Raw genomic sequence first — 281,283 nt, forward strand, 5'->3', positions numbered from 1 at the left:
AAAAAAGAGCATAGACGGCCAACATTAAAGATCTGTTAGAGAGAAAAGCATGAAAGTGAAGTGAGATTAGGCCTGCACAATATACCGCAAATTTATCGTTATCACAATATCCAGCTCTCTAATAGGCATATCGCAAAAGACTGCGAATATCGCAATAAATCGTAAACCCAAAATGTGTTAAAACAATCTTATGGCAGCTTGACGCATTTAACAAATCAAATAAATCCCTTTATGCTTTGACCAATCAGATGGACGCCTTCCCATTTTTGACCAATCAGATGGAGGCCTATTATGTTAGATGTTTGTCACCTATGTCAATGAGGGTCATTTGGAGTGTAATTTTAAACTGTTGCAATGAAATGGGAATGATGTTTTTGGCATTTTTCTATTTTTTTATATATCGCAAATTATATCGTTATCACAATATTAATCTCTAATATCGCATATCGCAAGTTTTCCTCATATCGTGCAGCCCTAAGTGAGATTGTACCATTAAGACACCAACAGAAGTGAAAAACTTTGGTCTGCAAGCTTGACGAACTCCTTCATCTTTGTCAAAAAGTTTTGTTGTATTTACAGAGCTGAGTTTACCCAAATAATAATCCTGAAATAAATAGTCATCCCTCTAACAAGAAAACGGGAGGAAACACTTAATAACAAGAAATGTCTGTGGTGACAATACAAGTACAACTGTTGCTCTTTTTTTATTTTAATCCATGTGATTTAAACTGTTTTGGTGTGTAGAATTAGCCTTTAAATTCCCTGATTTTCCTAACAACCATATTCCAAAGTCCTCACACCCCACAGTCGTCAGTTCTGTCTTGAAGTTTGCGCGTCAGAGTGAGGAGAGTGGAGAAGGAAGCCACGGAAACGTGGAAGATGAGCTGCCACATGTTCCTCATGCCCAGCAGGTACAAGTTGCATAGGATGATCACACTCAGCAGAGCAAAGGACTTCAACTTCTTCAGAGGTGAGTGAAAAAGGTAGATGTGGCACTGCGGGGGCGATCAAAAGAGGGGAGAGAGGTGTCAGACAGAGATCTACGCAAGTCCTGCTCACACCCAGCACCAACTTCTTACCTGCAAAGCACAGCAGAGAAATGCCAGCAAAAATGCCACGACATTCCAAATGCCTTCATTGTCATCCTGCCAAAAGTGAAATAAATACATAGACTTTAAATTGCTGTGTGTTATTAGGGGAAATCTGATTGCTATTTTATTGGAATCCTAAAAATCGTTATAAAAAAAAAAAATCATCATTATCATTCTATCATTTCTATGAAGTGCAAATCACTCAATGCAAAACATTTTTAAAAAAATCAAATCAAAATTACAAAAACCAAAACATAACTTTAAAAGAATAAAATACAATTCCAACAAAATTGAAACAAAAGAAAAAGTTTCAAAAAGCAATAGTAACTTCCAGAAATCAAAATGAAATGTTAAAAAATAAAACAAAATAAAAGAACTGGAAAATGTAGGTACTATGGGACATCAATGATTGGATGATGACGTTTGTTTACTCTTTCAGCCAGAAAATATTTTGGATGGATACATCTTCAGAAAGAGAACATTTCTTTAAGCTTCTGGCCACAGTCACTGCAAAATTTCGATGATTGCTCAATCAACTCTTTACCACAGTTTCCCTCTTCTTCAAAACTCTAACGTGACCATCCAATCAGAGATGTTCTACAATACCTACCTTTTCAGTTTTATAATTTCATTTTGTTTTTTAACATTTCATTTTGATTTCTGGAAAGTACTTTTATTTTTTGGCTTTGGGAATTTTGTTTTAATTCCTAAAATGCAATGCTATTGTTTTTAAATGTGTTTTTCTTTTTAAATAGTCGATGTGATCTTTAATACATTTTTGTGTTTATCGATGCGTTGCTGTGATTTCACTTCAGTGCCATGGTAAATTAGAAAGTAATACTTTTATCCTTTGTGTAATAACTCCCCAAACCCCTTGATTAATAAACTATTAGGAGAAGTTTTATTTGGACTGACACTACCTGGAACGTGTTCTCTATGAGGTGCGCTCCGCGGATCACATTCAAAGACGCACATAAGATGTTAAGAACGAGTGAGAGGATGCCTGGAGCCGACACCGGTTTGAGCCTCTGATTATGTCCTGATAAACCAAGAAAAAGAAGATGAAAATAAAGTTAAAAAAAAGATAAAATCTCTTTCTGGACTGTTTGAGTCAGAAATAATCTACATTTTTTGTTTCTAAACAACCTTACCTGATGCAGTGCTGTGCTCTGTGTGTCCATTGGCTAACCCGTTATTAAACTCCACGTCATCCAAGCTAATTTCTTTTGGAGGATGGATTCTTAGATTCTCCTCAACTTCTGCAAAAGTCACCTCCAGAGCTGGACCCCCACTGCGGTTGTACTGCTGCTTCAGTTTTTGAATAGTGCTGTCTGTTCAGCAGAAGCAAGATTTAGCCCCCCCCCAAAAAAAAATTAAAAAATCAGTAGGTTTTTCTTGTAAAAACAAAACCATCTAACTCCAAAGTACATCTCCTCACCAAATTCCAAAAATGGATATGGCCTGGCAGCCAAGGCGACGTCACTGCTACTGATGCACGCTGTGAACTCCCAGCGCAAATCTTCCAAGAAGCAGAAGGCTTTAACAACAGGCAGGCTGCAGTGGCACACACTCATGTACGATACATCCTCTGAAGAGACGAAACTGAGCAGGTGAGAGGAGAAAGAGGGTTTCATAAACAAACAGCCTGACACAGTGGGACAATGAAACCTTGGCACTCATATTACCATCTCTGCCTTCTGCATTAGAAAGGTATACACAAACTTTATAATGAAATGACAGAAAACCAATTTAATATTTTCTTCTTTCTTTCTTAGTCCTTACTATATGTTGAGCTGGTGGCCCTTAATAATGCCACAGTCAGGGAAGTGCACCAAAGACTTGCTGATTGTCCTGAGCTGCTGCTTTCTCTCCTGAAGCTCTCGATTGTGTTCAAAGTCAGTGGAGGCTGACAGGGGAAGTCCATCCCTGACCCGCACCAAAAAGGCAAACAGAATCAGAGACATGATCTTCTGGCTCCATTGAGAACAAACCGCCTGCAAAGAGAAGAAAAAATGGGGAATCACGAATAAACCCACCCTAATACAATCACAGTCAATTCAGGCTATTAGTACTCGGAGATTACAGTTGTTCCTGGTGAAGCGACATAGAGTTAGAAAACTAAAAAAAAAAAAAAAACATAAAACATTCAAGAAGTGTAAAAAAGAATTGCTTAAGACGAATTTCAATTACATTACATCTGGCTCAGTATAAGTTAACTAAAGGATATTTCTTTATCTTTACTTGCTTATTAGGAAATAATAATTACTTAAAAAAAGACGATTTGAGTGAATTCTTTGTTTTTTGTTGTGGTTTCTTACAACACAAATCACATATTGAACTGAAACAAATCATGACCCAAAAACTGAGGTGTGAATTTAAAAGATACTATATTCTAACTTGTGCCCCTTTGTTTTGTTGAAGATATGATTGTAAATTTAAACATAATACAGTAATACCCAAAAGTACACATTTACATAATGTGTAGCACATTTAAATAAAAATATATGCTACCCAAGTAGTGCTCATATTGTTTTTTTTTTTCAAACATATACTTAGTATTGGAAAAAAAAAAGTCTATAAATGAAATCCATTGACAATGACAACCATATGCAGAAGGCAAAATATGTAGAAATAATTTTAAATGGGAAACTAGATCACACATCACTATTGGGTGGGTATCGTATAAGCCAGCTCTAAAGCTTTAAATATTATCTGCTCTCATTGTCCTTATTTTTTTACGTTATTTAGGTTACACGTTAAAGCACCTTACCTCATTGTTTGGGGGATCATCATGCTGCTGCACCTTCAAAGCTACTTTAGTTAGCTGATCACCGCGTCATACTAAAGCACTGCATTAGCGACAGGAAGAAGCACACTGATATTAGCGAGTTATTAACCCAATTGTTGTTTAATATGGTGAGACTACATCGATTAAAATAAAACGCAGAAAAAACGCCAGTTCAAATGTGTCTGGCGAGCTAATTTGAATTTTGCTACCAGACACAGCCTTCAACAACAACAAATCTCTTGTACGGTAACACAGAAAGGACAAAAAGGATCAAGGTCTCTCGCTCTCTCCTAACAAGAAGGAAGTTAGCACAAGCTAGTCGTCGAAAATCTGTGAGTAATTTCGCACCTGTCTATTTATTAAACGCATTTTTTATTACAATATCTATTGTTTGATAGTATTTGATACACATTTCTTTTTTTTTTAGCTCAATTCGTTCCTTTAATTTTGTGGAAAGAATTGTCTATTACGGTACGCTAGCTCCTAGTCCTAGCTGAAAAAAGCCCAACCATTTTGTAAGTATACACAACATTATGTCCGTTGTTGTGAAGTGAACAGTTTACAAAAAGCCGATAATTTTTTGTAACTTGTCTGAATGTAATACTACTAAATAAAAATAAAAAGGTGCGTTGTTCTGAAAGTTTATATATTGCTTTCATATGATTACGTCCACACACGTCATGACAATTCCTCGTGTGAAAATTTGGTGAATGTTTTAAGTTTTGGTTTCACGGAACCATTTTCAACCCAAAATTTCATTCAAATTACACGTTTGTTTAATGCATGCTCATTCATAGCCCAAGGTACCGCAAAACCCCATTTATTTTGATTTATGCAACACTCATTACATCACTATGTGTCACTCAAAAACATTGTGAACAGTTGTTGTGTTTTCAAAGGTTGTCCTTTAAAATAGTCATGTTTAAAGTGTTCTCTTGTTTGAAAAGTTAATGAAAAATAAGTTATGTCGCATATTTATATACGTATTACACTGCGTGGATTCTTTATTTTTCCAGTAACACATTACAGCCCTGACATTTATGTGTCTGTCAGTTGTTGCCTTGGAACATTGGCATTAAAGATATGGAGTTATAAATATAGTGAGTTGTTTGCATCATCCATACATTTCTTTCTCTTTTCCATGTTGGTCTTTTTGTTGTTGTTTTTTGCACTAACTTCACAATTCAAGCTTCCATATCTTGTGACAAATGAAGTTGTAAACTCCTACAGAAGACATGCATTACTTCTTCTTGCCTGATGTTGCACTTTCTTTGTTTTTCTTACGCCTCAGGGTCTTTTGAAGTTTATAAAAATGAGGGTGAAAGATCGTCCTCAGTGTTACTTTGATGTGGAGCTCAACCGGGACCCAGGTAATCAAATTCTTTATAGTTTTCAGAGTAGGAGGCTTCCACAGAGTATTTTCCGTAGTGTACTAAATGAAACTTTGGTTTGTCATCAAAAAGTAGCCAGCGACTACCTCACTTAGGCGGCGAATTTTGCACCAGGTGCTGGCTACGTTTGAGTCCCCTGGTTTTTAAGACATTTAGACCTTTAGACTAGTTATCCCAGTTTCAATGATGTGTTCAAATGTGATAGGAAATGTCAGTTGTCCATTAAAAAAAAAAAAAAAAAAAATTGGGGTGCTTTTCTTATATGTAAAATGAATTTTCTGTACGATTACAATGATTTGCAATATTTAAAAAAAAAGTCACTACAAGGCAAAATTGAATATAAAATTTAAATCTCAGTCATAAATTTATCCTGTTTTGTCGTTCAGGAATTTTTCTGATATTTGCTTTCCTTTTGAAATTGTGGTGTATATTTTGTGTATTTTTCTTTCGACATTAATTTAGTAATAACAATTTTTTTTGTTATTGTTTATTAACCTTTTTTCGTTCTCTGCAGTGGGGCGTATAGTATTTCAACTTTATTCTGACATTTGTCCCAAGACGAGTAAAAACTTTCTCTGTCTGTGCACTGGTGAGTTGAGTATTATGACCCATTCAATGCATTTCCATGACTTGTTCATGCCTGAAGAAACTTGTTTTTTGGATATTTGTGAAGTATAATTAAACAGTAATCTTATAGTTTGTTGATGAAGAAAAAAAACAATTTTATTTAACATGGATCAGTTATGACGGTCCTTTAGTTCTTCTTACACTAATGACATTGAGGGGATAAATCAGAAAGTGAAATGCAAAGGAAGTGTTTTTTTAAGGTGGTCCAAGTGGTTTCGTTTATTTACTAGCTGTGATAATCTGCTTACTTACAGATAACTGTATATATACAAGAAGATATTAAGTCTATCTGCCTGTTTTTCTTTTGCCACATTGCTGCTTGATTTAATGAATGAAATGAAATTATCTGCAGTATTTTCCCTGCGATGAATGTTAATTTTGATGAGAGTCTCCTTAATTTTATTTTAATTTCAGGAGAGAGGGGAAGTGGGAAAGTCACAGGGAAAAAGCTTTGCTACAAAGGATCCACGTTTCACAGAGTTGTGAAAAACTTTATGATTCAGGGAGGCGACTTCACAGAAGGTAACAGCATATAAGTTTGCTTTGACTGCATATATACATATATAAAATCTGAGTTTTTGGTGTCAGAATTAAATGAAAAAAGGAAAAGTGGATTTGCATTTAGTGGGATAAAAAGTATTTCAGTCACACATTCTGCAAATTATTATTATTTGTTTAGAAAGGGTCTGTAATGTTCACCAAATAAATAAAATTACATTGTATGATGCACATATAAAAAACAGGGATCTTGGTGTGGATTCATAACCTTTTCTTCTAAAAAAGAATGCAAAAAGCTTTTTTTCCTTTGTTTTTTAGCAAAAAGATTGTGGTTAAAGAAATAGAAACATTTAATAAATACCTCAAGGAATAATTATAACTGTTTATAGACATTGCTGCTGTCTTTCAGGGAAAATTATGTTTATTTATAATCAATCTGTGCAGGAACGGGGAGAGGAGGGGAGTCCATATATGGTGGCTACTTTAAAGGTATTAGACATTTCCATTTACAAATAAGCAGTCATCACTTTCTAAATTCATTTTTCAAACTAAATATAGTTTTGCATGAGATTGTTGTAATATTTATTGATCACCAGTGAAATCTTCCTATATAATTCAGTTGACCTTCCCTTTTTTACTGTATAGAGCTGTTAGTAGTGAACTTTATCAAAGCAGCATGGCAAGTAGCCATTCTCTTTACTGAAAACTACAATCTTCCTGCCTAAAACTTTCAACATATTCTCTTATTTATAGAGTGGTCTTTTGCAAAATGAAAAGGTAAGAGATGTACACAGTCCAGTAACACCATGACAACATAGTCCCACTGCCTTCCTCAGTCAGTAAACAGTGCAAACGCTTCCAAAAGTCCACAAATGTCTCAGATGCTTTCCCGTACAATCGGCCTCTGTGTTAGCAGAGCGCTTGGCAGCTGAAATGACTCGCTCTGGAAAATGTTATTTATAGCTGGAGCCTTAAAAAGATCACCTCCATTACAGGTTTTCAGAGACACTGTATGTTTACTAGGCTTAAAAGAAAAATTGGGCTTTTCTAATGGCTTTTTCTATTTTTGCACAATGTCTGGCCTCCTGATCTGTAAACAAGTTCCACTTGTCATCTAAACCGAACTTGAATTTTGAGTTTTGAGTTTTTTTATGAGATAAACACTGCAGTTTGTCTCTTTTTGTGCAATAAAACTAACAAAACAGCCATGTTTTTCTGTGACCTTTTGAGTTCAGTGTCTGCCAATTTTGGAGAGAAAAAACTTTATTGGCTAAAGGTTCGTCATTTGTGAATGAAAACGTTTGATTTTGTTTGGAATTTAGTGAAATGGTTTCAGCACAAGAATCTATTCTGGGTTTTCCTGCAATATTTGACACAGAATTGAACAAAAATCAGATGTAATATGGTCTCTTCCAATCTAAAAGTGAGAAAATTCAGTCCTTGGAATATGTTTAAAATGATCTTAACTAGTTTCCATTTCAACACAGCTGGTTAAGTGCCTTAAAAACATGAGTTTAGTCATAATTGGCTCAATCAAAGCTGCTGACTTAATGGAAGGACAGGTTGGTGAACACTAAAAAAGGCTGATGCACTGATGTGACATATTTTCCCTTAAATGTTTGTTTATTAACGCTTAGATTCCTTGTTTTCTGTTCCTGACAGATGAAAATTTCATTCTTAAACATGACAGAGCATTCCTGCTATCAATGGCCAATCGGGGGAAAGACACTAACGGCTCACAGTTTTTTATGTGAGTATCTTTATAATCGGCTCATTTCTAACTTTTGCTCTTGTATTTTTTTGCTTTTATTCCTTCCTGTTGTGAACATGCTTTTTTTTCATTAAGTGACTATCAAAAGTTCCTCAGAGAAACATTGGATTCATTCTTTTTTACCTAAAGATGTGTTACTTCTTTCTCTTGCCGTTTCTGTGTAAAATTTTCAGAAACTCTAACATCCTGCTCTACCAAGGTAATGTGTCTCAAAGGCTGTGTTTCTCTCCCAACTGTACTTTTTATGAACTAGATATTTTTTTTAAAAAAGTCCTTTTTTTGTATCTAATCTTCTCATTAAGGGTTGACTTGTGTTCTTTTTGTGGTGTGACCATGAGTGTCAGAAAAGGTGCCTTAAATTAAATGTATTATGCTATTTGGCTGCGTAGACCCTTTTTTAAAAGTTTTAATATAAAAAAAACACTGGTTATGGGCAAAATGGAAGCATTAAAATCATCATGGTATTTCCTAATTTAATCGTAAAACTTTTGTGATCTGTTATTTTATATTTATAATTAAAAAAATGATTTAAAGTTAAATATGTAAAATCATAGGATGGACATAGACATCTCCTGTGCCTTTTTGAGTTTTTCCCACATGTCAGGAATGTTTTTTTTTTCTTTCTTCATTTTCCTAATGTCTTTCCTCTTACATGACCCCCTCCCCTGCCACTCGCTGACCGCCCACCCTCATATTGCTGGATTTTACACCAACAGCACAACTAAGACTGCGCCTCATCTTGATGGGTACGTTTGGTTGAATAAAACCATCACAACGGTCTTACAGAAGTAAAATAAAAGGAGTTTTGAGGAAGTAAATTCCCAAAGTACTGAAGGACTAGTTTAAATTTGGCATTTTAAGTTTCAGCAAAGCCATTTAGTTTCTAAGTCTTTGTTTTTGTGCAGAGTCCACGTTGTCTTTGGTCTCGTCATCTCTGGCTTTGAAATCATAAAGAAGATTGAAGGACTGAAGACTGATTCAGCTAGCAGACCGTACGCAGATGTGAGAGTGGTGGACTGTGGACAGCTGATAACTAAATCTGCAAATGATGGTTCGTTTGATGACATTTCTTGTTCTGCTCATGCTGCAGGATGATGCTTTTATTTTGAAAGTTTGCTTAAACCTCCTGCAGAACACACTTATATGGTGGACGGTATAATTACCGTGTCCACTTCATGCCACATTCAGTGAATAATTTCCTTTTGATTTAAAATTTCACACCTTTGTGAAATCTGCACAGGAGCTGTAGTTTTGCTCATAGATCCTTTTGATGACAGACCCGTCACTCCTACACAATTTCTGCATCTGAGCCCCAGGACCTCTAACCTGCTTTTTTCCTTTACTGGTGTCTATTAAGTCCTTTTTTTTCTGTACTTACTTAGAGATTTATAAAATGAGATTTAAAAGAAACCAAACTGTGTTATAATGATGTAAAATCTTTAAATTTAATTATTTAACGCCATTCTTGTTTTTTTAGAAATTCAACACAAGACTTGCAGAATATTTATTTAAATATGTATTTCTGTCCTTCTCTATGGGAATTGATCATAGGAAATCTTACAGACAGAAATTTGAGTTTTTTATATATTATTCAATTTGATCTAAATTTGTCGTGTTTGAGCTTTTCTTTTATTTGAAAAATCCAACCTTTGAGCTGCCCCGTCTGTCTTGATGTTTTCTAAAAATATTAAAGTAAAATTATAGAAAATTAAGTCATTTTAAACGTAAACTACGTGATCTGCTGTCATTTTTAACAGTACTTGAAGACATGAGGACCAGAGGATCCACATCTCCTCATTCCTCACTCAACTCAGACAACGGCTCCTCTAACTTCTCGTCAGAGGAGTCTGAAAGTCCAACAGAACAGAAGCGCAAACGGCAAAAGCTCAGGAGGCCTGGAAAAAGTAAACCACCTAAAAAGAAAAAAAGAGAGGCAAAAAAGGCAAAAAGCTTGAATAAGGACATTTTAAAGAAAAGGTCTGTTTATCTTGTGGATAATCATTTTTTTTGTTGCTTTTGTAAAAACACTCACATTTTTTACGTGGTTTCCCATTTCACAGGCCTGTGGAGCAGGAGACCGTCCCGGGAGAACCTGAAGAAGAGAAGGAGTCTGGTGGAAAGAGGGAGAAACCTGTAGTTCGGCCGGAAGAGATCCCACCTGTGCCAGAGAACCGCTTCCTGTTACGACGGGACATGCCATCCCAACAAGTCAAAACCGAAATGTTAGTTTTGTAGGGATCCTAACCCGTAAATGAAGAATTGACACTAAAAGGACTTAACATTTTAAAAAGAGATTTATTTTCTAATTGCATTGCTTTATTTTCAGTGTTGAGAAAAAGGAAACGACAGTTTCAGCTGAGCAGAAACCAGCCGTGTCAAAGTCTGGCAGGACGATCAGAGGCAGAGGAACTATTGTATGTACTCAGCTTAAAGAACTCTGACATTTATTATAGGAAGAACGGGTTTTTCTTTACAATGTGGACACAGAAATCATGTTGCAACGTCAGATGTAAAGATTATTGCTTTTCTTCATTATTGCCTAGTTGTTTGAAAGTAATTATAATTTTGTCTTTTTTTTTTATTGTTTTTTTTTTCAGAGGTATCACACTCCTACAAGGTCCAAATCCCGCTCTGCATCCGTGGAGGAGCATGGAAGTAGTGAAACGCCGCCACACTGGAAAGAAGAGATGAAAAGAACCAAATGTTATCAACGACCAAGCGTAGAAAGATGGAACAAAGGAGACAAGTATGACTCATTTACTTCTAACCTCGACTTATATGTCTGTTTTTGCTTTGCTTCATTAGTCTCTTGAATTAACAGATTGAATGACCATTCCTCGAGCAGATGGGATGACAGAAGTGACTCGGCATGGTCCCACTCAGCGGAACACTCTACAGACCACAGCTCCGAGAGGTCCAGCCCGCATCAGCATCTGAAAAGAGAAAAGAAGGCGGCCAAACATAAGAAAAAAGCCAAGAAACGCAAGCATGCCAAGAAGAAAAGCTTCAAGAGCAAACCCCCTAAAACCTACGTGTCAGACAATGATAAGGCAGTGTCTTCAGAGAGAAGCTCCAGAAGGTCACATTCATTATCACGCTCTCTGTCAAGCCAGCATCATTTGCCAAAGAGAAGACGGCGGTCCACACGGTCCTTTTCTCAGTCCTACTCTAGATCTTACACACGAAGTCGATCCACATCTCGAGGAAGGTCCAGATCTCATTCCCGGTCCAGGAGCATCTCTAGGTCAAGAAGTAGATGTTTGTCTAGATCCAGATCCAGGTCAATTTCTCAATCCAGGTCAGATTCCAGGTCCAGGCACAGATCCAGGACGCTGTCTAAAAAGAGGAGTTCATCCAAAAAAAGGAAAACGAGGGCTCCCAATTCCGATGGTAAAAGCCGTGAGACAGAAAAGATCCCAGAAGTCAAAGTCACTGCTGGGAACAGACTGCCAACAGTTCCAACACCTGAAAGTGTGCCAGTGATGCCACTGAGCGACAGCCCTCCTCCCTCACGCTGGAAACCAGGTCAAAAACCCTGGAAGCCGTCGTACATCCACATCCAAGAAATTAAAGCCAAAGTAGCCTCTAACATGACTTCATCCGGCAGACAAGCCATGGACAGGCTTACAGAAAAAGCTCAGAGTTCAGGAACTCCTAAATCTATAGCAAACGACGGTCACGGCGCACACAAAGCTACACGCAGGTTGTCCAGGAGCCGGTCTCTCAACCGATCTCGCAGCAGAAGTTCCAGTCGTTACAGAAGCAGGTCGTCCTCCTTCAACGGATCCGAGTTGGAAAACTCTCCAAGAACGAGCAGCAGAAAGGCAAATTCATTAGACAAGGAATGGGAAAAGTACTGCAGCTCCGTAAACAGGATAAAAAACGTGGTTTCCCTCAGTGGGGGTAGAGGTGGTCTCTCTGGGTCTGACAAAGGAACAGGCAGTGAGCACAGTCGTGACAATGTGGACTTTATGGAAAAAATAAAGGAGACAGAAAATGCCCAGCATTTTGAGACAAATCACTCACTGCCAGCTGGTAGGTCTGAATGGGATAGTGATGGGGATAAAGTCAGCCAGAGTGAGTCTTTTGGTAGAACAAAACTGCAAAAAGAAGATGACCTGCTTCCCCGTGGGAAGTCTGCTCTCGCGGGATGGAATTCAGACAGCGATTCGGAGAATGTAGCAGGAAGAAAATCAGCCGTGTCGGAAAAAGAGGAAGGGGAGGCGAGTTCAGAGTCTGACTGCGACGCTTCAAAAAAGACTTTTACCCACAAGGTTGCAGCTCCTTCTTCTGGTCGGTCAGAGGAAAGTTGTGGAAACTGTGCAGCTCCAGAGAAGCACAAAAGTAAAAAGAAAGCCAAACGGAAGCACAAACACAAGAGGAGAGGCGACGGCAAGACCTCCCATCACAGCAAGGACAAAGGGAAGAATTCAAAGAGGAAAAAACTGAAGCTTAAAGAGAGTTTTCACTGGCAGCCACCTCTGGAGTTTGGAGAAGAGGACGAAGAGGATGAATCCAAAAGGGAGAAAAGCAGTCCTCCAAACGTTTCCCTGGAAGATTCTAGTGAACCCATGAATGTAAATGACCAACATTTAACCAGTCTGAAAATAAATCCCAACAACGAAGTTGAAAAGGGTCAACCGAGATCAAAAGAAACTACTAGAAACAGCAAAAATCCGGAACCTCATCATCAACCGTCTGACAAAAACAGCACAAGTTCTCATTGTTCTGGCACCAAAGAGCCACAGACTCTAGACGATATGGACATCTGTACTCCAGAGCACAACATCGACATATTGGAACCTCTGCCTTCAAATGATTCCGCTATCTCTGAACCGAATCCGAGAGCCACCTCAAAGTCCTCTAACGTGACGAGCAACGAGGGTTCTTCAGTGCAGAGCAACCAACAGCCGACTGCTTCTTCCACGGCAACAGATGAAAGCCCTCCGGGTGGAGCTACTGCAGCCAAACCTTCAATCAATTTTAAATGGAGGCCAATAAAAGTCTCGACGGCTCTACAGGACGTGAGCGCAACGCCGGTCACCGTGAAACACAATCAAGAAAGCCAGAACCGTAACGTACAAGGAGTGAAGATGGAGATTAAGAGCAAAAGTCGGGTTCGACCGGGCTCTTTGTTTGACGAGGTACGGAAGACGGCACGGCTCAACCAGCGACCCAGGAACCAGGAGAGCTCGAGCGAGGAAAGTTCACCAGTTGTGGGAAAGACGAGGGAGACGGCACGCTCACTGCAGAAGGCAAGGTCCCAATCTAGAAATTCTCGCTCGGCTTCCAGTCAGCGCTCCGGCTCCAGAGGCTGGTCGCGCTCGTACAGCAGGTCCAGGAGTCGATCCCGCAGCTCAAGCTACTCCTCTAGGTGAGATGAACACGCATTCTTCAAATAAAAATGCTCGTAAAGCTTTAAAGTCCCACTCCAGTCATCTTTTGAGCTATTTGAAAGTGTTCCCAATGGCCTTAATTATGATTATGCCGTTTTTAGCCAAACTAAAAAAACCTGTCGTTTTCTAGAATGTAGTCTCTGCAGAGCAACAGGATTTAATTAGAAATTCACAGCTGAGTTGGTGTGGAGCAACTCTGCCTCCCTTTCTCATCACCTTTAACTGAGAGCTCCCTGTTTCCATGCTAGCTTACAGCCCCTCATACCCCAACCTGACATCACCGGTGCAATAAAATTGGCGAGCAATATTGGAGTTATCCAGCCGTACAGTTTTGAAGCAGATGTCAGCTCAGACGAGGAAAACAAAGCGCACGTGGATCTATTTGTCCACAAGTGGACGCATCATAATAGAGCAGAGCAGAGAGCTCTCGGCTTGCCGTAGTAACTTGTACGTCACACTTATAAGTTTTTTCCAACTGCACAGTCTTCCATTGTGAGGAAATGTCACAAGAACATGTTAAAAACACAGAAAACACCATTTTCATCTGAATGGGTCGTTAATGAACGCTCGGGGAAAAATTAGACCCTTAAAGCTTTTCTTGTTACGCAGAATTTGTTTTGGTGCACGAGTCAGATACTGAGATTTAGCTCCTAAATTATTGTTGAAGGAGCCGGAGCAGGAGCAGAAGGAGACATCGAAGAGGACGATCTCGTTCCCGCAGCAGCACTTACCGGAGTTACAGGAGTCACCGGGGTCACAGGTACAGAGGCACTGATCCAAAAAGTGAAACCGTAACTGGAAACACTTTACTTTAATGACATAAATGAAATCCTAGTAACTGTAAGAATGAAAACATGCTTAAGCAACAAACTATTTTATAACCATGCAATGCACCACCTATTCTAAGATTTAAAGAAATAATTTTATCCATCTTTCTTCTCCTCTGATCTTTGACCTTTTTCCATCCTCTGTCAGCCGGAGTTACAGCAGAAGTCTTTCCAGGAGTCGCTCTTATCATCGTCACAGGAGTCCCAGGTTTGTCAAGCTCTGGTTTTTGAAAAACATTGTCTAAAGAAAAAAAAATCACATTTTGTATCAGAGTATTTAGGAATAAACCAAACACGAGTCAAATTAAGTCAAATGTTTTATTATTGTAATTACTATGAGTGCACACCTGTCAGGTAAGCTTTTTATCATAAATCCCATCCCTGTATTGGGATAATAAGCTCACTTTGTTTATTTTAGATATGTTATCGTACTATTTTCATATATAAAATTATTGTTGAATTGATTTTCAGCTCTCTTTACTCCAATATTCTTTCTGTTACACTGATTGTATAAAAATCCCAGTTTTCTGTATATTTCTAAAGAATAATGCCTCCACTGTCGTGCCACCTCAAATGAATTCAGGTCAGATTCCTATGACAGCTACACCAGTCGCAGTCGGAGTGGGAGCAGGCGACGTAGAAGAAGTGACAGCTACCGGAGCTCTGGGCGCCGATCCCGGTAAAACTCTGCTCTGTAGTGAAACTGGACTGGCCTGGGTCTGTAACTCGCCTCCTGCTGGCATTTCACTGGATGTTCAACATTGAAGTTTCAGAAAAAAACTGCGCTGAGGCTTTGAATATTTGAATATTCAGACCTACCAGATCATGTCTTGGACATAATCCTCTTTGTGAATTAGGCATCAAATATTTACAATCATCTTGTTCTCTTGCAGATCTTATCACTCATCCAGTCGCAGCTCTTCCAGGCGCAGGAGTCACAGTCGGTACAGCTGAGCTGCCCTCAGCCATCTGCTCAGAGGGAGCAAAACCACAAAGTCTGCATATTGGGCCCACACAACAGCTGAAACTCAAAGATCAGCAACTAAAACTCCAAGACAAAAAGTTCTGTCCCACCCTCCTGTTTTAATACTGACCACTGGTACATAAAATGAGGGGAACATAATAAGGAATGTGTTGTATTGTTTTTCTTTATAAGCTAACTTTACAATGATGGGCTTTCTTTCTCTGTAAGCTTTGATGTGTCTTGAAGAGTGTTGTGTTATGTATGAATTTTTAAGTAGAAGTTATTCGTTTTTGAGAGAAAGCATAACTGAATGAAAATAAACCGTTACGTAACAGTTTCTCCTTTACGTTTACGATGAGCCATGAATGTTTAAAACTGTACAAAGTTTCGTCTCTCTGGTTTTATACCATATTATTATGAATGTTTACCTTTAATAAAAACCATGAAATGTTATGCTGCTGTTCTAGTTTTTGAATTCGGTTAGGTTAATGGTTTGTTTGACAAAGTATCTGAGATTTTAATCATTTAAAATTTTTGACTTTCCCATAATGTAGTTCAAATAATAGAAAATAGTTGCAAGTCTTTCTTAGCCATTTTTCATTCAACTGACCTGCATGTCACAAGCATTCATGCAGATCATGTCTTACTTTTTTTTATCTGTAGGTGGCGTCTTAACCAGACAGGTGGAAAAATACCTTTTATTTTTTCAACAGAATTTATAAAAATTCCACGATAAAAGCACATTTGTTATAAACTGCATTTATGAGTTTGTTAATATTTAGTAAGAAAAAAGAAAATACCTTATGAGAAATAATGTATATATAAAATACAAAGCCTACTTTTCTTTATTTTTATGCAAAACAGGTTTAACAAAATTTTTAACAAGTAAAATAAATCTGGGAAATGTAAAGTTGGGAAAACATACATCTTTTTTTATTTCCCAAGTATTTTCAAAGACCATTTTATTTAAGATCACAGGTTTTGGGACTTTTGTAATTACTGAGCCAAAAATCAATGAATCTTCATAATATTTTTATTTATTTATATGTTCTTATATCTAAGTTTGTTAAGGTTCAGGTGGGCTATAGGAAGTTCACAGAAGTTATTTTTTCATGGATAACAAGCTTTTTTAATAGTATAAAATGTATTTTATATTAAGTCATACAAAAACGTATTTTAAATTTGTGCATTCTACATGTTAAAAATATGATTTCATTTCACACATCTTGATTAAATTATAAATTAAAACTATAGTGATTTAAACGTAACAAAATAAATTAACTAAATAAAAAATACCATTAAAAATTAAAAGACAATGTGATTTATAAAAATCATTTATGTGATTAATCAATAGTGTTTTTCTGCGTGAAACTTATGAAGTTGTAGGGAATGAACTCTGTGACCCCGCATCTGTCTGCCCGCCGCCTGACGTCACTGTGTTGCCGGAGGAGCGCACCGCGCGCTCAAGCGCACGCGGCGTTCGTTTGCGCCTTTTTTCGTTCCTGTCGCCGACACGTGAAAGCAAAATCTAATTGAAAAAAAAAAAAGCCTCCACCAAAGAGGGCGAAGACATGCTGTTGTCCTTACAACTCCACCTTCCAAACAGAACCGTGTCCCTTTAAAAACGTCTGACAAAAAAAGCCCATATGATCCCCGAGCTCCAATCACCAATTCCTTCTGCAAAAGCTGCTCCTGCATTTTTGTCTGTCTGATCGCCACAGCAGCACGGGGGGAAAAAGGTCTGAGGAGGAGGCAACCACTGGAGAAATGTGACAATCCCACGAGCATTTTCATGGCGAGGGAGAAACGGGATCGAAAGGAGTTATTCTTGGACTCCTTCGAGCATCGAGACGCTGGATCAAAATGGTAGGCTGCAGGGCAGCGCTGCATTTTTTCTTTATTCTTCTTGATCTCCTGCAAATTGGAGCTACTTAGCAGGCCGATCAAACTTCTGCCTCCTGCCGATCCGGCAGCGCTTTGCTCTCGCGTGTGCATCGTCTCGGTTTTTTTTGTCGGTCGCTGTGAAGTTTGGAACTTGCCGACGCGGCGCAAGTTTAGTGGTTGAAGCCCCCAGAAGGGGACGCGGGGGCCACAGCAGCTGTGGATGCAGAGAAGGAGTTAAATTCCTTGATATCGGGGCGCTGGGGCTTCAGGAGCGGGTCGTGACCGCTGCAGATGTGGACAGGAAGAGTCACAGTGAACCTTTTATCTGCCAGCAGGTGCAGGTCAAGTGTGTCAGGAGCAGACATCCATCAGAGACTCAGGTTGGGGGGGGGGGGGGGGTCAAGTGGTCCATCTCAGGTTCCAAAATGAAAAAAAAAAAAGTTCCACTCTTTATTGGATAGGAGCAAAGTAGTGCTCAATCTCTGGGGTCATTTTGGGATACCTCATTAGGAAAGCATGTGGAGCTGGATGCAGTGGTGGCGTAATCCCAGCATGCACTCACATCTGGAGGCTTGGGTTAAAATGTGGGTCAGGTCAGCAGGGTTGGCCATGGTGGTGTTCAATGGGTGGAAGGAGAGGTTTGGTTGGTGCTTTTCCTCCTTGTGGTTGTTTTTTATTGGAGATCCATGAGTGTTAACTTGCAAAGTTTGCAGAGTGAGTTTATATTTGTGTAAGGTTTTGGTTCATCTTTGTTTTTTATACTGAAATGTAAAGAAACCTTTCCGTAGCTTTTCCTGGAAATACCTGAGACATGGAAGCAGAGCATCCGTTGATTTCAGGTGAGCGGAAAACATGCTCAATGAGAATATTAATTAAAAAATTAGGGACACAGAAGAGTCAGAAATTACCTTTCAGAAAAAAAAATGTAAATAATAATAATTTCAGTTCTAAGGAATTGATAGCTAAAACATCTGGCATCAAAAAACATGTTTGCAGAACTATTAAAGTCCCACTCCAACCATCTTCTAAAGCGTAGTTTGTCTATTAATTATGATGCCGTTTTTAGGTAAAATTAAAAAACCTGCGTCGTTTTCTAGGGCATAGTGTCTGCCGCCTGTTGCCACAGAGTAAGCCCGCCCCCATTTCCCATCATCGATCTTTTTACATGCACTCCTGCTATAGCTTACAGCCCCTCATGCCCCCAACTTTACATTTCCAGTGAAACAAAAATGGAGAGCCATATCGAAGCCATCCAGCCGTACAGTTTTGAGCCAGATGGATCTATTTATCTGCAAGTGGATGCATCAGAATGGAGCGGAGAAGGGAGCTTGTGGCCCGCTGACTGTAGCAGCTACGTTACTGCTGCAGGCTTTTTCCAACAGCACTTTTTCATCTGCTCCTAATTTACGATTTGAATAACGAAATACTCAGAAATGCAACTATAAACTTAATTTTCCTTTTATATGTCCTCCATCGTGAGGAAAATGCTTCAAGAAAATGTTAAAATGTAATTTTATTGGAGTGGGTCTTTAAAGTAAAGGGACATGATGCATAAAAACAAAATCTAGAAATTTAAATTAAAGAGAAAATTCCTAATAATTAAATAAAAGCCAAAAATAAGGACATTGGTGCCCAACAACAAGAGATACTTAAACTAAGGGGAAGTTTTGAAAAAACTAAATTATAAAACAAACCTAAAAAGAATTTAAAATTAAGGTAGAGAAGGCTACTGAGGAAAACAAAATCACCCAAAAGTTACCATAATCATATTAGCATAATAATGATGGGCTATCTATACAATGGAATTATGTTGTATCTAACCTGTTTTTTATTTTATTTTTTAAATGAAAATGGAAAGATCTCCACCTCAAGCTGTAAGTCACACACATGCTTAAAATGTTGGTCAGCGCGGTCCGGTTCCAGCAGCTCTGTTCTTCCTCTCAGGGTGCTGGGAGTTTTTACGTAACTGCTCATTCAGGGCAGCACTAACCACCCTTGACTTTGAGGCTCCAGAGTTTCTGGGTTGTTTGGTTGGTGGCGGGGATCCGTCCTCATCCTGGTTGACAAGTGCAGCCATTCTTTAGACCCGGCAACCAAACGCCTGCACGCATCTCAGGCGTCTGCTAGTGTGTGGGGGGCTGCTTTCCTCTGAAGCTCAGGGGGGGCACTGGAGGTGCTGCTAATTTATGGCCCTGAGATTAAGAGCGGTGGACAAGTCCCTGCAGACAGCAAGGTCAAACTGTCTGGGCTTATGTAAGGTTTCTTTTCTTCTGGTTGCTTCAAACAGCTGAGCTCGTTTGAAGCAAAGTCAGATTGTTTGTCCTCTGCTGTTACATGAGAAGAACTTTCTCTCCAACCCTGCTATACTCCTTTTTTAGTTTTTTTTTTTTTTTTTTACAGCTTTAAAGGGATTTTGTAGCTTTTCATGGTCAGACATTTAGAAATCAGGACTGCTTACATGTTTTTGTGAATAAATTCTGCCACAACCCTAGACTCAGATCCCTCAAGATAATGAATGTTTCTCCTAAAGCACAAACAGTTCTTCAATTTCTGTTAACAAGCATAAGAATATCTCTAGTATCAAGTTATGACATCATCAGGATTAATTGTTGTCCATAGATGACATTATAGGTTTTAAAATGCTAATTTTGCCATAGATTTTTCTTTTAACCCACTCTGATGAAAATTCTGTTTTTAGCATGTTCCTGCAGCATTTTGTGGACAATGGAGGACATAGATGAAGAAATTAAGGATTAAAACTGCATTTCTGAATATTTCTTTATTCAGATTGTTGTGAATCAGAAGCAGACGAAAAAATGCCATTGGAAAAAAATCTTTTTGGGATGTAGAAAATATGATGGGCGGGCCGCAATCTCCCTTCTCCACTCTATTCTGATGCATCCTTTTGCAGACAAGTAGATCCGTGTACCTCTTCGTTTTCCTCGTCTGACTCAAAACTGCACAGCTGTAGTTCCGATATTGCTCTCCATTTTTGTTGCACCAGTAAGGTTGGGGGTTTGAAGGGCTTTGAGCTAGTGGGAGACTGTGTAAAAACAGGTGGGTGACGGGAAGGGGGGCAGAGGTGCCAACAGTCCTGCCCACAACTCAGAGTCAAATTTCTAATGAACTCTGCAGAGACTATGTCCTAGAAAATAACACAGAAGTGGGGATTTTTTCTAAAAAAAAATGGCATAATCATTTGAAAATACATCAAACGATGATTGGAGGGGGATTTTAAAAGAAGACATTGTAATTTGTCCATAAAAAATGTGCAATATATAATTTTTAATGCACAGCCAATGCAGTCTTGTTAAGGTTTGTCTGGGATTATTTCTTGCAGCTTGATATATAAGTAATTAATTTTCTGATCTGTATTTATTCTAAAGAAACCCTTTCCATGCAAATGAACACAATAAAAGATAAAGCATTAGGGGAAATGCAGAGTTTGTTTTTAGATTAAAACACATGTCCTCTATTTATAAACTTAATTTATTTACCCCATGACTCTTAAAGTGGAACAATGCATCCTAAATTATTTACTGTGTTTTTTTGCATAGCCTCCAAACTACAGGCATTCACAAATTCTCTTGTTGCTGTTTTGATTTACAACTATTATACATGAAAATCATTTGGTCTCACATTAAAAGTCTTTCTATTTACAAACCACAGCCAAGAATAAAGAAACTGATAGTGACCCCCCCCCCCCCCCCCCTCCTCCTGTGAAGCAGCCCTGTGCACTGAGGCTGTGAGGAGACAAAAATGGCTTTCTGTTCATGAATCCATCAGCTTCATGGCTGAACGGGCACTATGGGACATTTCTGTGAAGATCTTGGTAGCAGTTTTTTTTTTTTTTCGTTGATGGGACCCAGCTGAAAGGAAAAAGTGTGATTTTCAGCAAATATTTGATGCAAAATGTTAATAATTGAAGATGAAAGTTGAACAAAAATAAAGGAAAATCACAAAGTGGAGTTTCTTGATGGTCATCTTTACAGCAGACATAAATGGATCGTCACGTCAGGTGGAGAGATGGCGAGGATTAAAGAGTGAAAGCCAGGAAGATGGTTCACATTGAATGATGTCATGGTTACAGCCTCCCTCTTCTGTACACCATAATCTGACTTGCATACAGTTATGTGAACAGATTAACGCACAATATTTGATATGATCTGCTTTTCAGATTAATCCAACAAAGGGAGCTGCACTCCTTCTTGATTTCCCCTGCTGTTTGTTGAAATACCAACTGTGGGGTCAGTAAATTAAGTTGGAGCAAAAAATATACCAATGTTTACGTTTGATTTTTTTGTAAATAAAATTGATTGTAGAAATAAACATAAAAAGATTATATTTGGACTGATTTGTTTCAATGTATCCAGAAAAAAGCCAGATTCGACTTTTTGCTTTCCAATCCTGGTACTCTGGCCTGGGATTTCAATCCAGAGCGACATCAGCTCTGGGTGGAGTTTGGCGGCTCTTACCAGAGGGATGCTGAGGACTCTTTGGAGAACAGAAGTGCATGAACAAATGTCAAAATTAACGATCTCCTCGCCCTTTCCTGACAAGAGATCTGAACTGGAAGAAACCTGTCGTTGGAAATCAGGGATGTTTTTATCCTGATGGGCACGAGCACATTCAAGACACTTTTAATCTTAAATCTTCAACCTTTTAGCATGAATTCTGACTTTAAGCTTTCAGTAATCTGTCCTTCCCTCGGAAAGCCGATGCCTCCCTTCTCCAGCAGTGTTTCCTCTCTGTCCTCTATGACCTTCTCATCGCTCATATCAACACCCTCCACACAAACACGGCGCTGCCACAGCAGAAAGATCCCGCTGATAAGGAGCTCCTCGCTTTAACGTTGGTCTCTGGGCTCTTTGTGTCACGCACTAATAGGGGCGGGGGAGATATCCCCATTTCACCCTTTCTCTGACTGCTGCTGCATTTACTTTTGTGCTGTCTGTCGATAAAAGTGTGTCTTTGTGGAATTCTTTGTGCCACAGGTATTTGGCATTGTGTCTGGTGCTTACTGATGAATGCATACTCATCATCCGTCTGCTGTATGGTACACATGGTGCCAGCTAGGGAACAGAGTGTGATGACTCCAGCAGAGCGGTGTTGTGTGCAGCATTGTGTGTGTTTGAGGAGGAGATGCCAGCGCCGCGGGGCCCTCTCTTGGCCTGCCTTCCTGACTCAGCACTTCCTCTCCCAGCTCATTGGCCCAGTCGCAACCTTCCTGGCGGACGCTCTAACCTCAGCCCCACCTCTCCCTACCTCCAGGCGGCTCGTTTGATTATCCAACTGCTTGTCATCCCGGCTCCAGACGACTGCCGGCCTTCTTCCAGCAATGCCTCTGACCAACATGCACTGTTCTCCTCAGCTTGGGATGACACACACAGCCCCGCTGAAAAGGCTCTTCAGCGGATTCAGTCCAACACATGCTGTCAAATTCTAATGCACTCCATGTGACCGAGATGTTCCTCACGCTGAGTTCTTATCCCTATTTTTGTTTGTGCTTCCCAATTTCATGCTCGGGTAGAGGCATATCAGTTGTAGATTGGCTCGTCACCTGTGGTTGCATTAACATATAGATGAAAATGTATTTAAATCCAATAGTGGGAGCTTTTAGAGCTCCACCACGTACGGGCCAAATCCCAACTGCTAGATTAGGACGGGGAAAAGCCCACAGCGGAGAAGGGAGATGGGATGTCTGGGATTAGCCCTTGGGCTGATAATATTGTCTTTAGAAATTGCAGCCAGCGGTGAATGATGTGGTTTAATAAGTCAAACATTTAATTGGCTGAAGGAAATGATTAGCTAAATTGGTGGAACAACCACTGTTAAAGACAATTTAGGATTTCATTATGACTATGCTAAAGTCTTTCTGGTTCATATTTTACCTCATGTCTCTTTTTGAAACAACACAAGTAGAGCTGGATTTTTTTGGCTCTCTGATTGTGTTATGGAATTTTGTTCTAAAAACCATTTTTTTCAGAACATATTTGTTCATAAATCTTGAGAGGGAAATCCAATTTAGCCATGGCATTTTCAGTATTTTCCTTTTTTTGAAAAAATTCTTGCGTGATTTATTTTCATGCATTATATAGATAAAGTGGTCCTTTGCATTAATATCATAAGCTATGAATGTATGGCGTTTTAATACCATACAAATCTGACAAACACAGCTGATCAGATGTGCATTAAACTCCTCTGTGGGTTTTTGTATTTCTGCTATAAAATGTTCATTCCAGTCGATCTGACCCCATTGACCCCATTTGTGTTGTTTTTCTGCCCTTTTTTTTGATGATTCTGTTGTTCTCTCTAATACCTTTATTTCTCTGATTTTTCATTGTTTTAAAAGAGTTGGATTCTGATGCCATTCTATATTCTTTACATCCCTATTCTTTTGTTTTTGTTGTCTCTTTTGTTTTTTATTGATCTTTGCTTCTAAACGTCTTTCCATTTTTGTCCTCGTTGTGATAATGTTGTAGTTTGTATATGTTTGATGTACTTTTGGCTTGTTTGACCCTTTTTTCCATTTCATTGTCATTTTATTTTATAAATGGATGTTATTGAAGCACTTTTTGCAGCAGAAGGAGGCTGGGCTTCTGCCTGCTTTTCCACAGTCAGAAAACAAAAGCAAAACTCCTGCAGGATGCAGAGAAATAGTTTGTCAGATTAGCCTTCATCCATTTTGAATTAGATCTACATCCCTGACTCTCCTGGACCCCACCTGTTTATCAGCTAGGGCAGGAGGGGACAAAATGCAGAGGACACAATGTTTTTACCGCAATGCTTTTTAATAGCTGCCTTTCAGGAATTCCATCCCCTTCCCATTTGCTTTGGGTGTGTCTGCACATGAGTGAATACGTTTGACAGAGACTTCTTGATTGTGAGACCAAACTTGCAGCTTTAACTGTTTGATCAGGCCCACCACGCTCCACTCTTTGATGATGACTCAGGGAAATGGATGAGCATGTAGGGTTCGGTGCGGTTCTGCCAGTGAGTGAGATGAGGCCTGACACGCTGCCCACTCTTCTCCCTCTGGGTGTCAGTCATGTGGAGCTCGGTGTCGGCGCCTCAGCGGGCCGCATCCCTGTGAGGAGGCCTGCTGAGTCTGCTCTTTACTGTTGGTTGAAGTGCTCCGTGGTTGGACGCGGCTTTCCACTCCCGGTGACATGCAAACGAGTCCGGTGGCTGAAGAAGGGGGCGGTGCCACAAGCTCCTCGCTGTCATAACCTCTGGGATCTGCTGTTGTTCCATGTGGGAGATGTGGGCAGTTTGACATTTGGCTGGGAGTGAGTTGCTTGTTGTTTGTAATTATTTTAATGAGTCTTTAGTGAGATTTTAAAAGTTAGACTGTAGTTGTTTTGGGTGGTGGGTAAAATATCAGGTTTTTCATTATCAGGACAGTTTGTGTCAATTAAAATACAAATTTACTTCTGTAAATAACACATTTTTAATCAAAACCATCTGGATGAAATATTTTGTACACATTTTAAAGATAATTATTAAAATTTTCATGATTCTTATTTTGTTTCTTCTAGAAGCATTTTAAGTAAAATATGTTTTCTTAATCAAAAGGTTTACATAAAGCTTAGTTGGCAAAAAAAAAAATGTTGTATAAGTATGTATATATTCAGACGTTTCTTTTATAAAGTTTTGTTTACACAAAGGGAGTGATTTAGACAGGCCCAAAAGCTCACAGACGCTGTTTATATTCACACCACATTTTGAATAAACACCAAATTGTGGATTATGTAATATTGTAATAGAATGACACATTTACACAGTTTGTGCCGCAGCAAGAGGGAAGATATTCAGAGTAATCCCTCGACAGCGCCAGATGATGCTGTAATGCTGTGCATCATTTGTGGCCATAATTTTTTTTCATAATTCACCAAAAAGTGAATTTATTATGTTTGATGGTCTGACATTTATTTAAAAAATCTCCAGGAGAGTTTGGATAAAAAATAATGTCTGCACTGTGATCTGGAAACATCTGATTGAGTAGTTCATTAGCACTTCTCTTGTACCGACATGCTAAAATGATCTGAACAAAAGTATAATATCCCAGCAGGGGGAGGTACAGATCTCACCAATTTGCACAGGTGTTCCTCAGGGTTCTGGTCTTGGCCCTCTTCTGTTCTCTATCTACACCAAGTCTCTGTGCAGCATGATTTGCTCACATGGGTTCTCTTACCACTTCTATGCTGATGACAGTCAGCTCTTCCTTTCTTTTCCTCAGGTTGACATCATTGTGTCAGCTGGTGTCTCTCCCTCACAAGTCCAGGCCTCAAGGGCCAGTGTGTGCAGGTTTTCCGGATATCCTTATATGGTTTATTAAAGCCTTGGTGCACTCATGGCATATACATGGATCAGGTGTAAGAAGGCTATGCTGGAAAACCAGCAGGATTGCCCTTAGTGCCCACCCCTGTCTAAGACCTCCACTTGGATGGAAGAAAAACATCTTCAGCTGAACCTCTCCTTGTAGTCTTTCCTGACACTCCCTCCATTAAGCACAACTTGAGCTCAATAATCGTCCCTACAAAATTAAATTTAGGACCATCTGAGCTTTAAAGAAAACATTTCTGCCATTTTCATTGTCAGCAGTTTTTCTGTGCAACATTCAGAAGATCAGACCTAATTTTAGGGTTAATGCCACTCAACTTAATGTGGAAACACTTGTTTTTCTCGCAGATTGTTTATTGTAATCCATGTGTAATAAGGGCTCCCAGGCTGCACACACAAGTTTCTGCTGACGATCCAAAATGCCTCGTTTTAACCAACCAATAGGAACTTGTCACTCCTCTCTTTAATTCTTTCCACTGGCTTCCATTAGCTGTCAGATTGAAAGCTCTGTCTTCCACCTACAGAGTAACAAACTCCAGAGCTCCTCTGTACGTTAACACTCAGGTCCCTGTCTAAACCCCTTCATTCACACTACACTCGGCAAATGAGCAACATCTGCTGGTTTCTGCAAACTACAAGAAAAAGACAAAAATTGAATTATTTTACAACTTTCTGGGCCCATTACACATAAAAGAGCTCTTTCTGTCTTGTTTGACTGCACTGTGTGACCCTGACCTGTTTTTTTTTTGCCTGTTTTGTTCCTCAATTGTTAGTCATTTTGGATAAAAGTGACTGCTAAATAACTATATATAGATGTAAAAAAATGATTTTTTTAGAGGTGTCCTGTCAGCCATGATTTACTCATGTGATCTAATTTTTCTTGTTTTCAATCCAACACTGTACTGTTATCTGCATCAGCCTTTTATGTTCTGCAAGAAAGTGAGATGGTTTTTTTTTTTATTGCCCTAAAATGTTCCAACCCTGAATGCTGTACTGTGAAAACACCCATCAAGACCTCCACAACAGAACCGTCCCGTTTCATTGCTGTCCTTGGCCGATGATGGATGATCTGTTTTCTAAGGATGAGCAAAGCTTTGATTGATGTCAGTTTAAATGATGCCCCCGGTTGGGTGCATCAGTAATCCTCCCCGTGGTGCGTTTGTCGCAGGTCAGGCCAACATATGAATAATGTATATGAAGACATCCAAATGAGAAGCTGGGCAGAGGCACTGCTCCTCTAATGACAGCAAACAAGCTCTCTGCCTGGCATTTACAGAGTCATGGAGGGAGGTGGGGAGATGAAGCAGAGATCAGGGAGGTAGTGACACATCTGAGGAGTCAAGTTCATCTGTCAGCACAAAGTATTCTCCCTGTTTGTCCGGTTAAAATATGACGGCATGGAAAGCTTGTGGTCTTTGTTGCAAATTCTGACATCTATGATTATTTACTATATAGTTATTGTTCTTTATAGCAAACCTTTGTAGCTGTAAAATGATGTCCACATTTGAATTTTGCATCTATTCTCATGTCATCAAGGGTCCGTCAAGCCAGGCGCCCTTCATAACCTTTTGGCAAAGGGTCATTCGGTGGGTTCTGAAGATATAAAGATAGATGAGCAAATATGGATAAATTAACATTCAAATTCAGCTGGTTTGCTTTGCTTAAGCTTTTGTTTTTTTTTTTTTCACAAATAACTTGATTTAGTTTTACGTTATATACTAACTTACAACCGCCTCATTTATGGAGTCCTATACTGTTCATAATTAAATAAATAAATATTTAATTAAATAAATAAATATGACCTCATGCAAATACACAATAAACCAATAAATCTCTCATAAATATATAAAAAGATCATGAAATTGTGAAAAACCTGCACACAGATTTTAAATTAGCCATTATATTATTCAATATATTTAATTTTGCTTTAAAAACCTGTTCATTATTTTAAAACAGCATTTTAAAATATTCATTTTAATCTTGTTGAATATTATTATAATTCTGTCTTTTTCAGAAGCTCGTATTTCAGAATCAATATTTTCCAAAGTAGCTTTGTTTTTATTTCATGTTGCTGTTTTTCACAATGGCTGGTATTAATTTATTTCAAACCTGTATCACCGGATTGTTAAATGAGATAATAATTCACATTTAAATATATAGTAATGATTTCCAACCCATTCTCAGAGGTAGATGCCTCCTATTTGCTGTCTTTCATTGTTGACTTGAGCTTTTTTTTGTTCCTTGTGAATCCCAGAAGAAAAAGCGGATCATCCCTGATGTGTGAGCAGAACTTCCAGCTCACATCTTACACTCGATCTGATTAGAATTGCCGTGTTTTGCCCTTGGGCAGTGTCTGTAGCCTCACATAGGGAGAGATTACCTGATCTCTGTTCCTCTCGCACAGAGTCCAATTTAGCTCTATAGAACTATGAATAAATCTGACACGTAATTGAATTCTTCAAACAGCAGATTCTCAAGGTTAGCCCCAAATGCAAATACAGCTGGAACAGCGACAGTGTGCTGGTATTTTTCTTCAGAGGCAAAATGGAAAAATCCTAAATATGTGGATATTTTAACTCTAAGAATAACCAGTAGTTAAACTCTAAAGATCCATTCCTCCTAAAAGTAAAATGTGTTTTATCTCTAAAATGCCAAAACACAAATCTGCATAATCTTTCATTTGTTTCTTTGTAGGTCCACCCACTTGTTATGATGAAAATATGCAAACAAAAGGAAAAATTGGAGGTTAAAGCTTTACAGCTCCAAAATGTACCAAACAAATATTCAAAGATTTTAGAACCTATAAATAAATGGGAAACTTTTTAATATTGATATAAGTATTAATATAGATATTTTCTTTCATTTGTGTAATTTGTGTTTTGTGATGTGCATCCTCTGCTGTCCCTCGGGGAGGGTGAAGTGAGTGGGTGTGCTGCGAGAGCCAGCTAATAGGAGGGAAAATGCACTGAATACCAATGCACAGGCCACTCAGACCTTGCAGAGACCAAACACCGTTGTGAGTTGTGCATGAGTTTGTGTCATATGTGTGTGTTGTTGGTGGTTCTGTACGTGTGCCTTGTTTGCTGCTCTCTCCTGCCTCACATCCCGTCTGGATCGAAACCCTGCCCTTCCTGTGCTAAAATAAACCCACCTTGGGAAGTTGAGGACCTTGCACAGAGCGCTGATTGTTGCACCTTTTGTTTTTTACCCTGGCTTGCATCACATACTGCATCATCCACAGACTTTAGTGTTCTGCTTAATTTCAAAAACAATGTGTAAGAGTTTAGTTCAACATTAATATGTAACATTGACATATCAAAAGTCTAAAAGCAAAAGTTAAACACCTTAGGTCTGATTTTCTGCAGCATCTGCATCCTTGAAAGTCTTATTTTTTCACATTTGTACCCAAAATACCTAAATAAAATAAATAATAGGACAAAGTTTCCTCCTTTATCTTCCTTTAAAACACTTTTTTGGTCATTTACAATCCATTTATTGATTGATTGTTAATTCTGACCTGCACATAGGGATTCACTAAACATTAAAATATTTGTTCAAAGTGTCTTTTTGTGTGTTTATGCTGGAATTACAATCCCAAATGGGACATTCAGAGTTATAAGAATCCCACAATGTTTCTTGAGAACTGCAACAGCCTCATTTATTTCAGTCAGAGTTTAATTAGAGAAAAGCTGCGTTCTTTAGAAATGTTGGGTTTACATTTTGCAGGGAATTAGTAGGAAAAGACCATTTAATAAAGCTTATTGTTGTGACAGAAAAACCCCTTTTATGTTAGCTGAAGAATGTTGGTGGTAGGTTTGTTTTCTTAACACAACAGTAATTATTGAATTTAACCCTTGTGCTATCCTAGGCACTTTAACGTTGGGAGTTGGGTCATCTAGACCCACTAGACAGTGGTCTGAACCTTTTTTCTTCAATGATTTGTGATCTTCACTGGTGTCCATGGATTACATGAAATCTTTCCACCTTTATCCACCTTTGTCATGGTAGGGAGAACACGTCAGTGCAAGGGTGGGGTCATCTGAGATAGCACAAGGGTTAGAGTGGAAAAAAACAAGAAAATAAACTGCAATAAGGCTCTCATAGCTAAAGTTGTTGAAACTAATAACCATGTTTGGGGCCAAGTTATGGACAATTTTCTATTTGATGGGTTATTCCACATTAAAAAGTATATTTAGGTAAGAAATAGAAATGTATGAGAGCAGACCGTTCTTGTTATTTTATCACATGTGCCTCCATGTTTCTTCTTTAACTGAAAAAACACAAATCAGTGGTATCTGAACACGATAAAGAAGTCACGCAAGTATAGACAGTCAGTGTTTGATTTGTTCAAGGGTTAACCCTTGTGCTATCTTAGATGACCCCACCCTTGCATTGACGTGTTCTCCCTACCATGACAAAGGTGGATAAAGGTGGAAAGATTTCATGTAATCCATGGACACCAGTGAAGATCACAAATCATTGAAGAAAAAAGGTTCAGCTCACTAGTGGGTCTAGATGACCCAATTCCAAATGTTAAAGTGCCTAAGATAGCACAAGGGTTACTTGAATCACCGAATCATTAAAATCAATTGTTTAAACCAATTGATAGATATTTTTTAATCATATTACAAACTTGAGCTTTTTAAACTGGTGTTTGCAGATGACACTGGTCTAGTGAGAGCAGAGAGAGCAGGTGGAGGTTTGCTTTTGAAAGGAGAAGAATGAAGGTCAGCAGCAGCAAGACAAAATATCTGTGTGGAACACTGACGTTATATAGAGTAGAGGTAAAGAAGGTGGAGGACTTTAACCCTTGTGCTATCTTAGATGACTCCACCATTGTAGAGGTAATGAAGGTGGAGGACTTTAGCCCTTGTGCTATCTTAGATGACCCCACCCTTGCATTGACGTGTTCTCCCTACCATGACAAAGGTGGATAAAGGTGGAAAGATTTCATGTAATCCATGGACACCAGTGAAGATCACAAATCATTGAAGAAAAAAGGTTCAGCGCACTGTCTAGTGGGTCTAGATGACCCAACTCCCAACGTTAAAGTGCCTAGGATGGCACAAGGGTTACAGACTTGGGGCTAAAACATGGGTTTGTAACCTTCAATGCTAAAAAAGCAATTTCTTACCTCCCACTTCATCATTTAGAATATTAACTCTATTTATGTTTTTGTGGTCATCAAGCAATTCATCTAGCTTTTAAATATTTACATTGATTGAATTATAAAAGTGTTAAATTTTTCCATAAATAATGACTTTTATACGGTACTTTTACTTTTGACAGCAGCACATACAAGTTCCTTTCAAAATAAAGTGCTAATGAGATCCTCTGGCTGCAGCAGATGGATGAAAAATGCAAGACAATCAAACTGAATTTTTTTATCAATAGGACTTTGCAGCGGTTTCATTCTTTTTCTTGTTTTGCTATCGAACATAAACATGACAACATTGATGTACAATCCAGATTTTTCTTGTTTATCTGCACATGTAAATGCAAATATATACTCAAAGAATTTTGCCCCTGAGCAACAACAAAACACTGTTGTGCAGCATAGATTAGAATATTCCCTTAACTGACTTTATATTTATTCAAATTGTTTGTATTTTCGATTTTTAAGGAAAGAGCCACAAGGTAGGGATAAAAGATATTTGTGGCTCAGGTTGCAGGCCTATGGTCTAGAACAACACAGAGTGTGAGAAAGAGGTGAAGAGGCGTTTACAAGCAGGTTGGAACGGGTGGAGGAAGATTTCTGGTGTGATGTGTGACTAAAGGGTGTCAACAAGAATAAAAGGAACGTTGTAGAAAACTGTGGTGAAAGTAACCATGTTGACTATGAGAAAGGAGGCAGAGCTGGAGGAAGATGCTGAGGTTCTTTTTGGGAGTGATGAAGATGGAGAGGATCGGGAATTAATCTATGAAAGGAAAAGCTCATGTTAGATGTCTTGGAGATGAATGCTAGGTAGCAGATTGAGATGACTAGGATACTTTGAGAGGAAGATAGGATTGTGTCCCCTAAAGGGAACAGCCGAAAACAAGAAAAGGTCATTTTAAATTGACTGTAGAGTATTTTTAAAATATTTTTTGTTTACCGTCTTGTTCACCGTTTCTTTGTAAGATTCCTTTTTTTTTTACCAAACAAAATAACTTAAAATGTTAGTTCTAACAATGTTGTTGCTTGTAACTTTTATTTCCATGAGAAATTTCATGCTCCAACCTACTCTTGTGTGTTTTTTTCTTGCAGCTCATAGTGGAGAAGACCACAGATTTCCCCTCTGCTGAGTTCTCTCTGGTGGAGGATGTAGCTCTGCACTTTACCTGTTTGATGGACAGGCTGAATGAGCAGCGCCTCTTCCAACCTGACCTGTGTGATGTCGACATTGTTCTGGTGCGCCAGCACAGCACCTTTCCGGCTCACAAGGGCGTTCTGGCAGCCTACAGCCCTTTCTTCCACTCTCTTTTTGCCCAAAGCAAACAGCTGCAGCGCGTGGACCTGTCTCTGGACGCCCTGACATCCCAGGGCCTGCAGCAGATCCTCAACTTCATTTACACCTCCAAGCTTCTGGTCAGCAGCTGCACCGTCCGCGATGTGCTCAATGCCGCCACCCTGCTCCAGATGACTGACATTGCAGCCTCCTGCCGGGACCTCATCAGCAGCCACTCGCTTAGAACCCCTTGCACAGATATGGTCAGTCAGGAAGAGGTTGGCAGCAGTGACCCTACTGCTCTGATGATGCCCCCCAGCCAGCTGTACAGGGAGATCAAACAAGAATCAGAGGTTGGTAGAGTGTACAAAAGAGAAGGCAGCACGCCGTTGACAGTCAGAGTGGAGGATGCAGCCAAGACAACTCCTCAGATAAAGCAATACTACCAGGAAGAGGAGTGTGCAGGAGGCGGAGCCAGCTCGGGCGTGGTCACTTTGTGTAAAGTGGAGGGCAACGGGGACGATTCAAAGACAGCTGATGGCCACACATCCTTCAACAGAGACCAGATCATCGTGGAAGTCAACCTCAACAACCAAACGCTTAATGTGTCAAAGGGGTCAGAGGGCAAATCGAACCCAGCTGCAGAGGGGATGTTCCGCCATCGACGTGCCAGCAAGCCTGACTCAGAGGCTGATGAGGAGAATGAAGGAGGGAGTGAAGTTGGTGAAGAAGACGAGGAGGATCTAAAGAAGGGTGACATAGCAAGGCAAAGCTGTGAGGAGGAAGACGAGGAGGAGGAGGAGGATGAAGAAGAGGAGGAGAACACTTTGAACATTCCAGGTTTGGAGCATCCAGCCATGCTTGATCGGCCTCGCCGAGGCAGCAGAGCAGTAGGTATGGCGGGCTCCACTGCGGCTATGCGGCAGACGCTCGCAGAGGCCTCGATGGCCAACCAGCGGCATGGCGGGAGGAGGATGCTGGAGGCAGAGGGCCCTGGCCAGAAGGTGAGGCTGGAGGAGAAGCAGCACTTCCCATGTAAGAAATGCCCTCGCATCTTCAATAATCGCTGGTACCTGGAAAAACACATGAACGTCACCCACAACCGCATGCAGATCTGCAACAACTGCGGGAAGCGCTTTCTTTTAGAGAGTGAGCTGCTGCTGCACCAACAGACCGACTGCGAGAAGAGCATCCAGGTATCATTCCGCCAATAAATTTCAGAATATAACCCCAATCTCCAACAACTGTTTAAATCAGTTAACTGGCGGTCAATAGTAATTAATTAGCAATTAATTCCGATCTGTCTCACTATGTTCTCTTATACCCCCCTCTACTGAGCTGCAAGCCCCCTGCTGTGTGTTTGAAGATCATTTGCTGCTTTAATCTACTGAATCTAATTGCCTTTTTTCTTGCCACACTCAGAAAACTGCATGAACACATGAAGTGTGTGAAAGTGAAGAGTTCAATTCTGAACAACTGCGATGACCCGTCTTTCTTCTGCGAATGTTTTTCTTTCTAGTGTGTCACGTGTGGAAAGGCATTCAAGAAGCTGTGGTCGTTGCACGAGCACAACAAGATCGTCCACGGATATGCAGAAAAGAAGTTCTCATGCGAGATCTGTGAGAAGAAATTTTACACTATGGCTCATGTCAGGAAGCACATGGTTGGTGAGTGACGGGAAAACTCACTTGCCCTGTAACAATCCCGTTACCCAGTGCATTTTTAAACAGTGTTTTCTTTTTTTTACTGGTTTTGTTTTTAGAAAAAATCTGTAGTTTTACAAATTAAAAGCTCAATTATATAGCTTTAATATTTGTATTGTCATGTTGTTATTATAAATGAACTAGTTGTATTTGCTATGTATACATTTTCCATTTGCAGTAAAAAAAAAAGATTCTTTTTGTTTCTAAAATGTATCACGCTTTAAAAGCTAAGCAATATTACACAACATTTTAATTTAACCCCTTTATGTGTGAAGTCTATGAAAAAAACATTGAATTTTGGTGAAGCTATATTAGGTGGAGTCCTGGATTTCATTTAAATTCAATGGCTAAATTTTAAAAACACGATCCTGTTTCTATATCTCATCAGGTCTACTCAAGACTAACATTTTATGCACATTTTAGTGCTTATTTTGTAACCTTTCATTACTTTAAACAAAGTAAATGATAAGCAAAAAGTACAGTTTTGATATTTTAATTCAACAGCACAGTTCTGCTTTTAATTTGAAAATTTAACAGTGTGATCATATCTGTATCCATGGAAGCTAAAGTCCTCCCGCTGTGGTATTCATAAGTTGACATTCTCTCCTTTGTGTGAGTGTGGGTGTGAGTCCCGCTATATAGAGGGCATGCAGGCCTCCATAGTCTTTACCACACCTCCCACAAACTGTGGGGTAAGATTAGAGGCTCATGGGGAAAAAAGAAAATCTCACAATCTCCACAGATATATCTTTTACATATAAATGACCATTCTGTTCCTCACTCTGCGCGCTGTCAAATATATTTTCTGCATGGAGTTAACTTGAAAATATTTAAATACACTTTTGATTTTTTTTTTTTTTTTATTGTTTCAGAGGGTAAATATAGTTCTTACTAGCATATCCTCTCTGCAGATCATGCATTTTAATTTCAAAGAACTCCCTTTGGAAGAATAACCACCGCAGCAAGAAGTAGATTAAAGCAGCACAGTGTGAAGATCTGCATTTTCATATGATTGTTTGAACATTTATAAAAGTAAAAGCACATCTTCATGATTTACACTTAGGTTTAAGACAATAAAAAATCGAATATAAACTTTATAAAAACTTGATTAAAAAACGTAAATGTCAGGAAATAGTGGTTGTAGAATGCATGCAGTAGATGAGGGCCATGATATAGGAGGTACCTCTTACATTTAAATAAAATAGACAAAAAACAGAAAACAACAGCAATTAGGTGTCTAATTAGACACTAAAAACGTAAAAAAAACAGAAAATATGACAACACTTTAACAATAAATGTGTCTAAATACCACAAAGTAAGAAATCTGATGAGAATTGATCAACAATCTTTTCAGCAGCATATAAAAAGCATTCAGGGGTGTTTAAGAGGATTCATGGAGGAAAAATTCTACAAACCAACATGCATGCTAATATTATTCGTACTAATAATAATAACCACTGATGCACACCCAATTGATAATTTGATTTCATAACAGCTGTTTTATTGAACTGATCACATCACATGCAATTTTGTTGGTTTGCTAAGTAAACTTTAGTTAAATTTGCTCACAGAGATTAAGCTGTATTTGTATTTATAAAAGCATTTGCACTGCTTTAAAATGAGGTTCTAAATTGTTGACGAAACATAGATTATAATGCAATATCCTGTTTGTCTTTGCTATGAAAACTTTTTATGTTCTTTATTTGTAGACAGAAACTCTGCATTTTTCTTTCTGCAATAGACAAAATTTGTTTGTTGCCTGTTCTGTTGGGCTTTTTGAACAACTTAGCAGGAATTACTTTTGACAAATTAGACAAACAATGTAAACAAAAACACTTTTGGAATACTAGATTATTTATAACACATTTAGTGTGAATATTGTGCTCTTTGCAGCCAAATCTTTTTAGTTTTGACCGATTTCCTGATTCCAATAATCAGTATAAAAAAATAGTTGAATCACGCTTAGGACATATAGAACTTGCTTGTTTTTTCTCTAAAAAATATGCAGTCCAGACCAAAAGTTTGGACACACCTTCTCATTCAAATGAATGGGAAGGTCCAAACTGTACTGTATGTCAGACCAAAAAATTAAATGCAACATCTGCTTCATATTTTAGTTGAGATGGAATGACATGACTTCATTCAAATCAGTGTAATCAGTGTAAATATTTTTAACCCAGGCAGCCGTTAAAAAGAACCTGCAGTTGTTTACAGCCACATCACTACACCGCACTAATATGTATATGTCTGTGTGTCTGTTTGTGTGTGCATGTGTGTATAGCACATACGAAGGACATGCCATTCACCTGTGAGACGTGTGGGAAGTCGTTCAAGCGAAGCATGTCCCTGAAGGTTCACTCACTGCAGCACTCTGGAGAGAAACCCTTCAAGTGTGAGGTTTGGGCTCCTTCCACACGCTGCTGCTGCTCCTCTGCATGTCACTCGCATGAACAGTTTCAGAAACGTTCGCGTCAAGGTCAAGACATCCGGATCAAATGCCAATTTAAACAGACTCAGAACAGCGTTTTTTGAATTAGCCATTTTTATGTAGCTTATATGTGAAAAATGAGGAATTCTTGGTTCCTGTTTTATCTTCAGTACACGTTACTTTCCTTCACAAGTCATGGACCTTTAAACGAGAGCAAATAAAAGGGTTTAAAACCTGTTTGGCTGTATCTCTGCAAATAGATTTATAAAGATTCACAATGTATCCTTTAAAGACCCACTCCAATAAAGAATGTGTTTTGTAGCATAGTAGTAGGTTCAAAGGTTGTCATCTGGACTTAGTTTTTAAAGTTGAAGACATTTCACTTCTTATCCAAAAGGCTTTGTCAATTCTGACACTGTTTTTGTAGCATTTTTCTCATGACGAAGAACTTGTATAAAGAACATTAAAAATGCCTTTTGAAAAGGCTTGTGTTAATCATCAGGCCACAAGCTCTCTGCTCTGCTCTATTCTGATGAAGCCCCTTGTAGACAAAAAAAATCCATTAACTACTTCTTCAATTTCCTCATCTGAGCTGACAACTGGCTTAAAACTGTCTGGCTGGATAGCTTCGATATTGCTCACCTTTTTTTGTTGCACTGCTAATGTTAGGTTGGAGTTGTAAGGGGCTGTAAGCTAGTGGGAGAGGGTTGAAACAAAGGGTTGATGGGGAAAGGAGCGGAGGCTCATGTTTAGTTTGAGTGCTTTTATTTTTTCATGACTTTAGGCACTTTTTATGAGTCCGTGTTTGTGCTGTAGAAAGAAACCTGCTTTGCCTTCTCAGAACTGCAGCGAGCGTTTCCAGTACAAATACCAGCTGCGCTCCCACATGAGCATCCACATCGGACACAAGCAGTTCATGTGCCAGTGGTGTGGAAAGGATTTCAACATGAAGCAGTACTTCGATGAACACATGAAGACACACACTGGTGAGTCACTTTCTGGCGATTTCCATGCTCTCCCTCCTGTTATGTACATCTCTAAAGAAAGGCACTGATGTTTGTTTCTAACTGAATTACAAATAAAGGAACTGATCCATTTTTGTTTTATACTTTGATCACACTAAATAAACCAAGTAGGAAAAGTTTCAAAAAAAAAAAAAAAAACTTAAAATGGGTCAATTTGACCCAAAACATAACAGGAGAGCTAATCTGCTGCTATAAGTAAGCAGTGGTCAATAAAATTAACCATTCCAATTTTTGTTTTTTTTCTTTTAAAATTCTGACTTTAACCTTATATAAGAAAAATATATATATTTAAAAAAAGATTTACTCTTGAAATTTTGGTTAGAATTTTGTGGATTAGAATTTAATATTCCTCTAGTTATAATTTTTTAATTAAAATTTTAGATTAAATCCAAATGTTTCTTGAGATTTCCACTTTTTGGGGACTCTGCATGATTCTTTAAAGACCCACTCTAGAGAAAATTATGTTCTTGGTATTTTTTAACATGTTTTTGTTGCATTTTTTGATAATTAAGGACATATATAAAGAAAATAAAGCTTAAAATTTCTCAGAAAACGACAAATTTCGGTTCAAAATGACATAATTATAATGAAAAGACCACTGGGAATGCTTATACAATAGATCAAAGTATGATTTATTAAATATTCAGAATTTTGCCTTTAATTTATAGTAATACATTTTATTTTAGGATTTAGATTTTTTGTACAGACATTAAACTTTAATCTTTGTGTTGTTCTGCAAAAAGTCAGCCTAAATTTAAGAATAGTAAAATCATCACAATTCTACTATTTTTGAATTTTTATTTCTTCTTCTCGTAGAAATTCAACTCGTTTTCAGATAAGAAATACTTGTTTAATTACTAGACAATTCAAAACTATTGTAGAAGTTTCTTAATTGCATAAAGACTTGAGTTTTTAAGCGAGCATCCTTTTTCAGGAGAGAAGCCGTACATCTGTGAGATCTGTGGGAAGAGCTTCACGAGCCGGCCCAACATGAAGCGTCACCGGCGCACCCACACTGGAGAGAAGCCGTATCCCTGTGAGGTGTGCGGCCAGCGCTTCCGCTTCTCAAACATGCTGAAGGCCCACAGGGAGAAATGCTTCCATGTCAGCAGCCCCATGGTCACCGACTGCAACGACCCTCTTGGGCTGGACCGGACTCTGGCCTCCCCTGCCGTGGACAATTCCTGTCATTTGGGGACAGCAACAACCCCAACCACTGCCGGCCAAAGCCCACAACCCCTCCACAGCACCCAGATGTCTTTCCCCCTGCTGCACTCCATCAGAGGCTTACCGCCAACCTCACACTTACCCCCGCCACCTCCATTGTTCTCATCAGGTAGGATAAACTCCAGCAACTAACATAAGTCTGTAGCGTTGAAAGCACTTTTGTCTCCTTGTTCTTCTGTGAGCTTTTAGGGGGACTCACAGCGGGAAAGAGATTTGCACAGATGGAGAACTCAGAACTGCTGCTCTGAAGGCCTCAAAGCAAACAAACACTTTCACTCTATAGGGAAATTCTTATTATTATTCACATTAGATACTGTAACCTCAGAGTCCAGCAGTTTGTCATCATCCTGTTTTCATTTGAGATTTTCCAACACAATTCGCATCGTTTTGGCGGCTGACTCTGAATTGCTTCCCTACCCCCGTCGGCTTCTCCCTGCCCCTACATTTATCCCTCCAAGCGGAAAGTTATGGAAAAAATAGTGTCTTTAAATTCACTCTTTTATACCGCTTGATGATGTCACCAATAGTCACTAATGAGCTACGTTAGCACGGAGCTGCCAGCGCTTGGAAAATATACAACATTGGTTTTATAACTTTAAAAAGTCACAAGTTACATGTAAATGTACACCTCTGTGCTTCAGAGCACACCCACGTGAAGACATGCGTTTATCTTTGGCGCCACAAGCGCCCTACTGGGGGAGGGATAGCCAGCCCTAAGTTGGTGTCAGACACCACTACAGCTTTAAATGCCCCTACAATTAGAGCAATAGGCCAATAGGGAGGAGCCGTATGGGTAGGGAAGCAGCTCTGATTCAGCCATAGCTTCCTTGTTTATCAATCATGATCGGATCAGGAGTGTCTCTGACGCTGCAATAACCAAACGCCGATCTGTCTTTGAACATAATCCTGTATGGCATCACCAATAACCAAACCCTTTTAGCTTACCTGCTATATTTAGATATCCTAATACAAGTGTTTAGAATTGAACCCGCACCCTACATTTAACTCCGGTTCTGTTTCAGATGTACTCCTAACTGTCTTCATTTTTCTGGTCGTGATCGTCTGTAATTTGTGACCCTTTATGTTTATATCCGAGTACTTCAGAGAGTTTGGGAGACCTGAGGTGTTTGTTGGGAAACTCCCTGCGTCCAAAAAGGAACTTTTCATGACACAGGAGATGAATGACTTTGTTGCATCTCATCTTTTGCTATTTTAGCCAATAAATAAATCCTATCAAATGAATATATAAAGCTAATCTGGCCCATGTTTCTGTCTTTAAAGCAAGATTTGAAATCAAAATCTGTGTCTTCAACTAATGAGTAAAAACTAATGGATTGAGAACATTTGTAAAAAAAAATTGGTCATATTTTTTTAATGGAAGTTGATTTTTTAAAGCTTTTTTTAAATGAAAACTGTGATCTTCAGTGACTTAAACCTTATAACAGACTCTTCAGAAGATATTTCAAAAAGGAGAATTTGACATTTAGAGGAGAAGTCAAAGTCCCTGAAAGATGATTAAACGAGAGGCTCGACTGGAAACAGCTGGACTGGTATCAACCAAAGTCACCTTCACTCATGAGCATTTCCTGAATTAACACAGGTGGATTTACCTGTAATCACAGGGGACATTCGGATTCACCTCTACTCCCCTCTTAAAGTCTCTGTAACCCTTTAAAAAAGGAACTCTGCTCCATTTTTATTTGGTTTTTAATCAAAAGTCCAAAATAAAATCCTATAATTAGGGTGCTCACCCTAAAATTATAGCTAAAAGCAAACCTGTAGTTCAGTCATTTGCCTTTCATCTCTTTATTTTTGCTAGTTTTGCGATTATTTTGATTTTACAAATGTGTTTTTATTGCTGAAAGAAACTTCTAAATGGTACATTTTTTTGTGGAAACACAGAAAAGATTAATATTCAGTGAGCAAAAAAACTATTACAAAAAGCAATGTTGATTAGGTCCACAGCAATCTTTGTTAAAAATGTTCAAATATTTAACAGTTATACCAGGCAGTCAACTTAATTCAGTCACGTTTCAGGGCTTTTGCATCTGAAGTAGCTTCCATTTTTTAGTTCACTGATTACGTCCGGTGTTTAACATAACAGGACAAGCAGGAAAAATAGCACAAACACTTTTTTTTAATGCAATTAAGTTTCCAAAGTTATTATTTTTAACATTTTTGGGGAAAATCTTTACATGAAAATGTTAACGGGCAGAGTTTACATTTAGTTTACACCAATTAGAGTTTTATATGCACCATATAGAATTCAATAAAAATACAACTTTATCGATCCCACAAGATCTATAGTGGCCTTTATGTTTCAGCTCTTCAAAATTATTAAATTACGGTTCAATAAGAGAGCCTCAACATTTTATTAAAAGCATTCCTGGTTAGGATGCTGCAATACTTTCTTTACATTTAAAGTCAGTAACGTAACTCCGGAAATTTCCAAGTTGCTCCATATTCTGCTGCAGATACCAGTAAAATCACAAACTCTACACAATAGTCTGTTTTTGGTGAACGTTAAACAAATCAATGGTGGCTCTGGTTGGAGTTTGGGGAGCTATGTCCTCCATTTTCCATTCCCTCAGCAAACTTAGGTAAAGCTAATAGCATCCTTCTAAAACTTTACAGTGAGACTAAATAGAAAGCAGCATAAAAGTTCACTTTTCCCAGACATTTGAATCAGTTTGATGTGTAATAACAGTCTCAGAGCACTATTAACGCACTCCTGCTCACTTTATTTCTATAGTCTAGCATTATCCTGTGTGTAATCCTCCAATGTGTTCATTCCTTATGGGTTTCTTTTTGTTTTACATATTTACACAAATGCAGTTGAATTTCCCACTTTTTTTTTTTTGTTGGTACTTTTGGAAAGTTTGTTTTTGCTTTAGGAAATGTAAAAAAATATTGTTTTGTTTTAAAGACTTACTGTGACTCCTGATGCTGAATGCTTTTCCTAAAAAGCTAAACTGTAAAGAGTCACAAAAGATAATGTTTAACGGTACTGTGGTACTCTATTTTTTATTTGCTGCTTCAGGGCCCAGTGTGAGGCTGCCTTTTAAATTTAAGTTTGGTGCAGATAGATTTAAAATAATTAGTAAGTTATTATAATATAATCCAGAATTATTTTCAGATGCCAGTACACTAAAGAATTAGAAAACCGACTAAAATGTAAACATTTAAACTCACCAGAAAAGGTGAAAACCTTTATTCAGAAAATCAAACAAAGCATTGTGCTCAGATAATAGACTAACTCTTTCAATTTCAAAATTAAAGTTTTTTAAGAGATAATATATATCTCCTCATAAACTCACAAATTCAGCTTTTAATGTTCAGTGTTGTTACTTTCATATCACTGTATGTTTATGCATAATTGTTTGCATTAACATGTAATTTTGCAGTAAAGGAGTGATTTGGAAAGTTAAGGGGGAAATTGACCGTTTTAATGTTTTATTTCTCTGTTGTTTTTTTAAAAGCAATATCCCAAAAACTAAACTGATATAGATCTACTGTGGTTTTATTTTATGTATTGGCCTTATAAAGGGAGGAATCCAAATGTGTTTGTTATGTTTGTGATGAATTGTGACAGTAGCTGAAAGCTACAGAGGAGAGGTGGAAGGTAATTTTGCAAAATTGTATGTACTTTGAATGTGTCTGTCACAGGTAATGCGACCATAAGGTTTAAATAAGGTGGAAAAACTGAAGGTAGTAGAGTGACGGGAGCATTTCCTTCACAATTTATGGGAAAATTTGTCATCAATTTTGTTTTTAAATGCACTTTAAATATATAGACACAGGAATTATATTTAAAAAAAGATTAATGCGGAAAATGTTGTATTGGTTATTTGTTCAAATCTGCTCTGAACAAGGAGAATTAGTTCAATGTTTTTAAAGATTCTTAAAGTTAAAGAAATCAAATGAGCCAGAAGAAACTAAAATGAGTTACTGTGGGTTGAAAAATTAATAAATTACCAATTACAACTAATACAAGAGGAGTTTTTTGAAAGGCTGAGGTAATGATTATTTTCAGTAAACCTGTTAGTATTACATTTTAAAATGAGATTTATGGAAGATTATACAGATTTAGGGAAGAAATTCATCAGAAAATCACCAAACTGTAGTTTTTATGTCTTTTTAACCCTTGTGCTTTCCTATGGGGTCAAGATGACCATTGACTTGGTATTCCTACCATGACAAAGGTGGATAAAGATGGAGAGGATTTCATGTAATCCATGGACACCTGTGAAGATCAAAAACCATTGAAGAAAAAAGGTTCAGTGCACTGTCTAGTGGGGTCTATATGACCCCACTCCCAATGTTAAAGTGCCTAGGATAGCACAAGGGTTAAAACTTGAAATAATATAAAATAAAATAAACTATAATTATTTTAACTTATCAGTTAAAATCAATAGCTACAAGAGAATTTGTTAAAACCAATAACAACAAAACTGGGGGTTATTTCTATTTGTCTTTAGACTTTGCATATAATGAAGGACAGAGTGGTCTTAAACTGTAAATTTAAATTTGACAGCACCTTCCAAAAAAACATACATAGACATTTAAGTTTTTGCCAAATTCTGCAAAGGAATTTTGGGGATATGGACAAATGGCTTTTGAAGGGATTTTATTAAATATTTTATTTTTGTCAGGCAAGTCCAGTTTAAGATAAAAGGGGAAACTTGGATCTCTCATCTGAGTCAGCTTTTCTTTGGATTCACCAAATTCTTTTTTTAGAGCTGTAACCCATAATCTGTCAGGTTTGATGAATTGTACTTGTCCTTGTGCGTTATTATCATCTTCTTTTTAATGACTGTGACTCTCTGGTAAATTAGCTTTTATGTTGCAATAAAGGGCAATAATAGTATTTATTAACAATTTTCCATCTTTGTAAATCTTTAATCCATCTTGACTTTTTTGTGCGTTTGTCCCTCTAATGAAGAGGCATTTATCAAACCTTGTAACAGTTTCCTTAACTCAATTTTAAATATGATGCTTGGCACAGAAAAATTATCTTAAATTTGTTTCATTGCTGTTAGAAAAGCTTTAAAGATGTTTGGTGTTTTCAATTTACCAGAATTTATAATGTGGGATTAATATTTCAGTCTCCAAATGAATTCCAAAAAATAATTTTGTAACCAATCCGCTGGGTTATTCTGATTTATAATTTTACAATTGTTTCTATTGTTGTTGTTTTTCCTCTAACTAAATTGAAATTGAAATTCAATTTCCTGTCATTTATTTGAGAATCTCAGCAAGAAAAAAAGGAGGAAAACAGAAAAAAAGAGGGTCAAATTATTTTTAAACATTTTAGAGGTTTTTCTTTTGTCCATTTTGTTGTCTGTTTTTAAAATATTTATTTCTGCTTAGAAAACCCTCAAAAATTCTGGATAACATAAATCACTTGTTATCATAGCAGCTTAAGAAATGTCTTCTTTATAAATGTAAATTTGGTCAGTTTGAGAAAATTTATCCACTTCTAAACAAAAAATAGTTTTAACCTGTTCTGTTGCAGATTTTAAGCAACAATCTACCTTTTTATATTGATAATATAATAAATATTAAAACATGGGCCAACAAAACATAGGAAATTCTAATAAATAATAAAACTGTTTTACAAATGTTCCCACAGGCTAATACAATATAATTAGGGGATTTAATAACCTTTAATAATCAAATTGTAGTTTTTTTTTGTCACATTTGAATTATTTAAACACACTGTGGTCCTCATTGTTTGTGTTTTCCTCAAACCTCCCTTTAGCTGCTTTAAGACGTTGCAGAAGCTTCCATTCTGCCTCAGTCATCTTTACAAATCTGTTAAGGTTAATAAAGAGGTTTTGGGTCCTTAGAAAAAACAACACATTAAAAAATAAATTTGATTTACACTAAATAACTGACATAAAAATTGAGTTTTTGGCAGATTTGGTAACTTTATTTGGAAAAATTTTAAGGAAATGTTGATAGTTTTGCCAGTAAAAGTTTGGGTTCACTTGACAGCAGTTATAAGTCATTCAAATTCCCTTCACAGAGCCCATAGCTGTTCATTTTCTCTATGTTATCGATGCCATGTGTACTGTTATCTGCTGATACAATGTAAACGCTACAGTATGTCCTCCGATGTACAAACCCATGTGCAGTAGTTGTGGAACTGTAGAAAAAAATGGAAGCAAAGACTGTAGGTGCTAACGACAGACTGTATCTCTGTCCTTAATTGTACTAATGACTGGTGTTTACCGCCTGTAACCCAGTTAGGCATAACAAGATAATGTCAATATTAAACTGTAAAGATAAACTATTCCAGACACGACTGTGTGTTTTTTTTTTTCCCGTTTGCTTTTTATTTTATTTTATTTTTTGGGATTCTTCCAGGGCACAAACATAATGCAGATAAAATAATTTTGCTGCCCCCTGCTGGAAACATCTCGCATTTTCATTTTACCACAAGTGACTCAAATAGTTACTGTAGTTACTCAAAGCGTTTTGTATAAAAATGTTAGTATAATAGCGGTTGAAATGCATAATCTGAGTCTAATCGTTGCAATAAAACATATACAAAGGTAACTGAGCTCACCATCCAGCAAAGCGACAAATAAAATAGACATAAAGTGGTAGTTCATCCAGAATCTTGATTATCTTCCATCCTGAATGGAAGGATGAGGTGCTGATGTTCTGTTAGTATGGCTGATGTTCACATCTTGGTGAGACGCAGGGTGTTCAATCGGACCCCCAAAACGGTGGCCCCAGAGGCATACTGGATCTCTCTGAGGACCCCCGTCCATTTCTCCTCTGACTCATAAAATCTGAGGAAGTTAACATGCATTCAGTTTAAAAGGTTAGGTAATATTAATTGTCTTTTCAAATATAATTTATAGTTAAAAAAATATATATGTATAATTTCTTGTGCTGATTTCAATCTTCAGATTAGACTTGTGACTAAATAAAATGATATGATAAAAATAATTTACATAAAAGACCAAAATATTGGCAACACAAACTATTTATTAAAAGGATAACTACATATAATGCAGTTTAAAGTGACACACCTCCAAATGTCGTTCATCTCTTTGGGAGCAAAGTCGTCGCTGTCCTCCAAAGGAATCATGGCAAAGCCTCCTATTGCGTAAAGGGAACCGGCCAAGGACACCAGATTCAGTGAGCTTCGCTCTTGAGGAAACGCCACAGAGTCTGACCACCTGCAGCCGGTAAACACAGATGAATGTGCAGCTTGATGTGTTTTGACTGGAATACATGTACAGGAGCCCGCCAATGATAAGGCTTCCGAGCTGCTCAGCTGAGATTTTGTCTAAAAAACACAAAATAACTTTTGAACCTAAAAGCCCAGAAATGCAATATGCTATTTTTAAGCTTAATTTATAAATATTAAGATTGCAAAAAGAATGATCAAGGAAGAATTGCTAAAACTTTGTTTTTACAAATTAAAAATTAAAGATTAGCAAAAGTACCCAAATAATTTGCAATGCTTTTACAATAGAACTTTATTTAACCCTTTGCCTGCCTCCTCAACCAAATGCTAAAGCACAAATCATTAAAAACATTTTGTATTTACAACGGGCAGCAGGAAAAAAAAATTTTATTTAATTTTTTTTTTTGGTGTTGGGCGGGTAGGATCAAGACCGTTTTTAACATATCCTGAAAAGTTCACGCCTGCTTTAATATCTGCAAACTCCTGGTTACATTTTCATTCAGATGGACATACTTGTTAGCTGCGATGTCGTACACCTCCACAGAGTCTGTCAGCCCGTCATCAGTCACTCCCGCCGCCACATATATTTTGTCATTGTGGATCGTGGCTCCAAATAAGGAGCGAGCATTCTTCATGGAAGCAAGCTCCTTCCATTCAAACCTCCTGGTGTCATATGCAAGCATCTTTTTCATGCAGCTCCTTTTAAACAAAAGTAAAAACACCATTATGTCATCTTTGCTGTAACTCTATATTACTTTTAATTAAAAAAATTAAATAAAGTTATGTTGAAGAAAAAAAACATCGTGTGTGGTCTTTTACACTTACTTGCCTTCTCCCTTTCCTCCAATCACATACACAATGTCATTGTGCGACACTGTTGCGTGACCATAAACTGGGTAAGGAATAGATTCAGATTCCCCCCATATAAAGGATCTGTGAATGAGAAACTAACATAAGCCATTTGATTTTTGTATTTTTTAAATCAACACATTGTGGTTTTGCTGCAAAAACAAGCACATGGACAAAACCTCAAGACTGATTAAAAAATGTTGAGAAAGAGTTTTTGACTCCTTTCGCCTAAATTAATAGTAAATGAAAGCATTGAATACTCCAAATAAGAGGGGCGCTTTAACCTTTAATGTACAAAAAGCAGCTGGGATCTAACCAAACGTTTTTCTACACTTCTTTTTAGTCAATAGGTTGAAGGAAGTGTTCAGCTGCTTATAATTTTGATTTGATTTGATTGCTTATTTTAAAACGAATGTGTTTTCATCTGGTGCAAAAGATCCCATACTATCAAAAAGTGTAACTCAACACATAATTAGTAGAAAATGATCACAAAGAACCCCTTGGTAAGTGGTAAATGGTGTATGTAGGTTTAAAGGCTCCACTGCCTTACACTGTCGCCACCTCAACCACCAGCAGCAATGTGGGGTACGGTGTATTGCCCAAGAATACTTCAACACATGGTCAGGCAAGACAGGAACCGAACCTGCGATCCTCCAGAGGTCGATTGACCTGAGCCTTAAATTTAAGATAAGCCACCAGAAGCACTCTTCAGCACAAATAAACATCTCTCAATTCCTTCACGAAAGACTTTTTGATTTTGCTGTCAATCATCAGACAAACCCACTTAACAACAGATTTTATAAGAGACTTGTTTTCATTCTGATTCTATCAGTTGTTTTATAGAATGATGAACAAGTTTGGAGGAGAAGTCCCCACGCACCCCAACTCTTATTTTTGATTCATTCATCTTCTAAACCCGTTTTTGTCCATTTTGGCGTCACAGGGCGGCCGGAGCCTATCCCCGCCACTCGTGGGCGAAGGTAGGGGACATCTTGGACAAGTTGCCAGTCTGACGCAGGGCCACAATCACACACACACTGGCATTCACACCTAGGGACAATTTAGAGTAACCAAATAACTTATGAAGCATGTTTTTGGATGGTGGGAGGAAGCCGGAGTCCCTGGAGAAAACCCACGCATGCAGACACAGAAAGGTCCCCCCTTGGTGCTGTGTTTCAGGTCCCCCAGCCGGAGTTTACGGTCAAAAGTAAAAATTATAACATTAGAATTACATCAAATTTGAATTTGTTAAGTATTTTTAATTCTTAAACAAAAGAAAATCAACAAATAGCATAAGTCAGTTCCTCATGTAATTTAAAAAAAATGGATCAGTTTTGAAATTTACTAATAATAATAAAATAAACCTTAAAAGTATTTTTCCACTTTGAAACTTTTTCTGCTTGCTTATTTACCGTAATCAAAATGTAAAATAAAAATTGTTCAGTTACTGTAATTCAAATAGAAACAAACATCAAACCCTTAGAGAGAAGCATGACAGGAGAGTTAAACTGCTATAATCTCTTCCATCCCATATGGAAGATATTAAAAATAAGCAGAGGTGGATCAAACCAGTAAGATTGCATGATTTAACTATTTAATCCCAAATTGAATTATAGTGACTGGATAATTAAAGTCTGAGCTTTACTCACTGTCTGTCATAGACCAGAACCGAGTCCAGCGTTCGCTCCTGCTCCTGGAGCTCTCGTCCTCCCAACACATAGATGGAGCCGTTGGCCTCCGTCATTCCAAACAGGTAGCGCGACGATGGGAGGGGGGGCATCCCGAGCCAGTCAGTGCTCAGCGGGTCATACTGAGGTCACAGGAGTCAAACATTCATGAGTGGGTTATGTTGACACCGCCTGTAGTAAACCGTGGGCTAATACAACGGTTGTGGTTCGCTCCAGCTTCTCTTTGTAACCCTTGTGCTATCCTAGGCACTTTAACATTGGGAGTTATCCACCTTTGTTTTGGTAGGGAGAACACGTCAATGTAAGGGTGGGGTCATAGGATAGCAAAAGGGTTAAAACAAGAAAAAGTACTGTACCTGCAGGAAGTAGGAGCACACAGGACTGTCCTTGTTCTCTTCATCAAAGAACAATCCTCCAATCACAAAGATCTGGTTTTCCTTGGTAACCAGACTGGCGTGGTTCTTAGGAATCTGTTTGGAGAGTGACGCCACATAGCAGTCATTTCCTAAGGGATCATAGCCCATGGCTCCTGTGTCATTCACCATCAGGATCAGGTATCTGCTGAACATCCCAAACCGTAGGTTGTCATTCAAAATCCCTGGTAGAAGACCTTCCTCTGTTTCTTTACTCTCTCCATCGTTTTCTGCTCCACTTGCCTCCTCCTTGGTCTTTCCCTTCTTAACCTCTGGCATGATTCCAGCGCGAGCATCTTTGACCAGTTGGATTTTCTGCCGCAGCTCTGGGTTGGCTGAGATCAGCTTGTGTTTCTCCACTTTTTCCTTCAGATAATCGTCCGTGACGAGACGCAGACGGACGCAGTCCAGCAAACCTGGAAGCTCTTTCTCTCTGTTTTCAATGTCCTTAGACACCCAATTCATCAAAGCCTCAAACACCGCCTCCTCCGTCTCAACGTTCAGATTGTCGTTTGTTAAAATAGCTGCCAGCTCACTGGAGAACAGCTGGAGAAAGTCCTCATCTCTGGAGATGAGCTGAAAGCGCTCACAGGCGTAGTTTCGTGCAGAGACAGCCAACCTGGGGCAGTCTAACATTAAACCAAGTCTGAAGACAGCCAGACAGTTGCTGAGGCTCAGGCGCTTTTGTAAAAATGACACACATACAGTGAAAATCGAGGGAATCTGATATATGTTGGCAACCGCAAAGATGTCCTGGACATTCTGCTCCGTCACGTTGATTTTGGAGGTGTAGAGGTACTTCAGAATCAGTCCCATGACACCAGGCTCTACATCCTCCAGGACAATTTCTCTCTTTTTACTCTCTTCCAAGTCCGACAGGAAGATGGAACGGAAGTATGAGCTGCAAGCACAGAGTACCAGGCGGTGGCAGGGGAACTCCTTGTCTTTGATCTTCAGCACGCAGTCCACCAACTTATCATTCTCCAACAAGTCAAACAAACCGTCCTGCAGCAGAGTCTGTTGGTACAACCTGGGCTCATCCATAGGATTCACAGGCAGCGCCATTGTTCCTCTCCGAAGAAGTTTAAGAGTCTTTATGGGGCTGCAGACCTAACAGAGGTGAATCGTCCTCACAGAACAGTAGTCTCTTTCTGGCCTGGAGAGTAAAGTTAGATGCACAGTCAGTGTGGGGAGCTGAATATCAGGACAGCCCACTTCCTCAGCTGTCCGGACCCTTCAAATGAGCTACAGCAGGAAGGTTATTTTTAGAGTGTGTGCTTGTTGGAGAGCTATGGGCTTCATTCTGCTACATGAAACGCAATATCCCCTCAATCTCTGGTTGTCTATTCCACCTCCAACCCCAGGACAATCCTCCAGCCCCGTCACTCAGACAGCTGACTGCTCACTTCACTGGAAAAATGTTCAGCATGAGTCAGACGAGGCTTTGCAAAAGATTTTAGAGGCTCCTGTCACAGATTAAGTTTGGCCACATGGTCATCTTTACGCATTTCGTTTACATCAACCTTTTATGGTTATTAATTTAAAACAGCCACTAGGAGGAACAATTTAGTGCTTCCATGTGCCCACCCCAGGTCCGGGTAAAATGTGAATGGTTTTGACTGTAAAACTAAGGCCAAATTACAAATGGAAACAATAAAGGGAATTTATCTGATCTGTCATGGCCTGGATTAACAATAACTGCCTCCGGTGATGTTGAACCACAGGGTGCTTCTGTGACAACATAGCATGAAGGTGTGAAGAATGATGGTGAAGACATTTTCTCAGAAAAGGGAGAAGCATCAGGCAATACATAGGAGGGAGAAGCACACAAGTTGATTTCATTCTGATAACCTTAAAGAGATCAGTGACTCCAGAGTGGCAGGGTGTGGTAGGGTATAGCATCTTGGGTGTCCCAAGTCCAATGCTTGGGACACCATCCTAAGCATAAGACACAAGGAAGATGAAATGGATAAGGGCAAAGCAGAGGGCTAACTTGAGGGATTTCAAAAAGATGGGTGCTGTGGGGATTTAGGTAGTAAAAATAGGCTTTTGAAGGTTCTTTTAGATGACTGGACAGCTACAGTTAAAGGGACCAGAGAGACTGGGGTGTGTGGTGCAATGGAGAAGTTCAGGAGTGTGTAAGAAATTAAAAATAACTACCGTAATAAAAAGTGGAACAATAAGATAACAGAAGAAGAAGTACATTTGAGATGCAGCACAAACAAAGATGGAGGTGGCAAGGACTAGGATCATAAGGAGGGAAACAAGAGGTGGCTGTAGTGGAGCTGGTAGTTACAAAAATCAACATTAATGAAGATGAAGGCAGTTGGTCCTGACTGAATACACGTGGAAGTATAGAAGTGTTTAGAATAGGTGGCAGTAGAGTAACTGACTGGGCTGTTTAAGAGGATCCTAAAGAGTGAGAGAATGTCTGACACATGGAGTTGTTTTCTGGAGCACATTTTTGAGAACAAAAATTAGATTACTTGAGCTGTTATCAGATAATCTGAATTATGATTAGTACGGAGTGTATCCAGAATCCCTTCATACCAAATAACCTTTGGTTGAAATAAAGGACAAATTCTGCTTCCAATCATCAATAGCCTATAGTACTTACCTTTTCTAGTTTCTTCTTTTGTCTCATTTTGTAATTTTTTTTAATCCCTGGAAATTACTTGTTTTAAAAAAAAAATTCTAGTCTTGTTTTACAAAAACCGCAAAAAAAAGAAGAATTTGCTAGTGTTATTTGCACTTCAGGGCCTCCATACTTAAACTATATAGATATTAGAAGAACAGAGATTGGATTACTTGAACTGTACTAAGATTTTTTTTAATCGTTAATTAGAATTTGTAAATTATAATCCAGTTATTTAAAATGCAATTAAAATACAATAACTGAGAAACGATCACACAGAGTAACTTGAAATGTAATAAGATTTCACTGACTGTTATCATATGACACGTTTTGTTATCAGGTTACTTGAAACACAGCTAAAAAATAATAGTCAAATTACTCAAACTATTAAGGTAAAAAAAATTAAGTTTTTCGATGCCGAAGGAGGAAATTTTCATTCCAGGCCATGACAGCATAGACAAAATATCAGTTATAGCAGAAATGACTTTTGTCCGGTTGATTTGGAAAGAAGAGAACCAGAACAGAGTTGAAATTAATTTGCTACACTGAGACACCAGCACCGGAGCCCATTTGTAGTCGTCTACTTTTAGGTCTGTGACTTGGATGGATCTGTTCTATGATTATCAGTTAAAATGAAATGTTTTTGCACCACATAGTTCATCCTGACATACGAATTCATTAAAACAAAAAGGGAGAAAATGTATACCTTAAAATGTCTTTAAAAGCTTTATTTATTGTGCAAAACCAAAAGAATAGCAGACACCCTTTCAGTTCACTTTTAATTTTATTTAAGGTTTGTGGAGTTATGTGGAGATAATAACTCCACAAAGCCTAAATAAAACATCTGCCATACCCCAAGCACAAATAAATGCTTTTGAGAAATTGTTATTTACTTACTGAGTTTTAACTTTTATAGTTGTTAATATACTCCAAATGACATCAGGTATAGTGGAATACATTTTTTAAAGGTTACTAACTGGAATTTGACTACAAATAGTGTTTCCTTCATTTACGAGTTTTGTTTCTATAATAAAATCCATGTTAAAAAAGGTTACTAGCATCCAATAGTGCACTGTGGTGTACTTTTCTTTTTTTAAACGAGTCACATTGGCTCTCTACTCTGCTTTTTCTTTGCTGGGATCAGCCACTGGTTGAGCAGCAGAGGCTGTTGTTGCAGAGGCAGGAGGACTTGCAGCAGCATTCAGAGGGGGTGCAGGAGGAAGTGGGTCCGGGTCATCGATTAGGGCTTGTTTTCTCTCTCGCTCCTTGATTACTTGAATTAGACAGTAGGTCACAAACATGACAAGGGTTGTAGTTATGGGAAAACCTGGAAGGAAAAAAAACAGTGCAAAAGAATAAACAAACTGGTAAGGAAGGAAAAACAAAATTTGGAAATTCTCAAGATCACCTTTAAGAAGCAGACGTTTGGCAACCAACTTGGAAAAGTCCAAACCGTTCAAGGCCACAATGTTGTACAGCACGATGCACCAGAAGTTAAACGTGTTGAAGATGGCTCTGATACGGCGGGACGTTGCTTCAGACATTGCCATCTGTAAACAAAACGTTGACAACGCAATTTATGCATTCACGTTCCTCGTAGATTTAAAAAGCCATGCTTTGCTAATGCACCTCAAAGGAGATAAAAGGCTCCATGGAGAAGAATTTGGCAGTCCACAGCTCAAAGTTAAGCCCAAAACAGTTGAAGAAAGCCCAGAAGAGCACCACCTCGCAGGGACCCAGCCACAGAATGGTGATGCCATAGGTGCAAAGTGTAGCCACCAGCTCTTCCAGCACATTATCATGCTTTCCTCCTAAATAATCATAAACATACCTGTGTGCAAAGAAAGTATACGATCTTTAGTACTTACCACCATCATTGTGGCCTAAACATGTTTTTAATACACTCACTTGCAAAGCCATTCATGAATTCCTCTGTCAAAATGTCTGAAAATACATGAACAGAAGCATTTTTATGAAATATTATTGATGGATTAGAATCTTTCTCATGGAAAAAAAATGGACTCACGTTTCAGCAAACATATAGAGCATGGTGATGCACTTTGGTGGTTTTGGTGGGTCCAGGTGATCCAGTCTGGCCACTGTGTTGATGACTCCAAACATCACAGCTGCTTTGACCCAGTCGTACACCAGGTTGAAATAAGTCAGGCCAACTGGAAACAGTACAGGGAAAATGGATGAGGCTTACTGGGAATTATTTTTAGGAAACCTTTTGGAGTAGTTGGTGTGTGCACACAATAAAATATTGTTTTGGGAAATCCTTATTTAGCACATACTTAGAGCCCAGTCAGAGAGGTGCTTGAGCAGTTTCATGTCAGTAGGTATGGTCAGGATGTACATGAAGTGGAAGAGGACGTCCACTACAATGACGACACCCAGGTGAATGAGTCCATGTAGACTGATGTTCCATAATTCCCCATCTTTTCTTGTCAGGCCCGGCCTGTTGACCTAAAGAGGTATCAATTAATTACCTAGTCAAAGTTTTTTCTGTCTTTTGTTTTTTTATACTTACGGTAGCTTCAAAGTACTAAAAAAATATTATTCTTTTTCTTTATTTGCAGTAATTAAAGTCAATGCAAAGGAATGTCATTTATATGCCTCCCTGTAGAGTTAATGAAATACCATAAAGTTGGAATGAAATTTATGTTTATTGTTACCCTTATAGTTGGGCCAAACCTGAAAGGTTTGTGTGTTTTGAGGCCTTTCTATGGGTCTTTATCAAAATACAAAGTCCCATTGGAAAAAACAAACTGAAAAACATGAAAAACCCACATTACTGTCAAGCACAGCGGTGGATGTTCAGTAATATGGGCTGGTTTTGAGCAACAAAAGCTCCACATGTAGCAGTTACTGTATTGCATTTCAAACATTTTTTTAACCTACGGTAATTTTTTTCCTGAAGAAGCAGATCATGACATTGCAGAATATCTAAACAATATCTAATTCTTTTTCAGTCTTCTTATTTAACGCCATGCAGATCAAATCTTTTTTGTTGTTCCAAGAGTCAAAAAAGAAATTGGAAAGTATTCATTTTATTGCAAAATGACTGAAACAATCGTCCTCGATCCATTCACCCTTTAACCTCATTCTTGGCATTTAAAAATGCCTATTTAGAACATTTTCAACACTCGTGTAGCTGTTTTGATTGAATTTGAATCTTTCCTGCCTTTTTATTCCCTTCCCTTTAAACTAACTGCTAAGAGGTGTAATGAATGTCTGTGTGTATGTGTGTGTGTGTGTGTGTGTGTGTGCGTGTGTTCGTTGTCTTGTATATTTTATATTCTTTATTATGGTTTTGATATGTGGAAAATTTGCTCAACTGTATCTGTCGGTATTTGCTTGTTTTGTTGTATGTTGAGGACCCCCTTGAAAATGAGATGACACATCTTTAGGGGCTTGCTTATCCTACAAACAAAAATAAATTGCTAGAGACAACACAAGGAATTCAGACCAATCAGATTGCTTTAAATTATTTAAAAACAAAACTTCAAGTAAACTGTGTACAAATTTTTTCTTCCTTCATTTGATTAAAAGAAAATTAGATTTTCATCAAACAATAAGTGTTACTGTAATTAAATAATCTAAAAACTTACTTGAATATAAAATTTGTCAAAGGTCATGATAGGCCCAAAATAGAAGAAAGGGAGGTAGAAGTTGTACTTGAGTAGCTCAAGGATGTTGTAATTCCCATCTGTTTTTTCACAGTTTTCCAGAGCAAAGCTCATGCATCGCATGATTGTAAACCCACAGCCTCCATAAAAGAGAATGTGGCGAAGTTCAAAGTCCCCCTTCACAAAACCAGCCTGCATGAGGGAGAAACGAGCTTCAGAAAGGAGAAATGCCATTTGTTCTATTAGAATTTCAAGGGCTTCTATACTTTTTCTGAAGAGCTTTTACCTCCCAGGACAAAAAGGGTTCACACTTGAACGTCGCAAGCGTGCAAAGACCAGTGACAAAGCAGAGCCAGCGGATCTTCACCAAGGAAATGCTGTACAGCAGGATGCAGTGGGACAAGATGAGGGTGACGTAGGTCCAGCCCATGCTGGTCCACACAGCTAGGAGACCATAAACCATGTACACCAACGACCTGTACTGTAGAAAGGAAACAAGTGCTGTTCATTTAAAGATCCCTCCAATCATCTTTTGGTCTGTTGTAAATGCCTTCCCAGTGGTCTTTTATTTATGATTATGCCGTTTTTAGTGTCATTCTTTTTTTGTCAGTTTCCATAGAGCAGCAGTAGTTCGTTAGAAATTTGCCTTTGAGTTAGCAAATTGTGGGCGGGGTTTTTGGTGCAGAACAACCCTGCTCCCTTCCCCTCCTCGATGCTGAGACCTCAGAACAAGGTGCTGCGTATTTTTTACATCACAAAACGCTCATTTTTTATATTTTTTATTTAAGCTTCATTTTTTCATCTGCTCCTGTTTCACATTGATTTGAATAAAGAAATACTCAGAGATGACATTTTAAGTTTCATTTTCTATATACATGTCCATCATGACAAAAATGCCACAAAAAACGAGAGGGTCTATAAGAAATGTGGCCATTTTTAAAGTACACATAATTATACTCATCTGTAATACTTTGCACTGTCATCTAAAACAAACCAATGAATAATAGTCATTGAAGAACAATTAATTCTCAAATACTTTTTGGGTTAAATGCCTAATTATGATGAAGATCATTGAGCGGAGCACCTGCGGAGCCAGCATGGAGCAGATCTTTCCAAATAGCACATGACCAGAGAGAGCAAACAGGATGTGAGCTCTGAAGGTGGAAAACCACATCATCCACTCAAAATCAGACGTATCCTTTGAAACAGAAGAGAAACACAATAACTATAACCGACATTTTGGTGAAACAGCCGCATGTTTTAATGATTTCTCACCATTTTCCTTCCAAAATAACTTGGTTTGACACTGGCTTTGAATGCCTTCCTGTTTGTGTTGGCTTAAAATGGAACAAACAGAAATGTTAACATTACTTATGGTGCCGACATCAACTGTTTAGGCAAATATTCTCGTGCTGCTCTTTGAATGGCATTTTCTCTTCTTGAGCTCTAAAAACTGACTCTTGATCTCCTCTGTGTGGTCTAACACCTTTAACTTCCCTCACAATGTGATGCATTCTGTGCATTAGATGTTGGAGAAAATATTTTTGGTCCCTAAGTTACAAAAAAACCAGGACTACACTTAAGAGATTCAAGTTTTAAAGTTATGCCAAACAAAGTTTAAGCCATAGATATGTAATAGTAATCCTTTTGGGCGTTATTTCTAATGTTACCTACAGATGCGTTTCATGGGACTCACAATTGGACACTTCAAAGATCCAGCTGGCGGCCCAGAACATGGCGAGGCACGGCACGACATAGTAGCTGTAGATCTCGTACTTGGGAAGAGCCGCTTTGATTCCCATGGTGATGCAGGCAGGAAACCAAAGCGCAGAGGCAGTTGCTGATCACAAACGGTTTCATTTCATTATTGCTCAAGTCAAACTCTTTTCTAAAAAGAAGGGACACTAAAAGACACAGCAGAGTCCCCTCTTGCAAAGAACACCTTACAGTATTCATTCTCTCCGTTAGTGCCATGTTTTAATAATAATAATAACACATTTTATTATTTTGCCGCCTTTCTTGACAGTCAAGGTCACCTCACAGTACATAAGATAAATAAAACCATGAAAACACAACATTAACTCAATAACACAAATAAGTCAACAGTTAAAACAGCAGTTTAAATGTCATGTACTGAATGCACAATGAAAAAGGTAAGTTTTAAGATGTTTTACTTCAAGGATCTGATTCCAACTAATACAGTCCTGTGCAAGCAGCTGTGAGCCTAAAAATAAAGCAGCAACAATGAGAGCCATCTCTTCCACTTCCTTGTAATAACCTAACTGAAATAGACTCTCCAACTTGTCAGTCTTTCTTTATCTAGGTTTGAGTTAGAGGGTGATTTTCTTTGGCCCTTCGCTATACATTCAATAGAATAAAAGCTTAATATCATTATTTCAAAAAGACCTTCAGGAGATTTAAAACCCCAAACATGACCGGTCTACAAAAAAAACAAATTTAAATTTGATACTCCTTTATCCCTGCAAAGCTGAACATAACTGAAGCTAAAAATCAAGCAGTTTGTTTAAAAAATGTTAATTTTTGAGCCTGTTTAGAGCAGAGATTCCATGTTTAAAGTAAATCGGAGATAAATCAGTATAATTTAGAAGTTTATCAGCCATTTCTGAAGCAAATAAACAATAATGACTTTAAGAAACCCTTGTGAAGCACAAAAACACAATGTCTTTTAAGAAGTGAGAAAGAAATTCAATCTTTGACAAAAGAAAAAAAAAAACTTTTGGATTTTGATTGTTTAAGACTGACCTGTTCTGTTGCAGGTAAAGCTGTCGACAAATTTACTGCTACCTTTTGTTGTATCGAATTTTAACATCTAGTTCATTTGCTGCACCAAAATCACAAAAACACATTACTTTTACATGTAAAATCATCACAGGCTGTCATTCATCAAGGACAGGTGAGCTTTACTGACAGGCTCAATACCATGCAGAGAATCAATGATATCAAAGCTGCTCAATGTTTTTTTTTTTAATCAAACAACCAATTTATCAGTAAGTATTTGCTCAAACACTTAAGGTAAAAACATAAAAGACTCTTTTGTTGCAAAGAATTTGAAAAGTTTTAAACGTTTTCCGTCGTCATGTTAGATAAAATAAATAGCAAATCAAATATCTGCTTGTTTTCTCAGTACACAGTTGTTTAAATGCCACAGCCATGTCATTCGGTTCGTCCCCACCACCTGTTGTGATACTGACCTTGACAGCAGCAACGGAGAGCCAGAAAAAGTTATTTATGGAATAGTTTTAGTTTGCTTAAAAAGAAGGCTAAAAATCAAGAGTAAAAAAAAAAAATTGTTTTCCTTTTTTAAATGTAAATGTTCATGTGCTGTGATTCCACGGGACCCTCTGACTCCCTGAGAGGGAGCTGCTGCTGGGTAAAGGTGACTTGATGTATTTATACTTTGACCAGTAACACAGAGGGGCCGGAACAGGAGGGCGGCCACAGGAGTATAATAGACTGTGGGCCACATGATACAAGCCGTCTATTGATTTGATTGTCCAGCAATTGATCATATTTATCCAACAATGCAGTAAAGGTTTATTCAATGCTCTTAAAGGGGCTGAGTACATAAAGATAAAGATTAATCAAATGTCGGTATAAACACTTGCACAAATTTAAATGAAAGCGAACAACCATTAGACTGAGAATCAACAATCAGTTTAGATCTATTCACTTGAAATTGTGCTCAATGAAGGCTACCTGTACTTAATCATTTGCAAAGATGTACTAAGACATTTGAAATTTGATGAAATTAATGAGAAATGCCATTCTGTTGTGAACAATTGCAGAGTGGTTTTGAGGTTTGTCCATGTTGTTTTGAGAATGTAATTTCTGTTTTAAGAAATTAGCCAAACCAATGGAGAAAAACTGCAATAAATGTTGACTCTCTCTTAAGGAAATTTGGGGCATGTGGTTCCTTAATAAGATATTTTAATTCGACTTAACTCAGGAATTTTCAAAAAGTTTTCCTGATTTTCATAAATTAAACATTTAGAGTAAAATGTCTTTAGAAAATCATCAGGATGAACTGAGAATGATTTAACTTGGACATTACTAACTCATTTCAGCTGCTGTCTGGGGGCTTTTCTTACTGTTTTGTATTTCCCTTTTCTTTGTGCTTTCAGTATTTTTTCTTCTGTCATTGAATGTGATTTTTAGCCTAAATAAAAAAAAAAAAATTCCATTACTTTTGGGGAATATTTGTTGTCTCATTGTTTTTTAAAACATATTTACAGAGAAAAATCTGAAGTCAAATTGAGTTTAAAAAATGTTTTATATCATTTCTTCCTTTCACAGAACTTGAGACGATACAGCTGCATGGCAGCAAACTTGAACTGAAACACCTTCGTTTCATCGCCACCCCTACAATATAAGTCCGTTTAATCAGGTATTTACTATTGACTGATCCTTCAAAGGTATCCTGAAGACCTCTTAGTTGGAAAATTTTTGGTCTTGTCATTTAAATGGTGTGGAAAACGGAGCCAATGGTTTCATTAGATCAACATTAAGTGTTAAAACTTTAGAAATACTTTTATTTGAATCCCACAGTTTGAATGCAGTTTCCGTGTTTGTGATCGTCACAGAGAGTATTTAACGGTTTCAGTCAGAAGGGTCCAAACACAAACCAGAGACACGTCCACTAAGCACCAACTGCTTTTATTGAAGCTTCATTTCACTTTAAAACTGGAACAAGTGGAAGTTCTCATCAACCTGATTTGATTTTGTCCCTTTTACAACAGAGTGGATGCAGTGCCGACGACAGAAGTCTAAGCTTCGCCTCGTTTCTCAGATTAGATGAATATGCGACGTTGTGACGTAAAACACAGCTGATCACAACACGGCTGCAGTGCTCTGTGTTGACATGAGGCATCGAGTCTGTGGATGTTCGCACAAAGTGAACTCTACTCTTCAGATGCCTCCTTCTTGCTGGTCTCTTGCCCCTCAAAGATGGGAAACTTGCTCTCCACTTCTGCCCAGGTCATCGTGCCGCTGGCCAAATCTCGAACTATTACAGGAAGCTCGCTGACCTGAGGAAGAAGATGGAAGTGTTGATAAGGTGGGGGGTTCAATTGAACAACAAAAAGGCTTAAGATAATTAGTATCAATGCAGTCTTGTGTGTTTCATGAAGCTAAATCTTAACGGTACCTCAGCTCGTATTTGCCTCATCGAATCCCGGTCCCTCAGAGTGGCCGTGTGGGGGGTCTTGTTCACGGTGTCAAAGTCGATGGTGATACCAAAAGCCACGCCAATCTCATCTGTCCTGGCGTAGCGCCTTCCAATGGAGCCAGATGAGTCATCCACCTTATGGGACACCCCATTTTTGGTCATTGCCTCGGCTATAGATTTAAAAAAAATAAAACAGGATCACTGCAAAAGCACTAAAGATAAAAAAAAGGGGACTTTAGTTGTGGAAACTTACATAATTCCCTCACAAAGGGCATAAATTCCGGATTTGGGCTGAGAGGTAGAACCGAACATTTGTACGGAGCTACAGTAGCAGGAAAGCTAAAGTACTGCAACAGAGAAAATGGAAACCCGACAATAGCAATCAACCTTTGATGTTACATTTAGTCACAACGTCTAAACTTACCGTTCTCTGCTCATCTCCTTCTCTGATGTGGAATGTATGCTCAAAGATGGTGTACATGATCCTGCCGATGCCGAAGGACGGCTCGATGACGTTGGGAACAACTTCCTCCACTGCACAAAAACAGAAATGCAGCACGGCGGTTAAAAAAAAAAGTGGCAGAAGCATTGTGGACTCTACGCTTTCTGTGGAGTCTTCCTCACCATGCAGAGTCTTCTGCTGCCGCCTCACGCTCACCATGTCCTTTGTGAGTTTGAACGTCTTTCCTTCCGTCTCAATGTTGAACTCTCTGCGTCAAAAATGGTTTAAATTTAGGAACAAATAACAGCTAAAATACACCAAGATTTTTTTACGGACCGCTCTGTACGAGGCTGAAGTTAGAGTCTCTTTTTTCTTAAGCTCCCAGTTTCCCCTCAACTTTTGAGATTAAAGTTTGTCTTCATTTTGTTGTAAAATATCTGCATCTACCGGTATTTGTAAACTAGATTTTGTATAGAAACCAATTAAAATGTGATATAGATTTTCCATTAACCTATAACTGTGTGGAAACAAAAAAAAAACAAAAAACAGACACCAACCTCTTTTAGAAGCGACAGACAAATACAAAAAGAAAATAAGTTTCCCAAAACTGGTATTTTCTAAATATAATAATGAACATGAAGAAACTTTATTAGTAGAATACTCCTAAAGTTAGACAGCTGGTTGCTGAATATTATGCATGTTTATTGTGGTGTGTGGGAACAACTGTCATAAGACATCCATATGTGAAGTAAAGATTCCTGGTTTTTGCCTTTCTCTGTTTTCTAACTGGCTCTTGTCTGCGAGAAGAGACTCACCATATACGTTTGTTTTTGTCAACTTTGCTAGCTTGGGGGAACAATTTAACGGTCGATAGCAGATGAATTGTTGACACGAGAGCGACTTTACATGCTTTAAGAATGAGACGGATGTGGTGAAGAAAACCCATCTGTTTTCCAAAATAAAACTTCATTCAGAATCAGATTATAAATAAAGCTAAAAAAATGTAGGTCATGTATTTTCTTCTCTCTTCAGTCCGGTACCAACTGTCTAATGGACTTGTGCAGGTCCACCGCCCAAGGGGTTTGGGATCACTGCTTTATTTTACAATGATTCACATTAGTCATCTATAAATGCATTTTATTAAAATCATTTCAATAATCTACCAGAATAAAGAGTTCTATGAAAAGCTGAACAGACAGAGATTTACCCGGTTTCATTCAGCAGCTGCTCCTGCTCAGTGATGAAGCATTCGTCACACACAGCGAGATACTCCATAACCAGCTTGGCGTCCTTCTTGTACATCTTCCCGATGGCTCCTTTGTTAGGCTCAAACTGAACAACATTTACAGTTTTGTGTAGAAGCGTTAAGGAGCAACTAAAGCCACAAAATGAAACCAGATTTTGGTTTTGCTTTGTTATTTGCTGCTTTAGCTCAAGGATATGGGTTCTTTAAGAAGCTTCTCAGCAACCAGAGGGACCTTTGTGGCTCGCGCGTGACACTTCAAATCATAACATGAGCGGTCAGCACAGCCCACGATTTCAATCCAGCCCTGTGGGCGACAAACATCCCTTTGAGGATCATTATGAACACAAACCCAGAAGCAGAGAGGAACCAGACTTACATATGAGGTTTTGGTTTCAGCGTCCCAGCAGTCGCAGGCGTAGTGAGCCATCTCATTGTCCATGTGCTGTCTGAAACGCAACTTGTCTTTGGCAACGCCGACTTTAGTCAGGTAGAGGTAGATCCTCCCAATAAAATATCCCAAGACTGAATTATTGATCACTCCCTGAATCAGACAGGAAAATCCAGTTTCTATTCAAACGCAACAGAAACATTCTGCACTTCATCGATCCACTAGATGTCCCTTACCTGCTCCACCGCATCCCCCAGCCTCATCATCTGTGCAGACTGACCACTAGTCTGAGCTTTGGAGGAGTACAAGGTGATTTCCAGGTCAGCTACATTAGAGAACTTCGGATGGACCTTTTCACTGGGGTCAACAAAGTGCTCGATCTCAGCCATGGTGAACTCTCTGCAGGATGAGTTGCATTTACACTTTAGTTTCAGTTTCAAGCAAAGACACATGACGACAACTGGGCCTTAAGGCGGCTCACCGAACACGAATGAGTCCGGCACGAGGTGAGATTTCATTCCTGAAAGAGTTTCCTATTTGAGCAGCAGCAAACGGCAGTTTTCCCTGGTTGAACTCCAGGAGACGCTTGAAGTTGAGGAATATTCCCTGAGCAGTTTCAGGCCTCAAATAGCTACAAATCCAAATTTTTAAAAAAGAAAATCGATCACTGGTCTGAGAACAACACAGAAACATTCCTACAGGTTTCTCTCCTCATACCCTGGCATATTCCCCCCTGGACCAATGGACGTCTGAAACATCAGGTTAAAGGAGATGGGAGCTGTGAGGTCATTTCCTGTGGTGGGTGACTTGACGTTGTATTTTACAAAGAGGTCAGCAAGTTCTTGTTGGGAGTAATTGTCCAACTGGAAAAGATTGATTGAAATTAGCCTCATAATGTGAACGCCGACAGAGCGCATGGATCTTTTCAAACTGACCTGAACAATGACGCTCTCCATCTCTGCTTTCTTATCCGCTGAGCACTTTTTATCTGACATCAACTTTTGGAGAAAAGCTGGAAGACAAAACATAATCAAAATGATGAAATGTTATGTTCATTGAATTTCTGTTTTTCTTTTTCTTTTTCTCCAGAGCTGCCAAGCCGTCTGTCTCAGAAGAGACAGAGTAACCAACCTTGGATATCAGAAGGTAACATGAAGACATAAAGAATGAATAACCATAAATAAATGCAAATGACAATGAAACTCCCACAAACCAGCAGTAGCAGCGCCTCACAGTAAGGTTACAAACCAACCCTGCAGTCTCCAATGTAAATCAATGCAGACTGAGAGTCTGCAAACACCCTCACTGTTCCTGGACTGCAGCAATAATTCTTCGTACCTTTAAGGAGATGGTCAGCTCTGAAGCATTCGCCATTCTTTACGTCTTTAACCATGTAGTCTGCAAATTTTTCCACATGCCCTGAGGTCCTGCAGGAGCCAAATTAAGCAAATTAAGATCCAGGTACGTTGAGTAAAAGAAAAAAAGACAAAAATGCTCTTTTTGTATCTGCAACCGGGCTATGGAGAGCTGCTATAGTGGCAGCTTCCATGCATAACATTGCAGAAGTCCATATGCGCCTGTCAATAAAACCTACAGTTCAGCACTGTGACGCTGACTCTAGGAACCACCAGGCACCTTGTCTGATAAAAACATGAAGGAAATGCAAAACAAATGTAAATTTAACAATGTTTATAAGACATTTATTGGCTAATACCAACTGTTTAGTGAATAGCTAAAATATTAAATAATGAAACGAAATGACAATATTCTATATAAAAAACAAAACAAACAAAAGGAGGTTAAAGAACAACCAAGTGTTAATATTCGAGCTAATAGATCATTAAAGTCAATGTGATCGTCCCACAACCACGTGCACGTACTTGAGGACGGGTTCAGGCGTCAGCATGGTGCAGTCAATTTCCAGAATTTGCTCCTCCTGAATGAAGTGCTGCCTCCAGGCCTGCAAGATGTTATTCTTCAGGGCACAGCCCACAGGACCGAAGTCATAGAGGCCACTCACACCTGAGGAGCAGAACTGCACGGTAATAGAAAGCTTAAAGACAGCAACATGGACTAGTGCAGAACTAATTAAAATCTTTAAATACTGGCTGAGATATTACCTCCATAGATCGCGAAGGCCTGATCGTAGAAGAAACGCCTCTTGAGGGTATCTTCCATCTTGGATCTGTCTACAATGTCATCTTTGGGTTGCAATGACAGTTCCTGCAAAAGATGCATAAACTACATATGTAAACCATCGTTTAATTTACATTCAAGTGGTTTAGGTGTCACCCCATGACCTTAGTTAGAAAGATCAGAGCTTCTGGCTGGGAACTGCAGCTTATCAGGACATTTGAGCAACAAATTCAATTAAAGTTTTTCTGAATGCCTCACCTTCGTCTCCAGGGCCTTCTTTCTGGCCTTCAACTCAGCCACGGCTCTAGTAACATCCACGTCTGGAGCTCCGTTCTGTTTCAGCTGACGCACCAGGTCCCCCTAAACCAAAGCGGTTGTTTTAGACTTTCACACTGAGACACATTAGCTTGCAGTCTGGCTTTGAATGAAAGCTAGCGATCTGCTTTAGATTTGTACTCTTCTTTGCTTGAAAAGCAGAAAGCAGCATCAATGTGGCCGAAAATGTAATCACACATTGTGTCCAAGAAGTAAAGCGGCGCTCTGAAACGTGGCAACGAGCACACAGAAATGACAGTAGGCTAACAGCTAGCAAGGAGCGGTTCTCCTTCATTTAGTGGGGTTAGCCAAAATATTACCGTAAATATGACAAATACAGCACCTCAAAACGTTGATTTAATCATTTATTGTGCCATTTAATTTTTTTCTAAATGAACTACAAGAGTCCGTTCACCTGTTCCTTGACTGCAAGCCTCAAAGGAGCGAGAATCTCTTCTATGTTTCCGTCCATCATGGTTTGTCCTTTCACCTCCAGCCAAGCGCTCAGCTTCTTCTTTTTGTGCAAGCAGACCGACCTTGAAAACGGCCTGGTTCTGGGCGGGAAACTGGGCAAATGCCGAACCGAGCTGACCGTAGACACCGGGCAGAAAGTGGGAATCACAGCGGTGGTCCTCAGCAGTGCTGATGCTGCGCTGCGGAGAAGCATGAAGCTCAGGAGAATGATGAAATCCACCGAAAGAAGTAAACCTCATTTCCGCTCCAGAAAAGCACTTTCGTTACAAACCAATGGCTCAGGGCACCGCATCCAACGCATCCGCAGATTCGTCTATAAAATAAAATAAAATAAAATAAAATAAAATAAAATAAAATAAAATAAAATAAAATAAAATAAAATAAAATAAAATAAAATAAAATAAAATAAAATAAAATAAAATAAAATAATGTTCTCCGTGGATCTCACCATGGCTTGAAAATCCTCTAACCTACATCTGGGATTCTCAAACAGGGGTCTGTGAAGCCCTCAATGTGAAGTTTCTGAAAGGTACTTCAGACTTTTTTGCCTATTTTTTAAAATCACAATTTAAGAACATTTCAATAAAATTTAACATGTAAAAATTAAGTGAATAAGTTAATAAATTGAATGATGTTCAGTTTTAAAGGCCACTTAGAGAACACTGACAATAGTCATGATTACTGTAAGTTAATGATTTTCTGTAGACCAACAGTGATGTCTATTCAATATTGTATTTTTTTTATTTCAGTTAATATATATTTTTTGTTAGTGTCAAATATAGTTCAAGATAACTCCTCTAAATATTGAGATATCAAGAAGCTTGGAAAATTAAAACACAATTAATTAGAGAAAATGTAATGCTAGTGCAGCATTATGTCTAACACAGGTCCTCATTATCCTCCTGCTGAAATGAATGTGAATCCAACTCCTTTCTGAAGCACACCCACATTCATTAAACATTCAGGGAGCCTGCAGTCAAACTGCAGCTCAGTGTGAAAGATCATCCGTGTTCCATCAAAGTTAATATCAAGACCATATTCACTTTAATTATTCATCATAGGAGTGTGCAGCTCAGGGGTTGTGTCGCTCACAGATCCTCCAATGTAGAAAAAAGTCAGAAAGAGGCAGAGAGGTATTTTTGTCTGCTGAAACGCAGATGAGGACAATTATGCGCAACACAAATTTATTGGAAATGACACTAATGTTTAATCTACTTAGTTTTTTAAACTGCTTTTTTTTAAAACTGTATTTCTAAAATGAATATTTTGATTTTTTAGAGTATTATCATAAAGTGTTAAAATCTGTTGCAAATGTAATTCTTGTAATTGTTTTTCTAGGTTATTTTTGAATTTGCAATAGACATTTTAAGCCGTTAGGGGGCTCTAGAAACAAGCAATGACCTCAAAGTGCTCGTTCAGTGTTTACAGTATTTTTAGGAGTACTGTATATTCATTTATTATTGGGCAATTGAGCTAAGTATTAGATTTACTACTAACAGTGCTGTGTGTGTTGCTGCTGGTCTTTGCAGGTCCATTGTTCACTGCAATTTCTTTCACCTGTTCTTTTTTTACTGTCAGTGAATCCCACTTTAAGCAGACAATCACAAAGCAGGCAGACATGTTATAAAATTCCTGTAAAAAAGATAATTTTTAAATTCACAATATTAAGCAAAAGTGATTTTTTCAACGTTGTAGAAGTCATGACAGGCAGCAAGGCAAATACAATACATAATTGTGTAATTTTAACATCATAGTCTAATTATAATTTAAAAAATGCTTATTTGTTTCAAGCTGACTCAATTGAATCATTTATTTCATCATCATCATTCATCATCATTTATTGAATCTTTATTTCGCTTCTGTTTATCCTTTTTTCTGTCTTTGTTTCATTTGATACCACAATGTGGTGATTCGCTCATCAGATTTCAAGCATCCACCTGAACAAACACAGTAACTGGAGACAAGACTGCGATTGTGCAAAGTTGCCGGGAGACCTGTGTAGTGGTGTCAGTTGTACACATGCGTTGCTTTAAGCATGAGAAGTTGTGCGCTGACCCACACTGAGAGCATCATGTCAGCAAAGAGATTACATACTGATTATGGTGCACATCAGTGAATGACAGCCTGCTCTTTCCCTCACAACAGTGGGCCATCAGTCCTTGTCTCTCGTGTGGGGTCGTTTAGGAGAGCCATGCTCCAAAAACAAATACAGCTAATCTAAAGGAGGCAGGGATGCTCACCACCTCACTGCTGGCAGTTGACCAGAAAAACACTTTATACTCAACCCTCATGGTCATTCTAACTGTGTTTGTTTTGAATGCATGTGCAGGGTAAAAATCTCTGATGGACACGACATGAGAGGAAACACGCAAATTTCAGATTTTGCAATCTGAAGGAGACCTTCCTGTGAAGAATTTTAATAACACGGGAGAAAAAAATAAATGTTGTCACCACAGTTTACTTCAAATTATGCACAAGCTGGTGTTGTGTTTAAACTATATTACATTTTACCAATAAGTTACAGTAAAAGATAAAATGAATTTTTTCATCTACAATGCTGAATTGACTTGACATGACCTGTTTGTACATTTTAAACAAAAAAAACATTTTTTTTTATTTTGCATGAAAATTGGGTAAAAAGATAGATAGATAGATAGATAGATAGATAGATAGATAGATAGATAGATAGATAGATAGATAGATAGATAGATAGATAGATAGATAGATAGATAGATAGATAGATAGATAGATAGATAGATAGATAGATAGATAGATAGATAGATAGATAGATAGATAGATAGATAGATAGATAGATAGATGAAGTTATTTGATGACAGCATAGTTGGGGCTTGGACAGATATGACATCCAAAAACTCTCATCACACCCAAGATGCATTTCATACAAAAATGTGTTTTTTCGTTCTATTTCCGACAGAAAGGTGATGATAAATTATCATTTCACAATAAGATTAATATAATTTCCTTGAAAAAAAATATTTTACATGACACGGTTGGACCTTTAAATCAAAAGAAATACTAATAATTTTAATGCATTTACAATTTAAAGAATGGAGAGTCAAAATGCCCCCGTCCATCCAAAGCCGTCATTATGTCCTGAGCCTGGAAGCGGGAGTGTTTTCAGGGGGATTTGTGAAAAGGCCAGCGCCGAGCATCGGTGGGCGGACTAAAGCGGCCGTTTTTCAGCATGGCCTGATAAGCATAATAGCGATGTTTGAAGGCAAGTTGTTGCAGTGTGCCCGCATGCCTGTGGCAGGAGGATGGTCGCCATCTCTGGGTAAACACTGTAACCGAATCACGCGGCGTGTGTGGAGGGAATCCGGAGCGCGCGCGCATCAGCAGCAGCAGCAGCAGAAGGCGGGGGCTGCGCCGCCGCCTGCAGCCACAGCAGACGCACTGGCTTCAGCGCAGGACCTACGCTCGGTTTGCATCCTGGACTGTCACTTGTGCGCTGCCTCCGCGGAGCCCCGTCTCTCTGACGTTTCTCTCTGGGTTCTGAGACTCATCGCCTCGAAGGAAAAGGGGATTTTAATGGTGGAAGCGGAGCCTCCAGCAGCAGCCTGCGCACAGCCGGGGGACTGCAGCGCGGTCGGTAATGTAAGGAATAAAACGGTGTCGCCGAAAGTGCACAACATCTCGTTTCCATGGACAACACGTCCATAATAACACAGGTTGCAAATCCGAAAGAGGAGGAGAGCATTTCTTCTTGTCCGGATAAAGGTAAGGTGCACAGCATGCAACACCGTGCGCATTTCTCATGTTTGCATGCGGGAATGCATGTATGTTTGTGGAACGTGCAGCCCCTCTGTGCACAGAGGACACGGGCTCCAGCAAAACAGTGTCGACGTGAAATCTCCATTGTTCAGCTGAAGCAGAACTCCATTCAGATCAGCCGCATCTTTCAGGCAAAAGCCGAGCAAAAACTTCATTTATTCTGAATGTGAACAGATCTGCATCATATGGTTGTAGGTCTCAGCTGTGCAGTGTGAGCAGCGTTTTGATCTCACGGGGAGGGGAGGCCTGATTGTACAACATGATCACCAACACATGCCACCACACGTCCTCCTCACATGTGGAATCAGCACATTTGGGTTGATGGGAATCTCCTGATAGTCAGCAGATTTTTGTTTTCGAACTGCAAACAATCCACAGATTTTGCAGAAATATCTGAGCATCAAGTGGATATCTTGTAGTGGGATTTGTGCCTTAAACTGTAAAAAACAAAACAAATAAAAGGGCATGAAAACAGCTGCTCCACAGCTGCTTCACAGATTAGAAAAGCTGCAGGGAAAACACATCTTTCGCTCTGCTGTTCTGTGAGATTTACCTAGAGACAGGAATTTCCATCAACTTCTCATTCAAAGCCCTTTTTTTGTGGAAAATTGAGATGTGAAAGGCTGAAAAAGAAAAGGAAAGACAACAACAAAAAACAGACCTTCCAGATGTTATTTTTTAAGATCCCATATTAATAAAAAAACATTTTTTGCACAACCGCATATTCGGCCCCTTTTATTGGAGTGTGCTGCCTTTTGACAATTTGACTACTTATTAAAAAAAACAACAGGTTTTTATGCTTTAAACCATGATTGATCTGCTTAATGCATTGCCTTGGGTCCTGGTGAAAAACAAGCATCCATTGGCTCTATAGCTGCAGAGCATTCAAGGTAGTTTGAAGAAACATGTCTTTTCTTTGACCACATTTTAATCTCCTACTCAGAATTCCCACACCTTCCCGCCTGCTTGTCTTGAAACAGTAAATCCCAGATGGCATGTGGTATCTGACAATTAATCTGGCAGGCTAAAGCCCAGGGTCGGCCTCCAATCAGAGATGACACAGCTCCTCAGATGTCTGCTCGACACAAGCACACATCGTTTTGAGGATCTTTCTGAATGAACCGACTGCCCTTCACTCCACAAAGCAGCTGGCCTGCAGAGTTACTACGTGACCTGCTTGTACCGTGTAGCCTCAAATGTGCACGCACTCACACGCACTCGAGCGTTCACACATTCACATGTTGAATAGTTCAGGGAGAAGGGAGGTTATTTTTAGACTCCCATCCGTTTCTGTCCAAGCAGAGAAGCTCATTAGAGCCACGTTTCTTCAGACGGTCGTCGGTCAGGTAGAAATCAATTTTTATATGCTAAATAATGCTGTGGCTGCATTCACGAAGAGGTGGTTTCGGCCATCAGACTGGGGCAACTGAAGAAGCCGTGCAGAGTTGTGTGTTTGTGATTGCATAAAGCACAAAGCGGACAGACACTTGAGCTGTCATTTGTTTTATGTTTCCTAAAGCAGATTTTTTCCCCCCGTAAAAACAGAAATGTTACACTTGCTTAAGGAATGACATTTCAAAGGAGCTCCTTAAGTCAAAAGCCAAATTACTCTTTGCATTTGGCAGCAGCTTCTTTTTTTCTGGTCTGATGCAATGAGATGTAATTACTGGACTGACAACAGCAGAGGGAAGTTGTAGGTCGGCCAGCCGCTGCTTCGCTTTGTAAATCACACAAGCTTTGCTAATACGGTTTCACAATAAATGCACCCTTCTCCTTCATCAGACTGGATCAGTCTCACAGCGTCAGGGATGACAGACATGGCCTCAAATTTAAAGGCAATGAAGTAATCTTAGAGGAAGATCGTTCGGAATTGGCTTTAAAGATACTCTCCGATGAAAATCATATTTTTATTGTTTGTTTTTTACGTTCTTGTGGCATTTTTCTGATGCGAGAGAACATATATAAATAAAATTTAGCATAAATTTGCAATTCTGAGTTTTTATTTATTCAAATTGTTGTGAATCGGGAGCAGACAGAAAAAAATCAACAATTAGTAAATGTTAGTAAACAGATTGCTCAGTTATGGGTGATGGGTAAGGGGGGTGGTCCCGCCCATTCCAATCATCTTTGAATCATAGCAACAGTTAATCCGAAATTTTCCTCTGAGTTGTGGGTGGAACCACTGACGCAAAGTAACTCTATCTTCATTTCCCATCATCCCTTTGTTTGCACTCTCTCCCAAGAACTTACAGCCCCTCACAACCCCAACCCAACATTACCGGTGCGACAAAATTAGCGAGCAATATTAGAGCTATCCAGCCGTACAGTGTGGAGCTAGATGAGTTAAACAAAGATGTAGATGGATCTATTTGTCTGCAAGTGGAGGCATCGGAATAGAGCAGAACAGGGAACTTGTGGCCCGCTGACTGTAGTTTTTTATGTAACGACTACAAGTTTTTTCAAATGGCTCTTTTTTGTCTGCTCTTAATGCACCACAATTTAAAAAGAAACACTCAGAAAATGTAGTTTTAATCATAATTTTCTTGAAAAAGGTCCTCCATCATGAGAAGAATGCTACAAGGACATTTTAAAAACAATATAAACACAATTTTCTTTGGAGTCGATGTTTAATCGTTCTGTTTAAGAAGAGCATCAAAAATGGCCTGTGCTCTGTTGTTGACTTTACTTTTAGATGCTTGAAAAATATAGGTGGAAAACAACATTACACACGTCCACTTTCATCATTGCTAGTGTGTGTGTTTTTTTCTTCTGAGCCAGAGTAAACAGTGGGATTCTGAGCCTGTCCTCACCACAGTTGTAACTCAAACCTATAACACTTTAGAGACCAAATCGTCGAGCGTTACAGAGCCCATTAACCTTCACCCTTTACAAACCCACTGGGGCTCAACGCTCCTTATGTGCTGTCACATGTGAATAAAAAGGAAGGCTGTTATTTAAGAAAGACAGCAGTGGAAAACACTGGGATTTGCACTCAGTAATTGGTGTGTTTCCATGTCAGTCTGTCCAAGTTTTTGTGGTTTGAAAATTTCTCCAAATTCCCAAAAGGAACAAGAAATAAAAACACCAAAGCTGTAATTATGTATTAATCTGGAAATGCCTGTTATTTCATGCACACTTTGCATTTGAGGTTAGCCCTGGAACTTGCTGCCACACATTAGTGAAGTGTTTATGATGTGAGGACCACACCTGCAGAAAGGCAAGTGAGGGGAAGCACTGTGAGCTCTGGCTGTCCTTCAGATCCTGGCCTAACGCGCTGCTCTCTGCTGTTGGGACTTAGCTCAAATGTTGGATAGCTTTGGCTCAGTTCGAAGCATTCGCCTTCCCGTGGGAATTACACTGGACTGCTGTGTGTTTACAAGTCAACATTTAGTGCAGTATTTTTGACTACGTGTGAGAAGATAGAAAAACTGGAGTCCTTATTACAGATTTATTAGCCCGTTTCAGCCAGAGCCGCTCAGAAAAGCTGATTATCTGCACCTCCGGGGAGGTGTTAGATGTTTTCCAACACATCTTCATTTCGTTAGTCGATGTCATTCCCGGAGCTTACTGGAGAAAGTTAAATGTTTTTCAAAAGCTAAGCCCCATGACTGATGTGCTTGTTTGCATCTTATGTGAGTTTGGGCCCTCACTCAGCGAGTGGATGATGCAGAACACTCGGTGCTAATCTCAGTTTTTGTATCGATTCAGGGATGTTGTGTTTGCACGGCTATAAAAGGCACGTGGAAGCTTTGGCATGTGTTTTTTTATTGGACAGCCCAAGAGATTTCATCTGAATAGGTGACATCAATAAGCTGAGATGTAAGATGTATTCAGCGATGGTTCAGAGACCTTTTGGTGCTGCAATAATATAGCTTTCCAGTCATTAAATCGAGAGGAAAAGAAGTCAAAAAGACAAAGAGAAAATGCTTGATTTTCAAAATAAAACGCCTTGTATGGTTCCTGCAGTAGGTCCTGCTAAATGGACTGCGACAAGCCAAGAAAATGTGCTTGATTAGACCTAAAGTTGTGCAAAAACATGCTGCTTGGACTTTTGATGACTCTGGGGGTTTAAAGGAGTTTTTTCTTATGTTTTTGTTTACTAAATTTTGTATAGTTGTCTTTTTTAAGATGGCTAACTATGAAAAAGTACATTCATATTTGCAGCTACATCAAAGAAAAAGTACTAATTTTGTTTACTTTTGCTTTTTAGTTTTTACCTCTATATATTTTTCTATTTTTTACTTTTGTCATCCCTTTCTGTCCGTGTCTACCAATTTTTGTCTTTTTATGTCTCATTTCTACGGTGGCCCTAAGGTGCAAGTCAACTCAACAAATCACATCAAAAAGCAGCATTACATTTTAGAAGAAAAAAAAATTCCAGAAACCAAAACGTAATTAAAAAAACAATGACACAAAATAAGAAACCAATAAAGTCAAGTTATATGGACTTCACTAATCGGATGATGACCTTTGTTTACTTTTTCATTTTTATTTCTTTAAGTTTCTCGCTTTAGCCACTGCAAAGCTCAATCACGTTTTTACCACAGTTCTGGCAAAACATGCCTCTGCTTTTCCTCTTCTTCAAAAGTCATCATCCGATCAGTAATGTCCCATAATACTATTGCAGTTTCCATATTAGTTTCATTTTTTATCATTTCATTTTGATTTCTGAATTTTTTCATGTTGTCTCTGTTGTTTTCCGTTTACATGTCCATGTGTGGTCATTTTATGTCTGCCGTTCATCTTCTTCAGCTGTTAACATTCCATGAAGAGTCTGTTTTAGACCAAAGCTCTCCCCTCTGACCCTTTTGACCCTTGTGTGGTCCAGGCTCTAACTTTGTTTAACTGTGTAAAAACACAGTGAGCCCCAGGTTGACTCTAAACATCCATTCTTTACGTTCCTCTTAGATAACCTCATACTCATTACTCAAATTCCAGCCACTAAATGTAGCATAAATGTAAATTCTCTTCAAATAGCCCGACATTTTACATGAAAACATTACATTCTAATCGTCTCTTGTTCATTTTTCTTTTGAGTGAATTAGATTCTGATGAAAAATATTAAAAAACACCTTTTAATTTTTGATGACTGACAGAAACCACATTTTTTTTACCAGTCAATTAGAGGGACAAAAACGACATTAGGGGGATTTATGTCAGACTTTCACATCTGCTCACAGTAAACATCCAACTTCAACAAATAATTGTGAAGCTGTCTTCACTTTTATATATTCTCCAGTGCGGCTTTGGTCATAAAATTCCAATAAAAGGAATCCTCTGTAAGGCAGTGGGTGAACGATCGTGTGAGCAGACAGTTTCCCACTCCTGCAATTGATGACTGTAAACAATTTAAAGCCTTTACTGAGAAATCAGTGGAGTGGAGGGGAGGAGGATGCTCCTGCTGTTGTGCCAGTGTGGCTAAAATGTGTTTTCACTACAACATAGACACTACAAATACAACAAATGTGTTTTCCCAAAGATAAGAATGTAAAGAAATCCCACTAATGGAGCCTTTTCTTATATGACTTAAGGCTTTGATAATGTCTAAACCAATAAAAACATACAAATGAGGCATGGCAGCTTTTTTATTATAAAACAATGCAGGTTACTCTTTGATTAACCCCGCTGTCTGTCAAATCTAACGTTTCCACAGCAGGTACAGCACAAATTAAAACATTTTATTACGTCGTTGCATGAGTTTTATGCACATTTTGTTTAAAGCTTCAGTTTAAAAAAAGGAAGTATTTTTTTGTACTTCAAAATAAAATAATTTGTTTGTTTGGTTTTTTTAGGAAAAATAGCAAACAGGCAGGGTTTGTGCTAAAATCTTTATAAGCCACATTTAAAAAAAAATATTGGTTCGAAATTTTAAAGTGTCATTTTACAAAACTAACATAAAACAGCTAATTTGCTGGAGAAATAAAGTCACTTGGAGAGGCTAATCTGGGTTTTATTCTGCTCTGGAAAACAAAGAGCAAATTTATTTATTTGTTGTTTAGTTAGTTCATTTTTATTTTGGCATAGTTCTAAAAGGCATTGTAAAATAATACCATCTATTTGCATTCAGAATTAAAACATGAATTTGGAAAAACATTATATAATGGTAGAAAGCAGATGGAAAGAATTGTAAATAGGCCTTAAAAAGGCTTAAAAGGATTTTTCAGGCTGGACTTATTTTTCCTATTTCTGGCTACACCGACGGTAATCTGCATTTAATATTTTTTTATTTTTAGGATTTGAATGTCCAAAATGTCACACGATTTGTTTGATTTCAGGCTCAAATATCATAGCATCTTCCCTATCTGTGTGTAGAGTTCACCCTGTTCTTCTTTGTAGAGCAAACGTTGGGAGCCTTTTACATCTGTCTGCTCTGGATGGCACTTTTGACACGACTGAGAGGAGGTTTTATGTTTGAATGTGGATTTGAAACGGCGCTCTTGTGCCGTATCGGCTTCTTTTGGGACCAAGTGCAGTTCCTGAATGTCTTGCATGGGCTTAGGAGAGCCCACCGCACATGAATTTCATTTCAACTCCTAACAAAATGCACATGTTATAAGTTTATAAAAAGCTATGGACTTCCTCAAATGGCACTTGTATTCCTCTGGTGAGTTTTTTATGTCCTGAATTGTTGCGGAGTTGCGTCACAGTCCCTCTGCTCAGCGGCGCCAGCCCGACTTCTGCTGTTTCTGAAGTCCTGAAGTTCAGGATTTATTCATCCATATGAACGTATCCAAAACAGATCAATGCCTTCGGAGAGAAGCGAAGGTCGAAAGAAAGCAGGAGTGTAGAGGAAACCATGTGTGTTAGGAGAGAATAAAAACATTTCAGTTGTGGGCTAGGGTGCATCCTTCCCTTTTAGAAGAGGACTTCTTTTTGTGTTTATCATCAGCAATTGACTGAAATCATGTTTTGTTCAAAGAGGTTTTCTATTGCCGCCAACTGATTTATTCAGGGCTCCTGTAAACCGTCTGAAGGGCATGAGCAGCTTTATACATATTTAAACGGGTGAGTGGGGAATGAGGAAATACACACCTGGGGGGCTGTGAGAGACAACAAGTCTTCTCATGGTCCAGAGGTAAAGGTGTGTTTTCCTTAAACCTCCAGGGGCTTTAAGTAGGACACACTGTTTGTGTAAGTGAAGAGATGAATGCCTCTAAGAGAGCGGAGGCATCGGAAACTGAAGCGGCACGCACACGCCCTCACACCAACAAACACAAATAGATGACCTATTTGTTGTTTTTCTCTCATTTATAAAAAACAGCCTTTCATTCCAACTGTCTGCAAGAAAAGCCACCTTATTTCACTGAGATTAGACATAATGCTAGTTTATTAATTGATTCAGAAGTGTCTTAATTATAGATTATTCTATTTGATGGAGAGCTCATTGTCATGCTCCTTAAGTGATGAGCATGACAATGAATCAAAAATCAACCTATAAAGTTGCAGTATTGACAAAAAAGAATCGCGCAGTGCTTTTATATATTGATTATTTCAATTTTTAATGCTGTTCGGTGATATAAAATAAACAAAAACACTTTTCGTCTTGTTTTGTCATTGAAAAAGTTATTTCCGTCCATTAAACTCAGCTAATCCTCACCTATAAAAAAAGAAAAAAAAAGTATTTAATGGAAAAAGGAATAAATTATTTTATTATTGTCTTCTTTTAAGAATTCTTGAAATTGCTTTTAAAAATGCATTTGTATGTTGTGAATTTTGAGCTTTTTTTCAAATTTTTGATTTGACTGGATTTGATTGGTATCGAGCATTACACATAATTGAACAAGACTATAAAAAAATGACAAAACACCTATACATCGGTTTAGATATAAAGTAATACAATGATTAGATAAACTTAACAAATTTGATGCCATCTTATTAATGGCGTAATTACTCATAACCATAATCGTTTTTGCAGTTGTGCATATAATACAGACACGTCACATTGGATTTATAAAATATAAGGGTTATCAGTTAAAGAAATGATCTGACTTCTCACCTAAAACCCTCAAAGTAAGCAACTATTACAACCCCGACACCCTTTTTGTCTCAAATTATTTCTACATTATAAAGAACATGCACTTATCATGTTTAAATATTAAGTTGCAGCCTCCAACAAAATGAGCTGCAATGAAGCAAGTTGCACAACTCTCAGAGCCGTCACATCTCTCTCATTATTCCTCCCTGAGATCTCAGTGGGATGTCTCCTTCATTTTGCAGTTTGCTGGAGAGAAAACAGCCCTCATCCTTTGTTGGAGGGGGCCTTCAAGCCACCCCGCTCCGCCATCGCGGCTCCGACTCTGCTGTGGTGCTAACACAGGAAGGCAGAGTGGGCGCGCCCACATCTGGGTGTCGGTTCACAGCAGCAGCTGGGAGAATTTGTACGTTGTGTGGCCCAAGTCCCAACCAAACCGTTTATATTCAAATCGCTGCAAACCATATTATTTTAATGGGCTGTTGAGTAATGGCACTTACATAAGGTTATGTTGGATGCGTGTTTGCAAATCCTGCCAGATGAGGAGGGAAGTAAAGCCAGAGGAGCAGCTGAGGGTTAGCCTGTGCATGAGGAGGCGTTTAAACCAAACTGACTGTAATATCAGAAGAGATGGAGGTTTAGTTTTTGTCACTTTTGGCCCTATTTTTACCTTGTCACATTCAGCCCACCATGGGTGCGATGACAGCAAACTCACACAGAGGGACACCAGCAGCTGTCAGTCTCAGCTCATTTGACAGCATCCGACTCAGCTGTTTGGACTGTGTGTTTGTTTTTGTGCAGATGTGGGGCAGATGCTTTCTGGAGCCACTCCTGCATGACGAAGATGTGCACTAACAGTAATCTTGCTGTGATTTTCCCCAGATATAAATGAACTGCGTATTTAGTAATATTTGATGGTTAAAACAAGCAAATGTATGTAGGTTAAACTAAATGATTTTTGGGGGATTTCACAACCAAGAATGTATTTTAAAAATTTATTTTTATATTCATCGGATGCTTTAAATATTGCGGAAAAAAAATAATTATTTGTCTTCCCATCCTGTCTGGAGACAGTTTTGTTCTCCTGGGATTCCTTCCTCCAGATCTTTCTGCTGACACGGTTTAGAGAGGGGTTCCCCCATGCCGCTGTCTGTTTCTGTTAGTGTTATCCAGCAACACAAGCATCTCCAGGTGCCCATTTCGCCTCTGAATGTTGACATGGGATTGTAGTCTGCAGGCGTGTGTGTGACAGAAAAAGTCTGTTCTTCATTTCAGCTACTGGCAAAGAGGAATTTTATCTCTCGTGGAGTTACATATGCCCGAGACAGCTGGCTTCACTTTTAACACAAGCACCTCAATCATGAATTCTGAGAAAAAGGAGGCGACTAAAAATTCTGTGAAATTGTGCCCACTGCCTGAGGGGACAGCAGGGTTTCTGAAGGTTATTATTTTTCTTATGCTAGTCTTTACTTCCTTCATATGAGATGGTCACTAAATGAAGGTTTCCTCTCATTTTGACTCAGTTACAAAGCTGCAAAGCACAGAAATCTCTCTGACTTGTTTTATCTTTCTGTAAAGCACCTGGCAGCCTCATTTAAAACCAGACTGTTTTCCATCTAAATTATTAAGGATCCACATTGGCATTGACTGTTCTCACATTTTCCTTAATGCCCCCCCCCCAGGAACTGTACACTTTACTTGCCTGACTGGTCAACTAAGGACCACTGTAGTGTTTCACCGCATTTGTGTCATGAATGAAAGTTTAAATACCAATAAAAATACTTTATTTACTTAATTAACTTTAGCCAGGTTTCTTGTGATGATTCTGCAAAAAGTTATTTTTTGCGCAGGTATATTTTTATAGCTGGTGTAGTTTAAAAATTCTTTTTGTAGCTAAAGCAATAATAAACTGATACATGAGTGCTGTGCTTTCTAATGTTGTGGTCCAATTTATTTATTTATTCTCTTTATTGGTCTAGTCTTTAAAAATAAAGACATCAGAAAAAGTTTCTTTCTGATGTCTTTGATGCTTTGGAAGGTGGGACATCCGAATCTTCAACATTGGATTTTAACGAGAGAAAAAAATGAGAGAAACGAAACAATCTAGATTAAACCTCAGTTCTCGAGTTATAAAATTCTCAGATTAAGCCTAAACTAGTGACATTCTAAATTCGCTGTCTTTTGCCAACTTGTGTTTTTTTAGTTACTTTAGATTAGATGCACAGTTAAGGGATAAGTTACTAGAAAGGAGGAAGACCATGGTTGTGGTGAAGGAGGACATTAAGGCGGTTGGCATGAGCGAGGATAAGGTTAGATGGAGCGACCCCTAAGGGGAGCAGCTGACAAGCAAAAATGAAAAACCGTAAAGGAGGCCACCTCTTAGTCTTAATCTAATCTGTAGATCATATTCAGTCTTAGAACCAGGCGTTATTCCAAGCTGTGGGTCAGATGGTGATTATCTCTTCCTGTCAGGAATGCTGAGAATTTCCTCCGTACTCTCCCTCTTCCGGCCTTGTTAGCTCTTGTGCCTGAACATGTGACACGAATCTCAGGCTGGGCTGCCTTTGATTGACTGGCTGGCTCTTTGGTCAGTGCTCAGCAGCCACACTGCTCCTGTATCAGATGAAACTGCTGCAGTTTCCTCATAAACTCCTGCTTGGAGAATTTTCGGAAAAAGCCCATTTCATGTTTTAACCCATAAGAACCCAGACCCATTTTTTCTTCAAAAATTAAAATGTGTGTATTTTACCAAAAACCAAGTGGACCACAGAATCCATTTCTGATTTTTTTTCTGTTACACTGATGTCACCGTGTTAAATATGTTAGCAGCAAGCCCTCAAAATAGAATCAACTTTCTTTCAACCAATATTTTTTTAATGACAATAACTTATGTTAACATTATTAAAAAAAATGAAGTGTAAAATAATGATGCAGTCTGTTAATTGCAGAAATCTTGCCTAATTGCTTCACCAGTTGATCATTAAACCACACGTGTGTGCTTTTTTATATGAACATGCTCCTGCAGCCGTCACCCCTCAGCTATGTTGTTTGTGTCAAACCGAGAAAGGAAAGCCTTGTTTGTGTTGGGTGGTGGTGTAGGAGGGGGTGGAGTAGGAATCAGACCCAAGTATAGGCTGTCTCACCACACTGACTCTCCCCACCCATTCTACGCCCTCATCTTCACCTCTCTTCCCCTTCCTCGCTGTCTCACGCACTTCCACCTGCTTCATGCGGGCAGCAGACCGGGGCGGTAAAAACGTCTGGAAATGGAGCGAAGGCTGACATTTAGAACATTTGGGAGCTGACGTCACAAGACAAGTTGGACAATATTATTTTGAGAACATTTTGATTCCAATCCCTTTCAATTGACCTAGAGGAGTTCCTCTTTCAGTAATGAATCAAACTCATCACAGAGAAGCACTATTTAGAAACCCACTCCGATAAAAATTGTGTTTTTGGTGTTTTTAACATTTTTCTGATGATGGAGGACAGGACAGAAAATTAGGTTTAAAATAGCATTTCAGAGTATTTCTTCATTCAAATAGTTGTGAAATAGGAGCAGATGCAAAAAAATCGTTTGAAGAAGTTCCTATTTGTGACACGGAAAATCCACTGGACGGGTAACACGCTCTCTGCTCTGCTGCATTTCGATCCATCCACTTGTAGACAAATAGATCAATGTGCGTATTCATTTTACTCATCCAAGCTGGCACTTGGCTCAAAACTGTATGGCTGGACAGCTTAGATGTTGGTTGCTATTTTTGTTGCATCGGTAATGTTAGGGTGGGCGATGAGGGGCTGTCAACTAGCAGTAGATTGTAAATAAATGGATGATGGGAAGTGGTGGTGGGGTTGCTCCCTTGTAACGGTCAATCGCACAACTCCGAAGTGAATTTCTAATGAACTACTGCTGGTCTCCAGAAACTATGTCCTAGAAAATGACATAGGTTATTTGATTTTGGCTAAAAAACTGCATAATTGTAGTCATGGCCAAAGTTTTGAGAATGACACAAATTTTAATATATGCAAATTGCTATTATAAACTACGACGGAGTTTTAGGGTCCACCAAAAAAAAAAAAAAAAAGTAAAAATACGAGATTTTATCTCGTAAATTTAGGAGATAAAAACTCGTAAATTTAGGAGAAAAAAAACTCGTAAATTTACGAGATTAAAGTTGAAGTGAGCATGCAGAGCAGCAGGTGAAAGCCGTGCAGCCACAGAGCAGACCAACTAAACTTAGTTGAACAGGTGAGCTGTTTATTGATAACGTTCCAAATGTCTGGAAGCTCATTTGTTTGATTTACGAGTCATTAAAGTTTTATTTATTGATGGTTGGTTTGCAGGATCTCTGCAGCCCGATGAAGCCATCGTCGGTATCCCTGCAGCTGTCCGCTTGAATCCTTTCTTCCTCCACCTAAAACAAGATCTCTACGTCTGTGTGATGCTTCCGTCTGAGAAGGAGGAGCACTTTTTTGGCATTTTCAACGTTCTAAGGCTAATAAAAAAGACTATTTTCATTCCTCTTTATTGTTTTATGCTGAAACGGCACATTTCATCTGCAGGAGGGGGCGTGAACACTGTTTACTTCCGCATTGGTGTTGGTATGACAGGTTCATGATATAATGAGACAAATGAACTTCAGGTTATGTGAATGAAAAGGAAAATAAAGGCTGCCATGGTCCTCTACACCCAAACGTGTCTCTGAGTTCCTTATTTTACAGATGAAACTCCGCTTTACTGACACTGAACCCCGGAAAGACTGCTACACGGAAAATAATCTGAGTTTGAGTCGCCAAAAGGTTCAGAATCTCTTTGTTTTAAACCTATAATCCGGAAATAAAGCTTCACAAAAGGCTCCACATATCTCATCTTCAAGCTAGGCTCCGATAAACGGATAACTTCGGTGTTTTCTCCTTAATCTACAACTTTTTTTCTCGTAGATTTAGGAGATAAAAACTCATAAATTTACGAGTTTTTATCTCGTAAATTTACGAGATAAAATCTCGTAATTTTAGTTTTTTTTTTTTTTTTTGGTGGCCTTAAAACTCTGTCATAATAAACACTTAAACAGTAACTTCTCCAATTTCCAACATTTATGTTATTCTCAAAACTTTAGGCAACGACTAAAAGACCACTGGAAATGCTTTTACAATAGCTCAGAAGATCACCAGAGTGGGACTTTCGGGTAATTTTTTCCTGTCTCAGATAAAGGACACACCTAATTTCCTGATTAAGTCAAGTTTAAAATGAATTCAGCTGGAGCAAAGTCAGTTTCCTAGATGACCAATAGATGGCCGCTAACACTCTTATGTAAAATGAAGCAGCTGATTTAGTTTGGTTCCTAATGCTGTTAAAGACACCTAGGGTGAGTTTTAATATCTGTTACAATAATTCATGGAGTAAATCTCCATGCATTTCTCTAGTTTTTATTTACTTATTTAATCTCTTAAGACCTGGTGTCCACTTGCGTGGAGATCACATTTTGGGTAATATTACCATAGTAGTTAATTCTGCTATATTGAGACCTGCATTTATATGTACTAGTTAGCTCAAATAGCTCAGGTCTTAAGAGGTTAAAGTCACAGTAATGGATACGTCCGCAATCCTTTTGTTATTTTAAATTACTATTGGATTTGCTTCTGTGCATGTTCTGATCAAAGTAACCTAAATGACTCCTGTGACATTAAAATTCTGAACAGGTATATTGTAGGGTTGGGGATTACTTTTACAGTTTCAAGTATGTATTGTGTTTCAGCTTGGAAGTATCTTGCATAACATAGTTTTTTTTTCTCGGAGAAGCTGCTCTGGAACACCGATAATGACGGATGGGAGTTTGGACTTTGCAGAACGAGAACAAAGAAGATGAAATGCCTGCAGTCGGTTAGATGAGTAACCTGAGGATCATTACTGGCATCAGTCTAAATCTCTCAAGGCAGCCTGTAAAGGCTGTGGCAGACTGTGCTGCCTGTGACACACAGCTCTGTGTTAGGATGACAGCAACAGTTCCCCAAAATATGTTAACGCCAGCTGGAGTCGGCCTGTGAATGAAAAAAAAAAAAATTTAGCAGGACTTTTGTTTCACATAGTTGTCTTTATTTCTAATTTATCATATCGTCTTCACCAACAAAAATAACTCATTTGAATAATTCAGTAGGTGAATATATAAAGGCGTACAGACAGTCTGTTTCTGCGCTGTCGGAGGGAAAGTAGGCCACAGCCTCTGGAGAAAGTTAAGGAGGGATGATGTAATGAGGAATCTACATGTGTATGTTTTCTTTCATAGGCTCATTTGCTGCTTAACTCATTTTGGCAGGCAATATGTTTACCGATCTATTTTAACAATTCTTCTGTGCGGGACCTGTTATTTTGTCCTTACAACTTCTGAAGGAAGATCCCTTTTCTTTACTCTGACAACTGCTTTAAATGTAGGATTGTTGTGGATCATATGGGGCTGTTTTCCAACATCTTTTATTGCTTCTACATCAGAGAAAGTTTTTTTTATAGCATTAGAGGGCAATCTGTGGTGTGAGTACAACATTTTTTAACATTTGCTCTAAAAATAACGAAGAAGAAACAGACTGGAAACCTCAACAGAAAACATCAAAACGTCCAAAAGATGCAAAAACAAAAGAGGGGCAGGGGTTGAAATCACTTTAATGAGTAACAATACCTAGATTTGTGTTCCATAAATCCTTAATTATCAAGCTGGAAATGTTTGAAAATGCAGGAATTCAACAACTGAACATCAACAGGTAATGGGCAGGAAAACAGATTCATCATTCAAGGGAAAAAGAATGCAGGTGTGAAATACTGAAAGGCAGCAAAGAACTGCACATGAAACAAGACGATAAAACAGACTAACATATTTCAGAATAAATTTGAAATTGCAAGGAGGGAAAAGAACCGAAATGCTGATCATATAAAGCGACTAGTGGAAAACCAAGACAGAAGATGTGAGGACTGGAGCCTTTTGGGTTGAATTTTCTTTTGTCATATTTCTGTCACTGCTCAGCTAGTGCAACATTTCTATTGCTCAGCTGTTTCTGTTTGTGTTGATTACCCTATTTCGGCTGGTGATTTATAGTTTGACAGTGTCAGGTCATTACCAAAGCTCTGCATCCAAGCCTTGGTTTGTAAAATAAAAGTTGAATTTAAATGCAGAAAAAGGTGAGTAGCACCATTTTCAACATCTTTTAATCTATCTGGATTGCGTTGTTTTACACATAACATCCATCCTGAAGATTTTCACTGTATCATTATTTTTGCAGTTCATCCTGGTTTGCAGTCAATTCATGCTCAGCTGTCTGAACAAGGTCTAAAGTGTTGACTCTTTTATCAGTTGAGTCTTTCCTTTGGTCTGATAAAAACGTTGGAGAAAATTAATCAAGATAAAAACACCTTTCTCTCTCTCTCTCTTGCTGTTTGCTGAGAAGAAATAGTCTTTTTTCAAATCCCACCATCATGTTAAAGGCTAATTAAGGCTTGTGAGGTCAGAAATACAGATTTTTTTTAAGTGCTGTCCATTTGTAAGGAGTGACGTAAAGGTACGGACACACTGGGCAGGGGACGTTTGTAAGGGCACGCTAAACGGAGGTTCTTGCATGCACATTTAGACGATGGTGTTCACACTGGACAAGCGGGCTTTTTCTACTGTTTACTAGAACATGTCTGCCACCTACAGTTGGCAGAGGCTTGGTGCGAAATGTTGAAGAGGTGCAAATCTCGTGAATCTCACTCCAGGCGTTTTCATTCACAACTCTATTCTGATACATAAATGAAAGACTTGGTGTCATAATTTCGGCCAGGCTCAAACCGCAATAGTTAATTTATTCTTTGTGATCAATTTTCAAATGGTTGGTACTTCAGTAAATTGAAAGGGGCGCCATCCATACGTCACTACCAACCCCAAGTCCCTGATTGGTCAAATTTTAATCTGGTTTAGCTTTCAATGCTCATTCATAAACGCACATTTTGAACGTGCACAGCCCAAAAATGGTGAATGAAACGCACATTTACGCGCGTTTACATCGATTTTTCACTGGAAGTGGACTGAGGGCAGTGTGAATGTAGCTTAAGAGTAAAGGTGTACAAGCAGTTTCAGTAAGACAACCTCCGTATTAGCTCTGTGGTCTTTCACGCACTGCTCCTCCATTTCATTAATTTTCTTTTAAATAGACAAATACTTTTATACCAACTGTTTATGATCTTTGATTATTTCAACCTAATTATAATATCCAGTTAAAAGAATGCATTTTTTTATATGAAAGAAAATGCAAACAAAGAATAAGTACTGTATTTTCGGTTTTACTAATCCCTTAATAGTCCTTTTAAGGTTTGGTCCAAAGGCACCTGATGTAGTTATATTTAGCATATATTAACCTCTCCTCCTTTTTTTATGTCTATTCATTATGCCATGTTGTAGAGGGCAGACTGATGTTCTCTGTTTCTCATGACATGATGCCTCACTGCATGACACAACATAAATCTCATCTGCTCTTGTCACAACGATGTGATGATGCATAGAAAATACAGTCTTTCTGCAACCCTAAGCATCAGAAGTCTTTGTACTCCTGCCTCAAAAACGAGTGTTTATTAGAAAAGCAACTTTATTTTATGTGTATTTACAATTAAATATCCTAGTTGTCTAATAAACTACTTTTGAGGACAGTTTTACTGTTTAAACAAGTTAGCAGAAATGGAAAGTTAATCATTTTCACTATGCAAATCGAAATCTGATAAATTTGAGCTTCATTTAAGTGTGAATTAACTTACCCAGGAAGTAAATGGTGATTACCCCAAAGCTAGCCACAAATTAACCAGTGTCTTGGAATAGATTTTACTTTAACTTTTTAATTTAGCACATAGATGAGTATGCTTTACATTAGCCCCCCCCCCCCCCCCCAGTTTTGGTAAAAACGTGTTGTTTTTTTCAATTTTTGAAAAGAGGGTTGATTCTCAGCTCTGCCTTTTTTTTTAATCCAGAAGAAATGAAACAATTCTACTACCCACTCCTTTTCAAGCAGTTTATCACATTCCGTTCATCTTGTTTTTTTATTTCGTGTTTGAAAACAAAAAAAAATCAATCAATTTAATTAAAAAGGAACTATGTGGCACACACACTTTAATCAATTCTTTCTGTTTTCTTTCTTTCAGTCTCGCAGTCCAACAGCAGCTTAAAGAAGCACCGGAGTCGAAGCATTTTCAGCCCTTTCTTCTGCTGCTTCCGCAACTACAATGACTGCCATGTGGAGCCACCATCCACCAACAACAAGACACTTTCTTTGCCCCCACCGCCAGAAGAGAATGGCAGCCCTCCCAAGGTAAAACTCACTGTTGGTTTTCAGTCCAGTATAACACAACGTGCACATATTAGGGGATATTTTATAAGCGGTAGTTAAGAACTCCAGGAGAAATGTTTGGTTTTGGTGCAGAGTTTTTTTTGTTTTGTTTTTTCAATTTGCCTTCTCCTGCAGCGAGCTGAGGCGCTGTGCTGCTTCGCTGAAGCCTCAACTTTTTCCAGCTGCCTCAAACCCATTGAACCCAGAGGTTGTTTACCATCCGCTGCTTGAAAATATGGGCTTGCTTCCCATTCTACATTCTTCGATATCTACCCATGCGCACAGACGTGCACAACACGACACACTCTGCAGCTCCCAGGGTGTTCTAGCTCCTTCTGGGGGGGAAAAAAAAGTGCACCAATCTCGCCACGACAACACATGCAAGGACACAAACATGCATTCCAACTGCGGCTACTGTAATCTCCATAAAGTGGGCCCTGTGTTTGTCTGGTATGATGGATTGCCTGGCACCCACGCCTCCCCCTCTTCTCATACACATGTTAACCAATGAAGTTAGTGAAATGCGAAAAAAAGTCTCTGGCGGTTGAGAAAGCCCGAAACCCCAGCGCTCCTCTGGAGACATACTCAACCTCTACCCGGCTAAAAATGGAGCAGAATTATTTCACATCTCTACTCCTGTTTACCTGTAAATGTCTCTCATTCAGGAGAGGAATTTATGGCCCTTAAACTACACCACACATGTGGTCGGTGCTGACTTGCTGCAGACCTTTCCCTAATAAATCAGCTACCAACTTTTTTTTTTTTTACAGTGAACCCGGGGAACCTTGCCTTCAAAAGCCTTGTTATAGTGCGAGGTTGATTTTTGAGATGGGACTGCGCCCGCAGTCCCGCCCCGCCGTGTAATGTTGCTGGATTTGTGGCCAGCCGTATTTGTTACCATGGCAGCTCTGTTTGTTTTTCACCGAGTTTGGTTCACTTTATCCCACAGTGGGGGAAAACAGTGCATGCACCTTTTCTTCATCTTTTCCTGTAGATTTGTTGACTACAGTGTTGTTCGTTTTTTATTGCTTCTCTTTCTGTCTCTGTTTTCTTCAGTGTGATCACATCCAGACCATCCCTATAACCTGCGTATGTACAGCCTCCTTCTGCTGGTCTTTGCCTCCTCCTCCTCTTGCTGTGCTTCATCATTCTAGCTGCATGTGGTTATTTGTCTTGAAGAGGATTTTTTGTTTTTAATCACATTGCTTTGCTTTGTGCCTCTTTCTCTACTGATGCAGCTGATTATGCTAATCCATTTATCATCAGATTATTTGTTTGGGTTTTTTTTGTTTTCTCATTTTTAGACCTTTTCTTCTGCAGTCTTTGCCCTAGAGTCCTTAATTAAGTCATTATTTTGTCTGTACTGAGACTAATTGAATTGCATTTTATAATTGGTGGTCAATTAACTGCACTTAGTTTGTAACACCAGTTCACCCATCATGGGGTGGTGACCAGTACGAAGGATTTATGTGATCCCTGCGGTATTTGTGCCGAAACTTAAAAAAAAGAAGCTATTTTGGATTTGGTGTGGTTCCTGTGGTTTTCTGTAATTTAAAATATTCACACTCGCAGCATGCCACACGGCGGCCAAGTTTCGAACCACACCGCCCAGCAGACACTTCCCTGCAGTGTCAGGAAACGAGTCCGGCTCCGAGGCCTGCTCCCTGTGTTTGCAGAGGGACCTGAGCCAAGTGGAGAGACTTGCATTGATTCAGTCGTCTCTGTAAAACTGTCTTAAAATGTCACAGTTCAGTCAAAGAACTGTGTAAAAACACATTTTATTAATGACTCAAATTATTATTATTTTTTCTCTTTTAAAAGGAAAAAAATTGTCTTTTTTAACCAGTTATTAAAGCATCACAAGAAAGAAATTGATTTTAAAAATGCTCATAAGACAATTTCTTTTACTAGAAATATTCATTAAAATGTTCAAATATTTGATGAAAACTTTTGCAATCAATAATTATTGAAATTTTTATAATTTTGCTTCAAATGGTATCACACATACAGGGAAAAAAAAATCTCCTAGAAAACGGTGCACAAAGATACAGCCTGAAAACTACTACATTTTGAATCAAATTTCAGTCAGGATTATTAGTGATTTCTGTTCATTTTGTGATGATATTCCTCTAAATTTATCAAAATTATTTGAAACACTTTTTATATCGATTCAATCTGTTTTTTGGTTACCTTTTTTTACTTTGCCTTTTCCATATTTCAAAACAAGGAGTCATAATAATAAGAAAAACTGAGTAATAGTCATATATAATGAACCATATATTTGTATGTGTTTGTAAAAATGCTTAATTGCCATCAAAAATAAAAACCACGTGAATTATAGTGATTGTTTAGGCACAAAATGAAAATAAACAAAATAAACACAAAAACATTTTAATTTCAGTAGATTCTTGAAATGTTTGGCTGGTTTAGTGTTAGTAACAGAAAAGTAAGCAACTTTGTAATTGTACATTTGAATCATTTTATTTTGTATGGATGTTGAAAAGTGTTTTATTGTAAGTTATTAAAACTTTATTTTTAATGTCAATTTTTTAGATGTCTGGTTTCCTCTGTGGGATTTATTATTTTTTATTTAATTTTTTTTGTATTTATAATACGGTTTCATGGTGTTATGTGGAGACTCTCATGTCAGAGGCTTGACAGCATGTTTTATTTTCACTTTTGCGCTGTAAGGAGGAGGATTCTTCATACACTGTATATCTGATTTCAGAGTTTTCTGAAAAGTATTTTTTTAACTAAAATGGCTGCAAAAAGTGAGCACTCTATATGCCTAACCTGCATGATCCGTAGCATCCTCACTCCTGCATTTCTGGTAAACACAGTCAGGCCGGGGAAAACATGCAGAGACATGCAGGAAATGCATGGCACACTTGGAAGCAGCTCTCGAAGGCGTGCAGGTTGATTGACAGAGTCCTTGTGTTCACCTTTGTACATATGTGTGTGTGTGTGTGTGTGTGTGTTAACATGTTGATGTGAATGAAGTGTGAGTGCCCCCTATGGCCAGACCATCTGCTCAGTGCCTGTTTGAAACCCGTATCCTGCTTGCCAATCAACATGAGCATTTTTTTCCTTTCCCTAAACCCTGAACTTCACCAACATGAGATAATCCGGAAAACATCATCAGCAGACATGGATCTAACAAATAAAAAATGGATCTTAAACAAAACATTGGACTGCTTCAGGAATTTATATACTCAACACATCATATTTGAGTTAAAAGCCAGATTCTTTCCCTGCACCTCCGCCTTTCAGTTTTTTTAAGCTTTAATATGACATTACATCACTTAAAAAGGACAATTATTCTTTATTAGCTCATTATAAGGCCTTTGTGTCCACTAACCGCTAACACAACCCCCTCAGGATGACAGAGTTGGAATAAATGTTACAGCAGCGACTGCATCTACATTGTAAATGTTTTTTTTTCTGCAGCCTCCAGACAAGTTCCTGCTGCCAGAGGTTAGTATAGCAGACTATGACAAGAACTGCGTGGTGATCGACTTGGATGAAACCCTCGTACACAGTTCCTTTAAGGTACGGTAATTCACCTATCCATGTGTCTTCTGTTTTACTTTAAAAATTAATGAATTAGTCTTTTAAAGCTGTTTAGACGTAGATTTTATAAAACAAACTTTAGTTTCAATCAGTAATGATTTTTTTGTTTTCTGTAAAATTCTGTACAAATTTTACAGAAAACTAAGTTTTTAAACATGACAAAAAATATCCTAAAAACAATTTTTTTTTTAGATAATCTTCAGACAAAAGCGTGAGATACAAAATTGAAGAAAAATAAAATGTTATCAGTCTTTTTCAAACTCCACCTAAACTTCTAGTGTTTTATTTTTGTCCCAGTTTTCTGATATTCTATTCTTTAATGGTTGAGTCGTGAATTGACAACACCGGAAAGTGATGTTTACGGTTTACTGTGATTGAAGTTATCTGATTTCAGTTGCATCAAGATTGTAGTAATTCCCACCAAATTGTAAGATGACTAAATGCAACCTAGAGTGATAAATCCTTGATATTACATTTAAAAAAACCCTAAATGCATTATCAGTTTGATTTTTAGTAACTAATCAATTTCCCTGTTGTGGGATCAATTTAAGTCCTATCCCTGTTCTTTTGTATTCCTAAATATGATATTCAGATGTTTATACATTTTTTAGTCCATTGATTTATTATTATTTATTTACCTTGTATACACTGTATAAAAGGCAACAGCTGATGAGCAGAAGGAATTTCATTGGCCATCATGATAAATACTCTCCTTCTCCCTGCTGACACCCCTGGCGCTCCTAGTGACCCACTTGTGCTCTGCCTAAAACCACACTGATATTAAGCTGATGTGTGATGCATCTTTGTAGAAAAACTATTCAAGCCTCAGCAGTCTGGTCCATTTGCCAATCACATTGGCTGTCGCATTGACACAGATCCACCCTCCAATAATATAGTTTTAATTTAAATTTTCAAAAAGGTTTATAGCTTTGAAATTTTGGGTTGAAAAAAGTAATAAGAGTTATGATTTAGTGGAGCTTCACCTGCTTGGTTTTTAATACATTTTTTACCTTATCTTTTTTTTTTTTTTTAGCATTTATACATTTTTTTTACGTCTGTCCTCATTTGATCCATGATATAAAACATACAAACTGCTCGATCTGAATTTTTGTGAATTGTTTTTTTTTTTTTTTTTTTTACAGTTTAAAAAAATTTCAAAATTTACTCTTAAATATTGATTGTGTTGGACAGATTCAGCTTCGTTGTGAAATTATTGTGTAATGTAATGAAAATATCTGTAAAAATAAAGGACCTGATGGATGGATATCAAGCACTACCACAAAAAACTGTTTTAAAGACAAATTATTAGAGGAAATTGTAAAATAAGTAAAATTAAATAAAAGCCCAACAAGGCACCAGACTATAAAGGGTTAAAACGCATTTTCCAGTCTCCTGCAGACTGAAAATACTTCAAATTCTAATAAATGGAATTTAATAATGATTATTTTTAGTGCATTTTCATGCAAACCATATTTATCCTTTTTCCACATCAAAGTATTTGATCTCATTTCTAGCTGCATGAAAATGCACAGACTTTTTTTGTTTGAATGTCAGTCTTGATCAAGTAACATGGTCACATTTGGGGTGTGTCTGGTACAGTTTACAGTTTCCATGAAATGCTGTGGGCTGAATTTCTCAGAATCTGCTCAAATAGTCTAAGAATTTTTTTCCTCCTCTGTCAAAACAAGTCAAAACATTCCCAGCAGCGTGTTTTTTTCTCTCTCTCTCTTTTGATGAAGCCAGAGCACGCCAAGCACTCATTCCTTCAAAATCCTCTCCTTTTAGAGATTAGCATAGAGAGCAGAATGATTTTATTCAACGCAATTAATGAAAATCTGTTGGGAGAGAAAGACGCAGCAAAATAAAGCAACTCATATGCAGCATTTTCATTCGTTTTATTAAGCCCTGGCAGGATTTCCTGTTGATTTCCAGCACAAAAATGAAATTGGTAAAGCATAATAAAAGCATGTTATTTTCCAAAACGCAGGAACTGGACTATAAAGGAAGCATAAACAACAGAAAGAGGACGCAGATGAAGCACAGATGGGCATAGCCTAAAAAAGAAACGTTACGTAACACATCCCATACGCTGTGCTTTATCCTGCATGTTACGGATGAGTAGATAATTCCTATAAGCTGCCCTGGAATTAAATGTGTTATGTGTCTGATATGACAAAGTACCTGAAATAACTGTATTCTGTGCTTTAAAAACGCCATTTCTTTTCATGAAAAAGGAACAAAACAGAAATTTGCTCACAAATAATGAGGAAAAACAATTTTTTCAGTATTTCGGGAATTGCTCTCAACACTGCAATTTGTAAAACTGATGTTTTGCTAAAAAGGTTTATGTAGTTTGCTAGTTTGCCTTGAGGGGATTGGATGATGCAAACATCACGTTCTCCTTGATTAAGAACATATTTTCTGTGTCTTACCTAAGTTTCACTTTGTTTGATTGCATTGAAAAATATCTTCTGAAGTGCTTCTTTAAGTGAATGCTTAACAGATTGTTGCATCACAGATGCTGCAAGTGTTGCATCTCAGAAAACATCACCACAAAGCTGCAAAAGTGTGCTTAAAAATGTTTTCTTAGATATTTCTTCTAATGTTGTTGGGTCTGCTTCTGGCGTTTTAGCTTATTCCTACTTAAACTATAAATAAATCCCAGACTTTCCTCTTTTAACAGCTTACTTCTATGATTTAACCAGGCAATTTTTAAGTTTTAAATGACTCTGCTTAGAAAACCTAAATTGCACACCTTTCTTGCTTTAAACAGACGTAAAAATTACATTTAAAAAGCCCCAAAAGTAGTTATAAATAATTAAACCTTAATGCTATAAAATATTTATATTTAAAAAAGAGTTTTTTTCTTATTTGTTTCTCCTCTTAACGTCATTGTCAGAGTTTTATTCCCTCAAATGTTGGTTGTCTGTCTTGATACCACACATTTCACACGTGTGCTGACCAGAGCCTTTTAATGAAGCGGAGGACAAAAGTTTTGAATAAAGGAAACAATAAGCTTAGTGAAATGTGCATGGAAAGCAGCTCATATTGTCTTCTTGGCCAAGAATTTTGGGGAATAAACTTGACCTTCTCGAAATTTACTCCAAGCTAAGACATTTACATTTCCTGTTTACATTGAAAACAGCATTTAGCAACAGAAACGAGTTATTCCTCTTGTCTAATGCCTTACAGGCTGTTTATGGTTTGAAACAACTTCAATCCTAATTTTCTACTCTCTAAGGACACATTCTAGCCCTTTAAAATAGTTTAAATCAGTCAAAGAGTATGCATAGCTTAGATGGAACTATTATTTTAAAAAAACAACAATAACAAGGAGATTTACTGCTGCACTGCACCTAATTACAGTTTTTCTCCATTGGTTTAGCTCACTTCTTGACGCAGAAATTACATTCTGAAATTTCTAAGATCATTTGACAAAACAGTTTAACTGTTCAGCACAACACTATAGCTCACTTGGAAAATCTAATATATCTCCCAAAACTGTTCACTCATGCTTCAAAACTAAATTCCTTTTCCATGTAAAGAGTCAGTATCACCAAAACAGCAAAGATCCGTCTCAATTGCTTTGGCTCATTTCTTGAAGCAGACCGGACGTTCTCAACACTCTTGGTGCTTTTGCCAAAATAATGTGGATGGTTCGGCACAACACCATGGTTCACCTGCAAAAGCTCATATCTCTCCCAAAACAATTCACTTGTGTCAAAACTAAGTTTCCTTCTCATTTAAACAGTCAGTGCCCCCAAAATACTTTCTCCCTTTGGCATTGAGTAAGCACTGCAAGTCAAAATGATTAGATGTTTTGTCACTATAGCAGAGGACCGTTGAAATATCCCTCATGTCCACCTTTCAGTTTTAGCTCAGTCCTTTATTGACAATGTTAACTGTACTGTTTTTGTATAGCTAACAGAATACAATTTTGTATAAAACTGAAAAAAAGAAAAATAATTTTAGGGTAAGAGTAGCCTCTTAGGTTTATGTAACAGCACACATTGCACTCATACTGCCAAGGAAATTGTAACCATTGTCATTCACACACATAAAGTAACTTTCATACATCAGAGTAAAAAGAACTTATATTATGCTCAAAGCATAATATACTTTATAATATGAGCACAAAAAAATGAAAATGATCTGCAGCCTACAGTGCTGTAAATAATGCTTGAGTTTCACAACAGTTCTTCACTGGTTGCTGTCCTCACCCTCCCTCTCCTGGCCATCGTCCTCACCCTGCTGGCCATCCACACTCTGCTTTTTTTCTGGCCACAGATTCTTGTCCACATCACAGCGTATTTTCTCCCTTGCGATGCAACAAGGGAAAAAACAGCGTGCATGTCGCAACCATCCCCTACACCAGTGCTTCTCAATTATTTTTTGCCAGGCCCCCCCTAGGAAAAGAAAATGTTTCGCGCCCCCCCTAACCCCCCCCCCCCCCCACACACACACACAGACACACTCGCGCGGTGACAATACATCAGGTCAGTATCTATAAAATTTGTATACCTAAAATTGTATCTTTTAACACTAACAAAAGAAAAAAGCAAAATAAATCCACTTTCAACAAATATTAACTTTATTTAGCCACAGAAACCCTGTTCTAGTCTAAAACAGAAAAGAAGCTGAAAGTACCTGAAATAAAAAAAATCTGTCATTCCTTATTTAAACTAGAAACATTTTGACCAACTGAACCATTTGATGCTGAAAAAAATAATTCAATCAATAAATAATATTAAATCTAAATTGATCTGAAACATTAACACAGCAGCACCAATATATTTAACGTTTTTAGTCTGAAGAAATAGGTAAAAACGTGCTGATTTTTTTTTTTCTAAATGACGGATTGTTTATTTCTGATCTCATAAAAGTGCAGCTGTTTTCCTGCATTACATGCTGTCTTTATGTCTGTCTGACACCAACTAAACCACAGGCAGACAAAGAAAACATGGATGGAAAATAAAGACACGTCATCAAAATGTCTACAATAGTTCATAAAGAATGACATTGTTAGCATGAGCTTAGGAATCTAAGGGCAGCGGTGATCTTGGGCAACAGGCAGCGGTAGCAGTGGTCCGCGTGCCCCGATTCCCCTGGCAGACAGGGCCCACACCACCCCTCCCCTTTCGTTCTCACTCGCGCAGCCGCGGACAGACAGAACAGACAATAGGAACCGAATAGTGGACCAGATTATTTTCCAAGCACTGAGCCGCTGTCACCGCTGCCCCCACGTTAAATTTGCGCACCGGACAAACCTGTGCCTAAAACCGCCACCACCGCGCGCCCCCCCTGGCATCGCTTCGTGCCCCCCCCTGGGGGCGCGCCCCACTATTTGAGAAGCACTGCCCTACACTGATCTCCTGTACTATCCTCACAAGCAGCATCCATTGCATGGAGCAGGGGCTTCTGATCTGACCTCCAAGCGGAGAAAAACTCCTCAATAGGATTGAGGAAAGGAGAGTAAGGGGGTATGAACACTATGACCATCCTTGGATGAGTAGTGAACCAGGCCCTGATGAGGAGGCCACGGTGGAAATTCACATTGTCCCATATAATAACATATATTGGTAGATGAGGCCCTAAAAGACCTCTCATTTTCAGGGACCAATAATGTTACGGCCACGTCTTCGGCCCTTGGCCAGGTTGAAGCCAGCTTCATCCACAAACACGAGGATGTGAGGGGTCTCATTTCCTTCCAATGCCATTATTCTCCACAATGGCGTAAAAAAAGAAAACATCAAATAAGTCATATAGAAGAGTCAAATACTACAGTTACAAACAATTACATAGGAATGTTCTATGTTCTCTGCAAGTTCAATATACTACTGGCCAGTTCCAAACCTGGGGTACATGTACTCCTATGCAGAGGTACTACAGGGGGTATTTGACAGAAAGGAGAGGGGGGAAAATCCTCAATGACTAATGAAATGTTATGGTAAAACCCACAGTATTAGATAGAATTACATGAGAGGCACTAATTGCAGCTAGTTCACCTTTTTTCATATTGTATGTTGTGTTCTTCAAAATAAGGATTACAATGATAATTGCATCATACAGTAAGCTGCAGTTTTTAGGCGAAATGTTGAAGTCAGATAAATCAAATACTTTTATACCTGTATTACCTGGATACACAAATCAGGTAAAGTGGGTACTGAAGCCAAATGTTTGGGAATCACTGCTTAATTGTAAAACGGTTGTAATGATGGACAACAAGTACTCTTCCTCTTCCTCCTCCTCCTCCTCTTCCTCTTCCTCTTCCTCTTCTTCCTTCTCCTCATCCTCCTCCTCCTCCTCGAGCAGACAGTTGCCCTTGTTCATTTACCTGGCCAGGTGCCTCACATGTTCAGACATTGTACTGGTCCTCCATGGTCAAGCTTTTTACATACATTTTTGGCAGCATTCACAGTCATGAACAGCACCTGTCAGGTAACTAAACATACTGTTTGATTGGTCATCTGAGATGTGTGAAACTCCTCCTTCGTTAGTCAAGTTCTAGTTTCACCTGTGAATTGCTGTAATACATTAATCAAATGTACCAAGGGATTAATATATCGCATTCATGGTATTATGTTCTTGACTAATTTTGACAATTGAACAGACTATTGTGCATGTGATAACTTACACAATGAAATGATGCTGACTCATTTTGGAGCGAACAACCATTAGACTGAGAATCAACAATCAGTTTAGATCTATTCACTTGGAAATTGTGCTAAATGAAGGCTACCTGTACTTAATCATTTGAGACATGTACTAAGACATTTGCAATTTGATGAAATTAATGAGAAATGCCATTCTGTTGTGAACAATTGCCAAGTGGTTTGGAGGTTTGTCCATGTTGTTTTGAGAATGTAATTTCTGTTTTAAGGAATGAGCCAAACCAATGGAGAAAAACTGTAATACAGCAAACACCCCCTCTGCTGGATGGGATTGAACTTGACCTTCTGAATAAAGATTTCTGTTCTCTATGGTGCAGATGAGAGCAAGAGCACACAGTGGGATCCTACTAAGAAGAATTATGATGTCAAATAAGGACAGAAGGGCCTTAAATGGAGTCTGCCAGAAATATTTTCTCTGTAATAATAAAATAATTTTGACAAATTAAAAAATTGCGTGTCGGTAATAAGATTGTAATAAATTTTATGTTTCTAAATGCTCCAATTTTAATAAGTGTTATTTCTAGGTAATCAGTCACTATTTTTCAAATTTTTTCAAGTTCTAATTTTTTTTCAGTTTTGTTCAATCCAATTCCTGCTGATTTTTTATTTATTTGATTTTATCTTTAATAATATTTAAACACCCCTGTAAAATCAATAATCCCTGGTTTAGTTAGAGGTTACACTAGGTCTCTGGGGTTTTTTGGGGTTTGGGATTAAAACGATGAAGCCTTGACATTTAAACAATTTATATGTTACGTAAGAGGAAGATGCTTGAGAAAAAAAAAAGTATAAAAACTCAACAAAATCACCAGTGCAGTTTAAAAAATAACATAATTTTGACTTTTTGGCCAAGCTTGATGACATTTACTTTATTCAAACATCAAGTTTTTAAGAAGATGATAGTAAAACGTTGAAAGAAGACAGACTTAATCTCATTACATCCTGACAAATGCTTTCTACTAAACATTTGCTTTTTATTTTCTTATAAAGTAACAAATCCAAACAGGTGGGCTCTTCAATGGAATCTCTTTGTTGCACTACAAAATGACAGCGCTGTGCCTCCCACCTAATCCTTTCATCCTCGTCTCCAGCATCTCGCTTCCTCTTCCTCTCACAACTTCTCCTCTCCTCTTTCTTGTTTTCCAAACTGACACAAGTTGCACAGAAAAAAAGGCCGCCTCCTCCTGTCGGCCTCCTAGTGTGTCATTCTCCTCAGCTTCCAGGTTTCTCCCCCGAGCCCCTCGTCTGGGTTTTATTTAACACTGAGAGTGCTTGAGCAGAGGGAGACGATACTGTGAGCCTTCATCCTTAGCCTGGGGCACTTTGCAGGACTGTTATACTTTTTCTTTCCTTTTTTTGGGGATGAATCGTGGGTGTGTGGTTGTGTCATTTCCTTGCAGATTGCCGTTTTGAGCAGCAAAAAAGACTCCACTTTTAACTGTTCCTTGCTTTTTTTTGCAGCCCATCAGCAATGCAGATTTTATCGTTCCAGTGGAAATTGATGGCACTGTTCATCAGGTAAATGAACATGGAGGGCTGCTACAAGCACTCTTCAATATCATAATGTTTTAATTTATGTTGGATACCCCATGAGAGTTCTTGACTCGATTTTCGTAGCCTCAGTTTCTATAATTCTGTGTTACCTCACAGCTATTACATGTCAAGGAGGGATTAGAAGACTGAGTGGTTTGTCTTTTATCCTCTGTGTCCTTGCTGCCCATAAAGATAAATGGCTTGTGTGTGTGTCACCACAGATGCTCCCAAGCATATTGAAGAAGCTGTGCAGAAGAAATGAATATCCCTTGAGAAAAAAAAGTGTTTCAGAGAGTGTGAGCTGGATATAGAGGATTAATGCGAGACTCATTTGCACACTCAGAAGATGAGCAGTGTTTGTTTGTTTACAATGGAAGCCTCTAGTTTTGTCCTGACTGATGAAAAAGATGCTGCGTTGTTGCTGGAACCAGGTTCAAGTAATCCAGGATAGGCTTTCTGCATCTGATTTGGCCTATACTTGATTACTTGCACTTGGAACCAGTTCCTGACCCACAGAGACCTACCGAGGAAGATGAACGGCAGCAGACGTGAAATAAATCATGTAAAATGATGTGTTTAGTGATCTACGACCTGACGCTAAGAAAGGGTTTTCTCACAAGAAAGTTTGGATTCATTTTGGGAGCCGGATATATGCAGTGACTGCTACCCTCAAGTGTGATAGCCAGCAAAAATCCACAATCAACTAAAATTACACAAAAACAAACAAAAAATAAATAGATAGATTCGGATATACATAAAAAGAAACAAAATATAAATGCAGCCTCTACAAGAAAAAAAGCACTGTCCTGCTTGTGCTTGTCCCAAGCGGGTAAATGCAGAGGTTAGTGTCAGGAAGAGCATTGAACACAAAAGTTCGAAGACATATCAAAAAGATGTGCTTATATGATGAGAGGGATGCTTAGAGGGATATTACACCGCAAAACTCTAAGCACCCTGATATTTTATCTGCACCCCATTGTGGGGCTGGCTAAATCTTGGCCTGCTAGGAGTCCGAAAATATTTGTTTATTGTGCGTTTGAATGAGAACTTTTTAGTTAAGTTCTATCTTGGCTGAATTTCCTATAAACAATTTACAGATAAGTACATTTTATTTATATAGAATCTTCTCATTCAAATGAACGAGAATGAGAAGGTGTGTCCAAACATTTAGTCTGTACTAGGGCTGCACGGTATGAGGAAAACTTGCGATATGCGATATGAGGGATTAATATTGCGATAACGATATCATTTGCGGTATATAAACAAATAGCGAAACAACCAAAAACATCACTCCCATTTTATTGCAACAGTTTAAGAATTGTACTCCAAATGACCCTCGTTGACATAGGAGGGAACATCTAACATAAAAGGGCTCCATCTGATTGTTCAACAACGTTAAAGGCTCTATCCGATTGGTCAAATGCATAAAGGGATTTATTTGATTCGTTAAATAATTTAAGCTGCCATAAGATTGTTTTAGCACATTTAAGGTAACCATTTATTGCATATTTTGCTGCGTTTTGCGATATGCATATTGCACAGCTTGATCTTGCGATAACGATAAATTTGCAGTATATTGTGCAGGCCTAGTCTGTACTGTATATATCTAAAAACATAAAAGACAAAAAACATGTACAATGTAAAACAATCATCCCAAGCCCAAATTAAAACGGATTCAGTTAAAATGCTTTGCAAAATCAGTTAAAATGCTTTGCAAAATAAAGTTTTCAGTTGAATTTTAAAAGAAATCACAGAGTCCGGGTCTTACTATAGTTCATCAGGTTACCGTTTTTTTTTGTGTGTGTGTTTATCATCAAAAAAATATTGTACTATGTATTTTTTACTTGAACATAGTTGTGAATGAAATATTTATATCTAATATTATTAAGGATTTGATTTTGAGAACTACAAAAAAACACAGATATATCAAAACCATTTCAGATTGAGTAATACATAGATCAGAAAATAAAGAAAAATGAACAAAGTTGATGCCATCTATTTCTGCAGTAATGCTTACACACATGTCTCATTAGATTGAATATGATTATTAAATAAAGCCAAATAGAGTTTGATTTGTTGCTTGAAGGGGAGTGGGAAGAAGCAAACTTGTTTGATCCCACACGTATTGTGTTATTTCTTTAAATAGATTTACATAGTTTCCCTGATCTGGGCCTTCTCAGATCAAGTGCATTTACTATTATATTTGCGTCATATGTTGACCCAAAGCTGCTATGAAAAATGACACAAATGGACCAGAATCTAATTAAATAAGCAGCTAAATATTTAAATCATGTTTAATTCTCTCGACCGGAAATGAACATAATACTCTTGCAAAATCATGAGATGTGCTCCTAATTTGTTGTGTTGTAGTTTTTATTGTCAAACGACAAACGATGTCTAATTCAATTGTATGTTACAAGTATTGGTATATAAATGTTGTCATCAGAGTTCCTACGCATTTCCTTATCCAAGTGTTTTAAGATGTTTGCCTCTGAATTTCAAAACCACTCTTTTACCCTTACGTACTAAGAACAAAGTCATGAAATAAATTGTAGAAGTCACAAAAAAACATTCATGGTAAGTTTTTTTTTTTTTTTTCAATAATAATAATAGATTAGATTTATCTGCACTTTTCCAGACACTCAAAGTGCTTACAGTGTGTCCATTATTCATTCACTCCTCATTCATACTTGGTGATGGGAAGCTACTGATGTAGCTGCCCTGGGGCAGACTGACAGAGGCGTGGCTGCCAGTTCGCACCTACGGCCCCTCTGACCATCACCGGGATCATTCATGCACATGCACACGCCAGTGGAGCCACACTGGAGGCAAGGAGGGTGAAGTGTCTTGCCCAAGGACACAACGACAGTTGGCTGGGGGAGCGGGGATCGAACCGCTGACCCTTTGATCATTGGACAACCTGCTGAACCGCCTGAGCCACTGCCGCCTTTGAAGAGAATTTAAGCCCCATTCTCTTCATGTATTTTCTCATTTGCGCCCATCGAATTTATCACTCAGCCTTAAATATGTAAGTGGACACTAAACATATTTAAAAATGACTTTTACATCTACAATTCTACATCTCTTCTAAAATCAATCACAGATTCCTACTGTTTGAGGCAGAGTTGGACATCAGCAGACAGGCGTGTCCTTTCCTGCAACAAAAAATGTTTTCTGGAGCAGATACTGAAATCCCAATTGCAATTCGATGAATCTGTCATCATTCTGTGTCCGGCAGAAATCATTAAACAAATCTTTGTGTTGTTTTCAGGTGTACGTGCTGAAGAGGCCTCATGTGGACGAATTTCTCCAGAAGATGGGGGAGTTATTTGAGTGTGTCCTCTTCACAGCCAGTTTAGCCAAGGTCACTTTCCTGCATACGTTGCTTTGCAAAACCATCGTTTGGTTCTGATTTATTTTATTCTTTAATTATTTGTTCAGTATGCCGATCCGGTGGCAGACCTTCTCGACCAGTGGGGGGTGTTCCGTGCTCGACTCTTCAGGGAATCTTGTGTTTTCCACAGAGGGAACTACGTGAAGGACCTCAGCCGGCTGGGCCGTAAGCTGAGTAAAGTCATCATAGTGGACAACTCACCTGCCTCCTACATTTTTCACCCCGAGAATGCAGTAAGTCATTCTTTTGCCTCCATTTCCTGCATTTTTTTTAAAATCTTTGTTCATTGATGATTATAAGAGCCTTTTTAAGACTTTTACTTGAGCGTTAATGAGAAAGAATGACTCGTGATTTTATTTAATTTAAAATGCATTTAAAGATATTTTGGTTTTGGTGCTTTCAACATGTTCCTGGAGCATTATACTTACGAAGGAGGACATACAGAATATAGAGAAAATTAAGCTTAAAATTGTGTTTTTGATCAGGAACAGAGGAAAAATGAGGTTTAAAAAAGCTTGTTGTTATACATCCATTCTGATGAACAACTAGATCCTCTGTATAGCTGGATAACTCAGATTATGCGGCCATTTTTGCTGCACCGGTAGTGTTAGGATTGGGTTGTGAGAGGCTGTAAGCCAGCAGGAGAGAATGTGAACAAAGTGATGATGGGAAATTACTTACATCCGCTCAAAGTCACAATGGTGCTTTGCAGCCCAAAAAAACTATGTTTTTAGTAGAATTATCCACATCTAACCCTTTTTTAAACATTAATATCTCATTAAATATTTACAGTATGTCTCAATTTTTATGGAGATTAATAAAATTCTTTGACAGCTGGTTTTTCTTTCATCTCCTATGCAAACATCAAATGTAAATGTTATCTTTTTTTTTTTTTTTTTTTTTTTGTGGCTCTCTGACCTTCACAGGTCCCAGTGCAGTCCTGGTTTGATGACATGACAGACACAGAGCTGCTGGACCTGATCCCTCTGTTCGAGGGTCTTAGTAAAGAGGAGGACGTTTATTGCCCCTTGCAGAGCTTGAGGAACAGGTAGCAGATGGCACCTCCAGCAGGTCCCTCCCCTCTGGGCCCCGCAGTCCGGCCTCGTCCCCTGGTTTCAGACCGACGACCTGGTCAGCAGGAAGACTAAACACTGACCTGGCTGGATCTTTGGATTTCTTTGTACAGGACTCCTACTGAAGAAAGATTATATTACTGTATGTAAATACTAAATGTTTCTAAAAATAAAACACACATAAATTAGTTTTTCTATCAAAGAGAAGCAGTTTTAATATTCTATCAAGTAATATTTTAGTTACCAAAAACAAGATGGAGGAAACAAAACAAAGCTGTTTCTCATAAATGAATGACTTTTATTGTTTGGTGTTCAACAGTGCCGTACAGGCTGCTGTTTCCGGTCTGATGTTTTTGTTCAAGCAACTGTGAGTTACCTTCTCCTACGGAATGAAGTGCCTTCATTGCTGTGTCGATTTTGTTTGGTGTTGGGTCAATGGGTGCAGATTTTTATGCAGTGTATTTACTCTAAACTCCTAAAATGTAAACATTTGAAGTTAAGTCGGAATATATACAAAAGAAAATCCTAGGAACACATTAGACTTGAATATTTTGGGATTTGCAGTAAAAGAATTAATATTGCTAAAGATGTTAGCAGTTCAGTGTGATTTCTGTCTAAACCTATAGAGTATATGAAGGATCCTCAGAAAATACGAGACATGAACTTTATTTTTTAACAAAGAAAGAAGATTAGTAATGACTGTCAAGTTAGAGAATCAATATGAAAAGCATTAGGTTAGATTATATCAGGCTATATTTATTGGGAAAATGGGTGTTGGGTGTAATGTAAAGAATGCTGTTCAAATTGTACTGTATGACATTATTAAAGCTGCAAGTTTGCACACTGTCGGCATGCTGTCATAGTTGATACATTTCACAAAACGCCACTCTCTGATTTAAGATTTGGTGCAAATATGAAAATGGCTAGAGCCTGCAAGGTGTACACATAAAATTTTTTATATTTTAGCGAGAATTACCCCCCCAATTTTATCCGTTTTTAGCATATAAAAGATAAAGGACCAAAATAGGTGATATATTGCTTATGTTTCACTACCTTTTAGTCTTATTTCTGATCAGTTAGAAACATTAAATGCCAATATTTGTAAACAGTTGCTTGGGGCATGCCCAGATACAGATTTATGTCTGTATACTCCATCTAGAAATGATTCACTTCAATGCATATGCGCACTTTAGGATGTCAAATAAATTCAAAAAAAGCCACTCAGAACTAAAGTTTGGGTCATGAATGCAGACTGAGCATCCATAAATATTTTCATAAGTACACCTCGGTTAACTACTGATAAAAAAAAAAATCGAGGAAGATATTTATTTTATGAGCTGTGTGTGAACATGCAAATGTTAGATAAGGCCTCCCACTGAGGTGCTCCATACTTTATGCACTTTTTAAGTGTCCTGGTTTTGCAGTACTGCCTTTTAAAGCATAAAATAAGATCCGATAGGATCATTGTTGATGTCACAACAGCAGGTCAGTCCTTTAGATCCCATAACTCATAATAAAATGCCTGGTTTGAGCGTCGTATCATTCTCTGGAGCATTTACAACAAGTGGGCGTACTGATATGGCTGTAATCATCGCTGTATCTGGTTTTGAACTCTCACCTGAACCAAAGTTAAGGAAGGAAACTTCTGAACAACCCATTTATGGGACTCAATTACCCAGCAGAGCCACACAGCTCATATCAGATGAAGGTGTCCAACAGAGATTATTTCCATTTGGACAATGTCATGTTAGGCCTCAGCTCCCCATGGATTTACTGTGACTTTCTCCCATTATACTTACTGCTCTTTTTTTGACCAATTTTCATTGAATTCAGAAAGCAGGAAAGCAGCAGAACAACGTTATTATTCATTATACAAAGTCCTAATCCTGAACCAAACGCTAAAAGAGCTTTTTGCTGAGCTCTGTTGTTGGCAGTCAAGTGACCTGCAGAGGCATTAATTTTATGACTCTAAACTGGTTAATGTGTAACAAAAAGGAGCTTCATGTAGTACATTGACGTGGACTTAAAGCTCTGTCATTGCGTTCGCTTCGACTTGAGCGCTGGATCAGACATTATAGAGACTTCTGATCAAGCAGAAAGAAGTTTTCTCCCTTTTTTTCTTGTTTTAAGATATGTGGAAGCTGTAGGTTGCTGTTTTGTTTACTGTTATCACAATGGAGTACAAGAATGAATGGAAAAACGAAGGACCTTGGTCGAAGGTAAGAACATTTTCAGTCATGGATTTGAAGCTGCAGGACAACAGAAAAACTAGTGCTGCGGGTTTTTTTTCACAAAGTGATCTAACTCAAACCACAGAAACAATGACAGATTTAATCGCTACGTCCTTCATCTGAAAACATCAACATTGAGCTGCAACCATGAGTCAGGCACTAAAAGGACAGCAGAAGAATAAGGAATTGTTCTTAAACTTCTAAACACCAGCAGGTCTTTTCTGTACTCTTTTTCATGATGTTTGGTGGAGGATTAGTTTAAGCTTTCTGCAAAGACTTCTTACTGTTTTGTTAAAGATTAAGTAACTTTAGCCATGACGTGCTTATATTTATTTACATCTAGCAGGCAGACATTACCGTAGAAACCCTCTAAACCTTTAAAAATGTCATCCGTTTGTGTCTCAGCCTAAAAATATCAATGGCTGAAGCCTAATTAGGATTTTTCTGCACAACTTTAATTCTCCTGAGAGTATTCACTCATTAAAAAATAAAATTTGAGTTAAGGTTTAAAGTTAAAGTTAATGCAGGTGAAGTAGATTCCCTAAAGAGAGGTCAGCTCTCGAAAATTTTCTCATGAAATCTGTGTATGGGAGGCAGGCGTAAATATATAAATACAGGAAATTGCAGGTGTGTTCCTACCTGGGTGTGGAGACAAATACACTCAGCATACTCTCTCTGCCTCACACAATCCCTTTTACTCAAAGTCGGAGAGGCCTAAGGTGCACTTTCAGTTCTCAGAAGTAATTTCAGAAATCTGCCCTCACAGTTTTTGTGACATCGCGCAAAACATAAGGTAAGACTCAATCTTTTATCTTGTTAACATAAAAAATAAAAATAAAAAATAACATTTATTGTACATAGCTGTTGCTATGTGGGGGAAATAAACCCCTTAAAATGCCTTTTATGAGAATATTTTTTTTACATTTTCAAATAAAATGTGGTGTTGTGGAGTGAGACAACTAGCTTCATTTCATATGGCATGAATAAACTAAACATCAGCATGCAAGCCGTGCGTGAGAGGGAAAAAGGTCATTGTGTATGAATGAAAGGACACTGCAGCTTAATTGGCAGGGAACCAGTTGTACCTGTCTTTGTAATGGCTACTGCGGCGCTCTGCACTTTTGCCGCTTCACCAATTATCTGTTCAAGTTTTCTGTGATTTCATTTAGGATCAGATGGCAGACTGCTGCACGGAGTAGTGACAGAAGGCCATTTCAACAGCTTCAGAAGCAGTTGGTTACACACACAAAACAACAAAAACAGGAAAAAGATGTCAAATAAAATGTGAAAAAAATGTCTTAGATGTTAGATATTTACTGTATTACAACAGTTTTAACTAAAAATTACATCAATGATAGACCTAAAATTATGTTTGCTAAAATCGGCAGCAAAGAAAGTGTATCAAATTAAACCATAAACTATTTTTTATGAAATGTGTTAGATTTTCTGTCAGCCACACCTACAGTGTCCTCATAGATCTGCTGTCCTAAACCAACAAGACAAATATCGGTGTGGTCTCCAGTCCAGTATCATATTACATAAAAGATATGGCTTATTTTTTCCACGATGACTCAGTCTTGGCCCTTCATTCTTTTGTCTTGCAAATGAGAATCCAAATCCACATTTTCCAAACCCGTCTCAGCCAAAGGCGAGTCTTTTTTTTTTTTTTTATCAGATCTGTTATCAACACGACTGTAATTACATTTCCTGAGGGCATCACCTATCTAACTCCACTAATCATAGCCTGCAATGATCAATAACCAGGGATTGTAAATCAGGAGCAGGACTTTTTCTTCTGAGAATCACCACAGTTGATCCAAATAATGGTCAACAGTATTTGCATCAGTGTTGCATACAGCTTTGAAATCACGCCTGAGTGAATGCACTGTGTTTGCGTGAACTGTTGAGTCTCTGTTTGGTTATCAGAGCTGTTGTTTCTGAATTATGAGCCCTACAGGGATTAACAAACACTGATTGCAAAACTGTTTCACAATCAGATGTGCAATCATTTCAAAAGGTCCATGTGTACTGCCAAAGATATGCATTTTTAATTGGGCTGGGATTGTCTTAGGATGAATGACCTCACACAATTTTCTTATTTAGTAAATATTTTTAAATCTTTTTCAAACCACATTTTTCTTGAATGAATTCATGCTTACATTTTTTCAATTTCTTTTATTGTAGTTGTTAAAGTAATAAAAAGCAGTAAAAGCGTGTAAAATTCATATGTGCGTGTATATATATGTACATATATGTAGATTTTGACCCATTTTTCTCAACACTCTGACATTAATGTTACAATTCTGATAACAAAGTCAGAGTTTTGAAAAACTCATAACATTTTCTAAAACTAAATATAGAGGATACTTCAACAAAACTAACAAGAACTCCAAATATTTTAGTGCGCAACATCAAAATACAAACCAAATAACTTTGGAACCGTGATATATGTACAACTGTGTTGAATTCATATAATATCTATGATAGACTACATTCAAACATTTGGAAAATAGGGTCATTATCCCCATTTGACGTTAAAAAAATTAATTAACAATGTGGTATTTCCCATTGTGTAGTCATAATTAATAATAACGTTTCTATTACATTAACAAATCACTCGAAAACGTTATATACGTTTATGTGTAGTCAAAAGATTTTGTTTATTGTTCTTTAAATGTGTTCAAATTCAAGTAAAATTTTATGAGAACTTGAAAATGATTGGGTTTTAATTTGAAATCGGTTTCCTGCGATAGATTTTTATGACATCTGTTGTGATAGATATGACTGGTTGTAAATATTTTCATTTCCAAGCTCCTTTTATGTCTCGCTGTGCTGTATTAAAGGTAATCTAACAATGACACTAAGTTGAAAAAAATAAAGAACAATTCATTTTATTTTGAAAGATCCTTGAACGTTTCACGCATAATACTTTGAAAAGATTAAAGTTAAATATACGTTACAGTAAAAGGAAAATACATTGTATTTGGGAATCATGTTTTTTCAGATCTCTGCTTTAATCTGTAAAGCTTTATGTTAACATTAATACGATCCATTACTCATTTTTAGGCCAACAAAATGATGAAGGATGACTTTCCAGACACATTCAGGAACATCAGTCGAAAAGCCGGCCTGCAGATATGGACCATCAATGTGAGTCATCTGAGTCAAAATCCTTGGTTAACCCATCATTTCTACTCTAAATAAACTACTATTTGGCAGCAACAGCTTTAGAGTTTACTGTCATGTTTTCTTTGCAGAACATGAAAATGGTTTCTGTTCCAACCAAGGCTTTTGGTAACTTCTTCGAGGGAGACTGTTACATAGTTCTGAACGTAGGTACAAAACAGTCTGTACATTGGGACTCGACAGGTTCGGTTCAGATTTTAATGCTGCTAATCGTGACTGACATCAGATTCGGGAGAATAAAGGAGCAGCCCAGTCCATTGATGTCCACTACTGGATCGGAAACTCCTCCTCCCAGGATGAGCAGGGTGCTGCCGCCATTTACGTCACCCAGCTGGATGAGTACCTGGGCGGGAGTCCGGTGCAGTACAGGGAGGTTCAAGGCTATGAGTCCCCACAGTTCAGGAGCTATTTTAAAAGTGGCATAATGTGAGTTAAACACCCACTAACTGATGTTAAAATCTTCCCAAGAGAATGTCTTTTGTCTGAAATTATACTGATAGAAAAACTACTATTTTTTTTAAAGATTTTGCTAACCTGCATACTTGATTAGAATGTGATTGCATAAGACACTCCTAAAATCCATTGCCTTAGTGTTTTATTGCCATTAACCTTTGGTAATGTACTATCTTCCCTCCACAGTTACAAGACAGGGGGGGTGTCTTCAGGTTTTACCCACGTTGACACAAACTCCTACAATATCCTGCGCCTGATGCACGTGAAGGGGAAGAAACACGTCACAGCAAAAGAGGTTTGCAGAGTAGAAAATATTTGCTGCATCGCACTTCCTCCCTCAGAGCCTCCCTGCTGCTATCACAGGCTTCACACAGTCACACTGCCGAGGCACTCGTCAACAAATTAGGGCGCGTTTGTTGCCATAGCTGTCACAGCAGGTGTTAACTGCATGCATATTTAATTATTAAATGCCTCATGGCATTTTTTCAAACCCATGCAAAGAAGGGAACGCTTCATGCTGAGTTTGTTCGATTTTCTGCAGGTGGAAGTGTCATGGAACAGCTTCAACAATGGAGACATTTTTCTCCTGGACACGGGAAAACTGATAGTGCAGTGGAATGGACCCCAGAGCAACAGGACAGAAAAACTTAAGGTACTCCCCGACTTTAAAATATCCTGTCAGTAAAATACAACAGTCTGACATCCATGCAAGGCCCGCATTCTTGATTTTTTTTTTTAAAGGAAACAATTGCGTATTCTTGAAAAGAGATTCATGTCTGTTAAAGTACTAAATGTATGTCAGTATACAGGTCAAATTCACTAATGAGAAAACCAGAAAACAGATGTTTGTTGCAAGTACTTTTTAAAGCTCATCTTTATCTGTAGTCTATAACTATTAATAAAAAACACAAAAAATGTTTAAAGGAAAATAAAAAGGCTTTGGAAGTTCTAAAATACACATTTTTTAAAATATGAAACAGTTTTTGTTTTTAGTTTTAGGTCAAATTAGTTTAACTTTTTGGCTCATTAAACAAAAAAACTGATCATAACTAAATAATTAACTTTTGAAGAGAATTAGTGTGTTTAAAAATGTAGGGACTGCAAAGAAAAAGTCCACTTAACAGCTTTAAAATGGAAATGACAGTTTATAGATTGATATATATATATATTTTTCTTCATATTTTTATGTTTGGGATCAACCAACAGCAAATCAAATGTTTGTGCTGTTGAATTAGAATAAAATAACAGACTGCTCTTATAATTCTAAAATTTCATTTTACCACCAAGTTTTTAAAATAGAAAAAGCTAATATGCTAACAATATCTGTGTGTTTAAGACATAAGTGTAAAAACAAAGTGCTGCATTGATGAGTTAATATCTGTGTATTTGAATAAGATTTACAAGCAAACTACTTTAGGGTGTTTTTTATATAGCAGTTAATATTGGGTTTTAAAAGCTTTCATCCAGTTTCCATTTGAAGTGCCAGAGAGAGATAATCTGGATTACATGTAAATCTTGGATCTGTTGTTCTTCTTCTTTTTCAGGCAGTTTTGTTGGCTCAGGACATCCGGGACAGGGAGCGAGGAGGCCGTGCTCAGATTGGGGTGGTGGAGGGATCAAATGAGCGGGAATCACCAGAGCTGATGAAGATCATGACGACGGTGCTCGGAGAAAAGCCCAACAAGCTGAGGGACGCCATTCCTGATGAGAAGCACGACCAGATGCAAACTAACAGTGTCAGACTCTACCAGTAAGGAGAACACTAACGGTTCCCTCAGAGCTGGAAAAAACACAAGACAAGACCAAATTCTGTGTTTCCTCTTCTCACTTCACAGCGTTTTTGAAAACGGTGGGAATCTGGTGGTTCAAGAGGTGGCCACACAGCCTCTGACTCAAGACCTGCTGCTCTCCTCGGTAACTAGCTTTAGTCCTTGCACAGTTTCAAGAAAACATTGTTCATTGTTCACTGTGTCTGTTTTACTGGATTTCAGGACTGTTTCATTGTGGACCATAAAGGGTCCAGTGTGATGGTCTGGAAGGGCAAACGGGCCTCAAAGGTAGAGCGACAAGAAGCCATGAACAGAGCTTTGGTGAGTGTAATGATCTGAATCCAAATCTCTCTTTTATTCTTTATGGCTTTAACTTTGTGAAGGTCAAAAAAGATGGTTTCAGGTCTGTTTCATCACCCTCTTTTCCCCTTCCAGGGCTACATTAAAGCTAAAAACTATCCACCCAGCACAGGAGTGGAGGTGATGAGTGAGGGAGGAGAGTCTGCTATGTTCAAGCATTTGTTCAAATCCTGGACAGAAAAAGGACAAACCAAGGGTCTCGGAAACACACATACAGTTGGAAAAATAGGTGCAATTTTAAAAAATTGTCACTCAAGCCAGAAATTCAGAAATATTTTATTGTTGATTTATTTTTTAAAATGTTTAAACTAATCTTTGTGTTTTAACTTCTTTTTCTTGTCTCCTTATACAGCTAAGGTCGATCAGGTCAAATTTGATGTGATGGAGCTTCATGCTCACCCTGAACTGGCAGCTCAGCAACGCATGGTGGATGACGCTTCTGGTGACGTGACGGTACACAAAACCAAAAAAATACAAAAAATGAAAAAATAAAACCTCACAACATCAGTGTCAGTGGTTTAAATTAGGGGTGTGACGATTCATTGACTTAATCAATAAATCAATTTAAATTCCTACGATCCATCCAGATCGATCTGTCTGTGGCAAGATAGGCTGGAAAACTTCCCCTTTACTGTTCAGCACCCAGGTTTCTCTGAGTCACACTGGTTGAAGTTTTGGCTAAAGATGTCCTGGATTTTAGGTCAGTGAATTGGAGCGTTAAAAATGAACGACTATGAATCGTATCGTCAGCCACAAATATGTATCGAATCGTTGTTTAAATGAATCGTTACACCCTTAGTTTAAATGAAGATTGATTAACATTATTTCTGCATATGACTGAAAAAAACATGATTTGAAGGTGTGGCGCATTGAAAATTTGGAGCTGGTAGAGGTGGACCCAAAAACGCACGGACAGTTCTATGGAGGTGACTGCTACCTGGTGCTGTACACATACTTGAGATCCAACCAGAAGCAATATATACTGTACATGTGGCAGGCAAGTGTGCTCATAATTTTTTTTGTTTTACAATTTTGCTAGAAAAAAAAGATCAAGAAAACCCAATTTACTTTAGTTTTTTGTCGTCTTTTCTTCAGGGACGTCATGCTACTCAGGATGAGATCGCAGCGTGCGCCTACCAGGCTGTGACTGTAGATTCCAAGTACAATGGAGCTCCTGTCCAGGTCAGAGTGGTCATGGGGAAGGAGCCACGCCACTTCCTGGCTATTTTCAAAGGCAAATTCATCATCTTTGAGGTACAGAGGAGTTATTTTTTTCTGAATCCATGAAAAATTGATTACATGTGCTCACCTACTGACATAAACTAAGGTTATCAAATCCTCAGGGTATAATTGGTGTTTTTAGATACAAACTGTAGAAAATTTACCTTTTAAATGGATTATTAAAAGTGGGTTTTTGTATGTTTCTGCTGTATTTGCTTGTTTGCAGGGAGGAACAGGTCGGGCTGGTGCAGCAAACCCTGAAAGCAGCACCAGGCTCTTCCAGGTCAGAGGAACCAATGAGATGAACACCAAAGCCACTGAAGTTCCGGCGAGGGCTTCGTCTCTGAACAGCAACGATGTGTTTCTTCTGAAGACTGACCGAGTTTGCTACTTGTGGTACGGAAAGGTGTGTACGCAGCAGTCAGACTACACAAACCTGACAAAAAAACAATTTAAAATGCAAGAAATGTTCACTATCTAACTTTTTTTTCATGGGCGCTTTCTTCCAGGGCTGCAGCGGCGATGAGAGGGTGATGGCGAAAACAACGAGTGATGTGCTTTTCAGGCAGGACAAGCAAGTGGTGATGGAGGGCCAGGAGCCAGCTAACTTCTGGGTTGCGTTGGGTGGAAAGAGCTCTTATGCGAGCGACAAACGGTAAAGTCAAACAGCAACTTTTAAAGACCCACTCTGATAAAAATCATGTTTGTGGTGTTTTTAACTTTCATTTTTCTGATGTTGAAGGACAAAAATTCTGAGTATTTCTTGAAATCATTGTGAATCAAGAGCAGAACAAAGAATGTTGTTCATAGGAGTCTATTTGAGGACCACAAGCTCCCTGCTCCACTCCGGAGGGGGAAAGAGGGGCGGGGTTGCCCTTCGCCAACAGTCCTGCAATTCAGGGGCAAATTTCCAATGAACTCCTACCGCTCTGCAGAAACTGAAATGTCACAGGCTTTTTAATTTTGAAAAGAAATTATGTAATAATAATTGAAAGAAAACTGGGAATACTTTTGATGATCAGAGTGGGTCTTTGAGTCAAATATCTGAGGTGATTTGTAAATAAATGGGCAGGACTTTAATAATAGAAAACAGAAAATGTTTTATCAAATCCATTAATAATTTTTCTAAAGCATTGCTTGTATTTGTCTGCAGAAAACTGTTTTTCTGTTAGTTTTAAAATGTAAGAATTCATCATTCTAATTAACAAATTTCCACCTCTGGCTAGTAAAATTACCAATAATGTCAAATCATTTTTTTGTTTTAGAGGGAAAATCTGACATAAATGGATATTTGACTGAATCACGTTGAGTTAAAAATCTAATTGAACCATCGATTTCAAGCCATTCCAAGACACACACAAATAAAGCCAAATTATCAGAAGAGTCAAAGTTTTTGTGTTGCTCTGCACAACATAAAAACTGATTTGGGTTAAACAACAGCAGATTATTGGTGTTGCTGTGGTGTAAGTGAAGGTTTCTTCCCCTGCAGGCTGCAAAAGGAGGAACTGATTCACAGTCCTAGACTGTTTGAGTGCTCCAATCAAACCGGTCGCTTTAGGATGACGGAGGTATACGACTTTGCCCAAAGCGACCTGGATGAAGATGATGTGATGCTGCTGGACACCTGGGAGGAGGTGAGAGTCTTTTGTTTCTGTTGCTGCAAGCAAACGGGTGAAAAATCTCCTGTACGGAGCTGATCTCTTTCTTTACTTCTGATTGTGTTCAGCTCTTCTTGTGGATTGGAAAACACGCCAACAAGTCTGAAACAACAGATGCATGGAAGAGCGCACAGGAGTACCTGAGGTCTCACCCGGCAGGCCGGGACCCGGATACGCCCATTATTTCCATCAAGCAGGGAAACGAGCCCCCTACCTTCACTGGCTGGTTCGATGCATGGGACCCCCTGAAGTGGAAAGTGAGTTTAAAAGCTGATCTTTCTAATTCACCCTGGTGAAAGATTTTCATTTGAGGAAATACAGAGTCACTTTACCCTGATTTTATTAACTATTTGCGTGCAAAGTAATTCTCAATCCACTTCACCTGATCCTTTTAACAGGGAGAAAACGCCTATGAGGGGATGAAAAACAAGATGAGTGATCAAGTAGATTATATGGCACATATCACTGCAGTAAGTCACTAGTTAACCCATCCAAAGTACTAACATTGTTGAAGGGGTAAAAGAGTTTATCTAACCAAGTGAGTATGGATCTTTCATATATATAGGACCTGAGCAACGCTGGGATAGGAGGGGATGGCTACCGGGCTCCAGGTGGACCCATTAGTTCACCTCCACCCTACAGGACCCACGGGTTTGATATTTCCCCCAAATCCCCAACCATCCCAAAAGCCAAAATCCCTCCGTTTTTCACATCTGTTGAAAGCGGGAAGTACTTGGACCCTAAGCTTCTCGTCAACAAGGAAGCCAGTGAGCTTCCAGAAGGTGTGGACCCCAGCCAGCGGGAGGTGGGTATTCACTCTTTATGGTTAACAGACGCACATCATGGATGGATAAAGGATAAATGTGGGAATTTTTAGATTTCTGCTAAAGAAACATAAAAAATAGTGCTAAATGAGGATTTTGGTAGATCCAGTGCATCACAACAGAACTCACATAATTTAAAAATTGTCTTAATTAATGAAAATTAGTAATTGAAGCATTTCTGTTTCTCTGCCATTTCCATTAGTTAAGCTCATTTTGGGCTTTTTGTAGAAACACGCTGTAATTGCTCCATTTTACAATGCTTTCCTCTCTCTAGTTCATTGATTTTTGAATAACTACAGCTTATGCAAATATTTACTTTACAAATATTTACTATTTCTATGTACATGCAAATTGATTTTATTGCAACTTGACTTCATTCTTTGATGCATCCATACAAACAAAACAATTAGAAGTAGGCTTAGAATTAAGAAAATAAGAGAATTAAAACAGACCAAAAGTTGAAAAACTAGAATTGAAGACCTTTTTTTTAATCGCACACCAAAACAAAAGAGACCTTATTCGATAAAAAAAAAAAAAATGTTTTGTTGATGATTTATGATTGGATAAATCAAGCTTAAGTAAATGGAATGAGTCAAACAGTCTCGTTTATCCTGATTTTATACTCCAGCTCTTTGTCTAGTTTGTTAGAATTTGTAAAATTCATGATTTGGGTGCTAAGAGGATTCAAATTAAAGCAAAAGGCATTACAAATTATGTAAATAGCACGTTCAAAACCATCTTTAGGTAGATTATATAAATATGCCCGTGTTTTTTTTCTCATTCTTTTTAAATCTCCGGACCAATATTTGTCATGTCACCGTCTTCACACTTTGGAGATAAAAATTCACTAACAAGATTTGCGATATTTACAAATGTATGTTCTTATTTTATCTCCACACCAAATCAACAACACCAAACATTTGGAAATATTTATGAGTCTCTCTTTGTGTCTTTTTTTTTTCTGGCTCAAATGCAAAAAGCCTTAGGAAACATGAAGCTACAAAAGTAGATGTGGTCACGACATTGAGGCAGTAAAACTGAGATTACATATAGAAAAAGGTTCTGATTGGAGTCATTTAGAAGATTTTTGCCTTTTATATAATAGTAGAGGACTTGACCTATTAAGTAAAATGATCAAACTGTAATTTGGAAACTTCTGCCACAGTTTGCATGTGACTAGAAAACAGTGGGCTCTTGTCTTATGCAGTGACGCTCTGTGCACAGCAGAGGTCAGCCTAACTGTCCCCCCTCTGCTCTCTGCAGGAATACCTCTCTGACATGGACTTTGAGAGCCTGCTTGGCACCAACCGCGCAGACTTCCAGCGCCTTCCAAAGTGGCGTCAGAATGACTTGAAGAAAAAAGCAGGGCTTTTCTGAGAAGATTTTCACTGATTCGCTACACAGAAGAGTCGCCAAACCTGTCTGAGACCTATTCTGAGAATCATCTTTGAAGCACAAGAATAGCCCACATTACTGAGAATAAAGGAGTGCCTAAGCAGAATGTTTTATTTACTATGACATTTTTTGTTATGAAAGAGGGTACAGTGATTCATTTTTGCAGACAAATTAGATTATTCATAAGATTTTTCTAGAAATAGCTGTTTTTAAGGCAAAACAGCATTAATGTATCATCTTTCTTTGTGTTTACCAATGTTTGCCAATGTTTTCATGCTCAATATCTGCTTGTTCGTTATCCAATGACTCTTATACAATGAATAAAGACGACAATTTGAAGATATTCTTTATTCAAGAACCAGTGCAAATGCAGCTGCGAGTTGTCAATACAAAGATGTAAGGTGTGGTCAAACAGCCGACGATGGTGAATAAACAGAAGGATTTTCCTTTAACTTGGCTCTAATATTTGTTCCCCATGTCAACAAGAAACAATGAATAATTGTAGTCTGTTAAAAAGCTTTAGATAATACATTTAAAACAGCACAAACAAAAATGCTCAACCCCCTCAACGTTTGACACATTTTCCCTTGAGACAAATATTTACTAGTGTCTCCTGAGGGCGACATAGATATGGCATTATGCAGAGAAAATTTCAATCAAGGCTTGTTCAATAAAAAACTAACATAACACTTTTCTTTTTAGAGAAAGGTTTACAGTACATTTAAAATCAAAGGGTCCGAAAATATTAAATACACTACAAAAAACACAACTAGGATATCTTTGTCTTTTATCGCTCATTAGTTATCAATGTTCTCCCAGGTAATGAGCTAAAACTAAAAACAATTTTAAAGACCCACTCCAATGAAAATTATGCTTTTGCTGTTTTTAACATGTTCTGATGGGATTTTTCTGATAATGGAGGAATTGTATAAAGAAAATTAAACTTAAAATTATTTTTTGAGTATTCATTCAAAATTTTGACGAAAAAAATGGCAAACTGTAAAGCCCCATTCTGATGCAAAGCTCCAATATTGCAGGCCGTTTCTTGCACCTGTAATAATAATAATAATAATAATAATAATCCATTTTATTTAAAGCGCCTTTCATGAAACCCAAGGACACTTTACAATACAAAGATTAAAAATAGACATTAAAGCACAATAAATATAAAAGACAAAAATCAAAAGTGAATCAGGATGGGAAGGCAGAAATAAACAGATGAGTTTTGATCTGAAAGTTGGAAGAGAATCTGTGTTACGGAGATCAGGAGGGAGGGAATTCCAGAGGTGTAATGTTAGGTTGAGGGTTTGAGGGCCCATAAGCTAGCGGGAGAGTGCAAACAATGGGATAATGGGAGGTGAGCACAGGCGAATTTCTGATGAATTCCACGAAAACTATATCCTATAATATTATAATACCCTAAAATATTGTAATCATAATCAAAGACCAGTGGGAATGCTGTAACAAGAGATCAAACATGATCGGAGTAGGACTTTAATGTAGCAGAAGCTCTTAGACTGGGCATTTACTAAGAAAAAACTGTTGTTTGACCACTAAAGGTTAGCTCGCTTCAAAAGATGACAGCATCGATTAATAATCGTTTGCAAAAATGAGGATCTTAAAAACAGATCTTCCATCGATGACACAATTACGCATCAATCAGCATGAGATGCACAAACAGTCCAGCTGAGGAGATGACGTCACTTCTCTTGGTGAGCAGAGGGACATGGCGATATCCTGGAAAATAGGAAGAAGGTTCAAGCCCAGTCAGCAAAAAAACAGGTTACTGCTGACATGGCTGATGTTCAGAAGGCTTCTTTTGTTCTGTTTTTTTTACATCTGCTTATTTTTATTCCAATTTTTCTTACCAGTCTGAATGCTTGTGAGGGGCAAACAGTAATGTCCGACCAGATCATTATAGGATGCTGTGTCATAGTCCTCCACCACAAACCGCACCATGGCCAGCTCTGGAACATTGATGGTAAACTGGAACCTCTCGTTCCACATAGGGTTGAAGCCTGCAGAGATGGGTTGGGCGTGTCATTTTATGTGTGTCTTTACAAAGACACGTCCCCCTGTGCATCAATTCACTGACCGTTGTTTGTAATATACTTCGTTTCCTTGCTGGCGTTATCTGCTGGGACTCCGCTTATCTCAATTCTCACCAGAGGGTCAACGATGGACTTGGCTTTATCCTTATTGATTTTGGGTAGCTGCTGAGCTGAAATCACCTGCAAGCAAAAACACAAATATGCACACAAACATTTTTAATTTGTCTGCTGAAAGGCTTTTGACCAACATAAGGGACAAGTATGACACTCCAAGACATTTAGAAACAGTAAACAAACTCATAGTAGATAGAATAAACATTTTTGATGACGGCCAAAATATAGCATATAACATTTGAATGGATGTTTCAAATAAAATGTATGACAGGACAATATTAAATGGTTTATGTTAGACAAAAAAAAGGATAAAAAATAACATTTTGTGCTCTGACTTATTTTTAAAATCTTAAAAATTCTCTTTGAGCAAACAATTGTTTTGCCAATAAACTGAAAACTTGAAACTAATCTAAAATCAACATGTAATTTTGTGACCTTATTGTGCTCAATCTACATCCACAAACATATTTTTTTAATGATTGTTAAAATGTAAAAGATTTTCTAAAAGAACAAACTGTTGACAACAAAATGACCATTTTAAATAAGGGTGGCTTAGAGGTGAAATGAGCTTGCGCGAGGATTGTGTTTGGTTTTGATGGTTCAACAGGGAAACTCAGAAAAAGAAATAGGATTGTCTCAACTATATCTAGTAGAAGTGTTCAAAATCTGTTTTAACTTGAGGCCAAAACAAGATGTAATTCCCTTAGCCATGTCTGGATTTCCTGTAGTTTAACTATTTACTGTGATGATTTATTCACTCAAACACCATTGTGGGGCATATTTTTTTCCTCACCATGACATGGAAGATCTTCTTATTTGGCCAGGTCTTGTTGTTGGGATTGAACTGAGACGACGGGCTCCTCAGGAATTCAGGTTTCAAAATGTAGCCGCAAAACCCATTCGGCAGGAACCTGCCCTGGTTTATGTGCATCTCCTTGCTAGGAGTCTGGAAATTCAGCGCCACTGAAAACCAAGGCAGACAGAAGTGTGAGTTTCTCCATACTTTCCTCGGATGATGTATATAATTAAAGTGTAGGAGGGCGTACCAATCTGGCAACCCACATTCCACAAGGGAACCGGGTTGTAGTTGGAGGAGTCCGTCCTGGAGCCAGCAGGATAGATCCTACTCAGTTTATCCATGTTGTGATGGATGAAGGCTGAGGCTGTGGGAAAACATCAGAGCATCTCTTCATCTGCATAGTTTTTGGGTAGAACTGACAGCGGTTCAGGTGCACTGCTTACGTGAGGTCTCAGCCAGCTGCAGGGCTTTAGTCTCTTTGAAGGATGACATTTCATAGAAGGCCTGCTTGTCTCTGGCATCTTCAAAGCTGTTAAAGTGGACACTCTTGCAGTAGATGACGATGTCAGAGAGCTCTTTGGCAAGTTTCATGTTTGTTTTCTTAAAGGAGAAGTCAGGCAAACATAAGAACTCAGAAAATCAAATAAATTACAAAGAAAATCTTGCACGATTACAAAAGCTTTGCCACACCTTTGATTTTGCTTTCTGACCATTCTCCTTGGATTCTGCTGCCTCATCCTCCTCAGACACAGTCTCTTCCACTATGGTGTTGCTTTTGGAGAAGAATGCATCCAGTTTGTTCAGTCGTTTCCCTTTAATAATAAACTTCCCCTTGAGTTCCTGCATGGAAGAATGCGAAACATGCTTCACATGACTGCACAAACACGACTGTGACATATTAGGACAGCACAACAACATGCATAAATGCATCATATACCAGTAGTGTTTGCATTGGATAACAAAGTATTTTAGAGTTAATAGCTAGAGGGTTTCAACTCCAATGTGCAAGACATCCTTTGGATGTCCTTTAAGGTGAATAAAAACATCTTTAAGATATTGGAGGACGTATTTCCTTGTTCAAATCATTGTGAAGCAGGAGCAGATGAAAAAATGTCACTCGACAAAATAGATCATTTGTGACGTAGAAACAATGACACTTTTCTTTTTTTTTTTTTCTTTTGGCTAAAAACAGCATAATTATAATTAAAAGACCACTGGTAACACTTTAAAAATAGATGAAAGTATCATTTGAGGGGGTCTTTAAGAGATTAAAGGATAAATGTGAGATAATGCACTGTAATTTCTGGTCTTTTTAACTGTACCAATTTTGTAAGAATTAACAATATTTTGACAAGATGATCATGTTGGCATGTTGTTTTCCAACGTGCAGAAAAGCCTGAGGTTTTTTTCTGAACAGTTATTCGAGTCACTGCAGCTTTAAGAGAAACCTGAGTGATGAAGTCAGCCAAGGGTGGTGTGAGGAGTGACGAGGAGTGGTATGTTTTTGCTGACATTTCCGAGGTTGCTTAAATGAAGGACTTCTTTTAAGTCAAATCCGTTGGCTGTTTTTTGTGTATAAAAAGCATGCCTTCACCTCTCCACCCAGTTTTATAAAGGCAGACAACGCAGTTTTTGTTTTACTACTTTACAATAAAAACTTTACAGCATCAACTTCAAAGAACACGGTTAATTACTTTAAATGAATTTCAAGAGAGGAAGAGATGTGTGTGACTCCTTAAAACATCAACTATGTTGTGGCAGAAAATTCAGTTTTTTTTTTGCATTCCTTGCAAAAAGAACTCTTTGTTTTACAAATAATATTTACATTAAAAAAAAACGTTACTGGGTTTTACTTCAATGGATCCTTCTCCTACTTCCCTGTCATGGGCACTGGAAAGTAAACCTTTTGACAATTTACTTCAAAAACGTTAGGCATGCTGTGAGGATGCTGGTAGATTTTCACAATAGGTTTCTATTTCTATCAATAGGGCGACATAAAATCTTTTCATGCTTCAGTCAGATTGCAGAAAGGATAACCCACCTCAGGTGAGGGGAAGTTAGTGGGCATGGTGTCGCCCAGAGGCTTAGTGAGCAGAGCGTCCCCCAGGATGGAAGTCAAGTGACGCGTCATGGTCTTCTGTTGTTCCAAGGTGCAGTGGTTCTCCAGGGATAAAATCACTGGATACTGGGATTTCTGGGAAAAGCAGCAAATAGTTCATGACTACTAATAGCCAAAAATCACAAATTTAGAGCTTATCAACTCTAAACAACAATTTTTTTTATCAATCATGTTTTACGCACTTTGAAGGCGAAATCCTTAATGGCTCTGATGACGTCTTTGAAGAGCACTTTGGATGTGAGCGTGTGGCCATGATAGATAACAGGTTCCCCGTCGGATCCATCCCAGCAGTCGAGCTCCACGCAGCGGCAGCTCTTCATAAGCGCTCTGCCAGAAGGAAAAAAAAAAACCTCTGTCAGTTTTTGTCCACGATCGCTGCCCTCCCAGATGTCCAATAACAAGAAAATAAACCAAACAGAAGTTCCAACAAAATGTAAGCAAACTGTGTCAAACAACCAGTTCTTTTCATTCTCTCCCTCTGTCCAAAGTTGTTTAAAAACGTGTGAGCAAACAGATCCCAAACAGGAGCAAAAATCCCAATGGGAGCTCCTAAAAATCCAATATTAGAGAGTGGATTTTAACACGACACCAAACACACTTCACAACATTTAAAGAAGTAGATGATGTTCCTGTCTCCCAATAACTCAGGAGCTAAGAACTGAGACTCTGGTTGTCTTGGGTTGCTAGTTGGAAGATATTTCAAGGAGGCATTTGATTTGTTATGTTGACATCAGATAAGAAAGACTGAGATTTGAGGGTAGAAAGTAACACTGCAACTCACTCTGCTGCAGTGCCCCTAAGCAAGGATTCAAACTTCTTTACCAATTGCATTGTCATGATTGGGCGATAAAGAAGTATTTTAGTCTTTATTTTAGCACTAATTGCTTAGTGACTATTTACATACACAAATGTTTCCAGTATCCAAGTATTCTTGGTGAAAAAAGAAACAAAAAACAAATGAAAAGAGATTTTTTTGGTTAAAATCTCCATTACTTTATGTAGGCCTCTGTGCTGCTGGGCCCTTTGAGCTGGTCCTCCATCAGGTAGGTGTTGTGAGAAGACGAGATGAAGTAATGGTTGAGGGGCTGGCTCATGTCCTGGTAGACCTTTTTGTGAGCTGGGTTAAAGATGGACGACTCCTCCTGCTGGAGGTACATCAAGAAGCCATCTTTGGTCATGCATTTCCTCTGTTTCGCTGTGAGGACAAAGAGGAGCAAAAACACATAAAATCAAAGCTGAACAGAAGTCAAACACCTTCTCAGATGATTCCTTCTCCTTAGTCTTACCGGCTGCGTCCACCTCATAATTCTCAATCAGCTTCTGAGCGTGCTCGATGGTCACCTGCTCCCTTTGCTCGTTCAGCAGGAAGTTCAGTAGGTCTCTGGCACTCATCAGGCCCTCCGTTTGAGCACATTTCTCATAAATCACATTGATTTCTTCCCGTTGTGTCAACAAGTTGTAGAATTCTTTGATCTCCGAGCCTTCCAGGGTCCCCGAATTCGACGTGTCACATTTCTGCACAACATGAATCAAACACAAGTCTGCAACAAGGGCCACTTGATTTATTTGACAGGCGTTTTCGCTACTGAACTGTTCCAGAAAAACTCACTTTAAAGAGGTCTGCTGCGTAGTCGTCGTCAACCTCAACATTGATTTGTCTCATAAAGTCCTTCACTTCCTTCAAGCTCATCATGTTGTCGTTGTTCTTGTCCACTTTTTTCATGCAGCTAATAATCCAGCTGACAGTAAGATGTAAGGGTTTGACTTTTGCAACAGAGCACAAACAAAGCTTTTCTTTAAACAAGGATACTGTTCACTCTTCTGTTGGTAGTCCAGGTTGTGCATGGTGCTGATGATCTTCTCCAGACTGTTGATCCATCTGTCGGCCTCCTCTGCAGAAGAAGCCATCAAGTCCAGGTTCTTCTTGCTGCCCTTGAAGATGATGGAGAAGCACTTCTCCTCATCGTTGGGATTGGTGTGCTTCTTGAGCCCCTCAGACTGACGGCCTTTACGTATTGAGTCGATGTCGTCAATGGAGTCTGTTTGGAGACGAAAAACAACCTGTTTGCTTCCAATGGAATAAAAATAGCATTTTAACCCAATTTTTCAAATTTTTCAGTAGTTTATTTTGCTTTTCTGTTTGGGCTTTTTTTTGCAACCAATTGGAGCTGAGCTGTCAAAGTTTCCCAGGAGACACAATCTTTCCTCAAACACGTTACTGTAGTGGGGAAGTCAACTTTTATCACAGTGGTTACAAGAGAAGCTCTTTCGACATCTTATCAACAGGAAGGCTATTGTTTTTGTTGGCATGGCGGCTTTTGCTTTGGAGCTTTCAGCCAAAAGACACCAAACATTGTTTTGAAGCCGTTGGAGTTTTTACTTTAAATGCGTTTAAGTTCTGCTCAGGTTGTCAAACTGGTTTTGTGTTTTATTCTGTCTTAGAAATGAAAAAGAGATATCTGAAATTCATAGGAGAAAACATCTATACAATGAAAAAGTGGCAGAAAATTGTACTGAATGCTAAAAACAGGATTTTTAAAATTTGTTGTATTATGTTCATTTGATGTATTTTTTGTATGTTTATGACTCTTTCTTTTGGTTTTAACTATTTTAACACTCTTATTAATTGTTTGTTCTTGTTTTTAATGACTGATGCACTTCTTATTTGAACTTTTTAGTATTAGTATTAAATCTTAGCACTGTAAATTATTGTATTTATGAATGACATTGACAGATAGAGATCTATCTGTCCATCTGAATGGGGATCTGTTGCAAAACTTTTCAAAATAAAAGACGTTTGTTTTTTACTGTGAAATCATTTAACCTTTTATGTAATTGCATTGCATTGTTTTATGCTACTTGTTAATTCTCGTATTTGTACGTCTTGGTGACTGCGGATGGGAATTAGCTCTGAGATAATTGTCTAGCACATAGCACCTTTTCTTTGATTAATGCTTCTCTACTTGGTGTCTCTCAAATAAACTAAAAATAAACAAACAAATTAATAAATATGTTTTGGGATAGAAATTCTGGTTCAGGCTTTTAAAGCGCTTTTTTGTCTTTTTTTATGTCGAAAAAAAAATGTAATTTATCTACATTTGTTCTGATACTCTTTGACAAAGGAAATCCATGGCTTTTCAAAATAAGAGTGACTGCTACCTTCCATCTATCCTCAACTTTTTGCCCTTTGCTTTGGGAATATAAATACTATAAGATTTTTTTCTTCTCTTGACATAAATGATGCAGATTCAAAAATTGTGTTGGCGAATGGAAATAAGAATTCATCACACAGAGAACAGAGAAGAAACAAAAGATCAGTAATGCACAATCATCCAAATCCACAAAGGAAATAGTTATCATAGTTTAAGGATCCTCTAAGACAAACATTGTGGCTTAAAGAGACAAGTGATAAAATGCAGGAAATGTGTATTTAAAAGGAAAATCATCATCATTAAGGGTAGACCATCAAAAGTAAATTAAAAATGGTGTAAAGGTCCTTTTAAAGTATTTGAAAGACGTTTATGATCCTTCTCTGACTGTTCAGTGGTTAAACTGCAGGAAGCTGTTTATTACAGAGCAGATTTTGCAACTTTTCCAAAACATTGCTGAGGTTATGCAGGTCATAGAGGGCTGGTCTGTTACGCCCCACAGCGGTTTGTATCATTCCTAACAACAAATTCCTGAGTCATTTTCTTCGCTGATTTCCTACAGTGTGCTGCAACTCTTTGGTGCCGCTGCTGATGGGTCAAAAAGTATGTTATCGCCCTTACAAACACATCTAAAAGCCTCTGCATATGCAGTCCTTTTGAGCGCTACCATTGGGGGCCAGCTCTTTTGTTAGGCAGCTTAATGTACAGAAGGGCATACACAACCACGCATGATGTGTTCACACTAAATGGAAAGTGAGCCCTCTTGCAAAAAAAACAACAAAAAAACACAGGATCAACTCTGAGGCCAAACGTCATCCTTGCCTGGCTTCTTTTGCTCAGTCTGTCTTATGAGGCTAAATAAAAGCAGCGCCTGATTCACAGAAATTGGGTCGGGCTTAACCTGTATGGCAGACAACAAAAGCTCTGAAGGGTGCGGCGTAGGGAAACACGCCTTTGTATCCTTGCATCAGCTGACAGAATTCCTTGAAAGTATCAGGTTTACGTGCACATCAGCTCCTACAAAAACAGGAGGCTGTGAAACTGGACCAGCTTTTGAGTCACTCTGGAGACCACAATCGGCCCTCCCACACCTCCAGAAATGTTTGAAATATTAGAAGAAATATTGTGAAGTCCAACACAGTTTGTGTCTTTCTGTTTTGGTGGAACAAACACGGAAAATTGTGTTGTTTGCAGTCTGGCTTGCCTCAACAGACAAGCCAAAACAAGACAAGTGTGACTACATAAATCTACATTTACAATATTTGTGGGTAGATTAACAATTTAATCTAACGTTTATTATCCCATTGAGGGTGAAGAACAACTGAGTAAGAATGTGATCATCTAAAAAGAAAAAGGAAAAAGTGTTTTGTTTTTCATTCAAATTTAGTCATAATGTAAAGTGAAACTTAAAGAAGACAAAAACTCTGGTAACAAACAGGGATTTGCTCCGCTCCCCTCCCTTAACCACAGCATGACTAGTCATTGTTGCTTGCTGTCACAAGCAAAATTCCTCAGAACTTGAGCCATTTTTTACGTGAACACTAACAGCTTGTTTGTGTTTTGAACTGAGGCCCAGAGCGGAGGTTTATCGGCAGTGGAAGCTGATAAGGCCCAATAATCTGAGGTTCCAGAGACCCCTGACACCAGTTTACTGAGGCACAAATCAAAGGAGAATAATCTCAAACGTGGATAAACACAGCAGGGATAACCAGCCGAGTTTTCCTGCCACACCACAGTGTCTGTGGGACCCGTTTCCTCCCGCCCCCACTTCACAAATCACATGTTCTCGAGTTCTCCTTTTTATGTGGACCCAAACCTAAACATGGAGGCAAAACACTGTGAGGAAATTATACTCACAGGTCTGCTTTTTCTTGTGCACTTTGCTAGATTCATGCCACAAGGTCCTGCAGTCTTCCTGCAGCTTGTAGAAACGGTTCTTCTGCCAAGAGTTCGATCGGACCTTGATCAGCTCTCCGCCAACCAGCAGGAACTGCAGATCTGGATCTCCATCCAAACCTGAAGTGACAAAAAAGGACATTTGCAAAGGTTAACAGCCTCAATTTCAAACTTACTGGGACTAAAAGAAACCATCAACATTTTCTTAATCCAGACAGTGTCAAAAATATGATACTTTGTGAGACACCTTTTAGCTTTTCTATGTTTCTTCCGTCACTCAGAAGTAAAAACATATTTTTTTATATCAAGCATCTGGCTGAGGGCGTGTAAAATGACTAAAACTATTGTGAGAATTTGAAGCCAGTAGGCTGGAGCATCACATTGCAAACATTTTTTCCAAAGATTGAACCACAAGCTGACAGACTTCCTTTATGATTCGCAAGCATTTCTTTTCTACCCTATTCAAACTGACTAAAAGAGATTTTCTTTGTATGACAACAAAGGTGGGCTGAAATATCAGCTTTTGCTGTAAATTATAAATTCCTGTTAGACAAGACAGAATTCTAGAATTCTTTGTGGCCCTGAATTCTTTAATCTATGTTCTGATAAGCCGTTTCATAAGACAGTTTAATACTTACAAAATAGGTGTCAGACAGAACATTTGAAAACTGACTAAAAAAATGAAAAAATCCAAACTCCAGAAGATGTTTAGGTTGCATTAGAAATAGTAAAAGTTCCACAAAAAATGCTACAGCTACTAATACAATTTAATGCACAGCATGAATAGGAATATAATTACACCCTATCCAAAAAATTTGAATATTCATTACCATGTTTCCATTCAAAAGAGTTTACTTTTATCAAATATTGATTTAGGGTCCACGGTTTATTTGTTTATTGTATTTGTTTATTTTACATAAACTGTGGTTCCAGATCATAAAATCCACAAAACAGGATTTTAATACATTAGAATACTGTGAAAAAAATCTGCCAAATTTTTGCAGGACATGAATGCTTTAAACTGAGTTTGACCAGCTCATCATCTACTAAACTCAAAGCACCTGGATATATCCCCCAGATGTCAATAACTTGGTTTAGTTTGGTTAAATTGTCTCAGTTCAGTTTAATATGAGGAAGACTTCAGACTTGACAACTACCCAGAAGACCATCATTGATCCCCTCCATGGTATGGATCAGCCATGGAATTATTAAGGAGGATGGTGAGGAGCAGAACCCAAGCTAAAAAGCCCACAGTCAGTCATGATTTGGCCAGCAGTGTCCAGCACTGGTGTTGCTAAACTCTGCTTTCTTCAATCTAGAATTCCTGCAACAGTCCAGCAGAATGTTCTAGAGGACTTCATGATTCCTTCTGCTGATGACCTGGACGGAGATGCAGATTTTATCTTCCTCACCTGGACCCCTGCCCACACTATTGAAGTATTGAAGATAGTCCTATCTTTTTAAAAAAAAATACTTTATCATGATTGCTTTGATGTGATCATAATCTCAGTCTTTAGCGTTTTGAGAAAACTAAAAAAGTAAATGGTGTTTTCTCCACACTATTTTCTTTTTCTGATATCCTGTTTTGGTGAGTTTTATGAGCTCAAACCCCAATTTAGGTAAAAATAAATAAATACTTGAATTCAATTAAACATTTTCTTTTGTAAAAGCTAGAGATGGCTCCCTGTAATGCCAGTTTGTGTCGCTTTCAATATGAACAAAGCTGTTACCTGCAAACAGGTGAAGCATGTTAAAATCTGTTCTGTCATCTGGACTAAATGTGAAAGAACACAAGGTTGTCAGAAATTTTTCTTTTTTTCTACATTACAACAGGACACATTGCTTGCCGATTTTTAAACTTTTACTAGAGATTAGAAGGTTTGTCTCTCGTGTGTGCGAATGTGTCAATTTGCTCATCTGCCTTCACGTGCATATTAATGTTTATGATGTCCTATATGAAACTAATGGGGTTTAATGCAATGTCATTTTGGCTTAGTTTTTACTCTTAATTTGTGCATAACGTGTTTTATCAGGTTAAAACTGGGTCTGTTTGAAAGCCAGCCAAATTCTTTTTCACCAATCTGTGGAGTCATGTTGAAACTGGAAGCAACTGAACTCCTCTCACAAAGTTGGGATCAGGGAACTGTCAAAATCTTTTGGAGTTCCTTTCACTGGAACCACGAGGACCCAACGCTTATAAAAAACAACCCCACATCATCTGCTCCACCAAACTCCACACCTGCTGAAATGCACGCAGACATCAGTCAGAGCATTTGATTTCCAGATGTGGGTGTTTTCCACCACTGCATCCAACACTGGTATGTTTGACTTGAATGCTCTAACGCAGAAATGCCCTCCATGAAGCTTTCCACTCTGTTCTCGAGTTAACATTAAGGCTGGAGGTCCATAGAAAGTTACTTGACCTCTGCGCACCTTGGCCTCAGCCTCCACTCCCTTCACGCTGGTTACACCTTTCTATCTGAGCTGCTGTTATTCCAATCTCCTCCGCTTTGTTTTATTGTCGTTTACAGCTGACTGGGAATGTTTTGTTGCTTGAAGGTTCACTCTTACTCCAAACGGTGCCAAATACTAAAGGCTGAGATGGAGATGGATACTTTAGTTTAAATTGAGCAAAATGTGATACTATGACATTAGTAACACAGCTTTTAGATTTTTTTTTAATGTTTGTCCCTTAACACAAAAGTAAAAAGAAAAAAAATCTGGGAATGTTTTGTTGAACGTTTACAGCTGGTGGCACAGCTGGAATCTTAGCCGCGCGCTGGAATTTATGGGCTCATCTTCTCATGAGTGTTTTTGGGGACGCTACGCATTACAGATGCGCGATTTTATAAACGCATGGACCCCAGAACATCTGAGTTCCAACAGCTGGGTGGCTGATACTTCCGGGAAAGTATCTCACAATACAAAAAAAATAAAATGCTATTTATCTGTTTTAGCGCGTCGCCCCCACACGGCAGTGTGGGACTTTGTGATCCATCCAGACGTTGTAATTGCGCACAATCCAAACATATTATTACTTCAAACAGCGCTGAAGCGACAAGTGTAAGGTTTTGGTAACAAAAGCTGGTTTTTAAATCACGTCGTCGTGCTCGTCTAATTCACTGCTTTTCATGATTTACGCACCGCCGCTTGCGCCGCGTAACCGGACCCTCGGACTCGGACTCACCGAGACGCTTTCCACTCTCCTGCGCCACCCTCTTCTTGTTCTCCTGATAAACGATCTCCTCGGACGCCGTCCTTTTTGGAGACCATTTAAAACAAGACATTATTTTCCTCGATCATCAACCCTCCCTGATGATCGGAGTTTTGTTGGAAAGACGGACAGTTTTCCCCACGCGGGGCGGGTCCAAACACATGAAATGCCGTCTCTTTCATCAAATAATATTCCAGGTATTGGTGAAAAGACCTGAGGCACCGAGGAGGATGGGTCTTTGCGGAGACTTAGTCTAACCTGTAACTTGATCTAATGTGTGTTTGCACAGGTAGACTCCTGGAAACAGCGGCAGTCTGTGGTTTAAGAGCGTTTCACTCGAAAGCAAATCCATATGTTTCTGAATCAGAGTGCTGTTTCCTCTTTTGTGCACTCTTTCAGCCTCTATGTTTGTCTTAAGAAAACGACAACAAAAAGCAACTGTTAAAAAAAATAATCTTACAAACTGTCAAACAGCGCCATCATGTGGTGGTTCAAAAAGTCAGAACAGAAACCTTGAAAACCTGATGCTGTTAATTATTCGTGATCATCCAGCGGGTGTCTTTAACACTAAGCTTTTTATGCTGATTCTAATTTTTTACGATCAATACCTCAACATCCCCCTAATTTTTATTTTATTTGTTTTTCTTTGGTTTTACTTTTTGGTACTAAGTTTAATTAAAAAAAAAAAATCATTTTTCACCTGCTTATTTGCAGTTTTCTTTACCATTCTTGATCAGTTCTGTTGAAAACTAAGTGAAAAACATTATTTTATTTTTCATTTGGAGGGCTTGTTTTCCCACCTGTAATGTGACGTTTATGAATGAAGAGGATTTTCGTTTGTGGTTAAAATCCAGGAATTTAGGTTTTATCAGTCATGATTTAGAATGAGGCTAAAGTCACAGGCCCATCCAGAATCACTGCATTGTTTCTTAAAATTGTTTCAAGATAAACAATTCTGCTGATCTGCAACACATATCCATACTCCAAATAAGAATTGTTCAAAAACCGTAAACCAAAAAGTCATCCAGTGTTGATTTTAGTGATTTGGTGGATTGTATATCAGCTGTTTGTAGATAAAGTTAGAAAACTTGTTACCAGATTAAATTTAAATTCAAAGAGTCACTTAAAATCAATGAGTCAGTTAACTTAAGGTCGAACACATTGTAGAGAAATTTTAAGCATAAAACAGTTTAAACATGAATCCGAATAAGCTCTTATTTTGACAAAAAAATAGGGTAACAGTGTAACTTGTAAATCTAGGTGGGTGGGTGTCAAAAATAAAATAACAAAAACCTAAAAGTTAATTGGAATACAACATGTAGGACTATCTATAGTCTACCATCTGGTGGGCTGTAAGACTTGACATGTGTAAACTTCCTCCCACTCCCCTTAGAAGTTGTAGAAGTTATCATGAATGTCAAAAGAATGTAAGCTGTAATTTCTTTATTTTCACTTCTTCTGTTCTATTTTCTATAATGTTCTTCAGAAAATGCAGTTCTGTTTTATTGTATTCGCCTGTTGTTGTTTTTTTTTCTTGTAATAGTACTACACATTTTTACAAGCTTTGAGGAATATTACAAAACGGTAATGAATGAGCATTGGAAGTGACACAGCCTAGTGATTTTATCTCTACATGCATGAAAAAGCACCATCATTTCCTTAAAGTGACACCACTATTCACAAGAGAAATCAACTCATTTTAGAGTTTTAACACACAGATCCTTCAGAGATGTTTCTATCCTTCATATTGTTTGTAATATTCTATTTTTTTAATCTTACCTAACTAAAACTGAACAGCTTTTTGTTCAAAACTTCCACCGGATTTTATACAAAGAAAATAATAACAGATGGATGAGTTGGTAATTTAGTTATTTTTGGTTGTTAGTGTTGTTTTTTACGCTGACTTGCCTTGTTGTGGCTCACATTATAAAGCAAAACATCAAAACATTTTCTGAAATTTTTACAAGAAATGTATCTAAAGATGACTAATATTTCCTCTCATGAGATGCATTGCTTTTATTGTGTTCTTTTTTTTTACATTCATGCAACCTTTTGTGTTTTTCTAAAGGTGAGACTTCATCTCAGTGGCCCTTCTCTACTCCTTTAAACACTTAGCTTCCTCTGATTTGTTTTGAAGTTGACTCATAAGCTAAACCTGTCATGCTGCTTGTAGAATACCTTATGCAATTCCAAATGCATAACTCCAGACTCTTCTGTTTTAATCTACATATAGTGTAGTTATTTCAAGTTTTTTTTATCATGATGTTTATTATCTTATATCAAATAGAAACACATACGGGAAAAGAACAAATCCACGGCCGAGCAATGCTTCTTAAAAGCAACGAGTCTGTAAATCTGTGCCAATCACTTACCGTTTCTCAGATTTGTGCCGTTTAATTCCATTCTGATCTAAGTCGAGGGGAAAACTCTGATCATTGAAATCCTGATGCAAAGTTTGGTCCTTTTTTTCCTACTTCTGTCAGCACCAAAGAACCGATTATTCTCAATTTAGCACTCACACCAGCCAGCCCTGATCGAGGCTTATATGTGCTTGGAGTCCACACCCACTGAAATCTGGTTTGTCAAGTACTCCTGCGGATGGAGGCTACACCTCTCAAAATAATTTTCACCAACACAGGGGAAGATGATCTTATCCTGGAACAAAGTTCAATTCAGTTTTGCATTTAGGCTTTTTATTCACATGTTGCTTCAAGAGTTTTGGTACAAACGTAGTGACAGAAAAGAGCATATTCCTTTGGGGCGTGGCTGCAGTCTGATCCAGACTTGCAACACTTGGTGTTTTTGTAGAAAGCACAGCAACATGATTTGTTGATGGAGATGTTCACATGCGCTGAATAAAATGTTGTTTTTGTATGTGAATTTTCCACCATATTTTGCAAAATAAGCAAAATAAAGTAATAAAGAAAAGCACAGAAACATGTCTGTGGTTGTTCTCAGACATTAACTGAGGAATTTGGACCATTAAGTTGAAAAAGGGTGGAACTTTTTAGAACAACGTTTGAACAGGAACAGTTGTGGTGAAAACAGGTTTTACAAATGAATGTGGATTGATTTAATAAAACAAAATGGCTCAATGAAGCAATCGTTTTTTATATAAAGCATTTAATAAAAACACAGTCAGTGAATGTTTATGGAACCTGTGGAAGTTTTGACAGCTCTTGTCTTGTTTGTGTTATTAATACCTTTCTTTCTGTGAACTCCTACACCTTAACAAGGACTTATTTCCCTAAACGTTACTTGAGTAAAGCAGCAAAGAAAATTGTTACTTTGAATTTCTTGGTACTTTGGTACACCTGTAGAATTTTGTACTGTACATTTGTCTTAAGGGCACCTTTTCGATGAAAGTAAAAAATACCACATGCTTTGAAAATCATTTTGCATAGAACTACTGGAAACGTCGGACGTTTTCTTTCCAGAAAATTGTTTTAATATACAAACAAGCAGAAAAAAACAATTTTTTTTACATGAATCTTACCAGGAAATAAGAACAATCCAAAAATTAAAATCAAATTAAAATGTTTTTTTTGGGGTGAAATTGTTCTTTAGAAAATGGTTTATACAGGGGCCTGCACGGAGGCGGTGTACTAGTAAGCACTGTTGTCTCGCATCGTGATGACACTACAACCGTTGTAATTCTTTCCATGTAGGGATTCCCTGTTTTCCCCCTTACAGGAATGGGCTTTCCCCAGGCACACATCCTACACTTCTAAAATCTGCTGACAGGTACTCTAACTTGCCATTTGGTGTGAACGTGTGTCTGTGTGTGTGTCTGTGCGGCCCTGGAATGGATTTACTCGATTCAAATTGAATAGATGGATGTGTTTACAGCTGTCATGGTTGCTGATCAAAGTCCTTTTATTAGTGATTTTGAAAGTTTTAATAACTTTATTGTAACTGATTACAACAAAAAACAAAGGTAAGATGCTCATATTACCATAATGCACCATAAATGTTCACAGTTGTAAATGCGGAAAAATGATTTCATACCCTTCACTAATTTTCATTTTTAAAAGTTAGAAAGGAAAATTAGTGAAGAGTATGAAAATATGCAAAAACGTGACCTCACCTGTTTGCCATGCAAAGTCTGTGGGGCATGCTGTGTGCTCTGGACTTGCTGGACCGCAGCTCACAGTGCTATTCAAAGTGTGTTCATAGTAAATATTTAGTGTGAGACACAATATTTTACTATTTTAGCTATTTAGCCATAAATTCTTGTTACTGTGCTATGTCTTAAATAGGAAGTTGAACAGGTTTAGTCAGCGGTAACAAGTCTTCAATTAATACAAATAGTTCAGGTTTGTAGGAGATTTTCTTTTAATTGCAATATTAAGTATAAACCATAAGACAATGACAAAATACACAGTAAAACTAGTGAGACTTGCAAGTAAGACTAAACAACACATTTCAAAATAATACTTTTTCAAATGAAATGAATATAATGAAAATAATTAATAAAAATCAAAAACAATCATAATTCCTATTGAAATTTCAGTGAAACCAGTTTTAAAAATGCTACAAGACAAAAACAAAACAAAAACATACGAAAAAAAAGATCATGTTTCTAACAGACATTTTATTTCAGTATTATGTAAGTTCAGAAACTTGATAGTTATATTGATAAATAATATTTTTGAAATCCTATTTAAGATATCGAATCCCATTTCAGTATTATTAACCTAAAATATAAAGATATTTATAGAAATAACTAAGGTATGATTTTAAGTAGGAGTTTAAAAAATAATTATTCAAAATAGTTTGTATTATAATCACAACAAATGGGAGCTCAACATATTTATTTATTTCTTGAATACTTGTTTTTGGCATAAAATATTTCCGATGTTTATTTTCGTGTCTTCAATTTTGAAACAATTTACCCGAATGAAACCGATTTCCGGTTGTGTAGGAAGTGATCCCCGTTGCTAGGCAACAGCACGACAACACGTCAACTGTCTCTGACACAACTTGGTGACAAACTTATTCATTTTGAAGGTTCTATTTTGACTTTTTCCGCAGACTTTGGGTTTAAATGCACATTTGATCTAACCACTTTTTGTTTTACTTACAGGTAAGCTAGCTTGAATCGACGAATTTTCTTCTTGTTTCTTTGTTAAGCTAAAAAATAAAAGAGGAGGATGTATGTTGATCCTTCCACGAGTGCCCACAGACCTGCTTCTGGAAAAACTCAGGTAAAATCAACCATGATAAATATCACGTTTCAACCATTTCAAACTATCATTTAAAGCTATAATTTAGAAACTGTTTTTGACTTTCAGGACATTTCCAATTTCCATGTTTTAAAAAGTGTTTTTCCGGACATTTATTCAAATGAAATTATCGGGGAGAACCTTTTGTCTAATCTGGTCAAGACAAAAAATGGAAGAGACGGCTTTCACTGCAGATATGTTGAAGAGCTTCAGCAGGTTTGGAGACCTAGACCCTTGATTGTTCACATCTGCTTGGACTAAACCTATTATGATGATTCAGTCACACACTGTTTGTGTTCACAAACCCAGGCCTTCTTTGAATATAACCAGAGCATGAAGGAAACAGAAAAACTGAAGAGTCATTTGATCCAGGCCAGAGCTCAGGCTGCAGCCAAGGAAAAGCATGCCTTTGAGAGGATGACAGAGAATCTTGGAGACATTTCAGAGTACCAGGACCTTTTCATAGGTTTTATTTATTTTTATTTTTGCCATTTAATTCTAAATTATTGTTTGATCAATATGGAACATGGGGCTGCAACCTTAGGCTCTGGAGCCATTTGTGGCTCCTTTATTCCTCTCTTGTGGCTCTTTAGCTTTGATGAAAAGTGTCATGAATAAAAAGAATTGTTATGTAGTAATGGTCACATTGCTTTACCTAATAAAGTTTTGTCATCTCTGTTTAGACTTTTGTCATGTCAGATAATCGAGCAAAATGATGGCAAAAGGGTTACTCAGAATAAAGTTTGGCCTTGATTACAAAAGGGGTTTATTCAGACATACCTCTGGTTTGTCAGAAAATTCATAACCCCTGTTGTTAAAGTAAAAATATGTCCAACACAAGAGGCCTTCAGCTGTCATCTGTTTGCCCAGCTGTTGGACAGGACAAGTAAAAACAAGTTTATTCAGAGTGGTTAACTATTAGATTAACCTTTATGCACATATTCTTATCTCATAACCTTATTTTATTTAACATAGTATGTATTTTATTTTGAAAAAAACTTGAATGTGCTTCTATAAAAACTCAAAAGTAGTTGTAGTTGTTATATTATAAGAAAATACTACCTTTTTTTAAAAAAAATATTTAAAGGCCAGATGTTGTAAATTAATACTTTAATGGCCAAAAAAACATAAAGTGTATTTGTCTAAATTGTAAAGTGGAATTTTGCAGCTTTTGCTGGGTTTTTGGTCAATTAAAAAACTGTTACAAATGGCTCCTATACTGTATTAAAGGTTGCAGACCCCTGATTTAGACAAAAAGGCTTTTTACTGGAAATGAGAGGAAGTTCAACATTTTATTTAATTGATACTTATGCGTGATTTCCAGTCAAGTCTGCCTTTCCATGGTGTGTGGATGAAAATCTTCTTAAAGCAAATGACTTAATTTCTCCTCAAGACTACTTACCAACACAAGAGCCACCCGCCAGAGCTGCAGGTACTTGACCCTTTTAAGGACTTAATTTCATTAAACCAGAGTTTCATTGATTGAACATTTCTTTGTTCCATTTCTTTTCTTCTCAGATAAATACAATGTGGCTAAGCTTACCAATTCGGACACCATGTCTATGAAAAAAGAGCCTCGAGGTTATGGTTTTACACCCACTAAAGAAAAGACAAAGCTAGCAATGAGTGTTTTAGATCACAGCCTGACCTTGGACTCCAACTCAGATGGCCAAAGAGGGAAAAATGACCTCAAGAAGGTAACAAAAAATTCAAAGAGAACTGCTTTTAGCTCTACAATAATCTCATTTTCTGTTTTTATGATATGCCAACGCATAGAAGTGTTTAAAAACATTTTTTATTATTATATTAAATCCAATTGTACAAGTTAAGCAACAGGAAGAAATAAAAAAAAGCTAAAGACAGAGTTTTTTATAAAAAAAATAAATTGAATATCATTATGTCAACAAATGAAAATGTAAATGTAGTCAGAACAGTTATTAAAAATGTTTTTTCCCCCCTTATTTTACTTTTTTCCTATATCTATTTCATAGCCTGTGTACTGTACTACTTACATTTTCTATTTAAATAATGATTTTTTTTTTTACAAATTTCCAAATTATGCTGTGATTTAGGAGGTTTCTTTTGTTTCAAATATTCTTTCTAAATATCTTGGACTTGATTGGTGCTGGGAGCTCAGGATGCCGAATGATGATGACATTAAGATTTTGGTACTTTCGTGTCATAAGGCCAAAAATTATATTAAAACCTGTGTTTTAGAATGTCGCCCAAACCAAACCAAGACCAAAGTGGAAGGATGAGCTGAGCGCAACAGATCAAGTAGAAGGGATGAGAGAAATTCAGAAGCTGAAGGATCGCCAAAACTTCCTGCGCAATCCCCGTTTCCTCTCACCGACAGCAGAGCAGGGTGGCGTGTCTCTCATTCAGCGCAGGGGCCCATCAAAAACAAAGCATCAGAGTAAAACCGCTGAAGAGCAAAGGTACTATAGTGACGTGTGTGTAAAGACTTCCATTTTTACTGTATGGTAAATATTTATCCGGTGCTGATGCAGTAGGTCATCAGTTTGGGATATACTTTACATGAAAGGGGGCAAGCCCTTTACCTCAGTGGAAACAACTTTCCATGGGTTGAGTCCAGTAGATGAGTAACAGGATTCCCTTTGATACTCACTGCAACTTTTCCATGATTTTTTTTTTTCATCCATTGATTAGCAGACTGTGACTCATTGTATACAAACGGTGCTGTGTTTCTGCATCTCTCCATGCTTAAAAAAGCTGACAAGGAAACACTGGAATGTAAAACAGGCACCAAACGGGTTTTTTTTTTTTAAATAAAGGCCTTGTTATTTTAGCTATGCAAGACTTATCATGCTTTTTTTTCCATTACAAACCGGGGACAGCTTGTCAGGTGATCCTCCTCCCATATTTATTGCAAAGCCATCAGTGGTGACTTTTACTGGCTACAAAGTGGGGCATATCTATGAGGTTAGTTTCTGTGATTTCTTCCAAGCAATTCCAGCTTTATAAAGCATAGAAAAATTGTTGCACATGAATAGACACAGTGACGCTCCTTCTTTTGTTACAGACCACACTGGAGCTAAGAAATGTCACTTCTTCAAGCCGTCACATCAGAGTTTTGCCTCCCAACTCCCCTCACTTCTCCATTGGATTGGGTGAGCTCTTTCACCTTGCGTGGCGTTGAGCATCATCACTGCATGCAGTGTGGTGTGGAAAACTAAAAGAGTGACTAAAGTCTGTGACACGACGACAGAAGAAGCTGTGCTCTTTTCACCAGCAGCAAATACCTGCATTGTAAACCACACTCATAAGAGATGAAATGTGTTTTAACAGGGAGATTTCCCAGTGAAGAGGGCACCATTGCCCCCGGGATGAGCTGCAAATACTCGCTGCGCTTCATTCCAGACTCCCTTGAAGACTACAAGGATTTTCTAGTGGTCGAGACCCAAGCTGAACAGGTGCTCCTTGTGCCGATTGAAGCTCAACGACCTCCTCCTATACTCACCTGTAAGTATGGCTGCTCTTAAAGTCCCGCCCCGGTCATCTATTGATCTATTGTAAAAGGGTCCGCAGTCATCTTTAAATTATTATTGTGCAGTTTTTAGCCGTAAGATTAAAAAAAAAACTCAGTAATTTTCTAGTCATTTTCTGCAGAGCAGCCATAGTTCATTAGAAATTTGCCTCTGAGTGTTCGAAGGGGAGTAAGACTGTGCTGATTTCCCATGAGCTTTTCTTCATACTTCCTGCATCATCAGAAAAATGCCACCAAAAGCTCAATTTTCATCAGAGGGGGTCTTTAACAGCTTTGTCAATGTGAGGAATTGAATGGTTTTACAATTGATTCATTAGTTGTGGTTCTGTAAAATCCTCCGTAGTGCCGAAGGTTCTGGACTGTGGTTATTGTCTGGTTGGAGGACTGAAGTACGTTGAGTTCTTGTGCCAAAATGTTGGACAGAGCTCCGGGACTTTTTGCATCATTCCCAAAAGCCAGTGGCCTTTCTCCAACCTAAGGGTAAAACATCTCTTTGCTGCCTTTTAAAACCAAAAGCGGTAAAACAAATGGTATCAACAAAAATAATTGTATCTGTTTGAAAACTCTGAGTTTTGAAATGTAATCTTTGGTTTTGTGTGGTTAGTCTCTGTCAAGGACGTACTTCTCTGAGCAGCCTCCCTTTGCAGTGGGACCCTCTCTGTTTCAGCTGGAGCCCGGAGACACCACTGTTATAGAGGTAAGTTTGTCAATCTATAAGACTTTTTATTCTTACAAAGAATCAAAGTCGTAAAGAAGTAGTCAAAGTGTTCAGACCTTATCTAAAAATATGTTTTGAACTACAATTTAGCTCTATTGAGTGAATATTTTGCATGTTTGTAGGTGGTTTTCTCTCCAACTACTGCACAGAAGAGCCGACAGACTTACACATTTGTCTGCGACAACTGTCAGGTTAAAGACTTTTCAATCGAAGGTAAAATTTGGACACCAAAAGATATTCCATCAAGTCCCAATTCCATTTGAATCTCCCTTAAATTGGAATGACGTGCATTGGGTTTCCCAGGTGAAGGCCAGCTGGTTGCCCTGCAGCTCGTATCAGAAGAGAAGGAAACTCCTGAAGCTGGGGAAATTCACGACGTCACTGCAGAGCATTATGTCAGATTTGACGTGTGCAACCCTCATTCTGTGCAACATAAAAGGCTCGTCATCCGGAACAATGTGTGAGCCTCACACGTTTCGTTTTAAACACCACCACAATTCTATTTCGTTGAGCTTTCTATCTATCTATCTATCTATCTATCTATCTATCTATCTATCTATCTATCTATCTATCTATCTATCTATCTATCTATCTATCTATCTATCTATCTATCTATCTATCTATCTATCTATCCTATCTATCTATCTATCTATCTATCTATCTATCTATCTATCTATCTATCTATCTATCTATCTATCTATCTATCTATCTATCTATCTATCTATCTATCTATCTATCTATCTATCTATCTATCTATCTATCTATCTATCTATCTATCTATCTATCTATCTATCTATCTTTAAAGGAATCATCTGGAACTCTAGACACACAATGAAGTAGGTAGCTTGGTTTAATGACAGTTAAACTAACTTGCATACAGCTGGAAGGTTGACAACACTTCCTTTTTTTTATTTTATAAAATCACTATAATGCAAACCTTGTTTCTGCAAAAAAAAAAAAAGAAAAAGTTTTCCAAAATAAAACTCCTGTGAGTTTTGCTTTTACAGAAGTAAACAGAGAGAAATCCTTCCTTCCTTTTTTTTTTTAATCCTCTTCACAAACCTGGTTCTTTTTTCTCCTTTTGAAGCCACTTGGACCTGCCTTTTCAGTGGCAAATCAGGCAGCCCAATCTGTATCCCCTACCCCCAGGAGAAGTCCCCGAACCCTCTCAGATCCATTTTCACCCAGCCACAGATGATGCGTTTCGGATCAGCCCTGTGGCAGGTCTACTTCCTCCATATCAGGATCAAGAGTTCTTGCTAACCTTCTGTCCAAAAGAGGCAAGGGAAGAATGAATGAGAAGAAAATAGGATCTATCCTCTTTTTTTCAGTCAAACTGTTTATGTGCTTTTAGCTAAAGGATTACCATAGTGTCTGCCGCTTGGTCCTGAGAGATGCTCCTGATCCCCCATCAGAACCCAGAGACAGCAAGTACGATTCTCTGTATCTGTGTGTGTCAGTAGGACTAAAACCAGAGGGCATTGCATGCAAAGAAGAATGAATCACAAAAGATTTTCTGACATGGTGTGCCTGCATGATCATCAGCATCTTTCAGCCCGTGGAGACTGTCATTGCCATGGAAATAGAGGTCAAGGGGTCAACAGAGCCCTTTCAGATCCTTCTGGAGCCCTATGCCATTATAATCCCAGGAGAGATTTTTGTTTGCACCACCACTCACAGGCAGTTTAAGGTTACACTTTTTTTTTTCCTTTTGGCTAAAATAAATATGAATAAATAGTTTTACTTACTTTAAAATTCTGTTTATATTCCAGATGTGGAATCATAGTAAAACCTTCATATTATTTCAATGGGAGAAGCTGAAGAGCAGTTACCACACGATGGTTGTAGAGCCCCCTACTGGAAGAATAGGTGCATTGCTCTTTAATATTTATTCACATGAAAAAGTGGATTTCCCTCCTCTTTTCATCTATTTTTTTTTATTTAAACTTATTTCTTTCATTTTTTTTTGTCCAGAGGAGAACGAATGCTTTGATTTTGACCTCATTTTGTCTGGAAGGAAACCGGAGAAGCTGAAGACAAACTTAATTTGCAACATAGAGCACCACCTTCAACCCATCACTCTACCAATAGAAGTCTCTTTTAAAGTAAGAGCTAACTGGTGATACATTTCTAACAGTGCTTTGTCCCTTTGATATTCTCACACATGTATTCTTAAATAGGGTCCCATGGTGACTCTGAGTGTTCCCAGTGTGGACTTTGGGCTTGTGAGGCTTGGAGAACAGACTCACAGGAGCCTGGAACTCACAAACACCACCCAGCTCGAAGCTTTCTGGACACTGATGGAGAAGGCTGAGCTGGAGGAGAGCCAAGTCACACAGGTTTGGACTCAGAGAAGGAACCCATGACAGATACAAGCAGGTTTTCTTTTTCTTTTTTCATTTCTGTTAGTAATCTGTGTCTAAACCTAGATCTCAGTGAAGCCATGCAGTGGAATGCTGCCACCGCTGGGTTCCTGCAGTGTAGAGGTGATCTTCACGCCACAGTTCTGCCAGCAGTTTAAAGCAGAACTGGAGCTAGAAGTTGAGAACGGACGCGGATGGTGAGTAAAATCATGCAGCAAAATCCTTACAAAACTTTCTTCTGTTAAGTCAATAGCAGCTAAATAAAGAAATTCTGCTCCCCATCACAAACTTGTATGTCCTAACAGCCACGTTTGGATTCAAGCAGATGTGCAGTCTCCTCAAGTGTGTCTCCTTAACTGCAAGCTCGCCTTTACTGAAATTTACCTTGGAGTTCCAAAATCCGCCTCTGTAACGCTTTTCAACCAGACTGCGCTGCCAGCAAAGTTCAGCTGGGTGGTATGCTCCTCTGCTTCAAAGAACTCACTGAGCGGTGACAACACATCCAGCAGAAAGACTCTAATCTGCATCTTATCTGTTCATATTGTTAGGGGGATGACTCATGCATCCCTGTGTGTGTGTTTTTCCCCCTGCAGAGTCAGCTCCATGGTAAACAGTGCTCATTTTGTAGCGCCAGTTTTTTTCCTTCTTCCGGTGTCCTTGGACCAAATGAAAGCCTGGAGGTGACAGTAGAGTTCACCTCTCACGCTGATGTAAGTCCCACTTTGAAGACCTGGAAAGCGGAACATTTTCTTGTGGCATGATAGGGGACACATCTTAAGACAATTAAGCACAAATTTCTATTTCTGAATAGAAATGATTGCTGTTCGAAAAAGAGTGAAGTTATGACGTATGAACCACACTGGGCGAGCCAGAAGCTCCGTGCTCTGCTCCATTCTGATGCATCCACTTGTAGACGTCTTTGTTTTCTTTATCTGAGCGGACATCTGGCTCAAAACCGTGCAGCTGGATAGCTCTGATATTGCTCATCATTTTTGTTGTACCGGTAATGTTAGGTTGGGGGTGTGAGGGACTGTAAGCTAGCGGGAGAACGTGTGAAAACAGAGAGCTCTCAGCAACAGGGAGGGTAAGAAGGGAGGACAACGCAGAGGCGAATTTCTACTGAACTACTGCCGCTCTGAAGAAACGACAGAGCGGCATAACCATAATTACCACTGGGAATGCTTTTAGAGTTGATCAAAAGATGATTGGACTTTGAGCACAGGTGTGTGTTCAATCAAGTACACAATGTTGCTAAAATGCTGGTTTCTTTTTGCTCTCAGAGAACATGTTTTATTGACTTAGTGTTTTTATGTTCTTAGCTGGAGCTAACTGAAGTGGCTGCGCTCTGTGAGGTGGAGGGTATGAACTTGCCTCTGATTCTTGGAATTGCTGCTTCTAAACCCAAGAAACTCAGTGTGTCCTATTCGCTGCCCAGTGACGGGTAACAAACCCGGTTTTGCATTTGAAAACCGCGCAGAGCGCAAGCCAGGCGATAAAATATTCAGTCCTTGTGTTTTCCATACTTTGCAGTTTCCCGCTGAATGGTCGTTGCACTTCACCAGTGGAGCTTGACTTTGGAGATGATGTCATTTTGAAGAACCCTGTCACCAGACAGCTGCTGATCACCAATCAAACTGCAATCGCAGCTCCTTTTGCCATAGAGGTTGAATACTTCACCTGCAAGGTTTTAAAACCAGAACCAGAACAAGGGTAAGGGTGCTGTCAGTCACAGAATACCTTTACCGTCACAAACAGACATGGTTGTATCTTACTCACAGATGCCCAAAAGTCAGGACCAAGCTCCAAACTATAAAAGCAGAGAAGTTAGAAGCTAAAACGCAGGAAGGTGAGCTTCAAATCTTTGTATTTGTTCAAAAAAGCAGAAAGCATCTGTGGTTTGACTTGTTTTGATTGTTTTTCTCATCAGAGTTTGTCAGTCAGCTCCTTGCTGATGGGAGAGGCGCAGCGTTCCGTGTGGTTCCAGACTCGGGGCTGCTGGGGCCATTTGAAACGCAAACTGTGGCTGTGACCGCCGTCACCGACATGTGGGGGGAATACAGCGACAACCTCATATGCAAAGTGTGTTTTTAATGTGATCTGAGAGCTTCTCCAGGATTATGTTTTATTATTCATTATTTCATGGAATAAATGGAAATGGCGTTTGCTTTCCCACGGAAGGTTGGCGATCTGGAAGCAGTGATTATTCCACTGCGGATGGCTGTCAGAGGCTGCCCGCTCTACTTCCAGATGACTGGTCCAAGAACAGATAACCAGTTCCAGGGGCCAATCATACGGTCTGTTGCACTCAGCATGTCTCTTTTTTACATGTTAGTTATAATGTTGTGTACTTTAACTAGATTATCCTGCTTGTGTTGTTAGTTTTGGCACCTGCATACCCGGAGGTGACACCGTTTCTCATCCTCTACGCATTAACAACCCCTCCACATTTGGCGAGTCTTTTAACTGGAAGCTGTTTGTTTGACTTGAACATTTCTGCTGTTTGGCATCTTTCTGAATTAAAGAAAGTTCAGAGGAGCTGCTGTTTTCTGTACGACAGACATCCGCATGGACTGGGAGACCTACAACATCGAGAAGGACGACAGCAAACTGCTGGATGTGGTGCTGGCATTTGGAGAGCCGTTTCCTCCCAAAGATGCTGACGGCAGTGAAAAGATGAGGAGGCTTTCTGAGATACGGGGGGAGAAGACCCCCACACTTGGATCTGATGGAACTTCCTGCAGCACTGCTGCACAGGTGCATTCAGGGAGGAACCTGCACGTTTTATGCCAACCCTTCCTCAAACCAAACTCTATTAGTTTCAGGGAGAGGAGGACCAAGGAGATGCAGAAGGAGAGGAAGGTTGTGCTTTAACATCTCATGCAAAGAAAAAACTTGTCTCCGTCCACATCCGGCCTCACGTGGGGAAACTCTCCGATTATCCCTTCTGCATCAATCCACAACAAATAGTTAGAGATTTTAGCCATACTCATTTTAAAGTTTGAACACTGTTCCTCTGGTTACGAACAGTTTTCATTTCTGTTTAAATATCAAGGTGATTCCAGCGAAGAGTGGAGCGACCATCCACGTTTCTTTCACGCCCTTGACTCCGTCTGAGTGTGTTTCCGAGAGCAGATGTTCGGGCCTCGCTCTGGGTTTCATGAGCCTCGACTTTGAGGTGCACATTCTTTAATATTTGGACCCAGAAAAGAAAAAAATTAAGTTAAATGATTTTGGGATACTGTGTGTTTTACAGATGGCTGCGTGTGTTCCAGGTAAAGTCAGAAGGGCACAGGGTTTGGAATTACAGCCTGTCAGAGTGGATCTACAAGCAGCCGTGAAGCCTGCAGCGTAAGCAATTACATTCATACTATTTATGTCTCCCAGACCCACCGTGCATCCAACTCAATTTATGTTTCCTAAATTAAAATGAGCTGAGGTTAGGCGAGCGGGCACAGAGGTGGTCTGATTGAGCCGCTTTTCTTCCCCTGGATTCCTGCTGATGCAGGCTGTTAGTGCAAATGGAGGAGGTGGGCGAGGCGCTGGAGTTTAAGGCCTCTGCTGGTGATTTACTGAAAGTGGATTCACACAAGGAGGTGGGTTGACGGCAGTTATCACCGGTGCATGAATAACTGTTTCAAATTGTGCATAACATTTGGAGAAATCAGCGGGGCGTTTGTTGTTTCGTTCCCCTAGCTGGTGGTTTGCGAATTTGACGTTTCACAGACATTTCAGCTGAGGAATACTTCAGAGGTGGCTTTGCACTTCAGAATGGAGACTCAGCCTCCATTTTCAGTGTTAAAGGCTAAGCAGAAAGTGTTCAGCACCTCCAGCCGCCCTTCTGCAGGGAGCAGACAGGCTCTGGTGCTTCAGCCAAGGGACACCATGCAGGTGAAAAGATGTGAGGGAGGCAAATTTAGATGATTTAGGTGCAAAAATCACGCCTCTCCTCACGAACGCTACAGGTGAAAGTGGCTTTTCACCCTACCATGCATCTTGTGGACACAGCAGACCAGACAGAAGAGAAAGTCCCACCAGGGGTGACACTGGTCAACACTGAAAAGGGTCTGAAGAAATTGAAGTTTGAGCAAAACCTCCTGATTCACTATAGCAACAACTCTCTGCAGGTTAGAGACATCAAGGCAATTTACTCTGATTTGTGTTTCTCTGTGAGCAAATGGATCTTCTTTCTCTGCAGATTGTGCCTCTCTGTGCTCATTTACTCCTGTCCACGCTGAGCCTCTCCACTGACCGTCTCAGCTTTGGAGTTTGTTACGTTGGGCAAACAAAAAGCAGAGAAATAACTCTTTCTTGCAGAGGATCCCACACCTACTGGAAATCAACTGCAAGTAACCACTCATCCGTTGACACATAACCATCAGAGAAGGCTTTCTTTTGGTTATTTACTAAATTTATATTTCTCACCTTCACTACAAAAACAGATCCCTTAGAAATAAGTCAAAAATCCTGGCTAATTTTCTTTTAAATAACAGTAGGCAAGAAAAAAGGCCAATGGGGTAAGAAAAAACAAGAAAGAAATTTTAGTCACTGTTACACATTTTCTCAAACTAAGACAATTTTGCTTTTGAAAATCTTTCCTGATGAGATTATTTTTCTTGCAAGACAGAGAATAAGACTATTTTTCTTGTCTTTATTCCATTGTTTTTCTAATTCTCTTTCTTTCTTTTTTAAAGTATTTTCTGCCATTTTTTGCCGCTTAACTCCTACTACAATTTTTCCGCTATTTTAACCATTCAACTATTCAAATGTTCAGTTCATTCAGCTCATTCCTTTCAGCTATGACTTTTGGTCCTTCAAATCCTTGAACCTTTCCAGGAGTTTTGCCTCCATTGAAATACATGGAGAATCCTTGTAGCAGAAGCTCGCTGGTTCGAGACCCAGCATTTTTCACAAAAACATCTTTTTTGTTATTGTGCTGTTTTCACTTTATTAATGGTCAACTTTGATCATTTCTTTATTTTATTTTTTTGTTTTTGCCAATTTTTACCCTTGCATTTTCTTCTGGAAATTCAGCTCCTTCTAGTTTGTTTAAGACTCAGTTTGTGCAGTGATCCTGAAGTGAGTCTGTTCCTGTTTCTACAGGCAGATAGTCGGGAATCTCACGTTTTTAAAGTTACACCAAACTTTGGGCTGCTCCGGCCGAAGGAGCCCCATGGGACCTGCAGCGTCAAACAGCATCTTCAGATCAGCTTCACTCCCAGGTAAACAAACCAAAATAGAAAGATAACAGTAAGGACGTCAGACTCACGGGCGGGAATGTCGTGTGTTTCAGTGAGGACAGGGAGTTCAGGGCTGTGGTGCTGATTCAGGCGCCTCTGGTCAAAACTCCTCTCACTCTGGAGCTCCAAGGAACGGGAACGTTTGACGAGATGTCGAGATGTGTGTCAGAGTTATCTCCTGTTAGCATTTAGTTTGGGAATCTAAAACCTTTTTGAAATGTTTCAGACTTACAGCAGATAGAAGTTTGTTTGTGAGTCAAACTAATATAAGGATTTGATAAATAAAACAGTATGTTAAAGAAATTTGCCTCAGAATTCAGTGAAGATGGGAATGTGGGTCCAAAACACAGAATTCTTCAAACTTTTCAAACAAAATCTTTAAGGTTTTAAATTGAGTTTAAAAATTTGCTGAAAGTTGACAGATTTCTTTACTGTCTGACAACTAATCTTATCTTAAAGCAATCTTCTTGGAGAATTTTGAGAGTAAAAAAAAAATGTTCTTTTAAAAATATTCTTTTCTTTTTGCAAATAGCCATTTGTTGAAAGCTGACGTCTGAAACTGATCACTGCTAAAGTGACCAATCATTCAATAAAGTTAATAGTAGAGGTAAAATCAAACGAACAAGGTTCTAAAACAATAAAGATGTCTTGTAAAGATGCAAAGTTAAAATGTAAAAAGTGAAAGATTATAATATCATTGTGGATTTTTGACTAAAAGGCATAAAATGAGCAATGTTTATAAAAGAAAATACGTTTTTTAAATGTGCGCACAATGTGCTTCAATGGACAGCAACTTTTGAAAACAGCTTTTAAAAGCTGAATACAATTGGAAACAATGTCGACTTTTGCTTGTCTAATAAAGATTTGAACAATATTTTTGATGAAAAAATTCTGAAAGTTGATTTTATGGTCAGTTTAAAACGATCATTGGGCACAAAATAGCCTAATATTTTAAAAGCTCTAAAAGAGAGTAAAGCCAAGACTACAAGCAGAGTAGAGTTACTTATCTGATTGAATTAAAAAAATAAAGAAAGAAACACAGAGCAACAACATCAGGCAATGATCCCTTACTGCAGACTGCTGACTCATAAATCAAAACAGATAAAAGCATCAAGAGTCAGATTATGATGTACACAAACACTATTGTGCATTTAATAACTTGTCTGGTGTCAAAACAGTCTAATGCTGAGGTTTTTAAATCTTTAAATCCTCAATAGTCCTCTGATTTTATTGCAGAATAAATAAAGGATGTTTTTTTGACAGGCCGGATTCTGCTTAAACTCACTAGACCTCCAGATAAAAGGTTTCCTTCTTCGCGTAATTCTCTGTTTATCATTGAACAGTTTTACCACACGAGTCTTTGATAAACACACTGTGCTGCTGTGACATTTTTACAAAGTCTGCTGCAGTAAAATAAGCAAAATGAAAACAGACACAAAGGCTGGATAAGAAGAAAAAAAAAAGCCTTAAGCTGGGTTTCTCCATTAGGAATAATGTACCAGAAAGGCTTTTGACCTTAAAAGAGAATGTTTTTGCTGTAGCTTTATTGATTTTTAAGTCAACAATATTTTTTAAAACATAAGGAAGGGAACAGTATGTCCTCGTGTATTTATATTCATAACTTGTGCAGTAATATAGAGAAAAAAGCTGCTCCAACACCTAAATACCTTAGATCATAATAATAATAATAAATCTTACATTTCTGCAGGTACGTGTTAGATAATCTATCGACTTTATGAAGTAAAAACAAAACATCAGCTGGAGAAGAGATTGGACTTTTTCTCCAGAGACCTCAAAGCTCTCATCCTCAGCACAGTTTAGCAGTGCAGACATCTGCAAGCAATACTGAGAGAGTCCTCAGAGAGATGCAAATATCCAATTGCTATTCACTGCACTCAGTCTCACACAGAAAAAGGCATTTCTGACCAAAACAGCTCTGCATGGAAATGCTGGGACACTCGTGAAGGGGTAAAAAGCTGCTTCTGGACATCTCCGTCTTCAGGATTAGGCTGCTTTTTTGTTGTTAAAATCAGTGAAAACATTTTTATCTGTGTCAACGTAACAAATATGAGCCCCAGTGACTGTCACCTTTCATCACATTTGAGCTTGCATCATCGAGACTACATTACCTGTTGCGTAAACATCACCTGCAAGCCGATACTCTCACTCTTGACGAGGCAAACCCACAAGAAAGCCACCCAGCAGGAATGACCTGCTGACGTGTTTAGAGCCTGGGAGATCAACACTGACAGTGTCTGTAATCGGACTTAAAGGGACTTGTTTTTGAGCGCTTCACTGGTCACGTCGTCATTTGTAAGAGAGTCAGGAAGTGGAGGTTGCAGCTTCTTAGAATGAATACCAAAAAAAATGTTTTTTAATTTTAAAACAATGACAGTTGTCATTGAGGTCAGCCAACATAGAAACAGAACAGAATAATGCACAAGAAGTGGCAATACCATCATGTTTTCAGTGTTTTACCTACAGTGGTTTCCCACTAGTTACTGCAGAAAAATAAGGGGCAAAAAATACCACCTTAAATCTTTGATTTTATCTCAAACATTTGAGATAAATCAGTTGGAACTGTGGTCGCTTATTAAAACTAAATATGGAGCGACCTTGATCCTGAATTCTGACCTTATCCTTGTGAAACAAAAAACATTGGTGTTCATTGAAATGAGCAGACAAACATCAAATTATATGTTTATGAGACTGGCTGTTCAGGCTGTACCCTGCCTTTGCCCAACAGCAGCTGGGTTAGCTCCAGCAACCCCGCGACCCCAAACACCAAGACTCTAGTTCATGTGTGGTTGATGATATTTATAGGGTTATTCGTTTTAATTTGTTTTTGAATTGTATGCTCAAACAAAAGAAAAAAATAGTATTTAAAAAATTCTTGATAAAGATAAATAAATATCAAAAATAAATATTTACTCAAGTGCTCTTGGAATACCTGTCAGTGCTGGTTGTGTAAAATTCAGACTGACATTTGGGGTTTGTCACAGAAAGTGTAAAACAAAATTTTTTGGGGGGGGAAAAAGGTCCAATTCCTTGGTAATTTTCACTTTCTGGGATCAATCAAGTTTTATTCTATTATTTTCTAAAATGTTTGTTTTTTTATTCTGAAAGGGTGAAAAAACACAATTAAAAAAATATATCTAATTTTATCATCTGTATTATCAATCCTGTTATGTTTAAAAATATATAAGATACATGAGGCATCATTTATTTATCCTATTTATTTAGTTAGGAATCTTTCCCCTGCATTTTATTCCCACCGCCATCAGACTTTACAACTCATCTGTATGACCAGGTCATCAAAAAATAGTCTTTTATTTATCTATTTGTTTATTTACAGTTTTTTGTGACTATTTGGTGTTCTGTGAGTTTGCATTGTTGTTTTCTTTTAAACTGCCATGATGGGTGACTTTCTTCTCTGTAAAACCAATAAAGTTCAATTCAAAATGGCTAAAAAAAGCTTCTGAAAGGTTTTATTAAGTGAATAAATAAATAGACATTTCTCTAAAAAATACAATTACAAAACATTTAGTCTTTTAATCAATATAGAAAAGTGTTTCTTGTACGCTACAAGATTGCCAAAAGTCATAACCAAGACAATGAAATAAATAAATAATACGAAACAAAAAAAATCCAAAGAAGTATTAAAATACATGCAAACTCTTAAAGAAATATTGACTTGTTGATGTTTAAGTGTATAATTCCAATAAGATTTACAATTTGTCACAAAACCCCCCGTTTTGTCACCTGTATGTTCCTTATATGTCCACAAGAGGGCAGCATTTCCCGCAGTTCGACCCTCGCTGCCTAGGTTTCGCGTCATCACTTCCTGAAGCTCACGTTGCCTGTGACGTCAGAGGCGCAGCTCCGAGGACAACTCACCTCCTCGGTTCCTCAGTGTGTTGAGACGGAGCGCAGCGTGGGCTGGACAAACTTTCCTCCGCTCCTCATCGCCTTGATTTTGTTTTTGTTTTTTTCTCGACCTCCAGCCGCGGAATATGCAGCTTTAACAGCAGGGACCCTCCCTCCGCCAAAGTCCAGCGTCTTCATGTTTCCTGAGCGCAGTTTCCGGATTGCAACTCACTCTTTTTTGGAAGGATTTGCTCTGCATGTTGTTCTGAGATTTTTCCACCGCTCATCTGCTGTAAATTAAAGCCACAATCCACCTGAACTTGTCAGATCTTGGAGGAATATGGACTCAGTGAGACACCAAGGTAAGGCTCTCCTCTGCCCTGCAGTCAGATTATTGATGATGTCACTCACATTTGACTTCATTTCCTCCTTTATTTAATTAGTCAGAAAAGTGTGTTTTGACAGCAGCCTTGTTGTTGCCCAGGCCTTCTTGAGGCTGGAAACTTACTTGGACAGCTTCCAGATTTTACTGCAACTGTTTCCATGGTGAAGTAGAAAGTGGACAAGCCAGAAATCAACATTTCTGTTCTGCTTCAGTCAAGAGGTGAAAAAATATGCTGGGAATCCTCTCTGAGAAATCAATCAAGTGATGTGTTTTTTCACATGCTTTTCATAATAAAACCCAGAAGAGATCTGTAGAACTGACCATGCAAAGTGATTTGAAATGTCACCACCCTGATTGTTTAGGTCTTTTCGTGTCACGAGGCGCTGAAACATGTGAAGGACGTGTCCACAGATGTGTTCCACACATGATCATTTGAAGAAGTGAATGTGGGAACATAGAGGAGTCAGCTGGTGCATGAGCGTGTTGAGCTTTCAGGCTCAGAAACTCCCACAGAGTCGAGTGGAAAGTGTTCCTGGGCCGAACAAAGACTGAGCTGATAACAGGAATGAGGATCATGTCTGTTTGGTTTTTATCATAGTAAGGGGGGGAAAAGAAAGCAAACTTTCTATAATTCTTACAGTTCTTTTTTTTAATCTATAGATTCAAAGAAAGCAGAAAAGTTTGTGTTAATCTATGCTGTGCTATAATATAAGTGGTTTTATGGTTATTTATAGTCCAACTAATTGCTTAATAGCTTTCTAAATAGTGTTTTATGAGTTTTAAATTGGGCGACTGTAGCCTTAGATTTCTAAGAGAACGTCCAAAAGAAGTCCTGAGATGATATTTTTATGTAAGTTATTTCAAAACAGTCGTTCTTTATACTGTAATGTAACAAAGTGCTGTGCTCTAAAACAAACATTATAAAGCTAAGCACAAAAGTGTCAAAGTAGAGCCACACACCCCCTTCACTGGTGGAGAAGATAAACATTGGGGAAATAGGCTGAGCTCGGAAAATGTTGGTTGGTGGAAAAGCTAATAGTCGGGACCACCTCCTCATGGGGGGCAGCTGTATAGTCAGCCAGGTGCAGCATCATAGGCGGGACCCCGGCGACACCGCAGCCAGGCGGCGATGACGGTCTCCAGCTACAGCCGCTGCAACTGAACAGCAGAGAGAGAAGATTAAAATGAATTATTAATAATTAGGGCTGCACAATATGAGGGAAACTCACAATTTGCGATGTCAGTGATCACTATTTCGATGGCGATATAAGTTGCGATACATGAAAAAATAGCAAAACATCATTTCCATTTCACTGCTACAGATGAATTTAAATAAGAGTTAACCTTCTTCTACATAGGAGGCGATCATCTAACATAAGAGACCTCCATCCGATTGGTCAACAACGTGAAGGCTTCCGTCTGATTGGTCAAATGCATAAATGGATTTATTTGATACGTTAAATACATCAAGCTGCCATAAGATTGTTTTAGCACATTTAATGTAACCATTTATTGCAATTTTCGCTGTCTTTTGCGATATGCATATTGCACATCTTGATATCGCGATAACGATACATTTGCGATTTATTGTGCAGGCCTAATAAAAATCAGAAGACATGGCAAAACAGATAAAGACAGAATAAAAATACTAAAATTAGATAAAAGCAAGGTTAAAAAGATGAGTCTTGAGCCTTTTTTTCTTTAAAGCTCCCTGATCGTCTGGCAGACTGTTCCACAAAGATGCCTCTCTGTAAGTTTTCACAGTTGGAATAGTTAGTAAACCAGTGCCGGAGGGTCTCAGGGTCTGCGAGGCTTCATATTTTACATTAACGACAAAAGAGAATCCAAAACTCAATCCTGAAGCAGACGGGAAGCAATGCATGGGGTCTTAAAATCGGGGTGATGTGAATCTCCTGATCTGAAGGTTCTTGATTTTATTTGTTTGAAGACCAGCAAGCAGGGCGTTACAATAATCAATTTGACTGATCATAAGAGCGTCCCCATATTAGCTAAAGAGAGAGAAATGGGCGGAGCCTAGCCACATTTCTAATAAACCCGTTTGAATCACCTGCTTCTGGTTCCTTAAAATGTCCCACTCCAGTCATCTATTTTAGAATAGTTTTTTTACTGCTTTTTTAATTAGTATTATGTGGTTTTAGCCAAAATCATGAAAAAACTGTGTCGTCTTTTAGGACATAGTTTCTGCAGAGACGCAGGAGTTCATTAGAAATTTGCCTCGGAGTTGTGGGCGGGACTTTTAGCAGGGAGTAAGCCTGCGCTCATTTCCCATCATCCCTTTGTCTACACACTCTCTCCCACTAGTTTACAGCCCCTTCACAACCCCAGTCTAACATTAACGGTGCAGCAATGATGGCGAGCAATATTGCAGCTATCCAGCCGTAAAGTTTTGAGACAGATAAAAACTTGAATTAGGAAAAAAAAAGATGCACATGGTTCTATTTGACTGCAATTGGATGCATGAAAATTATGAAATTGAGCTTTTCCAACTGCATTTTTCTCATCTGCTTCTGATTCACAATGTTATTAAAAAGAAATATTCAGAAACGCAGTTTTAATGTTCATTTTCTTTAAATATGTCTTTCATTGTAAGAAAAAGGTTACAAGAACATGTTAGAAACTTCTTTTTCATTGTAGTGGCTCTTTAATAGTTTCTGGTTCTTGTTCCTTAATGTGTGTCTGGTTGTCCTGCAGCATCTATTAATGAGAGGATTTGTTAGTTTGGTAAAAATCCTTGTTTGAACCTTTAATGGTTCTTTAGATACTTAGCATTGTTCATGTCCTGTTAACACAATAAATGCATTTAAAAAACACACAACAAGAATGAAAGGGCTGAGGGGCTCCCTGAAGTCTGTCTGGGTCACCTTCCTTTATCTTTGAATGTGCAGCAAGGTCCAGCCCCTGACCGCTCCAGAAACCCAGAGGAAGTTGTCCCGATTGAGCTTTGTCTGCATGCTCTGTCTGACCCAAAGGACAATGCCATCAGCGGCGCTGGGAGCTGCAAGGACGGCCGGAAGCAAAACATGCAGGCAGGCGTGTGGGATCTGTCACCGGGCAGATTTTCATCCATATCTACAGGATTTCATTTTGCAACGGAATCTAAATGAAGCTTCAATCACTCATCCAGAGTCTTTACTTTAAAAGCTTCAGACTCTGGAAAACCACAGTGGTTCTGTAGAGCCCATTGAAGTACATTGACTGCGTTTCAGCTGCCTTTGGCTAATAAAACACACTTGGAACGACTAATCACTTCATAACAATAGCTATTATAAAATATTTTGATTAAAAATAGCAACTAACGAGACTTATTACTACAAATATATTCATATAATCCTTTTCAACGTGATTATTTGTATCTGATGTTGCATTTTTGATGGTCTCAGATGGGTGAATTTGTTCGAGCTAACACTAAAAAAAAGAAATATGTATATCCATCCAGATCCATCGACTCCTTTATTTTCTGCTCTGGAACATCATTGTTTTCAAAACATGTTGGTTGAATCCTGAATAATTCACGAGACTCTCTTAATGCCAACTTTTAGGAGCTCGGGTGAAACCGGATCTCCTCCAACACGGCTGATGTTTGTGATACCAGAGCAGCTAAAAGTTAAAAAAGAACACGCTTCGTTAAGCAATTGCTCTAGTCTAGAAGCCACATTTCAAACCAGTAAGAGATGAGATTTCTCCTTTCTGGTTAGCTTTTAAAGCCACGCATTTCTTACCAAAATATGACACACATCAGGAAGTAACAGTTGCAGTTACCTTAACAGACCACTAGAGGAAGGTTTCAGACAATTTTATACTAAAAATAAATACAGCCTGGTTTCTAAAAGGTTTTTCCCCCCAAGACAATGTGGAGGTGTTTTGTTTACATATGATTTTTAAAAATTTGGTTAGAGCTTAAACATCTGTATAGTAATGCACATTATTAAAAACTGTATAGATCTACATACACGTCCAACTTTACACTTTTTTTTACCTAAAAAATGGGTGACGTCAGACATTATTTGCTGAGGGTAAATTATTCTGTGGCTCACTTAAGGAACAGGTCAGGTGACGACTTTCTATTGTGTTGACTTTTCCAATTTTTTGTAGCAAAAGTATTTATTGCAGATGTGATGTCCTCTGAATACGTCACGTACCTCTGTGCGTCTTTTCTTTTTACATCGTTCACTTGTTTCACTATGAACTGTGCATAACTGGATCTATTTGTCTGCAAGTAGATGCATCAGAATGTAGTGGAGCGAAAGGCTTGTGCCCTGTCTGTTGTAGACTTCGGGTAAAAACTACAGGCTTTTTTTAAAATGGTATTTTGTCATCAAAGTCTGATTTCCATAAGGAATACTCAGTAATGTAGTTGTAAAATGATGTATGTCCTCCATCATGGGGAAAAAAATGCTACAAGGACACGTTTAACCCTTGTGCTATCCTAGGCACTCTAACATTGGGGTTGGGTCATCTAGACCCACTAGACAGTGCGCTGAACCTTTTTTCTTCAATGATTTGTGATCTTCACTGGTGTCCATGGATTACATGAAATCTTTCTACTTTTATCCACCTTTGTCATGGTAGGGAGAACACGTCAATGTAAGGGTGGAGTCATCTAAGATGGCATGTGTTTTTCATCAAGACTTACAAAACAGATCTATGAAACAAAACGTTAAAGCCCTGCAGGACAAGCCTGCATAATAAATCGCAAATGTATCGTTATCGAAATATCAAGCTGTGCAATACCCATATCGCAAAAATGTGAAAATTGCAATACATCGTTACCTTAAATGTGGTAAAACAGCTTGAAGTCTTTAAAGAATCAAACAAATCCATTTATGCATTTGACCAATCGGACGGACGCGTTGTTGACCAATCGGATGGAGGTCTTTTATTTTTTTTATTTAGGATCTCTTTTATGTCAGATGCTTGCCTCCTATGTAAACGAGGGTCATTTGGAGTTTAATTTAAGTTATGTTGACGTTTAAATTAAACTGTTGCAGTGAAATGGAAATAATGGATTTGGTTGTTTTGCTATTTGTTCATGTCTCGCAAGTTAGATCATCATTGCAAATATTGATCGCTAATATCGCACATTGCGTGTTTTCCTCACATCGTGCAGCCCATTTTAGAACAACTTAGGTTTATTGTTCATGCTATAAAATGAACAATTCAAACTTCGTTGGCCAAATTTGTCTTCTAAAAAAGTTGCCATCATCTCCAGAACCTGCCTGATGACAGGCTGATGACCTCTGTTGTCGTCGTTCTACATGAGAAATGCCTGTCCTGTGTTCCACCACGGTCCACTGGTGGTTCTGCTTCCATAGAACCAACGTGTTCTGCAGGCTGGTCTGTGAGCAATAGGACCTGTCACATTGTCCTGCTTCCCGGAATCCGTCCGCATAACTCCTCTGACTCACATGGAGCGGTCACAGCACACACTTGGCAAACGTTCAGCGGACAGGACACCCCACCAACAATGACCTTTTTAAAAAGACTAAGTCACCTAAATAGCCACGGCTCACTCTTTGGCCTCTAATTCCTGTCTGAGGTGCGACACAGACGGGCTACCTTATCTTATGACACCAAGGTTGACTTAACGCCGACCAACAGAAAACATTTCTTCTTTAGATGTTTACATTTTGTTACCTTAAAGTCCCACATCCCAATCATCTCTTGATCTATTGTAAGAGCGTTCCAAGTGGTCTTTTAATTAATTATGCTGTTTTCAGCCAAAATGTTAAAAAACTGTGTTGTTTTCTAGGACATAGTTTCTGCAGAGTGGCCTTTCAGAGTTCTGCAGAGCCCCGCCCCTCCTTCCTTCCCTATTGACAAGAGATTGGAGCTTGACTCAACCAGACTATTTTTCACCTCACAAAAAAGTACTTTTTAAATGGCACATTTTGTTTGTCTGCTCCATTTTCACAACCATTTGACCGAAGGGATACTCAGAAATACAATTTTAAGCTTAATTTTCTTTATATATGTCCTTCATCATCAGAAAACAACACAAGAACCCATTAGTAACACCATTTTAGGAGTGGGTCTTTCAAGACTTCAGTATCTTTAATCACTTCTATGTGCTTCTTTATGGTTATCTTAATGTAAGATTGGCTGATTTCCCTTTTGGCACATTTCATTTCTAAACTCTGGACGTAATTGGTTCTTCAGGAGGAAGGAGCATCTTTAAGTAGAGCTCAGTTCTTGCAGAAGAATGATCTATCCTTCTGGGCTTAATGAAAGTTAGTTACGCTAATACTTTAAAGAACTCAAATGGCATGAACAACCATGTTTAATAGAGGGACAAAAGAATGTTGACTGAAAATGAGAATCAAATATCAGCTGACCTTCTTCCTAAAGATGCGGCACTAGTATTGATCTCAAGGAAATCAACACTTTTTAGCAAAAAGTAAAAAAGTTTCATCTTTCATCTAGTTTTTATCTGTATATACATACATACATATTTGGAGCAGTATTGCCAATCCATTATGTCCTCTAGTCTAGAAATATCAATATACAATTGAAATTTTGGCTTTTTTTTCTTTTTACTTTTTCTTGATTACTTTAATTGATGCTTTGTTTTTCTATTTCATGATGCTTACATCATGTCCTCTTATTGCAGTACTTCCTCCCATTTAGTTCAGTCCATCTTCATTTACATCAGAATGACACGAGAACAATTAGTTTTCCCTAGTTTTTTTTTTTGGTTGAGTTCAGCATAGTATCTGCCTGAACTCAGCAGACTCTTCAAAGAAAACGTTATATTTCAGACCTTTTGCCACTTCCTGTAACGATGACCTACATTAGCTACGTCTTTGTTTTGAGTGAAAACTCATCAGATTAAGTCTATAAAAGTAAAAAAAACTGTCATAAAGTTAATGGATTTCAGGATATTTTATATTATTTAAATATCCTGTAAAGAATTGAGGATAGTCTCCTTTTTTTCAACCTTTTACTTAACAAAAAACTGAGCGAAAATAATGTTTCAAAATGCCAAACCTCTTCCGTCACTGGCTGAAGCCACTCGTGCAGTTTGAGCCATTTTTCTAATAGATAATAAGCAGGTTCTCCTGCTAATGCAGCCGGACAAAAAGTCTGTCAGGACCAATTTCACCCTGGGCTTTGATGAAAATCAGGCAAACAGGGAAGCAGCTTTATCTGATCCTCCCCTCATCTTCCATTGCCCACGCTCCATGTGGGGCCGCTCCTCTGTGAGTCTTCAGTTTTGACTGTTTTTTTGTGTGCAGGCAGTTTAAACCCCACGAACCCCAACAACATATTTAACCTCTGAAACTATGACTTCTCTGGGAGTCCTCGAGTGACGTCAGGAATGAGATCATGCTGCTCCGGCAGCTGCAGAGCAGAAACAGAACTGCAATTCTCTTTAAGCCAGAAAAAAACGTGTTGTTTTGTCAGTACTTTTGAAAGCTTATCCCATAGAAATGGGGTTTTTTTCCAATCAACTTTTGCCCTGTAATTCACAATGTGACAGGTGAAGATGGCTCTGCTGGTTAAACATTAGCTAGGTTGACTCTTTTATTCAGCAGACAAAAAGGTGCTCCACAATTTTTGAAGCCCTTCTGGACGTGCGTCAGGTTTATGGCCTTTTTTTTTCTTTTTTTATAAAGCGCTCTTCCTACTGAGAACGTGTGGCTGCTGATCAACAAGAGCGGCTGGCGCTTTAGCATTTGATCTTCAACAAACGGGGCTGCCATGTTGTCCTCCTGCCAAGACGTGCGTGGAGAGTCAGGCTGGCCATCAGGGAGGCTGGTATCACGCGGCTGAACCACACGGGCCATCTGGTGATTCTCTGGCACGCTGCAGACTCCCCCCTGTTGGTGCGCGCATGTGCGGCAACAGACCGGACAGCGTGGCGTTGGAAACCACCTGTCTTGTCGCAGTTCGCCATGTCCCTCATGTGTGGTCAGCAGCATCATGGAGGCAGAGCTGCGGTGTTGCAGATCCCTTCAGTCTGAGGATGCTGCCCTTCATCAGATTTTCAATCGTTTTGATTTATTTTTGCCTTTTTTTCCCTCTCTAAATGACCATCCCTTGGGATTGGCGTGCGTGGGATGTTTGCGTTTGCAGCTCCTTTGGTACCTTTCGACTCTGCCCCTCAGGCTGTAAATTGCATAAGCAGCCATCTTTTATTGCTTTCATGAAATGATTTCAGGTTGAGCCAAAGACAGGAAGTGTTTGAGTGTCTGGAAACGGATTGAACCATAAAAGGTTCAGGGAAAATATTGATGTGGACTTTTTGGAAACTAGAAGAAATATGGCTTCTTTCTGTCCTTAACAGTTAAATGGGGTATATATTTACTTTTCTGTTTTTGTTATGACTTGTTTGTTTTTTTACATACATTTCAAAAATGCAAGATTCATTTTGATAAAAAGCATTTCACAGAGGCAAAACCGACTTATATTTGTATTTTAAAAATGTGGTTGTTTGTGTGTGTTGTGTTTTTGTAATGTAGTTAGCTTTTTTAGTAAAGTTTTTAGTTTGTCATGATTTTTAAAGAAAATCTCGATTCCTTCTTAGATTAAGTTTTACTTTCAGTTTTTTGTTCTAATCTATAAAATGTTGCTCTTGTTGTAAAATGTTTTAATTTTCTAGATTGTTGGTGTTTTTTTTATTATTATATTAGCTTTTTTTTTGCTCATTTCTTCTGTCTCTTTAATAGATCTTTTGCAGATAAGGCTTTACTTTGTGTCATTTCTCTTTGTCTCTGCTCTGCTTTGACTTTGAATGAGACGACGCAATTCATCAGGGTTCCGCGTGGTTTTCTTCACCGCAAAGTGAAACATGAAATACTGTCATAGCTGCAGAACTGAAGCCTTTCGCTGCAGAGCTGACATGGATGTCACTGCAGAAGCTGTGTCGCTCTTGTTTAGTAATAATTCATGAAAGCAACAACACAGCTGAAAGTGTGAAGATCAGGTGTTTGGTGTTTTTTTAATGTGTTCTTGTGGCCTTTTTCTCCTGATGAAGGACATGTATAAAGAAAATAGAGATTTAAATAGCATTTCTGGATTTTTATTTATTCAAATTGTCATGAAAAAGGTTTGAAAAAGATAGTTGTGACATAGAAAAGACGCTGGAGAGAGTGTAAACAGATGGGTGATAGGAAGTGGGGGTGGACTTGCTCCATGCCAATGGCGGAGAATTTCTTATAAACCAGAAACCTTTTTGTTTTGGTTAAAAACATAATACATAATTGAAAGACCACCAATCTATAACAACTAAATAACTTTGTACTGCAAGTTACACATTTGAATTTATTATCTGTGAAATCTCCCCAATGCTTTTCTGCAGGACACGCAGTGGTTGCATTGCCGAAAGGATCCACTGCAGCTTTCAATCCGTCCGATTTTTGCCCCTTTTATCTGTGACTTCATATCTTCAGATCAAACCTTTGTATGGTGTTTCATCGACACGCATAGAGACATATAAGGGCCTTTAATTGAAGCGGAGAATGCTGGGAGTAAAATGAGTCGTTGCGGCTGCATTGCAACACAGTGCTGCCTCTGTTTCTGCAGTTCCTCTTCTTTACTTTTTCATTACTCTACCCAAATACAAATCTTTCCCCCAGTATTTGGGTGGGAAATTATGTCATTGAAGCAAACAAATAGGACATTTTAGAAGTATGAAGAGATCTTTCTTTTTCTTTTTGCATTTACTGTACAGCAATCCCTTCCCTATAGTATGCAAACTACTTGACAACCTCAGGCATGGATTTTGAGAAGCTTAACATTTGCCATAAGCAGTACTTTAAAATTTTTTAGCTTTATTTAAAACAATTGAATAGTTTAAAATGAATTAATAGTTGTAAGTAATTTGTTTTGAGGCTTTTCTGATCCTTTTTGTTAGACCTTTAGACAACTTTTCTTGTGAAAAAGACAATTTAAACTCCCATCCTGCAGACTTGTGGCGTCTATCCGTCAACAAATGCGAGAAATTCCCTCACCGATGTTTTCCCGGCTTCAAAATGCTTTCCAAGCAGTCGCTTATGTTTCAGAGAAAGGACACGTCAATCTCAAGACAGAACAAGTTACGGAAAAAAAAAAATTAAACTTGCAACACAAATGGGGGGGGGGTGTATAAAGCGCTTTGTGTTAACGCAGCCACCTGTGTCCTGTTTTTCCGTGTTTTTGTGTATTCGCTAAAGGAAAATGGCACAATCTGGGATGTTGAAAACCTGTTTTTTTTCTTCTTCTTCTTTGCTCTCAGGGTGAAGCTTTGCTGTTCAGAGAGAAGTTGAGCTTTGTGCTCGAGTTCAGCAGGCCCACTTCCTGATGATGACAGTAAACATGGGTGAGTAGCATTAGAAAGCAGGGTGCTCTTTAGCAAAACATGTCACACTTCCTCTTGCACTAAACCATAGAACAAAACGTTAAATGTGGTGTGTTGTTGGTGAAAATAAATATTTTTCAAGCGTGCATCAGATTTCCCTTGTTATGATGAATTAGACGCTTTAAAACTTTTTTTTTTCCATGTTATTTCCTGTGAACAAGTTTAACAGTCAGAAAAGCCACAGACGCATACACAGTTTGTTCTCCATGCACAAGCTGTCAAATTATATTTTCCTCCACACTACATGCACATGTGGACGGACCTGAAGGTTTCAGATCCGGATCTTTTGACATGCTTTGCAAATAGAACAAAGTGCTGATCCAGAACTCTGTTTCTCTTTATTCCAACCGCAGATGACGGTCTCCAAAATGGACCCGGACAGCACAGAAACACACAAGGTAGAAAAACTTCTGCTGACCAAAATGTGTTGATTTAAAAAGAAAAACTGGCAAAGCATGAGCCAGTGCTTTAAAGATCCGGTGAAAAGTATGTTTTTGGTGTTTTTAAGGTGGTATTTTTCTCGTTGTGTAGAGAACATATATGCAGAAAATTAAGCTTTAAAGGCCCTATACCATGTTGTTCTTAAGACTTTTATTGTTAACAATAGCTATGTGTATGATAATATATTAGCTTTGACACATAAAAAACAAACAATTTTTTTAATTAAGTATGAGTTATTTTCCTACCCAGAAGTAAGACGACTGGATCTCTGAACCCAGAGTTGGCCTCGGCAGAATGTCTGCACGAGGCCGAAAAAACAAACAACACCTGAACTTTAACAAAAATGGATATACATTGTATGCATATAAAGGGAAAGCATTTAACCGATTACCGCCAGCTCCGTGGAGAAAGTGGGTGTGTGTGTTAGCCAGGGGGCGGTGTTGCTGACAGTGCAGACTCTTCCTGGAAGGGGCTGTTCTCCCTGGTCTACATCAGCTCTTGAGGATCTGCTTGTTTTCATGTATTGGTAGGGGATGGTGTTCAGAGCGCAGGTTTTTAGAGGAATAGTCAGAGATGGTGTTTCTTCTTTTTGTTAGGAATTAACAATATAAAAAAATGATTTTGCATGATATAGGACCTTTAAATTGTATTCCTAAGTATTCATTTATTCGAGTGGAGCAGATAAATAAATGTTGCTTGTCGTTTTGTTGCACCTGTAATGTTTGGTTGGGGGTGTGAGGGGCTGTAAGGTAGCGTGTGCAAACAGAAAGCTTTCAGTAACAGAGAGGGAAAGGGGGGCAGGATTGCTTAGTGCCAACGGTCCCACCCAGAACTCTGAGGCGGATTTACTATTGGCGCTCTGCAGAAACTATGTCCAAGTGGCTAAAAATAACCACTGTGATTGCTTTGAAAATAGCTTATGAGTATGGGACCTTAAGGTTAGCTTATGCAAAATTTGTGACAGAAACAAGCTATAAGACACTTTTCTTTTTTATATAACCAAAGCAATTCTGTTCAGCTTTTCCATAAATCTGCAAACTTTCCCATGTGAGTCGTGTAGTTCAGTGCCAGGAGAAGGAATGTCCCAGCATTCAGATATTAAATGGAAACACTGACTGACGAGGCTTTGAGCACAACCCATATGCAAACATTAATTGCACAACTCGGCTCACATCTGCCTCGCATTTCACCACAGGCACAGTGAAAGATTCACATGAATGGTTTTAGTATTATGCTTCCATTACAAGCAGAACGAGGTGTGTCCCCCTTTCAGCAAACACCGGCCCTTGCAGGAGCCTGCATTTAGGGTTTGTGTCGCCTGCTGTGTTTGCATGTGTCACAGACCGGGGCCCGTTCCTGCTGAACGGCACGTTTGGCTCTAGCTGCTCCTTCTGCTGGATGCCTTTGGCATGATGTGTCCCTCTCAGCGTCAGGAAATCCCCTCAATGTCTTCGTTCAGCCTGCCTCGCTCGCTCGCTCTCACTCGCCTCGAAAGGCTTGAAAGCTGCAGCCAAAGTCATTTATCCTGGAATGGTTCAATGTATCCTCTGGCTTTTGCTCTCAACTACCGGCCAACAAAGTGAGCAATAGTTTAAAGCAAGAAAGGGGGGGGCAAGCAGCAGACCCATGATGCAACGACTTGCAATCATGCTTTTCTGTGAGCTTCCTGGAATCCCCCCCTCCTTTTTTTTCTTTCTTTTTTTTTTGCTGTCACATTTCTCCATATTCTCCACAAGGCTAAACTAGTTACAGGTCTTAGAACTTGTTGCAATAACACAAAGTGTTGATCCTATAGATGTGGAAACCCTGATCTTTTAGAGGTCCTTCTGCTCGGTTGCGTCTGGCGGTGGCACACCAGCGCTGGCCGTTCGCCACCGCGTGGGTGGCGAAGCCTCAGCTGGGCAGCACAGACCTTAAGTGATGTAATATCTTATTTTGGAGACCTGCTCTGTGCAGCACCACGCGATTCCCACACTGCCCCTTTCACCAGCAACCCCCCCCCCCCCCACACACCTCCGTCTGCCATAGACTACAGTGCAGCCACTTGATGTGGAGCTTCTGTTTGTTTTGTATCCTTGAATGTGAGTGTTCTGAGCTCGTAGCGTGGCTGAAACACATCCTCTAGACAGGAAACACACAAGGTGACGATCATCAAGGACGTTTGGGGGTTTTGATGCGGAATAAATAGATTTTTTCTAGTTCCAATTAAGACATTTCTTAGCTGTTGAACTTTGGGGATGTCCCGTTTGGATACAATTATGATTTCATTTGCTTTTTATACCAGAAATGAGTCACAGACAAAAAATAAAAATATTTAGGTTGATGCAGGTTTATGAAATGAAGGAAGACCATAAGTAGTTGCACCCTTCCTTTAAAAATATGTTTAAAAGAATCAATGTCCACTTGTATTTTATGATCTAACCACAATGTCATTGTTGGAAAAAGAGAGTCTGGATCTTAAACGAATCAAAAATCCTTTACGTTTCTCGATTTGCAGAAATAAAGTGGTTTCTCCGGCTCTGCGTTCAGAATGGTGACAGTGATTCACTTCCTTCCTTCTTTTTTTCTTCTTGTTTTTTATTTTTACTTTTATAAAGACTCCCTTCTAAGGACAGTTACACATCCACCTCTGCTGACAACAAGTATTAAAACTCAACCCAGTGTCACTTCACAGTGTGTAACTTTCACACAAAACACACTGTGTCGTTTTGCATGTAAAAAAAAAAAATAAGGAAGTGGCCCAACTTGTATAAAAATTCATAAATGGAAACATGACAACTATTTGATGAAAAAGCTGCGCAGCAAAGACGTAACATGATGCCACCTTTCAGTGACGTGATGTTTGTGATTTAAAAACAGCTCCTCAGTTTACCAAGGCTGGATGTGTTCAAGTTCATTTGAAAGTGCAAAACTAAAACATCTAACACAAATTTTTTTAACTGTCTTTGTCAGGAAAAGAAGCAGCTTTTTGGGTCAATTTCTTTTCTAAATTCAAACTTTTAAATATAAAAGTTCCACCTTTAAGTTACATCAATAATGATGTGGTTCATTATTACAAAAATAATGTCTTAAAAAATTTAATATTTTTTTATTTAATTGAAATTTGTAGGTAGAAACTCCAATTTTTTATTATTATTATTATTTCAGCAGCTCCACAATACAAACTCCCTTAAATTTAAATAATTTCTATTCCAAAGTTTAAGTTTAAAATAAAAAAAGCATCCACGACATAATCGTTAGATTAGCATTAAACCCATTTGGATGATCGTATTTTTCTATTGAATCGCACATTATTGCCTTAGTCCCACCACATGTTAAACAAACTGTAACACAACACAAAAAAACACACAAAAGTCATAGTTGAAGTTAAATAAAAACATTCATAGCAACAGTCTCCTGTTTTCTCTACTCAATAAGTAGTTTTAGAAAAAAAACAACAGCAAAGGGGTTTGACTTCCACTCTTATGTAAATATGCAGATTGACCAAATACATTATTGTCATAATTAAAAAATAAATATAAAATAAAATACCAGTAAAGATCAAAGTGATGCATTTTTCTAGTGATGTCACATAATTGTAGTGATGGTTCCAAAATTTGATAATAATTCTGCAGTTTTTAGATATAATTGTGTTTGAAGACATGCAGCTGGGACTTTTCTTATCACTTTACGTGGTTTAGTATCTTTGTGAGTGAAGGCAGGATGACAGAGCATCTAGCTCATCCAAATCAGAATTCTGCTCATGGATCGGCTCATGTGCTTCATGTCAAGGTAAACGCCTGACGTAGAGGACAACCGTGTTTTAGGAACACTCGTCTGGGAGGAACTGTTGGATTTGTATTCAAAATGGGCAAAAATGTGCGTCATAGTTGTCCGGTTTTAACTGTCGCATCATGATGTCTGTTGGCTGTCAAATGTTTGAAAATTGGGTTATAAACTGTATTCTTCCAATTTAAACATATTTTCTTGAATTAGGTTGGCAAATGAAATTTAATAGAAGACGATACAGTCACGTTTGCGGAATGTAAACAATTTACAAACGCAAAGAGTGGTTTGTTTCTTTCTCACCTAACTGACCATGTAATTTATATGTGATCCCACTTTCATGTTCTTGCAAAGACATGAAGTTTCAGTTTGCAGTTGTCTTGGACACGTCTTTTGACCCCTTGGTGCCTATTGATGCAAACATGCATCAAACCACTTTGGCTCCAAAAATTTAGCATCTACACGAAAGCAAAAACACAAGTGATTCATAGCTGGGAATAAATGCAGGGGGTTAAAAAAAAGTAAATTACAGAAAACTAGAGTGTTGATAAATGCTGAGAAGGATTATGTTAAACAATGACTGATTGGATTAGTCTGCTTTTGACTGTCCAGGTACAAGTTTGTAAACATTATTAAACTGGGTAACAGTTTCAGCTAGATCATAAACTTTACTATCGTTATTTTCTTACATCACTGAATTTGAGAAAAACCTTAATCTAATATAATCCTCACCCCTGGATTGTCCCAATTTAGCATGTTCCAGTAACTGTAGGGTTCAAACTGATTTAAGGCAGAAATGATGGTTAAGAAGCCAAAAAAAAAAAACAGACTTTAAGGGGGTTCAGTACAAACCATTGACTATATATGAGAACTGAACTGAGTGACTCCTCCCCCTTGCATTCCAAGCAGGACCTGCTGGCTCCAAGAAACCAAAACATCAAATTTATCCGTGTAAGGAATTTTTATATGTGAGATTTGATATACAGGGTAATTTATGCACAATATGTACAAAAGATATTGAAACCAGAAGCATCTGTTTCATGATGTCAATTTGGCTCAAATTTTCTGGAATGATTTATATGGGAGGCTTTCATCAAAAAAACTCAATACTTACATTTTCATACTTTAACATTCAATTTGGGTATATCAAAACGAAAAAGTCAGTTTATTTTAAATAATTGTGTTACTTACTAATCACTGGCCACTGATGTCATCTGGCTCCATCATGGCAACGTCTATATCGCAACAGCAACAAAAAAAAGACAACTGAATTCACTTCATTTCGTTGGAGCCAAAAGTAAGCCATTTGCTTAACTCATCCATCTCTTTGACGTTCCCTTTGTGTTTTTCAATACTTTATTTCATATCTTCTTAAAGAGGCAGAATCAAAGAGTTTAGCAAAGGTTGAACAAGTAATTTTGGTGGTGCATTGTTAGTGGAAGTAAAAAAAAAAGCTGATTAGTTGGTATATTTACCTGGTCAGATGTGACTGGTTTACTTGTGTAAATATCTCTTTATTTTTGGCTTTAGATTGAAGTTCAACCATCTAATGATCTGAATTTTTAGAAAATATTAGTCTATGGTATTAGTCTTACTGTTAACATTAATATTAGTGGGGAGAATCCACAGGAAGCGGGCTCTATTCTCACCTCTCACTCTCAGGACCTCCCACAAACGTGTGAAAAGAGGGGCGTCTGTCTGGAAAAACCGCATGGCAGGGATGTAGGTAACAACTTCTCAGTGCGGCGTGTCCCTCATGAATCTTCTGTGTTAAACGAGATGAACTTAGACTCACTTTAAACAAGCAGGCGGTCCAAGTAAGTGAGACTCTGGAATGTCTCTGCAGCATGTCCAGCATTTAGAATCAACAGGAAAGATTTGCACCATGAATTAGTCATTGCTGTTTGCAATTTATTGCACATGTCGGGGTGTTATTCCTTAAAGCCTCTTCATTCCCCCGGGGCTGTAGAAACAGAAACGGACTACTTTAGAGCAACCTTGTTTTTTTTTTTTTTTACTTTGTAAAGCAAACTGGAAAATATTGGAAATAGGAGGATCAGACTGTTATTGGACTGTCTCAAAGCATCATTTACTTCCTGTGAATGTCAGTTATGAGGACACATCTGCAAACTTGTGCCTGTAAATGGGGTACCCTGCCACCCAGAGAAGAACCCGGTGACCCGGTCTGCTGCCAGCTAACAGAAGGAAGAAGATCAAATGGCTTCACACAGCCTTTTTCTCTTCCGTGCATTGCTGGTCATTCCAGCAGCAAACCAGACATTCCCAGTGGTCTTTCACTCAGACGGATCAAGTTTGATTTAAAGAATGCGGTTTTTCCTGCGACTGCTGTTTGTGTTGCACGCTCCTCGCCTGGACTCTGAGAGTACGTCCGTGGAAATGTTCCCATCAACCCGTCACAGACTGAGGTCAACGACCTCTTCTTTTTATTGTAAGCAAAGCACTTAGATAATTGAGCCCATTAAGGCCTTTTGATATGATAATTTTGGACACGCGCGTCATGCACGTTGGCTGTTTTACATGCGAGAGTTCAAATGCGGCAGGAGAGGAGTGAAAATGGAAACGGATGCTGCTCTGGAATCTCCTCTTCCTCCGTGTACTAAAGAAATCCTGAAACGAACACCTGACAATCTGAAAAAAAAATTTAAAAAGTCAGTGCCACTTTCAGGCACTTTTATTTACATTTCTATTTAAAAAAAAGCAGGCTATCCCTTCTGAACTTTATTCCTAAAGTTTTTCTGCAGAAATGTGAGCTTAAATATTGATATTCCTAATGACCAAGCTCCAAGCAGTAGACGCACCTCCTCCACCTCCTCTAACTGTTCCTTAGATTTAGCATGCAGAACGCAAACTTTCAGCAGTTTTACTGTCACACTGTTAAACATCTTTTCCATAATTCTTTTCAATATTACTGTTTACTTTTATAATTAAAATAAATACAATTGGACCATCATCAAATCTACTGTCTAATGTGATTCATCCAACTGATGAAATTCAAGTCTTTGTGGAAACAGATGAATCCCAGGTTGAGATTTTTTATTTTATTTTAATGGAATCCCTTTTTAACAAGTATGTGTGCAATCTTTTTTTTTTTTTTTTAGATGACGAGGAAGCGCTGAACTCCATCATGAAGGACCTGGCCGCTCTGGGCCGCTGCTACAGTCAGCACAACAGCCACAAGCCCAAGATCAGGAGTTTGCTCTACAAGCAGGTACAAACAGCTTGATCCACCCTGAGACTGCTTTTCCACCAACTGTCAATGAAATCAATGTGTGACTAAAACATACTTCTTAAAGGATTCAAGTGTTGATTTGCAGAAATGGCTCATTGGTAAACTCAAAGAATGCTGGATCCATTTTAAGTTCGTGTGACATGTCTGCTTTGTAATTTGCCATAATAAGACGTCCAGACTGGCAAACAGGAAAATTCCAAATGAGTCATCTGTGCTGCAGTTTAAGTGGGTTAACCATTTCTCACCAGTGATTTGGAGAAACTACAAGATAAATAGAGAATGCACTACGTTTGCCTTGTTTCTCTGCAGATTTGACTTAAGACTCAAGCTAACTAATAGGTTGTGCTAACCTATTAGTTTGCCTGATGGTAAATGATATCAATAATCTTCTTTTCTAAAGCCTTTCAACAAACTTTTTTTGTGCGGGTGCAGCCAAATTCTGACAATTAGACCTCTTTTTTTATGAAATAATCTGGTTGAAATGTAAATATTAGTTAAACAGTACAGTTTACTGCAGATCCTACACCCAAATAATGTTATAGTATACCCTCAGCTGAGTTCAAGCTCAAACAAAGACAGTGATATATTTGTGTTTTAGTCAGTGTTCTTCAGTGTCTTAACTCCACCTCACCGTACTGTGTGGGTCATGGTGTTTGGGCAAATCTAAAAATGTAAAGTCACAAGAAAACGTTCATATTTCTTCAGTGTGAGGCGCAATGCTTTCATGCAAAATGTAAACATAAGGGAGGTTTTTGCAGAGATGGTGGGAAAAAAAAAAACTAACGCAATGTTTGCGTCCTACGAGGTTGGAAATCCAGAAATGTTTTTTAGGCCTTGGCTTAGACATTTAAGAACTAAATCTCTGCTCACCTTGCAAGTTTTTGCGTCTTCGCTGCAATTATTTTGACAATTTTTAGACCCTTTTGCTCTGGAAACAGTTACCACAGAGTGAGAAACTCCTCAATGCCATCTAGTTTGGTTGTGTGTCATGTTATCATGCATGTTTGAATGCACAATTGCTTTTCACTCGCTCATCATCACTCATGTTTTGTGAGTCGTGTCTGAGATATTTAGTTTTTACCCTCAAATGTTTTTACGTCTGCTGTAGAAAACCTTGGGTCGTCTCACGCACAGTTCTATAAGGAATAAAAACAATTATCTTTAAAAAAACAAATGTTGTCGTTAATTTTGCGAAAATCAAAAAATGTGCCAAAACAATCAGATTTGGACCATTTATCCACTGTAAAAATATGTTTCAAAACCGCGCGGTTTAATTGAACTGCACCATTGAAACAGGTCAAAAAGTGTCCACAGATTTAGGAAAATGCCAAAGTTTTACGATCACCCTCATTGTTAATAACTTCATTTTAGGCTTTCACAGCGGCCTCCTTTTACTGTTAATGTCCTTTGCAGTTTGCACAGATCATCTCAGCTCCTTTATAAAAATCCTCTTGGACTCGTGCTGTCAAAGTCAGGGAAAGGTTTTGCTTCTGATGAGACACAAAGCAGCTTATTCTAACTGCAGTTTACCTAATACTAGCAGAGGCTGTTTTCATCCTAACACAATCGTCAAATGAGGGTGTTTGGAAACCACACTCCAGTATTGGTGCCGACTTTGATCGGTTTAAAAGCGACTAATTTTTTAAAAAGCGTATCTTTCTTGTTTGATATTAGTTCTCCGATCGTTTATTCCCCTCAGTCATCTCCGTTCGCTCTCAGAAGTTGTTCCCTGTCCGTGGAATGATAATTGGCAAATCCTCTTAAAGCAGCAGTGTTTATGATGAGGCATAAACAAACACAGAGGAGCAGAGAGAGTTTCCGCTCGGATGGCCTCCTTCCTCTGTGAGCTGGGCTTGAACCCCCCACTTTTCATCCAATCTCTATCACTGATATGATGACAGTTTATCACAGTGACCTCATGCAGACTTACAGGCTCCTCTAGATTCCTGCTCGCTTCGGTAATGACTTAGAACAGAAGACATAAGTTGTGTCATGTCATCCCTGGAGTGAATTTGTAGGATAAAGTTGTTTTTGAGCTTCAAAATGAAGAAACATCAAAATGAAATGAGTAGTTTTATATTGGTTTCTGTCGCTTATGCTTGAGCTCATCAAATCCCAGGCCTGAACATGAATCATTTCAACTTTCCATTTCCATAACTCCCCTCTGTTGTTCTTGTTTCTCTCAACAGGATTTAAGAGTCAAGCTGGAGCATGAGAGAGAAAAACGGTACGTTGGAACCTCTGCGTTGTTTTTTCAACTCCTGTGTCCAAGCCGTAACTGTGTCGTTCGGATCTTCTTTGTTTTGATTTGCCATCCCTGGGATTTTGTGTCTTTGGTAGGAAATCAGTTACATGCCAGAGTGGCATAAAGAGAGGGAAAATTCAGCTTTTGCATTGAGCTGAAGCCTTAAGTTTTAGACTTGCTTTAAGGGGAGTGGGGACTGAAAAAAGCAATGAGCTGGAGAACAAATTGGTCAAATGTAGCTTTACAGTCCCTCTCCCATCGTCTTTTGATCTATTTTAAAAGCTTTTCAAGTGGTCTTTAAGTTATGATAATGCTGAAAACAAACGTACATGGATCTAGTTGTCTACAACTGGATGCGTCAGAATGGAGCAGAGCAGGGAGCCAGTGGCTCGCCGATTATTGTTTGTACGTAACAACTACCGTACAAGCTTTTTTAATCTGTATTTTTTCGTCTGCTCATGATTTGACCCCAATTTGAATAAAAAAATATTCAGAAACACAGGTTTAGTATTAATTTTATTTATACATGTCCTCCATCATAATAAAAGTGCTACAAGAACATGTTGAAAACACTATTTTCATTGGAGTGGCTCTTTAACTCTTTGTATATATTTGTTTTATTTTTTTTGTTTTCTCTCCACGTTACATCTGTAACCTCGCTGCCATCTTTAAAAAGAGAATCCCAACTGGGCACAAGATGTCTATTTGATAGCTAATAGACATATACCCTCCTCAGAACCATCATCCACGTCCTCTTTAAGGGACAGTTGTTTTTGGATTATGTTATTTGACTAATTAGAAGTAGACCTGGCCTGCCTAAATAAGGACATCCTGGCTTTTTCCAGTGTGGGTTTTAGTGGGATTATGGGAAGTTGGGTTTCCTGGGGAGGAAAAACTGAGACTACAGAGATCGTAAATTAATGTTCTGGTTTTCAGACAACTCTATTTAATTAGATTTTAATTAGATTTGTTTATTAATGCCACGAATGGGACATTTCCTTGTCACAGTAGAATTGGGGTTTGGCACAAGTATGTACAGACAGTAATTAACAAAATATACATTTTAGAAAGAATATTTACAAAAATAACAGTGTTCTGAAATAATAAACAGGGAAAGAGATGTGCAGGAATATAGAGTCATCTGTATTTGCATTTTTTGTACAGTGGAATAAAAAAACTAAAAGTAAACTATAAAAACTATTTGCTTAGGCTGAGGTTGAACAGCCTGATGGCAGCTGGGATGAAGGACCTGCGGTATTTGTTATTCTAATAGAGTTCTATTTATTTTTTACTCTATTAGAGGTCTACCAATAGTGTTCTGAAAGACAATTGCATATAGAGGTCTCCCACACACCTACTTGACTTGTATCTTGGGATGTTTTTTGACTAGACTACAATCTAAAACATTTACCTACATTAACATTTTTATCAAAAGTTTGAAAGATGGCCTCTAAAGCACACAATACGACCATTAATATTTTAGATGTACTTTATCACATTTAATCAACCCCGTTTAATAAACTTTAACCCTCCTTGAGAAAAATGGTGACTTGTTTACAGCGCACAAAGCATGATGGGACGCAATTAGCTGTAAGAAAGTCGTCTGATAGAGAGCTCAAATACGATGACTCTATGAATCGATGTCTATAGGATGCATAATGCATATCTATAGCTGTAAACATCAACATAGCCATGATTTAGATATCTAATAGATGTGTCTGTGCATGCTGGGTTGATAGAGGAAAAGCATGGAGACAATCTTCTAAGAAACTTAAAAACTTGTTGTGGCTATAGGAGCTTTTTTTTAAAAAAAGGCAGAAACAGAGTGTAAATAGAACATAATTAAGAATGGAGGGAACATTTTGTTCATGCTGCTCCTGGGGGTCATTGTTTTGTGTTTGGGTTCCCTAAAAGGTCATTTATTCTTACTTTAGAAGCATAGTTGATGTACTAAAACAAAGTCCTTTTAAGTGAGAATTTAGAGAGAAGAATAATCAGTGGTGTGAAAGTTTTTTTTCTTATTTTTTACATGCAGAAATGTGTCATAGCTAGCTATGAATTTTGGCCCTTTCTTTGCAAAATTGTTGATGTTTTAAAAGCATGAAGCCGCCTTTTTGAGATCATGCTACACCATCTTGGAAAGATGGTTTTTCTCCATCCATTCTCCATTATTTTTCTCCCAAGACTAATAAACACTTTTATCTTGGGTCTTAACGATTCATTTCAACAACAATTCGATTCATATCATTATTTGTGGTTGGCGATATGATTCCTACGTTTTTGGTTCATTTTGAACGATCCGATTGACTGACCTAAAATCGATCCAGGACAGCTTTAGCCAAAAATTCAACCAGTGTGACTAAAAATACCTGGGCACTGATCAGCGCAGCTGAGGTTTCCTACATTCCAAGATAGTCAAGTGTAAATTAAATATGTGTACAAGTAAACAAGAATTAATGGCAAATCCATTCTCTTATTGTTTCCTTAAGTTCAGCCAACTGTTGTTTTTCCATATCAGCGGAACATTTTTTTTACTGACATCATGTTTGTTGTTTGTAATGATGGTACTCCGAATTTTCCAGTATTGATATAATCTGTTTGTCATTTTGAAACAATTTTCTAATGGGATCTGGTTGGGTCCTATGAATGTAAATCAATTAAGTCAATTAATCAGGTAAAGAAAGGAGAAATTATGAAGGGGGCAAAAGCGTTTGAACACCACTGTGTATTCTCCTCTTCTACTTGTTTCCATTCATTTCTGTTTAGGGTATGTTAAATTTGTTTGTTTAAGCAAATACATTTTCCAATCTTGCCCTGCCATTTCTATTTTTAGTTTGCTATCATTTTAGCGCTTTACTGTAGGCAAAGTGGTGACACATGCCTTCAGATGTTGTTTGTTTGTAGTTTGTCTCCTCTTTTTCTTTTTGGTTTTGTGCTTCTTTATGACTTCCTTACCTGCCCTGATCTTTCTCCGAGTGATCTGCAGTCTTCTCTGGTCTTCAAAAAGTTAATTTTTTCATCTGAAATGCAACAAAAAGCCTGAGATTGAGCAGCAGGTGTGCTATCGCTTCAAAGGACACAACAGTTTTGTGTAACCTTGCCTGCAATGTTCAGCCTCCCCTCCATTTTCTTGCAAAACAACTTATAAATATATGATTTGCTTCAATCTGGAAAATAAAACACTATTTATTGAATTTAATTTTCTAAGAATCATGTGGGAGCAGAGGAGGAGAAGCTCTTATTTTCCACTCCAAACAAGCTCTCAGCGGGGAAAATGAGAAATGCAGTGTGGTCTGTTACAGCGGAGAAACACTGGGGCTAAAAAGAAACCAGAACCTGCGAGTAATTGCTTTCATTTGCCAAACTATAGAGCAGAGGAGCAGGCATTGGCTGAGTGATTAGAAAGCCACAGGCGGACAGGAGCGAGGAAAAGGAGGAAAACGGCGAGTTTCAGCTTCACATGGAGTCTCTCCAGCTTTTCAGGCTCCTAATTGGCTGCTTCTCCTGCGGAAGAGACACGTTTTTCGTGTTCCTGTCTGCGTTTCTGTCTGCTCCCACTTTTTTCCATCTGACAGTTTTCTTTCTCTTGTCTCTTTACTATCAGTTCACACTCATTCTTATCTTTTGTGGTTCACATTCTCAGATTATGCTCGGCTCTCTGGGTAAACTATGAGTAGCACATTGTATTAGCAGCGTGAGGCCAGTTTTTATCTAAGAGGTTTGTGTCGACTTTGAAAAAATAAATTCTTTGGAGCTGATGTTACAGATTTGAACAGCACTTAGGTGCTTTTAACATCCATTTATTAAAGCTTTAAAAAAAATTGGTTTGAATCAGAATCAGAATCAGAATCACTTTATTTGCCAAGTACAGCGCATGTACAGGGAATTTGACTTCGGTTACTTGTGCTCTCGTGCAAACTAGCAAGGTAGAAGGATAAATAATAAAGGGATAAATAATATGAAAGAAGGTAAGTGTAAGGTAGCTGTATGAATAAATAAACATAACTGAATAAGGAAATAGATTGAAATAACAAGACAAAAAGATAAAAAAATAAAAAATGAAAAAATGCAGAAGCAGTAATTCCAGTTGGACAGTTTATGTGATTGTGATTGAATGAATTTAAATATTGCACAAACTATATATGAAACAGAATAATCCCTTAAATTTAACAAAATGCACCCTGAAGTTGCAGAATAAACCTTTGTTGATATTTAAGAATTAAATAAAGTTATACTTTAATTATTTGCATTTATTCTTGAAACCTTAGCACAAGTACCTGTTCGTTTTCCTTCAAGCCAATATAATAATTGGTTTTCTGTTACTGTATATCTAAGGTGCTTCCAAGTTATGAACAAATAGGGAATCCCCGAGTCAGGATAATTGGCTTGTCTCTTTGGAATAGAGTCAAACTGTAAAGCCTCGCTTGAGTCATTGGCGAGCAGTGATGGTTTAGGTCAGGGCAGAGAAAGCAGCTGTGTGCACGGACAGCTTGGAGAGTTGTGCAAAAAAAAGAAAATACTTAATCAAATTATTACAATAATATGAATTTGTCACAGCAAATGTCGCCTAGCAGGCCACTTCACCGGGTCTGGAGTAACGGTCAGATATTCTCACTCAGAGCTGTTCCAAGTTTAAAAGGAGAATTTGGCATAATGAGGATGTATTTCCTTGTTTTTAGGTTAAAGAAAAACAGGAGAAGAAACCTGTGGAACATGAAAGAATGCACAGAGCTAAATTACACGTCAAAGAACCTGGGCATTTAATACAACATCTAAAAAATGTGAAAATGTGTTCTGTTTTCTACTTTTTTCAGTTTCTTCTACTCATGAATAGATCTTCAGAAAAATGAACCTTAAGTCTGAAAAGTTATAAATGGGAAATTTAATTAAAATTAATTGGAAAAAATTTGATTTTTGTTCTGATATCAAATAGAAAAATGTATTTTGGTGCAATTCAGAGACTTATACAAAATTTTGGAGCTTCTTCTGTTCCTAATGAGGAGACATGACTTCCTCTCCACACAGCAGGTGCATTCCAACGCTGAGAATTAGAAACATTTAACTTCTTTTAAGCCACATAGTTTTAGTTTACTCCCAGAGGACCACGCACAAAAGCATTTATCTCCCAAAAAGAGATGTTTTGCATGATAGAAAAGGAAACTGCCTCTTCAGGATATCATTTTTTGGTCCAAAGCTGAGCAGGAAAATGAAGGAGACTAAGCTTTTTTTTTCTGTCTGGGTTTGTGTCCTCATGCTTGCTTACATGTAGAGGAAGGAAAGTCATGTCTGTTGGAGCAGCATCCTCTTATTTTTTTTTCCTACCCCTCCTCCACATCCCTCCAGCTCTTTATCGCTCTCATGATCACTGAATCTAAACAGAGACGAAGAGCATTTAGCCGCGTCGCTGCTCGCCTCTGATCTGCAGAAGTCTCTTTTCCCAGAATCCTCTCCTTAAACGAGGGGGGGGGGGGGGGGCATTGAAGAGTCATTAAGATGGGCCCAGCTTCGGCCTCTTGATGAGGAAGCGATGGGATAAAAACAAACCCCATCGGTTATCAGAATACTATAATGAGAGAGCAGATTCTTCAAAAGCAGCAAGTGGGGCGGGCTTATTCGAAGAGAAGAGGCAGGGAAACACTGGAGGGAATCTCTGCCTTTATTTTCTCAGGCTGTCTCCTTTATTTTCTCTGTGCCGATTTGTAAATATCTCCATGTCCCTGTATCTCTCACTTTGTCATTCTTTAAAAGAGGAGGGAAAGACACACATCCTGCCTCTTTTGCTGCCGCTCCAGATTTTTCTTCCCCCCCCTCTTTCCTCTCAGGAAGTTTCCCATCTGCCTTTGTGCTGGCTTAGTGGAGAGGCCCAGTGTTGAAACAGAGGCTGATGCACACAGCGATTGGGAAGCACACTCATGCATGTAAAGTTTTACAAACATACAAGTCCACATATAGTCCCTCAAGCCCCGACCGATAAGCTCAGACTCAGACGGATCAAATGTGCACAGAGCAGCTTTCTCCACAGTAGATAAAAACTCGCCATTTGCATCCATGAGTTTCTTTTCGATTATTCCTCTCTTAACTGCTCCTTGACCCAGCTGACCCGAGTATTTTTCCTCTCGTTGCCACGGAAACAAAGCCATAAAGTAACAGAGAAATGCATCACATTCTGGTTATGCAATCCAAGCAAATGTGAGAAAACCAGTATGATGGGGAAAACAAAGCCTCTTTTCATATCTGTGACTAAGAGAGCAGCCGACGGCCACAAAGTAAACATGGTTCTTTGATCTCTCACCCTCCGGTCTTTCTTCACTTTTTCTAGAATCATCCCTTTTCAGAGGCCGTTGAAGATCAAGGAGCTGCTGCAGAAAGTCACTGAGGCCTTTGGCCAGCAGATGGACATGTTTTTTTTGGAAAAAGAGGTATGTATTTAGAGATTCTTCCAAAACTATTGTATTAAATATTGCAGAAATAAAGTATTTTTCCAACCTTCTGGTTTTGGTGCCTTTTATTTACCAGACCGCTGACAAAATGCAACCATTGAGTTATCGTCCAGCCATATTTACATTTTTGATAGCAAAAGAAATTAAAAAAAACAACAATCTTGGATTAAAATGGTTTCTTAAAAAGCATAAATTGAGCTGGAATATTTTTGAAACTTTTGAAAAGTTGTATTTTTGAGTACATTTATTGACCCTTTTGGTGCACAAAGATGTAAATTCTTTGGAGAAAGAAAAAAAAAAAAGATTAATTGTACTGAGTCTTAACAGCATTTCCATTTAAGCTTTTAAAACCGAGCTAAAAATTAACTATTGATTTAATAAACACTGATACATTCCAAGCATTGACCTGCTGTTAACTTCTACAGTGTGGCCTTTTTGCAGTTTTTCCCGCCCACTATAAAAAAGAAAAATCCTGTTTAACAAGCATCACTTTTAAAACAAAAGCAAACTGTAGAGTAAGAAATGTTGTGGCCTTTTGCAGTTTTCCTAGCCAGTTTCACAAGCATTGCTGTGATGAAACAATAAAAGCATGAGGAAAATCTAAAGAATTTTTTGTTTTTATCCCAGAAATGACCTTCACCGCCCCTTTAAGGCATTTAAACATGATTATTAATTGACTTTTGAAAGATCTTGTTTCGGTGTTCTTGCCTCTTTAGTTGGTATTACCTTTAAAGACGCAGGAGGACCTGGACCAGGCGGTTCTGGCGGGTAGCAGTTCTGTGACCAACGGGCTCCTCAGGATACTGCTTAAAACCCCGCAAAACAATCATGTGAGTTCCAGTGATGCCTGTAACCCTGGTAACGTTGGCAAAAGTCCTGTTTTACTTGAGTCTGTTCTGCTAAAATCAACAAGAGTACTTTCTCCTCTAACAGGGCTGAGTCAACACAACGCCGTTCTCATTCTTGAATGTTTTCATTGCAGTATCTACAGGTGAACAGCAGGGACAAACAGAGCGAGATGAAGTCATCGCGGTCATTAGGAGATTTGAAGGGCTCTTTGCTCAAGAGCTCGGAGAGGGTCCGCAAACACTCGACAGGTGAGCCGGCTCGCCACCTCTGCTGCATCAAACACGTTCGCATCTCAAGTCTCTACACCAACAAACGAGCAGGAACCTCTGAAATTCCAAGAAACTTTGTTGTTTCTTTCCATCACGGTCAGAGAAGTTGGGGACGTTTTATCGTCTTGTTTGGTATTTAGGAGTTTGAAAGTTGTTTTGCATGGCAGAAGGCAGGTCACATAAATGACTGAAGGGGGAAATAAACTAAACCGTGAAGGAAATAAAGATTTAACTTTACCTTTTTGCTGTTATTGGGAGTTCTTATACATGGTGGCCTCTCTGCCCTTTTTCTGAGGTTCCCTCTTGCTCAGCCTTTTTTCTCATGACAAGGGCAAGCGCTCGTTGGCTGCCTCAGCTCAGCCAAAGCGTTTTGTCACAGTAATTGAGGTGAGAAGTGGCAGTGGACTCGTACCCACCAATGACTCATTTCTTTTCATCTTTCCATTGCGGTTTCTGTCCCAGGTTCCATGCACACCGGCCGCACGTCGCCTCCTCCGGGCAGCGTCCCTGAAGAGCAGCAGCAGATCGCCCGGCAGGGCTCCTACACCAGCATTCACAGCGAGGGGGAGTTCATCCCAGAAAACCCGGACCAGAATGTAAGAGCTCACGATCAACAAAAAACAAAAAGGAATTCTGAGTCTAGTCATTTTTTGACATATTTTAAGATCTTTCACCTTAACTTTCTACTCAGACAAAACTGCTAATGTCATCTAAAAAACATGTCAGTTTCACTTCAAATTCTACAATACTACAAATGAATTCAATTAAGACAATACTTTGACTTCAGGATCTGTACTGTAGAGTGATTAAAAGAAGATCTTACATTTCCATTTAGTTTTTTTTTTCAGTCAATTTAAGATAACTTTTGTCAAGCCTCCTGATGAAATGGATTAAAAAAAATATGGCTCCTAGTTGGGCTGTAACGATTCATTTCGAAAACAATTGGATTCATATCATAATTTGTGGTTGACGATTACGCTTTATAGTTAAACCACATCGTCAACCACAAATTCCCATTTTAGTTTCATAAAGTTCATAATTAACAACTTGTCTCAGACAGATCAATCGTAGGACTATAAATCAATTAGCTCGATTAATCATTACAGCCCTTGCTCCTACTTATGAAATTGACTTTTTCAGCTCACTCAAAAAAGTCTTTCTCTTTTATTGTGGAATGTAGATTTGGCTAACTATTCAGAATCCTGCTTCAATTGTTCTAATATTTCAGGATATGTTTTTTCAGCCGGTAAATGAACTTTAGTATTTGTTTTTAAAAGTTTGTCCTAAAAAAAAAACTAAACAGCTGCTAAACTTATATGATAACACTCCAAATTTTACCCCGGTGCAGGGCTGTGAGTGTCATGGAGATGGTGTTTCCCGCAGCTTGTGATATTCTAATGATTGCCGGCTCCTTGACCCTCGGTCTCTCTCTCTGTTTTATGCGTGTCAGATGCTGGATCCATTCGGGAGTGCTGGCAACTCGCTGTCGAGCAGCTGTCAATCCATAGATCAGGCACTGGACAGGTGAGTGATTTGTGGCTCGGCTCTGTGCAGATTGATGCTGTTGGTTCCGTTGTATGACTGAGCCGAGCAGAGGTTTTCATAAAACTTAGTAAGGAGGAGAGGCGTTTGACCCTTCTCCTGGCCTCACTGGGAGGAAAAGGAATCAGGTCATTCTGTTGTTGCCATAGTGACCATACTCTTATCTGGACGCCTGGATTCCTGTTATCATAAGAGCGGGCGAAACAGTGACTGAGTGGGAGATGTGTGCACACTGCACAAGAGGAAAATCTGAGAGGAGTGAGCAGAGAAAAGGCTCAATTTGAATCAAAGAGGGGGGAGGCTGTAAGCCAGAGCGAGGGTTAGAGAGCAGGACGGAAACCGTTCTACCTGCACGAGGCTTATCAGGGCTCCGGGCTGCAGAACAATGGCAGGAAACGAATGCATGGAACTTTTCCCTGCGAGCAGGCATGTGTGCCCCTTATCCAGGGTCTCGTGGCCCCACGCTGCCCTGCGGTCAGCAGAGACGTCACTCCGTGCTGGGTCGGCGGGACGAGTCTGGTGACAGAGAGGCTTTGAGGGGGCGGTCGCACGCGCGTTTAATCGTATGCAGGGACATTAGCTTCACTGCCAGTTCTTTCATGCACCGCCACATGTTTCAAGTCCTCGTGGCTGCAGAGAAAGCCTTTTCCATCTTATCATTCTTATTTAAGGCAACAGTTGTTGCATATAGAAGCTGACTGACAGAATGACTGTGAATGCCAAAGCCATTTTTTCGGCAGTTTTTTAGAGGCAACCAGTGGGAGACGAGTTCCCTTTTGAAGATGAGAGGAATCCCTGACTGAAATTCCAAGTGATTTAACATATCTCCCCCTTCTTTTTCTCTTTGTCATTGCAGCCCTCCTTTTTCACAGAACAACCGCGACAATAATTACCTGAATCTCAACTATGAATACAAAGGTAGGAGGGGTCTAATCTGCAGCACTCACTGCACTTCCTTTACAAACCCTGCTTCGCTGCCAAGGTAGTTCTCTGCTGGAACAACACAGAAAAGATAAAAAGAGAGGTGCAAAAACCTTTTCCATGCTTGAAAGCGTCATAATTAAACCTACACATTTAGTTTCTACAGAGAAAATGGTGTAGAAAGCCTGTGAATTTTTAAAAAAACTCTTGAAAATGGGATACTGTAATGGTAGTTTATGTCTTGGTTGTCAATTTGTAGGTTTTTGGAAAGCTAGATGTTTTGCTGTCCACACTTTCTAATTTCTACGTAAATCTGCACATATTTTTAGAAAATATAAATTAATTTTTTTTCTAAGAAAATGGGTAAAATGGAGACGAATTGCAGAACACCATACAAGAACTCATAAAAAGAGCAGGTGTCTCAATCAGCCCGTTTCTTTCCGTTCTGCATCCCTCTTGTGTGCATTAAAAAAGGGGGAATGCTGCGTATGTTTAACAGGCTCATATAAAGCAGCAGTGCTTAAAGACTCACTTGGGCATGCACACGTGCGCTCCCCTCCTCAGATGTAAAACTGTGTGGCCTTTCCTGCCGAGAGCTACAGTGTTTGTTTATCATTCCCCGTGAGTAGATTTTTCCTCTCCATCCCGCGCTGCCAAACACAGAAAATAACTGCCGTCTCCCCGGGATACGGCCGCAGAAACACCAGCGAGCGCCGGCAGTCCTCTGACAGAACAGCTGCTTTCAATTGCAGGAGGCTCTGGCCTTCTCCGTGCGGTGCGTGCGCTCTGAGTGTCGGCGCTCTTGTGCGTCAGCAGCACTCGCCACATGCCTTTAGTTACTGCTGTACTGCGCTCAGAGGAGGCCGGGCTTTCTGTCGCTGATGCAGTTTGGGGGGACCTGCACGCGATTTCACTGCCGCTGCTCCCCTCCGTGTGTGACATGCAGAGGAGAAAAGCCAGATTCAATGGATTTAACCTCTGATCATTATCAGGCATCGAAACATCTGTGCTCAATTACAGCTGTTTTTAAGAAGTGTGTTGTGTGTGCAATTCATGACAGAATAACTGTTCAGGCTAAATCATTTCTTTCTTGACACCCACATTTTTGCCTAATTACTCCCTTTTTTTTAGGTCGCCATGGGAAAGGAGGGACTTTCCCACGCCAGTTCCAGTTGCCCAATCGCAGCAAGGATTATGGAGACCGTAAGCAACCCCGCCTTCCTAAAGCAGAATATTATCACACACATATGATAACAAGAGAAAACATTGTTTACAAAAAGCCGGTTAACAACTAAAGTCGCCACAAAGAACATATTAAAACATCAAACCAAGCAAAATTATTATTAATTTAGTCCAAACCATTCCAATAAAGCCAAAAGATCTAGTTTGCATGTTATTAATAGTTTACATAAGTTTCTAACAGATCATATCCAACAGTTTTTATTGTAATTCACCCTATATTGAGCACATAATTGTGCAACTATGAAGAGAAACAAAAAGATGAACAATGTGGGTTAAAAAAAAACACTTCTTACTGTCAGGGTTTGGGAAGAAAGACAGAATCGCTTTTCTAACAAATAGTCCGCGTCGCGTCGCGCCACCGCTGCAGTCAAGATTCGGCAATATATATATGCTAATCTTTCCGATGGGTTGAATAAAGCATCAGTTCAGGGAGAAAGTTCACCTCTTATCGCTGGTTTTTATCCAGATGATGAAGCAAAAGGTTGTTTTAAAGAAGCCAGAGCAGTGATACAAAACAGTTAAGCTAGGTGACCGGAACTTCTTTTTTCACCGTGCGGTTATCAGGTTTTAATGCACACCCAGCAGCCAATCAGAATCGAGTATTCACCCGGACAATGGTATAATAAAAAATAACAGTACCAACTAACTACTACCTATCTAACTAATGAACTAACTATATAGGTGTTGTAGAATGTCTCTATGCGTATGTGTGTCAGCGCGCTGCGTGTGTAGGAGGAAGAAGCGCACACAAGTGTGTTGGTGGTGCATGTTGATTCTTCTGCAGTGGACCGCTCTGTAGCTGTACGCGAGGCTTCACCTGTGCTCTCTGGAACAGACATCTTCTCAGAATATTATATATTGCCCAGTAATAAACGAGACTGCAGACACTTTGTCACCTTTCCGGTAGCCATGGAGCCTGACACCCATGAAGAACGCGGGGCAGGAGGCTCCGCCTTTGTTTATACAGACACGTAACATTGCGCTACACAAAATAGTTCCCAAACAAAACATGTAGTGGCGTTCATGTTTGGTGTTACGGAGTGAAGGAGAACAGTAATACACCCCCCCCCCACACACACACAAAACACAAAATCTTCCGGCGGGCGGTCGTGTTGCGCACTCAAGAACGCTTGCAGCTTCTAATGGAAATGAATACAATGGTAATGAATAATTAGAACGCAGTAAATTTGTTGTATTTCCACGCGAGACGGAAACTTCTGTTGTAGAATGAGGATCTGTATGTGCTGCTGAAACCGGCGTGTGTGTGTAAGAAGAGGGAGCGCGTGCAGCGCAAGAGGGTGTGAGAGGCGCTGCACAGGGAGTGAAGGAGAACAGGTTTCTCCCAGAAACCCTTGAAGTCTGAACACAGGACTAGCAGAAAAAGTAAATTATCAGCAAAGATGAATGTGTTTAATGTGTTAATTATAGTTCCAATCACGGACCATATGCAGAACTTAAAAAAAAAAAAAAAACGTTAAAAAAAAACGTGCGTTGATGCAGTAATCGTCACACCCCTGTCAGATAACATATTTTTATGAAATGTTCAGAACTTTACATCACCAGTTTTGGCGCTTTTTATGTACATGATGTTCAGGCTTCCATGCAGCTGCTATTAACTATTCACTCAGAGGCTAACCTTGGCTAGCATTGATTTATGTTCCCCTGCAGTGAACTCGAACTCGAATGAAAACACTGCGCTTTACTTCCTGCCAGAAGGGAAACAGGGCAGAGTAGTGAGAGGCTGTTGCCTGCCTGCAATCTGAGCTGCTCTATGCGCAGCACCTGTGAAGCTATTGTGCGGTGAAAGCAAAGCGAATCAAATGTCTGTCTGTGTGTATTCGTGTCTTCAGGTCGTAGGACTCTTCCACGGAGCTTCATGCCGCAGGAGAACCTTTTTCAGCTGGTTCCTTCCAGTCGCACTCGCAGTTATAACGGCGAAAGCACGCTGCAGTTCACCGAGCTGCGCTCTCTGGGACGCTCTGCTGACAAAAGCTGCCAGCGAGGAACAGCCAAATGTAAGCTTTGAACAATAATTTAACCACATATCAATAACTGTAAAATTCAATTGTTTTCCCCCTGAAATATGATAAGTTGATCACCAAAAACTTCAATGATTTGAGTGAAGTTCTGTCTTGATTTGTTTTTTTATCTGAAATGTAATTTTCTGTGAAAGGCCTGGGTTTTGTGCAGCGGCACCAAGAAAGTTCAAAGACATCAATGATTTTCCTAAAGACTAGCAACTACCACTATCCAACAGAGTTCAGACCGAGAAGCAGGAAGTATAAAAATTAATAAATAGTACAAGTTAGGTGATTGAGTATGAAAAGACGTTTTAATCAAATATATGACAGTATAGCCTACTATATAGTGTTAAGGTCCATGTACTACACATTGTTTAAAATGCATAAATTGTGTGATATTTTTGATCGTTTAGTTGATTTAAATTCAAATCTGAGAATAATTGTTGTGGATTCTTTGCTGTCTACACACCAAAATAACACACAACTGTTGAAGTGAGGTTATGTTCCACAGAACACTTCCAAGTGTATAAAAAGTCAGAAATATAAGTAGAAGTGATGTGCAGTAAAGCGGTGAAATTAAAGCAACATAATGCCCCGCCCACCATGTTGATCAGTTTGGGTCTCAGACTCCTTGATGGCGTCTGTCTTCCTTCGGTCTGTACGAGCGTCCCCCCCCCCCCTAAAAAAGATCTGTCTCGTTCCTGTTGTCAGCTTGGCTCAGCAGTCTGTGGCTGACGTCTCACCCACACAAAACTTAACAGCCTAACACAACCGCAAAGAAGGCTGCTAAATCCAAAACAAAGTCTCAAAGTCTGGGTCTGAAAGAAGGAGCTGCTGAGATGATCTTTCTAGGTTTTGACAACTTTGTGTGAGTGGATAACAGTCCCTCTGTCTGACTGATATTTGGGGTTTCCCCGTGATCTGACAGGGTCTGCGGTGAGGTATTTTTCCGACTGCGGTGGATTTGACGTCTTGTCTTGTGAGGTTTACTGCAGGAGTTTATTGTAGTTTATTGCTGGAGCGTTTGTGCTCCCTTCAAATCGGTGTATCAGTGTTGCTGACTGTCTTCGGGGCTTGTTAACTCAGTTATTTATTGGTTGGGTTTTCATCGTCTGGCGTTGCGTTTTCTGCAGCACCGCGGGCGCCAGTCAACTGGCGACAGGGAAAGCTGCTGGGGCGAGGGGCGTTCGGGGAGGTCTACCTCTGCTATGACGCAGACACAGGCCGCGAGCTGGCCGCCAAGCAGGTTCCCTTTGACCCCGACTGTCAAGAGACAAGCAAGGTGAGAGGTGTGCATCAAGAAACCCTTACGATCTGGTACGAATGCATCTCTGATTCATAGATTTCCTTTGTAGGAAGTGAACGCCTTGGAGTGTGAGATCCAGCTGCTGAAGAATCTGCGACACGACAGGATTGTTCAGTACTACGGGTGTCTTCGGGACCTGGATCAGAGGAAACTCACCATCTTTGTGGAGTTCATGCCTGGGGTGCGTATGCATAAAACGTTGGATCCTTCAAGGTTTTTTGTTCTTCTAGCTGTTGGACTTCAGCATTTTCTTGAAAACGTTAGCAGGCTTGTGTGCAGAACAGCTCGTTTTATGAGGTCATTTTCTCACCCGCTTAATGAGCGACTGTCGCCAGCGGACTCCGTCCTTGAGCCTGTTTCCAATATTTCCTTTTGATGCTTTCAAACCATCAAGTGTCTTAGTCACACAATGTCTGGAAACTGGAATTGTTTGCTTCTGCTGAGTTGGCGGAGGGGGACAGAGCCAAGGTTTGGGTAAAAGGCGGCCCTCCTGCCGAGGACCGATAACGCTACAGTGGCCCAGTGGGAGGGGGGCACTGCCAAGGTGTCTCTTCAAGTGTAGAGGGAGATGTTTTGTTTTCCCTTAAAGTACGTCACAGGTGTTACTGGGCCAGGTCGTTGCTCCCGAGGTTTCCTCTCCAGGAACTGAAAGCGGGAAACGAAAGGAAGTGCTGCAGATTGAGAGTTCGGCCCAAAGTTGTTTGTTTACACTCATGGTTTTTGTGTTTTAACGTTGGCTGGGAAGCGACTTTTCCAGACACTAAAATAACTCCATTTAAGCGTGGTACTCTTTCCCTAATACCCTTTTTTTTTTCCTTTCTGTTGCTCATCCTCCAGGGCTCAATAAAGGACCAGTTGAAAGCTTATGGCGCTCTGACAGAGAAGGTGACAAGAAGATACACCAGGCAGATCCTCCAGGGGGTCTCCTACCTGCACAGCAACATGATTGTACACAGGGACATCAAAGGTAACTGAAATGCACAGGTCGACTTGGGTTATTAATTGGATTTAAAAGCCATAAAACCCAAACATAAAAGATAGCCTCCAAGCATGAGACCTGTGCTACAAAAATTGCACATTTTCTCAAGTTTTTCCTTCGTTTGACTGCTCAGAGTGAGGAAAATTATCGGCCCTTGGAGAGGAATTGGGATTCTCTGGAACTGGCAAGAGCAAAGAATCCTTAACAGCAAATAAAAAAAGCTTTAACTTTGCCCCCTAGCAGCTCTGGAAGTTGCAGTGTCAATAAATATCCACTCCGATCATCTCTTGACTTATTTTCAAAGCATTCTTAGCTGTTTTTTTTATTATGATTATGACGTTTTTAGTTATAATTTTAAAAAAACACTAGGATACAGTTTCTGCAGAGTGGTGGTAATTTATTAGAAATTAGCCTCTTAAGTGTGGGTGGTATTGTTGGTTAGAAACACTTTTTTAATCAGAGTGGGTCTTTAAGGCATAACCAGAAAGAAGGAAATGTGCCGTCCAATGGGAGAGATTGATGGTGGGTCACGTGGGACACAGCCAGGCTCCGTGAGTGTGGGTGGGTGAGATTTTCCACTTTGAAAACACTGTTTTAATATACCCTGTGAGCTCACCCCTCCACACAAGGGCTTGTCTTTTAGCAAGAAAAAGAAAAAAAAGAGATGTCAGCTCATGCGGTTTGAACTTGGCAGCCTTGACTCTGAGGTTCTGAAGTGCACGTTAGCACCCAGCGATTTATTTTAGCGCTTGTACATGCTGTATGTGCACACATGTGCTGACAGTGAACCCCAGCCTGGAGAGATTTGACTCCATCTATCATTTCTTTCAGACCTTTGTGGGTGTGGAGTGTGCATTAGTCACCAATCGAGCAAGATGAGGGCATGTCAAAGAACTACTATAAAAGGAAAACCACTTGTATTCATTATTTTCTGATTGGTCTCAGGCAAAACCAAGATTTTTTTTATCCTGGAATCAGGAAAACGTAAAATAGGCAGCTGGCACTGCAGGTTCAAGGAATCCTCTTTTTTTCAAAAATAACTCCACCTCTCCAAACCTAACCCAACCTGTCAAAGCCTAGGAAAAGTTTACCTTTTATCCCAAATTTCTGTCACAGAAACTGAACTTCCAAACTCCCTCTGCTCCTTCAAACGATCGGACAGCCTCTCTGGAGACTCCTGAATAACTCTGACATCATGGTGTTTGGCTCCACCAGGTGCTAACATCCTGAGGGACTCCTCCGGGAACGTGAAGCTTGGAGACTTCGGAGCCAGCAAACGCATCCAGACCATCTGCATGTCTGGTACAGGAATCAAGTCTGTCACTGGCACCCCCTACTGGATGAGTCCTGAGGTCATCAATGGGGAAGGATATGGCCGGAAAGCGGATGTATGGTAAGGAGAGCTCCAATTTAAGTAATGTTTTTCCAGTTATGGTGGAAGTAATAATTATTTAATGATTCTGATAAAATTGTGTTTTTTTTACACATACTTGTTGCATTTTTCTATTAATGGACGACACATATAAAGAGAATTGAGCTTAAAATCTTATTTCTGAGAATTTCTGTATTCAAATCATTGGGAAGACTTTTAAAACGGATCAAAATGTGATCGGATTGAGATGAACTGATTAAAGAAATGATGCATACAATAATTCTCCTTCCGTTTAGTTGCATTGTAATGCGATTTGATTTTAAAAGTGTGTGTGTACACAAGCTGATCCTAACTGTTGTGCTGCTCCTCTTCAGGAGTGTGGCCTGCACCGTGGTCGAGATGTTGACTCAGAAACCTCCCTGGGCGGAGTACGAGGCCATGGCGGCCATATTTAAGATTGCCACTCAGCCTACGAAGCCCACGCTCCCGGAGGGCGTGTCCGACGCGTCCAGGGACTTCCTTCGCCAAGTGTTTGTGGAGGAGAAATGGAGGCCAACTGCAGACATTTTGCTCAATCATCCATTTGTCCAAGGCAGCTTCTGAGGTCCGTGGAGGTCCTGCCGCCTCGCTGCCTTCCTTCAAGGCAACCAAGGTCTCCGTGCCTCTGAAACTCACCAACCCAACTCGCTTGAGGGCCCCCTACTCTTGTTGCCTGGTTTCAGGATCAAGCAGCACTCCAGCTCCCAGCCTGATAACCAGTGTCTGCTTTGTTAGGATCCCTGCCTCTCTCACCAGCTATCTCCAGCCTTTCCTGGAGAGGCCAGGTTGAGCACACTTTGACTTCCAGAACCCTCAAAATTTTGGGGGAGGACTGACGAGAAGGTGCTCAAGCTCCAGACTTCTGACCTCAAACGAGGAAAAGTGGCGGCTGAGCAGCATCTATGGATGAAAAGGGCGCTGTGGCTGCGCATCATTAACATCTGGCCGAGCCGTATATCAGACAGCCTAGAGCAGCTACGTGGAACTGAGATTTAAAAAAAAAAAGTATTTTTATAGGACAGTCATCCAAGCAGATGAGATTTCTATGACACCTTTGAGCAAATGCAACCTATGCTCATCAACGCCTTACAATACGACTTTGTAAGTCAGAATGTCTTTTTTTCTAAACATTTTAGAGGGTTGCCCTGCTTCTACTGTCACTGTGTTCACCACCGTTTAAAGGATTTTCCGTGTTGCACTTGTGATATCATGCATTTGAAGCATTTTACACACGCAAACTAAAGCAGACCAGGAGATATTTTTTTAATTGATGCATTTTTATACAAATAATTGTTTTCCAGTGTAAAGAAACCAAACTTTTTTTTTGTTTTTTTGCAAATGTGTGCAATGTCTCTGAAGCAATACAAATACTGCTGTTTGAGCATTCATTATGTCGACTCGTGAGGAGTCTCGTTCCAATTTTTAGGTAGCCAAAGAAAACTGCCGACAGAAGACTCAGAAAATGTGCAGTATTAGTCATTTTGTCACCTCAGAGCCTTGAAGATTTCTGTGTTATGGCAGCTTTGTACACTGTTTTCTGCACAATTCAGATGCACCAAATTGAGGGAAGCATCATGTTTTGTTTTGTTTTTCTCCTATCTTCAGTGTGAATCAAAGATGCCTTCGGTTTAGCACGCCACTCTCTTCCCACTCTCTGACTTGGCAGCACTTTTTTGCTCTGTGTTACGCCAACAGAGCCGAGGCTTCGCTTTCCAACTCCTCTGAAATCATCAGGACGGAACTAAATGCTGTAATCTTTGATGTGGAGATGAAAGGAACTTATGGCGATGTATTGATGTTGGCGGGGTGGTGGCTCGCTGTAACGCAGCAGCATTTAAGGAACGATCAAATCTTTTTAGCCCTTGTCAGTGCCTTATCTAAATCTGCTTGTAAACATAGACTGCCAAAGCGGAGAGCTTCCTGGTTTTGGCCAGCAGCTGTTCAGCACTGAGCACACGCAGGACTTGCTGAAGTTTTTATATGGAAAAAAGATTTTGTAAATACATAATGTTCTGCACTTTTGTATGAGATTCTTTTTACATTATATACAATTGAAATAACTACATTATACAGTAGACATTACTGTGAGAAGTCTGTATAATTGTCCCTTTGAGAGCTGGCAGAGGACTAAGAGGCTTTCGATTGGGACAGAGCTTATTTTGTCGTAATGACAAAGCCTTGAAACATGAAATGTATCAAGTTGTTGATCTTTTGTACATTTAACTTAATAAATCAACGGTCTAAGACTGTTTTTGTTCAAGTTTTTATTCAATAACTCTAGAGATATTGGTGAAAATGATCAGTTTATTGTAAATAAAGTTTTAGATCGTTTTGATGCTTCCAGCTTTTTATTTAAAAGTATTTATTCTTATTCTTAATTATTTATTCTTATTTCACGCTGGCAACCTGTTCACCTTTGCACAACAGTAGCTGGTTTGGCACCAGCTACTATTGGATAGGTTTCACCAGGTTCTATAGATGGATGAATGGATTTCTTTACGTTTCCATGTACGAAACCTATATCATTGAGTGTTTGGATGGTCTATCTCTTTTTCATTAATCAGTTCTTTCTTGTCATTTAGAAAGCAACTCACTACTTTCAGCTGTACAACATTGATGAGCTGAAGCTCATATGGGTTTAGTCCCACAGAGTTGCTTTTATGCAGAGGAGGTTGGGTTTAAAGAATTTTGACACCCCAGTAGTAGGGCTGCACGATATGAGCAAAACTTGCGATATGCGATAATAGTGATCAATATTGCGATAACGTTATAATTTGCGGTATATGAACAAATACCAAAACAATCAAAAACATCATTACTATTTCATTGCAACGGTTTAAAAAATTATACTCCAAATGACCCTCGTTGACGTAGGAGGCAAAAATCTAACATAAAAGGGCTCATCTGATTGGTCAACATCGGAAAAGGTCCATCGAATTGGTCAAATGCATAAATGGATTTATTTGATCCATTAAATGCTTCAAGCTGCTATAGGATTGTTTTAGCACATTTAAGGTAACCATTTATTGCGATTTTTGCCTATTTTGCGATATGGATATTGCACTACTTGATATTGCGATAACGATAAATTTGCGGTATATTGTGCAGGCCTACCCAGTAGTAAGGAGGAACTATACCTTATTTTTTAGTTTTAATTAAACTTACCTTTGTTTTTCTTCAATTCCTCTCAGTTACATTTCACTTTTGTACAATTTTAGGTTATTCATTAAATTTGCCACCTTATAATTAAAAAAATAACTTGAATAGTTGGGGAGTTTTAATGGTTTCTGAGCATTTTCTTTGAGTAAAATTGTCATTGTGGATTTTAAAGTGAAAACTTATTTCAAGGCATTTACTTATTAGTGTGGATCAACCATATTTTTATCATAGCCTTGCCTTAGCACTGCGTTACCGCGAGAACTTAGCACTGTCAAAAAACTGAATCAGTTGGATTTTGATTTATTTGCAACTTCATTTACATTTTGAAGCAATCTGAATATTCTTGATGCGTTGAAATTTTTATTCCAAAACCTATTTGAGTTGCTAATGGATAAAAAGGGATATTTTGTCATAATATATATATATATATATATATATATATATATATATATATATATATATATATATATATATATATATATATATATATATATATATTTCTAATAATAAAAAAACTAAAGCAGCTCTGCACCACACCTGACAAAATCACTATTTGGAATAAAAAGCATTTTTAAACTAGCCCCCAATTTTCAAAACTCTTAAATCAAAGTGTTTAGGATACATAGTGTTTCATTAAAAAAATAAAATAAAGAAACCTATGCGTTATACTTGATGGCACAAACTTGGTGGTGCTGAGACAGAGGAGTGAAATTTTCTATAATTTAAATAAAGCATTGAAAGGGAAGAAAAACGCATTTATTTTAGGAAGACACTTTATTTAAAATGTATGAGGAATCAATAGTAGACGTTTCCTTAAGATGTTTACCCTGCTTTTTTTAATCTACCTCACAGCTGTTACGAACTGGAGTTACAAAAGCAGCGTTTGGTAACGTGCGTGGAAACGTGACGCTCGTGCAGCCAGACGCCGGGAGAACGAGGCACTTCTGTCTCCGTGGAAGACTGTTGTTGTGTTTACAGCGCGGGTTAATCATTATGGCTAGCTCTCGTATTGTAATATGTTTACTAAGAAATGACTTACGCCTTCACGACAACGAGGTAAGAACGTGAATCACTGAATGTTATGACGTTTCATGCTAAACCCAGTGTAGCTTAAAATTACATGCTAGTTTCGATTTTGCTACCGTGTTTGGGTGGCATTTAAGAGTCTAAAATATGACATTTTCTCTTCTAATAAATAATACGACAACGTTTTTACATCGAATTACTCAGTTGAACACATTTAACGCATATAAATATACTTCCGGTTGACTTTTTTCAGAATAAAAACCACATTTTCAAAGCCAACGAGCTTTTTTGTTTGGTTTTATTGTGAAACAGCAATAAACAACATCCGGTAACATGAGACTTATTTTCAAGCAGCATCTTCTTCTATTATAGGTAGAAGAAATGTAATCAAATAAGTTAATTTACACATTCAATTTTGCTTTATAACTTGTTTGATTATTTTTGATTTATTACAAAAAAAAACACAAAGTCTGAAGGTTACTTTAAAATGGACACTTGTGTGTTAACCCTTATAAACCTAGTTTTCAGATTTTTGATGAATTTTTGTTTAGATCTAAAAATGAAAGGTAAAAGATAATTTTAACATGAAAGAACAACATTTGTTTTCTTATTTTGGAGTAAGCAAAGGAAATCTTACCAAAATTCAACTGGACAAGATTTATTTGAAAATTGATTTCCAGATGCAGGTCGATTAGGAAAAAGTTGTCCATTTTTGTCTATTTGTATAACAACATATTAAACCCAGATGCAATGTTTAAATTAAAAAAAGTATAAAAAATCAATGTCAACAGAACATTTATAAATTTATGGCAAACAGACACCACTGCATAGAAGTGGCAATGGTAAATGGTAAATGGCGTGTACTTATATAGCGCTTTTCTAGCTTCTTCAAGGCCCAAAGCGAATCTTTGGGGCAAAGCATCCTACTCAAGTACTACCAGCCTTAATTCTAAATATTACTCAAGTAGAAGTATAGTCACCCAAATGATTTTGTTTTAGTGCAAAACAATAATAACAGATGGAAAACTATGAAAGTATTGACCAAAGGTTTGAACATGTCTTATTTATGGGCTAAAATAAATGGAATCAAGCAAACAAAAAGCAACAATCGAAGTGCAAATTCGGATGTTTCGCATATTCATAAATAATTTTAGGAGATAAATGCTGTCTCCAACTCTTTGCATCACTGCTGCTTTACAGTCTTAGCAGAAGTTTGTCTGTTTTTTACGTTTCTTAAACCTTCAAATTCCCCACAAGTTAAGGTTTGCTCCAAATGATAAGTTCATTTTAGTTTTATATTCAAAGCTGACCTGTATTGTTAGGACTGACCAACAGAAAGGTTAATTTTGACCCATATAATTATTTACCCGTGGCTACTGGGGGAATCGAGGTCAAGGGTCCCACAGGAGATCAGTGTTGCTAACTAACTAACTAACTAATTAAAAAATATTGCATATTTGCGGCCTCACTCTCTTTAATACCAACTCGACTTTGTGCTTTTTTTGTGCAGCTTTTCTTCTGGGCTCAGAAAAATGCAGACCACATAGTCCCGCTTTATTGCTTCGACCCCAGGCATTATGTGGGAACCTACAACTTCAACTTTCCAAAGACTGGGCCTTTTCGTCTACGCTTTTTACTGGACAGCGTCAGAGACCTCAGAAACACACTCCTCAGCAAGGGCAGGTAATCCCTCTGCCTTGTAATGTTCATGCTACCTGTCCCTCATCTACTTTTTATTTTGATTTTGAAGAGTGTTCTTTTATTTTTCCAGTAAAAACAATATTTTTTACTCCCAATCATGCTCTGCCTCATCACTTCTCCTAGCTTTCCAGGATTGATTTAATACACATGTAACAGGATCAGGATGCACCTGGACTCACAGAGGTTGTGTTTACATTAACACCGCTGCTGCACAAATTGTCCCCATCTCTCTTTCCGCTCAAATTCAGGATGCAGCTTGGCTGGCATGGTTTGAACTGTGACTAGGGTGTGTTTACTTGTGTGTGACAGCAATTTGGTGGTGAGACGTGGGAAGCCAGAAGAAGTAGTCGCTGACCTGATCAAGCAACTTGGCTCTGTCAGCAGTGTAGCTTTCCATGAAGAGGTAGTCTTTTATTTTTTTCCTCTTAACCATAAATCTGGCTTTTGGTTAAATCTATTCCACTTTTATATCAACGTTTGACACTTTCAGGTGGCTTCAGAGGAGCTGAATGTGGAGAAAAAGGTGAAGGAAGTCTGCGCTCAGATGGAAGTGAAAGTTCACACCTGCTGGGGCTCCACACTGTTCCACAGAGATGATCTGCCATTCCCGCACATGGCCAGGTGTGAGAGGAAATTGTCTTGCATCCACAGAACAAGACTTTAGGGAAGGAAGTAGTATTTTAGCTGAAGACATGGTGTCTGTTAAGGCGAGTTTGAAAAAGTGCTGTGTAATATTTCCTGCCGTTCTTCTAGACTTCCTGACGTGTACACCGAGTTCAGAAAGGCCGTGGAGAGCAAGAGCAGGGTGAGACCCGTGTTCCCGACCCCAGACAGGCTGAATTCTCTCCCCCCAGGGCTAGAAGGTGGAGCTATCCCTACAGCAGAGGATCTGGAGCAAACTGGTAAATGATCAAATGAGTTGAATACTTAATGTTTGCAGAGTTTCGCCTGAAATTTTATCCCACGTTCTTAATAAACTGCTGGCAGTGAGAACGCACAGATGAAGTTGATCTTCATCTGTTTTTAGCTTTTTACTTGGAGTGGGTCTTTAATCGATTTAAATAAGGGGAGTATGAAGTAGCCTACTGTTTAAACTGTTTCCCCTCTTTAATCTTCAGAGCCTGAGACTGATCCTCGCTCAGCTTTCCCCTGCAGTGGTGGAGAAAGTCAAGCTCTGGCCAGACTCAAACACTACTTCTGGGATACTGTAAGCGCGGAACAAATTACAATTAGATGCTGTGGATTAAAAAAAAAACCTGAATCTATTTCTGTTCCATCTATTTTAGGATGCAGTTGCCACATATAAAGAGACTCGTAATGGATTAATCGGGGTTGATTATTCCACCAAATTCTCACCTTGGTGAGAGTCACTTTTTTATTCTCAAGAGTCTGGACATTTTTTTTTAACCTTTATTTATCCAGGCAAGACAGATTAAGATAAAAATCTTATTTTTAACTTTTGAGACCTTTTGAGAAAGAGACATAAAATGAGCTACTGGAGACACCAGAAAGAATCAGGATTAAACAGCAACAACACAGACAATCATGAAAATAATTAAAATCATTCAATTATTAAAATAAGTAGAATCATAAAAGGAGGTTACAGCAACATGTTTGCTTGTCATGATTCATAGATTTCCTATAACTAATGATGTGATGTTGTTGTACTGCAGGCTGGCAATGGGATGCATTTCTCCCAGATATATTTACCATCAGATCAAAAAGTATGAGCAGGAGCGGACGGCAAATCAGAGCACCTACTGGTAAGGGTCCCATCACTCACAAACACCCATTTTAATGTCAAAAAGTGCGAACACTGTGTTCACGGTTCCATTATTTTCATGTGATTTTCTTACACAGGGTTATCTTTGAGCTTTTATGGAGGGACTACTTCAAGTTTGTAGGAGTAAAGTATGGAAACAAAATGTTTTTTATCAAAGGTACATTTTCTTTAATTAATGTTAATTAATAATTTGCTTTTAAGGTCAAAATAAATTCTGATGTTTATGCTTAATTTCTGGTTAGGGCTTCAAGACAAATCGTTGCCATGGAAAAGAGACACAAAGCTGTTTGATGCATGGAAAGGTTTGTATTGACACATTTTAAATATTATTCAGGACTTATTGTCGTGTAAAAAACTGTTTTTGTGCTCAAGATAAATTATTTTGCTGTATTAAGTCACTGCCAACTACAAACACAATCCCAATCTTATTTTAGAAATGTAAAGAATTAGAAATTAGTTGAAAATCCTGGAAAGTATCAGGAATGCTTTATGGTATAATGTATTTTTCTATCTGGAAGTGAAATAGACATAAATGTGGTTTGTGCCTGTGACATTTGCCCTCACAGAGGGACGAACAGGGGTGCCTTTTGTAGACGCCAACATGAGAGAGTTGGCCATGACGGGCTTCATGTCCAACAGGGGGAGACAAAATGTTGCAAGCTTCCTCACCAAAGATCTGGGCCTGGACTGGAGGATGGGGGCTGAGTGGTTCGAGTATCTGCTGGTATGTAGTGTGGACCAAGTTTGAAATAAACTACAGACACACATTTTTTCTCAAATGTTTTATTAAACAGCATTGTAATTTTTGTTTTTATCTTTAAAGATTGATCATGACGTCTGCAGCAACTATGGGAACTGGCTTTACAGTGCCGGTATAGGAAACGACCCCAGAGAGAACAGGAAGTTCAACATGATCAAACAAGCTCTCGACTATGACAGCAATGTACGCTAGTTATATTTCCCTTTGGCAGTTTTTTTAGAATTGGATCATGTGCACAATATTAAAACTCTGAATTGCGACATGCACTTGTGCTGCAGGGGGACTATGTGCGCCAGTGGATCCCAGAGCTGACGGCTGTCAGAGGAGGAGATGTGCACACTCCCTGGAACCTCAGCTCCGCCGCTCTGTCACGTGCTCGTGTGTCGCTTGGCGAGACCTACCCCACCCCTATAGTGACAGCGCCAGAGTGGGGCAGGCACTTTAACAAGAAACCGGTAGGTGTTTGAGGAAAAAGGAAGTGAATGATGTGACTGAAAGAGGCTACTAAATTTGTTTGTTTTTAGAGTATTTAGAGTACTGACTTAAAAAGGCATTTTTTATCTGAAAAGATATGCAAGTTTTGACTTATTGAGGGGATTTTTTTCCCCCCTGTTTTATATTAAACAATAATTCAACATTATGCTTGACACTTTTTTTCCACAAATATTAGGCTACATCTAAAGCTAGCAGTCAAAAAAGGTATATTTCAACTTCATGAACTCTTTCATGCTGATAAATAAATCAGTTTAGATGATTAGATTAGAGCATTTATTTAACATTCAGTAGCATTAAACATTTTTTTTGGTTAACTGGACGTAAAAAACAAAATTTTAATAGCATGGACAAATGTGTTGCATTCTTTTCTTAGAGTGGACCAGGACCGTCACAAAAAGGAAAGAAAGGGCCTTCTCACACCCCCAAACAGCACCGGGACCGGGGCATCGACTTCTATTTCTCTAAAAGTAAAAACCTGTGAAAAGAAAACGCTAAGCTGAGTTTTAAACAGATATATGGTATGGCTTTTTATTTAATAGGGAAGTTGTTGGACGTTTTGGGAACTGTGTTTCTTGGCTGTGAAAAAATAAATAAAAGTGCCTCCTGATTCACCTTTCATAGACTCTGCAGCTTTTCAGAACATACAGAATTGTCAGTGAAAGTCGGTCTGATCTTTTTTAATTTCTTTTTTGCAGCAAAGTTATTTTTTTATCAACATGTTTTCTCCATAAGAGATCTATTTGAATGTTTGTTCTTGCTCTGTTTTTGATGGTTACAAGGTTGTTGTTTTTTTCCAAAGATGTGTGTTATAAAATCTTGTTATCTGGTAACTTCTGTTTTATGCTCCAAACTGTTTTTTTTTATATATTTTATTCTCTGAGGGAAGAAGGAATTGAGATTGTTTTATGGTACACTGCATAAAGAGGAATTGAAACTACTGATTTGTTTCTATTTTTATAAACTTTTTTTGTTCTTGAATACAAAGTTGTTGTTTTTTGATCAGGCTCCCATAAAACGTTTTCCCATAACTTTTTTTTCTAAGAAAGTTTTAAACTAGTCAATAATTCATTTGAACCTGATAAATAGTTGTTTTGCTTTTTAAGGAACTGGTGAAATGTAAAGCGTGTAAAAGAAATTTTGTAGAACAGACGTCACTTCCTCCCACGTGCAGACGGACCCGTACGTCACTTCCGTCTTATGTCTCCGGACTTTCGCAACTTCCACCAGCCGTCGCGATGTTTTTCTTCAGATCGTCTTAGTTCCGGAGCTTTCCCGTAAACATGGCCGGTTGCTCTTCGGACGTGGATCTGTGGACGGTCCCTCTGGTGGCGCTGAACGTCACCGTGAGGAGAAAGCTGGGACTTTATCTGAACCCCAAAAACACGGTGGCCGCCGACTGGATGACGGTTGCCGAGGAGATGGGCTTCACCTACCTGGAAATCAAGAACTACGAGGCGTCGAAGAACCCGACCAAAACTGTGCTGGAGGACTGGCAGGCCCGGAGCAAAGATGCTTCTGTGGGGAAGCTGCTGTCCATCTTGACGGAGGTGGAGAGGAAGGACGTGGTGGAGGATCTTCGCCCTCAAATAGGTGCAACATTTACAGCCATTAAAATAATTTGGGCTTCACTTCCTGCGCAGCAGATCTTACCTAAATGCAGAATTTCTAGCTGTTGTTTTCGTTTGTGGTTGTGCAAAATAACGAAATAGCAACCACGTACATCATGGGAGGCTTACATTGTGAACACAGACTCTTAACATAGATAATTTCATAGACTTAAAAAGTCAAAGTTGCAATTTTTATATAAAGATTGATTTAATTGGCTTTATTGGTAATGAATGAGGATTATAACAGACCATTTGGCTACTTTTAAAGCCAGCTTTGTGTAAATCCTGAGATATTACACTCAAGTTATACCACCAAAAGAACAAGATCATTTATCACATGCACGCTTGGAACATTTTCTCTTGTAATTACAATCTAATAAAATGTTCCCAACAGGTTTTCCTCTGCCTCTTTTAACTGTTATTATTATTATTTTCCTCAGATGAGGACGTCAGGAAGTACTTGGAGAGTTTGCAGAGAAAATCTGAGCCTCCGCTGCAGGTGGCTGAGGTTGACAGCTGCGTTCCTCGCACCCCAGAAAGGTTTGGCATCACTGTGGAAGATGACCCAGATGGTAAGGATTTTTTGTAAATTTATATTTATTTATTCACATTTATGACTCTCCCTGCACATTTTTTCAGTGTTTTTTTTTTTAAAGAATTGTCCCACACTCCTCAAATAGGAACGATTTCTATGCTGGATTTTTCTGTTGCAGCTTTAAATATATTTTCCGTCGTGCAAAGTTTTCTTAATACGCTTCACATTCAATAAAAACGTTTGAAAAGTGTATTAAGTTCAAATCTGGAAACAGGAAGAATACTTTCCTCTGCACAATGAGCTGGAGTACATGCAGTTTTACAACTTTGTGTCACTGCAGATGCATTTAAGCAGATCAAACTAAGCTAATTTAAACAGAAGGGTGAGAAATATATTGCATGGCCTTTTAAATGTTAGCTAAATCTGAAAATATAAAAAGAGCTTTTTTCAGTTTTTTTTTAATGCAGTTTATTGTTTCTGTTTTTTATCTTGAGACAGTTAACCTGTATGGATTTTTAACTCTAAATAAGGATTGCATTAATTCTTTATTTGGCTGTTAATCGTAAACTTTAATCAGATCTTTGCTACACATCTTTGTGTCACTGCTCTGCACAGCACTCTGGTGTCCTGTTTCCAGTGATGAACAGTTTTATTTCATGTTTGACTCCTGGATTGTTCTTTTATTTATTTATTTTTTATCTATTTTTTCATAAAACTGGTGCATTTGTGTTGAATTCAGGGTCACCTGAGATGTTTGACGCCTTCATCTGCTACTGCCAAGACGACTTCCACTTTGTCTGTGAGATGATCCGAGAGCTGGAGCAGACGGATCACAAGCTGAAGCTGTGTGTGTTTGACAGAGATGTCCTCCCAGGTTCCTGCGTTTGGACCATCACAAGTGAACTCATCGAGAAGAGGTGGGATATCAGCTGACGTTGCCATTCTACCTTCTAATTGAGCAAATAATTGATGTTTATGTGTCCATGTGTGCAGGTGTAAGAGAATGGTGGTTGTGATATCTGATGAATATCTGGAAAGTGATGCCTGTGACTTTCAGACCAAGTTTGCCCTCAGCCTCTGCCCTGGTAATACGGTCATTCCCGGTAAAATACTTTGATCATAGTAAACTACTCTAAGAACGTCTTTTGACATGTAACTTCTTCACTGTTCCATTATAGGGGCTCGGAATAAACGTCTCATTCCAGTCATCTATAAGACGATGAAAAAGCCATTTCCGACCATCTTGCGGTTCCTCACTGTATGCGACTACACCAAGCCCTGCACTCAGGCGTGGTTCTGGATACGACTCGCCAAAGCTTTATCCTTGCCATGAATGTGGACCAGACTGTCAACCATGTTTAAAAGTGCCTTATTATTTTTAAAAATAGATCTTTCAATAGCTTTTGTTGTAAAATATCAAGCTCTTACATCTTCAGCTGCATCTTGTATTACATATCTTGCTGACATTGAAGCAAAACATATCTATTTGTTTTCACTTGAAATAATTATATATTTTATAATCAAGCTGCACAAGGGGGGCAAGAGGATGATAAGGCGTTGTGACTGATAATTCGACATGTTCATGACCAATTTTGTTTTTTTCAATCTTTTGAAAATACTTTTGTAAGCTATAAATGTGATTTTTTTTTTTAAATAAAAGATTTCAATTCCTTGTTAAGTGTATGGATATATATATTCATATAAAGTTTTTAGATTGGTCAAAACATTTTAGAACGCATCTTTTTTCCACTTTCCAAACTAAAAACGTCCCGTCGTGTTTTCCTGTAGTACCCGCCACCACCAGCAGATGTCTCTTTTTCGCAGAGGGAGAACATTATTTACTCATAAAACTAAACCCCAAGGAAGTAAAACTCATCCAATCAGAGGACTGGGTTCTTTCGGAGCAGTACGCCCCCTTAAAAATATACCTATCATTGTCCTCGAGTTTGGTTTTGTCAGTGATGATAAAATGTGCTGTTTGCTAGTGTATTGTTTCGTAAAGAAGTATGAATAAAAAATATGTAATGGTGTATAGGAATGAGGCAAAAATTTGGCTGCTGGGTAAAACGCTTACGCAGCTGTGGTGAAATATTTGGGCTAACCTTTAGCCTGAGCTTCAATGTACAAAGAGCGTTGATTTTTTTTACTTTAAAGAAAAAGAAAAAGAACTATTGATTTGGGGGCAGTGTTCACCGTCCACGAGCGGAAATGAATTTCCCCAACCGACCACAGCAGGTCTGTGGCGCTCGTGCGGTGCACTTCGCCCGATATGTCCGCCGTTAAGGTCCACATTTGCTCGGCAGGAATGCAGTAGGCGGGGCTGCCAAGCTAGTGTCAAACTTTGGGAATGACAGGAGTGCTGCAGGATCTGCTAAGAAAGGGAAGTGTCGCCTTTGTTGGCTGTGTTTGGATAACTTCTTTTTTTCTCGCACCGTGTCTGGGTTCACAACCAAAACGGAGAGACACTACGGTCTCAGTAGACTCTTGAACCACCATGTCGGAGGACCCGAGCTCCCAACCCTGGTCCATCAACAGAGATGATTATGAGCTACACGAGGTGATTGGTATGTGATCATTAGCCTGTTAGCTTAACCGGTAGTTAGTGAATTTCCTGCTTTCTGCTGCCTCCCAGCGCGAGCTAAGCTAAAAAGCGGACAGGAAGCAGTTCTTTCCACCGAACTGGGTCAAGTTAAAGGCAGGCGACGAGTTGACTAGTCCGACCGGTTTGTGTTTGGACTCGGTAACGGTAAAAAGGCTCCGGTGAGAGAGCAACCTACCGGCGTTTTGCTAGGGCTCAAACGCTACAGGCTCTGACTAATTGCTGGCGAGAGACTGGGGGGAAAATAGTTTCTTATACTGATCTAAAACCCAATTGTAATCGTATGAGCCACAGCTTCAGTCAGAAGACTTATTTTAATAAATTTAATATGTTATTTAATGGGAAGACATGTTCTGGTAAGAACCTGGTTCGTAAGAATAGCTCAAACAAAAATATGCTAAATAGTAATGTTTTTAGACTATTTACACAAGAAAACCTGCAAAATTCACTATTTTAATCAATTTTACTATATAGACTAAGCGGCATAAATATTGGCTAAAGTAAACGATATAAAATATTGTACTTATTTTTCTCTGAGTATGCAATATCAATTTCAATTAAAAATAGTATATTTCCCCCTCTAAATGTTATTCAAATGTAAATACATACATGGGATCCTAATCAAATAGTAGTAAACACCTTGGTACATGTAAACACTTTCAGGGCTGATTGTCAAATACCAGGAGATGAGAATTCATCATGGAAATGCAAAAGGGGTGCGCTTACTTTTCACCGCTGCAAGAGGCTTTTAGCAAGCTGGTTCTGATGCCAGTGCAGGGTCCGGAGAGTGAACTTCCTGCGGCTGGTTGTTGCATTTGGAGGTATTTACTGCCTGAATGAATCCAGTTATGTGTGAGCTCTTTTGAGAGGATTACTGGATGTTATGAAGCTTCTAACCCCCACGGAAAGCTGGAACAATTCTCTGACAAATTGTGGATCTGATAAGGAAAAGAGAAGTTTGTACAGGGCGCTTTTTTATAATTAGGACATTGTAAAACCTGTAGTTTATTAGGCGTGTTTAAAGCATGGATGAGGGCATGTTGGCCAGTCTGAAGAGGTTCTCTTGTGAAGTTTAAAGAATTTCTGACGTATTTATCTGTAAAGCGAGTAAAATCGTTTTAACATTAACACTTTGGTTTGCATGAATCAATAGTTTTTTGGGGTGTAGCACTTCTTCTTTGACAAACCTGTTTTCCTGGAAGGAGCTGGCTTCATATCTGAGCTTGTTCAGTGCTAAAACCTACTTACTTTAGACCCCCCCCTCCACCCCCTCCAATTTAGTTTCTTGGAAAAATTTGGACTGGGGCACCCCCTCGAGATAACACCCTTCAATTTAGCTTGCATGCAGAGATAAAGCCCCTCTTGTGCAGAAACCAGTTCTGTCGCATTTCACTGAGCTGCTACATTCAGTACAAAGTGTCTATGTAGGTTTGAAACCGCCACGGTTCTTACTGAGCTGGACCGCATGCCGCCTGCTAGGGTTTAGAGGGAAATTGACTTGATCAACTTTGTTTTGGGAAATAGTTGCACATTTAGCTTAGTCGACTCCACAAATGTACCAGAACTGATTAAAAGGTCGTTCCTAAACTTAGAAAGACGTCCTTCACATGGGAAGTAAGCGCAACCATCTGTGGGAGGGACTTTACCTGTCTGTGTGGCCTAATACTTATAGAATGTATATAGATTTCCTTTTTTCTTTGGTGTTTTTTTTTAATTCTTAATAGTTTTTTTTCCTTTTATTTCTAAAATACTCGTGAGGAAAGGAAAAAAATCAGGAGAGAAATGAGGAAACCTGCTCCAAGGTGTTCGCTTGATGGTTGGTTTAATTCCACTGGCAGGAAAATAAAATCATGTAGTGGACCTTTTATATGATCCAATAAAGCAAAATCATTTGATTAAAAAAAAAAAAGATCATAAAATCTGTTAATATTTCTGCTTTAGTTCCAAGACTTTATCAAAAATTATTTAAAAGCCACTTCTCTTCCACACTCCGACACTGTTGGCTAAACGCTCTATAAACTGTTTCATTGCAGGCAGATGTTGTTCGACTTTATGTGAGCGTGGAGGATGCCTCTGCATTCCCAGCATGCCCTCTGAGGCTTTTGTTTTGGTAGTTTCCCCAGGGAAGGAAGAGTTGTTATTTCACGGCTCACACCCAGTCGTTTTCACCCCGACGCGCTGCGATTGCACCGGGCAGAGACCAGGGAAATAGTGATGGTGGATCGCTGGTAAATCTGGCCTGGAAACTGTGCGGGTCACTGTTTTCTAATCCACGACACCAAGAGAAACTCTACGTTTCATCGTTAAGCCACATGATTTCTGTGAGTGAAGGTGTGGTTGTTAGTTGTTTGACATTTCTTTTTTTGTTCATCTGGATAATGTGTGGAATGCTGGCACAGTGCGCAGAGGAAATGTAGTAAAAGATACAAGACGTCAGACCTCAAACTAGCCTGGTGAGGGCAGGAAGGGCTAACCGAGGTTCGCTCTGCTGTTGTTTTTGCCTCATGAGTGAGGCCTGCATCAAATAATGTCTTCTAGCATAAAAAGAACACAAATTTGATGCAAGATTAATTAAAATTCCATTAGATGATCCAGAACAGTGAGCTTTTAGAGCCTAAGATGAATAGATAGATAATTTCATACATTTTATTCAACCATAACACTAGTAATTATTATTATTAAGCTAAACGACAAACTTTATAGCCACAAACTAGAGATAGAATCAGTCAAAAAATGTAGAGGGACTCGAAGAGCCTCTTGTGTTCTTTGAGTTTCTTTGTGTCAACTGTCGACTCCCAAAAAAAGCAAACATGTTAATCTAAGGATTAGGCCCTCACTGGAGTTCATTTAGGCTGAGAGGAGAAATCGACATTCTTTCAGAGCTCATTTCCACGCCACGTTACGCTCAGAGACAGATTTGTTTGGAGGAAACATGCTTACAGAAAACACAAGATGCCTTTTCAAAAGATCACGGCCGTTTTTGTCCATGTTTCTTCTGCAGAGTTGTTTCAGACAGTCAGCAACAAATTATTTTCACAAGTTATTTTAAATTCTTCATTCTAAACAATAAGAACATGAGGATCCTGTTTAATAGAATGAGCTCATAGCCCACTTAGATTGTAGAAGGTAGAGGAATTCTCCACATAAGCTTTAGAACATTTTCCAGCCTTATCTCGGATGTATTTGGATATTTATGGCACCAGTTTTAAACAAAAGATGAAAAAAAAAAACCCTCTTTGGACTGTTTGTTTAACAGCTATTCCAAAATAACACACAGTTTTGGACATGAGAGAAGAAAAAAGTCAAACAGGAAACCTCGCCATGACATGTAAACACGCCATATTTTCAGCTGAACCGTCTTCATTCGATTTTGACTAATGAAGTAACTCACTTAAAGAAATGAAATTCTCTTATTCACTTTCAAAACAAGTGAAATCTTGTCGTTTGTCTAGAAATGCAACATATTAAAATAAAACTTTGATTTCGTCTGATGGATATAGGTGCAGTCATTTATTAAAAACCAATTTTACGTACTTACTTTTAAATGCAACTTTAGTTTAGGTTTGTCAAGGCTTTAGCTGACAGCTCTGCAGTGCATGTATTTGTGTGAGGGGCAGATGGGCAGATTAGGCATTGCATGGAGCTTTTTCTTAGTGAATTTTCTGCCTATTCTTAATGCTTTTTTGAAAAAAACTTTTTTTTTTAACTCTTATTCCAACTGCTTACTGAAGCTGCCCTTTCGAGGTCTTTTGTACATTTATTATTTGAAACCCTTGGTTTGGGTTACATTGACTTTTTCTTATGTTGTGCAGAACTGAAAAACTTTACAAAGCATCACTCCAGTCATAAGTCCAGGTTCCTGCTGGCAGATGGTCAGTAGTTCCCTGATATGCGTAAAAAGACCCCATTCTGACGGAAATCCTGTTTTAAACATCAACTTGTGGTGTTTTTGTTTTTCTGATGATGGAGGTCAATTATATAGAAAATTAAGCTGAAAATTGCAGTTCTGAGTGTTTCTTTTTTTCGAATCGTTGAATGTCAGGAGGACAAAAAATACCTTTTTTATGGCGTAGAAAATACGCTGGCCACAAGCTCCGTGCTCCAACGTCTCACCCACAACGAGCTACTTCTGCTCTGCTGAAACTATGTTCTAGAGAGCGACACAGGTTTTTAGATTTGGCTAAAAAAGGTGTAATCTTAATTAAAAAACCACTGGAAACAGAGTGGGACTTTAACCTGCGTCTTAAGCCCCCTGCTGGCCGCTTTTAAAACTGTTTATGTGGAGAATTTTGTGCTGTGGTGGATCTGGTCCTGACTGACTGACTGGTCCGGATCGAGCTCACTGAAGGGTCTGGGATAGCAGGAAGAGCGGGAGGGGAACCGACAACCTCCTTGTCAGGCCTCTGCCACAGAGGAGGGAGGATCATTACAACCCTGGGGAGTTGAGCAACCGCAATGTCACTGGAAGAAATCTGATCATAGCTGTTACTCATGTTGGGAAATATGTTTCACATACTTTGCATTCATTTGTTAGATTTACTCTTCACTGTTTGTCAGAGGAAATTACTACATTATTCAATTATTAGAAGAAACCATGTTTGTGTGCATTTTGAATAGTTTTTTTTTGCCTGAAGGAGTAATAATCTTGGAGAAAACGGCTGGAAAAAATGGATGATTTTACTTTTTAATAAAACAAGAGAGTACTTTTTTTCTCATATATTATTCTTAGAACATTTTTTAAATGTCTTTGCTTCCCAGACCCGTTGAAACAATGTAAACAATGAAGAGTTTGTTCATGTCCGGCTGATGCTTTTATCAGTTAAGGAGATGTTATGAAACGCCGACTGAAGGGTCAACCAGAGCAACGCTCAGCCTTCCAGCCCGTTTCCACATGATTGTGCCGAGACCGTGGCGCAGGATCAGGACCACAGTGGTTGTTGGGGAATCGGCTTCTGCGCTGAGAGTACGAGCAGCGAGGGAGCCGTGAAATGACCTCACACCGCGTGGAGTGGAGAGGATTTTACGAGTCTGTGTGGCGCTCTGACGTCAGCTGGGTGCTTCCACTAGCTTGTCATTTTATGTTTTAACGCTGTTATAAGTTCTAATCTCTTCTGGTCATTCACATCTTCAACAATCTGCAAACTCATCACACATGCCTACCATAGCTTAGATGACCGTTTGTTTTTATTTTCAGTCTTTTACTGACAAAGTCAACCTTTTAGTGATGATGTGCTGCTGAGTTTGTGCTTTGTTTGCTGTTAGAGCTACTTCTTCAGACAGGATTAGGAAAGTCTAGTGATAAACACATATCAATGCAAACAAAGGAGAAAAACACAACTCTTTTTTTATTTTATTTTATTTTTTTCTTCCCTTAAACTCAGTTGAAAGGGAATTCTCCAAATTCTCCAAGACATAGGCGGTTATCGTTTAATAATAAAGGATATCATTAAATTGATGAATTTTTCACACTCTCTTTTTAAAGTAAAACAACTCCCCTTTACTTTTAATCATTTAATAGAGATTGTAGCTGTCTCGATTGTTTCCTTTTTGGTCAGATATGTACATGTCTGTAATGTAAAATTCAGCTGCAGAGGTGAAAATGTTTTTGCGTCTCATTGTTTCACGATATGAGGAAAACTCTCAGTGTACGATATTGGTGATCAATATCGCCATGACATAGCAGGCTCAGACCACCTCTGCTTGTCCCTCACCCCCACCTACACCCCCCTAAGAAGGAAAACAAAGCCAGAAACAAAGACCATCAGGATCTGGCCCGAAGCTGCCCTCACACAACTGCAAGACTGCTTCTCAAACACACTCTGGGACACTTTCTACAGCCAAAATCTACAAGAACACACGGACACAGTCCTTTCCTATATAAACCACTGCATAGGCAATGTGACTGTGAACAAAAGGATCAGAACTTTCCCAAATCAGAAACCATGGATGACCAGCGAAGTAAAATCTCTCCTTAAAAAACGAGACACCGCCTTCAGGTCAAGGGACAGTGACTGGCTCCAATACAGCGCAGCCAGATCTGCCCTAAAAAAAGGCATAAAGAAGGCCAAAATGGCCTACAAAAAGGAGATTGAAGAGCACTTCACTGACAACAACCCCAGGAAGATGTGGCAGGGGATAAAACACATCACAAATCAAAGGAGCAGCAACACAGTGTCCACTGGAGCGGATGCCTCCTTGGCAAGGGAGCTAAACCATTTCTTTGCCAGGTTTGACACGCAGAGGCCCCCAGCAGACACGCCACAATCATCACCACCCCACATCAACAGCACCCTAGTACTCCAGGAGCAGGAAGTACGACGGGTGCTTAAATCAGCCAACCCCAGGAAGGCAACGGGACCAGATGGAGTACCAGGCAAAGTACTCAGCGCATGCGCCGACCAATTAGCGGACGTCTTCACCAGTATCTTTAATCAGTCCCTACAACAGTGCAGTATCCCAGCCTGCCTCAAAACCTCCACCATAATTCCGGTTCTCAAAAAGCCAGCAGCAGACAGCCTCAACGACTACAGGCCAGTCGCCCTCACGCCTGTAATCATGAAGTGTTTTGAAAGACTGATAGCAAAACACATCAAAGATAATCTCCCACCCACCCTCGACCCGCTTCAGTTTGCCTACAAACCAAATCGCTCAACAGATGATGCTATTTCCACCACTCTTCACTCTGCCCTGAGCCACCTGGACCACCCAGGGAACTACGTTAGGCTGCTCTTTCTGGACTTCAGCTCAGCCTTTAACAACATCATCCCAGACATCCTGACAGAGAAACTGCTTCACCTGGGCCTTTCTTCCCCCATCTGCTCATGGATTAAAGACTTTCTGTCAGAACGACCACAATCAGCACAGGATCACCACAAGGATGTGTACTGAGCCCTCTCCTCTTCACGCTCTACACATCGGACTGCACGCCAACCCACCCCTGCAACACAATCATCAAATTTGCTGATGACACCGCTGTGGTCGGGCTCATCTCAGGGGAAGATGAGACTCTCTACAGGGATGAAGTCAGCAGACTGGAAAAGTGGTGTTCAGGAAACAACCTCCACCTGAACACCACCAAAACGAAAGAAATAATCCTGGACTTCAGAAAGGGGAAAGTGGACCCGCCCCCACTTTATATAAATGGGGTCAGCGTGGACAGGGTTCACTCCATCCGCTACCTAGGTGTGCTGATCACAGAGGACCTCTCCTGGACTGCAAACACCACTGCGGCAGTAGGGAAGGCCCAGCAGCGTCTCCACTTTCTGAGAATACTCAGGAGGAACAACCTGGACAAGAAGCTGCTGGTGACCTTCTACAGAGCCACCATCGAGAGCATCCTCACGTACTGCATCACAGCCTGGTATGCAGGATGCTCGGCCGCAGACAGGAAGGCGCTGCAGAGGGTGATCAACACGGCCCAGAAAATCACCGGCTCCCCCCTGCCCAGCCTAGAGGAAATTGCTAGCTCTCGCTACACGAGCAGAGCCAGGCAAATCATCAAGGACTCCCACCATCCAAACCACCACCTGTTCCAACTGCTACCGTCAGGCCGACGGTACAGATCCCACAAGGCTCGCACAAATAGACTAAAGAACAGTTTTTTTCCCAGAGCAGTCAACCTCCTAAATAAATGTGAATCCCACAAAAACTGTAACTCGTGCAATATCTGAAGCCAATGTGCAATATTAACAATTCCCAGTGCAATATAATGCAATTTAGAATAGTTATGTAGCTTTGTACATATGTATATTTTCAGTTAAACTCAATTTTATTGTTCTTTAGAAGATTATCTATTTTATTGTTTAAGCAGCTGGAGAGCACCAGAAATTTCGTTGTCACAAGTTTCTTGTGTTACAATGACAATAAAGGCTTTCTGATTTCTGACAATATGACTCGCGACATATGAAGAAATTCCAAAACAAAAAACAACTAAAGCATTATTTCCATTTCATTGCAAAAGTTTTATTCAAATAAAAGTCGACATAACTTGAAATGTAGTCCAAATGACGTTCGTCTGTATGGGAGGCGGTTATCTAACATGAAAGGGGTCTATCCGATTGGTCAAATGCTTAAAAGGCTTCAAGCTGCCATTAGAATGTGTGTAAATATTTAAATTTACCATTTCTCACAGTTTATCCCATCCTTTATGGTATGCATGCATACACAGGCTGATATTGGGATTTCTTGTGCAGGCCTAATTGGAATAATAAGAATTGCAGCATAAGCCCCTAGTGGTTATTCAGTGAACTACACTAGGCTTCAGTTCCGCATTATTTCAAATGAGCTTCAATCCAGAAGCCACAGGAAGGCCGCTTGGTTTCAGGTTGAGTGATGAAACATTTATAAGACGTTATGTTTGCCTGACCTAAAGAGAACCCAGTGTTCTGGACCCCAGAAAACCTATTAAAGCATCATGGGAAAGGGGGTACTATGGAGGATTACCATGGTGAGGTGTCGCTCTCTGTTGCAGGAAGTGGGGCCACCGCTGTGGTTCAAGCGGCCTACTGTATTCCCCGAAAAGAGAAGGTGGCCATCAAACGGATCAACTTAGAGAAATGCCAGACCAGCATGGACGAACTCCTGGTAAGTCACAAAACACAGCAGAGCCAATTTGGCCGAAAACCCGTCCCTCCGTTTATAGTAGACGACTTATCGAGTGTGTTGCACATGTGGAGGAAATTAGAGCTACCTCTGCTTTTCATTACTCTGAGCCTTCATCCAATCATTCCTGTCGATTGAAACACTATTCCAGTTGTTCTCTGAAGGAGGGCTCCACTGGCCCTCCACCAGGGCGCCAGGAAACTATTAGAGCACTATGGGATGTCTTCCTGAACACTGACTGTACTGTCTTCATCCTGTCAGTACAGTCCTTACATCACTGGGATTTTAGCTGCACATCGATAGATTTAATACAGAAACTCCTCACCACTCCAGCTATTGATGCTTAAATGAACTCGGCATGTTCTTATCGCTTAACTCAAGTGATGTCTGTGTAAGACGGGCATCAAATATCGTCAAGTGTCTGTAAGTGATGAGTGCCGTCCAAAGACTGATTGGCTTTGCTATACCAAGAAGAGCTCCTTCAGCAGCTCCATGAATTCTGCTGGATGAAATAGGGGAATGTTGCTCCCAGATTCTTGGAGGAGGCAGTCACATGAAAAAGAGCGCTATCGGATTTCCTGCCTGCGGTTTTTCCCTCCACATTTCCACAGCCTGCTGTGGGCCCACTTCAACTTTAAGGAAGCATTAAATTGAAGCCAGATTGCTTTTTAGGAGAGGTTTAAGAACAGGATGCATTAGTTGAAAATAATTTAAATACAACAATTAATTGCTTTTCTGGCATTTGAGTCTCTGGACGTTACGATGAATCTCTTGAATCATTTTTTTTAATTACGTTTTTGGACCAGATCAGATGTTTAAATTACTTGTTTATAGTCTAAATGCAGTTTAGTGGACCTCTGACTGTCATTTAATATATACATTTAAATAATAAAGCAGCTTAAATTAATACATTTTTATGATCAAGTCCTACTACGATAATCGTTTGATCAATATGAAAGTATTCCCAGTGCCTCCACTTCCCATCATCCATTTGTTTCCACTCAAAGCAGGGAGCTTTGCAAAAACACAACAATTTGAATAAAGAAATACTCAGAAATGCAATATTTGGTTAAATTATTTTTATACATGTCTGCTATCATCAGAAAAATGCCTCAAGAACATGTTAAACACGAAAAAACACTAATTTCATTGGAGTGAATCTTTAATAAACCAAAGAAAGTGCATATAGGCTGTATTTGTGACTATTTATGAAATATTGTGCAAGAATACTATTAATGTTACTATAACAGCAAGTCAGCATCTTTTTTTTGTGCTTGTTCTTTGTATTTTGCCAATATGTGTGTGCACACTTGACTTGAACTGTCGCTCTGAACGTGTGAGGCCGGAGTAACCGAAAGTGACATAACATTTCCTCTACAGAGGGCTCTGTGTGTCTGCCATCCCCAAGGATGGGTGGCACCAGTGTGTGACCCACAGCTCTGTTGAGCTTTTACAATAGTTATTCATCTTTTTGCTCACAATCATAATCTTCTGACATCACACATGCTGAAAAGATCTGGGCTAATATATATAAAAAAATACACTACTGAAGCGACTGATCTTCACTTTTTCCCTGGGTTAAAGGGTGGAAGCTTCAGCAGGTCATTCAGAATAGCAGATTTCTTTTCTTTTTTTAAAACAGAAATGCTCAATTGTCTTTTCCTGATGACACAGCAATATTTCAATTGATCTTCCATTTCTGCTTTAATTATCCTTTGTTGCTTTTTCTGCAGAACAGTCATATGTTATTGTTTTGTTTTTACATAAACAGAGTGAACTTCTCATGTACTTGAGTTTTGAGTCCTTAAAAATGAGAATCAGTTGAAGACCCACTGCGATCATCTTTTGAGCTATTTTTAAAGCGTTCCCAGTGGTATTTTAACTAAGATTATTTCAAATCAAAATAGCAGTTTTCAAGGATATATTCTGCAGAGCAGCAGTAGTTTATTCGAAGTATGCCTCTGAGTTATGGGTGGGACCATTGGCGTAGAGCAACCCCGTCCCCCTTTCCCCTCTCTGTTGCGGAGCAAGGAGCTCGTGCCCCACACAGCGTATTCACTACGTAACAAATAATCGTTTTGTCAAATTGTTGTGCTCCTGATTCACAACCATTTCAAAAAAGAAATAAACAGAAATGAGATTTTAAGTTTCCTCCATCATCAAAAAAATGCCTCGAAAGCATGTTAAAATACCAAGAATACCATTTTCATCAGAATTGATCTTTAAACAGCCTGAGAATGATTTGTAGACAAATGGCCGGTTATTCTTTAATGGCTATAACTCTGTAATTTAATCTAACAATAGTAATATTAATCTGAGTTCAAAGACTTTGTTTGGATTGGATCAGAGGTGCGTTCGATGTACGCTGATGAGAAAAAGAAGACAGATTCAAAAGTCACTGCAACACCCGGGTTACTAGATGGTTTTCTGCTGGAAAAGGTGCAAACGCCAGCTGTTGTACTGATGAGTGTCACAGTCCTCCAGACAACGGTACAGATACTTTGTAGTTCCCTCTATATTCACTCAGTTAATGAAATCCTGTCATCAAAACTATTTAGGAGTAACCTGACGGAGTTGAGTCATCCCAGAGTTTGTGTGTTAATGAACAAACCTTGAATGACGCACAGAGTTGACTCAAAGGCATCAACTAAAATGATTCAAGTCGAGAGGTTTACCCTTTCACTGGAATGTGTTGCTAGAAAAAAGCATGCTGCACCCACACATGAAGAAAAAAAAACTGCCTTTGGGGGATAGGAGGATTCTGCTAATGAAAAAAAAAAATCAGAAATTTGTGGGAAGGTGAAAGTGCGGGGGGACTTTTTCCTCATAAGCCATAAACAAAAACAATCCATTATGTTTTGGCTTTGGTCTTGGCAGTAAATTAAAAAACACACACACAAAAAGGAAGATGCAAACATGTTTGCAGAGGATCCCACTGAAGAGCTTTGGCTGTTTTTTGATTCTTCCTGGCTGTACATTGGACTCCCACTGTTGCGTCAAACACTCCTGCATTACCGAGTTTCTATTAGACCTGCACAATGCATCACAAATTTATTGTTATCGTGATATCAAGGTGTGCAATATCCAAATCGCAAATGTGGGTGAAAATTGGGAGAAATGATAACCTTAAATTTGCCGAAACAAACTTTTGGCAGCTTGAAGTATTTAACAGATCAAAGAAATCCATTCATGCTTTTGACCAATCGGATGGACCCCTGAAATGTTAGATCCTTGCCTCCTATGTAAACGAGGGTCATTTGGAGTTTAAGTATGTTGACTCTTATTTAACTTGAACTGTTGCAATGAAATTGTGTACTTAGTTGTTTTGCTATTTGTTCATGACGTGATACATGAACAAATATCAAAACAACTAAAAGCACAATTTCCATTTCATTGCAACAGCTTAGTTTAAATAAGAGTCAACATAACTTAAATTATACTCCAAATAACCTTCGTCTACATAGGATTTGAGCATCTAATATAAAAGGGCTCCATTCGATCGGTCAAATGCATAAATGCATTTATTTGATTCGTTAAATACTTCAGGCTGCCCTAAGATTGTTTTCCACATTTAAGGTAACCAGTTATCCCAATTTTCGCTGTCTTTTTGCAATATGTGTATTGGACAGCTTGATATCACGATAACGATAAATTTGCGATTTATTGTGCAGGCCTAATAAAAATGTAACTGTACTTGTTAGATGACTGAATTTTTCTCTTTTTTTTATTTTTTATTTTTTGCTTTGCTTTCCTTCAACAGAAAGAGATCCAGGCCATGAGCCAGTGCCACCACCCAAATATAGTGACTTATTACACCTCCTTCGTTGTAAAGGATGAGCTGTGGCTGGTTATGAAGCTGCTCAGTGGCGGTAAGTGGGATTTTTCTGTATTCACGATCTGTCAGATCTTTTATTGCATGGACACACAAATGGATAACTTTCATCATTTCTTAATTAAACTTACCCGAATAGCTGTAAAGGGAACCATAAGGTTATTTCTTTTTTATTTTTTATCGTAGTATGAATGTTTATAAGTCTTTGCCAGGACCTCTGATGATAAACCAGCTTAAACAGGAAGAGCTGGCCAGTTTGCTGCATGTGATCTGAGCGGTTATTATAGGGGATTTTGTCATTGTGTTCCCCGCTGCCGCTCTCTCTGGGCTTTAAGCGTGCACGGTGCTATAGCTAATGACAAAGCAGAGGTAATAACAGCCCACATGGCAACCGTTTGGCAGCACTGCAATTAACGAGGAGGAGGAGGAACATGAAGAGGAAGCCCTCCTCAAAGTGAAACCGTCAGAAACAAAACAGGATTGTGGGTTTTTGGCTCAGTTAGTACATTACAGCTGTGAATTAAACTGTATTTTTCCATCAAGTGCTTTAATTGGTTATTGCTTGTAGAAACAAATTGTTAAAGTATTTTTGTGGTATTTTTTTTCCCATCTCAGACCCCCATTGATGCCAGTTTAAAAGAACAGAAACTGCTTCCACGCTCCTCTGTGTAAACAACTCCCCGCTGTAATAGATGGTGCCCAAGCGGCATGTCTTCTTCACTTAGGTCCTATCCAAAGGGGTCCCCCCCTGGCCGTCCCCTTGCAGTTGAGCTCTTGGGGCCCCATTCGTGCTGAGCCCTGCTTGGGCAGACGGCCATCCTCTCAGCAGGAGCGGCCGTACCCGAATGCCGCCCGCCTGCTTCCCTGCGTCGTCGTTGCGCGGCGGCCATTGAGTTTTATGATGTGGAGCAATTAAGTGACGGCCACAGCAGCGTCTGCCGTGGAAACGGACTCCAATGAGGTTGAGGCTACAGACAGGCTCTCCACAGGGCAGAGCAGCAGGCCAGGCTGGAGGAAGCAGAGCTTTTGCCTGGCTGTCTGGCTTCAGGACGCAGGAGAAGCCCCGCCCTCTGACCCCCATTCTGCCGTCTTTCTTTTTCTTTTGAGAAACTCATAATTGAACAAACAAAGCCATGGTGGGTTTTTTTTTAAGCAGGGAAGAAAACAAAACCTGTCATTACCAACTACCCCAGCATATTTTAGTGGCAAACCTTATTGTTTGGGTGTTGCATAACTACATAATTTAATAACTGTATTCTTGTTTTTCAAGAACAATTGAGGCTTTTTTTTTTTTTTTTACTAAAGTGTACGTCTTTGTTCTACTTGTTTTTTTTTTTAGATCAATCAGAATTTCTAGGATAAAGGCACAAACTTCATGTCGAGACTTTAAAGTTATTCTTTGTGGTGACTTGTGGCCATTCCAATTAGACGATACATTTTCTACAAGCCCTACAAGGCCTGTTAAATAATTTACATCATATGCTTTTCAAGCAGATTTGATTGGCTTTCATTTGAAGTGGAGACCATTGCCTGTATACGAGAACTGGACCAATTGAGTGGGGAAAATGGTTTACTTCTGGCACCAACAAAATGAAGTCCGCTGCCATTTTTTTTAGCCATACAGATGCTGCCATGTTGGAGCCAGATGACGTCAATAAACAGGGATTGATCCTAATCGGTCTGAGTCATTGTTTCTATGGGAACCACTCTTGCCAGACAGAAGGGAGTTTGTTGGAGGGCCACACCTCTACCACTTGAAAGCAGGCTCAGGAAAATCTGTGAACCTTTCGACGTCAGACCACCTACTTTTATTGAGGCTGTCAGTTTATACCTCGATTATACCATGGTCCGGGTGAATTCTCGATTCTAATTGGCTGCTGGGTGTGTATTAAAAAGTGATAACGCACAGTGGTAACGCACGCCTAAAAAGAAGTTCTGGTCACATCGCTTAAATGTTCTGTATCACTGCGCTAGCTTCTTTAAAACAAACTTTAGTTTCATCCTCTGGAAGAAAACAAGCAGTAAGAGGTGAACTGTCTCTCTGAACTGATGCCTTATTTAACCCATTGTGACGACCAGCATAGATATAGTTTTCCTTTGCTGCTGTAGTCGAGATTGGAGTTTGGAACAGCCGCACCATGTAACAAATAGTCCGCTTTTTGTGAAAAAAGTGATCCAAACCAAAAAAATAACAAAAATAAAGGACTAAAAACAGATTGAATATTTATTTGTTTTGTAAGTGACCATGGTAAAAGCGGGTTAATGGCACTTCGCGCCGGATGGCTCAGGCTTCTACGTGCGTTAATTTCTGATAATCCACACTTCGTTGGCCATTAACCTTTACATAACTTGCACTATAGAAAATAAAAAAGCAGAACAAGAATGCGAAGCGTTTTATTTTTCAATAGAAGTTTATGGGATTTTGGCTACTTGAAACTAACAGGTCTTTCCTATTTAGAACACGAGGGGGGAGGGGTCACTCAGTCCAGTTCTCATATACGGTCAATGGTGGAGACTGACAAAATGATTAAAACCAAACCATTAAACAAACTTTTCATTATTGCAATGGACACCAGAGTAAATTCACAACGATAAAATGATAAAAATGAGAGTAGAATTTTAGTGTGAGATAAAATCAATGCGGAGCCTTAAATGATCAATTGTTAAAAACAGGACACGAAACGGCTAAGTCAAGTTTGGACTCGTATGCCACGCCAACGGCGCTCACGAGAAGGTGTGGTTTTGACTTCTGACTCACTAAATAGTTACTACGTTTGTATTCCCAAAGTTTGAGTATATTTGTTTGTCAAACCAAACCCTATTTGCCGTTACATGTTGAAGATTACAGAAGTTGAATGACTTTTAAAAGAACAGGATCAGCAAAGCTTCAAAGCCTGGCTGCAGCCCCTCCCATGCCTCCCGCTCTGCTTCCTCCACCACCGTATTGGCATTCCACACAGGCCTTTAGCACAGTTGGCACACAGCTCTCATGTCCTTCATCCACTTCCTTATCCTCCTCCCCCGCCTTTGGCTTTCCTCAGTGTCTCCCTTGATCTCCGAGCTCTGCTCTGCCTTGAAGAGCAGAGGATGTTCCTGGATGAAGTGTTGAACCTCTGGCTTTCAAACTGTCACACAATCATGTCCAAATGTGAAGAAGTGAAGACACTTGCTGAATCCATCCTTTAACTTGGTGGGGATTGATCTGCCTTCCTTCTGAGCGGTTTGGATAATCTGCGGTGTTCTCTGCTGTCAAGACTGACTTAACACTCTGGGATTTGAATAAGATACTCCGCTCCGGCGCCATTCAAATGAAAACAAAGGACTATGGTGCACTGTACGCAGTCAACCTGCCAGTGTCAGTTTGCTAAAGCAAAGAAATGAGAGGAAATGGTCATTTTGAGAGGGAATGATGAGGCTAAGATCAGTATGCATCTTTTTCCAACACTTTTAAGACTTTAGTCTTAAAGAAAAAGTTGCACATGTGTGAAGTAAAGACCCAGTCCGATGAAAACTATATTTTTGTTTTTTTTGTTTTTCTCATGAAAGAAAACATATCTTAAAAAAAATCATCTTAAAATTGTATTTCTGACTATTTCTTTATTCAAATCATAGCTCTAATATTGCTCGCCTTTTTTGTTACACCCATACTGTTAGGTTAGGGTTGTGAGGGGATGTAAGCTAGCCGGAGAGAGTGTAAACAGATGGATGATGGGGAATCAGGGCGGGCTTACTCTGCGGCGACAGTTCCGGGCCAAAGGAACTCCTGCTGCTCTGCAGAAACTTTGTCCTAGAAAACGATTGGTGATTGGAATGAGACTTCAATACTTAGCTCTTGCATAAGCTCTATAAATCACTGGATTCTAGATATTGACAAAATCCAAATCAATGCATTATTTAAAAAGTTTTCTTCAGTTGAGGCTTGTCTTTTTTCTGGTAACCCGCTTTATTCCACATCATTTCATTCCCTGACATTTGTACAGTCATTAAGGCCACAATTCCTCCTGGACTTTACTCTGCTGTCTCTTTATGCTGCCGTCTGTCCGTTCGCTCCACTGCAGTTCTCACACTCAGGCTTTGATTTCTTGACCTGCTCTTTCACGCAATCAGATCCACACTCGAGAGGCCTTATTCCATCTTCACTCATTGGCTCCCTGACAGCTCTTTCTTTCTTTTCACCCCTCGGTGCAGGATCTCATTTTCTACCGTCGGTGGACGCTACACACAAGCTTCTCTTTCTCTGTCTGCCTCTGTTCACAATCCCTGCAACAATGCAGTCATCATCGTTCTTCGCTTTAATAGGCCGTGGTTCTGAAATTATGATAAAAAAAAGTGTAGCCAGACAGTAAAACACTGCAGCGGTTATTTCCAGTTTTTGTTTGAGTCCTTCAGCATAGCAGTGTTCTGATTGTGAAGATGTAAGGGAAGTGACCTTTTTACTTCTCTGCTTTGTTCCCATTCACCAGTATTGCACCATTTTCAGCCTTGCAAATACAGAACCTTTTTTTTTCATAGACATGCTCTTTTCTTTGTAAAGGTTGCACAAAGGAAGTTTTTTCTGACGGCCATGTGACTTTTCAGCCAGAACACTGCTGTATGCAAATGCAGTCAGGCTTTGGGACGCGGGTTGACCCGTCTTTTTGGCCCTGAACAGGTCAGGTCACTTAACACACTGGCTCTCCGTTCAATGGCGGCGGTTTACCAGAACCAGCACGCCCTTTTTAATGCAATCTTCTGCATGGTCACGGGTTTTCTGCTGCAGCATTTCTAAGAAAAGTCTTATAGTGAATGCTTAAATGAGTGAAGATGAGGATCACAGTGATAATGTCACACTACAACAGTGGTCTCCAGCCCCTAGGTTTTGAAGCAGTCCGTGGGTCACTAGGTTCCAAGTAGCAGTGAAAAAATAAATGCCTTTTTTTCTTAACCTCACCCTCAAAATTTAGGGGAAACTGGTATCCTAAAAAGGGGTTAAATCGGTGAGAATGTTTTGTCTGGTCTACAAAGGTGAGGACCACTGCTCCACAGGACTTTCAAAGCAGAAGACTGCCAGTAACCACAGTGTATTCTGAATGCAAATATCATCTAAATGTTGATCTACAGAGAAATTTACAGAAAAGGAATAGGGCCACGGAGAAAGAAATTAAAAAAAAAAAAAAAAGGGCATAGAAAATTCTGACTTTTTTTCACAGAATTCTGACTTTAATCTCAGAATTCTGATTCCCCCCCCCCTCAAAATTCTGAGATTAAAGTCAAAGTTCTGAGAGAAAAGTTGAAAAGTCAGAATTCTGACTTTAATCTCCCCGAATTCTGAGAAAAAAGTCAGAATTCTGAGGTTTAAAGTGAGAATTTTCTATGACCTTTTTTTTTCTTTCTCTATGGCCCTAATCATTTTCCGTAGAAATTGCAGTTGAAAAAAAATGCTTGTAAAAAATTGAGCTTAGAAACTAAGCTACATATCTTTTTGAACTGAATTTCTGCACATATATCTAAAATATGCAGCTTCATGTACAGTTATCAGTGGTTTAAACTAGGTTTAAGTGATGATACAGACTATTTTTAGGTGACTTTGTATTTCTGAGCTTCCTTGTGTTTTTCTCCTTTAGTAGATATGTTTTAGTCTCTTCTGCTGATGGTCTCATGCCTAACTTCTAGGATGAAAAGTTGAAGTAATGGATTCTAAATGTAATCGGTGTAATCTGTGTGTTTGCCATCCAGGTTCTATGCTGGATGTGATCAAGCACATCATCTCACGTGGGGAACACAAGTCGGGCGTCCTCGATGAAGCCAGCATCGCCACCGTGTTGAAGGACGTACTGGACGGTCTGGAGTACCTGCACAAAAACGGACAGATTCACAGGTTGGCTTCCATTCAACACACCCAAGAATCCACTTTTTCTGCTTTTTCTCAATGATTCTCTCCTCATAGCAATAGCTTTATGTTTCAATTTCTGTGTTTCGGTGTAGCTTCTCATCGCTCCATTTTGTTTCCCACATGATAAAACCTCTTGTATTTGTTTTTGTTCCCAAACTGATGTGTGGGTTTACATGACCGTGTTTGTTTCTGTCTGTGTGGCCCACTGACGGCACGCCGCCTCCCGTTCCCGTTCGTTTACACGCCGCCGCTCCCAACTGGAACAATGACAGTAAAAAGTGGATGCAGAACACACAAATGAATTTAACTTGAGATACCAGTTTGATTTTGAAATCTTTAAGCCTCTAAACACTCTAGACGCGACGTGGTTTTGCATGTAAAAGCTGCACACTGGCACCTGCCAGACACTGGCCAAAACCCAGCAGCTCTTCAAACATCTGCCTACAGTCCACCAGACCATCTTTGGGGGAGACAGAATTACATAATTACTTTCCTCTTTGAACATGCTGACTCCAACAACAGCTCCCTTGTTATATCCTGGTTTTATTTTGTTTTTTTTACCAACTTTCAATGCTGCCATGAAGAAGAATTTCACAGATAGACGCCTGTTACAGCTTCAGACATGAAGTGATTTAAATGTTATCCGAGTTATGTTAATTTTATGTCATTTTTCTACATAAAATGTACATATTTTTCTAATATGTACATTTTTACTCTGTTTTACTCATTTTATTTTAAGTCTCTAGGTGGCTGGCCATGGTCAGAACGGGACAGAGGATGGAAATTAGCCTAGGCTACAATCCTGCATATTTACAGTGTCTCATTACCTTTAGAGTATTCTACACTGTTTGTTGTATGCATTGTCCCTTAAATAAATAAATACAAATACAAATACAAATGATCACATTATCATATATCATGTTTAAATGAAGCGCTGCACGGTGGCGCAGTGGTTAGGGCCTTTGCATCACAGCAAGAAGGCCCTTGCTTCAAGTCCTGGCTGGGGGACCCGAAACAGAACATCAATGTTTGCTTGTTCTCCGGCTTCCTCCCACCGTCCAAAATTATGCTTCATAGGTTATTTGGTTACTCTAAATTGTCCATAGGTGCATGGGTGTGTGATTGTGGCTCTGCGACACACTGGCGACAGTCCAAGGCTTCTCCTGCCTGGCTGGGATAGGCTCCCCCGTGACCCCGAAAGGGAAAAACGGATTAGAAGATGAATGAACGTTGTACTGTTTGAGAGCTGCTAGAAATGTCTGTAGGTTTCCTGTGGGAGCATGTGAGTTGGTTTATGTTGTGGTTTTAGACATAATGCACCATTCTGTTTCCCAGTTATATCAGTAGATGCCCCTCATGTGGTTTAGCAGAACACGGATGGCAGCCCTGAAGAACTGTTTTCCAGATCACCTCCTTTTCCATCTAAAGGTCAGCAGCACCATTCAGATTTACGGGGGATTTAAGCAGTGAGGCTGCGGCAAGTGGTCTTCTTCGGCAGGACTTCACAAGAGTGGAAAGAAATGAGGCGACATTTCCCTGTCATTGAAATGACGCACTTCTGCCACAAATGCTCATATTTTAGACTTTTATGTAACTGAAACCACTTCAAGTGGACCAGACATCTTCAGCCTGATGATGTTTTTTTTATTTTTTTTTATTCTCGTGCTTCAGGCTGAGATGTCGACAAGATTAGTGGCAGATTTTAATGGCAGCTTCAGAAAGTGATGGATGCATTATCGACTACAAATCTGAATTTCAAATTGATGTTTAATAAAAACGAATGGAAGCCCAGCTGCAGATAAACACAAGGCGTTAACTCGGCGAGTGTGATACAGTGAGAGCCTCAGGATGCAGGTTTCAGCAAAATGTGGCTGCATTATTGATCCAAGGAAAAGAGAGATGTTTTCTTGGACTAAAACCAGCCTTTAACACCATGCAGCCTGCAAGGAGCCATTAGTAAAACGTCAATAAGTCATTACTCCACCTGATGGCTCCATTCCCTTCCTCTGAGTTGGAGATATGAGAATAAAAAGGAACAAAAGCTGATTAACAAAGTGAAGCTCACTTGTTTACTGGTAAATTTGAGCTGGAGTTGAGGCTCACCGAAGGGGAAAAAAGTGTGAAGGTGTCATATGAGGTATTTAATCCGACACAAGATGGCAGAAAAGCAATTAGAGTCTTCTGGTGGGATCTGAGGGGTCAGTGGGAGACACTTGTCACAAGACGGCGAACTGTTCTACTTCATCTTTCACAGCAGCTCAGAAAGTCACGCCTCAGAGCTGCCACGAGTCTCCCAACTTCAACAGTCTGAAGACCCGCTTTTCTGGTGCCGGCAGTGAATTCACAATGAAAAGCAACTCGGGCTGATTTGTTTTTGTCCCTTCCATCCGCTTCGGTTTGCCTTTGAACATTTGTGTTGCATTGTGCCACCTCCTCCACTTTTATTATTATTATTTTTTTTGTGAATGTTGATGAGGGGCTGCACTGTGCAACCTCATCTCAGCACATTACATGCTGCTGCAGTGATGCTCAGACGCCATAGTCTGAAGGAGTGCGGGGGGGCACTTGGACAGCATTCGTCACTCCTCTTGAAGGATGCAGCCTCACCTGTTCGTGTTGAGGAAAATCTGCCAGAGATTTTTTTCCACTTTCTTCTCAAAGTGCAAATTTGGATTGTTGCAGGGGTGATGACATCTACAAATGCATGCGAGCAGGTCATACTGAGAAGTTAGAGGAGATGGTGGAAGTCCTAAGGCTACAAGCCATTGTTTCAGAGCTGGTTTACATTGGAAAGACATGGACGAGCAGGTTTGGTGTCGAGGAACTGACTCCTGGTTTTATACAGACGGAGCGCTTTTAGGATCATTTCGAGCACTAAGGGGGCAGGCCAGGTCCTCTGCTCCAGCATGAGTGTGTGAGTTCACAGATGTGCTTCTGGAAGAATCGGCAAACATTCCCATAAGCTCGCGTTCTTCCCAGAAGACTTCAAGATGTTGTGGCTCCAAAGGTTGGAACTCAAACACAGTGTGGGTTCATTAATAGTTTTTTTTTATTTAACTATTATTTTATTTGTTTGGTTTTGAACAAAGATTTTCTTCGAACCTATTAGAACTGAATGTCGCAGTTCCGCAAATGACCACTGGAGGCTGGCTTCATAAAGTCCCGAAAAACTTGCCTGAAGACTTGTTTAAAAACTATCCATGTTTGTTGCTTTATCTTTTATTCTTAACAATCGTGTGGGTGACACTTAAAACCTTTATGTGGTGACTGTGGCACGAGGTTAAGTCGTCGACTTCTTGTAGAAAAATTCCCCCTGACCACTGGGGTGTCCAAGTGTCCTTGGCGAGACACTGAACCCCACATTGCTCCGGTTGGCCTGGCCAACATGGCAGCTCTGCCGCTGTATGAAAGCGTGCCTGACCCTTTGTGTCTGATTTGGATGCAAAAGAAATAATGTAGTTTTAACATTTATTTTAAATAAACCTGCACCCACACTTTATTCCATAGAAACATGGTTCTAAAAGGCTTCACATGTTAACAATACAAGCTTATAATTATATTGTTTGTTGCAACAAAATGTAACTAGATTTATTTTACAGATTCTTCCACAAACAGTCCATTTAAAAAGCAAAAGTGACCCGCGCTGTTGGCTTCTCTGCATTTTTCTGTCATCATCAGTGTTTTGGAGGTAACTTTTCTTCAAGAAACTAAAAGTTTCTTCACCTTTCTGCAACTTTTTGTCGGGAATTTTGAACCACCTGGCCCGAGTCAATAAATATATTGTATGTTCTTGGAGGAAACTAAAAGAAAAGGAAATATTGGTCAAACAAACAACAAAAATAAAGACACTAAATGTAGAAAAAGCTTTTAAATCTCTTTTAAAACTCTTTCCATTTGATGTAACAAAAAGCTCATCTGTCCGTCACACAGCTGTGTGGTTTTTCCAGAGCCCCTCGCAATGGAATATTATGGCGTCCTCACAATAGTAGCAACTGATTATAAATAGATTCTAGTACGCAACTAAGTTTCACCGCATATAGGTCCCAAACAGCTGTTTCTGTCCGAGCTCATTAATAAAAGCATGTGGTTTGGAGTCTGCCAACATGCTGTCTTTTGTTACCATTCCAGTCGGACTTCTCAAGGTTGCACCGTTGCTGCACAGGGACTCCCCATCTTTTCCTGTCAGATCATACTCCTGATGTATCCCACATGCTGCCTTCATTCATCTGGGATTCAGTGTGTAACGCTAGTTTTCCCCGTTGCTATGGAATCTGCTGGTTATGTAGTCATCTACTGAAATTCTTCTCTGAAAAAAACGCCTCTTCCTGTGTCTATAAACGCTTGTCTTTGTATTTTATGTCACACGTGGGCTTCTATGGAAGATTTCTGACATGTTTTAGAAGCTCAGAATAAAAGTAATACATTTTAAGAGAAAAGTGGAACAAATGTCAAGAACCACATCCTACTCTGCAGCACTTGTTCCCTCACATTTCTGAAAGTTGGCATGTATTTATAGTCATTTAATTTTATTTAGTATTCCATTTAATGTATTTAAAAAAAAAAGTTTAAAACCAGTTATCTGATGTGAGAACCCTCTGCTTTGTCCTTTAGCGCCCTCCTCTGTTCAGCATCATTAACTGCTCTTCTACTAACTGATTTTTGTGTGTATGTGTACGTATAGATGGAAATTTAAAGACTTTTCTTATGTTATTTAAAATCAGCCAAACATCCTGGTTGATGTTCAAGAGGGAAACCTGTCTGTGGATGTTCTGAGGCTTCAGCTTCATCCCTTTTAAAGGAGGGATTTCTGTTTCAAACGGTAGCGCACCGGGGAAAACCTCCTCTGCCACCGTCCTTTTATGTCCTTGCCCATTGCTTGACCCTTTATCTGTGGCACCAAAAGTCTGTTGCCATGACAACGCTGTCTGGCTGGTAAAATTGCTGCATGCACTCTGTGACAGACCGGCAGTCTGTCCCAGCTGAATGCTCTCATCAGCACCAGCGGAGGCTGAGCTGGGGGCAACTGGTAATTATCTCCTGTTTAACAGGGAAACGAAACTGCTAATTAAAACTCGATTTTTCAAAAACAAGCACAAAATGCAGTCTGCTTTTTATTTCCATTCACAGTTTTAACTGGCGCGTGAAAGCTTTGCAAGAAACTGAGGTTTTGGAATCATTTTGTCATTCCAGGGATCTTAAAGCCGGGAACATTCTGCTTGGAGACGATGGTTCGGTGCAGATAGCAGGTAATTTTTTCAAATATAACACTACTGACCTGGAAGATGGATTAATCTGGAGATAAAACATGTTATCAAAGTGTTGCCCTATTTGATGTCTAGGGGTACCTAGAGGAGCATAACATTAACGTTTTTGCCCCTTTAAATTAATAACTAAAACACCAAAAGTTTGTCTCCATACAAAATTAACACAATTATTTACAAATTAATAAATACCAAAACAACAATAACTTAAAAAGGGGAAGCAAAAAGGCTTCAGGATGAACCAAGGCCAATACAACAAACAAAACCCCACCTAACTGAAATCTGCAATCTTACCTGTGAATGAAAGAAAAGGGAAATTAATGACGAAACACTAACCTCCCTAGGCTAACATAAGCAGGAGTTCACCCCTACAGCTTCACTTAAACATGACTACAAACAAAAGAAAACACAGAGTGGGCCTAAACACAAAACTACAAAGTGCAACACAAATGAAAGAACAGGTGATGAAGAGCGCCCAGCTGCAGTGGAGGCAGGTTGCAGCGAAGCTCCCTTTCTTCAGGCTGGAGGGCCACATGGTGCTTTTAAGGCTGCCTCCATCAGCTTAGGTCCAATGGATGCCACAGCCTTTCCAGCACCACTCCTGAAAATAATCAGACACACAAAGATCCACAAACACAACAAAGTCCCACTCTGATATAGAAAGAAAAGAAAATGCAACAAATACAAAAAGTACATTCCGTGTTTTTTTTCTCCTCAGACTTCGGCGTCAGTGCCTTTCTAGCTGCTGGTGGAGACATGACTAGAAACAAAGTGCGGAAGACGTTTGTGGGAACCCCGTGCTGGATGGCCCCAGAGGTCATGGAGCAGGTCAGGAGGATTCACGCTGGGTCTGCTGAACCTGTCTGCTTTTGCGGCAACGCAGCATTTTTCCCTCCCCGCAGGTGAGGGGCTACGACTTCAAAGCAGATATCTGGAGTTTTGGGATCACCGCAATCGAGCTTGCCACAGGCGCCGCACCTTATCACAAATACCCACCCATGAAGGTGAAAACTTTGTGGCAAAGTTGAACCAAAAAAAGCCCAGATTTGGGTTTTTAGTCACTGTGCTGTTGTGCCTTTAGGTCTTAATGCTGACCCTGCAGAACGACCCACCAACTTTGGAGACCGGCATCACGGACAAGGAAATGGTAAAGAAATATGGCAAATCCTTCAGGAAGATGATCTCTTCGTGTCTACAGAAAGACCCAGAGAAAAGGTACAACTAGTTTCAGAAAAAACAGATTTCTCACTCTCCAAAGAGTTAACCATGCTTTACTATGACTTCGTTCGTTTTTCTGTCAGACAGTGTTTTTACTTTCCTTTATTTGCAGATTTTAATAATTAAAATGAGCAGAAAAACATCATTTTTTCTGGATTCTCACTTAAGTGCAATTCTGTTCGTTTTCAGGCCAACGTCATTGGAGTTGTTGAAGCATAAATTCTTCCAGAAAGCTAAGGTAGGAAAAAAAATCTGCCCCCTTTAATTTCCTTTGGTTATTTCTACCCTTTCAGCTGTAAAAACTTTGATTTAATCAAAGAACGCCACAGATTTATTGTGAATCAAACTAAGTATTTTAGTTCCTGGGAGGTTTCTGTGATCCAGTTTGCGTATGTGTGTTTGTGTTTGTGTCTTTGCACTGTTCTTTGCCACACTAACAAAGGCAGGGATAAACAGACTGTGGCCGGCCTCCGGCTGCCCAGCGCCATAGCAACCAGAGAGCAGGCTCAGCAAGTCTGGATCACTAACTGCAATGCTTTGAATGAACAGCAGATGGCAGATGTTATCACAGTTTTACAGAAATTAGGGAAACAAACATGTTTTTTTTAAAAATCCATATTTATTTTATTTCTGTTGTTACAAGAAAAGCCTGCTCGCATTGTGAGAATATTTTTCTTCAAGCTCAGGTAAAGATGAATTTTCTTTGGGACTCTGAGTTGTGAGCACTTTGAACTTTTGATGAGGAAGAGGTCTTCTTCTAAAGACCTGAATGGCGCCCCTCAATGACCTTGACTGGAGTGAAATGAGGTCTTTTCAAGCGAGGCAGTCATGGCTCAACAGAAAACAAAAATAAAATCTTCGTTTAGTTCCTGGTTTATTATCCTGATCTGATGACAGGACCCTCACCAGGGTTTGAACATTTCAGAATGAGCAGATCCAGGTTTGACGCTGGTTTCTTTTTTCCCCACCACAGAACCATGAATTCTTACATGACAGACTACTGCAAAAGGCACCCACAATAACGGAGAGGTCAAAAAGGGTAAGGAGGGATCCAATCTTGTGCTCTGTTGCTGAAGATCATGAACTCAGCTGTTTGCACCTATGGCGGTCAGGTGCGCCGGGTGCCAGGTTCCAGCGGGCGTCTCCATAAAACGGAGGATGGCGAGTGGGAGTGGAGTGATGACGAGCTCGATGAAGAAAGTGAAGAAGGCAGAGCAGCTGTTGCAGCTTTGAGGGTGAGACCCGACCCTCCGTTTGCCCGTCTCCTGCACTTATGGATCGTTATTACCCCCACGCGTCTTCCTCCCTGTTCTCCTGCTGAAGTTGTCGTTCTCGTGTCTGTGCGGTAGCATGTTTGTTGTGCGTCTCTCCCACCAGTCTCATCTCTGTGTGTTTGTGTGTGTGTCCTGACGGCCAAGGAGCAGCAGGTGAAGCCTGTTAGTGCCCCCAGGCGACAAGTGCGCTTCTCCTACCCACTCGAGCTGCCTGCATCCAGGGTTGTTCACTTGCCACCATGATACAGATGGCATTCCCCTAACAAGGAAGGACTCCCAGAGGACCGCAGAATGTGGGAGAGCAGAGAAAGGCAGTTAGAAATGCATTAAACGGCCGGTAGACATTTATATAAATGTTAAGATTTATTGTTTATAGGTCAGGCTTCTGCAACCTCTGGAGCCACACTTTACCCCCTCTATTATGGCTGAAGAAAAATAAGAAAAATAATAATAATTTTAATAAGGAACATTTAAGTTTGGCATCACTCCACCAAGCATCAAAGTTGATCAGAGTCATATTTGACAGAATGCCAAGCAAAACGATAATTCATACATAAGGTGCACTGAATTATATGGTGGCCTGTCCGTTTTTTTTTTGTTTTTTTTTAATAATCAAAAAGGGTAACTTTGTTAGCTCTGATTTAATTTTGCTTAGTTTGGTTAACAAATTTATGCCTAAGAAACTGTTAAACATTATCAATTAATTTATAGTTAGGGGAAAAAAAGAATTCAAAAAAAAGAAAAAAAAGAATTCAAGAATTTAATTATTACCAAAACAAAAATAGCAAAGGGAAAACACAGAGAAAGTGGGAGATCCCATTCCTGGAAGCCATCTGTATTTCCATTTCTTTCATAAGTACTGACCTAATCATACACACTGAGGACAAAGCAGTTTGCTTTAGCGGCTTTGTAAAAATGACACCTAATGACCATCAAGGACTTGAAATCACTTCTCTTTCTTTGTAACGGCCTGCATGTTGGCAAACTGAATTGAAGAATATATGAAGTAAAATAAGCAAAAATTACCTTTCTGAGTATTTTTTCGTACAAATCATTGTAAATCAGGAGCAGAGGAAATAAATGCCGTTTTGAAAATGAGCTTGTTTGTTAGGTAGAAAATACGCTGGGCGGGCCACAAGCTCCCCGCTCCAGGCATTCACGGGGAGGGGAAAGGGGCAAATTTCTAATAAACTACTGCCATTCTGCAGAAACGATGTCCCAGAAAGTTTTTTTAATTTTAGCTAAAAACGGCATAATCACAATTCAAACACCACTTGAAAAGCTTTTACTACAGATCCACAGATCATTGGAGTGGGTCTATCAGGATGTTTCAAAATCCGACTATCCTGAAATAAAGAACCATGCAGAACAGAATCACACACATGAAGCAGGAGTTTATCCTGTTTATTGTGTGGAGCTACAGCCACAAACTCATCGATTGACCCAATCATATCATAGTTTTTCAGCTCAGTTTGCCCACAGCGATTCTTTTCTGTCTTTTCCTGCATTTCATGGAGATCATTTCTTCTTCTTTTTCCCTCCAAGTGGTCAGTTTGACTGCATAACTATGTGGCTTACTCCTGATTCTCTATTGATTCATGTTCCTTCTCCTTTTTCTCACTTGTTTACAGCTCTACTAGAGTTTATTACAGTGTTTTTGGTTTGGAATCACAGTTTTAAAGGTAATTTTTTGGTAAATGAAACACTTGGCCAATCCATGATCTTACCTGCATTGAAGCTGTTGTGCGTTGTACAAGGGTCAAACCAAATCTGGTAATATTTGATATTTCCCTGATGGTCACACGAACAGAAGTAAACAGGTGGGCCCTTTTGTGTGATTCCTTGCTTTCCTGTTTGCGCGTTTGCTTGGAAGCGCTCTGTTTTTGTTTTGCGGAAGTCTTCTGGGTGGAGACCCTCTCTGAAAATGTGTCCGTCTGTCACCTACAGTCGCCAAGAGTGAAGGAGGGACCCGAGAACTCAGAGGTCAGAGACTCTCCTCGTTTGGGCTAAATCCATATCTGAGTTTTTTTAAACCAAAGTTTGGGAAGCTTATGTCTTAGAGATATTTTCATATTTAAAAATATACTGAGATCTAGTTGGTGAGAGTCAAAGAGTTTGTGTGTTTTCCAGATGTTCCAGACTCCAGAGTCTTTCACCAGTCAACTGCAGTTGGTGGATGCAGGTCAGACTGAACTACCTCAGCCCCCACCTGTCAACACTCAACCCCCCGGTGAGGCTTTGCTCTGCGTTCCTCCCACTCAGGTCAGCCTCCTTAACCTTCCAAACACCAAATTCTTTTTTTGGTTTCATAATTTGATTCAAATCTGTCGCTCAACAGATTTCCTCGTCCTCGGGCAATGTTCAGTCTCCCATCAGTTTAGTCCTGAGGTTAAGGTGGGCGCCATTATTTTATACCACAGCAGAACCTGTTGGACTTTGTTTGAATTCTTTCTCTTGTTTGCTCAGAAACTTAAAAAAAGAACTAAACGACATCCGCTTTGAGTTTATGCCAGGGAGAGGTAAGTGAAGCAACAAAAAAAAAACAATTCTACTCTGTAATTTTTGCTGCTCTGAATAAGTTTAACTGTTTTTTTAATGGTTGTTGTCTCATTGTGGACCTTCAGACACAGCAGATGGCGTCTCACAGGAGCTGGTGTCTGCAGGTCTGGTGGATGGGAGGGATGTAGTTATAGGTCAGTGGTGCAAATGCTTCATTTCTAGTTTTTATAACTCATATTAGAAAGCAAATTAGCTAAACCTCTGTCAGAAATCATGTTTCTGAAAGAGAATTTACCATAAGATCTCAACTTACAATCAACAGCTTCAAGCTAAATATTACATAAATAGATAAATGATGCTCGTTAGCTTCACTTTTTGTTTTTAACAAACGGGATGATGGTTTTAAAGCTGCAGCTGACATGCACACAAGGTGATGGGGTCTCATTTAAGAAAATCACCCTGGGTCTCTGAAGGATGAGTAAGATATCTCCCGTTTAGAACAGGTCCTGTGTGCTGTTCGCAGAAGCTTTTCTCACATCACGCCAGTCCTGACTGGCAGACAGGAGGGAGGGACTTCCTTCTGGTTTAAACCCTAAATCACACTGGTGCGACTCTGTTGCGTTGACCCAAAAAATATAACGTTCATTCATCAGTCGGACCGTTTGCATCGTCTCGGTCATTTCTGCGTCTGACGTCTGTCCTGCCGCAACGCAAGTTTAACATAAGTTTAATTTCCAGTTTGTTGATATGATTTTTGGGCAAAAAACAGGTCCGGGTTTCAAAATAAAAACTGCTGTTGTACTTTCAAAATTAAAAAATCATGTAAGTTGTTTTATATTTAAGGAGATGTGCCCTTGCGAAAACGCACGCAACACTGCAGAAAACCCCATCGTTCATCTTCCCACTGGACGACAAAAGTTTAGGTTTGGAAGTAGAAAAACACAACATAATTTATGACACAAAACATAGGAAGGCGAAGGGCGCTGGGCCGATTGCCAAAGTTTTGGATGAACTATGTGACACAGTTGTGGAAGGACAAACTATTCCTCCTGAGTCAAGGAGGGAGAGGCGACAGGGGGGATGGACCAGAGGCGCAACAGAGACTAAGTAAACTAACAGACTCCCCATGGAACCCAAGGGAGACGCATTGCAGACGGACCAATGTAAATCCAGCGTTAGAGTCGGATGTTGCCTCCTCCTCCTCAGTCTGAGTAAAAGCACCTCTTTTTGCTTTTAGGGAAGGAGGGTGGTCTGGTGAGATAGTTCACACATGTGTCAAGGAACCAGGGTTCATCTCTTGACCTAGAGTTCTATTTTTACATTTGTTTCGGTGTCTCACTGGGGGATGCAGTGACTCCCGTACTGTCAGACAAACCACCAGCCATTTGGGTTGTTTCTGGGAACAAGAAAAGGTATTGGACTGAAGGAGGAGAAGGTGACGTCCTTCTAGAGTACCGGTAGACGTCACCTTCTGTCTGCCAGACTAAAGTGGAAAAATCTTCACTTTAGTCTGGCGTGTTCCCATAGTGAGATACCAAAACGAATGCTGAAAAAGAACTCAAGTCTGTGTTAACCGGCTCGTACATGAGGTCTATTGCTAGTTTATTGATAAAAATGTTTTATTCTTTTGGACTAAAAGACATTTTTTTTGTTTCAGTTGCTGCAAATTTGCAGAAAATAGTTGATGAGCCTCAAAGCAATAAAAGTGTCACTTTCAAACTGGTGAGTCAAACACATCTTCAGGATTATCCTTTCATATTAATATTTGGATGGAATTTCAAAAGAACTTTTCTGAATTGATATTTTTCAAGTTATTAAAGTAACATTCAAAAAGAGAAAACAGATGAGCTGAAATGGAGTTTGGAGATGTTGAGCTGAATCCAAATAATCCCTTCCTTCTCTTCTTCCAGGCCTCCGGAACTGAGGAGGTTCCAGATGACATCAAGCTGATGGGCTTTGCTCAGCTCAGCATTAGTTAAACTGTTGCTCTACTTGGAACCGTGACTTGCCTAAAAAAATGTGAAAATAAAAAAAAAAAAAAAAAAAAAAGAAAAGACAAAATTTGTTTCATGCATTTCCTTTCCTTTCCATGGCTGTAAAGAAACCACTACTGCCAAAGAAAAACCAGACCAGTACAGAACAGCGCCTGGTTGGAGTCGGGTGGTCAGCAGATGTTTCGTTTGTTGTGAGAATCACACAGGAAAAGTTTACAGTGTACTTGTAGAAGAGTGAAAGCATCTACACGTAACTATTTAATCATTCTGGCTTTCCTCACTCTGATATTTTCTTTCTAACGTGATGCATTTGCACAATCCGAACTAAAGCCCTTGAATCCTAATAAATGTAACAATGCCTTAGGTTCATCAGAACTACTAAATGCACGAAGTGGGAATATTCCCCGTTATCTGTTGTCTGAAGTGTCCACATGTCCACATGCGGGTGCTGCTGCCAAACATTTCACTTTATTTTGAAAGGTCACAATCGTTTTACAGGATGTGATCCGTGAGAATGAAAAATGCCAGGATGCCCCATCTTTACGATTTTAACTTAAAAATTAGGATTTTCTTTCTATTAATATTAACAGTGACATCTAAAAAAAAAATTGTTAGAAAAGTAAAAATGAATCATTTTGGTAGATTTTCACATTAAAAAGGCAGGATTTTAGCTTAGCAAAAACTACAAAAGTGGGCAGACACATCACAAACAGGAAGCCTTGTGTTTTTTGAAACATTTAATTGGTATGTCTGTTGCTTACGCAATTCTGTCAGATGAAAGGTTCTGTTTGGTCAAAAGTGGCTCCTGAATACTAAAAATTAAGGTAAAATGTTGTGCAGCAGCTGAAACTTTGCGTCTTTGAGGAAACAGTTTCACATAATCTTAACGAGAAAAAGATTTGAGTGCAAATTCGTTTTTGTGAATGAAAAGGTCTGATTTCTAGTGTGTAAATAAAACATTAAGCTTCTTTTTTGGTCTGATTAAGTCGCCAAAGTTTCTTTTTTTTTTTTTTGGCCTAGAGTTTCAGCCCTCTGCTGTGGTCACAAGCTGACGCTGGCGCAGCCTCACACAAATTAAAAAGTGTCGCATTTTTTATCCTTTTGCCTTTAAAAAGAAAATTCTACTGTGGTGCCAAAGCTGTCCTGAAACACCTCCCTGCAGTTTAAGCGAACCTCTCCTGGTTTCTTTGAGCTATTATACAACTTCAAACACCTGTTCTGCCCTTTTTTATTTTTTTATTTCATTAAGCAAAAGCCCAGCCATGATTGTAAACCATATGAATGATTAGCTTTGAATTGTGATGGAAAAAAGGGCAGTTAAGAGCACAGATGTTGCACATGTGACTGCCTTTTATTGTGAAAGTAAATGTGTCTTGCAGTTTGGCTGGAAACAAAACCACAGCAGGAGATTCATTTATTGTTCCACTGAAATGTGAAGATCTCAGATCCCAGCAAGGTTTTAATATTCGGTTGGTTTTAATGATAGTGTCATAACTCTGCAGTTGCCATATTAAATGAAATGTAATAAAAAAAAAATTGTCTTGCAGATGAAATGTTTAGGAGGGGAAATGTTGTATTTTGATTATGAAGATGTTAAAAGCCTTAAACAGATAATGAAGCCCCCCCCCCCCCCCCCCCCCCCACACACACACACCCCAACCTTTTTATTTGGTTTATTTTGAAGTTTTGTTTCAGACCTTTATTGTCTGCCTGTCACATGTAAAGATTTACTGGAATAAAGATCTACAGATTGATCTTGTGTTTCACTCCTGGCTTTTCCGTCTATTATTCTAATGATGTTGGTTTTGTTTTTGCTTACGGTGAAGCTAAATTTAGTAACCGACACCACAAAAACACATTTGTCCGAGCGACAAGTCGTCACGGCTGTAACATAGTTATTTTCTCACCTGTTGTTGTTTTTCAAGCTTTTCTTTACTGTTTTGAAGTTCAAAGAATGTTTCTTTAACTTTTAATCAGAACAAAGGATGAACATATCAGAACCATTTAAGAAACCAAATCTTTATTTTACGGTAGTAAAATGGTCCAAAACCTTCAAGGAATATATTTTAACCCCTGGAAACTATGGGGGTGGGGAAAGAAGTCTTATTTAAATCCATCTGATGTGACTTAAAGTGAGATTATGTGCAGATTTAAGAGACTAAAAGTTTGCATTTTTTTGTTTTCGCATTAATAAAAAAAAAAAAAAAAAAAAACAGTTGACGGCTTCCTAAAAGAGTCCACAAAGTTACAGAGTCCAGGTTTCCTACCAAGGAGAGGAAAAAAGCAGATTAAGAGAGTTTTGGCCTGCCAGCACTGACATGGTTGAGATTCACACTTCTATAGATGACTGCCACAGAACATACTCATAAAATGCATTTTAGACAGTGAGTTATGGATGGCAGAGCTTCTTACAGCTAAACCAGGACAAAACAGGTTTTAGTGATCGGTTCTGAAGACACGAGAGAGATTGGTTATCTAAACTAAAAAATTGTAAAACTTCTCAGTGTGTGAGAAACCTGGGCATTATTTTTGAGTCTGAGAAAAAGGGTTAAAACAGGATTTTATCAGCTTAAAGATGCCGGAGTCGCCCATTTCTCTCTTGCCAGCACAGAGGTGCTAATGCATGCTTTTATTTCCAGCAGATCAGATTATTGTAATGTCCTCCTCTCTGGTCTTCCCAGGAGGATATCGAACCTTCAACTGCTGCAGAATTCAGCCACACGCGTGTTGATGAGGACCAGAGGGCGAGAACACATTACACCGATTTTAGAATGGCTGCATTGGCTCCCCGTGCAATGTAGAATTGATTTTAACCTTATTTTATTGGTTTATAAATGTTTTTATGGTCTTGGGCCTTTATATTGATTTCTAATATGATTTTAAAGTATGAGCCCTCGCGGACCCTGAGGTCCTCTGATACAGGCCTTCTGGTTTTCCCAAAAGTAAGAACTAAAACATACGGCGAGGCCTTATTGAGCTTTTCTGGACTTCGCCTATGGAACAGCCTCCAAGAGAGCCTCAGGGCCTCAGAGACTGTTCGTGTTTTTAAAGGAAGGCTCAAGACCTACCTGTAAATCTAGCTTTTAGTTAAAATTTAGGAATTGATATGATATTTGGATTTTTTTATGTTCTCTTTTTACTAATTTATTATATGAGTGTGTTTGTGTGTGTGTTGTGTTATTTATCTGTTTTAATTTTTATTAATTCTATTCCTTTTACATTTTACATTGCTTTGGGGGGCCTTCAGGACAGCATACTTGCTGTCCACTGCCCCACTTTCCACTGCCCCAGAGCAATTAAAAGACACCAGACAAGAAGTAACTAGCCTGTCTCCAGGGTGGGGCACTAGTAACTCTTATTGGGCGGAGTAAGTGGATCTAGTAATGGAAAGGTTTTTGTTTGAATCGCTCTTAGTCTGGCCCGTCTCCCAGAACCGGTTTGAGGTGGAACACCACCCAGCTACCGGCTCCTGGAATCATTCGGGCACGCAAACCCCTCCACCACGATAAGGTGGCGATTCAGGGAGGGGATATTTATCAGTCACTAACAATAACTGTGGGGAAACCAAAGTACTCTTAGAAAACCCACAGGACTGCCCGGCTTTAATTTGGTTCATTATCTGTACATTTTGGTAACTGCTATGTATGTATGTATGTATGTATGTCTGTATGTCTGTATGTGTGTGTGTGTGTGTGTGTGTGTGTGTGTGTGTGTGTGTGTGTGTGTGTGTGTGTGTGTGTGTGTGTGTGTGTGTGTGTGTGTGTGTGTGTGTGTGTGTATGTATGTATGTGTGTGTATGTATGTATGTATGTATGTATGTATTTTTTTATATATGTATGTATGTATTTTTTTTTATGTATGTATGTATTTTTTTTTATGTATGTATGTATGTATGTATTTTTTATGTATGTATGTATGTATGTATGTATTTTTTATGTATGTATTTTTTATGTATGTATGTATGTATGTATGTATGTATGTATGTATGTATGTATTTTTTATGTATGTATTTTTTATGTATGTATGTATGTATGTACGTATGTATGTACGTATGTATGTATGTATGTATGTATGTACGTATGTATGTACGTATGTATGTATGTATGTATGTATGTACGTTTGTATGTATGTACGTATGTATGTACGTATGTATGTATGTACGTATGTATGTACGTACGTACGTACGTATGTATGTACGTACGTATGTATGTACGTACGTATGTATGTACGTACGTATGTATGTACGTATGTATGTACGTACTATATTATTATGTATTATCATGAATGTATTATTATGTAATCAATCTGTATATTGATTATCTATTTTTTAATTATTATTATAATCATGGCGCCTGTTAACCTCTAATTCACTTTTAAAAAGTCTTTTTTAGAATCTAGGGAAAGCCGGAGCACCCGGAGAGAACCCACTAATGGACAAAGGTATACAAAAACGACACTCACAACTAACTAGCCATCCATCCATCTTCTTCCACTCATCTGGAACCAGGTTGTGGGGACAGCAGTCCAAGCAAAGATGCCCAGACCTCCCTCCCCCTGGCCACTTCCTCCACCTCCAGCCCGGCGACTGGCTGCTGGGATCATCAGCACGCAAACCCTCCACCACGATAAGGTGGCGTTTCAGGGAGGGGATCTTTATCAGTCACTTGCCAATCACTAACAATTACTTTGGGGAGTCACTGACTGCAAGGACCATATTGTTTTCACAGTTGGAAAAATGTTTGCACCTTTGAGCGAAAATTTTTGTTTTTCTAAGACAGTTAATGATGCTGATAGCACTTTTAGCCACATGCCATCACATGCAGCTTAAGGCCCGTACACACCGGGACGAATATTCGCCAGGCGTTATTCGCCAGCGTTTTTCGCCACGTTTTTTGTGTTCACACCCAGGCGATTTTCGCTGACGATGAGTGGAGTGAACATGCAATTTCATTCCCTGACATTAGATGGCGCTTAATGTAAAACAGAAATACTCCTGTACACAAGGTGGCGCTGCGCAACTTTACGCTTCTTAAAGTCGCTTTTCACTCAGAAGAAGAGAGCAAGTATTTACACGCTTGTCAGAATCAAACAAAGAAAACATGAATATTTCAAGCACCAGTAGCTCCAACTGGTGCTTGGTTCGGGGATGTTTTAGAATGTCCGTCATTATTGCTTCGCGGCTGTGTAGACGCTACTTGGCGTCTATCTTCTTCGCTGGTATGTGTGCTCAGCAAGGCAGTTTTGTGTTTGAGCGCCCCCAAGTTGTGTTTTACTGTAACTTCAGAAGCTCCAGACACGTGAGCAAAAGCGCCATTCTCACTGGTCGAGTAGATTTCGACGCAACGCGTCGAAAAAAAAAAACGAACCCGAGGCGTTTTTTTTTTCTGACGCTTTGTCGCGTGGCGTTTTTTCGCGTCGGTGTGCACACTCTCATTGGGGCCCTTTGTTTAGTCACGAGGCGTTAAACGTCGGCGAAAATCGCCGACGAAATTCGTCCCGGTGTGAACGGGCCTTTAGACAGCCTTATAGAAAGAGAGGCGAGGGCTGGGGCAGATAGCGGCTGTTGACCTCAAATTCACTTTCAAATCGTCTTTTTTAGAACCTAGGGAAAGCCGGAGCACCCGGAGAGAACCCACTAACGGACAAAGATACACTAAAACAACACTTCCAGACAATTAATTATCCATCCGTCCATCCATTTTCTTCCACTCATCTGGGACCAGGTCGCGGGGGCAGGAGTCTAAGCAAAGATGCCCAGACTTCCCTCCCCCTGGCCACTTCCTCCAGCAATTCTGAGAGGGGCCCGAGACATTCCCAGGCCAGCTAACAAACAAGTTGGACATGCCGGGAACACCTCCCTAGGGAGGCGTCCAGGATGCATCCGGTCCAGATGCCTCAATTGGCTCGTCTCCATGTGGAGGTGCGGCGGCTCTATTCCGAGCTCCTCCTACTATCTCTAAGGGAGCGCCAAGCAACCCTACAGAGGAAGCTCATTTCAGCCGCTTGTAGTTGGGACCCCATTTTTCACTCATGACCCAGAGGTCATGACCATAGGTGAGTACTATGGTAAATTGAGAGCTTTGCTTTCTGGCTCAGTTCTATCTTCATCCATAATGGACTGGTAGATCGACCGCATAACATAAAAATAACATAACAAGGGCCTATCACAGCCCTCCAGGTGCCGCAGCCGTTGTGCATGCAGACATTAAACCCATCTTAATTGTAACGAACAAGAATTGAGCATCATAGAATGTTTTCATAATTATTGTTAGACATTTAAAGAAACTATTTTTTTTTTTCATAAAGAAGGAAAAACCAGAGCCCCTGGAGAAAACCCTAAACTTAAGATTTCACAAAACTAAGGTTGAGGAAAACAAGAAAATAAGAATACAATAGAATTAAAGAAAGAAAGAAGACAGAAGTAGAAAGATGATGGGGATGGACATTTAAAATCCATTCTACCCAGCTTACCCTTTGCACTCATTTGCCCAACATTTATAACAAAAATATTAAAGTTGTTGACAGATAGCCAAATGAACACACCGCAACACCACCACCCAAATAATCTAATGAGTTCAAAAGACTTTTATATCTAATTTTTAGATTATAAAGAAAATCCTACTAGAAAATGTACTAAAATAAGGAAAATAAGATTTATTTTAAAGACAAAATTAAGAAGCGCCTTAGGGGCGACGAAACAAAAAGTTAAAGAACCTTTTCAAAGCATTAGGCTTCCGTGGTCTGGTCAGATGCTTTTTAAAGAGTCCAGCAATTATGTTATTGGCACCGTTGGGATTTATTTCCATAATTACCAATACAAATTCAGGCGTCTTCCATTGTTTGATCAGATCCTTATAAACAAGCTTGTGAAGATTTGTCAAAATATCTTCACTATCTAGCTTAACGTTTTCACATTCGATTATGCTCCATATTTTTTCAACGAGTTGCGCCGTGTTGATGTTTGTCCTACTTAAGTCGGACTTTGACTTTGAAACTACACGTGAAACCATTTCAAAAACGGACGTTTCTACGGCTGTTCTAACCTCTTGATCATTACTAACCATTGGAGTTTCTTCTTTTCTCTCAACAGTTAAAGATTGTCCGGATTCTTCCTGCTTACAACTTGTAGAGGCTTTAGTGATGACCTGACCTCGAGAAGGTGGCTTGACTGAATCACCTGCATTTACTCTTTCAGCGCATACTTCTGGTTCTTCCGCCTCCTGCTCAATTTTGTCCTTTTCTTGCTTTATTTCAATGACCTTTGTCTCCTTTTTTCCACCCAACAAATGTAGCTTTCCTGTCTTTTTTATTTGGGTTGCAGCGAAGGACTTGAGCCTTTTTGAACCCCGTTTGAATTTCTTAAATCCTGATCTTAAGATGGGAATTTGGGACTTTAGGGTCTTAGATTTAGGTTTTGCATGAACCTCACTTTCAGTAGCCTCATGCTTTATTTCTATGACCTTTGTCTCCTTTTTTCCACCCAACAAATGCAGTTTTCCTGTCTTTTTCACGTGGGTTGCAGCGAACGATTTGAGCTTTTTTGTCCCCCGTTTGATTTTTTTAATTCCTGATCTTATGATGGGAATGCAAAATTTTTGTTTTTCACATTTTGGTTTTACAGTAGCATCCCCGAGTTGACGTTCAGCATCTTCAAGTTGAGTTTCTTCAGAACCAAGACTAGTTTTTTCATCCTCAACTTGTGTTTTTGCAACCTTGAGTTGAGTTTCTTCGCTCTGAATCTGTGGTTCTTCATCCTCAACTTGCATTTCTTCATCCTGGATTTGTGCATCTTCTCCTTGGAGTTGTGTGGATTCATCAGACAGTTTTGACTTTTCAACATCTAACTGTGTGTCTGTAGTCTCATCTGTCATTTTTGTATCCAGAGACTTTTGTTCTTCAATCATCGGTGTTAATTCTCCAGGCAGAAGTCGTTTTTCTTCCATTTTTCCTTCTGCGTCTAACTTTGCAGTTTCAGCTTCAGTTGTCATCTCTTCAGCACACAAGTTAGACTTTTTAACATCTAACTGTTTTGCTCCTTTTGTCTTGGATGTTAGTGCTTTAGTCCTCGGTTTTACTTTTGGAACGGATATTTTTACCTTTTCCTTCACTGGTTTGATTATTTCGATTCCTGATTTCATTGCCGGAATCCATGGTTTTCTATTTAGATCGATTGGTATCAAATCGGCCATATTGATTGGTGTTTCCGCAGGCTTCTCTATTTCTGTACGACCAACTCTAAGTCTGTTGGCCTCTCCAGTCTTCTTTTTAGCACACGATGGCAACTTTTCAGTTGTTGGTTTGAGTTTTGCTGCCTCCAGTTGCATTTTTGCTGGATGTTCAGGTTTAGCAGCTGAGGGTTCTGGTTTTGTTGGCCTGGGTTGTAATTTGGCAGGTTGGTGTTTCTTCTCTGCATTTGGCACTTGTGTTTTTGCAGAATGCACTAGTGTTTTTACACATTTTGTCTTTTTCTGCGTGACCGCTGGTTTGAGTTTTGCTGGATGTTCAGGTTTAACAGCTGAAGGTTTTGATTTTTTCGGCCTGAATTGTAATTTGGCAGGTTTCTTCTCTGCACTTGGCACTTGTGTTTTTTCAGAAAGCACTTTTGTTTTTACACATTTTGTCTTTTTCTGCGTGACCAGTGGTTTGAGTTTTGCTGGATGTTCAGGTTTAGCAGCTGAGGGTTCTGGTTTTGTTGGCCTGGGTTGTAATTTGGCAGGTTGGTGTTTCTTCTCTGCATTTGGCACTTGTGTTTTTGCAGAATGCACTAGTGTTTTTACACATTTTGTCTTTTTCTGCGTGACCGCTGGTTTGAGTTTTGCTGGATGTTCAGGTTTAACAGCTGAAGGTTTTGATTTTTTCGGCCTGGATTGTAATTTGGCAGGTTTCTTCTCTGCACTTGGCACTTGTGTTTTTTCAGAAAGCACTTTTGTTTTTACACATTTTGTCTTTTTCTGCGTGACAGCTGGTTTGGGTTTTGCTGCCTCCAAATGCATTTTTGCTGCACGTTCAGGTTTAGCAGCTGAAGGTTCTGGTTTTTTCAGCCTGGGTTGTAATTTGGCAGGTTTCTTCTCTGGATTTGGCAGATCTGTTTTCGCAGAAGGAACCCTTGTTTTTACTTGTTTTGTCTTTTTCTGCGTAACAGAGGCTCTTTCTTTACATGGTGGCACCTTAGTCTGTGTCTTACAGCTTGTTCCTTTACCTGATGTTTTTCCTTTAATCCCTAATGCATCTTTCGTGTTTGCTTTTCCTTTAGGTTTCTTCTTTTTTCTCTTTCTTTTGTTAACAGCAGACGATTCAGATTTGAGAAGTATTTGAAAGATGTCTCTCAGGTAGAGTAGCTTAGCTGTGGTGGCATCGATGTAAAAACTCTGGTAAATTTCACCTGTGAGGGGATTTTGGAGCTCCTCACGCTCTTGCAGGGGGAGGGCGGAGTCTGCCCCCGCGCCGTCCCTCATGTCAGTCGCATGGTCCTTCCCGTAGGAACATGCTGCTTCCCCTTGAGGTGCTCGGCTTTCGCTGGTATCTGTCGTCAACATTAGACGCGCATAGATTTGCTGTAAAACTCTGTTGAGAAATTCCTCCATGGGCATCGGCTTCAAATCTATCCGCAGGAGGGCCAGTTGCTCTGCCACATCCTCGGTTAATACACATTGGGCGAAGTCGGATGTTTCTTTCAACGTAAGTGTGTTTATAAAAGCAGTTATTTTTTCGTTGATTATATTTTCTGGAGGCGCCATTATGGTTTTAGTAAATCTCTTTCTAAAAAAAGTCGTACGTCTTAGATTTTACACTTCACACGAGTTCCGTCTATTTCCTGTCTCCACTTGCTAATTTGATGATACTCATCTCCCAGTCAGTTATATTTATTGAACTTTTATATTACACCACTGATGTAAAATGACATGGTGTACATGAGTAATAATGCAACATGACCTCATGTGATGTCATATGATGCAATATGAAATCATGTAAAAAACATCACATGATGCAATATGACATCATATGACGTCAAATTATATTTTTCTGTCACGTGATGTCATATTATAATATGATGTCATGTGATGTCATATTATAACATGATGTCATCTGCAAATCAATTCATTTTTTTTTTTTTTTTTTTTTTTCTTCTTAACTTGTCCTGTCCAACAGCTAGGCAGACAGATGAGAGCTGAGGGCCTCTTGGGTTGGACATATTTTACTTTAACAAGAGGGGTTATTAATCTTCAGACAAACCAAAGGTATGTCTGAATAAACCCCTTTTGTAATTGAGGCCAAACTTTATTAATTTCAAACATGTCTGAAAATCTTTGGTGTTGGACCGGACGGAAAAGGAAAGAGGGGAAGAAGAAAGAGGGACGTTAGAGAGAGGGGGGGTAGGGGGTGATAATAGGAGGGGAAGGGGGATAAGACCATGAAGCAGCATAAAGCAACAAGTTTACTGGTTGTTAATCATTATGGTAAGGTTCAAATGTAAAAAAAAACAAAAAAAAAGGGCGGAGCCTGTCCACACACACACTCAAATGTTATAAACACACCTGTTAGTTGCAAAAATGTCCACCTGTCGACATGTACACAAAACAGATAGTGTTCACACGCATACTTATGCCTTAAAACCAACTAGTGTGAAATATTTCAGTCATTCAGTCTGTTGAGCTGACACCTGTGCTCAGGTGAGTGTTTATGTTCTTCTAAAATGGATGGTGGAACGTGAAAAGAAGGAGGGAGAGTGCCCAGCCATCCCCACCCCAAGACCCCCACCGCACCAGCAGCGGCAGCCGGATTCCCCCCAACACCACACGGGAACCGGCAGGGAACAACCGCCGCCCGGGCGACCAAGCCCGCCACCCAGGCCAGGGCCAGCAGGGCCGCCGCAAGGCCCCCAGAGCCAGAGAGCAGGGAGGCACGGAGGGAAAGAGGGCGCCGCCCCAGCCCAACCAGGAGAGCAGCCCCCCCGCCGCGCCGGGAGAACCCAACGCAGGGCCCCACCGGAGAAGGACGCCCACAGCCCCAGACGAGCACCCCACCACCACCCAGGAGTTCCGGGCATCCCCCCGCCCCAACCCCAGGTACGGGCCAGGACCCCCCAAGGGAGACCCACTCCGCACTCCAGGCAGCCATCCGCCCGGCCAACGGTTGGTCCAGGGAGGAGCGAGGCAGGGGCCCGCCGCCCCCGCCCAGGAGGGGGGAACCCCGGGGAAAAAAGAGGGCCCACAAGGGGTGTTGTAAATATGGCCCGACCAGGCTCGGCCACAGTTGGAAATTTGGCGGGGCCCAGCACTCAGGAGCAAGGACCAGAACCCACCCCCCAGGGACACGAACACCCCCGGCTCAGATGTAATGTGAACCCCCCCACCGCGCGGAGAGAGCACCGCCGGGCCCAGGAAGCCAGCACCCCGGGGACACAGCCGCCGTTGCAAAGGGGCCCGTACCCCCCACCAGGGAAGAGGCAGGGGACAGATGGTCCTAGGTCCCACCTTCCTTGCAAAATGTGTGTGCGTGTATGTGTGTTTGAGAGAGTGTGTGTGTGCATGTGTGTGTGTTTATGTTGGGATGTATATATTGAGGGGGGAGGGGTGTGTGTACTAAGGGGGGTGCGGTTAAAATTGGCGGGTAGGGCACTAAGGGGACGTCTCCTGATTACTCACAGTGACGTCCCCTCACCCTCCCCACCAAGGGGCCCTAAATGTCTAAGGTGCGGTTAAAATTGGCGGGTAGGGTGCTAGGAGGACATCCGCTGCTTGCTGGCAGTGATGTCCAAGCACCCCCCCTACCAAGGGCCCTACATGTCTAAGGTGCAAATAAAACCGAAAGAGGGGGGGCCCACTCCATACGGCAACCACAGGAGGGGGGTCACTGCCTAGTAAACCCCCCCCCCAAGGCTCATCGCAGGCTAAGCCCCCCACCCTCTCACCCTATTATGAGGTTATATGAGGAAGGGGGTAAGTTGGGGACAGATGATAGACTGTCCCCCGGTGGTCAAACAGCCGTCCCCCCCCCCCCCCCCCCCCAGCAAGGGGGCCAGGCCCACCCAGCCCCGGGGCCCCACCCCCGGAGGCGCAGACACCCCAGGCCCAGCACCACCACCCCCACACAGAGAGAGGGGAGCCAGAAAGCGCCGGCCCCCCCCCGGAGCAAGCCCAGGCCCCCACCCCCAAACGCCGGCCCTAGAAGAGCTCTGGTCAGGCCTCGACGGGACCGAGGCAGCCAACCGGCCGGGGAAACCGCCGATGGCCTCAGCGGAGACCCCGACCCGTCAACCCCCCCTGCCCCGTACCAATAGTGGCCCCCCCCCTCCCCCAGAATGCCCCCCCACAGGACAGGGCCGACAAGACCCCCACCCCACCCCACCCCCAGACCCCGCAGCCGAAGCGGATGACACCCAGAGCGACCGGGGGCCCCAAGAGGGTTGTCCCGTCCCGCCCCAGAGCCAGGGAAGGGCCGATCCCAGCCCCAGGCGTAGACGGGAAGCCCATCCAGCGCCGCTGGGCCCCCCCCCCCGAGCAGCGCCCCCCGCCAACCCCCCCAGCACAGGCAAAGGGACCACCCCCCCAAGCCAAGCCAGACCACCACCCCACCCCCCCCCACCACGCACCCCCACACCCAAGCCCAGAGGACCACGCAGCGCCCCAGGCCGCCCCACCCAGGCGCCGGACCCGACCCCCCGACCAACGGAGCCCCCACCACCCCCGGCCAGGCACCGGAGGCCCCGACCCCCACCCCGGCCCACGGCAGAAGGGCAAGGAGCAGCGACGACCATGCCCCCCCCACCCCCTAAGTCACGGAGTTAGCTATGGGAGACCAGAGAGACCGAATTCTTTCAAAGTTACTTGAACTTTGGGCTGACATTTTTTCCAAGCTGATATGATCAAGCAGCAGATTTCTGTGTTGACTTATATTTATATTTTTTTTGCTTTTCCAATTTATTAAAATAGTTTTTTTAGCAATGCAAAGAGTTATGAAAATGATAGAGCCTAATCCTCCTTCTACATCGATGGCACTCATGTCACCAAGCACACAAAGTGACGGTGAAGCTGTGATTGAAACCTTAAGCCAGACTGATAGATCGGCACATACCTGCTGCCAGAGAGCCTGGACAGGCGTGCAGAACCATAGTGCATGCATGTAATTGTCGGGTAGATTACTGTCACAGTGCTGACAAATGTCTGAGTTACTGAGACCCATCTTGAACATCCTCTGTCCAGTGTAGTAAATTCTGTGAAGAGTTTTGAAATGGATTAGCTGCAGATTTGGATTTTTTGTCATTTTAAAGGTGTTTAGACAAAGTTCTGACCAAAAACTTTCATCTGTGCTGATGCTCAAATCCGCATCCCATTTTGTTGTCGGAAGTGAAATATTGTTATCTAAATTACATAAAAGTTTGTATATTTTGGAGAGAGTTTTATTCATTGAGAAATTGATCAGAGTGGTAACTACATCTGGTAGCTTTAAATCGTTGTCTCTGTATTTAAACTTTTTAGTAATAATTGATTTAAGTTGCTGATATTCCAAGAAGTTATATATTCCATGTTTGTCTTGAAGTTCCTGGGGAGTTATGAATCTTCTATCAATAATTATGTGCTCTAGTTGTTTTATGCCCCCTGCTTGCCAAGCTGGGAAGTGGATAATTTTTTTGTTTATGAGGATGTCTGGGTTGTTCCAGATGGGTGTCATTTTGCACGGTTGAATTGATGATTTTGATATTTTGAGAAATTCCCACCAGGCTGTTAAAGTGGCATTTATATTAATACTTTTGAAACAATCCTGTTTTTTAACTATTTGACTAATAAATGGAAGATCTGACAGGTTGATCTTTCCACATAACGCCTGTTCCAAGTCTAACCATGAGTTGGTTTCTGGATTATTTTTTAACCATTTTAAGATGTATTGTAATCTATTTGCAAGAAAATAATTGTGGAAGTTAGGTAATTCTAATCCTCCACAGCTTTTTGCAGATTTTAAAGTTTTTAGACTAATTCTTGCAGGTTTATTGTTCCATAGAAAGCTTGATATGGATGAGTCTAATGTTTTGAACCATTTTAATGGCGGTTGTGTGGGAATCATTGAGAAGAGATAATTAACTTTGGGTAAGATTTTCATTTTAACCGTGGCTACCTTGCCCATAAGGGACAAAGGCAGGTTGGTCCAGCGTGTTAGGTCGTCCTGTATGTTTTTCAGTAATGGGGTGTAGTTTAGCAGCACCAGTTCTGATATTTTGGGGGAAAAATAAATACCTAGATATTTTATATTGCCTGATTTAACTGGTATTGTGAGTCCTTGCTCCGCATTACTGTTCAGTGGTAATAAAACAGATTTATTCCAATTAATGGAATAGTCTGATATAGAAGAGAATTCATTAATGATTGTTGCCGTTTCATTTACAGAATGTATATTACTTAAAAACAGTAATATGTCATCTGCATAGAGACTAATTTTATGATGGCTGTGTTTGGTTTTAATTCCTTTAATACTCTCATTCTGTCTTATTGCTGCAGCTAGAGGCTCGATAAATATTGCAAAAAGCGAGGGGGAGAGTGGGCAACCCTGTCTAGTTCCTCTTCCAAGAAAAAACCTGTTGGAAGTCTGTTTATTAGTTCTAACTGATGCATTGGGGTTGTGATATAATATTTTGATCCAATTGATGAATGATTCTCCAAACCCAAACTTATGGAGGGCAGCAATGAGGAACTTCCAATTTACTCTATCAAAGGCTTTTTCAGCATCCAGTGATAGTATAGTCATTTCCTGGTTTTTGATGGTGGCAAAGTCTATTATGTTAACGAGTCTGCGGACATTGTCATCCGAGTGTCTGCCTTTGATGAATCCAGTTTGATCAAAGTCAATTATGTGAGGAGTGACTTTTTCTATTCTCTGTGCTAGTGCTTTGCAGATAATTTTTACATCTGCATTAATTAAAGAAATGGGGCGATAGCTTGAAGGACTCGTGGGGTCTTTGTCTGGTTTTAGAAGAAGGATAATGTTGGCAGAGTTCATGTTAGGTGGTAGAGATTGGCTTTCATTGATAAATTTTACCGTTTTATAAAACGTTGGTGCCAGTTGTTCCCAGAATTCCTTATAAAACTCTGCAGGAAAGCCGTCAGGCCCTGGTGCTTTACCATTAGGCATAAGTAACAGAGCTTCATGAAGCTCAGACAACGAGAGCGGAGAGTCTAAATTTGTGATTTGATCTTCGTTTAACTTGGGCAGGTTTATATTGTTGAGAAATGAGTTGATGCTTTGTTCTGATGGATTGATCTGTGGAGTGTATAAGTTTTGATAAAAGTCTTTAAACGCATTATTAATTTTTACCGGGTCATGGGTGACATTCCCTGTTTGGTCCATAATCGAAGTGATTGTTGATTTTTCTTTATTAATTTTAAGCTGATTAGCTAGAAATTTGCCAGATTTATTTGAGTTTTCATATCTTTCCAGTCGAAGCCTTTGTATCTGGAATTGTGTTTGTTTATTGATGATGTCATTTAACTGCAGTTTTAAATTTTTCAGGTCGCCCAGTATGTGTTCCTGTGCAGAAGCAGCATAAGCAGTCTCCAGAGTTTTTATTTTATTTCCTAATTCTAATAAATCTGCTTTCTCCTTGCGTTTTTTATGCGTTGAATAAGAGATGATTTTCCCTCTCATGACTGCTTTTGCTGCTTCCCAAAGAATACTTGGTGATATTTCAGAAGTATCGTTGAATTCTAAGAAGGTTGCCCACTCTTTTTTAAAGAATTCAATAAATTCCTGGTCTTTTAACAGAGACGTATTAAACCTCCAGGTTGAACCCGAGGGTCTGGGTACTTCCCTTGAAATAGTAACAGAAACTGGTGCATGGTCACTGATAATAATTGGATGAATGTTGGAACTTTTAATTTCTTTCAAAAGGGAGTTACTGACTAATAAATAATCTAAACGAGATTGTGAATGGTGAACTGGAGAAAAAAAGGTGAACCCCTTAGTGCTTGGATGACATGAGCGCCAAGCGTCGCAGAGACCCAGATCATTCATGTACTGCTTTAGAATACTTGCAGACTGCCATGTACGCTGGTTTGCTGCTGTGCTGAGTCTGTCAAGTTCAGGGTCCAAAACAAGGTTGACGTCTCCTCCTATAATGATTGTGGAGTCAGAGTGAACTGAGAGTGAGGTGAAGAATCTGTGAAAGAAGGAAGAGTCGTCAACATTCGGGCCATAGATGCTGGCGATGCAAAAGTCTTTATTCTGAATGGATATATTAATGATTACAAATCTGCCTTCTGGGTCAGTAACTGTATCCTTATGAGTAAATGTAACATTTTTATTAATCAAAACTGCAACCCCTCTTTGTTTGGAGTTGAAACTGGCAGAATACATAGCTGGATACTGGGAACAGCACAGGAGTTGACCAGCTGATAAAGATAAATGGGTCTCCTGCAGCAGAGCTATATCTGCTTTAAGATCATTCAGGTGATTTAACACTTTCAATCTCTTTGGCCCAGAACCAAGTCCACGCACATTCCAGCTAACGATGTTAAGACTGCTCATAGCTGTTCTAACCGGGAGAGTGCAAGGCTAAATAGTGCGTGTGCCCGTCCGTGTGCGCGTGCCCGCTGTGCGTACCTGCTACACTGACAAGCGCTATGCGTTGTGGGTGAACGTGTCTTGGCTATGAGCTGCATGTTACGTGCGTCCTGTGTGAGCCTAAGTGAGGTTTTTGCAGTTTATCAACGTGTGTGTGCGGGATCGCGTGTGCATGCTCTTATGCGCGCTAGTATGCGCGCGCGCCCGTTCCGTGCATAAATAAATACTCACCATGGTTGCGTTGACTTTACCTGATTCACATATGAGGACATGGGAAGGGGGGGGGGGCAAGAGAAAAGAGAGAGGGAAAGAGAAAGAACAAAAAACAAAAACAACGAAACAACAACAGAAACATGAATGTGAGAGAAAGAAAAAACACTTTTCCTGAGAGGTGTGGATTATTGATGATCCGATTATTTCCTAGTTAAATAAGTTTGCGGGTTTCTTCTGGGCAGCGCAGATGTCAGTGCGCCTCTGAAAGCCTTCAGCACAGCCAGGGTGTTACCTCTGGGTCCCGGAACAGCTTGCCATTCACAAAAAGTTTATCAACAGCAACCACCGCGCGTGCTCCAGCAGACAGGTGCTTCCTCCTCAGCGGGAAGAGGATTTTCCGACGGCGGAGGATCTCGCCTGGAAACTGATCATTCACGCTATAATGTGTGTCTTTCAGCTCGCGCCCTCTGCTTTTTACCTGCATCTTTTGTTTATAATGTTCAAATTTAGCAACAATAGGACGGGGACGCTGATTGTCCGGCCTTTTTCCTCCGAGCCGGTGAACCCTGTGGAAGGAGATCTTCTGGACTTCTTCCTTGGGGAGTTTCAGGTGGACCTCTATAAAGGACTTAACAATGTTCTCCGGGACTTCCCCTGCCTCTTCTGGAATCCCTGCGAACACTAGATTGTCCCTCATGCTCCTCGCCTGAAGATCCAGGAGGGTTTCCTTGATGGATCGGTTTTCCTCAGAGAGACGGGCGGTGTCGTGGCCCAAGATCTTCACGGTCTCTCTGAGGGCCTGGTTCTCCGCTGCGAGCTCCTGCACCTGCTGTTGGCTGAACTCCAGAGACTCTCGCAGACCTTGGAATTCCTTATGGAGGATCTCCAGCAGATTTAAACGGCAATCAAGGCTGGAGAGCCTTTTATCAATTGAATCCAGGATATCACTCATGTTGCTGCCTGGGGAGGAGGCAGCCCCCGGGGAGTCTTCGGGACGGTTGCGTTTGGTGGACGGAGTGGCGGTGTTGGATTTCTTCATGAGGCAGGTATTGAAACACTCGTCGATGTAATTCTCCAGATCCTCCAGGTCCTCCAGGTCATCCAGGCTGGCAAATGCTTGACAAACTTTTTCAGATTTTTATTTTTTAAACTTTCTGGATTATTTAAATATGGCGGTGTAATTAAATAAATCAAAAATGTTTGTTCACAACTTACGCGCCGCCAAGTAAACTCACCACACTCCTCTCGTCGGCTCTCGCGATACTACAGCATCACGTGCTCCCACGCAAATCAATTCAAGCCAATTCAATGCGGCAACCCCTGACAGGATGTACCGAAAGGATTAACAATGAAAATTAAGATGGAGGGCTCTGTTTTTGCAATTTTTTCTACATTTTGACACAAAAACCCAATGGAATACTTAAAATGGAACACATTTTAAGATAAAAATAAAAGAGACAAGGAACTAAAATGTCTTTTTTAAACAGTTTTTATTTGCATAGTGTGTTTTTTATAAATTCATGACCAAATTCCACATTTGCAAAATGCAGGGCTGAATTACATATGAAATTGTAAAATGTAAATTACAATGTCATTTTTATTATTGTCCCAAAAACCATCAGAATTTAAAATTGCTTTTACATAACACTTTATTTTGATAAAAGTAAGATATTGTTTCACCTGTGAGGGGATTTCGGAGCTGTTACATATTGTTTCCTTGATAAATTCTAAATTTCAAAATGGAGTTTTGAATTCCAAATCAACATTGAGTTGTATAATGTAAAATGCAGTTTCAAATTGCAAATTGAATTGTCCAATTAGAATTGGGTATCAATTTGACTTCTGGGAGGGATTAACTCCCATTTTGTCACGAGGGGGGAGGCTTGAGAGCCGGTAGGACCCAGACGCAGAGACGGGAGGCCAACGGGTTCAGGACTAGAGGGTTTATTAAACGAACAAAAAGCGGTGCAGAGCAGGATGACCAAACAAAAACGAAAACTTACTGTGACGTGATGAGAAACATGGAACAAGGACGCTAAGACCAGAGGACGTGAAACACATGACCAGAAGTTAATGGACCAGCCCAAGAGGAAGGCAGAGACAAGACTTATATACAGGCAGGGCAGACAAGACACAGGTGAACACCATCAGGGCAGATGGGGACCAAAGGAAGTACAACTCAAGACATGACAAGACAGGAACCCTTTCAAAATAAAACAGGAAACAGAACCAAACAAGACAGAACAAGAACTAAAACAAAAACAGAGACAAAACGAACTCAAACCATGACACATTTCTTCCTATAACCAAGATTTAGTTTATTTGCACAGCTCATAGATTTTTTTTAGAACACTCTTGGTTTGCAGCTGCTCCAGTTCATTCAAATTTGAAGGAATTATTTTCTCCCAACTTTCAGCTATGAGATCTGCAGTGTCCTCCTGAGGCTCTTACCATCTCTTTTTATTTATTGTAAGCTAACACTAATGTATCTGCAAATCAGCTTGACTCTGTGTAGAAGTTAATCTTAAACCACTATTTGACCAATCATTCATTGTAATACCTGCCATTAATCCCCTCCAGATATAGAGAGGTTTCAGTGCCTACATGGCTTTAAACCTCTTGCTGATGTTTTGCACAGTGGACATGGCAACATTAAGATGTCTGAAATTTAGGAATTTATTTGATATTTGAATTTTTTTATGTTCTCTTTTTACTAATTTATTATATGAGTGTGTTTGTGTGTGTGATGTGTATGTATGTGTTATTTATCTGTTTTAATTTTTATTAATTCTATTCCTTTTACATTTTACATTGCTTTGGGGGGCCTTCAGGACAGCATACTTGCTGTCCACTGCCCCACTTTCCACTGCCCCAGAGCAATTAAAAGACACCAGACAAGAAATAACTAGTCTGTCTCCAGGGTGGGGCACTAGTAACTCTTATTGGGGGGAGTAAGTGGATCTAGTAATGGAAAGGTTTTTGTTTGAATCGCTCTTAGTCTGGCCCGTCTCCTATTTATTTATTTATTTATTTATTTATGTGTGTGTGTGTGTGTGTGTGTGTGTGTGTGTGTGTGTGTGTGTGTGTGCGTGCGTGCGTGCGTGCGTGCGTGCGTGCGTGCGTCTGTCTGTCTGTCTGTCTGTCTGTCTGTCTGTCTGTCTGTCTGTCTGTCTGTCTGTCTGTCTGTCTGTCTGTCTGTCTGTCTGTCTGTCTATATGTATGTATGTATGTACTATATTATTATGTATTATGTATTATCATCATGTATTATCATGAATGTATTATTAAATAATCAATCTGTATATTGATTATCTATTTTCAATTATTATTAAAACCTCTAATTCACTTTTAAAAAGTCTTTTTTAGAATCTAGGGAAAGCCGGAGCACCCGGAGAGAACCCACTAATGGACAAAGGTATACAAAAACGACACTCACAACTACTAGCCATCCATCCATCTTCTTCCACTCATCTGGAACCAGGTCGTGGGGACAGCAGTCCAAGCAAAGATGCCCAGACCTCCCTCCCCCTGGCCACTTCCTCCACCCTCCAGCCCGGCGACTGGCTGCTGGGATCATTCGAGCACGCAAACCCCTCCACCACGATAAGGTGGCGTTTCAGGGAGGGGATCTTTATCAGTCACTCGCCAATCACTAACAATTACTTTGGGGAGTCACTGACTGCAAGGACCATATTGTTTTCACAGTTGGAAAAATGTTTGCACCTTTGAGCAAAAATTTTTGTTTTTCTAAGACAGTTAATGATGCTGATAGCACTTTTAGCCACATGCCATCACATGCAGCTTAGACAGATTCATAGAAAGAGAGGCGAGGGCTGGGGCAGGTAGCGCCTGTTAACCTCAAATTCACTTTCAAATAGTCTTTTTTAGAACCTAGGGAAAGCCGGAGCACCCGGAGAGAACCCACTAACGGACAAAGATACACTAAAACAACACTTCCAGACAATTAATTATCCATCCGTCCATCCATTTTCTTCCACTCATCTGGGACCAGGTCGCGGGGGCAGGAGTCTAAGCAAAGATGCCCAGACTTCCCTCCCCCTGGCCACTTCCTCCAGCAATTCTGAGAGGGGCCCGAGACATTCCCAGGCCAGCTAACAAACAAGTTGGACATGCCGGGAACACCTCCCTAGGGAGGCGTCCAGGATGCATCCGGTCCAGATGCCTCAATTGGCTCGTCTCCATGTGGAGGTGCGGCGGCTCTATTCCGAGCTCCTCCTACTATCTCTAAGGGAGCGCCAAGCAACCCTACAGAGGAAGCTCATTTCAGCCGCTTGTAGTTGGGACCCCATTTTTCACTCATGACCCAGAGGTCATGACCATAGGTGAGTACTATGGTAAATTGAGAGCTTTGCTTTCTGGCTCAGTTCTATCTTCATCCATAATGGACTGGTAGATCGACCGCATAACATAAAAATAACATAACAAGGGCCTATCACAGCCCTCCAGGTGCCGCAGCCGTTGTGCATGCAGACATTAAACCCATCTTAATTGTAACGAACAAGAATTGAGCATCATAGAATGTTTTCATAATTATTGTTAGACATTTAAAGAAACTATATTTTTTTTTCATAAAGAAGGAAAAACCAGAGCCCCTGGAGAAAACCCTAAACTTAAGATTTCACAAAACTAAGGTTGAGGAAAACAAGAAAATAAGAATACAATAGAATTAAAGAAAGAAAGATGACAGAAGTAGAAAGATGATGGGGATGGACATTTAAAATCCATTCTACCCAGCTTACCCTTTGCACTCATTTGCCCAACATTTATAACAAAAATATTAAAGTTGTTGACAGATAGCCAAATGAACACACCGCAACACCACCACCCAAATAATCTAATGAGTTCAAAAGACTTTTATATCTAATTTTTAGATTATAAAGAAAATCCTACTAGAAAATGTACTAAAATAAGGAAAATAAGATTTATTTTAAAGACAAAATTAAGAAGCGCCTTAGGGGCGACGAAACAAAAAGTTAAAGAACCTTTTCAAAGCATTAGGCTTCCGTGGTCTGGTCAGATGCTTTTTAAAGAGTCCAGCAATTATGTTATTGGCACCGTTGGGATTTATTTCCATAATTACCAATACAAATTCAGGCGTCTTCCATTGTTTGATCAGATCCTTATAAACAAGCTTGTGAAGATTTGTCAAAATATCTTCACTATCTAGCTTAACGTTTTCACATTCGATTATGCTCCATATTTTTTCAACGAGTTGCGCCGTGTTGATGTTTGTCCTACTTAAGTCGGACTTTGACTTTGAAACTACACGTGAAACCATTTCAAAAACGGACGTTTCTACGGCTGTTCTAACCTCTTGATCATTACTAACCATTGGAGTTTCTTCTTTTCTCTCAACAGTTAAAGATTGTCCGGATTCTTCCTGCTTACAACTTGTAGAGGCTTTAGTGATGACCTGACCTCGAGAAGGTGGCTTGACTGAATCACCTGCATTTACTCTTTCAGCGCATACTTCTGGTTCTTCCGCCTCCTGCTCAATTTTGTCCTTTTCTTGCTTTATTTCAATGACCTTTGTCTCCTTTTTTCCACCCAACAAATGTAGCTTTCCTGTCTTTTTTATTTGGGTTGCAGCGAAGGACTTGAGCCTTTTTGAACCCCGTTTGAATTTCTTAAATCCTGATCTTAAGATGGGAATTTGGGACTTTAGGGTCTTAGATTTAGGTTTTGCATGAACCTCACTTTCAGTAGCCTCATGCTTTATTTCTATGACCTTTGTCTCCTTTTTTCCACCCAACAAATGCAGTTTTCCTGTCTTTTTCACGTGGGTTGCAGCGAACGATTTGAGCTTTTTTGTCCCCCGTTTGATTTTTTTAATTCCTGATCTTATGATGGGAATGCAAAATTTTTGTTTTTCACATTTTGGTTTTACAGTAGCATCCCCGAGTTGACGTTCAGCATCTTCAAGTTGAGTTTCTTCAGAACCAAGACTAGTTTTTTCATCCTCAACTTGTGTTTTTGCAACCTTGAGTTGAGTTTCTTCGCTCTGAATCTGTGGTTCTTCATCCTCAACTTGCATTTCTTCATCCTGGATTTGTGCATCTTCTCCTTGGAGTTGTGTGGATTCATCAGACAGTTTTGACTTTTCAACATCTAACTGTGTGTCTGTAGTCTCATCTGTCATTTTTGTATCCAGAGACTTTTGTTCTTCAATCATCGGTGTTAATTCTCCAGGCAGAAGTCGTTTTTCTTCCATTTTTCCTTCTGCGTCTAACTTTGCAGTTTCAGCTTCAGTTGTCATCTCTTCAGCACACAAGTTAGACTTTTTAACATCTAACTGTTTTGCTCCTTTTGTCTTGGATGTTAGTGCTTTAGTCCTCGGTTTTACTTTTGGAACGGATATTTTTACCTTTTCCTTCACTGGTTTGATTATTTCGATTCCTGATTTCATTGCCGGAATCCATGGTTTTCTATTTAGATCGATTGGTATCAAATCGGCCATATTGATTGGTGTTTCCGCAGGCTTCTCTATTTCTGTACGACCAACTCTAAGTCTGTTGGCCTCTCCAGTCTTCTTTTTAGCACACGATGGCAACTTTTCAGTTGTTGGTTTGAGTTTTGCTGCCTCCAGTTGCATTTTTGCTGGATGTTCAGGTTTAGCAGCTGAGGGTTCTGGTTTTGTTGGCCTGGGTTGTAATTTGGCAGGTTGGTGTTTCTTCTCTGCATTTGGCACTTGTGTTTTTGCAGAATGCACTAGTGTTTTTACACATTTTGTCTTTTTCTGCGTGACCGCTGGTTTGAGTTTTGCTGGATGTTCAGGTTTAACAGCTGAAGGTTTTGATTTTTTCGGCCTGGATTGTAATTTGGCAGGTTTCTTCTCTGCACTTGGCACTTGTGTTTTTTCAGAAAGCACTTTTGTTTTTACACATTTTGTCTTTTTCTGCGTGACAGCTGGTTTGGGTTTTGCTGCCTCCAAATGCATTTTTGCTGCACGTTCAGGTTTAGCAGCTGAAGGTTCTGGTTTTTTCAGCCTGGGTTGTAATTTGGCAGGTTTCTTCTCTGGATTTGGCAGATCTGTTTTCGCAGAAGGAACCCTTGTTTTTACTTGTTTTGTCTTTTTCTGCGTAACAGAGGCTCTTTCTTTACATGGTGGCACCTTAGTCTGTGTCTTACAGCTTGTTCCTTTACCTGATGTTTTTCCTTTAATCCCTAATGCATCTTTCGTGTTTGCTTTTCCTTTAGGTTTCTTCTTTTTTCTCTTTCCTTTGTTAACAGCAGACGATTCAGATTTGAGAAGTATTTGAAAGATGTCTCTCAGGTAGAGTAGCTTAGCTGTGGTGGCATCGATGTAAAAACTCTGGTAAATTTCACCTGTGAGGGGATTTTGGAGCTCCTCACGCTCTTGCAGGGGGAGGGCGGAGTCTGCCCCCGCGCCGTCCCTCATGTCAGTCGCATGGTCCTTCCCGGAGGAACATGCTGCTTCCCCTTGAGGTGCTCGGCTTTCGCTGGTATCTGTCGTCAACATTAGACGCGCATAGATTTGCTGTAAAACTCTGTTGAGAAATTCCTCCATGGGCATCGGCTTCAAATCTATCCGCAGGAGGGCCAGTTGCTCTGCCACATCCTCGGTTAATACACATTGGGCGAAGTCGGATGTTTCTTTCAACGTAAGTGTGTTTATAAAAGCAGTTATTTTTTCGTTGATTATATTTTCTGGAGGCGCCATTATGGTTTTAGTAAATCTCTTTCTAAAAAAAGTCGTACGTCTTAGATTTTACACTTCACACGAGTTCCGTCTATTTCCTGTCTCCACTTGCTAATTTGATGATACTCATCTCCCAGTCAGTTATATTTATTGAACTTTTATATTACACCACTGATGTAAAATGACATGGTGTACATGAGTAATAATGCAACATGACCTCATGTGATGTCATATGATGCAATATGAAATCATGTAAAAAACATCACATGATGCAATATGACATCATATGACGTCAAATTATATTTTTCTGTCACGTGATGTCATATTATAATATGATGTCATGTGATGTCATATTATAACACGATGTCATCTGCAAATCAATTCAAGCCAATTCAATGCGGCAACCCCTGACAGGATGTACCGAAAGGATTAACAATGAAAATTAAGATGGAGGGCTCTGTTTTTGCAATTTATTCTACATTTTGACACAAAAACCCAATGGAATACTTAAAATGGAACACATTTTAAGATAAAGATGAAAGAGACAAGGAACTAAAATGCCTTTTTTAACTTTTTTTTTCATAGTGTGTTTTTTTTTAAATTCATGACCAAATTCCACATTTGCAAAATGCAGGGCTGAATTGCATAATAAATTGTAAAATGTAATTTACAATGTCATTTGTATTATTGTCCCAAAAACCATCAGAATTTGAAATTGCTTTTATATAAAACTTTATTTTGATAAAAGTAAGATATTGTTTTACCTGTGAGGGGATTTCGGAGCTGTAATATATTGTTTCCTTGTTAAATTCTAAATTTCAAAATGGATTTTAAATTAACATTGAGTTGTCGAATGTAAAAGGCAGTTTCAAATTGCAAATTGAATTGTCCAATTAGAATTGGGTATCAATTTGACTTCTGGGTGGAATTAACTCCCATTTCTTCCTGTAACCAAGATTTAGTTTATTTTCACCGCTCATAGACTTTTTTAGAACACTCTTGGTTTGCAAACTGCTCCAGTTCATTCAAATTTGAAGGAATTTTTTTCCCAACTTTCAGCTATGAGATCTCACTGCAGGAAGTCTGTGGCAGGAGTTTTAAACTCCAGGCCACAAATTGGTGCAGACTGGTACCAAGGTGTTCTCCCAGAGGGATTGTGGTTTAGTCACATAAGCTTTTTTCTGCCTTTGTGTTAGCTGCAGTGTCCTCCTGAGGCTCTTACCATCTCTTTTTATTTATTGTAAGTTAACACTAATGTATCTGCAAATCAACTTGACTCTGTGTAGAAGTTAATCTTAAACCACTATTTGACCAATCCTTCATTGTAATACCTGCCATTAATCCCCTCCAGATATAGAGAGGTTTCAGTGCCTACATGGCTTTAAACCTCTTGCTGATGTTTTGCACAGTGGACATGGCAACATTAAGATATCTGGAGAAGGACTTGTCACACCTTTTTTCACACTTTTATTTTCTCGGTGTTCAGTGTGACACACAACACACTGCAAACTGGCTGCAAGTGTGATTTCCTTATGGCCCATACCTGTTATTTTCCACAGGTGTGTCTAATCACAAATTACAGGAGCACTTTGGAGGAATCTTCTTCTCTTGTCCATTTTTGTTAGAATTCTTTGTGTTTTTTGTGTTGTTCCAGTGCCAATGAAAACACCACAACATTTGCAATTGGAATAATTTTTTGAGTGGAGAGTCGCATTTCTGACAGGAATGCAGGCAGGCCGATACTGAGCCTTGGCCAAGACTGAGCATGATGGTCGGCTAAGTCCAGTTCCTGAATTCCAAAGGTGAGGACGGCCTGCGCCACCTTGTGACTGGCTTTAACCGAATCTGGACCAAGCTCCCACGTTAAAAAATAAGGTTTTATCCGTATTTACATTCTGATTTCAAGGATTTTTATTGTGAAAACATTGTGTGAGCAGTCCTTTTGATTTAACTCAGTTTTGTGCATATTTACTTACTTTTTTGATTGGCAGGGAGGTGAACCCAACAGAGCCTTAAACTTTTCTTTGTCCTGCTCAAATATTCAGACTGCTGTTAAGGTGAGTAAATAACAGTCAATGTGCCAGGATTCACCTAATCCAAGAGGATGCATTCGAGATAATCAATCAGGTGAATAAATGTCTATGAACAAGTCCAAAACTGTTTTAGTAAGAATCCATGTACACACATTTTCTCCTTAGTGGTGTGGCATAAAACAGCTTATTTAAATGGCAAAAAAGACCCAGAGTTTTATGAATGAGACTGTAGTTTTATTTGTAAAATAGTCTTTATGGACAGTCACAGAAACGTACACAAAAAGAATAGCAAAATAATGATAGAAGTGAAGGAAAATGCATATTTTTTTTCTGTTATGAGACTTAAAAATTCACCAAAAATACCACAAAAAAAGGAAAAGATTTTGTCTGTCAGTTCTGGAAAGTAGCTGAAAGATGGAAATGTAGTAGAAACAATTTCTTAAAATTTCAAAACAGGATTTCTAGACAAACTAGAGCCATAATCTTAAACGGTGACACATTTGGAGTACTGCTTAAATTGTTTTTCATTCTGTTTGGCTTTAAATTTCTTAAAATATGTGTCTGAAAGTCTAAAGAACATATTCCACGTTGATAAACTTGCAGCTAGTAAAATAATTTGAGACCTACGACTTTCTAATTCTACACAATCTGGCTTCAGGTCAGATCAGGTCACATCTGCAGCTCTGCTATACTGGCAGTTATAAATCAGACCATAAATGCTATTAAAATTAAGACTATTCTGCAGCTTTATTATTAGCAATGAATGTAATTCTGTCAATCATTTAGCCTAATTGAAAAGATTGATTCGCGTTGGTCTTTTAACTAACTGTGTGTGATGGCTGCAAAACTAGACACACTCAGACATGGTGGTGGAAGGTCTACCTGACCCTATAACGGTTTGCTGTGGTGTTCCCCAAGGCTCCATGCTCAGCTCCACTTATTTAATATTGACATGACCAATACATTCCAAGATGCTGCAAAGTCTTATATTATATCTGTAGGTTAATGAAAGAAACTTCACACAATCAGTTCCTACCCCATTTCTCCTTCATACCTTCACTTTAAATACTGGTTCATGTTGTCAAATGTAAAAAAAAGAAAAGTGTGTTATGTGGGGAAATGGGTGCAGCCTACAAATTTAAGTGCTCCTTTATTTCCAAGATTAAAGTCAAAGTTTTCTTGAACAAAAAATAATTTATTGGATCAATTTAATGTTTTCTAGGACTTTTCTTTTTTTGGGCTTTTCTCTTGTTAGTAAAGTTCAGCCCATGTGAACATTTTTATCAAACATGCTCTTATGCTGTTTGCAGATTCTGCTATTCTCATCTGTTTTTGTTCTGCTTGTAGGGAAAAAATGTCCATGTGTTTGTTTTGTATATGAAAACAGACAAGAATGGGGAAAAAAATTAAAAACACTTAATTCATTATATGATCTTCTGCATGTAGACATGGTCAAAGCTCCAGAGAATTTACATCTATACAAAATGGATGAACTGCTATTTTAATGTTTTCTGAAGCCATAATGCACTTTCTGAATTCTCAATCTACATGATAAAAAAGATCAGAACATGTCTATTTACAAACTATTGACAGATATGTATTTTTTTCTGCTGACAGATCTATATTTACTACATTATAACTAAGAAAAAACATTAGATAAATAGTAATTAAAAGAAAAAATCCCAACAAAACTGGAAAAAAATGACACACCCGGTATGGTTTTATTGGCTTTTTTTAAACATCACTACAGGAGAAAAAGACATATAAAAAAATTGTAACAAAATGCTATTTTGAAAAAACAAATCACATTTTGGTGCTCTTTTCTTTGTCACTTTTTTCTGCAGTTTCAGCATTAGGTTTTCTGTAAAAGCAAAACATTTATTTATTTTTTTCTTTCTTAATTTAGGAAAATGTCAAGTGAGTGTTGTGAAATGATGTAGAATCTCACCTAACTTCAGCAAGGTCCTGCAGTTCAGCATTGCAAGTTTCAGGTAACATTGCGCAAAGACCCCCGGCAACAATAGGGATGGTGCCGTATATCAGCATGGGGATTGTAAAATGGTAGACATCCAGCAGCCGGATGAGTGGAGCGAGGATTCCCGCCACGCGAGCACACACAGAATTTAGACCAACGCCATTCTGCCTAAGAATAAAAACAATTACAACCTCAGAAATGATCATAAAAAGCAATTAAAAATCAAATTATAGGTAATAAATAAATGTCTTGGGTTACCTTAAAATGGTGGGGTACAACTCTGCAGTATAAACATAGACAGTGGCGAAACTGGCCGTGGCGGCAAATTTCCCCAAGACAGCAATGACTGTTGCCACGACAGGAAGATCTGATGGACAAAAATAAGGGAATTTTGTTTTGGATTTAACAAAGTAATTTAGATTAGTAGAAATACCTTTTGGTACAAGGAGAATCCCAAGACAAGCTAAACCTCCAAAGAGCAGCACACCCCCTTGACAGATTTTTCTCCCAAAGCGCTGGAGAAGGGGCAAAATGCCTATGCGTGCAGGAAATTCCACCAGACCGAAAATAAATTGTGTGAGGTAAATATCCAAGCCAAAGTTTCCTACGTTGAGGCTCAGTCCATAGTACATGAGGCTAGTTGCAAACCTGTTGAATTTTGGGGGACATGTTTAAAAAAAAAACAAAGAAGTGATGCAGGAAATGTGGTTCGTGGAACAAGCCTACCAGACGGTGCTCATTATGACGGCTCGTTTCCTCAGGTATGATATTCTGAAGATGTCCAGCATGGCTCCTTTTTTGGCAGTCACTTCATCCTCCAGCTGAATAAGTCAAGTGTTTTTAGACATCAAAAGAGTTTCATTGTCTTTGAGTTTGGCAGAAACCAGAGTTTGTAGGATGCAGCTCACTTTGTCTAACAGATCTTCAGGTACTTTCCTTTTGTTCACTTTGGCAGCTCTCCTCACTGCTTTTATGGCCTCCTCCTTCTTTCCTTGAGTGATGAGCCAGCGAGCTGACTCTGGAAGAACCCTGGTTGACAGAGAACCCTAATCAAAAACTCTGAGGCACATTTCATATTATTTAGAAAGTTGCTGGGATCTTAGAAACACATGTTTTATGTGATTGGAGTGGCTGCTGACCAATAGAAGACTCCTAGGACTAGGACCAGAGGGCTGAAGAGCACAATCTGCATGATTCTCCAGTTGTGAATCAAATAGGCAAGGCCCGATAACATAATCAGTCCAACAGGAGTAAAAGAATGGCAGATGATGGTGCAGAGGGCAAACTTTGATGAATCACTCCATTCTCCACCTAGTAAAACAACAAAACATTGTTTAAAGACCTACTCCAATAAAAATTTTATTTTTGTTGTCTTTTTCTCATGATGGAGGACAAATGTTAAGAAAATTAAGCTTAAAACTGCATTTTCGAGTATTTCATTCAAATAGTTGTGAATCAGGAGCAGACGAAAACATGCTATTGGAAAAAGCTTGTAGCTGTTACATAAAAATCTACAATCAGCTATAGGCTTCCTGCTCTACTCCATTTGATGCATCCACTTGCAGACAAATAGATTCATGTACGTGTTTGTTTTCCTTGTCTGAGCTGACATCAGGATCAATAAAATATTGCTTTCCGTTTTTGTTACACTAGTAGTGTTGGAATGGGGGTGTATGCTTGCGTGAGGGGGTGAAAACAAAGGGATGATGGGAAATGAAGGCAGGGTTATTCCAAGCTAAGAGTCCCACCCACAACTCAAAGGTGGATTTCTAATGATCTGCTGCCATTCTGCAGAAACTATGTCCTAGAAAGCGACAGGTTTTTTGATTTTGCCCAATTATGGCACATTTATGACAAAAAGACCACTGGGAACGCTTTAAAAATTGATAAAAAAGATAATCAGAGTGGGACTTTAAAGTCTTTACATGGTTGCAGTAACATTCAGCACCTGCAGTCTCACACCCAAGGACTAACCAGGCCCCATTCTGGTTAGAGATCAGACAAGATCAGGCGTCCAGGTCAAATATTTTACTTTATTTATCAATATTAATAATTGACTGAATGCAGCAGTGGTATTATTGCATTTTGGGGTATGATTTTTTTACAGCAGTTGTCGTATATGTTTCTGATGATGTTAGGTGTGCCTTGGATTCAGGTCAGATTTCAGTATTACTTCTATTAGATCTAAGTGCAGCTTTTGATACTGTCGATCACCTGATCCTTGTAAACAGGCAAAAAAAACCTTGGCCTTTCAGGGACTGTTCTCATATGGTTCTGTTCCTATCTCAAGGAGAGAAACTGTATGGTTGGACGCACTTTTCTAAGGTCCACCAAATTAAATGTGGTGTGCCATAAGGTTGTTTTTTAACATTTACATGCTTCCTCTGGGGAATGTCATCCGAAGCCACAACATTAACTTTCATAGCTATGCTGATGATACCCAGCTGTACATAGCCATTTCTCCTGATGATGCAAGGCCAATAGAAGCACTTTTTAACTGTGTTTAAGTTGTGAAATCATGGATGGCAAATAATTTTCTGCAGCTCAACCAGGAAAAACTGAGATTTTAGATATCGGTCCTGAAGCAAAGAGAGAAAAATAGATTCTGAAGCTAAAAAAAAACTTTCATTAAGCCATTCATAAGCATTCAAAAACCTGGGCATTATTTTCAAATCTAAGCTAACGTTTATCCGTCAAATAAAACATGTGGTTAAAACTTTTTTGATCATCTTAGAAATCTGGCTAGCGTCCGCCCACAACTCTCTCTTGCTATTATGGAGACGCTAATGCATGCCTTTATCATCAGTAAAATTGATTATTATAATGCTTTGCTTGTTGGTCTTCCAAAGACTAACAAAGTATCTTCTATTTTAAAATCCCTGGATTGGCTCCACATATACTTCAGGATTGATTTTAAGATGCTTTTAACAGTTTTTAAATGTCTTAACAGTCTTGCGCCTTTTTAATTATCCGATCTTTTGGTTAAGTATGAAGTTTTGCAGACCCTGAGATCCTCTGACACTGGTCTTCTCCCCATTCTGACTGTAAAAACCAAAACCTACGGAGAAGCATCTTTTCAGCATTAGCGTCCTCCTTTATGGAATAGTCTGCCAGAGGACCTGAGAGCCGCAGAGAGCATAGCTGCATTTATGAAAAGGCTCAAGACCCATCTTTTTAACCTGGCTTTTAGCTCATTGTTACTACTTTTATTATATTTGTTTATTTTCATTTGTATTTATTTAGCTACTTTATCTTGTTTTATGAATTTACAGTACTTATAATTTATTTTAATAATCCTCATTTTATTGTTTTGATTGTTTATTTGTTTATTGCTTTTATCAGTATGTTTACTTTTTCATTCTCATTTATATTTTAATTTTAATTTCCGGTGCTTCCTCAGTTAGGTCCTCTCCCTCTGGGTCAGCTGCAGCTCCAGATGGAGACCTGCATAGCCGCTTCCCTCTGTGATGTGGCATTTGGCTGTCTATGCAGCTATTCACAGAGTGGTGTGAAAGGTCTGGGGAGGGGCTTCTATTTTAAAATTCCTGCTTGTTTTAATATTATTTATTTTGTTTAGTTTTAATGCAAAGCACCTTGTGTTATGTTTTCAAGGAAAAGTGCTATATAAATAAAGTTGAATTTGATGTTTCTGTTTTAGTGCCTGCTTAGCAGAGTGGATCCGACCTTTAGACAGCAAGTCCATGAAAAAAAAGACAGCACATCATTCTCTGGGGAATCAACCGACCAGAAATATGATTTCAGCACAAAACATCTTGTTTCAGGTAGGTGAAGTGAAAAAATTTAACTCCAAGTGTGAGTGTTTGTAAAATACTCAAAAGTATGCTGGTGTGAAGCTGTATAAGACTTGGGCCTAAAACAGGGTGTGATGGTTAAAGCATTGCTGATAGATCTATTACTAACTGTAGAGTTGTGACTCTTGTGCTCACCTATGACAAAAGCATTGACCACAATCCCAGAAATGGCAACGCCACAAAAAAACTTGAGAACGATGTATACATAAATATTGGGTGCAAAACCACAGCCTACACCAAACACCAGCAGCAAAAGGAGGGAAAGCAGCACCACAAAGCGCCGGCCAAACCTACACAGTGACAAAAAGAATATATATTTTTACTTAAACATATTTCTAAAAGGCACCTTATTTTACTGTGTCAAAAAGATGCTTTTGTACCTGTCAGCCATCTGCCCCAGGATAAATGCCCCAACTAGAAGACCAGCCATGTAGATGGACTGTGAAGCTTCAATAAAGCTGCTCCTTTCACACACTAGATTAAACTGACAGCAGTAGAAAAAAAAACAAAAGAATTCTTCACATGTTATCATCTATAAGCCTGGCATTAAAAAAGCTTTTTGGGAGCTCTTTGTCCATTTAGCTTGTCTGCTAGTATGCGAGGAAAAATGTATTTCTATGGAAAATGAAAGAACAATTACAACAACTATTTTTGCATCTCTTAGCTTAATGACTACTTTATAATTTATTCACAAAAGTTGAACGAAAGTGCAGTCTTGATAGTTTTGGTGGGTTAACACTTTATAAAGGCAAAAGTAAGTTCTCTGGGGATCTGTTAAAACCATGCTGGTCACTATTACAGAAATAATCTCTAATAATTTCAAAAGTGACAATAAAAAACTGGCTGCGTTTTAAAGGTTTCAATAAGTGAGCTTTACTAATATCATTATCCTTGTTAACGGATACGCAAACAAGTTACTCTTACCTCTGTCACAATACTGGAGCTGCCTTCTGGTGCCTCAAAATCTGTTCCATGAGTGCAGCTTGTAGTGCTGTTAAGTCCATACTTCTCAATGATTTCTAGAGACAGGTTCACAGGTGTGAACATGGTACACCTTTCAAATTTCCCCTCATTGTTGACAGGGACTGTAAGATTTTTTTGTCTCTCATCTGTCAGGTTGGGTCCACGCTCCAAGATCCAGTCGGTGTTACAGCGGTGAGGAAAGTTCATGCCAGTGAACACCTGGCAGATGATATCAAACGCTACAAATATGCTGGGGATGCATAGTGCAGCCACCAGACGCTTCTGAAACAAACCAAACGCTCCGATCTCCTTTAGGATCTGCTCAAATTTGCTCATGTTGAGCAGCGGATTTTCTTCATGGAGCTACGTTGAAGATTTGATTTCAACTGAAGTTTGATCACTGACACTGCATTTAACTCTCATCCTACTAAGTTAATGTTTAAACAAGCAATCACTGCGCTTTTATGACTTGTCAAAGTGTAAACAGACTACCAAGGTACAATCATGCACTAAAGGTTAGTGCTCCTTCTTAATTAAAAAAACAAACTGCTAAATTAGATTAGCAGAACCTTTTTACAACACAAATATTTATTTGAGAGAATTGAAGCCAGAAAGAAAACATGAATGAGAGCCTGACAGTCTGGATAGACTTTAGTCAGAGAAGAACCAAACATTTTACCAACTCAATAATTTCTTAATAACTTTAACTTTACATCTTTACGTCCTCGGTAGAGTTTTTTTTTTTTGTCTCTATCAGCCATTATACTTTTTTTTTGCAGTTTTCTAAGCAGCAGCTATTACGCTAAAGCTTAATAGTGTTATTAAGCTTTTTGTTTTGAGAAAAAACAAAAAAAGGTGTCTGTTTTTTTCTCAAACAGTGCCACTAGGCCAGTGTTTTTCAACCTTTTTTGAGCCACGGCACACTTTAACCTTGACAAAAATCCCGCGGCACACCAGCATCCAAAAAAAAAACAGAGATTCATGGTCTGTATTGATCGACAGCCCCCCCCCCCGCAATCTCACGTGCATTTTTGTGATAATTGTGGCCGGAAAAGCAGGAAGTTGCGGCTGTTTTTTCTAAGAGATGAAATGAAAGTTAAATTAGAAAATTTAGAAACTGTTTGTTTGTTGTGGTTTCAAGGCGTTTCGCAAGGACAACTCATTGTGCGCTGGGACACTGCGCTGGGACACCTTTAAGCCAATGCATCATGGGAGATGTAGTGTGAAAACTGCCGAAAACTTGCAGAAAGACTCGCGTCTCTGAGCTTCATTGTATTGTCCACTTGTTTCACGGTCTGACACCGGACTCTGTGGAAAGCTACACCGCTAAAGAAGAGCTTTAGCTGGCATTTTTGTTAGAACTGAGCGACTTTATCAGCAGAATTAAGAACAAGGAAGTGAAGACTTTAAGCACTTCTGATTGGTCAGACTGATGACATGTGATTAAGCCTTCAAGAATGATTGGTGGAGACAGTTAAAGGGACGGGACTTTTCCGCAAACTGTCATAGCTGCAGGGAAATCGCGGTAGCGTCATTCTTATCAAAATTTCTTTAATAGAATTAAATAAACACAAAGAAAAAGTAATTTTAAGATCTTTCATATTCCTAACTACTCAGTGTTTTATCAGGGCCTGTTTAGATGAACAAAGAGCTGATATCCTGGAGAAGGGAAATGTTTTTAGATCAGTGAATGATTAATGAGGGCAATTTCCCACGGCACACTTGACCATCTCCCACGGCACACTAGTGTGCCGCGGCACACTGGTTGAAAAACACTGCACTAGGCTGCCGGTTACCATAGCTCCATATTGGCCTATTTGCTTTTGTTCTCTTATTATTAACCGGTTTTTGACTAACGACTTAGACTTAAAGACTTTTTTTTATCTTGTAATGAGTACAGTGGCATGGCTGCTACTGCGTTGGACAGATTTCCACGTTTTCTGGGTCTACGGGTGCATCGTTGACATGATCAGATGTTGTCGCTTGGCAACAGCAAAATGCTGCAAAGATGCGGCTCTGTTCTGGGATGTCCCCTAGAGTCTGTGGCTGTGGTGGGTGAGAGGAGGATGTTACAGAAACTGGAATCTATCATGGACAATCCTCCTCATTATCATCCTCTGCATGAGACCAACGGTGCACTGAGGAGCCTGTCAGTCAGAGACTTTAACACCTCGCTGCAGGAAGCAGTGCTTTCACAAATCTTTCTGTCAGCTCTTCAACTCCTCATAGACACTGGAGAATAACCAAGGTTGTTATTAATTTTTAAGTGTGTTTTTACTGTTATTGTTTGTTATCTATCTGCAGTTTTTATTAGAGCTATCGTGACAAGGTGATTTCCCTTTTGTGGGTTTAACAAAGTTTTATTTTATTCTTTTCTATTTGTAACCTAAAGACAAACAATTCATATGTTAAACAAAAGTATTGTAAAAAACATGTAAATGAGCTATGGAGATCGATGTAGTCGTCCAAGTTTGCAACCAAAAGTAAGGCCTTAGTCACATTCACTATTATGTGGGGGTTAACTCATGCTGCAGGTTTTTGGGTTGTCCTGGCCCGTCGAGGATCTTAACCCCTAGTGCACTATCACCGGATGGTTGTCACCCTTTTCATGAATTTCAGTATGTCGGGTGTCAAGAAGTCTGTGGCTTCACCAGGAAGTCTCACATGGCCCAGGAATGGGTGGATCAAAGACCAGGTTTCCAGTATCCTTTGATAATTTTTTAGGATTTTTTTGAAATTCCTAAGTTTTTCTTTTTCATTTTGTTACACATGTCCCAGTTGGAAAGAAAACCACTCTATTTTATCATGTGTTTTCATGTTTTGATCGGGGATTGGGCTGCACGGTGGCGCAGTGGTTAGCGCTCTTGCCTCACAGCAAGAAGGCCCCCAGTTCAAGTCCCGGCTGGGGGACATGAAAAACTACATCAATGGGGGACCTTTCTGTGTGGAGTTTGCATGTTCTCCCCGTGCATGCGTGGGTTTTCTCCGGGATCTCCGGCTTCCTCCCGCTGTCCAAAAACATGCTACATAGGTTGATTGGCAACTCTAAATTGTCCATAGGTGTGAGTGTGAGAGTGAATGGATGTGTGATTGAGGATATTCTACCCTGTGACAGACTCGCAACCAGTCCAGGGTATCCCTTGCCTACGCCCAAGTGGCCGGGATAGGCTCCGGCAACCCCGTGACCCCGAAAGGGAATAAACGGTCAAGAAGATGAATGAAAAATGAATACTTTTTGTTGGGTGTATTATTTCGGGTAAAAACCACCCAGCGAAAGTGACGTGTGTAGCTGTTCTAGGATTGAAGAGGAGCAGCCGCATCCTAAGAGGAGAGCAGGTGTGTTTTATGGTTCCCTTTCTGGCTCGTGCGCTCACCATAAGGGAAAATGGAACGTGCCTTAGTCATCTGCGTGGTAATTTTATCTGGAAGTATTTGTAAGGACAATGGAAGTTACATGCACTCATGACGTACAGGGGATGCTGTTGTACACTGTTCTTACCCCACAGTGTAGTCGTTCATAAGGTGCAAGTAGTAGCTGCTTATCATAACCCTTTAATGCACAGGAGATCCGTTAGTGCCCTTGGGACACCTGTGAGATGACCACGCAAACTGTGCTCTGATTGTCTAATATCCTCATTTCTAACAGTCATCCTGCGCACAAGGAGTGCACACTTAGCACTTGAACAGCATTAACCGACTCTCTGTGCAAGGGTTTGCGGGGGTTGAAACAATGAATAATTTGTACCTACGTCTCACCTTTACTGTTAGGCATTCACTACGACCTGTCGTCCACAGCATGCCTGTAGAAAAAATGAACACTTTCTCTCTACAGGCTCCACGACTCTTTTTTGTACAGGTTTGCTCATTTTTCACTCGCAGACAGCCTGTATCTATTCATAAAGGCAGTTGTGACTGAAGCATAAGATGTCTCCACAAAAGATCATTACAGTTGTGTAAAAAAAAAAAAAGAAGTGAAGTGGAACTTGTTTACTTAACTCATTCCTTTAACTTTGTTAGTTTAAAACTGTGAAACATGTAGAATTCTTCTTCTGACCGACTTTAATACAATTTGGACAAAAAAAACGAAAAACGTTATTTGGTCAAACTTGCTTTTTATTTTATTTTCTTATAGTCCTCAGTCAAATTTCACAGTGTTGCCTCATCCCTCCACAGATTTCCTGGATTTGGGACAAATAAAGCTTTGCATGCATTTTTATTTTTCATTGAATTTAAGATATAACATCAAAAAAAAAAAACATTTCCTAAAATTCCCAATAAAAAACATTTATATTCAGATTCATATTTTTTTCATACTGGTTAAAATAAACCTAAAAAAAATATTTTGGGTGTTGGAGTCATATGAAATTGAAACCAACAGAAGTACACCTTATTTGTTTAAACGCACAAAATGTGAAGATTAAATGTGTAAGCTTTACAGTTCTTAAAAGTTCCTGGGACTTAGCTGTAATGAAATAGTTGAGCATTAATTATGAAAAGACAAAAGCAGAAATTGGACAGGACGATGCGAGTGTCTTCCTGATCCCAATCGCCTCATCTGCTGAGGACAACAATGAAACTCAGCATGCAGTCACAAATGTGAAGGTAAAGGTTACAATATTATTGCCTTTACTCACGTTTCTATGCCTCAGATTCATCCGGGACTCCGATGGCTCCGTTCCTCAAAGTCCAGCGGGTTTTGTGCTGAGTGTGTCCAAAGCCTTCATCGTAATTCCCCTTTTCTTTGAACAGTTGTTGGTAGTGAAAAATGCAGTAGAATTCTCCATTTAAGGGAGCGAAACTGTACATGCTACAAACGAGGATGTCAGAAACACTTTATTTGGAAAGAACCACAACTTTCAGGTCGATTTGATGCTTCACATTTCTCAGATAGAATAGCTTCTGTTGAAATCAATACATTGATTGGAGATAGTGCAAATGTATGTTAGATCATTCTTTTTGATCCATTTATTATATTATGAGTAAAAATCAAAGGTGTCTGTAAGAAAATACCAGGAGGACATGCTAATAATACACCGTTCTGTTCCTTAAAGTTGCAAATCAGAGGATCCATCTTAAATATGTGAGCTGTCTATTAACAATGTGAACCTGCAAGCTCAGCAGGGAACATTTTAGCTTAATGAAAGGTATCGTTAAAGGGTAACTTTGTTCTTAAAAGAAACGTTTGCGTGATTCCGTAATATATTCCTATTTATATAGGAGGATTCCCATTCTTTAAGTAAATGAAAGTGAAAAGTAAGTTTGTAGTTGAAGGAAGCAGAATTTCTTATCTGTAAAAACATGAAATGTGTCTGAAAACTCTTTTTGGTAACTTTGCCATTAATATTGAAAATTGCTACTTTCTTGATTTAAAATCAATTTCGAAAATATCTGTTTACACTTAACAGCTGGTTGGTTGCTTTTGAAGAGACTTTTACAGCTTAACAAAAACACATCTAACCTTAATAATTTCAAATCACCAAAACTGAGTTTAACCACGGATGATATGTCAAAGCTAAGTTTTTATTCTTTATTTAATTTAAAGTCCTTTCCTCTTGTATATTACTTTCTGTGTTGAAGTGTAAGTAATAAAATCCTATAAAATCTTTTATTTTATTTTAATAAAGTTGCTGACCTTCTCTTAAAAGAAGATTATAAACACAGATTTATTTCATAAATCATTTGAGGTGTTTCATAGAATAGCACACTCTATTCAAACCATGAAATGGTTTGGGGGATATGAGTAGAACAACATAATATGTGAGCTGTTTAAAAAAAAATCAAGTCATCACTATATTCATATAGTTTAAAAAAAATTGTAAATTGTAAATGTATTTCAGATTTGGTGATTATTGTGTCCAGCAATTTTTTTTGAAAAAGTTGTAATTCATTTTTATAGATTGCAATATTGTTTTGCAAAAAACAGATAATAAAGGCCTTAATTAACAAATGATTAACCCTAAATCATACACATTTGCAAAATCAGAATTTCACTGATTTGTGTAAAGATTTCCTGAATCTAGTTTTATCCCACCTTAGTTTTTTCTTGCACTTTTTACAGCAGAAGCAGGTTTTGTGGAAAATATATTTGTCCGCAGTGATTTTTTCCATCTGATAAACGGGTTTCTGACAGGCAGAGCACATCTCATGAGAGGCCAATTGGAACTGATAAGGAAAAGAACAAGACAATGAATAAGATGAGATGAAATGGGGGGGGGGAGATCTTTTTTTTTACTCCAAAAACACACAAATCAAAGACATTGGAAACAATAAAATCATTTTTAAAATAAATAGATTTAAGTCATATTTAAAGAATACAATTAAGTAAGATTCTGCCAATAAATCTGGGAGATGTTACATAACATGAATAATAATACATGAATAAAACACCAGTTTATTAAACACTTGAGTACTGTATAAATATGCAAAACACTGCAGATAGAAGTTGTTACTTGGGTTTAAAGGTAGTGATCTGGCTGACTGGCAGCTGAAATTCAGGATAGGTGGAAACTTCTTGCTTGGATGGACTGAAAACTGCCTTACTTGTGGCTTTTATGGTTTCTGGCTCAGTAGCCATGACAATTTTGGAGGAGTAACAGCGGTTTCCTGAGCCATCCATTTTTTCCTGATTTTCTTTTGGTCTTCCAGTGATGCCATTCCCGTCACTATCAGTTTGCACTTCCAGCACACTGACCTCTCGATCAGAGATTAGCATTTCAGGTTTTTGCCCACTTTGAATGCTGTTCATTCTTTTGCCCTGTGTGGGGCTGTTGCACATTAGCGTCTTTGTTGTTTGAAATTTCTCCTCTTTTGCATTCTGCTGACAGGTGGGGCACATTCTGGTTTTCTGTGGCTCCGACTTTGTAGCTTCTGACTGAATAGCGATGTGTGAAGGTGTAGATGGAAGACTTGGTTGTTGGGATGCAGAGGCGGTTTCTGTGGCAGCTGGGATTTCTCTGGTGATGCAACTTTCTTGTGCTCCCTGTGGCTCCATGCTGCCTGGGTGAATGGTAATTTGAGTGATATTACCAGCAGGAGATGCTTTTTGCCCAAAAGATTCCTTTAAAAGATACGACAAACTTGCAATGTCTGAGTCAGATTTTAGGGTGGACACTGAGTAAAGTGCCTTCCTGATGGCGTCTTCTATGTCCAAAAGTCTTGCAATCGTCTGCTCTTTTAGATGAATGATTTCTGCACTAGCTCGCTCAAGATCGCCATAAACATGTGCCATTGGGGAAGTGCTGTCAGTTTTCTCCTGCGGTATGGGCGACTTTTTGCCTTTGTTCTCGGTGTCTCTGTTTTTTTCTGTTCTTTTGTCAGACCTCACAGCCCAGTCAGGGACATTCTCGAATGCTCTCCTCAGGATCTTGACATCGACCTCGCTTGTGTCCTTTTCTATTTCTTCAACCCGGCTGAGGATGCTCTGCAGCTGCTCTTGCTTTTGCAAGTTGTCACAAATTTCCATGGCAGCTGTTATGTTCTCTCTGACGATCTTATCCATGTGGATGGAGAGCCTTTCATGGCAGTCCTCCTCCATTTGGATTTCTTCTGTCTTTTCTCTAGTTTCAATGTTGTCTTCTTGCTTCATCTCCTTCTCCTGCTTGTCTTTCCTTATTTCTGTCAGTCTACAAGTGTCAGAGGGTGGGTCCACATAACTTTGCACTGGCTTTGAGTTGTCATCTGCATTGCTAACTTTGTGTTTTCTTGTTTTATCCTCATTCTGTAATATTTTGAGTCTTATGGGTTTTGGTGGAGCAGTCCTCATGGAAAGGTCCTTTTTCTCACCTAAATCTTGAATTGACTCCTTTAAATCTGCCTGGTTTTTATCAGTTTTATTCCTGTTATCTCTTCCTGTTGCATTCTTGGAACCATGCCTTTCCACTGCTGCACTCACCTCTGGTTGTCCAGTTGTACTAGAATTATCTGTTTGGTTGCTTTCTAAAGTGATAGCTGAACTTTGAACATGATCTCCTTTGGTTTGTAGTAACATCTCCACAGATTTATTATTATCCTCATGGCTTTGATGTTCCGTTGATCTTTCATTTGGTTTACATTGTTTATTTTGATCTAAAACTAACATCTCTGGTGGTTGAGGAGATTGAAACATTGGTTCTTTGCTTCTTACATTTTTAGTTTGGGTTTCTTCAGGCTTCTTTAAGGCAATTGACTGATCCTGCTTGACCTTAAAGTGTTCAGGTTTGGGCGGGATGGTTGGTTTTGGACCAGTGGATCTTTCAGATTTTCTTGAGGCAGCATTTGTTTGTCCTTTAATTTTGTATTCAGTGCCATGTGGGGAGTTGTCTACTAACCCTTCTTGACTTAGTGGTGGTTGAGCTAATTTAGAATCAGTCACATTACTTACTTTTTCATTTTCTGGCTTTTGATTGGACAGTTTTTGCGGTTTTCCTTGACTAGGTTTGTAAGAGCTTCTGTAAATCATGGCTGCCCTAAAATCTCCTCTCGTGACATTAATGTTGGACCTTTCCAAGGATTCCAACGCTGCTTGCATTTTTCCCTGAAGACCACCTTCCTGTTCCTCGTCCAGTGCAGGTGACACCCGTGAACTGCTTGCTAAGGCCATGCCAGCTTGAAAATCTTGTTTTAGGATCACATCGTTGTCGTGATCCTTTTCATTTCTAGCCTCACAGATTTGCACATTTTCCAACTTTTTGTCTTCGTGTCCTGTCTCTGTCATTTCATCTTGTCCTGTGATAATGTTTGATGCTGGTAAGCATTCAGGGGAGCCTGCTTCAGTACACGACTCCACTTTTTGCCCTACATCTCGAGGTAAATTAGCTTCTCTGCCTAAAGGCTCCACATCTGCTTTATTGGAGATAAATGGGATTTTTTGTGTTTCTTGCAGAGATTGATATAACAATTTGGCTTCATGTGTGGCCTGTTGGAGGTCATACATGGCAGCCTGGAGAGTGGAAACCTGGTAAGTGGTCTCTACCTCTTTAGCTGGATGGACATTGTCATCAACCTGCTCTATAAACTGTGGCACAACTGAGTGACATGGTTCCTCTTGTGCAAGGTTTCCATCGTCTTCAGTGTTGGATTCTGTACAAGATTGAATTTTTGCAAATGATAAATTAGAAACATAGGAAGATTGAAAATTAGTGTCCTGAATATTGGTTTTGTCTTTAGAAAAAATGCTTTTTAGTCTCTTAATATCCACTGGGACCCATTCTGTGTTACTTTCAACAGCCTGTTCTCCTCCTGGTCCAGTCTGATCTCTATCATCTCCTGCTAGCTTCTGGTTTTCAGAACATTCTTCTTGCTGACCAGCAGACTCAGCCTGAAGAGTTTTCAAATACTCAAAGTCACCCTTTTCGATGCAATCCTTGAACAGTTTTACATTCCCCTTTACTCCATACCTGTCTAACTCAGCATCTCTAAATGTTTCTTGGGGGGCATCAATGGTTTCCATGCTCTCTTTGTCTGACCCTACCGCTTGTGGAGGGCTGTAACTCTTCACATCTTGCTCGTCAAAGTATTTGTAGAGGGAGTAAAGAATAACTTCTGTAAAGTTGCTTACATTTTCCTGAATGATTAATCCTTTCCTCAGAGAGTTGTCTTGATTGAGGATGTCCTCAACAAGCTGAACCACGTTGGCAGTTTTGAACTCTGTGTCTTTGTTAGCACAGAACTGATGCTGATGGTGAGGAACATCCACCGCCATGGTCTGCATGCATCCCTCGCTATCCTCCTTTAGGTAAGTAATCTGAGGCTTCAGGTTAGTTCGTGGTAGCAGTTGAAGGATGAGGTTTTGGGCACCACCTTCCGTCACGTCATTGTAGTTGATCTGAGGTCCACTATCTAATAATAGGAATTTAGCTCTTTTGGCCTTCATTGTTTCGTTCACCTCAATAATGGCGCCAGATGAGTGTATGGCTTTTATATGGTAAAGGAAACTCAGAGTTTCTTTAATGTTCTCCACCAGAGTCTCAGCATCCTCCTTGTTTTGGTGTCTGATCTTGTCAAACGGCATTGATTCAAACAGATTGGTTCTGTTCTTGACATTGACGATCAGCCTGTCGTCTGCTGCTACGCTCTCGTGATTCAGACTTTCTGGTTCTCGCTCAAAGGATTTCTCCTTTTCAATGTTTCCTGAGATGAATGGGTTGTTTGAAAAAAGAACAGCACTTGTTTTTATCATCTTCCCGTGGTTTCCAGGATCAGAAATACTCTCTTGCTCACTGAGTGTTGCACCACTACACACCACTTCACTACTAGAGAGGCCTGTTCTTTGAGAGACTGCATCATTACTCGACACCTGAAGCTGTACTTCTATGTTTTTGCTGCTACTTTTGTCACTGCTGTGTTCCCTCTCTTTGCGTTCAGACTGCTTGTTTTGCTTCTCAAGTATACTTCCCTCGTCTCTAAACATAGAAACTTTCCCCTGAGGCCGATCTTGGTTTGACCTAGATATACTTTTGGACTGATTCTCAAATATCCTTCTAGAGGCTTGAACATCTTTCCTTTTCAGCTCTTCCTCACTGTCTGTTTTTCGGCTTAGATTTGCATTAGATGATTTATCGTCTTCCAGGGCCTCTTCTACTCTCTCAATTTGTAGCTCCTTTGGTTCCTTTAAAACGGCCATTGCTTTGTTAAAATCACATCTTTCCACCCCTCCCTGAGCCATCTGGATCTTGGGGGTGGAAGGAAATGCTTTGTCACTGAGTGCACGGTTCTCAAATATCAGGCGTCTTGAAAGGACCTCTCCCTCATATCCAGTTTCACCAGCTGCCACCTTCTCTGAGCTCAAAACCTCAGCAAACTCCTCATCCACAATATTATCAAGCATCTTCAGCTCTGGGTGAGTGTGCTTCAGGAGCCTTCTCAGCTCACATTTCTGCCGTTGTTTGTACAACATTTCCCTGGAAAGTTGGGAGTGCTGTAAATGCTCAGAGGATGCTTCAGTAAGGTCCTCCGCCTCTGCTTGGTGGTAGTCATCTTGGCTTTTTTGGGAGTCTTCTTCCATCTTAGAAGAACAAAGCATTGCTTTTAATGTTTTCTTCTCTTCTGACCGTTCAATAAAAACCATGCTCCAGAGTGGACACACTTACAAGAGCCAAAACATGCCTGAAGACTTCCACAATCCAGGTGTGAATGGGTTAGCTGAACTCCTGAAGCTGAAGCTGAAGCTGAGCAGCAACTACAACCTCTTTTAGTTATGTAGGCCTTTTATGGAGATTTTATTCCACAAATGCAAATTAATACCTGTTTTACAAAAGCACTTTTGTTGCACTTATTTTGGTTTTTGTTAGGCGTGATGTAACAATGCAGACCAAAATAGCATGGAAGAGTTCCAACAATAACATCTTCATGCAAAAATCCAGGAGCATTCTGCCTTACCTTGGTTAGTTTGGCTCTTTTTTCAGAGGAAAATGTCTGCTGCTGTTCCTGCATGAAAAACAGGGGGTTTTAGCTTCACAGCATTGCACAGCAGCATGCCGTTTTGAAATGCTGTTGTAAATGTTGAATGCCTGTGGAAAATCTAGAGATTCATTCAAATTTTTAACCCACTTTTGCAAATTTCTTACAGTTACATCTGACAAAAATACAATTAAGTCCTACTAGAATAGCTCAATCCTGTGATGCACTTCTGTGAGCCTATCTGGATATCTTTTTTGATCACCACGTCCAATTAAATCCACATTAAACTCATTACCAGAAAGACGCTCCATTAGATCTCATACATTTCCCGTCTTTATCATTTTTGTAATATTTACATGATGCATGATCCTAAATGAGATGGCATTTTTCCTTGTCATTGTTAAGTTTGATTTATGGTGAGTCATTTTTGGCTCATTGAAGACGAATTATGGATCATTGCATTAGGTTTACTAAAAAGTGTTGTGTGGTCTGCACTTTAAGGTGGCTAAATTAAATTCATATTGAATATTTATATATATATATTTTACATTTTACTGAGTGGAATATATATATATATATATTTATATATATATATACATTTCTTAGAATTGTAATCACACTTTTTAGCTGTAAAAACCAAAACCTAACTTAAATTATTAATCGTTGTAAAATGAAAAAAGTAAAAAATATAAAAATGAGTAGGTTTCGTGGTTACCAGTTTGGAAAGTTTGCGTGCCGAGTCCTGAGTTGCCACTTTAGACATATAAAGTGCAGAAATGGCTCTGACTGAGACTGACACGATGTCCTTGGTATGGATAACGGTGTTATCTCTCTGCTCTGCAAATAGTTTCCTCTTTTCCTCTGCAAAGACAACAAATCGATAAACTACACACTTTAAATCTGATAGTTCTATGTGTGTTAATTGGAGTTTAGTAAAATAAAACTGTATATTTCAATCCTTTCAATCTCAGGCCACAAATTCACTGTTTCTGCATGTGCACTGCATCACTTTCAACATTTTAAAACACCTTTAATGATATATATTCCTTATGTTAGTCTCTTTACAAGCTGAGGAATTGTTTTAATAAACACTGAAATCTAGTGAAAAAGCCATCAGTCTTTAAAGAGCGTTTTTGTTAAAGTCTTAGATCCTCGTCACTAAACCTTTTGTGCAAAGGTATCAATTTGCATTTCTAGTAATAGCACGTCCTGAGGTGCTTTTAACAGTTGTCATGTGGTTGAGTTATAAATGTGTGCTTGTGAAGCAGCAGGAAAGATACCCGAGTCCACTGACACATACTGACAATTAAAGAGCACACAAGTCCCTACAGCTACAGTTGACTAAGCAAAGAACAGCCAAGGTAAATAGACGAGGATCTTAAAATTATTTGCATAATTAAAGCCATGAAACTGTTGTAAATGAGAAAAAAATGCAGCAATTTGAAGAAGGCACATCTGAATCTAATTCTGACACCATCAGAGAAAAATGTTTTAAAACTTTCAAGAAATATTTCTCCGTTTTTACACGTCTGTAGAAACTATCAGTCATTGTAAATTAAACATTTACACTACATTTTGTACAAAACACTGTAGGTTTCAGAGAGTATGCAGGCTTTCATGAATAAATGCAGTTTCTTACACACAGTCTCATTCAAAATGCAAATCTCTACTCACCGATGATGAATTATTCCCGATCTCTTACCCCCTGCATTTCTAGTATCCTCACGTTCTTGTGAAATAAGTCCAATTTTCAGTTTGTTTGGTTCCCTCTGAGCGTCTTGGCTACTCCGTCTTTCTGCCTCATCGGTGCCCCAGAGACAGTTGACCCTTTAACCCCCCCCCCGCCTGCTCCTCTTTTGCAGGGATTGTAGCATGGCTGCTATTTCTGTCCCACTCTGAAGTGGCTTTCAGTGCCCACACCAGGCTGAGTCAATCACAGCTCTGTGCACAGTCACCAAGCTCTTATGTCCTGTCTTCCGCTTTCATTCATGAGGAACAGAACCTGCGCGGATCCATCTTCTTTTCATGGTTTTAAGGAATACAGTGCTGAATAGTTAAAGACACTGATGTTTGAGGATATTTACACGCATTACTTCCTCCTTTTGGGCCTTCTGTGCAGCATTTGTTTGCTTTGCTAACCGGATTGTGACCTAAATTTGGGAATGGGAGAAATCCCTCTGTGCCTTTTTCACTTTGTATTTTATCACTTTATCACTGAAGTGTTGATTATTCAACAAAATTTAAAACATTTATCTTTTAAATCAATATAAATGTGCACTTTCAACATCAGAAAAAAAAAAAAAAAAACTACCCCATGCTCCTTTAGTTCATTTCCCAGCTTTTCTGTGCTGGAGATGGAGCTTCACTATAAAGCAGCCTTTGGTGAATGCCACTGATCTGCTGTTGTGTCAAACTCACCAGCTTGAGAAACTGCCATTTTTTCAAAATCAATCCCCCCTATGGTCCTCCTCTTCTCTGCCTGGGTCTGACTCCCCACCTGAGCAGAAAGATGACAAACAGCTGCCGACTGTCTTTCCATGTGATGCTGTATTTCGGGGCTCAGTGTTTCAGTAGAAATGGAATTCATGATACAATCTTTTGGGAGCTTTGTCAAACTTTTGATTTTAGACAGACAGCCACATTTGTACAAGAAAAAGACTCTTAGCTAGATCACAAAGAAAACTATAAATTGATCATTTTTAGATGAAAAATAAAAATTACAAAGGACTAAATAAATTAGATAAACTGAGTTAATTAAAGAGCAAAAGTAATGTGCTTTCTTTGACTTTGATCAAAAAGGCTGAGCTCATTTTTTTGAATGTTAGGCCTTAAGCATAAGGTGGCTCTGACCTAAATAACTGAGCTGTGGAGGTCAGACAGAAACATCCCAGACTGGGGCTGATCCCAAAAAAGCGGCAAAATGTTTTGACTTTGTCTAAAATCTAGTCAAAACTTATACCACAAGTGTGGTTCAAGTAACCTTAAACATGTGTATCTCATGGATTTGAATGAATGTAAGTGAAAATATGCCACTAATAGGTTTGTGAAAACTTTGAAACATTCTTAAAACTACAAATATCTGTCTAAAAACATGCTAAACCTCAGATTTCTCCTCAAAAGGTGTATAGACAAAATGTACTTCAGAGCTAATGAAATATATATTTTTTTACCTTCTCGGTCTCATGATGTTCTTTTGCATCATATTTGAGGTGGTTTTCAGTGAGTAGTTTCTTCCCCTCTGTAGGGCTCACCATGTCCTCGGCCTCTCCATTCATCACTGGCGTCTCCGCCATGCCATTTGGCGTGGCGCTTGCAGGAGGGAAACTGCTCCTTGCTCTGGTTTTTGCAGCTCCCTTGGGTTCAAACACAGCCTTCAGGGCCTCAATGGAGCCGCTGCTGTTTTGAAGGCTTCCCACGGATTTACTGCGGGTCAAACTGGGCTGGGCTCCACTTGGTTTTCTCTCCTCGTTTCTCCTCAGCAGAAACTCCAAGCTGGTTTCTCTGCTTAGTTGTGGAGATGGTATCCCCTAAAAACAAATAAAAACAAAATGGGAAGACGGTGCATGCATGAATGAAGGGGATTTGGTCCCATCTATAAACACCTTGAAGGTGTGGTCGCCTCTCTTACTTTCGGCTTTGTCGCTCCTGGGGTGCTGTGTCTTGAAGTTGCTTTGATTCCTGAACTTGCCCTCACTGAGGTTTGATACCTGTGTGAAACATTTGCTCACACTGAATAAATGTTGGATTTTTGTTTTTGTGTCGCAGGTTGACCTACCTGGCCACCAGCTCAGACACAGACGCCAGCTTGTCCCGCAGTCCTGTGTCAGTCCTGGTGGGTTTATCACTGGAGGAGGGGATGCTCCTCATAGATTGGGTTCGTCTCAGGTCATTCTTCCAATCCATGCTGAGATTACAGCATAAAACAAGAGTGTGAGTAATCAGGAGACGTCCCCTTAGTGCCCTACCCGCCAATTTTAACCGCACCCCCCTTAGTACACACACCCCTCCCCCCTCAATATATACATCCCAACATAAACACACACACATGCACACACACACTCTCTCAAACACACATACACGCACACACATTTTGCAAGGAAGGTGGGACCTAGGACCATCTGTCCCCTGCCTCTTCCCTGGTGGGGGGTACGGGCCCCTTTGCAACGGCGGCTGTGTCCCCGGGGTGCTGGCTTCCTGGGCCCGGCGGTGCTCTCTCCGCGCGGTGGGGGGGTTCACATTACATCTGAGCCGGGGGTGTTCGTGTCCCTGGGGGGTGGGTTCTGGTCCTTGCTCCTGAGTGCTGGGCCCCGCCAAATTTCCAACTGTGGCCGAGCCTGGTCGGGCCATATTTACAACACCCCTTGTGGGCCCTCTTTTTTCCCCGGGGTTCCCCCCTCCTGGGCGGGGGCGGCGGGCCCCTGCCTCGCTCCTCCCTGGACCAACCGTTGGCCGGGCGGATGGCTGCCTGGAGTGCGGAGTGGGTCTCCCTTGGGGGGTCCTGGCCCGTACCTGGGGTTGGGGCGGGGGGATGCCCGGAACTCCTGGGTGGTGGTGGGGTGCTCGTCTGGGGCTGTGGGCGTCCTTCTCCGGTGGGGCCCTGCGTTGGGTTCTCCCGGCGCGGCGGGGGGGCTGCTCTCCTGGTTGGGCTGGGGCGGCGCCCTCTTTCCCTCCGTGCCTCCCTGCTCTCTGGCTCTGGGGGCCTTGCGGCGGCCCTGCTGGCCCTGGCCTGGGTGGCGGGCTTGGTCGCCCGGGCGGCGGTTGTTCCCTGCCGGTTCCCGTGTGGTGTTGGGGGGAATCCGGCTGCCGCTGCTGGTGCGGTGGGGGTCTTGGGGTGGGGATGGCTGGGCACTCTCCCTCCTTCTTTTCACGTTCCACCATCCATTTTAGAAGAACATAAACACTCACCTGAGCACAGGTGTCAGCTCAACAGACTGAATGACTGAAATATTTCACACTAGTTGGTTTTAAGGCATAAGTATGCGTGTGAACACTATCTGTTTTGTGTACATGTCGACAGGTGGACATTTTTGCAACTAACAGGTGTGTTTATAACATTTGAGTGTGTGTGTGGACAGGCTCCGCCCTTTTTTTTTTGTTTTTTTTTTACATTTGAACCTTACCATAATGATTAACAACCAGTAAACTTGTTGCTTTATGCTGCTTCATGGTCTTATCCCCCTTCCCCTCCTATTATCACCCCCTACCCCCCCTCTCTCTAACGTCCCTCTTTCTTCTTCCCCTCTTTCCTTTTCCGTCCGGTCCAACACCAAAGATTTTCAGACATGTTTGAAATTAATAAAGTTTGGCCTCAATTACAAAAGGGGTTTATTCAGACATACCTTTG

At 39.4% G+C, this 281,283-nt stretch overlaps 16 protein-coding genes and 2 non-coding genes across 37 annotated transcripts in view; 10 read left to right on the forward strand and 8 right to left on the reverse strand.

The window, feature by feature from the left end:
• Positions 1-688: 688 nt before the first annotated feature.
• Positions 689-3,998, reverse strand: sec22c (SEC22 homolog C, vesicle trafficking protein). The gene is made up of 7 exons (XM_004081075.4): positions 3,862-3,998; positions 2,874-3,085; positions 2,530-2,693; positions 2,243-2,422; positions 2,012-2,130; positions 1,080-1,145; positions 689-995 (listed from the first exon to the last, which is right to left on the reverse strand). The coding sequence occupies exons 2-7, from the start codon at positions 3,053-3,055 to the stop codon at positions 795-797; spliced, it is 912 nt and encodes a 303-aa protein (XP_004081123.1). The 5' UTR covers positions 3,056-3,085; positions 3,862-3,998; the 3' UTR covers positions 689-794.
• A 96-nt stretch (positions 3,999-4,094) lies between these two features.
• Positions 4,095-15,806, forward strand: nktr (natural killer cell triggering receptor). Of its 4 annotated transcripts, none has more exons than XM_004081279.3 (18): positions 4,095-4,211; positions 4,307-4,394; positions 5,171-5,249; positions 5,785-5,859; positions 6,312-6,419; positions 6,840-6,884; positions 8,058-8,145; positions 8,883-8,912; positions 9,072-9,217; positions 9,924-10,143; positions 10,227-10,388; positions 10,493-10,580; positions 10,764-10,912; positions 10,988-13,540; positions 14,230-14,322; positions 14,538-14,597; positions 14,973-15,068; positions 15,283-15,806. In XM_004081279.3, the coding sequence occupies exons 3-18, from the start codon at positions 5,192-5,194 to the stop codon at positions 15,341-15,343; spliced, it is 4,032 nt and encodes a 1,343-aa protein (XP_004081327.1). In that variant the 5' UTR covers positions 4,095-4,211; positions 4,307-4,394; positions 5,171-5,191; the 3' UTR covers positions 15,344-15,806. The 4 variants fall into 4 exon arrangements, with proteins under 4 accessions (XP_004081327.1, XP_020568300.1, XP_020568299.1 ...); XM_020712641.1 differs by having other exon boundaries at positions 11,012-13,540; XM_020712640.1 differs by lacking the exon at positions 4,307-4,394 and having other exon boundaries at positions 4,138-4,211.
• Positions 15,807-16,481: 675 nt separating this feature from the next.
• On the forward strand, positions 16,482-39,402 carry zbtb47 (zinc finger and BTB domain containing 47). Of its 2 annotated transcripts, none has more exons than XM_020712578.2 (7): positions 16,482-17,219; positions 31,828-33,204; positions 33,528-33,627; positions 35,993-36,108; positions 36,981-37,125; positions 38,099-38,500; positions 38,581-39,402. In XM_020712578.2, the coding sequence occupies exons 1-7, from the start codon at positions 17,217-17,219 to the stop codon at positions 38,637-38,639; spliced, it is 2,202 nt and encodes a 733-aa protein (XP_020568237.1). In that variant the 5' UTR covers positions 16,482-17,216; the 3' UTR covers positions 38,640-39,402. The 2 variants fall into 2 exon arrangements, with proteins under 2 accessions (XP_020568237.1, XP_020568236.1); XM_020712577.2 differs by having other exon boundaries at positions 16,486-17,219; positions 33,528-33,675.
• A 4,673-nt stretch (positions 39,403-44,075) lies between these two features.
• LOC101166589 (kelch-like protein 40b) lies at positions 44,076-49,761 on the reverse strand. Its single transcript, XM_004081077.3, has 6 exons — positions 48,489-49,761; positions 48,094-48,254; positions 46,421-46,528; positions 46,109-46,294; positions 45,435-45,584; positions 44,076-45,191 (listed from the first exon to the last, which is right to left on the reverse strand). The coding sequence occupies exons 1-6, from the start codon at positions 49,608-49,610 to the stop codon at positions 45,080-45,082; spliced, it is 1,839 nt and encodes a 612-aa protein (XP_004081125.1). The 5' UTR covers positions 49,611-49,761; the 3' UTR covers positions 44,076-45,079.
• A 2,122-nt stretch (positions 49,762-51,883) lies between these two features.
• LOC101166833 (protein-cysteine N-palmitoyltransferase HHAT-like protein) lies at positions 51,884-58,209 on the reverse strand. The gene is made up of 12 exons (XM_004081078.4): positions 58,022-58,209; positions 56,506-56,649; positions 56,085-56,146; positions 55,894-56,007; positions 55,096-55,290; positions 54,792-55,001; positions 53,475-53,646; positions 53,207-53,351; positions 53,089-53,124; positions 52,810-53,011; positions 52,589-52,730; positions 51,884-52,507 (listed from the first exon to the last, which is right to left on the reverse strand). Exons 2-12 carry the CDS (start codon positions 56,609-56,611, stop codon positions 52,296-52,298), a joined length of 1,596 nt encoding a protein of 531 aa, XP_004081126.1. The 5' UTR covers positions 56,612-56,649; positions 58,022-58,209; the 3' UTR covers positions 51,884-52,295.
• A 1,255-nt stretch (positions 58,210-59,464) lies between these two features.
• On the reverse strand, positions 59,465-65,225 carry gars (glycyl-tRNA synthetase). Its single transcript, XM_011488961.2, has 17 exons — positions 64,937-65,225; positions 64,465-64,566; positions 64,191-64,293; positions 63,951-64,092; positions 63,409-63,497; positions 63,006-63,082; positions 62,788-62,933; positions 62,552-62,701; positions 62,307-62,469; positions 62,059-62,223; positions 61,879-61,986; positions 61,644-61,789; positions 60,619-60,704; positions 60,419-60,528; positions 60,248-60,341; positions 59,974-60,164; positions 59,465-59,854 (listed from the first exon to the last, which is right to left on the reverse strand). The coding sequence occupies exons 1-17, from the start codon at positions 65,186-65,188 to the stop codon at positions 59,729-59,731; spliced, it is 2,250 nt and encodes a 749-aa protein (XP_011487263.1). The 5' UTR covers positions 65,189-65,225; the 3' UTR covers positions 59,465-59,728.
• On the reverse strand, positions 63,569-63,703 carry LOC111946703. The gene has a single exon (XR_002872432.1). It is a non-coding gene; the product is annotated as a small nucleolar RNA SNORA84 (small nucleolar RNA).
• Positions 65,226-68,025: 2,800 nt separating the features above from the next.
• Positions 68,026-103,187, forward strand: ctdspl (CTD small phosphatase like). 2 transcript variants are annotated; one of them, XM_004081082.4, is made up of 8 exons: positions 68,026-68,733; positions 85,914-86,080; positions 87,155-87,187; positions 89,546-89,647; positions 97,801-97,857; positions 101,144-101,236; positions 101,314-101,499; positions 102,193-103,187. In XM_004081082.4, the coding sequence occupies exons 1-8, from the start codon at positions 68,658-68,660 to the stop codon at positions 102,316-102,318; spliced, it is 840 nt and encodes a 279-aa protein (XP_004081130.1). In that variant the 5' UTR covers positions 68,026-68,657; the 3' UTR covers positions 102,319-103,187. The 2 variants fall into 2 exon arrangements, with proteins under 2 accessions (XP_004081130.1, XP_004081129.1); XM_004081081.4 differs by lacking the exon at positions 87,155-87,187 and having other exon boundaries at positions 68,043-68,733.
• On the forward strand, positions 98,284-98,385 carry mir26-3 (microRNA 26-3). The gene has a single exon (NR_107196.1). It is a non-coding gene; the product is annotated as a microRNA 26-3 (primary transcript).
• Positions 103,188-104,366: 1,179 nt separating the features above from the next.
• On the forward strand, positions 104,367-115,888 carry vill (villin like). 2 transcript variants are annotated; one of them, XM_011488962.3, is made up of 20 exons: positions 104,367-104,558; positions 107,637-107,720; positions 107,828-107,902; positions 107,983-108,182; positions 108,396-108,504; positions 108,751-108,861; positions 109,754-109,959; positions 110,045-110,123; positions 110,201-110,299; positions 110,414-110,567; positions 110,691-110,791; positions 111,198-111,335; positions 111,434-111,592; positions 111,786-111,965; positions 112,069-112,214; positions 113,049-113,193; positions 113,286-113,474; positions 113,616-113,687; positions 113,783-114,022; positions 115,305-115,888. In XM_011488962.3, the coding sequence occupies exons 1-20, from the start codon at positions 104,514-104,516 to the stop codon at positions 115,416-115,418; spliced, it is 2,646 nt and encodes an 881-aa protein (XP_011487264.1). In that variant the 5' UTR covers positions 104,367-104,513; the 3' UTR covers positions 115,419-115,888. The 2 variants fall into 2 exon arrangements, with proteins under 2 accessions (XP_011487264.1, XP_011487265.1); XM_011488963.3 differs by lacking the exon at positions 104,367-104,558 and adding an exon at positions 104,639-105,363.
• On the reverse strand, positions 115,770-131,321 carry LOC101167907 (1-phosphatidylinositol 4,5-bisphosphate phosphodiesterase delta-1). Of its 2 annotated transcripts, none has more exons than XM_004081083.4 (15): positions 131,151-131,321; positions 125,526-125,684; positions 122,330-122,558; positions 122,129-122,258; positions 121,806-122,034; positions 121,513-121,714; positions 120,702-120,846; positions 120,442-120,594; positions 119,091-119,240; positions 118,844-119,000; positions 118,648-118,764; positions 118,395-118,564; positions 117,532-117,667; positions 117,305-117,454; positions 115,770-117,173 (listed from the first exon to the last, which is right to left on the reverse strand). In XM_004081083.4, the coding sequence occupies exons 1-15, from the start codon at positions 131,179-131,181 to the stop codon at positions 117,085-117,087; spliced, it is 2,247 nt and encodes a 748-aa protein (XP_004081131.1). In that variant the 5' UTR covers positions 131,182-131,321; the 3' UTR covers positions 115,770-117,084. The 2 variants fall into 2 exon arrangements, with proteins under 2 accessions (XP_004081131.1, XP_004081132.1); XM_004081084.4 differs by lacking the exon at positions 131,151-131,321 and adding an exon at positions 128,752-129,147.
• Positions 131,322-133,646: 2,325 nt separating this feature from the next.
• Positions 133,647-148,186, forward strand: dlec1 (deleted in lung and esophageal cancer 1). Of its 6 annotated transcripts, none has more exons than XM_023949946.1 (39): positions 133,682-133,788; positions 133,865-133,985; positions 134,073-134,219; positions 134,313-134,469; positions 135,328-135,435; positions 135,522-135,700; positions 136,221-136,441; positions 136,862-136,946; positions 137,047-137,134; positions 137,313-137,486; positions 137,855-137,991; positions 138,116-138,208; positions 138,352-138,442; positions 138,533-138,689; positions 139,317-139,509; positions 139,584-139,660; positions 139,775-139,919; positions 140,002-140,098; positions 140,204-140,334; positions 140,410-140,568; positions 140,659-140,789; positions 140,898-141,048; positions 141,186-141,302; positions 141,912-142,033; positions 142,123-142,302; positions 142,371-142,438; positions 142,520-142,671; positions 142,771-142,886; positions 142,972-143,042; positions 143,150-143,346; positions 143,409-143,558; positions 143,645-143,767; positions 143,846-143,940; positions 144,098-144,185; positions 144,316-144,480; positions 144,555-144,716; positions 144,788-144,934; positions 145,693-145,811; positions 145,883-148,186. In XM_023949946.1, the coding sequence occupies exons 2-39, from the start codon at positions 133,932-133,934 to the stop codon at positions 146,019-146,021; spliced, it is 4,986 nt and encodes a 1,661-aa protein (XP_023805714.1). In that variant the 5' UTR covers positions 133,682-133,788; positions 133,865-133,931; the 3' UTR covers positions 146,022-148,186. The 6 variants fall into 6 exon arrangements, 5 of the variants coding, with proteins under 5 accessions (XP_023805714.1, XP_023805713.1, XP_023805711.1 ...); XM_023949945.1 differs by having other exon boundaries at positions 143,415-143,558; positions 144,286-144,480; XM_023949943.1 differs by having other exon boundaries at positions 144,286-144,480; positions 145,883-146,132.
• Positions 148,187-149,678: 1,492 nt separating this feature from the next.
• Positions 149,679-189,369, forward strand: LOC101156127 (mitogen-activated protein kinase kinase kinase 3). Its single transcript, XM_004081282.4, has 18 exons — positions 149,679-150,058; positions 160,316-160,399; positions 160,792-160,836; positions 167,764-167,873; positions 170,084-170,121; positions 176,459-176,558; positions 177,296-177,409; positions 177,562-177,676; positions 178,160-178,293; positions 179,148-179,221; positions 180,096-180,157; positions 181,292-181,363; positions 183,253-183,417; positions 184,557-184,705; positions 184,779-184,910; positions 185,567-185,696; positions 186,924-187,101; positions 187,455-189,369. Exons 2-18 carry the CDS (start codon positions 160,381-160,383, stop codon positions 187,681-187,683), a joined length of 1,866 nt encoding a protein of 621 aa, XP_004081330.2. The 5' UTR covers positions 149,679-150,058; positions 160,316-160,380; the 3' UTR covers positions 187,684-189,369.
• A 1,781-nt stretch (positions 189,370-191,150) lies between these two features.
• LOC101168329 (cryptochrome DASH) lies at positions 191,151-196,980 on the forward strand. Its single transcript, XM_004081085.4, has 14 exons — positions 191,151-191,334; positions 192,815-192,987; positions 193,315-193,408; positions 193,496-193,626; positions 193,759-193,907; positions 194,124-194,212; positions 194,292-194,365; positions 194,679-194,768; positions 194,866-194,945; positions 195,031-195,090; positions 195,355-195,512; positions 195,612-195,731; positions 195,827-196,003; positions 196,417-196,980. The coding sequence occupies exons 1-14, from the start codon at positions 191,272-191,274 to the stop codon at positions 196,522-196,524; spliced, it is 1,566 nt and encodes a 521-aa protein (XP_004081133.1). The 5' UTR covers positions 191,151-191,271; the 3' UTR covers positions 196,525-196,980.
• Positions 196,981-197,218: 238 nt separating this feature from the next.
• On the forward strand, positions 197,219-199,863 carry myd88 (myeloid differentiation primary response 88). 2 transcript variants are annotated; one of them, XM_020712727.2, is made up of 5 exons: positions 197,219-197,633; positions 198,091-198,222; positions 198,925-199,102; positions 199,179-199,288; positions 199,364-199,863. In XM_020712727.2, exons 1-5 carry the CDS (start codon positions 197,324-197,326, stop codon positions 199,516-199,518), a joined length of 885 nt encoding a protein of 294 aa, XP_020568386.2. In that variant the 5' UTR covers positions 197,219-197,323; the 3' UTR covers positions 199,519-199,863. The 2 variants fall into 2 exon arrangements, with proteins under 2 accessions (XP_020568386.2, XP_004081134.3); XM_004081086.4 differs by having other exon boundaries at positions 197,220-197,633; positions 199,179-199,270.
• Positions 199,864-200,431: 568 nt separating this feature from the next.
• On the forward strand, positions 200,432-233,101 carry LOC101156367 (serine/threonine-protein kinase OSR1). 2 transcript variants are annotated; one of them, XM_023950451.1, is made up of 18 exons: positions 200,432-200,749; positions 209,255-209,367; positions 213,146-213,254; positions 218,933-219,074; positions 224,280-224,335; positions 225,069-225,178; positions 225,253-225,354; positions 225,432-225,565; positions 225,758-225,806; positions 226,542-226,607; positions 226,681-226,803; positions 228,790-228,825; positions 228,973-229,104; positions 229,181-229,236; positions 229,309-229,361; positions 229,467-229,535; positions 230,999-231,063; positions 231,252-233,101. In XM_023950451.1, exons 1-18 carry the CDS (start codon positions 200,680-200,682, stop codon positions 231,318-231,320), a joined length of 1,554 nt encoding a protein of 517 aa, XP_023806219.1. In that variant the 5' UTR covers positions 200,432-200,679; the 3' UTR covers positions 231,321-233,101. The 2 variants fall into 2 exon arrangements, with proteins under 2 accessions (XP_023806219.1, XP_023806220.1); XM_023950452.1 differs by having other exon boundaries at positions 200,432-200,742.
• A 26,446-nt stretch (positions 233,102-259,547) lies between these two features.
• On the reverse strand, positions 259,548-264,969 carry LOC101156614 (solute carrier family 22 member 13). The gene is made up of 11 exons (XM_011488965.3): positions 264,525-264,969; positions 263,981-264,084; positions 263,736-263,890; positions 260,928-261,099; positions 260,697-260,817; positions 260,515-260,609; positions 260,222-260,436; positions 260,047-260,155; positions 259,762-259,956; positions 259,633-259,674; positions 259,548-259,557 (listed from the first exon to the last, which is right to left on the reverse strand). Exons 1-11 carry the CDS (start codon positions 264,897-264,899, stop codon positions 259,548-259,550), a joined length of 1,593 nt encoding a protein of 530 aa, XP_011487267.2. The 5' UTR covers positions 264,900-264,969.
• A 3,689-nt stretch (positions 264,970-268,658) lies between these two features.
• Positions 268,659-281,283, reverse strand: part of LOC110014564 (LIM domain and actin-binding protein 1) — a 13,085-nt gene continuing 460 nt past the window's right edge. The window contains exons 2-10 of one of the 6 annotated variants that reach the window (XM_023950195.1): positions 279,715-279,843; positions 279,568-279,646; positions 279,110-279,466; positions 278,358-278,436; positions 276,655-276,800; positions 275,919-275,966; positions 270,595-270,725; positions 269,198-269,370; positions 268,659-269,121 (exon numbers count right to left, since the gene is read on the reverse strand). In XM_023950195.1, the coding sequence (XP_023805963.1) occupies positions 269,202-269,370; positions 270,595-270,725; positions 275,919-275,966; positions 276,655-276,800; positions 278,358-278,436; positions 279,110-279,466; positions 279,568-279,646; positions 279,715-279,842 (1,137 nt within the window). In that variant the 5' untranslated portion in view covers position 279,843 and the 3' untranslated portion in view covers positions 268,659-269,121; positions 269,198-269,201. The other 5 variants (XM_023950194.1, XM_023950190.1, XM_023950191.1 and 2 more) reach the window with 5 other exon arrangements.

This window comes from Oryzias latipes, chromosome 20 (assembly GCF_002234675.1).
Source record: "Oryzias latipes chromosome 20, ASM223467v1".
NCBI classification, from domain to species: domain Eukaryota; kingdom Metazoa; phylum Chordata; class Actinopteri; order Beloniformes; family Adrianichthyidae; genus Oryzias; species Oryzias latipes.

What these genes read in the sequence shown, in the direction of transcription:
- LOC101156367 (XM_023950451.1), top strand. Translation starts at nt 200,680, where the DNA reads ATGTCGGAGGACCCGAGCTCCCAACCCTGGTCCATCAACAGAGATGAT. An exon ending in TCTGCGTTCCTCCCACTCAG is followed by an intron (nt 229,105 to 229,180) that starts GTCAGCCTCCTT and finishes GTCGCTCAACAG; the next exon opens with ATTTCCTCGTCCTCGGGCAA. An exon ending in AGTTTAGTCCTGAGGTTAAG is followed by an intron (nt 229,237 to 229,308) that starts GTGGGCGCCATT and finishes TTGTTTGCTCAG; the next exon opens with AAACTTAAAAAAAGAACTAA.
- vill (XM_011488962.3), top strand. Translation starts at nt 104,514, where the DNA reads ATGGAGTACAAGAATGAATGGAAAAACGAAGGACCTTGGTCGAAG. An exon ending in TGCAGATATGGACCATCAAT is followed by an intron (nt 107,721 to 107,827) that starts GTGAGTCATCTG and finishes TTTTCTTTGCAG; the next exon opens with AACATGAAAATGGTTTCTGT. An exon ending in GCTACTTGTGGTACGGAAAG is followed by an intron (nt 111,966 to 112,068) that starts GTGTGTACGCAG and finishes GCTTTCTTCCAG; the next exon opens with GGCTGCAGCGGCGATGAGAG.
- LOC101156614 (XM_011488965.3), bottom strand. Translation starts at nt 264,899, where the DNA reads ATGAGCAAATTTGAGCAGATCCTAAAGGAGATCGGAGCGTTTGGTTTG. An exon ending in GCTCCAGTATTGTGACAGAG is followed by an intron (nt 264,085 to 264,524) that starts GTAAGAGTAACT and finishes TACTGCTGTCAG; the next exon opens with TTTAATCTAGTGTGTGAAAG. An exon ending in GTCCTAGGAGTCTTCTATTG is followed by an intron (nt 260,818 to 260,927) that starts GTCAGCAGCCAC and finishes TCTGTCAACCAG; the next exon opens with GGTTCTTCCAGAGTCAGCTC.
- ctdspl (XM_004081082.4), top strand. Translation starts at nt 68,658, where the DNA reads ATGGACAACACGTCCATAATAACACAGGTTGCAAATCCGAAAGAGGAG. An exon ending in TCGTACACAGTTCCTTTAAG is followed by an intron (nt 89,648 to 97,800) that starts GTACGGTAATTC and finishes TTTTTTTTGCAG; the next exon opens with CCCATCAGCAATGCAGATTT. An exon ending in TCACAGCCAGTTTAGCCAAG is followed by an intron (nt 101,237 to 101,313) that starts GTCACTTTCCTG and finishes TTATTTGTTCAG; the next exon opens with TATGCCGATCCGGTGGCAGA.
- LOC101168329 (XM_004081085.4), top strand. Translation starts at nt 191,272, where the DNA reads ATGGCTAGCTCTCGTATTGTAATATGTTTACTAAGAAATGACTTACGC. An exon ending in CTCTCGACTATGACAGCAAT is followed by an intron (nt 195,732 to 195,826) that starts GTACGCTAGTTA and finishes CTTGTGCTGCAG; the next exon opens with GGGGACTATGTGCGCCAGTG. An exon ending in GGCACTTTAACAAGAAACCG is followed by an intron (nt 196,004 to 196,416) that starts GTAGGTGTTTGA and finishes TTCTTTTCTTAG; the next exon opens with AGTGGACCAGGACCGTCACA.
- sec22c (XM_004081075.4), bottom strand. Translation starts at nt 3,055, where the DNA reads ATGTCTCTGATTCTGTTTGCCTTTTTGGTGCGGGTCAGGGATGGACTT. An exon ending in AGAGCACAGCACTGCATCAG is followed by an intron (nt 2,131 to 2,242) that starts GTAAGGTTGTTT and finishes TTGGTTTATCAG; the next exon opens with GACATAATCAGAGGCTCAAA. An exon ending in TCATAGAGAACACGTTCCAG is followed by an intron (nt 1,146 to 2,011) that starts GTAGTGTCAGTC and finishes CACTTTTGGCAG; the next exon opens with GATGACAATGAAGGCATTTG.
- nktr (XM_004081279.3), top strand. Translation starts at nt 5,192, where the DNA reads ATGAGGGTGAAAGATCGTCCTCAGTGTTACTTTGATGTGGAGCTCAAC. An exon ending in CTTTCTCTGTCTGTGCACTG is followed by an intron (nt 5,860 to 6,311) that starts GTGAGTTGAGTA and finishes TTTTAATTTCAG; the next exon opens with GAGAGAGGGGAAGTGGGAAA. An exon ending in AGATGGAACAAAGGAGACAA is followed by an intron (nt 10,913 to 10,987) that starts GTATGACTCATT and finishes TTGAATTAACAG; the next exon opens with ATTGAATGACCATTCCTCGA.
- zbtb47 (XM_020712577.2), top strand. An exon ending in AGAAACCCTTCAAGTGTGAG is followed by an intron (nt 36,109 to 36,980) that starts GTTTGGGCTCCT and finishes TTGCCTTCTCAG; the next exon opens with AACTGCAGCGAGCGTTTCCA. An exon ending in ACACATGAAGACACACACTG is followed by an intron (nt 37,126 to 38,098) that starts GTGAGTCACTTT and finishes ATCCTTTTTCAG; the next exon opens with GAGAGAAGCCGTACATCTGT.
- LOC101167907 (XM_004081084.4), bottom strand. Translation starts at nt 128,851, where the DNA reads ATGTCTTGTTTTAAATGGTCTCCAAAAAGGACGGCGTCCGAGGAGATC. An exon ending in TTATGAGGTGGACGCAGCCG is followed by an intron (nt 121,715 to 121,805) that starts GTAAGACTAAGG and finishes TTGTCCTCACAG; the next exon opens with CGAAACAGAGGAAATGCATG. An exon ending in CCTCACAAGCATTCAGACTG is followed by an intron (nt 117,174 to 117,304) that starts GTAAGAAAAATT and finishes CCTATTTTCCAG; the next exon opens with GATATCGCCATGTCCCTCTG.
- myd88 (XM_020712727.2), top strand. Translation starts at nt 197,324, where the DNA reads ATGGCCGGTTGCTCTTCGGACGTGGATCTGTGGACGGTCCCTCTGGTG. An exon ending in AGTGAACTCATCGAGAAGAG is followed by an intron (nt 199,103 to 199,178) that starts GTGGGATATCAG and finishes CCATGTGTGCAG; the next exon opens with GTGTAAGAGAATGGTGGTTG. An exon ending in TGGTAATACGGTCATTCCCG is followed by an intron (nt 199,289 to 199,363) that starts GTAAAATACTTT and finishes GTTCCATTATAG; the next exon opens with GGGCTCGGAATAAACGTCTC.
- LOC101166833 (XM_004081078.4), bottom strand. Translation starts at nt 56,611, where the DNA reads ATGGGAATCAAAGCGGCTCTTCCCAAGTACGAGATCTACAGCTACTAT. An exon ending in GTTATTTTGGAAGGAAAATG is followed by an intron (nt 56,008 to 56,084) that starts GTGAGAAATCAT and finishes TCTGTTTCAAAG; the next exon opens with GATACGTCTGATTTTGAGTG. An exon ending in ATTCATGAATGGCTTTGCAA is followed by an intron (nt 53,012 to 53,088) that starts GTGAGTGTATTA and finishes CTTTGCACACAG; the next exon opens with GTATGTTTATGATTATTTAG.
- gars (XM_011488961.2), bottom strand. Translation starts at nt 65,188, where the DNA reads ATGCTTCTCCGCAGCGCAGCATCAGCACTGCTGAGGACCACCGCTGTG. An exon ending in TGGAGAGCGTCATTGTTCAG is followed by an intron (nt 62,934 to 63,005) that starts GTCAGTTTGAAA and finishes AATCTTTTCCAG; the next exon opens with TTGGACAATTACTCCCAACA. An exon ending in CAGCTGCTGAATGAAACCGG is followed by an intron (nt 60,705 to 61,643) that starts GTAAATCTCTGT and finishes TTTTTGACGCAG; the next exon opens with AGAGTTCAACATTGAGACGG.
- LOC101156127 (XM_004081282.4), top strand. An exon ending in CAGAAAACCCGGACCAGAAT is followed by an intron (nt 178,294 to 179,147) that starts GTAAGAGCTCAC and finishes TATGCGTGTCAG; the next exon opens with ATGCTGGATCCATTCGGGAG. An exon ending in CCAGCGAGGAACAGCCAAAT is followed by an intron (nt 183,418 to 184,556) that starts GTAAGCTTTGAA and finishes CGTTTTCTGCAG; the next exon opens with CACCGCGGGCGCCAGTCAAC.
- dlec1 (XM_023949943.1), top strand. Translation starts at nt 133,932, where the DNA reads ATGTATGTTGATCCTTCCACGAGTGCCCACAGACCTGCTTCTGGAAAA. An exon ending in CTCGTCATCCGGAACAATGT is followed by an intron (nt 138,690 to 139,316) that starts GTGAGCCTCACA and finishes CTCCTTTTGAAG; the next exon opens with CCACTTGGACCTGCCTTTTC. An exon ending in TAACAACCCCTCCACATTTG is followed by an intron (nt 143,043 to 143,149) that starts GCGAGTCTTTTA and finishes TCTGTACGACAG; the next exon opens with ACATCCGCATGGACTGGGAG.
- LOC101166589 (XM_004081077.3), bottom strand. Translation starts at nt 49,610, where the DNA reads ATGGCGCTGCCTGTGAATCCTATGGATGAGCCCAGGTTGTACCAACAG. An exon ending in GTTCTGGTCTATGACAGACA is followed by an intron (nt 46,529 to 48,093) that starts GTGAGTAAAGCT and finishes TCTCATTCACAG; the next exon opens with ATCCTTTATATGGGGGGAAT. An exon ending in TACGACATCGCAGCTAACAA is followed by an intron (nt 45,585 to 46,108) that starts GTATGTCCATCT and finishes TACCGGCTGCAG; the next exon opens with GTGGTCAGACTCTGTGGCGT.